Consider the following 242,482-nt stretch of genomic DNA (forward strand, 5'->3'; position numbering starts at 1 on the left):
TTTATCTGATTAATAACATGCTGAAGAAAGCAGGAAGTGAGGAAGACAGAAAAAAAGTATCCCAGGTGTTGGAGAAAGTTGTGATGATTTAGAAAATGACAAACCCTAAGAAGCTTCTGGAAAGGAGAGGCAAGGAAATCTTAATAAGTAGTATTATAAGTTATAAACTGAATATTTGTTTAATCCCTCAAGGGATACAAGTAAAGATTGAAATTACTTTTTCCTATGCCTGCCGGACTATTTCTTTAAACACGAGGCAAGTCACTTGGGTTCCTATCATATTCAACAGTCTAGCCAAGGTTATTACAGTTCAATACACTAATTGTTTCAAATAACTCTACAAAAGTACCCTAAAATTCTAATTCTGAATCTGAGAGTTGAGATTTCCTAATGGTGATCATATTTAACCCTCATAAACTGAGCCCCAATACCTATAATCCCGCTGAAGGATGCACCTGCTTTCCAATCAAAGTATCTGTGCACATCAGTCATTGGATTCTCCAATCTTACATGTCATCCTGTAAGTGCTCTCAAGAGTTTTGATAGGGTTCCTTCAATATGCCAAATGCTTTCTCAACCAATCACTAAAGAATATCACTGTATAATAAAGATCATCCTATATGCAAATACTAGTGAATCATCCTCATAGGTCAGACCTGGCCATTGACCCAGGGATTTTTCAAACTAGTTCTATAAACATGTAGTGAACCAGTATAAACCCAACTCTACTAAGTGTGATTATGGAATTTGTTTCACTTACCTTGTTCCTACAGGCATATAGGAAGTGAACCGTATGCCCTCTGATGCCCTTTGCTTTCTGTACTTCCATAATTGCTTCCTGGCCTGGCGCCCAAGAAGGCATTCTTCCACCCATGACCTCCAATAAAGTGACAGAACCTGCCCCTCTCCTGCTTTATTTCCCCCAGCCCCCAATATCCATACAGTCTCAACTTCAACCCAATATTAGAATTGTTTCAACCTGGTTTTCTCACAATCCTGGGTTCTCAGTCTATATCAGATCTTTCTGCATCATCCACAACCTGTTGTTTTATTTGAACAACTTTTGCTATATCATACTTGGACTAATTGGCCTTAAGAGTATACTATCCCCACCACCGGCACTCTTCCTGCCAAGGAGTAGTCATTTGTCTTGTTTCCTACAATCCTATTAATCTTCCATCTTCCCCACCTCTAGCATGGAGCTAAGCCATGATTGTCAATTCCCTGCTTAGTATATCATTATCTACCAAAAGCTCTCCTGTGATTCCATCATTATGGTTTATCCATGCTCCCAAAGCTCCTTAGCCCAAACAAATATAGTTCATCCTAAGACTCTTGCTACCAAGCCGCTTCTGCCTTCCTCTGCATCAGAAGAAACCATGGTAGCTGATAAGAATGGAATTTGGGGAAAGCTTGAAGAACAAATCAGTGCATTTTATACCCCTAACTCAAAGATCCCTGGTGAAGCCCTGCTGATTGGCTGATGCCACACCCATACCCACTTCCTTACTCCTTTGATCCCTTCCACGATAAAACATGGAATGGCCAAGTATACACTTTCCCAGTCTTCCTTACAGGTAGGGATGACAGTGTGACACCCATCTGTCCACTATGATGGAGCAGAAGTCTGCTGAGGTGGAGATAGTCCTGGGAAAGTTTTTGCTTACCTTATAAAGGAGAGAAATAAAGCTGGCCTTGCCCCGTCCCCCATCGTTCTGCTTTGAAGGTGGGAACAATTCCTGAAGCGGGAACAGCCATTTTGTGACTCTGAGGCAAAAAGCCAAAGGGAAAGCTCGTCTTGGTGCATCCAGCTGCTGGCCCGCTCTAGCTGCTGCCTGCCTCCCTGACCCTTTGTCACATGAGGAAAGAAGTTATGTGCATTCCTACCTAATAGGCCAGGGCCACCAAATGTCTCTCCAGAGCAGCCTTTAGAAGTGTCTTCATCCCAGCCGGGCACGGTGGCTCACTCCTGTAATCCCAGCAGTCTGGGAGGCCAAGGCAGGAGGATCACGAGGTCAGGAGATCGAGACCATCCTGGCTAACACGGTGAAACCCTGTCTCTACTAAAAATACAAAAAATTAGCCGGGCGTGGTGGCGGACACCTGTAGTCCCAGCTACTCAGGATGCTGAGGCAGGAGAATGGTGTGAACCCGGGATGTGGAGGTTGCAGTGAGCCGAGATCGCACCACTGCACTCCAGCCTGGGCGACAGAGCGAGACTCTGTCTCAAAAAAAAAAAGTGTCTTCATCCCTTTCCCGTTTTGAGAAAGAGCCCTTATTCAATAGTCTTTATTTTTCTGAAGACTAAATCACCCTTTTTTCCATTTCAACATATCACAAAGAAAGAAACTTTTAGATTTTGTGAGCTTACAAATTGAGTTACATCTATCACTAACCTGGCATTATGTTATATAATTATAATAATATTACATTTAATAAATGCATTAAAGTTAACAATATTAATTTTACTATGTGTCATATATATTTTTCTCAAATTCATGTCATATAGTATATACTTATATTTTCTTGATAATACATCACTATATTATCATATTACATAATATGTAAATCATCTGGTTATTTTTTTTCTCCCTCACTAGAATGAACAGCATGCCTAGAACAGTGCCTGGTACCAAATAGCCATGCGGGAAATATTCATTGAATAAATAAATGGATCTTACCACCTGCTCCCCCCACCGACCCTGCAAAAAGATGCTTATTTAAGATTAGCCTATTTCAGGCAAAAAAAATTTCAATGAGCGTGTTATTAAGAGGTCAGTGTAGATAAGGAGTTCATCTTGACATCCTACAGAGGCAGCCTTTTAAATGCTGGTAATTGGTTTTAAAAATAAATTAATATTATTCTGTTATTTCAATTCCCCCAAAGGCAATTAGACTTCTGTTTTTAAAATAGGAGTCTGGAAAAATAAGTCACTTTAGTAGACTCCTGTCTTGCCCATGGTCTTACTTAAACACCATTTCTGGGGCAGTGTCAAGAAACAAGGAGCTCTCTTCAGCCTAAGGGATCAGGAGCAAGATGCTGACCCACAATTTTTGCCAGTTAGTTTCCAAATCCCATTCAGAGTTCCTTTTATAGCTGGCATCATCTCAAATTGTGTATCTTCCATTTTCCTCTGTCCTAGATGATTTAAATAAACAGAAATCTTCGTTAATTTTTTTAATCCTCTCTGATGGAAAAAAAAAAGAGAATATGGTAGCATGTGGTCTTTCTCATGTTAAACAGTTAATGTTAAAAATCACCCATGTTTCTCTTCAAGATCCTTCCCATTTCTGGAAAGTGAGCATATCTTCAGACATGAATTCTGGCCCAACCCAGAGGTCATCCATAGAGGAGGGACCATGGTTTGTTCAACAGAGAAGAATTAATCAGTGACTGGCTCTACAGCAGGACTCACCTCAGCTAACACTCTTACACAGATTTGCCCAATGGGGCACTGCTAACCACTTTTCAGAATCCTGAAGGCTCCACTCTGCACACAGGAAAAGCAGAATGCAGCCTGGCAAGCCCTGAGTCAACTCCCCTGTCACCCAGAAGGACAAGACCTGACCAGGTTCTACTGCAGAACTCTTCTCAGTGGACTTGAAGGCTAGACTCCAGCAACGTCAATCCCTAAGGCAGGAAGGTGTACCCCAATGCTAAGTTATACAAAAGACTTGCATTTGTTACCTTCTGCTGCTGTATAAGAAACTATATAAATTTAGCAGCTTACAATAACACACATTTATTATCTCATGGTTTTGGAGGGTCAGGAATTTGGGCACACCTTAACTGAATCTTCTACTTTAGGGTCTCTCAAGAGGCTGCAATCAAAGTGTCAGCCAGAGCTAGAGTCTTATATGAAGGCTCAAAGCTCACATGGTTGTTGGCCGGATTCAGAACCTGGACTAAGGGCCTCAGCCTTCTGCTGGCTTTCGACCAGAGGCCACCTTCCATTCCTTGTCATGTGGGCATTTCCATAGGGCAGCTCACAATATGGCAGCTTGCTTCATCAAAAACAGCAAGGGAGAGTTGCTTAAGCCAGATAACTCCTTTTCAGACTTCAATCTTCATCTTCTTTTCCGCAACTTACAATCAGTAGAATCCTACTGATTCTAACACTAAAGTATCTCTCAAATCTGTCTCCCTCCTCTCCACTCCAAGTGCTTAGAGTCAAACTCTCGTTTCTCTGCAGACTGTTTCAGTAGCTTTCTAATGTGCCTCTCTGGCCCCGTGGTGCATTCATAAAGGTTTAACAACTGATCTCCCTCTCTGGGTCATGGGGAAAACCCCAATTTGTAAACTTTGCTGACTTCCACTGTGTAATTGCCCCTCGCCTGGCCCATTTAAAGCTACCAGTGACTTCACTGATTGGGAAGAGATGCTTAGTAGCTCACCATTATATTGTATTTCTACCATACAGATACAGTGGATACAAGTAACCTCAGAAACGTGAACATAGTAAAATACAGTAAGATAATTAGGAAGTAATAAGCTTTATCTTATTTATCTTTGATTTCAATAGAATTTAATTATACCTTTATATAATGTAATACTTAATAATGGATATATTTATCAACCTATGCAGAAAACCTAACAATTGGCTATCACAAGCTAAAGTGCACTCACTTCTGCATACCACTGACCTGGCCCTAGTCTCTGCATTCAAGGTGTTCTCCAAAGCACAGCAGACATTTCAACACAAATCTGATCATGTCACTGTCCTTGCTCTTGTTAGTGGTTTCTCACAGTCCAAAATCCTTTACCTATGTATGCAAGACCCTTCATTTTCTGGCCACAGTTGACTCCAGCTGTATTTTAGGTCAAAATTCAACATGAACAATAACAATAGTAGTAAAAAAACCTGGCAGTTATTGATCCTTACTCTATGCTAAGCACTTAACACATATGCATTATATTATTTAATCTTTGCAACAATCATATGAACTGGCTTCTCTTACTGTCCCCATTTTACAGATGAGGAAAGTGAAGAGTGATTGAGTGACCTGTAAAAATTCACACAGAGAGTAATTAATGGAACTGGTCCAATAACAAAACCCAAATTCTTAAAACTAAGACGGTTTCATCAATAATTCAAAACCCCTTACGTATACTATGTTCTTCCTGTTGTCTTCCCGTTGCACATGTGTTTTCCTCTCCTAGAATGCCTCATTAGTACTGACCCCAGCACCACTGTCACTTTACTTTTATCTACCTAAGGAGCTGCTACTCTAAGAACCTAATTCCATGGTGCTCCAAACTGGGAGGTAAGAGAAACTTAGAGACTCAAGACTCAAATGTATTCCAGTTAAAATTGGGTCTAGTTAACTGTCTATTCTTAAGCTACCACTAAATTAGCTGGAAAGAATGACACAAAGACAGGGAGAGAGGGAGAGGGAGGGTGGAAGGGAGACAGAGAGAAAGAACTTATAATACCACCCAAAGCTAATCCCTTGAGAGGCATTACTGAGAACAGACTTAGGCATGCTCCTGCCCCTCCAACCCCTCCATCGCAGCTACCATGTTTTTCAGGTTGCTTTGACTGGAACTATAAGATTTGTGAAGCAGTTCTCCCTCTCCCTCTCCCTCTCCCTCTCCCCACGGTCTCCCTCTCCCTCTCCCTCTCCCCACGGTCTCCCTCTCCCTCTCCCTCTCCCCACGGTCTCCCTCTCCCGCTCTTTCCACGGTCTCCCTCTGATGCCGAACCGAAGCTGGACGGTACTGCTGCCATCTCAGCTCACTACAACCTCCCTGCCTGATTCTCCTGCCTCAGCCTGCCCAGTGCCTGCGATTGCAGGCGCCCGCCGCCACGCCTGACTGGTTTTCGTATTTTTTTGGTGGAGACGGGGTTTCGCTGTGTTGGCCGGGCTGGTCTCCAGCTCCTAACCGCGAGTGATCGGCCAGCCTCGGCCTCCCGAGGTGCCGAGGTGCTCAATGGTGCCCAGGCTGGAGTGCAGTGGCGTGATCTCCGCCCGCTACAACCACCTCCCAGCCGCCTGCCTTGGCCTCCCAAAGTGCCGAGATTGCAGCCTCTGCCCGGCTGCCGCCCCGTCTGGGAAGTGAGGAGCATCTCCGCCTGGCCGCCCATCGTCCGGGATGTGAGGAGCCCCTCTGCCTGGCTGCCCAGTCTGGAAAGTGAGGAGCGTCTCTGCCCGGCTGCCATCCCATCTAGGAAACGAGGAGCGCCTCTTCCCGGCCGCCATCACATCTGGGAAGTGAGGAGCGTCTCTGCCCGGCAGCCCATCGTCTGAGATATGGGGAGCACCTCTGCCCTGCTGCCCCGTCCAGGATGTGAGGAGCGTCTCTGCCCGGTCGCCCCGTCTGAGAAGTGAGGAGACCCTCTGCCTGGCAACCGCCCCATCTGAGAAGTGAGGAGCCCCTCCGCCCGGCAGCCACCCCGCCCGAGAAGTGAGGAGCCCCTCCGCCCAGCAGCCACCCCGTCTGGGAAGTGATGAGCGTCTCCGCCCGGCAGCCACCTCGTCCGGGAGGGAGGTGGGGGGGTCAGCCCCCCGCCCGGCCAGCCGCCCCGTCCGGGAGGGAGGTGGGGGGGTCAGCCCCCCACCCGGCCAGCCGCCCCGTCCGGGAGGGAGGTGGGGGGGTTAGCCCCCCGCCTGGCCGGCCACCCAGTCCGAGAGGTGAGGGGTGCCTCTGCCCGGCCGCCCCTACTGGGAAGTGAGGAGCCCCTCTGCCCGGCCAGCCGCTCCGTCCGGGAGGGAGGTGGGGGGGTCAGCCCCCCGCCCGGCCAGCCGCCCCGTCCGGAAGGGAGGTGGGGGGGTTAGCCCCCCGCCTGGCCAGCCGCCCCGTCCGGGAGGTGAGGGGCACCTCTGCCGAGCCGCCCCTACTGGGAAGTGAGGAGCCCCCCCGCCCGGCCAGCCGCCCCGTCCGGGAGGGAGGTGGGGGGGTCAGCCCCCCGCCCGGCCAGCCGCCCTGTCCGGGAGGTGAGGGGCGCCTCTGCCCGGCCGCCCCTACTGGGAAGTGAGGAGCCCCCCCGCCCAGCCAGCCGCCCCGTCAGGGAGGGAGGTGGGGGGGTCAGCCCCCCACCCGGCCAGCCTTCCCGTCCGGGAGGGAGGTGGGGGTTAGCCCCCCGCCTGGCCAGCCGCCCCGTCCGGGAGGTGAGGGGCGCCTCTGCCCAGCCGCCCCTACTGGGAAGTGAGGAGCCCCTCTGCTCGGCCACCACCCCGTCTGGAAGGTGTACCCAACAGCTCATTGAGAACGGGCCATGATGACAATGGCGGTTTTGTGGAATGGAAAGGGGGGAAAGGTGGGGAAAAGATTGAGAAATCGGATGGTTGCCGTGTCTGTGTAGAAAGAGGTAGACATGGGAGACTTTTCATTTTGTTCTGTACTAAGAAAAAATTCTTCTGCCTTGGGATCCTGTTGATCTGTGACCCTACCCCCAACCCTGTGCTCTCTGAAACATGTGCTGTATCCACTCAGGGTTGAATGGATTAAGGGCGGTGCAAGATGTGCTTTGTTAAACAGATGCTTGAAGGCATCATGCTCGTTAAGAGCCATCACCACTCCCTAATCTCAAGTACCCAGGGACACAAACACTGCGGAAGGCCGCAGGGTCCTCTGCCTAGGAAAACCAGAGAACTTTGTTCACTTGTTTATCTGCTGACCTTCCCTCCACTATTGTCCTGTAACCCTGCCAAATCCCCCTCTGCGAGAAACACCCAAGAATGATCAATAAAAATAAAATAAAATAAAATAAAAATAAAAAGTAAAAATACCACCCAAAGCTAACAAATTAACTTACAGATAGCTTATTGCCAGGATCTGTGTGGTATGTAGAGAAGTCTAGAGTACTATACCCCAACCGTGTTCCTCCTAATTTTTTCTTTAGTCATTCTGGGATAGCAAATTTCAGAAAAACAAGACTAGAACAGGGAGTGGAGATTCTGCTGGCCCTGAAAAGCATCCTAGAAGGTTTATTGCATATATGTAAATGAGGTAGGTTGGACCAAAGATTGAAAGATTCCTGGAATGAAGTGATATTCGGGATTTTAGGCTTTTTGTTAACTTTCTCTCTTCAGTGCATCCGGAAATGCAGAACTAGAGAGTAAAATTAGTCATTCAGTACCTTAGAGGTATCCACGGCAAAAACTTGGAGAAACTGGAAATTGGGCTAGGAGTGGAGCATACCAGCCTTCCCCATAACTATGACCCTAAAAGGAATGTTAATAGTGCAGACTTAAATAACAGAAATACAAGTCTGCTAACAAGCACTGAGTTTTGATTAACCTCGCCACATCAAAGCATAAATAAGGGAAAAATAGATTAGATCCACTCTATACATTATAGGTATTCCCAAGGGAAGACTAGAATAATTCAAGCAGAAGCAATAAACAAAAACATAATTGAAAGAAAAAAAAAACAACTTCCTACACTGAAAAAAAAAACCCTGAATTTTAAATTAAAAGGGATCCAAGTATATTACCAAAAATAAAGAAAAAGACGTCATCTCAACACATCCTAGCAATCTTTTAAGTACAGAGATTAAGAAAAATGAATTCACTAAAAAAGATACAGAATAATATCTCTAGTATGGTACCATTTATACAAACAAAGAAAACACATACACCTTCAAAATAAGTGTTTTGAAACTATATATAATATATATAATAATATATATATTATTATATAGATATATATATAGGATTTATAAATATGTATGCAAAATTATAAAGAAATGGCCTAAAAAGTTACATTTTAAATTCTAATAGTGGTTGTTCTTGAGTGGTCATAGAGGAGACTGGTGAGTGGAATAAGAAGTGCTGGTTAAAGGTTAAAGGGCGCTTTAGCTATATCTGTAATGTTGATGGGAAGGGAATGGAAGGGGAGGGGAGGGAGGAAGGAAGGAAGGGAGGGAAGGAAAGAAAGAAAGAGACTTTGAAGCAAGTTTCACAGAATATAAATACGTTCATTCCAGGTATTGGGAGTATTAATGTCTATTTTATTCCTTGTATTTTTTAGTGCCTTTAGAACTTATCTAAATAGAAGAAGGAGAAGTTTTACAAACAACCAAACTGGGTAGGAGTAATTCTTACAAAGGGAAAATAAAATCAATCTGAGCTCAGATGTCTCCTCCATATACTAAATCCAAAAAGATAGTTTTGACAAAAGAAAAACAAAAGCCCTAAAACTGTACACCCAGCCAAGTTGTCAGTCATGTATTAAGGAAATAGAAAAACACCCTCAGGCATACAGGGGTCCACCTAGAAAACATACCAAACTCTTCCCCTTCTTTAAAAAAATAGCTAAATACCAACTACAGTCAGATGAGTGATAAATCAAAATAAAAAGCTGTGAGTTGTAGTATAAAAAGACTAGCAGTAAATACCGCAGGCCGTCAAAGGCAAAAATAATGGCATACATGGATACAAAATCAAATATATAAATCTAGAAATTTTCTTTAAAGGAAAGATGTGAAAAGTAAAAGAATAATAATTTAGCACTAATCCGGATCCCCAAACTCAGTAGGAAGAACAAAGGTGGGAGGAGGGGTAGTGAAGTGTAGCAGAGAATGGAAAATAAAGTAAAATAATGCTAAAAAAAATCTTATACAGGAGAGTCACAGGGAGATCAATAACTAAATTATCTCATCTTCAATGAAATATAGACTGAGGAAAGTTTGTAAAAAATGAAGAGTTCAGCAATATGAAATTTCAAGCAGGATGTGAGCCCTACAAATCACTGAAGGAAACAACAAAATATGCCCCAGATAGCAAAATACTGAAAACAAAATATTAATAATAATTTAAAAGCTGAAAGTATAAAACAACATAATATAAGTAAACACAAACATATTAGTGATCAGAGAAATAAATTTTAAATAATGAGGTATACATATATAAATTAGACTCTGCAGTGGCTGTTTCAGTTGATATGCCTACTCTTAAGGTTGAGTGCCCATTCCCTTACATACTTGGCCAAATTTTCAGAGATTGTTAACATCCGATATGGACAAGTACATAAGGGAATGGGCACTCAACCTTAAAAGCAGGAATGTCAACTGAAACGGCCACTACACAGCCTAATTTATTTATGTATATCAAATTTTGAAGTGAGCATATATACTACAGAAATGACAAATACAGATAATAATTTGTATGCCAAACACACAGTGACGATGATACATATGCTAACTTTTATGACAGTATTGTTTATGATAGCAAAAAAAAAGAAATAACCTAAATACCCATCAATAGCAAGATGGGAAATAAATCATGCTATACTCATTTAATCAATTATTACCCAACAATTAAAAGAATGAATGGACCTATAATATGTGACATGGAAAAATTTCTAAGTTGGGAAGACTTAGAGAATCGGTAAGTTGGGAGGACAATGTGCAGAATAGTATGTATAAATGCACCCATTTTGTTATAGTCCTAACCTCTGTATTCGTATATATGTATTTTTATGTAAATATATAGAAAAAATGTCTGGAAGAATACATAGTAAACTTTTAATAGATACCACCAGGAGGGAAGTAGTTTTGCCCTCCTTATTCTATCTACTCTGAACAATTTGCATTTTTATACAGCGAATGTATCACTTGAGTGGTTGTCGTGTTTAGTTTTCTTACTGGCCTTACTCAAATGTCAGCTCTTCAATCTTCCCCTGACTCCCTGGATTTGCCTTTTCCTGGGTGACTCAAATGCATGCCATACTTATTTCTACAATCACATGTGCACTATTACTTAGTAAAGAATTGTAGCCACGTTTTCTACCTAGGTGGTGAGCTTCCTTTAGGCAAAGACTCTATCTTACTTATCTCTGAATTCCCCACATCCAACACGTCTGGCACATAGTAGGTTTTCATGGTTTAATCTAATGAATGAATTAATCAACCAATCAAACAATATAGGAGTGAGACCTGGTTAAGCTTTCCAAATTCTGTGGTTAGGTTATCCATGCCATACCTCACTCCAAGGCCTGTAGTGTATCAGGATGTATCACTTGTAGCATAACAGGGACTCTTCCTGGGAAGCAGTATAGTCATTAAGAGAAAGAGATCCAATTCCAGCTCCACCACTGCCCGGCTGGTGATGCCACCATACATATCACTTAAGCTCTCTGTAATTCAGCTTCCTCTTCTGTGAGGAAGGGCTAATAACCATTCCTGTTTCACAGAACTATTGTAAACACTAAATGCGTTAAAATACTACCATTAGTTGTATTATACAAAGACATTTCTAGATAACAACAGGGAAGAAAATCAAAATTATTAACCAAACCTTCAAGGCATTGCCATTAAAGGACCCTGTCCCATGGGGTATAAGAGGAGGGACAAACATTCACACATTGTTGCAGTCCCTTCATGTTAGCACTTCTAAATACTGAGCCAAGGACAGCCACCCCCAGATGCTGCCCTATTCCCCACCACTCTGCCTCCCCTGCGCCCAACCCTTGCCACCCCACCTCTTATGCCCCTCGATCCCCATCTGTATATTCCACCATTCCCAACCCTGGAGTCAATCCTATTCCAAATCATGGGAAAAATATAATAAGCCCTTGGCCATCTCTATAATTTTGGAATTTTGAAATCTTGGAGAAAAAGTATAGGTTCTTCTGTATTAGAAAAGATCCCATTTCCAGAGAAGGCACAAATGCATGACAAGAACACTCCATCAATCCCTGTGGGGCACTACTTGAAATTTTCCCACAAGCTGATCTTATAGAAGAGGGAGATTAAGAAAAGTGAAAGTTATTTTTCACAGGAGGCTCTAGTAGGGACAGAAAGTCATCATGAAAGCATCATGACAGGTCCACCTGATCCCAGACTCAACCCCTGAATTGCTTCCACATTGTCTGTGCCACACAAGCCCCTGAGCCCTCTGCAGCCTGAAGAAATGAGTGAAATCTAAATGTGGTTCTGGGGTAAGAACCTACTTTCCATCTTGGAATCTCACAGAGACCCCAAAGCTAAATAAAAATTCCTTCAATTTCTCTTTTTTAAAACATATTATTACTGCTGACTTATTTCAACTTTCAATTATTTGATTATAAGCGATCTTTTACATTTTCTGTTTGCTTATTTAATGTCTGTTTATTTTTTTATGAATTGTTCAAGTAGATTTCTGTCTTAATCTTATGAGGTAGCATTTACCATAAACCTAAAACTCAGACACCTAAAACAAGCAGGACTATAGCAAATAGGTTACTGTTTTATTTTTCAATGAGAAGGCCTTGATTCAGTGTTGAACAGCAAGAAGAATCAAAGATTTTTAATCAACTTCAAGTACAAAATTATCTTTGAATTTGTTTATTTATCTCCTGAGATTAACCTGATAAACTGAACTCTTCATGGACTAGGACCCAATGGAACAATTCTTTGGATCTCTAAAGCAGTAAGGCAGGCCAGCACCCCCCCGTGGCCAGTACAGAGAGGGCAGGCCAACCCTAGGATAAAGCAGAAGGGAACAAGCTTTGGGCATTGCTGTGGATGGAGAAGCCTGAGTGCTGCTTCTGGGCAGGTAAACATATGCCTGGATGTGCTGCAGGGATCTTAGCTTGTCCCCATCAATGCCCTCCTTTGAGTCAGAAGAAAACTTTTCAGTAATTGGGCAGAAGGGCAGTGGGCTACTTCTTTAAACTGTTGAAAGTCTCCTTTCAGCTCTCATGTCTCAGGCCAGAGAGACAACTTAGGGTGGCATTCAGTTTCCTGGTCTCCAGGCTAAAGTAATCATTTTGAAAGCCAATTCCTCTGTGTTTCAGAGATGCTCCCCACAGATCTGAACTACTGGGGGTGTCCAACCTGTCACAAGCCTAAGGGGGGAAAAACTAACAATATCCCTTTTAGTAACAGATTTCTGGTAAAATTTGGATCACTGGGCTGGAGCAATTCTCAGGCCATAGTGGAGATGCCATCAAATTTTTTTCTTAATGGCATGGACTAACCATCCTCTAGGACTACTGTCGGGAGCTTTTGTCCTAGGTCATGATTTCTGGTGACATAATTGGAATATCTGAATCCATATGATAAGGAGTCCTGTTTCAAGTAATTTAGGCAAACTCTGTACTTCAGAAAACAAGATTGAGCCACAAAAAGGGAGGAGGAGGCACACAGACCCTGGGATCTTTGGTGAGTGTGTCTCAGGCGGATCCGAAGCTGACAAACCATGTGAGTGTGTATGGCCATGAAAACTTTGAATTATCTGCCAGACAGAGTAAGTGCCCTAAAACCAAGATACATTTTAAAATGCTTTTATTCTGAATATTTATTCATAGGTCAAGCCTCATATTTCATTCCATTAATGCATTCATATTGCACCTGTTTTCCTCTCCCTTAGGTGCTTTACATATCCAAATGAACAAATACTGATTCACTTCAGGTTCCTTGGCTGTCTCTTAACTCTCGGCCTCTGACACTCTCCCTCCCTCCTACTGCTCTCTTGGCTCTTCTCAGTCCCCAACCCTAAGTCCCATGCTCCCCACCCTCAGAATCGCCCACATGTCTCTGTTTGTTTTGCCCCAAAAGATGCCAGACTGGAGATAATTTTTCTTTGATTTAAAATCCAGGCATAAAAAAGCTTTACCAATTCATCCTTGGCCCCTTAGTTCTAGAAAGAAGGTAATTAAAAAAAACAAAAGTTTGTTAATCCCAAGTGTGGCTTTTGTCAAGATTCTTTAAAAAACCCTTTGTTATTTAACCAGACTCAATTGACCGCCTAACTGGTAAAAGGAAAAAAATACATATCACGGCTCATAGTTAGCATAACAACCTAATCATCAGGTAAATTCCACTGAAGAAGAATTAGAGAAACCTGAAGACAATCTTCCCTTTTAGAAGGCTGAACTTAGAAACCTCGTATAATTCAACTCCACTGAAAGTACTTCTCCACTACCCTGGAAAAGCAACTCCATGGTTTATCTCTAGATTATTGGGTAGTAATTGTTTTTTGTCAACTTTTGATTAAAGTAAAAATACACCATTGTGCACAAAGGGATGTGTATATCTCATGAATTTTTACAAACTGAACACTCTTGCATAACTAGCACCAGGTCAAGATTTAGGGTGCTACCAGTACCCCAGAAGCCTCCCTCATGGCTCCTCCCAGTCATTAACTCAACCAAATGCAACTACAAGTCTGACTTCTACCTCAATAGATGAGCTTTGCCTGGTTTTGAACTTTATATAAATGGAATTATACGAAATGCACTCTTTTATATCTGATTTCTTTTGCTCACATATTATGTCCATGAGATGAATCTACATTGTGGTGGGTAGCATTAATGCATTCTTTTTTGTTGCCATTGTTTGTTCCATTATATGAATGTACCACAATTTATTCATTCATTCTACCTTTGATGGACATCGGAATTGTTTCCAGTTTTGGCAATGGTGAATAATGCTGCTACAAACATTCTAGTATATGCCTTTTGGTACACACACTTGTGAATGTCTGTTGGGTTTATACCTAAGAGGGGAATTGCTGCATCATCAGGTATGCATATATTAAGCTTTAAAAGATACTGTCAAAGTTTTCCAAAGTAATTTTACCAATTTACACTCAATGAAAATTTCAATTCTGCACATCCTCTACAACATTTAGTATTGTCAATTTGTAAAATTTTAAGCATTCTCATAGGTGGTTAGCTGGAGCTCCTTGTGGTATTAATCTGCATTTCCCTAATGGCTGTTGATGTTGAGCAACTTTTTATATTATATGCCTGTTGGCTATGGAGGTACTCCCTTTTAAAATTGCCAGTTTCAGTCTCTTGTCCACTTTTAACTGATTTTTTCTTATTTGTAGGAAATTTTTAAATAAATTCTGGATGCTAGTCCTTTGTCTGATATTTATAATGTAAATATTTTCTGTCTAATGTAAATATCTTCATCTGTTGCTTGCCATTTTATTCTCCTTAAAGTAAGAAAAGATTCTTGGCCAGGCACAGTGGCTCACACCTATAATCCCAGCACTTTGGGAGGCCAAGGCAGGTGGATCACCTGAGGTCAGGAGTTCGCAACCATCCTAGCCAACAAGGTGAAACCCTGTCTCTACTAAAACTACAAAAATTAGCCAGGTGTGGTGGCAGGCACCTATAATTTGTACTTGGGAGGCTGAGGCAGGAGAATCACTTGAACGTGGGAGAAGGAGGTTGCAGTGAGCCAAGACCGTGCCATTGCACTCCATCCTGGCCCACAGGAGTGAAACTCTGTTTCAAAAAAAAAAAAAAAAAGAGTTTGTTGCTCCCACCGAGTTCTGGAGAAAGCCAGTAGCTCGCTGCTTAAAATTAAACCACAGGGTTCCATTATGGGTCGACTTGATGGGAAAGTCATCATCCTGACGGCCGCTGCTCAGGGGATTGGCCAAGCAGCTGCCTTAGCTTTTGTAAGAGAAGGTGCCAAAGTCATAGCCACAGACATTAATGTGTCCAAACTTCAGGAACTGGAAAAGTACCCGGGTATTCAAACTCGTGTCCTTGATGTTACAAAGAAGAAACAAATTGATCAGTTCGCCAATGAAGTTGAGAGACTTGATGTTCTCTTTAATGTTGCTGGTTTTGTCCATCATGAAACTGTCCTGGATTGTGAGAAGAAAGACTGGGACTTCTCGATGAATCTCAATGTGCACAGCACGTACCTGATGATCAAGGCATTCCTTCCTAAAATGCTTGCTCAAAAATCTGGCAATATTATCACCATGTCTTCTGTGGTTTCCAGCATCAAAGGAGTTGTGAACAGATGTGTGTACAGCACAACCAAGGCAGCCGTGATTGGCCTCACAAAATCTGTGGCTGCAGATTTCATCCAGCAGGGCATCAGGTGCAACTGTGTGTGCCCAGGAACGGTTGATACGCCATCTCTACAAGAAAGAATACAAGCCAGAGGAAATCCTGAAGAGGCACAGAATGATTTCCTGAAGAGACAAAAGATGGGAAGATTTGCAACTGCAGAAGAAATAGCCATGCTCTGCGTGTATGTGGTTTCCGATGAATCTGCTTATGTAACTGGTAACCCTGTCATCATTGATGGAGGATGGAGCTTGTGATTTTAGGATCTCCATGGTGGGAAGGAAGGCAGGCTCTTCCTATCCACAGTGAACCTGGCTATGAAGAAAACTCACCAATCATCTCCTTCCTGTTAATCACATGTTAATGAAACTAAGCCCTTTTTAACAATGTCACTGTTTGCAAGAGTCTGATTCTTTAAGTATATTAATCTCTTTGTAATCTCTTCTGAAATCATTGTAAAGAAATAAAAATATTGAACTCACAGCAAGAGAATAGTTTTTAAAATAAATCTCGACTTGTAAGCATCTGTGTTAGTCACTTTGGGCTGCTATAACAAATTACCATAGATGGAGTGTCATAGACAACAAACATTTATTTTTCAGTCTGGAGGCTAGGAAGTGCAAGATCAAGGTGCCAGCAGATATGGTATCTGGTTAGGGCCCACTTCCTAGTTTGCAGATGGTCCTCTTCTTGCTATATCCTCACATAGCAAGAGCAGAGAAAAAAAGCAAGCTCTTATGTGTCTTTTTATAAGGACACTAATCCTGTTCATGCGGGCACTACCCTTATGACCTGATTACCTCCCAAAGGCCCCACCTCCTAATGTATCATATTGGGGGTTAGGATGTCAACACATGACTTTGGGGTGATACAAATAGCCCATTGCAGCATATACAATTAAAATGTAAATATGAAGAAAAAAGGAAGTTTTTGTTTTTTTTGTGGGGGGTGGGGTTAAGGAAGAAGATAGTAATTTCAGGACTAGGCATTGTAGCTCATGCGTATAATTCCTGCACTTTGGGAGGCCAAGGCAAGAGGATCACTTGCTGCCAGGAGTTCAGGACCAGCCTAGTTAACAGAGAGAGGCTAAGGTAGGAGGATTACTTGAGCCCAAGAGTTTGAGGCTGCAGTGAGCTGTAATCATGCCACTGCACTCCAGGGTGACAGAGCAAGACCCTGTACCTAAATAATAATAATAGTAATTTCCACTTTATTTTTCAATATTCAAGTATTTTTATATAATTCTGCATTGTTCTGTATGTAGATCCTAATTTTAAAATTTTACACCATCATAAATGAACAAAGGTAGGAAGCAGTTTGGCTTCAATAGCTTACAGTAAAAGAAGTAAAGGAGTTCAGCCTGAAAACGATATTGTTGATCTGTCATGTTATGAAAAATAATCCAGTGTTTATACTTAACGGATGCCATCCCTTATTAATTATTTACTATTTTCTTAGTCTAAGTAAACACTCTTTATTAAAATAAGCAATGATACTTGACATGGGCCTAAGAAATATATAGTTAGCTAACTGACAACCTTGTCAGTTAGAGGGATTTCTTTTTTAAATTAAGTACAGATTTCTTCACCAAACTCCAGGATAACAGAAAAGAGGACATAAAATTTGGACATAGTCTCTGGACAAATAAATCTAAATTTAAATATAAATCATATAACAGGAAATGAAATTAAAGAAAATAAATTTTTCAAGAAAAGTAAATTTATGGATGATAATTCTGTAACATCGTCAGGGCAAAGTTTTTTCTTTTTATTTTATTTGAAGTGTTTTATGTTTGTTTTTTACTTGTTGCAACCTCACATGACCAAATGGTATGACGCACACTGAGATACTCAATAAATGTGCAGTTATTCTTAGCCTTTTTTCCTAGAACTTTAATATTAACAAGGAAAATTTTGAAATGCACAATGAAAAGATAACACTTTGTGTATGGGGAAGAATATCATGCAGTTGATGATGGCACATTAAAATTCACACAAAAGGACATTTTGACTAGCATTCCGAAAGAGTCCATTGATTATAAGATTATCTATGAGGTTTTGGGCCAGTCATTACACTACTGAATTATGGCTAACTTTGGTTTGTGATCTAGACCAAGTCACCCAATCTATCTTGGATTTTAGTTTTCTGGTTTATGAAATTAAGGAGTTAAGCTAAATGACTTGGGTTTCTTTTCATGTATCATAATCAAAATGCTGTAACTTCTCTAGTGAATTCATAGAACACTGACTCTTATAACTATGTCATGAAATACTTTATGCTGTGAGCAGGTATACGTGTATAATATATGTATAGCTATGAACAAATAAATTTTAAATAAATGCACAATGAATTCTAAAAAAAAAAAGAGAGAAAAGAAAATATTCTCAATTTGAATAAAGTCAGTGCACTAGCCTTTCAGTTTATGGTTTGTTCTTCTTGCATCTTTTTAAAGAAATCTTTGCATGTTCCAAGGTTTTAAGTACATTCTCTAATACATTAAATACATTGTTATATTCTGGAAAATTTATTTCACATTAAGATCCATGATCTAAGAATTTATTTTTGTTTATGGTCCGGGATAGGTAGCAAAGTTTGTTTGGTTTTGTTTTTTCCCAAATTTCAACCAGTTGATTCATCACCATTTACTGAAGGAAGAAAAATAGCCTTTGGCACTGTACTACTGTGGCACCTTTGTCATAAATAACGTGGCCAGGGATATATGCAGGTCTGTTTCAGGACTTTTTCTTCTGTTCCTTTAGCCAATGTGTTGATCCTTGGACCAAGGAAGTAGTGTTAATTACTGTGGCTTTATAAGAAGTTTTGGAATCTGGAAGTCTATACTCTTTAAGTTTGTCTTCACTCTTCTTCAGGATTGTCTTTACTATTCTTGATGGTTTGCATGTATATATAAATTTCAGAATCAGTTCGTCAATTTCCACCAAAAAAAAAATGCTAGAGTTTTTCTTAAGATGGCATTGAATCTATATTTCAATTTGGTGAGAATACCCATCTTTTCCATTGTTAACCAAAAATAAAATTCTAAGCTGCCCAAATATCTGAACAGACTCCTCCTCTTGGCCAAGGGCATTCCAAAGTTAACCTGAAAAACTAGTTTTGGCCATGAGAGGAAGTGGGGAGTCAGATATGACTCATAGCTGACCAGCATTAACATGAACACAGAAACTTTAAAACTGATAAGAGTCTATTAAGACTCTTTAAGTCTGATAAGAAACATTTATGGCTGGGCACAGTGGCTTATGCCTGTAATCCCAACACTTTGAGAGGCCGAGGAGGGGGAATCACCAATTCAGGAGATCAAGACCATCCTGGCTAACATGGTGAAACCCCATCTCTACTAAAAATACAAAAAAAAAAAAAAAAAAAATTAGCTGGGTGTGGTGGCGGGCGCCTGTAGTCCCAGCTACTCGAGAGGCTGAGGCAGGAGAATGGCGTGAACCCAGGAGACAGAGCTTGCAGTGAGCCAAGATTGTGCCACTGCACTCCAGCCTAGGCAACAGAGTGAGACTCCGTCTCAAAAAAAAACAAAACAAAAACATACAAACAAAAAGGAACATTTATAATCTATTCTCTCTGAAGCCTGCTACCTAGAGGCTTCATCAGCATGATAAAACCTTGGTCTCCACAACCCCTTATCTTATCCCAGACATTCTTTTCTGTTGATTCTAAATCTTTAGACAATAACTTAACTCTTTTAACCAACTGCCAATCAGAAAATATTTTAATCTACCTATGACCTGTAAGCACCTCCCCCATTTTCAGTTGTCCCAACTTTCCAGACCAAACCAATGTATATCTTACATGCATCGATTGATATGTTATGTCTCCCTAAAATGTATAAACCAAGTTATAACCCAATCACCTTAGGCACATGTTATCAGGATCTCCTGGAGGTTGTGTCATGGGCCATTGGTCACTCATATTCGGTTCAAAATAAAGCTCTTCAAATATTTTACAGAGTTTACTTCTTTTCATTGACATGATATTGAGCCTTCTAATCCATTAACATGTTACAGCTTCCTACTTAATTTTTTTCTACTTTAATTTCTTTCAGCAATATTTTATAGTTTTCTGTGTAGAAGCCTTGCATATCTTTTATTTTCCCTATTTAATATTTTTTGATGCTAGTAAAATTTTAAAAATCATTTCCTAATTTGATGTGGCTGATATATGCAGATACAATTGATTTTTATACATTGACTTTGTTGTATACAGTGGCCATGCTAAATTAACTATTATTAATTCTAATAGTCAATTTTTGTAGATTCTTTTGGAATTTCCAAGTATACAGTCCTATCATCCACAAACCAAAACAATTTTATTTCTTGCTACATATTACATATGTCTTTTGTTTCATTTTCTTGTCTTATTGCACTGACTAGGAATTCCAATACAATGATTCATAAAAATGGCAATAGCAGACATCCTTGCTTCATTTTTGACACCAGGGGCAAGGTTTTTAGTGTTTAATCATTAAAAGTGACATTTGTGGTTAGCTTTTAAAAATACTTTTTATTATTAAGAAAGTTACTTTCTATTTCTACTTTGCAAAGGATTTTTTCATGAATTGGTGTTAAATTTTATCAAATGCTGTTTCTTAATTTTTTGAGATGATCATATTTATTTTCTCCTCCACCCTGTTAAAATTTATACAGAATTCCACTATGCTCAGAGAACATACTCCATATGATTTTGACTTTTTGAAATTTGTTGAGACACATTTTATGACCCAGCTTACAGTGTATTGTGGCAAATGTTTCTCATGTACTTGAAAAGAAAGTATACGTCTACAGTTGTTCGGTACGGTGTTCTATATAGAACTGGAAAATTGGAAATTAAGCAATTCACTACCGATTAACCTATGCAATAAAAAAAAGTCATGAAACTTAAGTAAAGCAGTGCTTAGAGAAAAATTTATAACCTTAATGCTTATGCTGGAAGAGGAATAACGTTTCAATTTAGGATTGTTTTATTTTTATTTTCCTTTTGAAATGACCCTTTTAATATAGTGAAATGCCTTTTCTTATATATAACAGTGCTTCTCAACTGAGGACATTAGCAAGGTCTAAAGACAATTCTTGGTTGTCACAATTCAGGGCAGGGAATGTTGCTGACATCTAGTGAGTAAAGGTCAGGGATGCTTATAAGCATCCTGCAATGCACAGGATGGTCCCTCACAACAAAGAATTATCCAGTTCAAAATACCAATAGTGCTGAGTTGAAAAACCCTTTTATGTAATAATACTTTTTGCCCTAAAATCTACATTGATAGTAATATCAGGTTAGTAGAACCTGATGTATCTTTTATCCTTTGACCGTCAACTTTTTGTGTGTTCTTATACTTTTTGTGTGTTCTTATACTCTTTTAAGTATAATATAACTGGATTTTTATTTTTATACATTCTGATAATATTTTATTTAACTTGAAGAATTTAGTCCATTTATATTTAATATAAAGATGGATATATTTGGGTTCAAATCTGCTACCCTACAATTTATTTTCTTTTTGTAAACATATATTTTCCCCATTTTTTCTCTTATCTTGTCTTTCTTGTGATAATTGAAATATTTCTAAAAATTGTTTCATTCCCTCCCCCACTGGCTTGTTACATAGGGATTATTTGCTATTTTTTTAGTGGTTGCCTTAGAAATTACAACATGCATTTTTAACTTATTATCGTTTACTGCATATTAATACTTCTACCACTTCTCAGAAAACACAAGGGTCTTTGACACTTTAATTTACACAGTCCATCTCCCTTGTATGATATTGTTGTCTTATATTTATATTCTAGAAACATTTTAAACCTTACATTATAATTGTTGTTTTAAACAGGCAGTATATTGATTTATATTTTTTACATACTTACCCATTCTCCTCATTCCTTCCTGAAGTTTCACATTTCCATTTGGGAATATTTTCCTTCCACCTGAAGAAATCCCTTTACAGTTTTGGGTTTTTTATTTTTTTCTGCAAGAGATGAATTCCCTAAGCTTTTGTTTATTTCAAAATGTCATTTTTGTTTTATCTTCATTTTGAAAATATTTTCCTCAGTATAAAATGCTAGGTACACTGTTTTCTTTCCACACTTTACAGATGCCATTCCATCATTACCTAGCTTTCATGAATTCTCTTAAAAGTCAGTTGTAAATCATATTGCTGCTGCTGTGAACATTTTTCTTTTTTTCTGGCAACTTTTAAGATGTTTTTGTCTTTTTCATCAATTTTATTATTGTGTGCATACGTGTAGTTTTCTTTGCATTTATGCTACTTAATGATACATAAACTCCTGCCTCTATGGTTTGATATCTCATGGGTTTGTGAAACTTCTCAGCCAATTTATCTTCAAATATTACTTATTTGACACATTATACTGTTACATGGACCCATTTTCTCTCTTTTCTCTTTCTGGAACTCCAATTACATATATTTAGGCCACTCACAATTTTCCATCTGTATCATATATTTCATACTTTTCATTCTTTTTTTTCCCTTTGTGCATTAATCTGGATAGTTTTTGCTGGCCTATCTTCCAATTAAACAATCCTTTTACTGAGTTCTAATCTGTTATTAAACCATCTATTGAATTATTAAACTTAGTAACAGGAATTTGAATTAGAGAATTTCTATTTGATTCATTTTTATTGGTTCTTGCTCTCTGTGAAATTTTTTATTTTCTTCTCTATTTTGTTGAGCACATTAATCATACTTATTTGAACACATGCCTGTGTCTGACAACCCCAAATCTGAATCACCTGTAGGTCTTGTTTTCCCCCTTGGGTTTTTGTTTTGTTTGTTGTTTTGGGGGTTTGTTTTGTTTGGAGTTTTAGGGGTGTGGCAGTTTGTTTTGGTTTTAGTCTTTTGGTCCTGTTTCCTATCATGCCAGCTAATTTTTTCTATGTTAATGTATAAGCAACCCTCTCTGTGTATAAGTCCACAGAGAAGATTTAATTTTTTTTTCTTGAAGACAGATGGAGAACTATTAGATCATCTCGATCCAGGCAAGGTAAGTCTACTTCTGGTTTTCCCTTGTTCCTAGTTCTTGACCCTTTGGGAATCTCAACTGAAAGCCTAGAGTATTTACCAGAGTCCCTCCTCCTGAATTCCAGTTGAGCCTTCTCAGCACAGTGACTCTACCCTCTCTGCTTAGCTTTTTACCCTCTTGCAGCTACTTTCTGCTTAGTTAATCAGCATCTCATCCCACATATGTACTTCTTAAAATGTGACAAATGACTGTAGGGGAAATTGCAGGTAGAATACGGGACTCAATATTTTATAGTAAACTTTCCTCTAGTATCCTGCTCTTCAAGTCCTGACTGCCTCAGGAAACTTGAACCCTAATATTTGACTCCTAGCCCAATGAGTATCCTTCTACGACCCTTCTGTTCAGATTCTGCACCCTGCCCCACAACTTGTAAACGTCCCAAAAGGAAAAATTGATAGGGAATGTAGGCCTCACTTTAATGCATTCTCCCTCTCTTGGGATCTTGACCTGTCAAGTCCTGACTGCCTTGATTTCCCTTTGCTGCCTTTTAAAATGTTTGTTTTCTAGATGTTCTTAGCAGGAGAGTTAGTCTGATACTAGCTACTCAATCTTAATCAAAAGCATGAGTGGTAATTACTTTTTAATAGGCTACAAGCAATACAAAGTTAAGAACTAATTGGATTTATTAAATTATTTGGTTAATTAAACTAACAACTACCTTGAATTTCCACAGCACTGCTCTTCCAATGATTTCAAAGTATTTTAGCACATTAACAAAGGACCATTACTAGTTTCCTCCAGCTCTAATTTATAAATTTTAAATTGATGTAACGGAAGAAAATAACTTAAGTTCATAGGCATGAGGTATCCAGAAAAATTAGATAAAAAGAGGTACTAAATATGCTGATTGCCAAAATCATCAGAATGATTTGAAATCCCAAGAAATAGACTCCCCCTAAGTACACTATATGATTCATATTAAGCTTGTAGTTGCCCATATCCTCTGGTGTTCTAGAGGGATATGGAAAGTATGTAGCATGTGCTTAGTGCTGGTTTGGTTACATCATCAAACAGAGTAAGCAGACTGGTATCAAGGCCTCTCAGAAACTTTTTAGAAACATAATTATAGTAAAATAATTGTCTGTAAGATTTATGAGACAACAAATACTGTCATTTAAGGTATAATTTGGTTTATTATGTAAGTGAATCATAACAGTATTACAAACCATATTCTGTTTATCTTTTTAGGTTTACTGTAGCAGTAGCCTTTGAAGTCACATTTTATTCTATGGAGATTTTTCTATGCCTTCTCTCCAGAATTGGCATGAAACATGAATTCTTTACAAATTTCTTACAAATTCATTCCAGAGAGGCATGTTCAGTTTATAAAAGAAATTTAAAGATTTTTCTCTAAACTGAATGGGGAAAAAACTTACTAAATATGCAAGGAGGAGCCTGTAGATTTTAACTCTAAATCACAGCAAATAGTTACAAATGAAACACAGAGCACCCAATAGACACCTAAAAAATATTTGATGATATTGATCTCCTGCATCCTACAATGAGCTTTTAGTGGGGCTTTGATAGTAACTGGGTACCTCATCTTAATACCTTGACACAAAGAAATTTGGAATAATCCATCATTGTGTTTCTCTAGGATTCCAAATAACAAGCACTGCAAATGGGGTGAGAACAGGTTGACCTCACAAGGTCCCTTGCAACACTGTACATGAGAATTAATAATAAATGGAGGCTAGCATTTTTATTGATAATTTCTGTCCAGAACTGAAGGTATCTCATAGACACTGGCTGTACTTCCTACCATTTCTTGAAGGACTAAAAAAAACATGGTTACACTCATTTTACAAATCAGCAAACAGAAGTCAAATAATTCAACAAAGTTCACAAAACATGCCCACCTTGGCCAGGAAATGTGCCTGAGTGTCTCCACCACTGATTTAATGAGTTACTGATTAGTATTACCTTTCTGCTTACTGTTATTCCCTACACTGTTAGCTTCATAGAACAAACCCTAACTGCTGAACTACTTTGAATATAGTTGTCTAACATCATTGTACTGTTCTTAGATTTGCACATTGACCACATCTAGTAAAAGTCTTCTATTGCACAGCTTACTTGTTGTATCCCATTCAGGAATAAGCAATAAACCAAAAATATGTAAGTGAGGAATAGGGGGAGAATTGCGGGCTTATTTCACTCTTGCATTTACACATACACAAAAAAGTTCCCACTTTGTTGGGTGTTTCTAGTAGGTTATCATCTGCATGATGAAGGCTCAAGGCAGCAGGAATGATAGGGCACTTAGCACAACAATCAGATTAGAAAAGAACAGTTTAGACCCTAAACAACTGACCACTTCATGAAGCTTAAAGAATCCAAAGGAAAAAATTTAGAAATTATCTGAGTATCATTTGAGTTATGTAGTGAATAAATCAAATACTTATAATTTCTTCACTTCCTTATTATATTTGCCCACATTCCACAGTGAGAGAGGATCCACGGAAGATGTTGTAAACCAATTCCTACTCTTTTCATCTGTTTCTAAATGCAGTTATGCCTTTGGTTAACAGTATGCAATATGCTGAACTTCCTTTAAAACCTTGAAATCATCTCAACAGCCTCAGGGTAAAAGGGAAATTGTGTCAGCAGCAACCAAACGGCCAGAAGGTACAGCTTAAATGTTTCCCAACATCCAGGCAACACCTGGCAAATGTCTAGTGGTTGGAAGAGCTAAGTGTGCCCACTAGGAACAGATGTGAAAAATGGATAAGGTGAACATACATCCTCTATTGGAATGTTGCTAGCTTTATTTTGTTTGCTTATATAAACGGACTGCTACTTCTTTATATTTCTACAGCCCTTTCCTATGTGATGGTTGGCAGAACCCATGGCACAAACCACCCTTCAAGGCATGGTTGGGTGACAGACAGAGGGTGCAGCAGGGGAAGCAGGAAGACCAGCTCATGTAGGTGCAGCCGGTCAGTTCATCACCTGGAGAGCTTCTGACCTCCTCCCGTGAACTCTCACCAGTTCCACTTCAGGTACCTCTTGCTTTTCTTGTGTTCAGCTTGCTCATTCCCTCCAAAGAGGACATTGCTCTAGATTATACCCCTCACCTCCCTCTACCATCTCTCAGGTTGCATTCAGTATCAGAAAATCCAAGAAATATATTCACAGATGTTCCCTTGTTTATTTGTTGACTCTGTGTAATTTGTTTGCCCTAATTTGTTTTTGTCTACCTGGGGACTTCCCTTTTTAATTTCCCTTTCTCTGTTTACCCCTCTTTGTGGAGCAGCGGTCTGTTAAGCTGTGAGAGGCACACGCCAAATTAAAAAAAAAAAAAAAACAGCACTGCAGATTGTTTTAAGCATGGGCTGCCCCTTTGGGCCTGAAGGCCTTGCTTGAAGCCTGCACCTGCTCCTCCTCCTGAGACGCAGGGCTCCTGATCTTTATCCCTTGCCTTTAAGCTGCCTGATTCCTATTATCCAAAGTCAAACAGCGTTCTCTACATTCACGCCTCCAGCACTTGGCATGAAATTAATAAGCCTGGCTGATATATTTCCCTGGAAGCCTGCCACTCTTTAACAGTGGTGTTAGATTAAAAATTTTGGCATGGTTAATGAACAGGGAAAAGCTGAAGCCAAAAGTTTCATGCAGCAATGCAAAGATTTGGGGGTTATGAAAAGAATAGCAACTTTTCTCATATTTTCTGAATGCCATCCTAATTACAGGGTTAGATAACAAACACAACTAGATAGTCAGCATTAGAAGAAAAGGTGTATTCTCAGGCTTTACTCATATTTAGATTTTATCGTCTGTCCTTTCAATCACATGGCCTTCTGTTAGACTGGGTTATCTAAAATTGTAATAATACTTATTTGTGCTCTAAACAGATTTCCCTCATCCCAGGTCACTATTTTTCTCATTAAAGGAGCACTATGAATGAGTTTTGGACCGAAAACTGATCTTCCTGAAGTGAAAGTTATTCCAGTGAGAGATTATTATGCACTTATTAAAGACCAGTGTCTCACAGTTGGAGTTCCGGTACTCATTGTTTAAGTCTAAAGCAACACTCCCCAAATCATAAAGACACCACCTCTCCCCACCACAGGAGATGTACTTGATACCTAGGCCATGCTTTTGCTCCCCCACCTCTAAACCCAGCACCAAGCTATAGAGAATTAGACTCACCCAGAAGATGTAAAATCCACTGGGTCCTCATGACCCATCCCATTGGTAAGGGTTTCACGAAAGGTTTGACAAGCGTTTGGCAAAACCTAGGCAAAGTCCCATATCCCATGCAGAGCCCTCCCAGTGCAGAGGGGGTGCACAAGCATGGTAACGTGAGTGCTCTGTTCTTAGTTACCCATCTCTACCACTTAGATATTAATGCCACATAAAAAGAAGCCTGGGAATATGAAAGGAACACAATGTGAAGGAGGCAGGAAAGGAAGGAGGAGCAAAAGGAAAGTTATGTTTGTTTGGTGGAAGCACAAATATGTTCTACAACTCTGTCCTGTCCCCTGAGGAATAGCCAGGAGTTACAGTGACCAACAGGTGCACGCCATCCCTCTTCAGGGACTCTTGGCTCTGAGTCCCAATACATGGCAAAGGTGGAATTGCCAGAGCTGTAGAGTTGCCCAATTCTTTGTCCAATTAGGAAAACCTAGGCAATGAGCTCAGAAAGAGACACTCAGCTGATCAAACACAAAATTTGTTTTTCATGTGCTCTAAAGCATCAAGTGAAATCAAACTTAACCTATCAATGATCTACAGATAATATAAAGCCGAGACTACCTTTAGTTTTTGCTTTAGTTCCCCTACTCAACAGAATAGTCATAAGAAAAGCCATCATCAAAATCACCACCATCGCTCAAAAGTCCATTTCAACTGAAAAACAGTTACCCAGAAGTAAATGCATGAGAATCACATCACCTCCACTTGTATTGGCCAATGTGACAGCCATTCTTGAACAGATACCCTATCTAATCAATGACTTAAAGGAAAAATTAAAATGGTAAATAACCCTCCCTGAGCTGAAAATAGGAAGTATGACTAACATTCTTCTCTTAAGTTACTAGGAGGAAAAAGGATTTTAAAGCACATGACGGTTTCATCAGGAGATGGGAGTTGATCCTTGGTAGAGTCAAATCAATTTCACAGCAACCCATTACAACAGGTGTCTACTGTATTCATAATTGCAGGATACTTCAAAGCTTTTTCTCAATATAAGGAAAGCATAAAGAGATCAAAGCTCCTGGACCACACATTATGCAGTTGAAAGTTGTCCCAACATGTTCCCTGCCTACAAGACAAATAAGTTAAGTGTATTTGCAAATGTCAACTTCATCCCTTTTAATGCCTCTTAAATCAGGTCAGTGAGTCTATTTTGGAAACATAAGTAGGATGACTCACAGATACTTCCTTGGCTCATTACCCAAGCAACTCCATTTTAAGCACTCTGGAGTTGCCCTCCTGTGGTCCACATCCTTAGGACATTGTTACAATCTGACCCTTTGCTTTTATGGCCCCACCTCTTTGTTCGATATGCTGCTATCTTACACTTGCATCATTATTGTGTCACCTGAAAAAAAGTAAACTCATTTCTAAAAATAATTTGGCTCTTCTGGCCCTAAGAGTAAACATTGGTTTGCTCTTGTGGCTGCACTCAAAGTTCTGTCTCAAACCAAACTTGCCCAGAATACTAAATTCCTTTCAAGGGAAGACAACCCTTTGCAATAAATGATCTATCCCATTTTAAAGATTGATTCCAATGTTCCAAAGTGTCCATTTTTTCTTTTACCCAGAGTTCTCCAGGAAATGGTGTTAGAGGAACAAGTATTGGGTGTCAAAACCTGGCTTGATCTCTCCCCCAACAGGATTATCTCTCTTCCTTGGAAATAAGACCAGCCAGACTTTATTCAGTTCTCCACTTTCCCCAAGGTTCCCATTTCCTGAGCTGCTTTGAAAACCTCCAATGGCAATGGCTCTCAATCAGCCCACCACCCCGGCACGGCCACCCATTATTTCCTGTAACACACCCTCCAACCAAACGCTGAACCACCACTGAATAGGCTCCATTACACGTTCTCATAGCACCTTACTAGGTGCTATGCCACATAACAAGAAGCCTGGGAATATCAAAGGAACTCAGTGTGAAGGAGGCAGGAAAGGAAGGAGGAGCAAAAGTTCCATCGTCATGGAACTCAACACCACAAAAATTATAAAGTCATTTTCATAAAGTCTGTCAACACTGTATCCCGGAGCCTAGCCTACTGTCTAGCACATATAGGTGCCCACCCCAAGTTAATAAATAAAAGAACGAATGAATGGACCAATGTCTTTTCTTTCAACCTTCTCACAGGTTTACATTTCCTAAGCAGAGGAAATGCATCCTCATGCCAACTTACACAACGAAAACTTTAAGTTAATATGCATTGTATAAATAAGTGAATGACTATATGTTTATGGTCAGCCAATACTTTGAAGACAAAAACCTTGTTCATAATTCTTCAGGTTCTGAGAAGCACAACTCTCCTGGAGAAACTGCCTAAGATGAATAGGAACACAAAGAGAATTTTAGTGGACAGTAGGTTTTAATTATTTAAAGGGGGACAGAAAATGCTTCAGGCCTCAGAGTATCAAACATGCATTTTTCTCATCCCCTCACCAACATAGTTGGGCCAGTTTAGAAGCATTCTGCAGCACCTTCTGAGACGTCTCAGTCCTAGCAGTTATAAGCTTCTACTAAATAACCAGTATACATCATCCTAGAGACTAACCACAACCTTGAGCTTGATGGGGGTTCAGACAATGTCCTTACTGGGCTCCCAAGCTCAGGGCCAGACAACTTGGGCTTTATATTAGTCTCCTGTTGCTGCTGTAGCAAATCAACCACAAACGGTTGTTTAAGACAATACGAATTTATTATCTTGAAGTTCTGAATTTCAGAGGTTTAAAATGGGTCTCACTAAGCTAAACTCAAGGTGTCGATGGAAGTGCATTCCTTCTGGAGGCTCTAGGGGAAAATCCATTTCTTTGCCTTTTCCAGCTCCTAGAGGCCACCAACATCCCTGGGCTTATGATACAATTTCATCATCTTCAAAGCCAACAGTGTCAGGCCAACTCCTTCTCACACTCTGGTGCTCTCTCTATTCTGCCTCCTTCTACTTATAAGGACTCATGATTACACTGAACCCACCTACATAATTCAGTACAGGTTAAGCATCCCAAATCTAAAAATATGAAATCCAAAATGCTCCAAAACCTGAAACTTTTTGAGTCCCAACGTGACACTCAAATGAAATGCTCATTGGAGCATTTTGAATTTCAAGTTTTCAGATTTAGGATGCTCAACCAGTAAGTATAAATTCAAATATTCTGAAATCTGAAACACTTCTGGTTCCAAGCATTTCAGATAAATGATACTCAACCTATATAAACTTCCCATTTCAAGGTCAGTTAATTATCAACCTTAATCCATCTACAACTATAATTTATTTTTTCATGTAAGCTAACATATTCACAGATTCCAGAGATTAGGACATGGACATCCTTGTGGGCCATTATTCTGCCTACCACAGGCATGCAGAGCAGGGGAAGCAAAGTCCCAGAGTCCTGGGAGGCACTGGCCCAGGATGGAGAGGAAGGGCCACAGGGTAGAGAACATTCCCTACAGAAGCTCTCAGTTAGGATATTAGCACTGCTGTCCATGCAGTGGAGTCTACAAGAATCCCCTGCCTCTAAGGTGGCTCCATCTCTCCTTTCAGGAAAGAGTATGAAGTGATGAATTCGTCTATACTAAGGGACTTCTCATGTCCTTCCCATGGCATAGGAGCTCCCGGAGCAAGGGTCAACACTTGACATACATAAAGAGATGACTTACCAATGGTAAAATTTCAGATTTTATTTGGAAAGTTACTTGGCTGACTTCTTAAAATACATCATGTATTCATTCCTCAAACCACCTTTGCAATTAGGCTGACCTTATACCGAAACAGCAACAGTCAGATCATAAGAAGATCACACGTGAGCGAGAATGAGAATGAGGCAGACCACAAAAGACCCAACACACACCCACACACATACTCACACACACACACATCCACATATACACTACATTCTTATATTGTTCTTAGACATCAAGAGGGCCTTTTTCACACACAGAAAGTTAAATAGGAAAACAGTAACTTTTCCATTATAATTTGCTGCTGCCACCCCCATAGGGGTGCCAGTACAGGTCAGTTAATGTCCTGTGACAAGCCAGGGTGATATTCTTTATGGGGTAGTGTTTATCTTCACCATATGTTTTCTAGTATTGACTGAGAGTGTTAATTGGTGTTTCAGGAATTGGGAGGGGGCAGATCAAGGGCATCTACTAGAGGCCTCATCATCTAGTGTCCCCCAACCCTCAATTAGTAGGTTAACACATGTCTAAATGCTCATAATTTGTGCTGATCTACTGCTTAGCCAGCAAATGGGTCCCACTTGGAATATGCTATATGTCAGCCTTACAGTTTTTCTGTCTTCTAGTTTACTTAGGGAAAAAAAAAAGAGTTTTTTTTAAATACGATGGCTACAAATAAAAGTGAATGTGATCATACTGAGGTTCCTGAGTAGTTGAAGGTTTAAGGGGCACTAGATGTCCTGGCTTAGTGGACTCCTCCTAGGAAGATCCCCCACCTTACCATCTTGTCCAAGTTCTCATTTTCCCATTCCTCATCGCATATTCCCACCTGTCTTCCTGAGCATGGATGATAATCCCTTCCCAAGGTTGTCAAGGCTCTTCTTCTCTTACAGATCCACACCAGTTTCACTTCTCTAGGAAGTTTCCAAACTATTTATTTGAATATTCAACCTCTGCTATGGTTTGAGTGTGTCCCCAGAATTCATGTGTTGGAAATTGGGTCCCCGGTGTGGCAGTGTTGGGAGGTGGGGCCTCTAAGAGGTGATTAGGTCATTAAGACCTAATATCCCTTCCGTTCCTGCCCACTTCCCCTTCCACTTCCCTGCCATGTTATAAGGCAGCACAAGACCCTCACCAGAAGCAGACCAGATTCAGCCACCTGATCTTGGACCTCCCAGTTTCCAGAACTGTGAGCTAAATAAGCCTCTTTCCATTATAAATTTCCTAGTCTTCAAGTGTTGTAATGACAGAAAACAGACTGAAGCCAGGCATAGTGACTCACACCTGTAATCCTAGCATTTTGGGAGGCCAAGGAGGGAGGATTGCTTGAGCCCAGGAGTTCGAAATCACCCTAGGCAACATGGCAAAACCCCATCTCTATTAAAAAAAAATTAAATAAAAATTTAAAAAGAAAACAGACTAAGATAACCTCACTACAAATAAAGTTAAAACTACATGGAAAGATGAAATCTCAAATGGAAAAGATCCTATAACTGATGATGTTCAAAATAATAAGGCTGCTAACAACATGGATAAATAGGTGCTGCAGTTTGAAGGGTTTGCAACAACTTATCTGCAGGGCAATTTGGACACAATTATCAAGAGTCCTTTAAATGTTGATTTGCTTTGACTCAGTAATTCCCCCTTAGGAATTCTTATTAAGGAAATAAAGAGAAGTGTACTCAAAGACTTATGCACACTGTTTTTCATCACTAAGTTGTTTGAAATTCAAAAAAAGAAATCTTGGAAAAATTTAATTCCAACAATAGAAGGGCAGTTAAATAAATGAGGCTGTCATTTAAAAATATGTTTTTGAAAAGAACGTAACAAAATAGGAAAATGGTGAAAACACAATTGTTAAATAAAAGAGCAGGATGCACTCCCATTTCAAATTTGTTTCATATATTGAATTATTAGTATTTTTTCTAATATTTCTTATTACTCCTACTCTTACTCATGTGGTATTAATTACCTCAGTGACCAAATGACACAGCATAAAGTAGAAAACACAGGAGTCAGTGTTTGACTCCAAATGCCTCATCCCTGACATAGATAAAATAATTGGAAAGATGCACTGACAAGAAAAGCAATGCCTTCCCCACACATTCTACCCCAAGATGAGGTAAAGATCCTCTTGCATGGGATAAAGTAAGAACTGAAGGGGACATAGAGAAGCAAAAAGCATATATGCATTGTGTGTGTATGTGTATGTGTGTGTGTTAGGGAGGGTGTGAAATATGATGATACACTGCAAAAACAGAACAAAGATATCCTAGGCCCTTCTTGGACAGAAACCAGGGAAAACAGCAAAGTAATGTAGAGTTCCTAATGCCCAGGAAAGAAATGGCCATGCGCTATGTGAAGGCTGATAAGTCCTTCAACACACACACATGCACACACACACACATACACACACACACCTCCCAGCAAAGCAGGGCAGCAGCAAGACAAATTAGTGTGTCCAGGTGTGACACAGAGTGAACAGGCCCTTTGATGCCCTAATGAAATCTCCTACAATCCAAAATGGCATCACACCTGAACAGCGATGCCCGCATGATAAGAACAAACAGTGCTGACATGATCATGAGAAGGAAATGGCTGAAAGACACAAGCCCTGACAACACCTGTGGTCAGGAATGAGGCAGTCAGGAACAAGGGAAGATTCAGCAGCAGCCTGCATGATATCTCAGTAGTAGTAACACTCAAGGGACCAGGGCTCACCCTCCCTCAAAGCTTTAACATTGCACCAGCCTTCTTCCTTCTTTCACCAAAGACCAGGAAAAGAGTTCCCTCCTGCTTTGCATCATTGTCACTGACTCCACCAGAGTCAAGTTTTTAACTTTTGACCCATGTCCAATCATCTATCAAGTCCCTTATCTGGCCAAGTCTGTCCGCTGTCACTGCCCCACTCAGATGCAGTCCTCCTCCAACACAACTGGACTGCTGGGCACAGGTTAAGGCTCTCCTTCCATCTAGGCTCATGGAACCTCATTGCTCCTCCTCCCATGCTGCAGGCAGAGTCATTCTCCTGAAATACTTATCTCATGGCCCTGCTCAGAAGCCCCCAGCAGGTCCTTAGCCTGGAGCCCAGGCTTCACCTGGCCCTGAGGTCACGTGATAACCAGAGCTGCCCAATGTGTTCACCTTAACTACCCATTCTCTGCAACAAAAACCCTATTTCCTCTTGCTTGGAACACTTCCCAATCCAAACTAGCCACTCCCCAAATCCCAAGTCAGTCTCATTGTCTCCACAGTACTTCATCCTTTCAGACCCCACTGCTCTCTCCTTTCTTAGATTCCTACGGCACTTGCTATCTGAACTATTCCCTCAATCTCATAAATATATATGGCCTCACATTTTTTTCATAACTGAAGCCCCTGTAGCTACTTTTTTCATAACTGAAGCCCCTATAGCTCAACTGTCCAACTAAGTCAAGCTCCCAATGATCAGGAACAGGTCTTATCCTTAAGTTGCCCAATGATGAGGGCACAGTAAATGCTCTTTAATGCATTCATTAAACGTCAACTCCTTCTCAGATATTTTATTACCAGCTTCATGTAGGGCAGATGGGAAAGTGGGGCAGACTGCAGATAGGGACAATGGGCAGAGTGTAGACCTAGGAATCGATTCCCAACAAAGGGGACAGTGCTCACTCCAGGGCATAAAGCTTGCACCACCTCAGTGAAGGAATTCAGCTAAACCCCATATTTAAGACTACATTGGTGAGAGAGATCTAAATGTTCTGACAGTACTAGTACCTCTAATGTGCACCTCACATCTGGGATGGAGAGAAAGGCAAAGCTTTAAAGAAAAGAATATGAGCTCTGGACTTCTTTACTGAAGGAGTTTAAGCACAGTTTATCAAATGATGGTGCAAAGCAGAGATTACAGAACACATGTGTGTGTGTGTGTATGTGTGTGTACCTACACACATACTTATAGCCAAGAGAGCTAAGAGCTGACCCATCACAGTTTTTAAGAAATGTTTAATAGAGGCATCTTCAAGCCCCGGGCCATGAACCAGTACCATTAGGAACTGGCCCGCACAACAGGAGGTGAGCAGCAAGTGAGCGAAGCTTCATCTGTATTTACACCTGTTCCTCATTGTTCACATTACTGCCTGAGCTCTGCCTCCTATCAGATCAGCACCCACCTGAGATTCCCATGGGGCGCAAACCCTATCGTGAACTGCACATGCAAGGAATCTAGGTTGTGCACTCCTTATGACAATCTAATGCCTGATGATCTGTCACTGTCTCCCATCACCCCAGATGGGACCGTCTAGTTTCAGGAAGACAAGCTCAGGGCTCCCACTGATTCTACATTATGGTGAGTTGTATAATTTTTTCATTATATATTACAATGTAATAATAGCAATAGAAATAAAGTGCACAATAAATATAATGTGCTTGAATCATCCCAAAACCATCATCTTACCCCGGTGGAAAAATTTTCTTCCATGAGACTGGTCCCTGGTACCAAAAAGGTTGGGGACTGCTGGTTTAATAAATATATGTTTAGACCAAGAAAGAAAAAGCACACCCACCATATCAGAAAAAAAATAGATAAGAAACAACAGGAAATTCACACACACACACACAAAAGTTCAATAAACATAGAAAAAAATATTCTGCCTCATTAGTAATCAATCAAAAGTCTTTTTTTCTTCCTAACTTCTTTCCTTTGACCTATGAGTATTATAAATGAGAATTTCAACAAATTCAATTAAAGTTTGCTTTAGGTCTATTACATGTCAGACATTGGGTAACGATGGAAAACCATCAACAGGTTCAAGCAAGGGAGTGGGTGTGATATGATCACCTCTATCAATTTTATTCTATTTTATTATGCTATTCTAATTACCCACTAGAATGATGAGGACAGTGGCAGTGGAGGTGACAACACTTGTTTCAAGCTCAAATCATTCTCTTCTTTTTTCTAGCCTATCTTCTCATTCTCTAATTTAAATTCACTACAGTTACCAATATTACAAGTACTGCAGAAGGGATGTTTTTATGAAAGGCTGAAAAAATTTCACAAAAACTGTTTCTGGCTTTTACTTTTTATCAAAGTGTTAAATTCTAAAACTTGGGAGTCATGTACAAATGTACTCATATTCAGAAGTGAAAATGAGCCATTTATTTTTGCTGCCTGAGTTAAGTGAACCAGAGAGCAGTAGACAAATACTCCCCAGATAAGAATTCAATTCACTTAAAAGAATCATTTTTTATTTAATCATATAGCATGATTGTAAATCACTTTGCCCATATCTAGTACTGCATGACCGATATATAATAATAATAATAATAATAATAATAACAATAATAATAATAGCATTGGTGGTCATCCAATTCACAGTAAGTTGCTGTTTGGTACAGAAATGAAGAGAAAGACATCTAGGGCAGGAGTCTGATCTCGGATCTCCAACTACAAAGATGTTCTATCTACTTCAAATGTATTCTGTTTTACTTGGTTTTGCTTTCTTTCTCCTTTCTTAAGTAAAAAAAAAATGCTAGGTGTTATTTTATGAGAAGCCCTAGGTCTTCTCATAAGGAATAATGACCAGAAGTTCATCTCTTGAGAGCGCCTGTTCACCTTAAATGCTTTCCCCAGTTGTTGGAGAGCATGACTGGAATCAAAGGCCAGGTTGAGATCTGTGGTGATGGGCTCTCAGCTTCCACTACTTATAAAGGAAAAATGTTAACATCAGAAGGTGGGATTTGGCTCTGAAATAACATGATATTCTGTTAAAGATGTACATATTTGTGCCCTGGCTGTAAGTGAATCCAGGTCTGTTGTTTTTGCTTGGAAAGGGTATTTGGATAAATAGAATAATGCAACACACTGAATCAACTCAGCTGAGAAATATTCTGGAAAGGGGCTCAAGCCTCAGTTTACGTAACTGAAGAGAAACTAGGAGCACTCTACAGTTCTCTCCACATGGAGAGCACACAAAAGGCCAGTTCAGGAAAAGTCCAAATCAGTTAATCCAATTACTTGGCATCACTGAAGCATAACCTTAGTGTTCAAAGGTAGATGCATTCCAGGACACTGAATTGACTGGAAGCCTGCCATGGTTGGCTACTTTTCAGCAGGTGAAGCTTTAGAAACTCCAATTTACCTTTCAAAATTGCTTTTTGGTAGACTACACATTGGGTACAGTATACACGGCTCGGGTGATGGGTGTATCAAAATCTCAGAAATCACCACTAAAGAACCTATTTATGTACAAAAATAAATAAGTAAGAAAAAAATGCTTTTTGGCACTCCTGTTCCAAAGGGCATTCACTCCCACTCCAATATTCTGTTCCATTTCACCTGCTGTTGTTTGAGTCCTTACCAGGTGGCAGGCACTGTGCTAGACACAGTAGAGGCAAATAGGATGTAAGGGCTGACTTTATGGAGCTCAGTAAGAAGAGGTACAGTTTTATTACTAAGGGCCACCTTGCAGTCTAACATTGTTTATAATTATTTTGTTAGAGGGGGAGAAAAAAACCTAAATCTTCCCCAAATTATCTTTTTGGTCAGCCAATGAAAACATTTTATAACTGAGAGCATTGATCAAGATCCCTATAGGAAACTTTCACTTCTAGTAAAGATAGGACTCAAGGTATTTCCAAGTAAGGAGAGAGATATTATGGAAATGGAAAAATTACCATGAGAATAGCTATTAGAAGAATGTTAAAGGACCTTACGACAAAGGCCCCATCAGCCTCAGGGGCCTATTTGCCAGACTATAGAGTCATTTTCAGCCATTCACACCATCTGATAGGGAGAAACTTCCAGAACCCATGGTAAGATCTTAAGAGAAGGCCTCTACTCAAACACATCCATGTTTTGTGCCTTTTTGAGTTGCAAGAATTGCAGTATCAAACTTTCCCTCCCATGGACCCTCACTCATGGAAATAAAATCATGGGAAAAATGACCCATCCTTCCAAGAAAACCTAGGAGAGACCAACACACAAAGATAATAAATGTTTAACACACACTGTGATTCCTGCACGTCTTTCCCTGGGTTTCAACAACACCATCCACATCCCTGCTTCTAGCACTTGCCATATCAATCTGTAGTCATTTATGTATACATTTGTCTCCACCTTCTAGAGTGTGAGCTCCCCTGAGGCAGAGGCTATACCAAATTCATGTTTGTGAATGCCCCAGAATGGCCAGATGAGCTGATGCATAAGTGGGTTTTTCCCAGCCTTAGCACTATACTAGGAGCTTCTGGAAGACCCATACAAAGAGATGCTGCAGCCCTTTCCCCAGGAAGAACCTCAAGAAGGGATATGATCCCACAGACCCTTAGCCAGAGGGGAACATGAAATAGAAGAGATGACCTGTCCTGAGACAATCCTGTCACCAAGACCAGACACAAAATTTGCAGAGCCTAGTGGAAAATAAAAATTCAGTATCCTTTGTTCAAAAATTATTAAGAATTTTGTGTCTTAGTCCATTTCATGCTGCTGCAACAGAATACCCAAGAGTGTACAATTTTTAATAAGCAAAAATTCATTGGCTCACAGTTCCAGAGGCTAGGAAGTCCAGCGTCAAGGTGTTGGCATCTTTTGAGGGCCTTCTTGCTGCATCATCACATGGCAGAAGGGAAGAAAGAGAGCAAGCAAGAGAGACAAAGAGAGAGAGATTGAGAAAATAAAGAGAGAGTTTGCAAGAGGGAAAGAGGGCCAACCCCTCCCTTCGATAAAGGCATCAATCCTACTCATGAGAGTTCCACCCTCATGGCTTAAACACCTCTTAAATGTCCAACCTCTTAATACTGTTAAAATGGCAATTAAATTTCAACATGGCTTTTTGGAAAAGACAAACATTCAAACAATAGCAAATTTCAAGAAGTGATGGCAGAAACCAAATGCAGAGCCCTTCTGAACATGGAGTCCTGTGCAACTACACAGGTCAAATGCCCATAAAACCAGCCGTGCTTGTCACTTTCTTTGCTTCACCCACACATTGCCATCCGGTTGCACCACTGCTTATGGCTGATCAATTCTGCCTCCAAAGTTTTTGGCTAAAAAGAGAAAATGAAGTTAATATTTATGATATTTCTGTGACCTAGACAAAATTGTAGCAATAGAACTGTGCTGCCCTCAAGTTCTTGGAGAATCATATTTGGGCAGCAACAAAACAATAGATACTATTTGCTACTAGATGGCAAGCAATATGCAAAGCATTGGCTGATTTCATCCTTGGAATGGCCCTATAAGATACACCCTATTAGGGTCTCCATTTTACAGAAAAAGAAACTGAGACTTTAAAAAGTTAAGTAACTTTTTATTTATTTTTTTTTATTTTACTTTAAGTTCTAGGATACATGTGCAAAATGTGCAGGTTTGTTACATAGGTATACATGTGCCATGGTGGTTTGCTGCACCTATGGAACCATCCTCTAAGTTCCCTCCCCTTGCCCTGCACCCCCCAACAGGCCCTGGTGTGTGTTGTTCCCCTCCCTGTGTCCATGTGTTCTCATTGTTCAACTCCCACCTATGAATGAGAACATGAGGTGTTTGGTTTTCTATTTCTACGTTAGTTTGCTGAGGGTGATAACTTTCAGCTTCATCCATGTCCCTGCAAATGACATAATCTCATTCATTTTTATGGCTGCATAGTATTCCATGGTATATATATACCACATTTTCTTTATCCAGTCTATCATTGATGGGCATTTAGGTTGGTTCCATGTCTTTGCTATTGTAGATAGTGCTACAATAAACATATATGTGCATGTGTCCTTATAGTAGAATGATTTATATTCCTTTGGGTATATACTCAGTAATGGGATTGCTGGATCAAATGATACTTCTGGTTCTAGATCCCTGAGGAATCACCATACTGTCTTCCACAATGGTTGAACTAATTTACACTCCTACAAACAATGTAAAAGCATTCCCATTTCTCCACAGCCTCGCCAGCATCTATTGTTTCTCGACTTTTTAATAATCGCCATTCTGACTGGCATAAGATGGTATCTCATTGTGGTTTTGATTTGTATTTCTCTAATGATCAGTGATGTTGAGCTTTTTTTCATGTTTGTTGGCTGCATAAATATCTTACTTTGAGAAGCGTCTGTTCATATCCTTTGCCCACTTTTTGATGGGGTCGTTTGTTTTTTTCTTGTAAATTTGTTTAAGTTCCTTGTAAATTCTGGGTATTAGACTTTTGTCAGGTGGGTAGATTGCAAAAATTTTCTCCCATTCTGTAGGTTACCTGTTCACTCTGATGATAGTTTCTTTTTCTGTGCAGAAGCTCTTTAGTTTAATTAGATCCCACTTGTCAATCTTGGCTTTTGGTGCAATTGCTTTTGGTGTTTTCATCATTAAGTCTTTGCCCATGCTTTTGTCCTGAATAGTATTACCTAGATTTGATTCTAGGGTTTTTATGGTTTGGGGTTTCACATTTCAGTCTTTAATCCATCTTGAGTTAATTTTCATATAAGGTGTAAGGAAGGGGTACAGTTTCAGTTTTCTGCATGTGCCTAGCCAGTTTTCCCAGCACCATTTATTGAATAGAAGATCCTTTCCCCATTGCTTGTTTTTATTTGGCTTGTCAAAGATCAGATGGTTGTAAATGTGTGGTGTTACTTCTGAGGTCTCTGTTCAGTTCCATTGGTCTATATGTCTGTTTTGGTACCAGTACCATGCTGTTTTGGTTACTGTAGCCTTGTAGTATAGTTTGAAGTCAGGTAGCATGATGTCTCCAGCTTTGTTCTTTTTGCTTAGGATTGTCTTGGATATACAGGTCTTCTTTGATTCCATATGAAATTTAAAGTAGTTTTTCTTAATGCTGTGAAGAATGTCAATGGTACTTTGATGGGAATAGCATTGAATCTATAAATTACTTTGGGCAGTATGGCCATTTTCACAATACTGATTCTTCCTATCCATGAGGATAGTATGTTTTTCCATTTGTTTGTGTCCTCTCTTATTTCCTTGAGCAGGGGTTTGTAATTCTCCTTGAAGAGGTTCTTCACATTCCTCGTTTTATTCCTAGGTATTTTATTATCTTTGTAGCAACCCTGAATGGGAGTTCATTCATGATTTGGCTCTCTGTTTGTCTATTATTTTTGTATAGGAATGCTTGTGATTTTTGCACATTGATTTTGTAGCCTGAGACTTTGCTAAAGTTGCTTATCAGGTTAAGGAGTTTTGGGGCTGAGACAATGGGGTTTTCTAAATATACAATCATGTCATCTGCAAACAGAGACAATTGGACTTCCTCTCTTCCTATTTGAATACCCTTTATTTCTCTCTCTTGCCTGATTGCCCTGGCCAGAACTTCCAATACTATGTGGAATAGGAGTAGTGAGAGAGGGCATCCTTGTCTTGTGCCAGTTTTCAAAGGGAATGCTTCCATCTTTTGCCCATTCAGTATGATATTGGCTGTGGGTTTGTCATAAATAGCTTTTATTATTTTGAGATACATCCCATCAATACCTAGTTTATTGAGAGTTTTTAGCATGAAGGGGTGTTGAATTTTATCAAAGGCCTTTTCTGCATCTATTGAGGTAATCATGTGGTTTTTGTCATTGGTTCGGTTTATGTGACAGACTACGTTTATTGATTTGCATATGTTGAACCAGCCTTCCATCCCAGGGATGAAGCCCACTTGATTATGGTGGATAAGCTTTTAAATGTGATGCTGGATTTGGTTTCCCAGTATTTTATTGAGGATTTTTGCATCGATGTTCATCAGGGATATTGGCCTGAAATTTTTTTTGTTGTGCCTCTGCCAGGTTTTGGTATCAGGATGATGCTGGCTTCAGAAAATGAGTTAGGGAGGAATCCTTCATTTTCAATTGTTTGGAATAGTTTCAGAAGGAATGGTACCAGCTCTTCTTTGTACCTCTGGTAGAAATCAGCTGTGAATCTGTCTGGTCCTGGGCTTTTTTTGGTTGGTAGGCTATTACTGCCTGAATTTCAGAACTTGTTGTTGGTCTATTCAGGCATTTGACTTCTTCCTGGTTTAGTCTTGGGAAGGTGTATGTGTCCAGGAATTTATCCATTTCTTCTAGATTTTCTAGCTTATTTCTCTGACGGTAGTTTGTATTTCTGTGGGGTCAGTGGATATATCCCCTTTATCATTTTTTATTGTGTCTATTTGATACTTCTCTCTTTTCTTCTTTATTAGTCTAGCTAGCAGTCTATCTATTTTGTTAATTTTTTCAAAAAAGCAGCTCCTGAATTCATTGATTTTTTGGAGGGTTTTTTGTGTCTCTATCTCCTTCAATTCTGCTCTTACCTTAGTTATTTCTTGTCTTCTGCTAGCTTTTGGATTAGTTTGCTCTTGCTTCTCTAGCTCTTTTAATTGTGATGTTAGGGTGTTGATTTGAGATCTTTCTAGCTTTCTGATGTGGGCATCTAATGTTATAAATTTTCCTCTTAACATTGCTTTAGCTGTGTCCCAGAGATTCTGGTACATTATCCTTTGTTCTCATTGGTTTCAAAGAACTTGTTGATTTCTGCCTTAATTTTATTATTTGCCCAGGAGTCATTCAGGAGCAGGTTGTTCAATTTCCATGTAATTGTGTGGTTTTGAGTGAGTTTCTTAATCCTGAGTTCTAATTTGATTGCACTGTCATCTGAGAGACTTTGTTATGATTTCAGTTCTTTTGCATTTGCTGAGGAATGTTTTACTTCCAATTATGTGGCTGATTTAAGAATAAATGTTGTGTGGCACTGAGAAGAATGTATATTCTGTTCTGTAGATGTCTAATAGGTCCACTTGATTCAGAAATGAGTTCAAGTCCCGAATAACATTGTTAATTTTCTGTCTCGTTGATCTATCTAATATTTACGGTGGGGTGTTAAACTCTCCCACGATTATTGTGTGGGAGTCTAAATCTCTTTGTAGGTCTCTAAAAACTTGTTTTATGAATCTGGATGCTCCTGTATTGGGTCCATATATATTTAGGATAGTTAGCTCTTCTTGTTGCATTGATCCCTTTACTATTATGTAATGTCCTTCTTTTGTTGTTGTTGTTTATCTTTGCTGGTTTAAAGTCTGTGTTCTGTGTTGGCAGAGACTAGGATTGCAATCCTGCTTTTTTTTTTCTTTCCATTTGCTTGGTAAATATTCCTCCATCCCTTTATTTTGAGTCTATGTGTGTCTTTACATGTGAGATGGGTCTCCTGAATATAGCACATGGATGGATCTTGACTCTTTACCCAATTTGCCAGTCTGTGTCTTTTAACTGGGGTATTTAGCCCATTTATATTTAAGGTTAGTATTGTATGTGTGAATTTGATCCTGTCATCATAATGCTATCTGGTTATTTTGCACATTAGTTGATGCAGTTTCTTCGTAGTGTCATTGGTCTTTATATTTTGGTGTGTTTTTGCAGTGGCTTGTACCAGTTTTTCCTTTCCATATTTAGTGCTTTCTTCAGGAGTTCTTGCAAGGTAGGCCTGGTGGTGATGAAATCCCTCAGCATTTGCTTGTCTGGAAAGGATTTTATTTCTCCTTCACTTATGAAGCTTAGTTTGGCTGAATATGAAATTCTGGGTTGAAAATTCTTTTCTTTAAGAATGTTTAATATTGGCTTCCAATCTCTTCTGGCTTGTAGTGTTTCTGCTGAGAGGTCCGCCGTTAGTCTGATGGGCTTCCCTTTGTAGGTGACCTGGCCTTTCTCTCTGGCCAGGTCAGCTATATTTTTTCCTTCATTTCAACCTTGGAGAATCGGATGGTTATGTGTCTTGGGGTTGATCTTCTTGTGGAGTATCTTAGTGTTATTGTCTGTATTTCCTGAATTTGCATGTTGGCCTGTCTTGCTAGGTTGGGGAAGTTCTCCTGAATAATATCCTTAAGTATGTTTTCCAGCTTGTTTCCATTCTCCCCGTCACCTTCAGGTACTACAGTCAATTGTAAGTTTGGCCTTTTTAGGTAGTCCCATATTTCTCAGAGGCTTTGTTCATTCCTTGTCATTCTTTTTTCTCTGATCTTGTCTGCATGCCTTATTTCAGCAAGGTGGTCTTCAAACTGTGATATCTTTTCTTCCGCTTGGTCAGTTTGGCTACTAATACTTGTGTATGTTTCACAAAGTTCATGTGCTGTGTTTTTCAGCTTCACCACATCACTTATGTTTCTCTCTAAATTGGTTATTCTAGTTAGCAGCTTCTCTAACCTTTTATCAAGGTTCTTAGCTTCTTTGCATTGGGTGAGAGCATGCTCCTTTAGCTCAGCAGAGTTTTTAATTACCCATCTTCTGAAGCCTACTTCTGTCAATTTGTCCATCTCATCCTCTGTCCAGTTCTGAGCCCCTGCTGGAGAGGCATTGCAATCATTTGGAAGAGAAGAGGCACTTTGGCTTTTTGGGTTTTCAGTGTTTTTTTCATTGATTCTCATCTCCATGAGTTTGTCTGGTTTCGTCTTTGAGGCTGCTGACACTTGAATGGGGTTTTTGTGGGGACTATGTTGTTGTTGTTGTTGTTGTTGTTGTTTTGTTTGTTTTCTCTTGTTGTTGTTGCTTTCTGTTTGTTTTTCTTTCAATGGTCAGGCCCTTCTTCTGTAGGGCTGCTGCGGTTTGCTGAGGGTTCATATCAGGCCCTATTCATCTAGTTTGCCCCAATGCCTGGAGATGCAACTCAAGGAGGCTGGGGAACAGCAAAAATGGGTGTCTGCTCCTTCTTCTGGGATCTCTGACCTTGAGGGACATCAACTTGTTGCCAGTAGGATCGCTCCTGTATAAGGTGTCTGATAAAAAGGTTAAGTAACTTTCTAAAGGTTATATAGGAAGTTGCTGGTAAGACTCATATGTAGGTCCTTCTGGAAACAAAGTTCATGCTTAATGTACTTACTACCCCTCAGCAACCCATCTGCGATGAAGTGCTCCAGTCAGCCATTCAAGTGTGGGAAAGAATTCACCTAGAGAGCTTCTTCCACTGCATACAAAACTCTTTCTTACTTGTTCCTTGTCAAAATACCAATCACAATTGAAACCCCAATAAAGACATGACCTCCTCTAGGAGACTTCCTGCATATCCTCCTTGCCATGTTGATTAACCCATTTCTTCTCTGCTCCATTCACATTTTCTATTTACCCCTATTATTGTAGCACTAATCCCTCAAGTGAACTTTGCTCACGTTTTTCCTGCTCAACAGTGAGTCCCTTGAGGGTAAAAAAATGTATCTTCTTGGGAGGAGGAGCCAAGATGGCTGAATAGGAACAGCTCCGGTCTACAGCTCCCAGCATGAGCGATGCAGAAGACGGGTGATTTCTGCATTTCCATCTGAGGTACCAGGTTCATCTCACTAGGGAGTGCCAGACAGTGGGCGCAGGACAGTGGGTGCAGCACACCTTGAGCAAGCTGAAGCAGGGCGAGGCATTGCCTCACTCGGGAAGCACTAGGGGTCAGGGAGTTCCCTTTCCTGGTCAAGGAAAGGGGTGACAGACGGCACCTGGAAAATCGGGTCACTCCCACCTGAATACTGGGCTTTTCTGATGGGCTTAGGAAAAGGCGCACCAGGAGATTATATCCTGCACATGGCTTGGACGGTCCTACACCCACGGAGTCTCGCTGATTGCTAGCACAGCAGTCTGAGATCAAACTGCAAGGCAGCAGTGAGGCTGGGGTAGGGGCATCCGCCATTGCCCAGGCTTGCTTAGGTAAATAAAGCAGCCGGGAAGCTCGAACTGGGTGGAGCCCACCACAGCTCAAGGAGGCCTGCCTGCCTCTGTAGGCTCCACTTCTGGGGGCAGGGCACAAACAAACAAAAAGACAGCAGTAACCTCTGCAGACTTAAATGTCCCTGTCTGACAGCTTTGAAGAGAGCAGTGGTTCTCCCAGCACACAGCTGGAGATCTGAGAACGGGCAGACTGCCTCCTCAAGTGGATCCCTGACCCTGACCCCCGAGCAGCCTAACTGAGAGGCACCCCCCAGTAGAGGCGGACTGACACCTCACATGGCCGGGTACTCCTCTGAGACAAAACTTCCAGAGGAACGATCAGACAGCAGCATTCGCGGTTCACGAAAATCCACTGTTCTGCAGACACCACTGCTGATACCCAGGCAAACAGGGTCTGGAGTGGACCTCTAGCAAACTCCAACAGACCTGCAGCTGAGGGTCCTGTCTGTTAGAAGGAAAACTAACAAACAGAAAGGACATCCACACCAAAAACCCTTCTGTACATCACCATCATCAAAGACCAAAAGTAGATAAAACCACAAAGATGGGGAAAAAACAGAGCAGAAAAACTGGAAACTCTAAAAAGCAGAGCACTTCTCCTCCTCCAAAGGAACGCAGTCCCTCACCAGCAATGGAACAAAGCTGGATGGAGAATGACTTTGATGAGCTGAGAGAAGAAGGCTTCAGACGATCAAATTACTCCGAGCTATGGGAGGACATTCAAACCAAAGGCAAAGAAGATGAAAACTTTGAAAAAAGTTTAGAAGAATGTATAACTAGAATAACCAATACAGAGAAGTGCTTAAAGGAGCTGATGGAGCTGAAAACCAAGGCTCGAGAACTACATGAAGAATGCAGAAGCCTCAAGAGCTGATGCGATCAACTGGAAGAAAGGGTATCAGCGATGGAAGACGAAGTGAATGAAATGAAGCGAGAAGGGAAGTGTACAGAAAAAAGAATAAAAAGAAACAAGCAAAGCCTCCAAGAAATATGGGACTATGTAAAAAGACCAAACCTATGTCTGATTGGTGTACCTGAAAGTGACGGAGAGAATGGAACCAAGTTGGAACACACTCTGCAGGATATCATCCAGGAGAACTTCCCCAATCTAGCAAGGCAGGCCAACATTCAGATTCAGGAAATACAGAGAACGCCACAAAGATACTCCTCGAGAAGAGCAACTCCAAGATACATAATTGTCAGATTCACCAAAGTTGAAATGAAGGAAAAAATGTTAAGTGCAGCCAGAGAGAAAGGTCGGGTTACCCACAAAGGGAAGCCCATCAGACTAACAGTGGATCTCTCGGCAGAAACTCTACAAGCCAGAAGAGAGTGGGGGCCAATGTTCAACATTCTTAAAGAAAAGAATTTTCAACCCAGTCAAACTAAGCTTCATAAGTGAAGGAGAAATAAAATCCTTTACAGACAAGCAAATGCTGAGAGATTTTGTCACCACCAGGCCTGCCCTACAAGAGCTCCTGAAGGAAGCGCTAAAGATGGAAAGGAACAACTGATACCAGCCGCTGCAAAATCATGCCAAAATGTAAAGACCATAGAGACTAGGAAGAAACTGCATGAACTAATGAGCAAAATAACCAGCTAACATCATAATGACAGGATCAAATTCACACATAACAATATTAACTTTCAATGTAAATGGACTAAATGCTCCAATTAAAAGACACAGACTGGCAAATTGGATAAAGAGTCAAGACCCATCAGTGTGCTGTATTCAGGAAACCCATCTCATGTGCAGAGACACACATAGGCTCAAAATAAAAGGATGGAGGGAGATCTACCAAGCAAATGGAAAACAAAAAAAGGCAGGGCTTGCAATCCTAGTCTCTGATAAAACAGACTTTAAACCAACAAAGATCAAAAGAGACAAAGAAGGCCATGACATAATGGTAAAGGGATCAATTCAACAAGAAGAGCTAACTATCCTAAATATATATGCACCCAATAGAGGAGCACCCAGATTCATAAAGCAAGTCCTGAGTGACTTACAAAGAGACTTAGACTCCCACACATTAATAATGGGAGATTTTAACACCCCACTGTCAACATTGGACAGATCAACGAGACAGAAAGTTAACAAGGATACCCAGGAATTGAACTCAGCTCTGCACCAAGTGGACTTAATAGACATCTACAGAACTCTCCACCCCAAATCAACAGAATATACATTTTTTTCAGCACCACACCACACCTATTCCAAAACTGACCACATAGTTGGAAGTAAAGCTCTCCTCAGCAAATGTAAAAGAACAGAAATTACAACAAACTATCTCTCACACCACAGTGCAATCAAACTAGAACTCAGGATTAAGAATCTCACCCAAAACTTCTCAACTACATGGAAACTGAACAACCTGCTCCTGAATGACTACTGGGTACATAACAAAATGAAGGCAGAAATAAAGATGTTCTTTGAAACCAACAAGAACAAAGACACAACATACCAGAATCTCTGGGACACATTCAAAGCAGTGTGTAGAGGGAAATTTATAGCACTAAATGCCCACAAGAGAAAGCAGGAAAGATCCAAAATTGACACCCTAACATCACAATTAAAAGAACTAGAAAAACAAGAGCAAACACATTCAAAAGCTAGCAGAAGGCAAGAAATAACTAAAATCAGAGCAGAACTGAAGGAAATAGAGACATAAAAAACCCTTCAAAAAATTAATGAATGCAGAAGCTGGTTGTTTGAAAGGATCAACAAAATTGAAAGACCACTAGCAAGACTAATAAAGAAAAAAGGGGAGAAGAATCAAACAGACACAATAAAAAATGATAAAGGGGATATCACCACCGATCCCACAGAAATACAAACTACCATCAGAGAATACTACAAACACCTCTACGCAAATAAACTAGAAAATCTAGAAGAAATGGATAAATTCCTCGACACATACACTCTCCCAAGACTAAACCAGGAAGAGGTTGAATCTCTGAATAGACCAATAACAGGAGCTGAAATTGTGGCAAAAATCAATAGCTTACCAACCAAAAAGAGTCCAGGACCAGATGGATTCACAGCCGAATTCTACCAGAGGTACAAGGAGGAACTGGTACCATTCCTTCTGAAACTATTCCAATCAATAGAAAAAGAGGGAATCCTCCCTAACTCATTTTATGAGGCCAGCATCATCCTGATACCAAAGCCGGGCAGAGACACAACAAAAAAAGAGAATTTTAGACCAATATCCTTGATGAACATTGACGCAAAAATCCTCAATAAAATACTGGCAAACCGAATCCAGCAGCACATCAAAAAGCTTATCCACCATGATCAAGTGGGCTTCATCCCTGGGATGCAAGGCTGGTTCAATATATGCAAATCAATAAATGTAATCCAGCATATAAACAGAACCAAAGACAAAAACCACATGATTATCTCAATAGATGCAGAAAAGGCCTTTGACAAAATTCAACAACGCTTCATGCTAAAAACTCTCAATAAATTAGGTATTGATGGGATGTATCTCAAAATAATAAGAGCTATCTATGACAAACCCACAGCCAATATCATACTGAATGGGCAAAAACTGGAAGCATTCCCTTTGAAAACTGGCACAAGACAGGGATGCCCTCTCTCACCACTCCTATTCAACATAGTGTTGGAAGTTCTGGCCAGGGCAATTAGGCAGGAGAAGGAAATAAAGGGTATTCAATTAGGAAAAGAGGAAGTCAAATTGTCCCTGTTTGCAGATGACATGATTGTATATCTAGAAAACCCCATTGTCTCAGCCCAAAATCTCCTTAAGCTGATAAGCAACTTCAGCAAAGTCTCAGGATGCAAAATCAATGCACAAAAATCACAAGCATTCTTATACACCCATAACAGACAAACAGAGAGCCAAATCATGAGTGAACTCCCATTCACAATTGCTTCAAAGAGAATAAAATACCTAGGAATCCAGCTTACAAGGGACGTGAAGGATCTCGAACTACAAACCACTGCTCAATGAAATAAAAGAGGATACAAAGAAATGGAAGAACGTTCTATGCTCATGGGTAGAAACAATCAATATCGTGAAAATGGCCATACTGCCCAAGGTAATTTACAGATTCAATGCCATCCCCATCAAGCTACCAATGACTTTCTTTACAGAATTGGAAAAAACTACTTTAAAATTCATGTGGAACCAAAAAAGAGCCCACATCGCCAAGTGAATCCTAGCCAAAAGAACAAGGCTGGAGGCATCACGCTACCTGACTTCAAACTATACTACAAGTCTACAGTAACTAAAACAGCATGGTACTGGTACCAAAACAGAGATATAGATCAATGGAACAGAACAGAGCCCCAGAAATAACGCCGCATATCTACAACTATCTGATCTTTGACAAACCTGAGAAAAACAAGCAATGGGGAAAGGATTCCCTATTTAATAAATGGTGCTGGGAAAACTGGCTAGCCATATGGAGAAAGCTGAAACTGGATCCCTTCCTTATACCTTATACAAAAATTAATTCAAGATGGATTAAAGTCTTAAACGTTAGACCTAAAACCGTAAAAACTCTAGAAGAAAACCTAGGCATTACCATTCAGGACATAGGCATGGGCAAGGACTTCATGTCCAAAACACCAAAAGCAATGGCAACCAAAGCCAAAATGGACAAATGGGATCTAATTAAACTAAAGAGCTTCTGCACAGCAAAAGAAACTACCATCAGAGTGAACAGGCAACCTACAAAATGGGAGAAAATTTTCGCAACCTACTCATCTGACGAAGGGCTAATATCCAGAATCTACAATGAACTCAAACAAATTTACAAGAAAAAACAAACAACCCCATCAAAAAGTGGGCGAAGGACATGAACAGACACTTCTCAAAAGAAGACATTTATGCAGCCAAAAGACACATGAAAAAATGCTCACCATCACTAGCCATCAGAGAAATGCAAATCAAAACCACAATGAGATACCATCTCACACCAGTTAGAATGGCAATCATTAAAAAGTCAGGAAACAACAGATGCTGGAGAGGATGTGGAGAAATAGGAACACTTTTACACTGTTGGTGAGACTGTAAACTAGTTCAACCATTGTGGAAGTCAGTGTGGCGATTCCTCAGGGATCTAGAACTAGAAATACCATTTGACCCAGCCATCCCATTACTGGGTATATATCCAAAGGACTGTAAATCATGCTGCTAGAAAGACACATGCACACGTATGTTTATTGTGGCATATTATTATTTACTATTCACAATAGCAAAGACTTGGAACCTACCCAAATGTCCAACAATGATAGACTGGATTAAGAAAATGTGGCACATATACACCATGGAATACTATGCAGCCATAAAAAATGATGAGTTCATGTCCTTTGTAGGGACATGGATGAAATTGGAAATCATCATTCTCAGTAAACTATCACAAGGACAAAAAACCAAACACTGCATGTTCTCACTCACAGATTGGAATTGAACAATGAGAACACACGGACACTGGAAGGGGAACATCACACTCTGTGGAGTGTTGTGGGGTGAGGGGAGGGCGGATGGATAGCATTAGGAGATATACCAAATGCTAAATGACGAGTTAGTGGGTGCAGCACACCAGCATGGCACATGTATACATATGTAACTAACCTGCACATTGTGCACATGTACCCTAAAACTTAAAGTATAATAATGATAACAAAAAAAGTATCTTCTTGATTTATCTTCTCAACTATTGATACAATACCTGACTCATAATAGGTACTCAATAAATACAAATTGGATTTAATTCAGTGGAATGAAATAGAATAGAATGGAATGCTATGCCTTGTATTTATCTTCTTATCTAGGGCTTCCAGAAAGTTTTGAGGTAAAAAGAGGTCTAGGGAACATGGTTTGCAAAAATTTATGGTTCTGTGACTATGGCTCTCCCAGCTGTTCAGAAATGGAAATTTAATTTGTCTTTGGAAAGTATATCCATCTCTGCACCTTCTCCGTCCTTTCTGAGTGGCAATACAGGTTAAGCAAAACATTCTAGGAAAGAGTAGAATAGACTCAATGACTTTTTCAAAATCTTTTTATCTTCTGAGTATAAATATTCATTTTAATCCTTAAAAACAATCATTTTAGGATGTTTTGTGCCTAATGGTTGCTTTTAAAGGGAAATCCCTTCTTAGAGCAACCCTGTGGGGTTTACAGCTAAGGGAGACCTGGGTCAGCATGACTCCCTGCCCTGAACTCCCTCAGTTCTTTCCTCTTACTAATTGAATCTCAGAATCAGTGTCATTCTGAGCCCTCCTCAGCCAGCATTGGTTTGCTCTGGGTAGCACATTGGTACATTTTTGTTTGCACTGTAATTAAATCTCGTCTGTTAAAGTGTCAGTGACCCATCTTGGCAGCTAAAAGGTAATATGTGAAAGTTAATTTCCTAAGGTCCTAGAGCACAAAACACTGACAATGTACAGGGGATACACTTTTGAACTCATTTCAAAAGAAGTGTATTTGAACTGGACTATTCTGAGAGAACAGAGGGGGGAAAAAAAGACTGTCTTTGATCAATGAGAAAATGTTCATAAAAATCAAGATGAGCCAACTCATTAAGTCTATTTGTCTTGACTTAAGTAGTTTATGCTGTCACATTCTTTGGAAGTATGTGAAGCTAATGGGGAGATTATTCATATAGGAGGAAGTGTTTAATAAGCCAGTTTGGACTAAGGAATCCCAGAACTAGATGCACTCTAAGAGATCTGCAGTCATTAGCCCAGTTCTCCACTACCATATTAGTTTCCTATTGCTGCTTGTGGTAACAAACTACAACAAACTTGGCAGCTTAAAACAATACAAATTTATTATTTTACAGCCCTGCAGGTCAGAAGCCCACCACAGGTCTCACTGGGCTAAAACCAGGGTGTTGGCAGGGCTGCATTCCTTTCTGGAGGCTGTAGGAGAGAATCCATTTCCTTGCCTTTTCCAGCTTCAATGGGCCACCACCTTCCTTGGCTTCTTGCCCCTTCTTCCACCCTCAAAACCAGCAATGTTGCATCTCTCCAGCCATTTTTGTGTAGTCACATGTCCCTCTGACCCAAGCCTGGAAAGATTCTCCGTTCCTGAGAACCCACATGATTGAACTGGACTCATGTGGATAATCCAAGCTAATGTCACATCTCAGGGTCCTTAACTTTATCATATCTGTAAGGCCTAGTTTTCCATGTAAGGTAAACATATTCACAGGTTCTTGGCATTAGAATATGGACATTTTGGGGGCCATTTTTCTGCCTGCCCTAACTACCAAAGGAAAGGTGCTCCAAAAATGTGATTATAGGATGGGTATCCTCATCATAACTCTACTTCAGGGCCTTATTCACATAAATACTTTTTTTCATCATCTAACCTAAATCTCCTACTACTATACTTCCAAATTAAAACATTCTCACTCTCCAAGCCTATAGAAACCCCTAGACTATCTCTCCCCATGGGTGATATGATTCTATACCTAGAAAACCCTAAGGACTCTGCCAAAAGGCTCCTGGAACTGATAAATGACTTCAGTAAAGCTTCAGGATACAAAATCAATGTACAAAAATTAGTAGCACTTCTACACACCAATAACATTCAAGATGAGAACCAAATTAAGAATGCAATCCCATTTACAGTAGCGGAAAAAAATAAAATAAAATACCTAAAAATACATCTAAGCAAGGAGGTGGACTATCTCCAGAAGGGGAACTACAAAACACCAGTAAAAGAAACCACAGATGACACAAACACATGGAAACACATTCTTAGCTGGGCACGGTGGCTCACACCTGTAATCCCAGCACTTTGGGAGGCTGAGGTATGTAGATCACTTGAGCCCAGGAGTTTGAGACCAGCCTGGGCAACATGGCAAAACGCCATCTCTACTAAAAATGCAAAAAATTAGCCGGGGCATGGTGGCATGCACCTGTAGTCCCAGCTACTCAGCAGGCTCAGATGAGAGGATCACTTGAGTTGGGGAGGCCGAGGCTGCAATGAGCTAAGATCACACCACTGCATTCCAGCCCGGGTGACAGAGTGAAACCCTGTCTCAAAATAAGAAAAAAAAATTCCATGCTCACAGATTGGAAGAAGCAATATCATTAAAATAGTCATACTGCCCAAAGCAACCTCCAGATTCAGTGCTATTCCTATCAAGCTACCAATGTCTCTTTTCACAGAACTAGAAAAAAACTATTCTAAAATTCATATGGAACCAAAAAAGAGCCTGAATAGCCAAAGCAATCCTAAAGAAAAAGAACAAAGCTGAAGGTATTACATTACCTGACTTCAAACTATACTATAAAGCTACAGTAACTACAACAGCATGATACTGTTACAAAAACAGACACATGGACCAATTGAACAGAATAGAGAACTCAGAAATAAAGCCACACACCTACAGCCATCTGATCTTTGATAAAAGTCAACAAAAATAGGCAATGAGAAAGGAGTCCCTATTCAATAAATTGTACTGGGATACCTGGTTAGCCATGTGCAGAAGAATGAAACTGGACCCCTACCTTTTACCATATACAAAAATAACTCAAGATAGATTAAATATTTAAATGTAAGACCTCAAACTATAAGAATTCTAGAAGAAAACCTAGGAAACACCATTCTGGTCATCAGCCTTGGGAAATAATTTATTACTAAGTCCTCAAAAGCAATTGTAACAAAGACAAAAATTGACAAGTGGGACCTAATTATACTAAAGAGCTTCTTACACAGCAAAAGAAACTATCAACAGAGTAAATAGACAACCAGCAGAATGGGAGAAAATATTCAGAAACTGCCCAACCAACAAAGGTCCAATATCCAGAATCTTTAAGGAACTTAAACAATTGAACAAGCAAAAAAAAAAAAAAAACTAGTAAAAAACAGGCAAAAGATATGGACAGACAATTCTCAAAAGAAGACATACGAGCAGCCAACAAACCTATGAAAAAAATACCCCACATCACTAATCATCAATTCAATTCAAATGCAATTCAAAACCACAATGAGATACCCTCTCACACTAGTTAGAATGTCTATTATTAAAAAGTCAAAAAATAACAGACGCTGGCAAGGCTGCAGGGAAAAGGGAACACTTATACACTGATGGTGGGAATGTAAATTAGTTCAGCCACTGTAGAAAGCAGTCTGGAAATTTCTCAAAGAACTTCAAACAGAACTACCATTCAACCTAGCAGTCTCATTACTGAGTATACATCCAAAAGAAACGTTTTGCCAAAAAAAAAAAAAAAAAAAACCACATGTACGCACATGTTCCTTGCAGCACTATTCATAATAGCAAAAACATGGAATCAATCTAGGTGCCCATCAATGGTGGATTGGATAAAGAAAATGTAGTACATGTACACTGTGGAATACTACATAGCCATAAAAAAATGAAATCATGTCCTTTGCAGCAACATGGATGCAGCTAAAGGCCATTATCCTAAGCGAATCAACAAAGGAACAGAACCAGATACCGCCATTCTCATTTATGAGTGAAAGCTAAACAGTGTGTACCCATCGACACAAAGAAGGGGACAATAGAAACTGGGGACTACTAGAGGGAAGATGGAGGAAGGGGGCAAGGGATGAAAAACTACCTATTGGGTACTTTGCTCTGTACCTCATGGATGGGATCATTCGTAACCCAGACCTCAGCATCACGCAATATACCCAGGTAACAAACCTGCACATGTACCCTCTGAGTCTAAAATAAAAGTTTAAATTATATTTTAAAAGCTATGTAAACAAATTAATTAATAAAGTAAAAGAAAACATAGTTGCCAACATTATAAATGAAGGTATGACAGAAGAGAGTTCTTGTTTACCTATAATAAAAGATTTTAAAAATGTGTTTTCTCTCCTTACCAAAGCTGATTTGGCTTACAAATTTTTATTTTCTCTTCATTGTTCCCAACCACCCAAAAAAAAAAAAGCATGAAAGCTCATTACCTATGCAACATTCCTGTTTCTGTGTTATCCATTATATACTTAAATTAAAAGCTTTTTTAATACTGAAAATTATGAAGTCTTTCACGTTACTTTTCTGAGTTGTTTGGGTTGCTCCCAGGGGATTCTGCCTCTTTTTTTAACTAAGTATTTATCTCTGCTTCCTTCCAGGAGGCAGGAATGTGCAATTCCGTGTCCATCAACCAACTGCTTATGAGATTTTCACTTTCTTTATTTCAGAGTCTCGCTCCGTTGCCCAGGCTCGAGTGCAGTGGTACGATCTCAGCTCACTGCAACCTCTGCCTCCTGGGTTCAATCAAGTCTCCTGCCTCAGCATCCCGAGTAGCTGGGACCACAGGCACGCTCCACCATGCCCGAATAATTTTTGTATTTTTAGTAGAGTCATGTATTTTAGTTTAGTAGTATTTTTAGTAAAAACATAGGGTTTCACCATGTTGGCCAGGCTGGTCTTGAACTCCTGACCTCAAGTGATCTGCTTGCTTCGGCCTCCCAAAGTGTTGGGATTACAGGCATGAGCCACCTTGCCTGGCCAGATTTTTCACTTTCTTAAGCTCCCACGTCTGACTAAGGTGCCTGCCTCAGGAACTTAGTATACCTGGGAGCATTCGCTTCCTCAGAAACTTCTCAGGCTCCAAGGTCTGGGGTCAGAACCGGCTGCAGTCAAGGCACAGGGGTGGAAGGAGAGTATTTCTCACCACTTCCTTTCAGGTCTCCAAATCCCAGGACCTAGACAAGCCCAGGAGTAAAGGATTATCTACCTATGTGTGTTCTTGAAAGGTAACTGTGGAACATACATATTTCTATATCTACTGTGGCCCAGGTACTTTGCATGTATCATCTCCCATAAGCCTCCTAATTGTCTTAGGGTGTCATGGTTGTTCCCAGTAACAAGGAAGGCAACCAAGGCTGAGCATGTTTACACCACTTGCACATGGTCCAAGGTGACTGCAACTCCCAGCTCCACTCCCTGAAGCCATTATTTTGGGCAGCCACTTACTGCACGTTAGTGCCTTGCCCTCATTTTTGGTGAGGTCTATTCCTAGCACACTCATCAGTTCCCTTGACACAAAGAAATAGATGTCACCTCTTCTATCACCCTGGACCCTGAGACATCAACACAGTCAAGCAGCAAGAAAACACTTTAAGCAGCTGAAAGTCTGAAATGGGGCCTCACAATCTCCTCAACACTCCCACAACCCAAAGAATTCCCTGGGCTCCTCCATCCCACCCATCCCCAGGGGAGTCCAGCCAAGCCCCAGTGCCCCTAGGGGAGTTTTCAGGCTGAGATCAGGCCTTGGGCACTATCTGAGGGATTTTAGGGCTTCCCCTCCGTGGTTCAGAGTAGTCTGAATTTTATAGGCTGCAACTTGAGTTGGTTTGGTTTCCTACATCCATGGGCAGCTGACAGCTGTCAGGGAGGCAGGTCTCCCTCTTGCCACTGGCCAGTCGTGAGGCTCATTCACAGAGACAGGAACAGAGTCCAGACTGACAGACTATTTTGGCTCTTTCTGTGAGGACCCAGCAAACTGGGTTTGGCTGCTAACAGCCTCTAAAGTCAGCAGAACATGCAGACTTCTCAAACACCATTGGATCAACTGACCACGAACTGAATATAGGTCTGGTTTAAGGCTTGGCTGTCCCCTCCTGTGGATTGCTTTGTTTCAGCCAAAAATGCTTTTCTTTCATGCCACTAAAATGTTTTGAGCTCCTCCCATGTGCTAAAGACAGATGTGTTCTGCCTAAACCTGCACTGATAAAGCATAAAGTGGGAGGGAACTTTGTCATTCATTCATTAGTTTATCATTCATTTATTCATTTATTCACTTATTCAATAAACAGATAATGAATACATGCTCTCTGGAAAGTACTGTGTTAAGCAATGTGGGAAATAAAAGGAGAATTCACCAGATATCCTGCCTTCAAAAAGGTCATATATTAATAGAAGAGATATGTCAGAGACAGAACTTTATCTAAGACAAGGTAAAACACAATAGATGCAATGGAAAAGGTACAGGTGGAATCTCAGGAGTAGAAAGACATTACTTGCAATTTAGAGTATAAGGGAAGTTGTCTGGAGTTTGGTTTTCCCCAAAAGCACATCCTGATATGAGGATTTGAGTGCAAGTCGTTTATTTGGGAGAGAGAGAATCTCAAGACACGCAAAAGGAGTAGAAGTCAAGAGCAAAGGAAGAAAAACCTATAAAGGATTCTTTAATGAGCAGGTTACCACTGTGAGCAACTGGGGCTCTGCCGCACTGGGGAAACTGAAGAGAGTGAACATCCCTCAGGGTCACTGCAATAAGAGAAGAGGAAGATGGAGTGTTTATCCTAAAACTCCCCTTCCTTAAGATCGAGGGTTGCTCCTGGAGCAATAAGCTCCCTTGCCCAGCAGCCCAAAACGCCACCTGTGGCCGAGAACACCCTCCAAAGGGGACAGGAGGTTTCACTGTTTACAGGCACTACCTTCCACTCCTGCAAGTGGGCTAAGGGACTATGGGTGGGGCACTGCCAGCATATGCTCAAAAATCTTCACGGAGAGTCAGCACTTGAGAAGAGTCTTAACGGAAGAATAGGATGTGGTCTAGTGGAGGCAGGGGAATTTCAAGTGAAGGAATAACCCAAACAAAGACACAGAGGCAAGTACAAAGGGACTAGTGAGTAATTCAGCAAAGCTGGACCTCAGAATCCACGTGGTGGGGCTGGGAGAAATACAGTAGGTCAAGCATGAGAGAGTACATTATATATCAACATGCTATAAGATCTATATATATGTGGATATTTTGAAATAATTTTTAAATATAGTTGATATTTTAAAAATTAAATCCCTACATCAGGAAACTTATTCTATCTCAATAGCAAACCACTTAACCTAGAGACAGGCTCAAATCAAATCCACTTTGCCTTTGTGGCTAAAATAGTATCTGCAAGTGGCCTCCAATATTGATTATGAAATGTTCCTGCCGATGAAATAAATTTCATCTTTATAACCCCAAAAGATGCTTCAAACATGTCAGCAGTGTGACTCTCAGTGTTGATCAATAAGGACTTCCAGAGCAATGTAAATTAACTCACTTCTTCTCTTACATTTTAGGAAATGTCTTCAGCGGGTGTGTCACTTCTTTACTGAGGTCTTGCCCCTTGGCTGTTGCAGAACTAGAATGTCTCCCTATAGCCCAAGTACTCACAGGGACAATCAGATGTCTGCAGGGAGCAAGGCACTAGAAGGCCACTGGACTCAAACTCCCACATGTATTTCACTACTGTCCAGGGTCCTCATTCAGCCCTGCCTGGGAACAATGCAGGGACTTTCTGTCCCAGGACTAATGCTCCACCACACATCCATGGTCACAGAAATAGAGTGAAGGCTCTACAGTGGGTGAGTTGGAGAAGGACTTAGAATTCTGATCTTAGGAATTTAGGTTTTAGGCCCATAGCAAAACCAGGGATGTTTCGCTCCTCATCAGAGTCAGGGAGCCATATACTCTCTGACACTTCAAGGAAAATCAAGCTTTTTTTTCTTACTAACTTTAATCAAAAAAGAAGTATCTATGTTCCTCAGTTCATGAAATTAACGTGTTCCAAAAAATTGATGCAAAGATGAATTTCCCAATGTTGGATCTTATTTTTAATTCAGTACAGAAACTTTATCTTTAAAATCATTTTTCCCATGTAAAATAAGAACTCATTTGTAGTGTGAATTTTAACTTTCCTTATATTCCACCAGCATGTATCTGTTGCATGAATCTTTTTGTTCTTTAGGTTTTTGTGGAGTGGAGCACATTCATTTAAAAATGTTATTTAACATTCAGGTCAGCTCAACAACCCTTTATTGAAGGCCTGTTAGGAAGAGGCAAGCACTGAGCTAAAGGTCAGGGACACAGAAGTGAGTGTGGCACAGTCCCTGCAGGCTTCAAGGAGGTGGCATCATTATATATATACACACATATATATTTTATATATATACATATATATGTGTGTGTGTGTGTGTGTGTGTGTGTGTGTGTGTATGCTGAATGTTGTAGTAGGGACTATGTAGTGACTATAGAAAAGTGGGAATTTTTTTTCTTTTTTGAGACAGGGTCTCACTCTGTCGCCCAGGCTGGAGTGCAGTGGTGCAATCTTGGCTCACTGCAATCTCCACTTCCCAGGTTCAAGCGATTCTCCCCTCTCAGCCTCCCAAGTAACTGGGACTACAGACACGCGCCACCATGTCCAGCTAATTTTCGTATTCTTTGGTAGAGACGGGGTTTCACCCTGGTCTCAAACTCCTGACCTCAAGTGATCCACCCACCTCAGCCTCCCAAAGTGATGGGATTACAGGTGTCAGTCACCACACCTGGCTGAAAAGTGGAAATGTTTTCAGGCAGTACTGAAAGGGATACCAGGTAGTAATTTTATGGACTAATAAAAAAAAATTGACCTCAATAGATCTTTTTAGATGATTTGCAAAGGGTATAAAGAATAGGTCCATACTTGCTTAACTGACATTGACAGTGTGTGAGATGAACAATCTTTATATTTTTATTGTCTCTCTAAATAAATGTTTGTAATTTCATTTCTTTGCAAGAATTTCTAGTGCATCTTAGAATCCTCTCTACAAGTCAAACCTCAATTGCTCTTCAGACCACCTAATTCTTTTCTAATCTTTTTCTAATTTAATCTTTTCTGTGAGCTTCCAAAGAGAAGCCACTGCTAAAGTAAGTAGAAAAACCCAATGGGAATATTTTGCTAAAATTCCTATGAACAGTATGAGACCCAGCCTGGCTTCCAGCCTCAGCACAGCAAGTCCCTTCTCTGTGACCACCAGTACTCCATTTGCAAGCCCATCCCGCTCCCAGTTATAATCCTGAGCCAGGGCAAAAGAGTTTAAGAATGTCCCTTTGTGTGTCTACTCTGTCCTGAGTGCATTATACAACTTACCGCACAGAGCTAGCTGGTGTTACACATACTCACAGGTAAAACACCTGAGGGTTTTACTAAATAGCACACAGTGGTAAATCCAGGATCAAACCAGGTCTCTCTGATTCCAAAACCCATACCCTTTCCACTGCACCACAGGGCCAATGGCACTCCACTCCTGCGCTAAGCATCCACCTTCTCTGAGCACTCACCTGGTGGCTGTGCCCTGCTACCCACTGACTGGCCTCATAGGGAGTTCAGAACATTGCCAGCCCAGGACTCTCCCTGCTGGAATCCACCTCTCTGCTGGGACCGCCCCTACTCCCAGCGGCTTTGTCTTGGGGATCTCCCTCGCTGACCAGCTGGCCTCTGCCAGGCTATTTCCTTGCTCCCTGGAATCTCTGCTGCTCTGGCCAGAGCAGTCCTCCCTCAGCCCCTGAAGGCTGACCAACCAGGAGCAGTATGGGCCTCTTCTCAGTTCCCCTCAATCTGCCCCATCTGCCTGTGAGCCCCTGATCCAGGGCAATGTGGATCCTGAGAAATGACAGGAAGCATCAAAACACCAGAGATGTGAAATGTCAGGTAATCAAGATAGAACCAAATCCAAGAGGCTGAGCAGAAGGTGACTTTCAGAAGAAATGAAGAGGCTTTTGCCCAGAACTTCTAGCTTTCTAGTTGTAGACCCTAGAAAAGTATTCAACTTTCTCCAAACTTTGCTTAGAAATTCATTTGCTATGAACAACCAGGGCCAAATCAGCAGTAACAAAAACGGAAGAACTAAAGCAATTTTCTTGAATAGCAGTCAGCAACCTTTCCAAAGTGAGGCACCACACCCAGCTGTTCCCCCCTGATGTTCAGACATGCCTGGGCTGCAGCAAGGAGGTGTCCACTCTTCTCAGGGGGTGGGGTAGTGTGCTGACTCTCAATGAAAACCACATGCTGTAGGTTCCTACCCCAATTTACAAGACCGTTTCTGTTCAAAGCTGGACCATTCAATCTCAGAAAGCATTCCAGCCTCCGATTGTCTTAAGCCATAACTACAGTAATAAAGTGGTCTGTTGCGCGGATGCAATTTTCTAAATATTTCAGAACATCCAGGCAAAATATTTTCTCTTTAATACCCAGGCAAGAGAGATCAAAGCAGGATGTTGCTTTTCCAGCATGATTGGGAATCACACATATTTTTAATGCATCAAGGAAAACAAAGCCCATGACTCACCCAAAAAGTGATTTTCAAAAAGTGATTTTCTCAAAGTTGAAGGAAATAATGGGAAGGATTATATGGTCCCCAATATAGTCTTGAGCATCCTTTAAGTCAAAAGTTTCTTCAGTTCAAATATGTTTATATACTTTTTCTGATTACCAGAATAATATATGTTTATGGTAGAAAATTACAAAAGTATAGGAAAGCATAAATATAAAAAGTTAAATTAATCAAAATCCAGCAACTCATCAACAACCGCTGTTATTTCAGTGAATAGATATTCCAGTCTTTTCTGTGCGTATGTATTTGTCTCTCCTGCTTTTATTTTTGTTTTTTACAAAAATGGGAGCATATTATATACACTATTTGTATCCTGTTTATTTCACTTAATGATATATCTTAAATGGTTTCCCATGACATTAATTTTTCTTCTAAAACATAATTTTGATGGTCATGTAGTATTTACTGTCAGATATTTTCAGTTGTTTCTAAATTTCTCTATCAGAAATAACATCAGTAGTAAAAGTTCTTGTGCATAAATCTCTGTGTATCTTATTATGTCCTTATTTCTTATTTATTATTTATTTAAAATTAGTTCCTTGAAGTAGACAAAGACAGAGAATATGCATGTTTTTAAGATTTTGATTCATATTAACAAGTGCCCATAAAAAATTGTACACACTTGTAAAGTGTGCCCTGTTCCCTAAACCTTTGCCAATGGTGGGCATTTCCAGGTTTTGCCAATTGAATAGATAAAATTGAGAGCTCATTGTTTTAATTGGCATTTATTTGTTTGCTAGTGAGATTAAACATGTTAGCATATGTTTATTGGACATATGCTTAAATATTTAAAACCTCTATCCATTTTTATACTATGGTACTTCTCTTTTTCCTATTAATTTGTAAGAGTTCCTTATGCATTAAAAATATTCCTTTTTGGTCTACCATATTGGCTGCCAATATTTCCCCCAGGCTATCATTGCTTTTTAACATTATTTGGGGTATTTTTGGCATGAGTTACAATTCATATGCCAGCTCCAAGTAAGAGTTAAGAAACTTTCTGCATATAGACCCTGATTCCCACTGGTGGGCTCCAGTATTACTGGAAGCTATTTGAACAACACACCCTGCACACCCTGGAATGCATAGCAGTATGCAGTGGCCCTGGATTCCAAATATGTTGTCCACAGAGACTGAAAAATAAATAAATAAAGCTGCTGAGTCTAACACTTGAGCTCCTACTGGACCAAGTTGACTTCTGACCAGGGCTATAGGACAGAGTGCAGCAAGATAGTAACTATTTTAGGTTTTGAGGGCCTACACCTCTATTGTCATTTACTCAACTCCACCATTGTAGCATGAAAGCAGCCAAAGATAATACATAAACAAACAAGTGGAGTGGCTTCATCCAAATAAAGTTTTATTCACAAAAACACTGCACTTTGAATTTCATGCAATTTTCATGTGTCACAAAATATTATTCTTTTTGATTTTTTTCAGCTTTAAAAAAATCTAAACACCATGCTTAGCTCATGGGCAGTATAAAGCCAGGCAGTGGGCCAGATTTGGCCCAAGAGCATTAGTTGGCCAATTCCTAATGCAGGATGAATGTCTGGTTTGTATCAATCTGCTAGAGAAGCCTGAGGAAAAGGACGTGTTCTGATTTGTAAGCAGAAGAGATGTGTACCCCTTCCAGGCAGGATCTTTAGAAGCCAGGACATGGCTCCATCATATTATCTTTTGCCCCCCTCTTACAACATCCCTGCTAGTCAGCCTGGACCCAAAGTGAAGATGCATAGAACAAGGCCACAGCTAACCTACAGTGAATATGAAACCTGGTTGAGAAATAAACATGTATTGATACAAGCCACCAAGATTTAGGGATCATGTTGTTACTACACATATGTTAGCTTCTGTTGACTGACACACACCTGAACAGCTTGTTTTGCATTTGTACTTGCTTGAGTCCTATAAGCATTTTAGTTTAAAAGTCTTTTTGAGAGATGGAGTCTCACTTTGTCACCCAGGCTGGAGTGCAGTGGCACGATCTCAGCTCACTGCAACCTCTGCCTCCTGGGTTCAAGCAATCCTCCCACCTCAGCCTCCCAAGTAGCTGGGACCACAGGGGTATGCCACCACACCTGGTTAATTTTTTGTATTTTTGGTAGAGATGGGGTTTTCCATGTTTCCTAGGCTGGTCTCAAACTCCTGAGCTCAAGCAATCCACCCTCCTCGGCCTCCCAAAGTGCTGGGATTACAGGCATTAGCCATCATGCCATCCTTTTTTAAGCCATCTGAGCTTTCATTTCTCCATCTATAAATGTGCAATATTATGTACCCTCACAAGGTTGTCATGAGGATTAAAATGAGTTATTATATGTGAGAAATGCTTTATAAATTGTAAAGCACTATAGAAAAGTTTTTATTACTTTTATTATCAAATCACCATAAAATAAGACAGACTTTATCAGATTCTACTATAGAAGTAAAAAGTATTATGAGGCGGGAGGTACTCAAGATGACTGGGATCACAGAAGTCTTCAAGAGGAAGTGGCATTTGAACTAGATATTCAAAGACTGGCAGGATTCTAGTAGAAACACACGCACAGGTAGGTAGCAACAGCCCATATTCTAACACACACTTGAATGTCCTTTGTCCCTGCCCTTGTTTGAAGTCCTAACACTGGTATCTGTTCATTAAATTTTGAGAAAGAACAAAGAAGTTCTATTACAGGTAAACAGTGTGTAATAGAAGAGGATTCTGAAGTGTTCATTCTGAAATTTGATGTAATATTTAAAATTATTTCATTTCAACTCAAAGTAAAGGCAGCCCAGAGGAGTTAGCTACATAATTGCTCTTTTAACAGTCCTTGCCACCCTTAGCACATTTAATTATTACATAATTACTCATACTTATGGCCTAGTGTGGAAATTATATGTGGATTATCGATCTTGATGATGAATATAAAAGAAAGGCAGTCATTACTCTCTGTCCCCAGAAGGTCTCCCCTGTCTCCCCAAGAGAGGACAAACAGCTCTCTCTGGGCAGTGGGGAAAGATAAGACCAGAAGCACCACAGCTGTGAGCTTGGAGACCTCACAAAGGATGAAGGTACAAAAGGTTTACACATTTCCAGAAATATTTCACCCTTGGTTTATCTTACCCAGACTCACAAACCACAAATGCTCACTGGGATATCCAACTGTTCAGTTAGAAAAGGTCTTGCCCAACACAAATTTCATGAGAGTCAAAAACATTCCAGCAGACTTCTCTGTTCCTTTCAGTCCCACCTCAGAGCTCACTCTCACATTGAAAAAATAAACACGAGCTTTAAATCCACCCATGGATTTAACGGTGATCCACCCATGACTAGACTCGAAGTCAGAGTACTTGACCCTTACATCTTCAGCCAGACTTTTAGCTTCTCCTGAATCACAGCTCTGCAATTGATAGGAAGGACAATCAATGGCAATGAGTGGGAAAATCACACAAATAACACAACATATGACTCTGTTCCTGCAAGGGCGCAAACTCTCTGCAACTCTAACATTTTATTATGTGTTTTAGGAAATAATTTGAGGAATTTGTGTAAGACCTTTCATAAGTGAGGGAGCTGTCTGCTTATATTCAGTATTAAATCTCAGATCTTACCTATTTCAAGAGACCCCAGGAGTATCCCAAGTGCTCAGGAGGAGCACCACTTAGCTCTTTTGTGACTTTTTTTTTTAAAGAGTCAAAAAGTGTAAAATAAAGCTCTCAGCCTTTTATCCTTCAGAGTCTCTCGACTGAGGGACCATTATATTCATACAAAGCCTCTTCCCTCCTGGAGCTTATAATCTAGTTAGGGAGCAGGCAGAGAAATGAGTCATGAAGAGGCAGCACAAGACTTGAGTGGCAGTACACAGCAACTTCAAGGCCATACAGGCTTAAACAACCAAAGAGCAGTTCTTCAATAATTCAGAGTAAGAGAGAAATCTCTAGGGTCTGGAATGGCCATGGGGATGCCTGGTAAAAGGTGGAATCTGTTCCAAGACTGGATGGATTTTTTTTTCTTTGTGAAGAAGTGGGCAGAGGCCAGGCCCGGTAATCCCAGCACTTTGGAAGGCTGAGGCAAGAGGATCACTTGAGGTCAGTTCAAGATGAGCAGGGCCAACATGGCAAAATCCCATCTCTACTAAAAATACAAAAACTAGCCCAGCTCGGTGCTGCATGTCTGTAATCCCAGCTACTCGGGAGGCTGAGGCAGGAGAATCGCTTGAACCTGGGAGGCAGAGGTTGCAGTGAGCTGAGATCATGCCACTGCACTCCAGCCTGGGCAACAGAGGGGGGCTCTGTCTCTAAAATTAAAAAATATATATGTGTGTGTGTGTGTGTGTGTGTGTGTGTGTGTGTGTATATGTGTATATATATATATATGAAATGGGCAGACAACATTCTCAACATCCCCAGTATGCCCAGTGTCAGAGGAGGGATGTGTCTCATGAGCTCAGGGACAGTGAGATCTGTTGTATCTGAGTCAGACCTGAAGACGAGTTGTGCAAGATAATTAAAAAGGCAAGTAGGGGACAAATTGTGAAGGGCCTGGAAAGCCTACCTAGGTGTGAACAGCTAGCATGATCCTCTGCTTGGGTTTGTAACAGATTCATGGCACAGGGCCCAGCGTCAGCTTCTCAGCCTTTTGAAATAGGGATAATATTCCCTAGGGTAAGAAAGAGAAAGCAAAAAATAAAAAGAATAAAATTGGTATAGTAACAGTACCTACCTTATAGCAGTATTGATCCAAGAATAAAATGACTGTATATATGATATATATATATATACATACATATGCTCTATAAATATAAGCTCTGTGTGTGTGTGTGTGTGTGTATATTTATACATGTATACATATCTTAAAACAGGACCTGGCAAATAAGTTCTAGGTACAAGTTAATTATTATTTTATAATTGGGGGTACTATTCCATCATCTTTGGGCATGGCTAAATAGGCATATTTAATTCTTTCTTTGGGTTTTATTGACCAAAATAAGAATAATTCTCTTGGTCTGGGACAGCTAGAGACCTGCTTCTTGGCTCTACAGTACTCCAAATAGAAACCAGGCGTTTGGCAGAATAAAAGGCCCCGAATCTGTACTCCTGCGAGCACCTCCCTGAGCACCAAGCCTGTTTCTTCCACAGCCTTCCCCTGGCACCTGGGAAGGGAGAGTCTTTCCCATTAGAACCCCAGAAACAGTGATTAAGATGGACATCTTCTGAAACAAATTGGAAACTTTTTTTAAAGGAGGAAAAAGGCTGAACTTCCACAGTATAAATATTACTAGATGGCCTCGGGCTCAGATGCCATTCACAAACTCCTCAAGCTGTGTGCTCGCAATTTATGACATTTAACAGAGCCCCTGGAGAGACCTTCAGTCTTGCCTGCACTCCAGAGCTAAATATTAGCCTCCTTGTGTTAATGAGGCCGAGTCAGGGAGGAGGAAGAAGGGAGATCACTGGAGTGATTTTGCTTGTTAACCCCCAGCCCTCTTCGCTCTTCCCTTCGCTTCTCACTCCCCGCCTTTAGAGAAAGCTGGAAGCTTTCATGACAAGGATTCAGTGTGTCCCCTTCACCAGCACCAGTGCTAGATCACCCCCCACCCTCTGCGCCATGGGCTGCACAGCCCCCAGACCCCAGGGCATGGCTGGGAAGAGAGGACAGAAGATACACAGGGAGGAGGCCCTGAACAGCAAAGGCCATTAGGGTCCTGGCCTCACCCAGGCCTGCCTCTACTTACCTCTCATACCAGCCTGTAAACAGACATGGCTCTGGTGAATCTCTTGGCCCCCAGCAAGGGAGGATCTGTACTTATACAAGATAGTCCAGCCAAAGCCCACTTCTGGACAGGAGGCCATTCATGTGAACCAGCCCCACCCACACCTGCTTCCCCTCGTTAGGCCTGACCATCTCCTGGGCAGGGCAGTTATGCTCTCTAGGCCTAAGGCTGCCAGATTTAGCAATAATGAATTCTATTTTTGTAATTTTTTTAAGAGTTGGAGTTTCACTCTGTTGCTCAGGCTAGAGTGCAGTGGCACGATCATAGCTCACTGTATCTTCAAACTCCTGGACTTTAGGCAATCCTCCCACCTCAGCCTCCTGAGTAACTAGGACTATAGGTACATGCGACCACTCTCAGCTAATTTTTTTATTTTTTGTAGAGACGGGAGTCTCACTATGTTGCCCAGGTTGGTCTTGAACTCCTGGCCTCAAACAATCCTCCCACCTCAGTGTCCCAAAGCACTGGGATTATAGGCATGAGCCACTATGCCCAGTTTATGAATTAGTTTTAATATAAGTATGTCCCACACAATATTTGAGACATACTTATACTTTAAAATTACTCTTTGTTCATTTGAAATTCAAATTTGATTTGGCACTATGCATTTTATCTGGTGATATGGTTTGGCTCTGTGTCCTCACTCAAATCTCATATCAGATTGTAATCCCTATGTGTTAGGGGAGGGACCTGGTGGGAGGTGATTGAATCATGGGGTGATTTTCCCCACACTGCACTCATGACATCTGATGGTTTAAAAGTGGGTGGCAGTTGCCCCCTCGCTCTTTCTCTCTCTCCTACTCCACCATGGCAAGACATGCTTGCTTCCCTTTCATTTTCTGCCATGATTGTAAGTTTCCTGAGGCCTCCCAGCCATGCTTCTGTACAGCATGGAATTGTGAGCCCATTAAACCTCTTTCCTTCATAAATTCTTCAGTCTCAGGTAGTTCTTTATAGCAGTGTGAGAACGGACTAATACATCTGGAAACCCTGGCTCAGCCTCAGTTTCTTCATCACTAAATGGAGTATTAAACTAGATCAGTGATTTCCAAACTTTTTTTAAGGTCAAAGTTCCTCTGTTAAGAGAAATCTTACCCAGAAGCACAATATATGAAACAGATAAGAAAAGAGCCACCCAGATTGAGGCAGAAGTGGCAGCCTAAGCCCTCCTCCCACCTTTTGCTGAACCCAGGTCTGTCCTGGGTTCTATTTCAACACCAAGGGAGTACATCAACCCCGCAATTTTATCTGTCTCCTCCACCTAGGCTTTCAGAGGCCTTCACAAATGAAGACCCTGCAAAACTTTACACATTCATGTCTGTTTCCTTGGCCACTAGAAATCCTTCACATGCACTGTCATGAGAGGTAAGGAGGTTATCTCCAAATACTCCAGGTCATAATCCCAGTCCCCAAACCCCTGAGACATAGGCTAGGCTCCTCCTCTGTAGGCACATGCCACAGTGATAAAGTGCCTCAGAGACTGCCCAGAAAGGCTGTGTGTGGCAGTGGAGAAAGCATGGTCTCCACTGCCACTGTTTAGCTGGGTAAGTGATATGGTTTTGATGTCTCCCCACCCAAATCTCATCTTGAATTATAGCTCCCATAATTTCCACATGTTGTGGGAGGGACCTATAGGAAGAGAATTGAATCATGGGGACCGTTTCCCCTATACTGTTCTCATGGTAGTGAATAAGTCTCACGAGAACTGATGATTTTATAAGGGGTTTCCCTTTTCACTTGGCTCTCATTCTCTCTTGCCTGCCACCATGTAAGACGTGCCTTTCACCTTTTGCCATGATTTTGAGGCCTCCCAGCCATGTGGAACTGTGAGTTCATTAAACCTCTTTTTCACTGTAAATTACCCAGTCTCAGGTATGTCTTTATCAGCAGTGTGAAAATGGCCTAATGAAGTAACCTTGGAACGTGAACGCAGTCTCTGAATATCAGTTTCTTGATACTAAGGATATTGCTATAATAATTAATATTATACTTATATTTAAAATACAAATACCTTTTGATACATCAGTTTCACTTGCAGAAATATGGCCTTCAAGTATTAGTGTACAAAATACAAAATGTATTACCTGTTTAAAATATCCAAAAACTAAAAATAAGCCATCAAAAGGGGATTGGTTAAATAAGTATGGTACATTCATCAATTAAATCCTATTGCACTTTTAAAGAATAAAATGGATCTATATATGCTAATAAAGGTAAATATCTAGTATATATTATCAAATATAAAAGTAATAAGCCCAATAGTAGATAAAATTTTATAAAATAAATATTGGCTATGCATGGGGGAAAAACCTAGAAAATACTACGTTGGAGGTGATTTGGTTGTTTTCCTCTTTTACGTTATAAATTTATATATTGCTTTAATTTTTATACCAACATATATTAGTTTTGGAAAGAGATCGGTAAAGTTTTTTAAAGAAATTTAGAGACTTCTAAATTTTTTCTTTATTTTATTGTTGAAGAAACTGGAACCCAGAGAATCACACAAGGAATGATTTCTGCCTTTTACATCGTTCACTTTTTTGGCTATCCTCTAACTCTTTGGGAAGCTAGCTTCCCTTCCCTATCTGGAAGAGAGAGATCTATTCTCATTTAATCAGTCTAGGGTGTGGCCTGAGCACTGGGATTTTTAAAATCTACCTAGGTGCTTCTGAAGTGCAGCACCCAAGTTTGCAAACCACTGTTTCATATAGTATGTACTTAATAAGTAGGACTGATTGTAATTATAAATTTGATGAGGCTCCAAATGACTGTGATCATGCCTAACATATAACCCCCTATAATACCATTCTATCATAAATCGCATACACCATGCTGTAATAAAGAGCAGAGAGAACTATATAATTTAGCAGCTAGGTCTTACGTAAACATTTTCCTTAAAAAGCAGAAGAAAATGTACCAACCAGATACGGGCATATAATTCCGGCTGGCCAATTAGAATATACATCCTGCAGGACATAGGGCTTGGTTCAGGGATGAATATGTGACACAAACACAGTCAATTCAAATCATTTTCAGGAACTCCTATAGATACAGAAAGAGAGGATTTCATACCTTTTACTTTCAATCACTATTCATGAGTAATATCTAAGTTTGAAACTACCTAGGCATATCTTTTGCCACAAAATAGAAAAATTAAACCTGAAAATGAATCCAAAGAAATAAAGAAAATCTGGGAGAGCAACAATGTTCTATTGACATCCATAAAGCCACTGCGTCCAGTTGGGCCTATGGCTTGCTCCATCCTCTTGAAATTCCTGTTTTTGCTAACTAGTGTGAGGGAGTTTTGCAGAAAACAGCAACTACAGATGATTGCCAACATTGCAGAGCTCAAAGGTGCAGAGCAAGGGCTAACTCCCCACCCTACCACCCCCCCTGCAACCCACCCATTCCAATAGCTGTCCCACCACACAGATGCCCCATCACAAGGCCTGCGGTGGTGCTGGTGTTCAGATGCTACCTCTTCGGTACAAATGTATACTTGTATAAATCCTCTGGAAGAAAACTTCACAAAATGTATTATGAGCCTTCAAAATATCTGCACTTCTGTGTGACAAGGGGAAAATGTGTTGATGAATGGTCTTTTTGATCATTACATTTCTCATTGTCAATGAATGCATTGTCTTTCTGATTTTAGTGTTTATACTCTTTGGCTCACAATTGCCACTTAGGAAATAGATCCTACGGAATTTTTTTAAATTGTGAGCAAAGATTTAAGAAGAAAGAGGTTTATATAAAATAGAAAAAAGTGAGATATCCTGAGGTATGATGATAGTGAAGCAAGTTATGACATATCCAAAGAATGGAATATTAAGCAGTAGTTTTAAAAACCTGTTGCACATTTATGGTTTTTAATGACAAGAAAAAATAATTAAGTGAAAAGGTAGGGTTTGTTTCACCTGTTCCATTTTACCATATCTAATGTATCTTAGAAGCATTTCATTAAAACCATCTCTAATTTGGGAAGCAAACTGATGCAGTACAGCCAAGAGTTAGATTTGTGGAAGAGACCTACAGTGGCAGATCATTATTATTATTTGGTTGAAATAATATCAGTACCTACAATATACATCACTGAGCACATTTCCAGTCATATCAAATGTTCTTCACATCCCAGCTACCAGAGTTCCTATGAATTGCTTACACAAAATCTTTGTACAAGTAGCCCCAGAATGATGCCCTTGAGGCAAACAACTGAGCAAGATGACAAGAAAGTATGAAGAATTACGTGAAGCTCCCCTACAGGCAATTTTGGTTCTTCCAGACCAGTTACCGAAGTCAGGCACACTAGAGCCCCCAAATAACTAACTAAGGATATTTTCTCTTTAAAATGAATATTCAGTGTGTCCCCTGGGACTCATTCATGACCAAAAGGGAATATTTTTATCCTGCCACCTGCCTTCTGCTTCCGTAACTGAAAAACAACTCTTCACCTTATTATGTTTTTTGCCAAGAACTATGTTTTATCAGGCAATCTTGCATTTATTGCTTTTCTTGATAGATAGATTCAAAGGTTTTATTAATAGGGTAAAAGTTTAAGAATTATTGTCGATTTGGTTTACTATAGAAAATATCAAAAATCTATACTTAGAAGCAGTGTGGTGCTATGGGGAGTACCAGAGACCAGGGTTCAAATCGTGACTGGGCCTGGAGCGAAACTCCACCTCAAAAAAAAAAAAGAAAGAAAAAGAAAACATCTTGTGATATTGATAAAAACCAGGCTCTGATACAGTGAGACTGGGATGGCACTAGAGTTCCAACAAGCTCTCAGGTGATACCAATACTGCTGGTACACAGACCAAGCTATCAGTAGCAAAGCTATATATACCACTGGTTCTCAAACTTGACTAGACCTTTGAATTATCTGAGGAACTTTAAGAAATACTGATGATTGAGTTCCAACCCCAGAGAGTCTCATTAAATTGATCTGGGGTGTGGCCTGAGTATTGGGATTTCTTTGAATATCCCTAGGTGATTCTGAGGTGTAGCACCCAAGTTTAAAAACCACTGTTCCACATAGTATGTGCTTAATAAGTAGAACCTATTATAAATTTGACAAGGGTTCAGATGACTGTAATTATACTTAACATATAACATACTATAATACTACTCTATAATAAATAATATATATCACGCTGTAATAAAGAACAGAGAAAACTGTATAACTTAACAGGTAGATGTTAGCTAAACAATTGTTTTTAAAGCAAAACAGTCAGAGTCTATATAGAATTTAGAGTTTTCTAAACTGTATATGTAACTACTTTAAATGAATGCATATGCAACACTTTAAAGAGAAGTGCTTTGTTTTAAGAGTGTCTCTTCAAATGTATTCCAATGCATGGCACACATAAGAAGGTTTCTGTCCTATCTTGTTAACTACAATGTTTGGGGTTCTTTTAACTGTGCATTCTCATTTCCGACAGAGAGTGGGAGCACAAGACACATGATACAATAGGGAAAATGTCGAGACAGCGCTTTCAAACATAGTCATCCAAATGTGAAGGGGCATGCCATTCAGAAGAAACAGAGTAAGATGATACAGCAAGAAGAGAGGAGAGCAGGTGACGCGATGTGACGCTGACATGCCAGATCAAAGACTCTGACGGGACAGAAACATTTCATTTGGGAATCAAGGGAATTGTTATAAAGTTAAGAGACAGAAGGAGGACTGTGGAAATAATAAGACTGGCTTTCAGCCACCACATCTAAGGACTTTGCCCAGAGGAACTAACTATTCAAGTGCTCATTCAGAACACTCTGACTGAAAGCTTAAATGGAAAGGATCCGGGATTCCAGCGGGATCTGCTTGTCTTTAAATGTCTCCACCCTAATTCAGGGACCTCTGGCCATCTACAGAAGTCACCCATATTCCAACAATCTTCCTCAAAGAGTAACAATCTCTAGCTCTTGAGAAATTATAGTATTCTACCAGTTCACTGACTTTAGCACTTAATTGTGCATTTAGCACTTGCAATTGGACTGACTGATTATACATGCCATTATTTTTTAAGTAAAAACTACTTTGCCATGTTTTTAGACTATTATGTCTTTCTATACTCCCTTAAACCAAATAATTTTATGTCTTCTTAATTTTTTAACTTTTTTCTACCACTTTACTGTTTTGCATAACAAACCCACTGCTTCAAAGAAAATAATTTTAAGCAATTTATTTGGAAAACTGAAAAATAATACCTATTGAGTAGTCTGAAGAGAGAGCACTCTCTAGTTTTGTCAGTTTCTGAGGTTGTCTGAGTTGGGCAAGACATTTATTCTTTTTGACCTTGTTTTTCCATTCATAAGAAACTTTAAAATATGAGAGATTTTGACAAACTGATACAACATTTCTCAGATGGACACAACATTCAAACTTATTAAGACAAAGGTAGGAGTGGAATTAATACGAACTAATTGTGCAACTTAAAGAAATTTGAATGTACCTGAGACAACAGAATCATGTTTACATTCACCAGGTCATGAATCTTAATAAATGAAGTTCAAGAAATATCATGAAGTTAATAATAATGAGTTTAAAATGTTAAACTAAATATTTCCATAATGGTGACCAGAGTCATAAAAGAAAAAATGAAAAAGTTGAAGATTCTGTCACATGCAGGCAAATGAGAAATCTCAGTAAAGTAAAACAAGGCAAAGAAGTTGGAAGGGCCTGACGCTGGAAGAGAATGTTCCATTCTTGGACCCACTCAGTGGCGCTGAAGGATAGACATGGTTGTATGCGCTGGAGCTGTCAGGTGCAACATGATCTCTAAAGAGTATAGTCACAGAAGATAATGCCTGGCACACAGTGGGGACTCAGTAACTTCTGGATGGATGGGTAAATGAATGTATCTCCCTATTCAGAATCCAAAAAGGGATATGAGATATTAAGTTACCTATAAAGGGGAATGAAGTATGCAGGAGAAACTCAGAAGCCCCAACAGGCAGGTAGTATCAGGGAGATCCATCAGCAGGTGGAGGAAGGTATTCAAGGAGAGAGAACAGAGAGAACTACCAAAATAAATGGAAGATTGTTGAAACAATAATTAATACATAGGCAAATAACACAAAAACTAAGAAGAAAATAACAACAACAAATGGATATTTTTCTGCAAGGAGAAAACAACAATGAATGGGTCTTTAGTCCTAGACAAAATCTCAATTCTCAGACCTAAGGCATAGAGCAAGATATCTCATGACCAGCACACAGCTTCAGGAATCAGAACTAGCACCAAAGGCTGCTTGCTGCTGGGACCTGGAACTCCTGTAAATCTCCCCCTGCCTGGAGGCAGGATTAATCCTCAAGCCCAGGACAGAACTGAGAACTGCAGGTTTGTCCAGCAAGATACAGCCTTTGGGAGAGGAAAAAACAAAGGCTGAAAACCAGACAACCTGGGAAGCAAACAGGATCCTAATGACTACAGAGAAGAGAAATGGGAAGTGAAATGGGATTCCAAGAAAAGTAGAAACAGCAAATCCCATGGACTATTACAAGTCATCTAAAAACACAGCCACTCTGCAATAGCTCTGTGGTTGAGAAGCTTGAATCCTCATGTGGTCTTACTTCCACGAGTAACCTAGCACACTAGTAAGCCAGTAACACAGTTCGAGCCCCAATTACACTAGTAACCTAGCATACTAGTAACCCAGTGGCACCAGCCATAAACACTCCCTGACTTCCCTTCCATGCAAAGAGACCCGTCTCAGGCTTCTGTCACAAAAGTGAATTCCTGTGATTTAGAATAAACTACTGACAGGAATGCTAAGACTGAAAAAAGATTACATGAAAAATATCCAAGGGTTTCCTTTTCCAAAATCAAAACATAGACCATTTCACACCAAGAGTGAGGATTTCTGCCATCCATTGGGAGGAATGGAAAATAGCCCGTTGAGCCCACAGGAATATTGCTTGCTGGAATAAAGGAGCCAGAGTGTGCAGAGAGTACTTCCCTTTTCAGCTCAGGTCCAGATCTCTTATTCCCTCATCAAGTCAGGCTCAGTGGCTGAGCCTCTCTCCAGCTAAACAGAGAGGAGAGCTGAAGTCATTGACTCTGTGCCCTAGAATGTGAGCAGCTGGCTCACATGGAAAGAAGTCCCTTCTCCTGCTCCTTCAGCTGCCCATTCTAAGTAGCCTTCCTCACATCGGTATTCTGAAGGGGCCCTCTGATGCTCGGTGGCATTGAGGCTGAGCAGTTGTTTTTGGTTTTAGTCCATTCTGTATTTTTAGCCCCCAGCATTGCCTCCAGCCACTTGCACTTGTTTAAGAGGATCATTTGCTACTGATGTTTGCTCGGAGCATCAGCAAGATGTGATGGTGCTGCCTTTGCTTAGCGAATAAACCCGGTTTCAAAGAAGGAAGACAAGCTGCCTTGCAAACCAGAGTCACTATGGAGGATTCCATAAGGAAGGCTCGGGCTTTCCAGAACCAGGCTTTGTGGTGCCTCATCCCACAGCTTTGTGAAGCTGCTTACAGCAGCATCCTCACCCCTGAGGCAGAATGTAGGTCTAACGAAGTAAAAGAAATGCTTCCCCGAAAGTCTGGCTCCAGTACTAAAAAAAAGAGGGAAGGAAACCATCTTAGCTCTGAATGTTAATGAATCTTTAAAGAATAGGAGAGCACCCCCTACACTAAAGGAAGATTCCTGTATCCTCCCCACCACAGCACCACTGATACTGGCAATGATGCCAAGAAGAGCTCAGCCCAGGGACCCACTTTGCCACCCTGCCCTCAGTGCTACTCAAACAGCCAAAGACAAATTTGGCCAGGCCACTCGTGTCTCCTCCCCATGAAAAACTGCTCATGTGTGTCAGAGCCTGGATGACTAAGTTGGGGCAGCTTTACTCCATTTGCTGCCTCCTTCTGAGTCTGTTCAGTCCTTTTCTTAGCTCGAACTATTAACGTCATCCTCTTTTTCTGCCTCTCCTTCTTCCACCCCTCTCTCACTTCCTGGATTCTCAAAGCGGAAAGGTAGGATTGGGGGACAGGACAATAAACTAAACAGATGGATGAGGTTGAGGATGGAGACCTATCCAATTAATTTCGGGGCACTGTTAATGCTAGCTGTATTGACAGCTTCTCCCATTGTCATCCTGGAAGAAAGTTAAAGACCTCTCTTCTTTGAGCCTAGGTTTCCTCCACTGGGAAATCAGAATGATAACACCTATATTGCAGGGCTGCTGAGGGAATTAAATGGTATGATGGGTGTACAATGCCCTGCACGCAGTAGACATAAAATAAACAGGAGCAGTTACAATTGCTCTCTCCCCAAAGTCATGCAAATCAGCACCCTGTATATTATTGTTGCTTTCTCTATAGCTAGCTACCACACATATCACACACAGCTCAACTTCATTACGCAAAACAGATGCAGCAATACCCGCATCTGGCTGCCTTCAGCTGTGGCCCCCAGAGAACAGGTAAACTCTCTCTTAACAAGGCTGTGTGAGCCTCAGAGGATAAACTAAGCTTCACCATCAAAGAGAACTGACCTTTAACCTCAAATTGAAATGAAACAAGTTTTTTGGAGAGTTCAAAACATCCAGTAGCTCTCCTTTCGATTTCATAATACATTCTAGTAGTTGCAATTACAGGCTGGCTTCAGAGAGCAATGTTGTAATTCTAAGGCCAGACCATATCAATATTTCTGATCCACCTAAAACCAAGTAAGTGCCCAAGAAAATCCTGGACCCTGTAAGATTTACAGACCAATTTTCTAAACCAAAGTGGTTTGCATAGGCTTTGGATAAGAATCTGAAATCAAGTTTTCTTATCTAAACTAGACCACTTTAAAAGAAGAAAAAGAAGAAGATACAATATTAGATTTCCAGGGAGTGGTTTGCAGCAATACAAGACCAAGGAAAACAATTATCTGGAAAATGAGTGTTACAAATCAACAGTTCCTATACAGAAAAGACACGACACCACATTTCATAGAGCTTGGGAGTATACACTTGAAATAACTACTATGAAACAAAAAAAAAATCACCAATTGAACTCAAATTGTATCATTTATTTGGACCCTGACTGCTATCTTTCAGATTATGATGAAAGGGATGTGATAAGAGGAGATACTGCCTATCTGAACCGTGACTGGGGCTGGCTGGGGTCATAAATCTGCTGGGTTGTTAACCTCCCATTACAGTCTGTACACACCTCTCACCATGGAAGTAATGGTGGTCATGGGGCCTATCTGTCTCAGATGGAATGGAGACATGGAACTCCATTTAGCTACAGTAGAGGTCAGTGGTTTCTTGGGCATAATCTCCCCTTCCACGATTGAGTATCACAGGCCCCTAGGATGAATAGGATTTTATTGGGAGGACTAGAAGCATATTCTTAGAAGTGGAAGTAACCCACACAACTTAGAATGTTTGCCATATTAAACTGGAAAAATGAAAGTTGTGCTTGTAAGAAAAATGGAAATAAACAATACCCGTAAATGGGAAATCGATTTTAAATAGATTTTTCAAGTATTTCTCATCTTCGTTGACTATTGAAGGCATTCAAACATCATTTTGGTCTTCAAATTAATTTCAAACTATTGTAACATTTGTTCATAATCTCAAAGTGGTTTCAAAAATTAGTAGATTTCCTTATTTCCCTCAGAAATGAATCTCTGACACCATTTTGAGGCAGATCCTAGAGAAATAGAATCCCAATGCACTAGGAGAAGCAGCGTGTTAAGTGGGGAATATTTAAGAGAACATCTGAATTCAACTTGCTGAAATTGTACAAAATGAATAGATAAAAATATGGGACACTTGTCTCTCATTCACTCCCACATTCCTGCCTTCTGGAAGGGCATTGCCTCATACTCTACCATATCCCTACAGGAGAGATGTTCCTAAAGTAAGAGCTGTCCAGAGAAACCTGATTCCATTAGCAGTGCCCTGGAACACCATCTCCAAGTTTCACCTACTTTTCTCCACCCAAAAAACTTGTCTGGTTTTTCTTCTTTCTACTAGATCCTTCTCAGATAGGGAGCACCTACAATACCTGGGAGTGTGTTAGAAATGCAGACTCTCAGAACCCACCCTGAACTACCAAATAAGAATCTGCATTTTGGCCAGGCGCAGTGGCTCATGCCTATAATCCCAGCTCTTTGAGAGGCTGAGGCGGGCAGATCATGAGGTCAGGAGTTCGAGACCAGCCTGGCCTATATGGTGAAACCCCATCTCGACTAAAAATACAAAAATTAGCTGTCTGTGATGGTGGGCGCCTGTAGTCCCAGCTACTTAGGAGGCTGAGGCAGGAGAATCACTTGAACTTGGGAAGCGGAGGTTGCAGTGAGTCAAGATCGCACCACTGCACTCCAGCCTGTGCGATGGAGCCAAGACTGCAGCTCAAAAAAAAAAAAAAAAAGAATCTACATTTTATCAGGATCCCTATGGTATTTTCTTGCACATAGAAGTTTGAGAAGCTGCCACATCATTACATTCTTCTTCTTCCTGAGCCCCTTTCCACCTGGCCCCCTGAGCCCTCCCTTTTCTTTTATTAACATCCTAAAGTTTTTCTTAGTGAGTTTGTCATGATTTCAGTCACAAGTCTTTCCCCCATTGCTATTCTGTCCCATATCCCACAGTATATGAAGCTGTGTGTAGGAAGATGTTACTTTTATTTTCTCTTGTGCTTTTCATTATCTGTGCTTACCCAGGTTTGCCCTGTCTTCTTCATTACACTTGAAGTTCAGCTCAAACCACATGAATTCCTTGTCTACACTGTGCCAGGCACTGTGGCAGGTGCAATGGTTACAAAGGCAGCTAAGATGTAGGACAAGGACATGTCCTCCAGGAAATGCAGTCTAGACTCTCTCTTGCCATTCATCCCAACAGCAGGCTCTCCTGTGAGCACTCCAAGGGCACCAACAACTGAGAGAAGACCTTCACCAACCAAAACTAGGCAAGACCAAGATGTGACAACAAACAAATTAGAGCTATTTAGGTAAAAACTCATTTTTTTATTTGGAAAAGTGCCTCACTGTACTTTCTATACTTGGATTAGATGGCCAATGCTCAAAGCAGAAAGACCACCATGCACCCTCTTCAGTCCACTGTGCTTTCTGGTTTCCTCCTAAGAAAACTTTGGCCAATGCATGCAAGACCCATTCAGTACTTTTACCAAAGGAACAGTAAGGAAGCGGTTGCATTCCCTAGAACCCTTGGGGTGAGATCTATCTCTTAGCCTGCTTTCACCAATATGACCAATCAATGTGTGAACATACAGTGCATGGTAGAGTAGAGCTGGCCACAAATTCTGTCACTCTCCCAATAAAACTGCAGTTTATTAACTCTCTCCGTGAATCTAGGCTGTTGCTGTGACTCCCTAATGAATAAAAGTGACAGTGTGCCAGTTCCAGGCCTACATCTTAAGAATGTCTGGCAACTTCCCCTTTGCTCTTTTGAGAGCCCTGAGCTGCCATTTGGGTAATCTGACACCCTTGGTGGAGAGACCCCATGGAGAAGAAAGGCCAGCAGCTACATGGAGAAGGAGAGAGGTGCAGCCCTCCTAGCATCCCGGTCCAGCCTTCAGACAACTCCAGTTCCACTCACCATCTGGTTGCAGCCACGTGAGAGATTCCAAGCAACTAAGCAGAACCACACTGCTGAGCCCAGTCAACCTACAAAACCAATGAGAATTGATAGAATGGTTATTCTTTTAATCCCCTAAGCTTTGGGAACTTCATTACACATCAATAAATAATGTGTTGAAGTAATAAACTTCTGGTAAGTCAGAAATGGCCTTGGGATCTCCAGAAGATCAGCCTACCTATCAGAAATCTATCTTATGTGAAAGAAAACAACCAACACTTCCAGATGGTCAGCCTTCAGTCTATTGCTGTGCCTGCTGCAGTCCCAGTGCATGTGAAATAAACACTCTAACACTTACTAAAAGAGGATGACTGATAAAGGACAGGGAAGTCAGGGTCCAGCTACACTTGCTTCAGAGTGAACATGACTACTGCTTTCAGGTGTGACCAGCCAACTCTCAGCCAGCTGAGGTAATCTGCCCTGTGAACTATGTCACCATCATCAACGTTGAACCTCAACTGTGTCACTCCATTCAAGAGAAGGAAAGACTCTGCAAGAACCTGCGTAGGCTACTTGTAGACATGCCAATGTCTGATGAGGGATCAGGAGTTTTCAGTGAAAAGTGTTGGACCTCCCAGAAGCAAAAAGCCCTAGCAATTTGTTTCTGATCATTAAGTGTGTCCACCCATCAGATCATATTCCTCCACTCACCTCTCAACGCTAAAGGAAAAGCAACACACCCACGACCTGATCAACTATACAATCATTGCTCATTAGGTCTCAAAAGGCAGTTAGGTGAGTGCAGGGTGGACCAACCTGAGGCTGATGAACTAGAGATGCTGGATAATGAAGTGAGCAACGTGCAGCCAATCAGCATCCCACCATTCAGAGTTCAACATAAAGCCCTGCAAAAGAGAAAGGTCAACAAGAGGCTCATGGTGTCCCAGCAGGTTTCTCACGTGACAGCATGTGGAGATAATTTACCTGACTCATTGGCTGCAAAATAGTCAGCACCCAATCTGTGGTTGGCAATGCCCTGGAAAAGGTACATATGAAAACTTACATCAAGATATAATCAGCCAAAATTAGGGGAGTAATTAAAGTACTTAGGGTATATTTATGTGAAACTTAATGTTGCCATTAAAAATTATGCTAAGGAAGAATATTGATGAATGGTAAATGCTCATAATATAACACTTTCTAGCTAAGTAATCTTGGACACATAACTTCAGCTGTCTGTGCCTCTGCTCCCTCATCTATAAGTGAAGATAACACCACCATATTTAATTAACCTTAACATGCATATTTTCTCACATCTTAACATCTCTAGGGAAGAAACAAATTATAATTTATAGTGACTTAAAATTAGGGGGTAGTGTTTTCTTCTTTATTTCTTATTGTACATAAGATGCTCTAAGGTGATGCATCTTAGAACCCACAGCATCTTACACTTGATGAAAAGGTAGGATCTACTGTATTAGGTTGTTGTGATGATTAACAGAGTTGAAATAGATGGACAAACCTGAAACTGTGTGTCACAAGAGGCAAGCACTCAAAAAAATTAGCTGTTATCACTGTTATCAAATGAAAGCTCCCTTGCACACATGTACTCACCTTAACAGGAACAGTCAGCTGCCTGCTTGAGAGGGCTGAGCAATGCTGATAGGCAATCCCACCGAAAACAAATGTATACCTCTCTTTATTTTGGTGCCTGGATTTCGCATCACCCATCCCTTTCCATCCACGAAAGCACGGCTTCCCAACTCTGGTTGCACAGAGGAATCACCTGAGGAGTTTTTGAAGTGCCAGTGGCTGGGACACCTCCCTCACCCAAACACACAGACACACACACACAAATTCTGATTTAATTGGCCTGGGACAAGGCCCTGGCACTGGGATATTTAAAAGCTCCCTAGGTGATTCTGATGTATACCCAAATTGGAAAGTCACTGCAGTAAATTACAAGGTCTTTGAGACGAAAGGTTTTCCCAGGAAGAAAACCAATATAATGGCACAGTAGGGTCCTGGAGTCAGACAGATCTGGGTTCAAATCCCTGCTCCTCTCCTCGACTAGCTAAGTGACAAATTGCTTAACTTCTCACAGTCTCAATTTCTTCATCATCAAATCGAGAATAAAACCAACCTCATAGGGTTGTTTTGGGGATTCATAAAATGTCAACTAATGAGCTAAGAATATACATTTAATAAGTAAGTTATTAGTACCATTTTGTGGCCTTTTTGGCACCTACCTAGTGACTTGCCAGTGGAGGTACTTAATAAATATTTGTTGATTTGAATTGGGACACTAGAGGAAGACTCTTTCACGAGAGAGAAGGACATACAGAAGAGGTCATCAAAGGATCGCAGGCAAAGGCCAATCCCAATTCAGTCTAGACCACACTTGGTAGGAACACATCCTTCATCAACAGGGCAGCATTCAGCTCCAGGGACCTCTACCCTCAAGACATCCTCTCCATGTTCAGGCTTCTGGGTAGGTAAACTGACAATTGACCAGCATTTGATAATCCAGTCAGAGGCGCAATCTGAGGGGTTTTTACAAACAAGGGATGTTGAAACAAAAAAATATATAAATACTCAACTAAATGCAGGGATCGATGTTCCTTGGGAATAAACCCATACCTTAAAAGCTGAGTGGACAGAAAGGCACCATTCCCATAGGCCTTTCTATCCTGCATGCCTGGGCCAGACCACCAGCCAGGACTTGCCATGCTCCTGCAGCAAGCTGTACTAACAAGGATTCTCAGGGAAATGAAACCAGGTCCCATTCCTCACATCAGCATCAAATTTTTTATTTCTTGACTAAATAGAAGCTCTGTGGCAGAGAAGCAAAATGACTTTTAAAAAGAAGCAAAATTAGAATGGAAATCATTTGCTGCCCTCTTGTGGGTGCCTTGGTATCCCGTCTTGCTGCTTGCCAAGGGAAGTCTGGGTTATCTCCTTAGCCTTGGAAGAAATGGTGAAGGAGAAGCAACAAAAGGCAAAACTTGTCATAGTGCTTATAATTTTCTTGTGGTACAAATCTGAATTTGGGCTCCTGGCTTAACGCTGCACCATCCAGGGGTGGTGGGAGGTAGGAGAGAGCTAGTAAGATGACGTATTCCAAGACCAATCCTTAGGGTTACATCTCCTCTAGAGAAGAGGAGGTCAGGGGCTCAGGCCAATTATGAAATCTTGGACCAGATCAACTGTGAAACCAAACCAGACTTCACGGAGCAGGAGGTGAGGCTGATTCACAGCGAAGGTGGCCTGAGCTGGGAGCAGGTGCTGTGCCCCAAATTGCAGCTCAAGTTCTGTTCACAGTGGACCGAGCTAGACTTTAGCCCATCAGGAGCTAAGCGAATTGCTTTTGTCTTTAGGAATGTTGAAAGATACTCTCCCTAGCTTGGAATAGATCCAAAATGTGTGTTGATCACCCTGTGCTAATGAAAGGTTTAAGATTTCCCTGTTAGCTGCCACATCATTTGCAACTTAACTAGTGACAGAAAAATGAACCTAAGTGGATTTTTTAAATTATTACATTCTTAATATATACATGAAATTTCAGCAATCTTACAGAAATTTAACCACATATTCTAATAATCTAAGAAAAGAGGGGAGCCTTAATAAAACACTATTTAATTTACTATTATCTTTGTATTGATATATCATAATACAAAGTCTACTAATACTATTGCTGGAGTAGTGGTTTTAAAGTAGCATTCATTCTGATCCCATGAGCATTCACAATAGAAAAGCCTGTTTTATGAGCATCCTCTATCCTAAGATAGTAGTTTTCATTCTAAGGCTGGTCCATGCAGAAATCAAGCAATGAATTTATTTTTTCCTTACTTGATTGACCTAGCATTGCATAGATACAGCTTCATATTAATGATTCCTCAAATGAAGATTCGTTAAACACATAACTGACTGCATCACTCATCTGCTTGGAAGCTCCCATGGCCTCCATATTCCAGAGTGGCACTGTCTGATATTGTAGCCACTAGCCATGTTTGTCTAAATTTATATTTTAATGCACTAAAATTAAAGTTTCCTCATTGCACCAGTCACTAGGCCCTTTATTGTTCAGTAGCTACATGTGGCTACTGTATTAGTGCAACTGTTGAACATTTCCAAGATTACATAAATTGTTCTTAAATATAGGATACTGATGAAAATCCTCAGCAAAACAAACAAAGCCCTTTACAGCCTGGTCCCAAATGCCTTACTCTCATCTCTGGCCTCTTTCTCCAAATATCCCCACTACATGGCTCCCAATCCCACCGCTGCCACTGATCTCCCCAGGATGTCTCCCCTGTACTTCCTACCCCACTACCTGGGATCTGCTTACTCATCCTGTAAGACCCAGGTTCCTTAAATACCACCTCCTCCCTGCAGCTTTCCATAACTCACTTTCTCTCACCACAAAACTATAAGGTTAATTGGTCTCTTGTGAGTAATTTCACAGCTGTTTTTTTAATAAAATATGTATTACTTGTTAGTTGTTCTTAATATATTTTACTAATATATTTTGTTATAAAATATTTTATCTTTTATTAATATTATTCAGAAATTTGGGGAACTATTACTTTTAAAAATAAATGTAAGCTTTGATTTCACCCATGTTTGAAATAGAGCTCTCAGAAAACACCTCCTGTATCTTCAGGGTCATAGTGAACTGGGAGAAAGAAAATCGAACTGGGGAGTAGGAAGCCTGGGGTCAAATCCTGGCTCTGACCTAACTAGCTGTGCAATCTGAGGCAAGTCACTAACCCTCTCAGGTTTCTCATTTATCACATGGGGATTTAGGTCTGGCAATTTCTGAATTCTTCTAGGATCTATGTCTAAGCAGAGAGCCAATGCAAGAATGATGGGCAACACAGGTGAAATTGGAGAATCAGAACACCCCTCTCTTTGTAATGAAGCTTCAGGAAACTAAACCTAAATGTCTACTTATTCTCCCCCAACTCATACCAAACTAGAAAACTCCAAGAGCTGTTGCCTCAGTCAAGCCACCAGAGCCACTAGATTCTTACAGCCAAATCAAGATTTACCACTCAGTAGCAATCTACCTAGGACTGGGCTCTCAGGCTTGCTGTCTTTATGATTAACTTGCAAATACTAGAATTATTGGGGGCATTTAAAGGTACTAAAAAACTTGAATGCTACGAAAGTCAAATATCCTTAACCTTCCGCATCTATTGATCTGGATGTCTCCTGACATGTTGAGGGCTCAGCTCAAATGTCATCTTTTCAGAAGGGCTTTCCCTGACTGTGCACCAGCCCCAGTCAGTCTTCTTCACACTACCTTGTTTTGTATTCTTTGTAACACTTATCATTATCTGAAATTATCTTTCCTGTTTGTTTTCTTGTCTATCGTGCCATAGACACACTACAAAAAGCTCCGGCAGGGCAGAACTATGCCTATCTTATTCACCAAGTTTTCCCTAGCACCTAGAACGATGACTGGTACATAGTAAACACATAAAAAATATTTGATGAAGGAACGAACAAATGAGGTCAGCAACATAGTGGCAGGACCACTCCTACAGTATAATCAAGTTTTGCAGTGTAATTAAACCTCTCGCTATTCCCTTGGTTGCTCTTCAGCACTGGGTAGCTATTGAAGAAAATCTCCTTACTGCCCTGATCTTGCTCTTGTCTGTACTAATAAAACTATATTCTCATATATTCCAGTAAACACCCTTTCTTCCTTTGGCATTCTCTTTATACTATGCCATGTCTTTATTAGGAATCATTAAGGGTGAGTAGCTTATAACATGTACCCTTCACTGGGAAGTCTAGAATGCAGGAGCTGGGTCCCAGGGGTTCTGTGTATGCATAACAAAACCTTGAACTTCTGACTACATGAGCCACAGCAAAGTGGGACTTCCAAAAGTGGAGAGCTCCAGGGACCTCCAACGCAGCTCCAGGGACCCCAATGACACCCAAGTTGGATCAATCAGATTCTTTCACCAAGAATTTTGAAAGATAGAATGGAAAGACCTAGGAGCTGGCAGTCACCAATCTCTAGAAAATGTCACAAACACTTAGCACCAAATTGCCCATTTCAAGGTTTGATTATCCCATTCTTCCTTTAGCTTTGTGAAATAAGACAGAGTTCTCCCAATTGACTACTATGGCTTATAATCAAATGAATCTTAATTGACACAAGATGGGGTGTACTCCATTCCACTCTGCAGCACATGACTCTGTCACTGAATATTTTATCTGGAAGATATCAGGAACAGCATGGATACTTAATTGTAGCAAACATAAATTTACACATTGATCAAAGGTGGTTGTTCACCAGTAGGACGATGTCAATACACTGTAAAGTACAGGAACTCAAGTGAAATCAGCAGCCTAGAAAGAGCCCAGGTTGCTGGAGGAAATGGCACAAAACCAAAATGACCAAATTTTATAGGAATACCTATTAAAACCCAAATTAATGTTATAATCATCTACATAATCAAATAAGAAGAGCTGGAAAGAGGTCAAGCGCAGTGGCTCACGCCTGTAATCGCAGCACTTTGGAGCCCGAGGCAGGTCAATCACGTGAGGTCAGGAGTTTGAGACCAGCCTGGCCAACATGGTGAAACCCCGTCTCTACTAAAAATACAAAAATTGGCCAGGTGTAGTGGCGGGCACCTGTAATCCCAGCTACCTCGGGAAGCTAAGGCAGGAGAATCACTTGAACCCAGGAGGCGGAGGTTGCAGTGAGCCGAGATCATGCCATTGCACTCCAGCCTGGGCAACAAGAGCAAAACACTGTCCCCCCCAAAAAAAAAAAAGAAGAAGAAGAAGAACTGGAAAAATCTGCCTTCTTGGCCATTCGAATGGATGAGACTTGAAGATTTTAGCTGGGCTTAATCTCAGGATAAGCCAACACTATATGACCACAACACGATGAGCATTATTAAAATGATAGAACTCCCAGATCATGATAGGTAATGATTCTACAGTCCGTGTAGATTAAATATTATTTGAAGTATTGTGCCTGATTTGTTGTCATCCTACAAAGATGACACTGACTAGGGATCATCCAGCGAGGCCTCTAAAGTGATGAGAAATGTGTAAACCGTGTGACATGAGGTACCATTAACAGAACTTGGAGGTGTTTGGCCTAGAGAAGGAAAGGCTTCGGAGTCTAATTACTTCTTCACATATTTAAAGAACAAGCACATAAAAGAATGTGTTCAGTGTAACTCTGGAGGACAGAAGCAGGATCCTGGAACAAAATTACAGGGAAGCAGAATTGTTTTTAATAATTTCAACTTTTATTTTAGATTCATGGGGGAATGTGCAGGTTTGTTACCTGGGTATATTGCATGATGCTGAGGTTTGGGTTACAATTAATCCCATTACCCAGGTACTAAGCATAGTACCCAATAGTTTTTCAGTCCTTGCTCCCTCCCTTTTTCCTTCACTCTAGTAGTCCCCAGTGTCTATTGTTCCCATCTTCGTGTCCATGAGTATCCACTGCTTAGCTCCCACTTATAAGTGATAACACACAGTATTTGGTTTTCTGCTCCTGTATGAATTCTCTTAGGATCATGGCCTCCAGCTGCATCCATGTTGTCACAAAAGATATGATTTTGTTCCTTTTTACGGCTGTGTAGTATTCCATAGTGTGTATGTACCACATTTTCTTTATCCACTCCACCATTGATGGGCACCTAGTTTGATTCCATGTCTTTGCTATTGTGAATAGTGCTGCAATGAACATACACATGCATGTGTCTTTTTGGTAGAACAATTTATTTCTTTTGAATATATACACAGTAATGAATGGGATTGCTGGGTGAAATGGTAGTTCTATCTTAAGTTCATTGAGAAATTGCTGAACTGCTTTCCATAGTAACTGAACTAATTACATTCCCATCAGTGGTGTATAAGCATGCCCTTTTCTCCATAGGGAGGCAGAACATAACCTAAAGAATAGCTTGCTTTCACAGTTCTCCAATAATGTAATAATGCACCTAACCAAGAAGTGGGTTGCCCTCCCTGGAAGTATCCTCCAACAGTCTAACTATTTAAGGAAAGTGTTTCTGTGTTAGATAACATACAGTCTCTTTCAGTACTAAGACATACTGCTTTTTTGCACATGGTCCAGGTGACTTGAACAAGTAACTTAATTTCTTTTGGGCTTTTCAGCCTCACCTATAAGAGAAGGCTAATTAGATAATTTGAGGTCTCTCGCATTGTAGAAATCTGTAACTTACAACAGAGAGGGAACAGAACATCTGGGGTGGAGAAAGGGTAGACTCAGAGAGCAAGAAAGAGGAGGGAGTGGGGAAAGGAATCTGCAATTTGACAAAAAAAAAGGAGAGGCTGATCAAAGACCAGGGTAAATAGCAGTTTTCAAGAGGGAAGAAAAAGCATAAACAGAGTCATGTAGCAAGAGAGGAAAAAAAAAGGAATCAAAAAGAAGAAACAGAAAGGTCAAAAGGGAATGGTGTTCTGCCTTTCCCCACCCCTTGCTGGATCTATTTAATAGCTCCATCCCTGCCTTCTTTATTGTTCAGCTATTTTGATAAATTTCAACTGGCATTAATGTAAAGCATATGGATAATACCGTAGTTTTAACTCCCAATTCAATTTTATTACTAAAGGTGTCTTTTTTTCCAAACAAGAATTTCTCTGAGACTCATTGCATTTTCCCTTTACATTCATCACATATTAAAGGTTTCCAGAAGCCCCTAAATTTCCCATTTATGCTGATGTTCCCATTTGGTATGCTGAAGGTACTTCATTGCCATTCGTTATGAATGAGCTGCAACAGTATTGCAGCAGTGCTCAGCAAACAGCTCCTGACTTTCAGGTGTCGTTACACGCAAGTTAAACTAAATGGATGAATTTTTAGCAGGAATAATATAGTTCATGTTGACATTATTCACAGCTTTCCCAAGAAGACAGGTATTAATCAGAAAACACTCACGTAGGTCTCAGTATATAAATATTTGGGCGTCTGGCTAAACAGTGCCCTAACCTTTAAAAGGCATATAGACCTTATGCTTTAAATAGGATCATCAGTATAAAGGGCAATTCAGGACAAATAAAAGGAAGAACTTCCTTGCACAGGAGTATGGATGTATATGGAACCTATTATTTCAAGAGTTTGTACAGCATAAAAATAAAAATAAGCCCAAGAAGGATTTAGGTGGGTCAGTAATTACAAAGTTCTGTGAATTCTTCCTTCAAAATCACTCATCTATTTGCCTTTTCCATTCTATTTTCACCATCCTCACCTTGAACACTGTATATTTATTGAATCCTCCAAGAAAATATTTTTAAATGCAAGAAAAGTATATTTTCTGAAAATGTATAATCTCAAAAGTGGATGTGATATAAAACAAGAGATGAATAGAAAATGACATAGGCACATGCTAGTTGCTAAGGGAAGAGTTAAACAATAATTGCTTCAAACCTTAAGAAGAAGGGACTATTTCTCAGGGCAGGAAGACTTCCTGAAGAAGGATAAACTTGATATGCCACACTGCATGGGATGAGCACAGATAAGCAGACAAGATGGAAACCTCACAAGCCAAGACACGAAGGCAACCAAGAGTATGACCCAATTTGAGTAAATCAGTTGTCTGGATGGAGAATGGAGTTCAAGTGAGGAAACTTCACATAGAAGAGCAGGAGAATGAGATCTTTAGGAACAGGATATTAGAAGTCTTTGATAAGCAGGCTAAAGAATTGAGACTATTCTGTAATGGTGAGGAGCCATCAAAAATGTCTGAGCAGGAGGTTCTGCCAAGGAGCAATAAGGACCCAAGTTGAGAGCAACAATGTGGAAAGAAACGAAGAAATTTATAGGACAGTCTGCTCTTCCCTTCTAATGCACACTTCTGCTGGATTAATCCTCCTTTATCAACTTACTAATCTTCCACTCAAAAGACCTCATTGCATACCATACAAAGTCCAAACTCCTCTTCTTAGTATCCACTGTGCTTTGCCATCTTGCACAGATCTATTTATAAAGTCAGTTGCCACTTACGACATGACCCTTCCACTGCATTCAACCAATCAGTTGACTATATCCAGCATACATATAGTTTATTATTAACAAGGTCACCCACTGTGCCCTGCACTGTGCTACATGTGAAAATGAAAGAATGATAAAATAGAGACTATTCTTGAAGACCCAAATCTAATGGAATCCCTCTTCTACTGCTTTTTGCCTGAACACTATTCATTCATCTAGAAGCATATCCACATCTTCCCCAGGGCCACTGATGATCACACTTACCTACACTGCCCTCACTTACTCTGAAATCATCTGTACCTATAATCTTTTCCATTTATTTTATAATTTTATATTTATAATAATTTATAATTGTATTTTATTAATCATTTCTGATTTTAACATATCAAAAAATTATCACTTTTTAAAAACAGACTCAACACCTAAGATTGGTTTTTGTTCACATTCCCTGCAATTTGCACATGCTGTCATCAGGATGCAATAGTGTGCCAGGGGTACAACAGCACCCAGACTTTAAAAGCATAAATTTCTCTTTTTATAAGTTTTAGATTAGCCCTAATGTTATAAACAAGTATAATTAAAACACAATTTTCTTTTTGAGATGGAGTCCCACTCTGTCACCCAGGCTGTAGTGCAGTGGCATGATCTCGGCTCACTGCAACCTCCACCTCCCAGGTTCAAGTGATCCTCCCACTTCAGCCTCCCATGTAGATGGGATTACAAGTGTGTGCCACCACGCCCGGCTAATTTTTGTATTTTTAGTAAAGACAGGGTTTCACCATGTTGGCCAGGCTGGTCTCAAACTCCTGACCTCAAGTGATCCGCCCGCCTTGGCCTCTCAAAGTGCTGGGATAACAGGCGTGAGCAACTGCACCTGGCAAAACACAAATTATTATAACTTCCCTGAATCATAATTTGGGAATAAACTTCTATGAACAATTTACCCTTCAGTTTTGGCTTTAGAAGTGAAACTTTAATAACAATTTTTCTCAACAAATTCCACTTACTTTTCATAAAGCCAAGGCTCCTACTAGTCAAGCCAGGCTCCTTGACAGTCCCTTGCCCATTTGCTAGGTATCTTTTCACATACACATATTTTAGTATTCTCATATTAAAGAATAATCTTTAGTCCCTTCAAGTCCCTAACAAAGAACAGAACATGAGGTGAGCAATAAATATCTTTCGATTATATGATTTATCTTTATATATGTGTATTAGTTTCATTTCAGGTTATTAAAAGAACATGTGGAAATATTCCTACATACTAAGGGGATATCACCAGAGTACCTCAGAATCTCACTTCAGAGACAAAATACAGGGCTAGCTTAACAAGTTATTTGGGCCAAAGAAGAATTTTTATTCTCTTATTTTGCAGTGATGAAGAAAGAGCTAGGAGCTTATGAGAAAGAACTGAACAGGTGGGAATACTTGGAGCAGAGCCCTTGTGATGAGTGCCTCCCACATCAAGCCTGAGGAGAACAGACACCAGAGTCCTGCTCATCAGTGGCTCTTAACAGACTCATGAATATCAAGCCCACCTAGAAAATTACTTGGTTCTCTTTCACATGTATATGCTACACTTTACAAGATATTAAACTGGAACTATGCCCTCACCTTCAACTGAGAGCCCAAGACAATAGGCACCAACTAATCTCGCTTTCTTCAGTGGAGTCTTAGACCACATAAGCACGTCTAGCAGAGGTGGGTGAGGAATGGGGGAGTCACCTCAAGCTCAGTGAATGAGGCCTGGTAGAGAGTTCACCATTTGAGTGGCGAAGTCTACATTTTAACATAAAGAAAGGCAGAGAATGGTACCATCTTAGAGACTTTGCCTAAGAGGGCTTTTAGAAGAGTGGTAGAATTCTAACCAAAGGGTAACAGTGGAGTCATAAAGGGTCAGCCAGAGGAGATGCATTTGCCTGTGTCATTGCAGCTGCCAGGTCATGGATCCCCAGTACTAGAAAGTCTCTAAAGGGCCCGTGAATGCACCCACAAGAAAGCCATCTTTAAGCATGTGCAAATATCTACAACCATTTTGATGGCAGCAGAGTTAAACATGCCCTCTCTTCCTCTGCTCTAACTCTAGAAGGGTCAGAAGTTGAGGCTAACTAATGCATGGATGGGATGGGATGGAGGTAGGAGGTAGAAGACTTGACTGAGGAAAGAAAATAAATGTACCATGCCCTTCTTCTGATGGAAATCCAAGCAAAGCAAGGAAGTAACTTCAGTGTTGAATGCAATTCAGAGTTTTGATTATTACACTTGACTGGAGGTATTAACAATAGAACTGCAACTGTTTTAAGGGACTAAAGAGATCCCCTGCTTTTCACTGTGTAAGAGCGAGCAGATAAACAATGAGGCTTGCCTGAAATTTCATCTAATATAAGGAGAAAAAATGATCCCCATTGAGTGACTTTACAGGGGCAGTTATTTAAAAATATAAGTTGCGTTGTAAGTGTTCCTGACATGTGTCTCTTTTAAGCATATAACAGCACAGGAAAGAGGGCTAAAAACAATAGCATATTACTATGAGTTCAAATTCTTAATAGCGGCGAAGAGTTGCAGCAGAAGGAGGAAAAACTAAAAGAAGACAGCTTATCTCCTACCTACTGAAACGGGAAAGGCTCTCCTGTCACCCCGCAGGGCGTGCGAGAGTGGACGAGGGAACCTTTCCTGTTTCAACCGGGGCCTCGCCCCGGCATCCTGGAAGGTGAGTGTGAATGAATGTCAATCTGTTGGGTCCACCTCCCTTCCGAAACCCTGCCACTTCTCTCTCTTTCCTGTGGTTAACAGGCTCTGTTTCCCTTCAAAACTCTGCCCTAACTGGTCCGGGCGCGGTGGCTCACGCCTGTAATCCCAGCACTTTGGGAGGCCAAGGTGGGCGGATCACGAGGTCAGGAAATCGAGACCATCCTGGCTAACACGGTGAAACCCCGTCTCTACTAAAAATACTAAAAATTAGGCGGGCGTGGTGGCGGGCGCCTGTAGTCCCAGCTACTCGGGAGGCTGAGGTAGGAGAATGGCATGAACCCGGGAGGCGGAGCTTGCAGTGAGCCGAGATGGCACCACTGCACTCCAGCCTGGGCGACACAGCGAGACTCCATCTCAAAAAAATAAATAAAATAAAATAAAAATTCTGCCCTGACTGGCAAGTCAAAACCCCCAGACTTTGTCTCTTTTCTTTCACATGGTTTTAAATGGCTCTTATCTCTTTCTTTACAATGTTTTGCTACAGGGTACAGCAATGTTACTAAGTAAAGTGAGCACTTGGCTCAGCTGCCAAAGGTGCAAATCAGACCAACTGTTCCTAGAAGTGCCATGTATGCCACTACCGTGACAGCTGCAGGAACGCATGGCTTAGGACACCTCTCCTTATCCTTTCCCACAGGTGCCTAGCCGTGCCCACAGCAGGCAAAGGCCGAGCCCAACAGCTATGAGCGGGGCGGGAGAAAGTGGAGATGGTAGCCATGACCCTACAGGGTGCTTCTAGCCTGCCAAGCCGATGGAACCTTTTCTCTCCTGGCCATGGAATTCAACCCGGTTTGGGGAAAAGATATAGAGATTAGGGGCACCCACTTGCACTAAGCAAGGTTTTCTTCCCCCAGAATCTTCCCCTCTTTCCCCTTAAACTGTTTTTCTCTTTTTTCCTTTTCTAAGTGAAAGGACCCCCCACCCCACAACACCCAACTGTGTTTCTGATAGGGAACTTAACAGAGGAATGACGCCTGCTGGCTGAGAACTTTGACGGGACACATTTGAGACACTCCAAACAGATACAAACAGCCTCTAAAATGCCTTTTCAATCCCTAACTCTATTCCAAGCTTCAGGCAGAGGCCCTAGAAAGAAAAACCAGGTCTTAGTGGGTCCAAAGCCAGGCAACAGGCACAATGTAAATGGGCATGACCAATTCCTGCCAACTGAACCCTCCACCCCAAAGAAGGAGGCCATGCTTCATGGCATAAACAGGCCCAGAAAACTCAAAGTTTGCCAACAGCAGGAACAAATGGAGGCACAGGTGAGGGTGGTTAATTCCTATTCTCCAGAGTTTCACTGCTTCATGGGTACACAGTGCAGTGGAAAAAGAGGAACTTTTCTGTAGACCTGAGGACAGATGGTCTGAGACCCCATATGTGCAGGCTTTCTATAACTTGCAAGGCAATCCAGACCTTTGCCGACAGTGTAGGATTGATCCAGCCCTCCTGTTTGCTATCTCAGGTAGGCTGCAAGTGGCAAGCCCAGGGAAGTAAAGATAGGAGTCCCAGAGGCACCCCCAGCAGAGGAGCCAGCTCTCTCCAGCCCTGCCCCTCCAGGTTCACCCCTACCAGCCTATAGTGTTTCAGCCTCTCACTTACCCCCTCCTAAAAATCCTTGCCCTAAACAAGCCCAGTCTCTCTCTTGCCCCCACCTCAACAGATGTCCAGTGAATTTGGGCCCAGTAGGGTTCAAATTCCCTTCTCCCTATAGAACTTAGGGCAAATTAAGGGAGATCTTGGCAAGTTTTCAGATGACCCTGATAGATATATAGAGGCTTTCCAGGATTTCACTCAAATATTTGAACTCTCCTGGAGAGATGTAATGTTACTTTTGAATCAGACCCTAACAGACAATGAGAAGCAGGCTGCTCTGCAAGTAGCAGAGATTTGGGGATGAGCTTTGTTTCACATATAGTGTCAGGGAAGGGGGCAAACATTATCCAGCTGGAAGAGAAACAGTACCAATGAATGACCCTAAATGGGATCCCAATGATGAGGTGGAAGTCTCAGGTGTGCATAATGGAAGGCTTATGGGACCAAGCCTCTCAATTATACTAAGTTGTCCATGATTGACCAGGGATTTGATAAAAATTCCACTGCCTTCCTGGAAAGGCTAAGGGAGGACTTGGTAAGTCTCTATCTCCTGATTCAGTCGAGGGACAGCTAATCCTAAAGGGCAAATATATTACTCAGGCAGCTCCTGACATCAGGAGGAAGTTGCAGAAACGAGCCCTGGGACCAGAAAGTACGTTAGAGGACCTCCTGAAAGTGGCCACCTCCGTCTTTTGTAATAGAGACAGGGAGGCCCGGGAAAGAGAGAGAAGATACAGGTATTCCCAGGGTGCACCTGTTAACTGCTGAAGATATGGCAAGAACTGTTATCTCTCTTCTACAACTTTATCTGCTCCCATACAAGGTTTAATTTCTTTCACCAGAGTGAAACAGCTCTGGGTACAATGTTGTTATTAGTATACTTTACTTCTTGTCTCTGTAATCTTTGGCACTAAATCCTTTCTGTGTATAATACACATGTTTAACCCATGCATACTTAACCTTATAAAACTTGTTTTTTTCTCTCACACCTAGAAACCATTAAACTCCAAACAGGCAACCAGAGCCTCAGATGATGGCTTACCTTTGCTAGGAACGCTTAGATAGACCTTTGGGAGGAGTCTGACTGCTGTTTTCTTCCAAAACAATGACCCCTGTCAGCAAGATGCAGCTAAGACCTGTCATCGTCCATATTCTAAAGGCAGTTAGATGTACTTCTTCAGAGGGCGAAAATGATACGGAAGTGCTGGGAAAGGAAGAGCGGTCCCTTTAAATGATACGGAAGTGGGGAAGGGAAGTGCTGGGGAGAGGAAAGGCGTGGTCCCTGGCTAGGGCTCCACCCTCAGGGACCCAGGTGAGGTCAGGCACTCCTGCGTTCATGCCCAAATGTTGCATTTCCCAAGACCGCCCTGGCCTGCCATGTCCCCATCTTGTGCCTCTAAAAACCCGAGACCCTAGCAGGGCAGAGACAGAAGCAGCCGGACTTCGAGAGGAGCACATCAGCGGAGGAACACACAGGCGGCTGGACGTGGAGAGGAAAGCACCAGCACCGACATGCCAACAGGCCACTGACCGGCAGAACCACATGGAGTTTGGCTGGGGCAGTTGGAGGAAAGCCTGGCTGCCAGGTGGCCCGACTCCACTGGAAAACCATCTCCCTTCTGCCTCCCCCATCTGCTGAGAGCTACTTCCATTCATAAAACCTTGCATTCATTCTCCAAGCCCACATGTGATCCGATTCTTCCAGTACACCAAAGCTAGAAACTCCAGGATACAGAAAACCCTCTATCCTTTAGACAGGGTAGAGGGTCTAATTGAGCTGACTAACACAAGCCGCCTATAGAAAAAGAAAGGCAAACTGAAAGAGCACCCGGTAACACATGCCCACTGGGGCTTCAGGAGCTGTAAACGTTCACCCCTAGACATTGCTGTGGGGTGGGAGTCCCACAGCCTGCCCATCTGTATGCTCCCCTAGAGGTCTGAGCAGCAGGGCACTGAAGAAGCGAGCCACACCCCCATCGCATGCCCTGCGAGGGGGACAAAGGAATCTTTCTCATTTCACTACCTCTCTATTTTTGTGTACAAAGATCAGACTAAATACATACATGCTAGCACTTAAGCAAAGAATGCACCGTGCACTAGCCTCACTCTGCTTCATACAGGGTGCAAAAACTGACCGCTAAAAGAAATAAACTTCCAAAACCCCAAAAGAAAGCCATTCACAAAATGTTCATGTATGTAGTCTCGTTAATAAGTTAAATACCCAGTAATACATGGAAACAACATAACACAAAGAAATAGAGAAATGTACCTAACACTAGAGGCTTCAACAAAAGAGTTTTTTGGGCAGCAAAAGAATGCAGGGGTGGATAAAAAGAGAGTGTCAACCATGGGCAAGATTTGGGATTCAAATCCATGGTATGTGTCTGTCAAGGAAACAGGAGCTATTTGAATTATGGTGCTATAATTCCATCGAGGGATGCTGAGGACTGCATAAACCACTTGAGCCTTCAGAAATTACTACCCCATAGTTCAGTCACCTGTGATTTGTTCTATGAGTAATTTATTGGCCGCCTTTGCACAGTATGTTGTGTCAAACCTGAAACAGGATATTTCTTTGGAATCTGATTTGTCTTTTACCTGAGAATCTGTCCATTTCTGTAACAAATCTTTATTGAGCATTTATTACATGTACCAAGCTGTAAGGGGAAGTGGACTGTGCAGTTACCTTTGGACCTCCAGCTACCTCAGGCTTTAGGCCCATAAAGCTATTGACACCAGAAAACAGACATTCTATAGCCAGCTAGAGAGTCCTGCCTGCAGAGTAAATACCCATCAACAAAAAAATTAAACAAATGTTTAATGAGGACACAACCACAAACGTTTTGGAGTGGGGGTTCTCAGAGTGCTCTATCCTTAAACGTCTATCTAAGCAGTTTTCTAGGACTCCACCCATAGGGAAAAGCTGCTGCACAGTGACTTTGGGAAGCTGCTGTTAAGGAAAAAAAGGGTGACTTAGCTGATACTAAGACATATACTGCGTACACCCAGTCAGCCCACACCACCTGCCTCCAAGCAGCTAATATGATGCTACTGAGCAAAACCCTGTCCCTCGCTTTCACAGATGCATTCCATGTTCTCTCTGACCTTTTCAAGACACCTCTTTGCCTCCTTTATCCCTTCCATGTTAATGTTATTTACCTGCATAAGATGCTGATGGTGGATAGAGAGTCCTTGACAGTGTGAGTCATCTCAGGAGGATGAAGATAAACAGAATCTTAAACTTAGAATTCAGGTCATGTGGTCTGTGGACAACTATTTCTTAGACTTCCAGCTTTCTGAAAGTCTTTTTAACCAATAAAAGACATGTTTCTTCCTTTCTATGCTAACAAGAGGGCACATCTGAAGGTGTTATGATTTAGAAAAATAAGTTAACCTTCAGGCCGGGTACGGTGGCTCACGCCTGTAATCCCAGCACTTTGGGAGGCCGAGGCAGGTGGATCACAAGGTCAAGAGATCGAGACCATCCTGGCCAAAATGGTGACACCCTGTCTCTACTAAAAATACAAAAATTAGCTGGGTGTGGTGGCGCAAGCCAGTAATCCCAGCTACTCGGGAGGCTGAGGCAGGAGAATCGCCTGAACAAGGGAGTCAGAGATTGCAGTGAGCTGAGATCGTGCCACTGCACTCCAGCCTGGTGACAGAGCAAGATTCTGTCTTGTAAATAAATAAATAAATAAATAAATAAATAAATAAATAAAATAAGTTAACCTTCAGTACTACAAGGGCAAGGAGAACAACAGAGAGAGGCACAGAGCCTGGAAGTTCACTTCCAAGAGACCTCCCTGTGCTTCTGGAAGGCCTGCGGTGGAAAGACTCTCTTTACTATAGAGTCCAAATTATCTTATTATGAGCATCTATTTTGGGAAGTTTTCTTGGAGACAGTCTTGCTCTGTTACTAGGCTGGAGTGCAGCGGTGTGATCACAGCTCACTGCAGCCTCCATCTCCCAGGCTCAAGTGGTCCTCCCACCTCAGTCTCCTGAGTAGCTGGGACTACAAGCGTGAGCCACCACACCTGGCTAAATTTTTGTAGACACGAGGTCTCCCTCTGTTGCCCAGGCTGGTATCAAACTCTTGGACTCAAGCGATTCTCCTGCCTCAGCCTCCCAAAGTGCTGGGATTATAGGCATGAGCCACCAGGCCCAGCCAGCATCTACCTTTTTTCAGAGTTTTGTGTGCTCATGCCTTACCTTCCATTGAAGGCAGGATCAATGCCTGGTTTATCTTTATATCCACCACTGTATTAGTCAGTGTTCTCTAGAGAAACAGAATAAGAGAGAGATTTATTCTGAAGAACTGGCTCATACAATTTTGGGGGCTAAGTCCCTCGCTGTCTGCAGGCTAGAGACACAGGAGAACCAGGGGAGCTAATGATGTAAATCCTACCCCAAGGTTGGGAGAAGATGAGATGATATGCCCCAGCTCAAGCAGTGAGACAGGACAAAACAGAATGAATTCCTCCTTTCTCCACTTTTCATTCTATGCAGTGCTCAAAAGATCCGATGATGCCCAACCACATTAGGGAGGGCAATCTACTTTACTGAGTTTACCAGTTCAAAAGTCAGTCTCATGTAGAAATATCCTCACAGGTGCACCAGAAACAATGTTTAATCCCAGCACCCTATGGCCCACTCAAGTTCACACACAAAATTAACCATCATAACTATAATTAGCAATAATATATAGTTTCAAATAGCTAGAAGGAAAAAATAATAAATGTTTGAGATAATGAATATGCTAATTACCCTAAGCTGATCACTATGTGTACTTATCACAATATCACTATCTATTGCATAAATATGTGCAATTATTATGTGTTCATCAAAACTGTTTTGAAATTTCAAAACATTAAAAAAATTTAAACAATAAATAAATAAAAATAAAATTAACCATTATAAAATTAAAGTGATGGTTAATAAAATTAACTGTCATTAATCCACTATATCAAAGAAATGAAAGAGAACCTTCTAGTGATCCTCTCTCCTTGGTGAAACTATAGCGAAATAAAGGTGCTCAGCAGAGAACACAGAAAAAAATAACCACAATCAACTATTTGTTATGTATGTAAAGGAAACAGACAAAGATGTCTGTCACAGTCTGTTCAGGCTGCTGTTACAAAATACCATAGACTGGATAATTTATAATATAGTAGAAATTGCTGATACCTTGGGCTTGGACTTCCCAGCCTCCAGAACTGTAAGAAACAGTGTCTGGTGAAGGCTCACTCTCTACCATCAAAATGGCATCCTCACATGGTAAATGGGCACAAAAGGCGTTCTGGATCTCACTAGACCCTCTTTCATAAGGACACGAGTCCCATTCATGAGCACCCTGCCCCCCTAAAGGCCCCACCTCAATACTATCACATTGGAGATTAGTTTTCAACATATGAATTTTGGAGGGACACATACAGTCAAACCACAGCAATGTAAAATTTTTTTTTAAACAGCATCCATCCCTTGGTGGTGGATTGCCATGTGAAACAACGTGACCAAAAACAATACATAGTTTGGTAGCTCCGGAATTTGGTGTGTGAGTATGGAAAGGGCAGTAGTGGGAAATGTGACCAGTAAGGGAGGCAGGTTCCAGGGCATGAAGATTCTTGTATGCCTGAACTTTATCTTGAAATCTACAGAAGCAGCATGAACAGGTTTTTGCTTTTTGAATAGCTTGGCAGCAAGGTAGAGAATGAGAGAGAACCCAGATAAGAAACAGCTCCTGGCCGAGTGCATTGGCTCACGCCTGTAATCCCAGCACTTTGGGAGGCCAAGGTAGGTGGATCACTTGAGGTCAGGAGTTGAAGACCAGCCTGGTTAACATGGTGAAACCCATCTCTACCAAAAATACAAAAAATTAGCAGAGTGTGGTGGCACATGCCTGTAATCCCAGCTATTTGGGAGGCTGAGGCATGAGAATTGCTTGAATCTAGGAGGCATGGGTTGCAATGAGCTCACGCCACTGCACTTCAGCCTGGGTGGCAGATTAAGACTCTGTTTCAAAAAAAAAAAAAGAAGAAGAAGAAACAGCAGCTCCAGAAATTCACGTTGAGCTGAAGAGGAGAGGAATCAAAACCGTCTTCAAAAAAGAACAAGATCATGTCCTTTTCAGCAACATGGATGGAAGATAGCCAAAGTGAACTGACACAGAAACAGAAAACAAAATGCCGCATGTTCTCACTTATAAGTGGATGCGAAGCATTGAGTACATATGGACACAAAGAAGGGAACAACAGACACCAGGGCCTACTTGAGGGTGGAGGTTTAGAGGGTGAGGATCGAAAAACAACCTATCAGGTACCATACTTATTATCTGGGTGATGACACAATCTGTACACAAAACCCCTGTGACATGCAATTTACCTATACAACAAACCTGCACATGTACCCCGATTCTAAAATAAAATTTTTAAAAAAACTATTTTCAAAAAGTAGAATCTACAGGATTAGGTAACTCAAAATTTTCAAAGGGAAGGTAAGAGCCTTTTAGATGACTCCAAGGGTTTTGCTTAGACATTGGGTGGATTAGAAACATCAGGAAACAACAGACTAGGGGAAAGTGATTATAAGTTCACTTCTGAATATGTTGAGACATCAGAGGCAGTGTCCATAGATGTGTTTATGTATGGGTCTGGAGATGGGGAACAAGGTCTGGGGTTAGAGATGTAGAAGTGTGTATCACCTGCTTGTAGATGGTGGAAAGCAATATGTAAGGTGAGCTTCTCAAGGCAGTGGCAGTTGAAGCCCTAAGAATCATGCCATTTAAGGGTGTTTTCTCCTTTATTTTTTCCGTAATATCCCCAGGACCCGTCTAAGAAGTCAGGGTGAATGAATTGTATGGAACCAATTGTTATAACCACCAGAATTAAGGTGAACTGGCTGGGCGCGGTGGCTCACACATGTAATTGCAGCACTTTGGGAGGCCAAGGCAGGCAGATCACCTGGGGTAGTTTGAAGCCAGCCTGGCCAACATGGTGAAACCCCGTCTCTAATAAAAATACAAAAATTAGCTTGGCATGGTGGCACACAGCTGTAATTCTGGCTACTTGGGAGGCTGAGGCAGGAGAATCACTTGAACCAGGGAGGTGGAGGTTGCAGTGAGCCAAGATAGGGCCACTGAACTCTGGCCTGGGTGACAGAGTGAGACTCCATCTCAAAAAAATAATAATAATAAAAATTAAAGTGAACTGACCACATATAATTCACAAATCAGACAGGCCCTCTAACAGAGAATCAAGGAGTGTCTGAACATAGATCAAGGGCATGATGATGTGTCCGGAGTTGGTTCCTTCCAGTGGGTTCTTGGACTCACTGACTTTAAGAATGAAGCTGCAAACCCTCGTGGTGAGTGTTACAGTTCTTAAAGATGGTGTGTCTGACTCGGTATATACCCAAAGGATTATAAATCATGCTGCTATAAAGACACATGCACAGGTATGTTTATTGCGGCACTATTCACAATAGCAAAGACTTGGAACCAAGCCAGATGCCCAACAACGATAGACTGGATTAAGAAAATGTGGCACATATACACCATGGAATACTATGCAGCCATAAAAAATGATGAGTTCATGTCCTTTGTAGGGACATGAACTGGAAAGGATGAAGCTGGAAACCATCATTCTCAGCAAACTATCGCAAGGACAAAAAACCAAACACCGCATGTTCTCACTCATAGGTGGGAATTGAACAATGAGAACACATGGACACAGGAAGGGAAACATCACACTCCGGGGACTGTTGTGGAGTGGGGGGAGGGGGGAGGGATAGCATTAGGAGATATACCTAATGCTAAATGACGAGTTAATGGGTGCAGCACACCAACATGGCACATGTATACATATGTAACAAACCTGCACATTGTGCATATGCACCCTAAAACTTAAAGTATAATAATAATAAAATAATAAAATAATAAATAATAAATAATAAAATAATAAAAAGATGGTGTGTCCGGAGTTTGTTCCTTCAGATGTTCAGATGTGTCCAGAGTTTCTTCCTTCTGGTGGGTTCGTGGTCTTGCTGACTTCAGGAGTGAAGCTGCAGACCTTTGCAGTGAGTGTTACAGTTCTTAAAGTTTGTGCAGACCCAAAGAGTGAGCAGCAGCAAGATTTACGGCGAAGAGCGAAAGAACAAAGCTTCCACAGCGTGGAAGGGGACCCAAGCAGGTTGCCGCTGCTGGCTCAGGTGGCCAGCTTTTATTCCCTTATTTGGCCCCACCCACATCCTGCTGATTTATCCATTTTACAGAGCACTGATTGGTCCATTTTACAGAGTGCTGATTGGTACATTTACAAACTTTTAGCTAGACACAGAGCGCTGATTGGTGTGTTTACAATCCTTTAGCTAGACAGAAAATTTCCCCAAGTCCCCACCTGACCCAGAAGCCCAGCCAGCTTCACCTCTCCATCTCCCCTCTAAACAGGACACCCCAACTGCTGTTGGGAATTACCCAATGACTGCTCTAGCTACTTCCTGCTGGACAGGGGCAAAGAAGGGGCCCTGCAGTGATAGTGTCCTCCAGAGGGGAACTCTTTAGGCCGTGAAAGGGCCTGCAGGTCAGTCCAGGGGTCCTCTATAGAAGTTGTTAGTCGAGCTCATTTGGGATTCCATTTGTAAGACCATCTGTAGCTTGATGGCCTCAATCCTAGAGGAAACACATTTGACAAGGAGGTTAAAAATATAGGGCCCGAAGGTAAGTAATAGCAAGATGGCTGCCACAGGACCTAGAAAGGGGAGTAGCCATGTTGCCCAACTCCAGAGGTTGGTATAAGAGTTTGAAAGGCGTTGTCTGATTTCAGAAGACTTTTCCTGTAAAGGCCAGGCAGCATCTCGTACTATCCCTGACTGCTTAATGTAGAAACAACAGTCCTCCTCTAAGAAGGTGCAGAGTCCTCCTTTCTCAGCAGTGAGGAGGTCTAGACCTTCGTGGTTTTGGAGAGTCACTGCTGCCAAAGAGTCTATTTGGGATTATAGTTACTATCCTTACTGGATAGATTTCGTTATTTCTTGCAAACTGTCTGAGAAATCCTTTGAGAGTGTGTGGTAGTAGGATAATGCATGTTACACTATTAACTTTTAGCAAACTTTACTTTAGTTGAAAACCTTGTAAGTTTGGGACTTCAATTTTTCTTTGCTATTAATAAAACCTCGTTCAGTCCATATTAACTTAGAAATGGTATAGATGGCTCCTTCCTGATTCTGTAAGTACTTTAAGATTTGGCTGAGTGCAAACAACTCGCAGGCATGTTTGAGCAGACCAATTATTAGGCAATTTTCCTAACTGCTTCTACAAGAGGTCCTTATCACTTACTGAATACCCATTGTGTCTTTTTTTTTTTTTCCTTAATTGCCTGGGAAGAACCATCTAATGTCCTGTTCTGAAGGGATTTCCTCCTAGATCTGGTTGGACCTTTGTATGGTAATTAATTAAGATTTAGATCCCTGTTAGGAAACCTGCTAGGTTAAGGATTTTTGACAGAAAGGCTATGGGTTGTCAGTGGCCTCAGTGCTTTCAGGCTGTGCCCTTGTTTGCACTGACAACAAGATGGTATTGGAGTGTTATAGGGTCACGGAGAAGACCTTCAATTATCAATTATAGGTTTTAAATTTACCCTGGCTTTTAAAGGAATAGGGTACATTGTTTTTTCTTTACTACTTCCATCTCTCTTTCTTTCTCTCTGACTTCTTTGTCTCTCTCTTTCTGACTCCTTCTTTGTCTGTTCCTCTCTCTCTCTTTGACTTTCTGTCTCTCTGTCTCTCTGTCTCTGACTTCCTCTTTGTCTGTCCTTGGAAGTCTTTGACTTCCTCTCTCTCTCTCTGTGACTTTCTGTCTCTTTCTTTCTGCTGGTCTTTCCCTGCCTCTGCTAGCCACTTATGCTGGTGTTCTCCCCTCTCCTTCCCCTTTTTGATGGGTTCCACAGTGTAAGACAGTCACCTCCTTGGGTTTTTGCACTGCATGCAATAACTCCATAATTTCCTTGTGGTATTTAATGGGGGTTCACCCAGAGGTTAGGAACTCCCTTTCTTTCCATATTGCAGCATGGGCATGTAGGATTAGATAAGCATACTTGCTATCTGTGTACATATTTATTCTTTTTCCCTTTCCCAGTTCTAAGGCTCGGGTAAGTGCCACTAGTTCTGCTAACTGGGCACTGGTCCCTGGGGGAGGAGGCTTACTTTCAAGTATGGTTACATCAACTATGGCATAACCTGCCCTTCATATCCCATTTTCCACAAATGAACTTCCATCGGTATATAGGTTAAGGTCAGGATTAGCTAAGGGGACTTCTAAGAGATGATCTCGGGCGGCATAAGTCTGGACTACAACCTGTTGGCAGCCATGCTCGACCGGCTCCCCATCCTCTGGGAGAAAAACAGCAAGGCTGATGGCTGCACATGTACGCACTTGAAGCACCGGTCCCTCAAGTAGTAGCATCTTGTATCTAAGCAGGTGGTTGCCTGATATCCATAAACTTCCTTTGGCACCTAGTATGCCATTTACATCATGAGTAGTCCAGACAGTGAGGTCCTTTCCTTGTATTATTTTGATAGCCTCTGACACTAAGATGGCCACCACCGCAACTACCCATAAACAGTGAGGCCAGCCTTTTGCTACTACATCAATTTCCTTACTTAGGTATGCCACTGGTTGTGGGGTTGTCCCACAAGTCTGGGTAAGGACTCCAAGAGCTATCCCTGCTTTTCTGGAAGGCTTAAAGCTGGAGCTTTTACTAGGGTCTGCTTTAAGGTTTTGAAGGCTGTTTCTGCCCCTGGTTCCCATTCTACTAGATGAGTATTTGCCCTCTTGGTCTCCTTGATTAGAGTATAGAGGGGCCTGGCTATCTCGCTGTATCTGGAGATCCATAGTTGGCAAAAGCCAGTGATTCCAAGGAACCCCTGAAACTGTTTTAATGTCTTAGGGTGAGGATAAGCCAGTATAGGCTGTATTTATTCCTTGCTGAGGGCCCTGGTTCCTCTGGCTAAGATTAGGCCTAGATATTTGACCCACTGTAGGCAAAGCTGGGCCTGCAACCTAGATGCCTTGTACCCTTGATTAGCTAGAAAGTTCAAGAGATCTAGAGTAGCCTGCTGGCATGAGGCTTCTGAACTGGTAGCCAAAAGTAAATCATCCACATACTGAAGGACCAGAGTGCCTGGAATTGAGAAGTGGCCTAGATCTTGGGCCAGTGCCTGACCAAACAGAGGAGGGCTATCCCTAAACCCATGAGGCAAGATGGTCCATGTAAGTTGGGACGTGTGGTCTGTGGGATCCTCAAAGGCAAAGAGAAACTGGGAGTCAGAGTGCAGGGGAATACAGAAGAAGGCATCCTTGAGGTCCAGAACACTGAACCATTCTGCTTCCTCTGGTATTTGAGAAAGCAGAGTATAGGGGTTGGGTACAACTGGATATAGAGGAATTATTGCCTCATTGATGAGTCCAAGATCTTGCACTAGTCTCCACTGACCATTCTGTTTTTGTACTCCTAGAATTGGGGTGTTGCAGGGACTGCTGCATTTCCTTACTAAGCCTTGAGCTTTCAAATGTTTAACAATATCCTGTAATCCTTTATGAGCTTCAGGCCTTAAGGGATATTGCCTTTGATAAGGAAATGTGGTGGGATCTTTTAGCCTGATTTGGACTGTGTGGGCATTTTTTGCCCTTCCAAATTGTCCTTCCAATGCCCAGGCTTCAGGGTTGATTCCCTCCCAAGTAGGGGATAATAAATGGGTAACTTGTTCCCCATATTCATGTAGATAATAGCTCCAGCCTTGGCTAATATATCCCTCCTTAATAAGGGTGGGACTTTCAGGCATAACAAGAAAGGCATGTGAAAAGAGCAAAGTCTCCCAGTTACAACTGAGAAGGTGGGAGAAATACCTGGTTACAGGCTGTCCCAGGATTACTCAGATGGTAATGGACCTTGATGACAGTTGTCCAGGACAGGAGATTAACACTGAGAAGGTCGTGCCGGTATCCAGGAGGAAGTCAATTTCCTGGCCCTCAATGGTTAAACGTACCCGGGACTCAGTGAGGGTGATGACATGGACATGAGCTGGCACTTGCCCTGGGCACCCTCAGTCCTGTTGTTGGATCATCTGGTTGGGGGCTTCGGCCCAGAGAACAATTGCACTCTGGGGCAGTGCGCTTTCCAGTGATTGCCTCAGCATAGTGGACATGGACGAGGGGGAGGCTTGTTTCTCATTGCACAATCTTTTTTAGTGTCCTTGTAAACCACACTGATAACAAGCCCTACTGGGTGATTGGCCTGCTCCATTTTCTGTCCTCTCTGAACCACCAAGGTTTGTTCGTCTGAGGGCCATGACTAAGGCTGTGGCCTTTCTCTGATCTCACTTTTCCTTTTGGGCCTGTTCCTCTTGGTCCCTATTATAGAACACCAAGGTTGCTAGGTTTAATAATGCCTCCAGATTTTGTTCAGGGCCCAGGGCTCGCTTTTGGAGCTATCTCCTGATATCTGCAGCTGATTGGGTAATAAACTTATCTTTTAGAATCAATTGACCCTCGAGTGAGTCAGGTGTCAGGGGAGTATATTTTCTTAAGGCCTCCCATAGCTGCTCAAGGAAGGCAGGATTTTCTTCCTTTCCCTGAGTTATGGTAGACATCATTGAACAATTCATGGGCTTTTTCCTAATTCTCCTTATTCCTTCTAGGACATAGGTCAACAGATGTTTATGACTCCAGTTCCCATGATCTGAGTCAAGGTCCCAGTGGGGATCCATACTGGGGACAGCTTGCTGACTGGTAGGGAATTTGTCCCTTTCTTCAGCTGTCATTCTATCATTTACTTGACTGAGATACCAGGTATCTCCAAAGTCTCAGGCTACTGCTAAAGTCTCATTCTTTTCATTAAAGGCCAGGGTTTGATCTAACAATAGCAAGACATCTCTCCAAGTGAGATCAAAGGTTTGCCCTAGACCCTGTATGACACCTATGTACCTATCAGGATCATCTGAAAACTTCCCCAGATCTGCCTTGATCTGCTCTAAATCAGAGAGGGAGAAGGGGACATATACCCAGGTTGGGCCAAATTCCCCTCCCCCTACAGCTTGAAGGGGACATAACCGATAGCCCAGGGGGGGTTGTGGTCCTTTGGAGATTTCTTTGCTTATTTCCTTCCGGGTGGAGGAGATTAGAGGAGGCTTATCATTAATAGGAAGGGGAGCTATAGGGAGGCTAGGATATGGGGATAAGCTGTGAGGTCCTCCTGTAGGATGTAAATTGCAAGCTTTGCATAGTTGTGTATTCTCCTTCAATGAAAAGAAAGCTTGGACATAAGGTATTTCACTCCATTGGCCTTCCCTCTTACAGAAAAGGTCAAGCTGCAGGATAGTACTGTAATTTATACTTCCCTCAGGTGGCCATTTTTCCCCATCAGAGAGACAATATTGGGGCCAAGCTGTAGTGCAGAAAAAAATGAGCCAGGTCTTTTTCAGGGTTTGTGGGTCAAATTGGTCCCAATGGCTTAGGATGCATTTCAAGAATGAGCCTGTTGATGCTTGAGTGTTTCCCATCTGAAAGACAAAACCGCCAGCAGTTTTGGTTTGTTTCTCCCCCTGCCCAAGAACCCGCAACGGTCCCTGGACCCTGCTGATCGGAATAGTCACCCTCACTGATGTAGCAGCAGAAACATCTCTTGCCCAAGAACCCACAACAGTCCCTGGACCCTGCTGATCAGAATAGTTGCGCTCACTGATGCAGCAGCAGAAACACAAGTTTTCCTCCTAGACCACAAGGAGGACTGAGGAAGGTCAGATTTAGTGGCCCTTACTGATGCATTCTCGAAAACCTGTTAGAGTCCTAAGCATTCTCCTGTTAGTATTGAGACCTTACCCATGTCCTATAAAGATGTTATGCCCCAAAAATGAAGTGGAGGGCCATACCCTGAGGGAGGGAAGGGATCTCCAGAGTTAGAAGAGTGATGCCTTTTGTCCTCACTTATATGAATAGGAAGGATACAATTTCTGAGTCTCCCCAAATCCTAGCTTCAGGAATAGCTTTTGTTAGGCCTGCTTTTCTGAGGAGGGATCCTAAAATTCCAGATATTCCCCCCTACAATGGGGCTTTGGGCAAAAATTATGTCTTTCTGGTTGGTGAGCCCGGGTGCCTAAAGAAGGTAACAGAGTCCTGAAGTTTATACTAGAAATCATTCTTACAGGATAAACTAGAAAAGCACCAGAGGCAGGGAGTGGCTTTTGGAAGCAGGACTAGCCTCGGAGAAGAAAGGCGGGAGGAAGTTTGTCTGACAGGCATTAGGACCCAGGAGGCAAGCATCAGGATAGATAGGATAGATGGGTGAGTCTCGCTTGGGCGACATGACTTTGAGAGTTCTGCTCATGGCTGCAGGGTCAACCAACTTGTTGTCGGGACCCCGGAGCTGAATGGCTTTTCTCTCTGCCAACCCTTGGCTCAGCCCAGAAGTATGGGAAAAGCAGAAGCTGGTTCCAGGCAAACCAACGCTCCCAATTCCAAAGAGTCGGGGGTTGTTAGAGAGCCCTTTCCCAGAAAGCCTGACAACCATGTCTTAAGTCTGGTGGCCGTGCTAGTCGCTTTTAACTGGCCAGCTTTTAACAGGTGCCTGGTATTCAGCCCCCAAATTCTAAGGAAAAATAGTACAAAATAGCAAGTGAAAGGGGTCTGATGGTACTCACTGCTTGGCGATAGGCAATAGTCCCATCTGGGTCACCAAAATGTGTCCAGAGTTGGTTCCTTCCAGTGGGTTCTTGGTCTCGCTGACTTCAAGAATGAAGCCACAGACCCTCGCAGTGAGTGTTACAATTCTTAAAGATGGTGTGTCCAGAGTTTGTTCCTTCAGATGTTCAGATTTGTCCAGAGTTTCTTCCTTCTGGTGGGTTCGTGGTCTTGCTGAGTTCAGGAGTGAAGCCGCAGACCTACACAGTGAGTGTTACAGCTCTTAAAAGTGGCACGTCCAGAGCTGTTCATTCCTTCCGGTGCGTTCGTGGTCTCGCTGACTTCAGGAGTGAATCCGCAGACCTTCGTAGTGAATGTTACAGTTCTTAAAGGTGGCGCATCCAGAGTTGTTCATTCCTCTTGGTGGGTTCGTGGTCTCACTGATTTCAGGAGTGAAGCCGCAGACCTTCACAGTGAGTGTCACAGCTCTTAAAGGTGGTGTGGACACAAAGAGTGAGAAGCAGCAAGATTTATTGTGAAGAGCGAAAGAACAAAGCTTCCACAGTGTGGAAGGGGACCCTAGCGGGTTGCCACTGCTGGCTCAGGTGGCCAGCTTTTTTTCCCTTATTTGGCCCTGCCCACGTCCTGCTGATTGGTCCATTTTACAGAGTGCTGATTGGTCTGTTTTTGCAGAGTACTGATTGGCGCATTTACAAACCTTTAGCTAGACACAGAGCACTGATTGGTGCGTTTTTACAGAGTGCTGATTGGTGCACTTACAAACATTTAGCTAGACACAGAGTGCTGATTGGTGCATTTACAATCCTTTAGCTAGAAAGAAAGTTCCCCAAGTCCCCACCTGACCCAGAAGCCCAGCCGGCTTCACCTCTCAATGATACAGATCTGCATGGGTTCTGTAAGAAGGCAAACCCTGCATTACGAGGTGAGGATGATTTAACAAAAGTTGATGAAGTAAAATCACTCCTGGTTCAACACAAGCACCTCCCAATCTTCACAGCCTTCTACCTTCTGTGTGGTCTGATAGCAGAAGAGATAGAGTGGTGTAGACCTAGTATTGTGCAGAATGTAAAAGCTACGTTCCTAAACCTAGACTCTTTGCTTTCAAACCCCAGCCCTGTTGTTCACTTGGCATGAGATCTCCAGTGAGTTATGTAACCTCACTTTGCCTCAGTTTCTAATCTGTTGAGATGATGATGATGATGGTGAGGATGGTGGTGGTGGTCGTGGTGGTGGTGGTGGTGATGGTGACAATGATGATGGTGATGATGATGACAATGGTGATGGTGGTGATGATGATGATGGAGCCACATGATGGTGATAATGATGGTGACAATGACAATGGTAACAATGATAGCACTTATTTTATTGTTGTGAGAATTCAATGAGTTGATATATGTAGCTTGCAAGGAACACGGTGTTTAGCACATGGTAAGTGATATGTAAATGTTAGCTATTATTAGTTGATTTGGTCAATAAACTCTTCATTGATATGAGAATCAGCAAAGCAGGAGGTAGAATTGGTGTTTATAGAGAAGTAGTACTTAACTTCAGGGGAGGATGGAAGGAGGTTTGAGCTAGAAGGTATCTTAAAGATCAACCTACAGGCCCCCTCATTTTATATAAGAAAATGATAGTGACATGCTCCAGGAGTTACAATATCTTAAAGACAATTAAACATAATACAAATATAAGGTGCTAGTAATTTTTATTCTGTCTCTAGCTCTCCAGCTTATTTGCTTTAACTATCCCTTCATAGGCTGTGGCTTCACTTTACCCCATCACAAGTTCCAGGCCTGTGATTTGTTACTGGATCCTCAAATTCAGTGTGACTAAAACCAAACTCCATTTTCCCTGCAAACCCATTCCCTTTCCTCCACATTTCCCATGTCTGACAGCAGCATCACTACATCCCCAGTCTCCTGGGGTAGGAGCCTAAGCATTACCTTCATTTTCATCATCTCTCTCTCCACTGCTGCTCCTCACATCCCAGGAGCCTCAGTGTTTCCTTGTGCACGTGGCTGCTCTCTCCCTCTCCCCATCTCCACCATCCCCTCTCCCCTGCATGCCTTTAGCTTCACTCTGAGCCCCGGGAATCAGCAGGTCTCATTGTTCTGCCATGGCCTCTTCTCTGACTATATCCAGGATGTCCTCAGATGAATCTTATTTAAATACTCTCCCATTGTGTTAGTCCCCTGCTCAAACACCCTCCTCACTCCAAAGGGATGACTTCCATAGAATCTGGCCCTGCATACTTCCTCCCCACTTACCCCCCTTCCCAAGCTGTGCCACCAGTGAATCAGGACTATTTGACTTTTGACTGTTTGACAGTCACACAGGATTTCCACCATCTTCCTTTGAAATCCCCAGCTAAAGTTGGGAGGAGGCCTGTGACGGTGGAGAAGGAGGTAGCCAGGCCCCCACACAATCAATGCCTGTAAACAGGTAGAGTGGGGAAGGGGCCTGGGCCTGCCCCTCCCACACTCAGCCCCTCCCTCAACCCTCCGCCCTTCCGGAGCTGCCTTTCGTGTTTGTTTTCATCCAGATTTACCTGTATATAATGTTGAGCACAGGTTACTCAGTGTGTTTGCCCAGGCCCAACATACCCTGCGGTAGGTGAACGTAACCCTCCAATCCGAACAGTCCCTTCACTGGAGACGACCCCCTAAGTCTTCATAACAAGAACACTGGCACTAAAATAGACCTCTTAGGCATACGGGGCAGCAACACGCTAATTCCGTAAGGAAGGAAGCTGGTTCTTTTTCCTCTTTTTTTTTTTCTCCAAAATCCACTTTTATCCAAAGGATAAGCTGCTCTGACCTTGACAGTTTTTAAAAGAAAAGTCTGTTGCTAATGGGAACCAGCCCAGCTGTGAAAGATCTAATGAGTGCCTGCCAGTGGCGTCATCTAGAAACAAATCAAGCAGCTTCTGAGAGAGCAGGGAGACCAGCTGTTCCGCCTCTCCTCTAAAAGGAAAGAAGAACAGAAATATGAAACATTGAGTCAAGAAACAGTACAAATGGCAGCAAAACATGTATTTTAACGACTCTGAGATCACAGCACATTGGAAAGGTAAATGACCCTCTTCCCTCTGATGAGTCCTGAAAGCTAGGACAGCAAAGCTTCCCTAACAGGACAGACAGGAAGTCCAGGATCCCACACAAGTTCTAGAAGGGTGTGGAACCAACTGACATTGTAGTAGATGTAGATCTATTTCAAAGCATTTCTGACTAGGGTCTATGTTAATAAACAGGGCTGATAGTTAGGATTTATAGGTCAAGAGAAATGGAGTCTAAAAAGATAAAAACCAAACTACAGGTTGAGCATCCCAAATCCAAAAATCCAAAATCTGAAACGCTCCAAAATCCAAAACTTTTTGAGCACTAACATGACACTCAAAGGAAACGGACATTGCATCATTTCAGATTTCCAGTTTTGATTTTGGGATACTCAACTGGTATAATGCAAATATTTCAAAATCTGAGAAAAACCCAAATCCAAAACACTTCTGGTCCCAAGCACTTCAGATAAGAGATATTCAATCAGTATTATCACTGAAATGGGAAATTAGGGGGTTCTCTCATTTGCTACTTAATAGATATTCCCATGTTGGGAAGGGAGGGTTAGAATTTTGAATGTTACCTGATTGTAATTTGCTCTAAATGGTAAAAAGCTAATATTTGAGTAACAGTATTATTATTTGACCAAAGATTTGGTCAAATTTTAAGATAGAATTTGAAACATCCTGCATGTCTCTATAGATCTTGACATGCCTATAGGCCCAGCTATCCTTTAAGGTTCATTACCATACACATGTGTGAATCACTTCATAGTAAGATTTGAATTTCCAAAATCTTGTTGTGAATCTCTGACCCCAAAGACTTGAGCATATCATGGCCATATTACCATATGCCAGTTTATCATCCCAAACGTCTTTCTTCATCTGTAATTTGGGAACAATAATTACTTTATTGAAGAGGTATGAAAACTAATTGAGACTGTGTGTGTGTGTGTGTGTGTGTGTGTGTGTGTTTGAGATGGGAGTTTTGCTCTTGTTGCCCAGGCTGGAGTCAATGGCACAAAGTCAGCTCACTGCAGCCTCCGCCTCCTGGGTTCAAGCGATTCTCCTGCCTCAGCCTCCCAAGTAGCTGGGATTACAGGCATGCACCACCATGCCCGGCTAATTTTGTATTTTTAGTAGAGACAGGGTTTCTCCATGTTGGTCAGGCTGGTCTCAAACTCCCAACCTCAGGTGATCCGCCCACCTTGGCCTCCCAAAGTCCTGGGATTACAGGCATGAGCCACTGCACCCTGCCTAATTGAGACAATATTTATACAAGGGGAAATTGGTCTATTATAAGGCCTAGCCATAGTAAAGGTCTCAACATGTGCTCCCAGCTCTCCCTCTCCTCCTTGTCTTCTCTCTACCAGTGGTTCTCACACTTTGTAACACTCTGAGGCACACTGGGCATGAAATAAAAGCAGGAGAGGATGGGACAGCATATTCCCCAGAGATCTGTTTTTCTTCTTAAAAGCCACTCATTGAAATTCTATCAGTTATATGCCTAAAAAATTCATTACCTCTGTTTTAATTATACAAGAACCTTACAACTAAAATACTCTCCCAGTCTTCTAAGAGACCACCACTTAACAGTATATTAGATGCAAACATTTCAGATTTTCCCCATGAGCCTGAAGTTTAAACATTCAAATTTGCAAAAGAGAAGTAAATTGGAAGAAAGACATTCACAGAAAACTATTTCATATCCATTAGTTATCATTTACACATCAAATACATATAGCATTAAGACCAAATATACAGAATTCCCACATTTATATATAGTAGTCAACACAGTGCACAATTCAAATCTATCTTACAATCAAGTGTACAAGTTTAAATATGGCTTTATAAACTACTAATAACTCTGCTAAAGTAACTCATAGATCCAGAAATAAACACTGAAATGCCATCTTCACATTGGGGTCATCATTCAGCAAGATGCTAATCATTGTGTTTGCAAAACAGATGGTGCAGGTAAATGTTTCCAGGTGGTGTCCGCCCATTAGCCCCCAAGTAGCTGAAATGTGGGTTCAAATTATGCCAACATTGGCCCTTCCTATCTCAGATACCTAAAAATAAGTCTGCACATCTTCCACACATTTGAAGACACAAGATTACAAACAAATAGAAAAAAAGACATGTAATCAGTGAGATGATGAATTATCAGGCATTATCAAAACATGTTTTTCAGATTGATGCTGAAATTCACAGACAATACATCCTGCATTTGCATTATCTGGGTATCACCTCAACCTTACTTTCTTTTCTTGTTTTGCTTACCTCAGTGTGTTGTTAAATCTTTCTGGAATTTTCAAGGCATTCTAGATCAAGTGGTCCCAAAAGCAGAATTAAAAACATCAGTCTTAAAGGTGACATCAAATTGTTCATCCTTCTCTTTCCCAACCAAAAATGCCTATTTAAAGTAAAAATAATCAAATACCTTGACCTAAAATCATGCATCCATGCCTGTTTTATATCTGCTTTGCCACAAATGGTATATACACATTCTCTAATTAATTACAGGCATCTAGGTGCTACGCCTAAAGACCCCTTGTCCCATTCTCTAAACTCCATTGAGGACCAGAAAATATACTTTTAAAATGTCTATGTTTGCTATGGTTTTTAATGTTTACAACAGTAAAACAGTATATACATATATAGCAGTGTATACATATATACATATATATCATAAATACATACATGGAGGGGCATGCTCAGAAAGTTTTACTAATAGGGTGAATAAACACAAACGTTTGGAGACCACTGCCTAAATAGGGATGGATGATCTGGGCTGTCTGCAAACATTTAAAAGACTTCTCTAAAACAAAATGTACATTACTTTGTACAATTTTATATTTATAAAATGAAAAATATATGCCACAAACACTCTTAAGAGACTAGAAGGAAATTCCAAAATTAAAGGAGTAAACGCATCAGGGCCAGACCCTCTAAGCTGCTATCTAAGGTCCCAGGCCTGGCTTCAGAAGGGGAATGGGGGACATGAGCATAGAAATTAAGATAAAGATAAATGTTACTTCACTTCCTGCACTGGCCACTTGTATATCCATAGACAATCCTTCCCTACATAGATTGCACTTGTTTTTGATTTATAAACCTGTACTTTTTATTATTTTAGCAAGATGGCACCACCTAGAAAACTTTCAATTGCCTGATACATCTCTACCACAGCCATACCACATGGTTGCTTGAAACTTTGACATTTGTTACTGTTTTCTTCTCTCCTCCTACTCACTTAAATTCTAATACCACCAAATGAGAGACTCAGACCCTCAGTTTTCCAACCATCACCATGGAAAAACCATCGCTCTCATCAACATTTGAGTTGTCAGACATTTGGCATGATGTAGATCACTGGGAAAAAAATATGTGTTTACAATAAGCATGTTCTGATCCCACAAGACTTATTACTTGCAATAAAATCATTTTGACAGGAGTAACATAAAAATCATTTTACAGGAGTAAACATGTCACCCCTACTGAAGCAGAAGCCTTTAGCCTTATTTCTGTAAAAAACAAATCCCAGGCATAATTTGTTAAAGATAAAAATACAATCATTTGGACATGGTTTATATTTTAATAAGCCAAATATAATCTCTTGTAGAAGAGAAGCAAATACGAAAGAACATTTCTGATTCTGAACAATGAAAGAGGAAAGTCATTGATTTGTTTTTAAAGAGGAGGAAGACAGTAAATATTCAGAGCATTCCTCTTTTTTAGCCCTCAATGAACAATTATATTATATTCCCTTTGCTATCTGTTTAGCCACCATTAACTAACATGGCAATTCAGAAGTTGGATCTTATTTTTTAGAAGCCATGGGGTAACTAAAAACAAAAAAGGTATTAAATAAGGAAAAAAGCTTAAGCATTACTAATAAGTGAAAGTTACTCTATTCCAGAGCCACAAATAAAAACAAATAAATAAAAATAAATGCATGCCAATGGGGGGTGGGAGGTGAATTAGTCACATTTAGTAGCACAACTTTTTATAAAGTTAATTGATTATGATACACATATATTGCTTTATGGTTAATGGATTGTTTCAAAAATGCATGATGGCCATTAAATTCTTTGCTAAAATTATTGTGTACAGAACACCAAAGTACCGTATCCATCTTTTACTCCAGATGACTTGTTTTCCTACTGAAATGGTCAGTTTGGTGCTGCTAGACCATATCTGTAGGTTATTCGTTTTATTATTGCAACGGTCCCCTTTATTTGTCTACCAATTTGACAATTTAAGGCAATCATCCTTATGAAATTTGAGCATCCTAGTTTGTCATGGTCCAGCCAATAGCACGAGTTTTAGAGGGTCTAGGTCTGGGGACAAGTTCCTTGCTTCGGCGAAAGCAGAATGGTTGAGGAGGTCACCCTGTCAGCTCCAAAACAGCTGAGCCCCTTTTTTTAAATCTATGCTTCAGTGCCCTCTGTAATCATCTCTAACAGGCAAGGCTAACGTTGCTGGTTCCAGCAGTCTCATCTCAAAGATTAAGGAAACTTAAATATCCTTAAGATATTCTTGAAAGTCAGGGACCAAAAATCTGAGTTTCTGGGTAAGGAATTCAGATGAGGAAAACATGCCACAGATGTTCACATCCACGCCTGACACCAGCAAGAGTCTTACAGGTAAGAGGCCCCTCCCTCCTCACCCACCAAGGGGATCCTTTTGAACTTCCCGAGTTATATCCAGACCACTGGAAGCAACTGAATAAAGGTCAAGCACTTCACAATCACACGCAATTGATCCCCGGACCTGTTAAAGATGGGTTCCCAGCGCCAAGCATTTAGCCTGGGAAGTATTCGTCATTGAGTGTACTTTTATCAGTTCTAGTTTGACTTAAATAGCACTGCATATAAAGGAGAACAAAGGATCCTGGGTCATAGTCAGGAACAATAAAATAACACACTCTGTTTAAAAAAAAAAAAAACCCTAAAAGAAAGAAAGAAGAATAACCTGAGTTGTTCCCTATCAACAAAAGGCACCAACCTTTTATTGAAAATACACTCAACAATTGTTCTATGAATGAATGAATAAATGAATACAGGAAAACCTGATTGTGCAGACCTTTCTTCAAGGAAGAAAAATCCAGCCTCTTCTCTCCCACCTTCAGCCCAGGCTGGTTGCCCTATCCATGCAGAAGCGGTAGGTTTCAGGGCTGAAATGAAGCACACTTGGCCCTGAACTCATTTTGATAAATCAATTTTGGGGGTGGTTAAAAGATAAATGATAAGGACAACAACAAAATCCTATGACTTTCAAAATTCCAAACCTCCAAAACAAAATTTTCTCAAATAACCTAAGAGCACTTCTTTCTTCTTTTCTGTCACTCAAGACATACTGAACATGGATAATAGAGATTACTTTTGCTTGCATAGCCTGTACTAATTTTTCTTCTCTCTGGCTGTGTTAAAAACAAGAACAAACACAATGATAACATTTAAAGACTCTTGGGAACAAGACTCTTTAACTGGGGTCCATTAACCCCCTGAGGAAACCATGGATAATTTCAGGAGGTCTCTAAATTTCTTGAATTTATATGTAACATTTTATGTATTTGCATATATGTGTTTTTCTGGGAATAGGGTATAGAACTTTCGTTAGATTATCAGTGGAGTTCCTGACAAACAAAAAGTGAAAATTCACTATTTAATGGTATGTGACTCACTCTCTGAGCATCTTTCCCATGCAACCTTCAGGGAAGGAAGTGATGAGTGCTTCATTTTCAAAGGAAGAGATTATAATCAGCTGGGAAGCCTTCTTGTGAAGCTGACGAAGTCAGACCTTGAGAGATGGGCATGACTTGGGCCAGTGGAGCAGAGAATAGAACATTTCAGGAGAAGGACTGGCATGAGCAGAGGCACAGAGGTGGGCCACATGAGGCTTTTTTAGGCAATGGCAAATGGATCAACCTGGCTGCACTGGATGGCTCCCATGGAGGAGCTATGGAGACAAGGTGAACAAAGGTGAAAACACCAGACCCTAAGGAGTAGCCCCTCACCCTGAGGCAATGCCACACCCCATCAGGGCCAAAGAGCTTTTTAGAAAGATTAATCCATTTGTAGTGGATGGAATGGAACAGGAAAATGGCCAAGTACATAAAAGAGGCTAGAGAAGTCTAGGCAAAAGGGGATGCCCTGAAATCAGAGTTCTGTGCTGTTCTATTTGCCACTCTACAACCAGTGTAGATCCCAGGGCCAGGCACAGGGTAGGTGCTCTGTAAATATTCAGCAAGTGAGGGAATGGACATGGGTTCTTTAAAAGATACATAAGGAAGTATGAGGAGTCTTGGTGATTTGGGAATCCATCTTGCTATTCTTCAGAGTCTAGCAATGCCCTGCACTGATGAGAGGTCTCTTGTATTGGTCTTGACCAGGCTGACAGGACATGGACAAAAGCGAAGTAGGATTCCAACCAGGGAATGGCTGGAGATGTGCTGGTTGTCTGAACACAGGGTGACTTCTCAGGTAACATGCATTTTATAAGACAACAAAGCCACAGTGGTATAATGGAAAGAACCATCAAGGGCAAGGTGGTATAATAGAAAGAAACCATCAAGGGCAACGTGGTGTAATGGAAAGAACCATATTGACCTCAGTTTTTGGTCCTGCCCTTCAAATAAGTATGTGTGTGACACTGAGCCAATAAGGTGCTTTCTACAGCTAATTTTTAGCACAGCTATACATTTCTATGACTCTATATTATCTCTCAAACAAATCTAAGCAAGACCCACAAGGCCAAAATCCTTAGTATGTCTGGTTCCTTGAACCTTAGCTATTTCACAAAAATATACCCTAACACCACAGTATACATGGGCAGGGCTCACTTGAGGAGTAGACTGCAGTTTGATTCAAGTCCAAGTTGTTCCAAGTCCGTGATTAGTCTCCTGGGTAGCCCACAGCCTTGGTAGTGTCACTTTCTACAATTCATTATGTAACAACAACAAATTGGTAAATGCTGACAATATAGTTCATCTTTGCATAAATATAGATTGTCCTTATATCTGTTCTGATGGAGAGTAAAGCTCAATGATTCTGCTCATTAATCTTGTTGAGTGGGGGTACAGATGGGCAAAGAGAGGTGGATGCAAGAGCTTGATTTACTTTTACAGTGAGAGGTAAAAAAAGAACGAATAGCCTATGGGTCTGTTGTCCAACCAAAAGCATCTGTTAACATTAAATATCACATACTTCAAGTTACCTTCCAGCAAAAAGGAAACACAGAACTTGAACAAGAAGCCAGATGACCAAAATGTCCCTTAACTTCTTATTGTTTTTTCTTATAATTAGCACCTGTTCATGAAATTGGAGAACATTTCAAATCTGGGTAGCTTAAGAATGAAGCACATAAAATTAAATCCTTCCGGATAAAGACTCACACTATGGTGACTTTGTCTTGGTTATTTTGTTTGCATAACCCACCTTGGGAAAGTAAAGCGGGGGCATATTCTAGGGCTCTAAATCAAATTAACACCTACAAAATGTTGATGCCCAGTTATATGATGTCAGGCAATTGCCCAAGACTCCAGACAGCAATGTCCATTCATGCCCCTGTAAGAGGTACCTGGATGGAATGACTTATTTTACAACTTCATTTTCAAAGTTGGTTCTCCACATACTTGTATTCCAAGTAATATAAAATTAAAAACATATATGAATCTACATTCTCATAACTTAATCATCCTTTGAGAGAAAATACATCACACTTGGTACTGTACAGTAAGATAGATTATTCATAGAAAAAAATTGAAATACATTTCTTTTCTGCTAAAATGTGGTGGGAAAAGGACAACCCATGCTTTGTGGAGACAGGTCTGCAGTCCACCTGTTCATTATATTCATATTTTCAGTCCAGGAGTCTCCCTAGTCACACAGAAATGCCACCAGTTGGCCTTAAAACACACTTGCTAGAGAGAGGGGAGGCAAACAGTCCTCCCAAATGATGCTGGAGCCTCAAACAAGCTTATCCATTCATATCTTCTCCACCACATTCTTATTAGGCATCAAACAGTCCCTTTAAATAAGAATGGTTTTAATAAGATATTAACAACTAAGTTTCCCATGGAATAAGAATTTCTAACTTAGGGTATCTCAGCACGTATTCCCGGTTACACATGCCCTACACAATTGCTTAAGTGGTAAGCAGCCTGAAAAACTCTCCTCCCTTTACCTCTTTGTGAATCTACAGCAGCCTTTTAAGATTGTTTTGCAAATGCTATCTTCAAAAAGAGGTTGTTTTTTTTTTTCAAGTAAAGTGCATGGATTTCTCAGAAGTTGCTGTAATTTAAGAAGTGCCTCTTTAACCCCATAATGAGCAATCCTTATGTTGGTCAGAAGCAAAGCAGTTTTGTTTGCAATTGTAAATCTTGGCTCTCCTAGCCCAAATCTCACAGCCATCACCCAGGATCTCTGCCCCATATTTCCCTGGAAAATGTCCAAAGTCAAAACAACAACAACAACAACAACAACAACAACTTCATCTTTAGAAATAGGGTGCCTTCACAAATATGGGTAAGCCAACAGTTCATCGAATACTATAGGGAAAGAGAGAAAGAGAGAGAGAACGGGGATAAGACAGAAAAAACATTAAGACTTGTTCTCAGCATTGCTCTCCTCTCACTGGGCAGTGGCTGAAAACACCAGAAAAGTTGCATTAATAAAACTGCATATAGTCTAACACTGCACAGAGTGCTTTGATACAAGTATCCTCTTGCTACTGCATCTTTTCAATACATCTTTGCAAGGTTTGTTTTCAAAAAGACATTACAAGTTGGCAGGCTTCTGCTTATAAAAATCAATGAAATACTTTCCCTTCAACTCTATGAAACCTGCCATATACCTGAGATTTATTCTCCTCAAATAAATCAAACATAGGCAACGTAACACTCTGGAGTCAACACAGAACATGCCAGGGTGAGTTCAGGCAATGAAAGAACCACTTTTCTGCAAATACATGGTAGAATTGAAGACTGTTTGTAGCTGTCGATAATTTGTAAAAACATTTCCAATGTTCTTTGAACAAAAGATTTTGATTCAGCCAAGATTACAGAAAGGAATGATGACAAAGTCCTAAGTGTACCTTTGTGTGTATTTCATCTGCTCAGCTTTTGCAGGTGACTGTGGTGGTGGTTGCCTGGATATGGAATTCCTTTGCCCTCAAATCTTCACATGCATGAAGTGCAATAAAGAATAAAATGCTGTGTTTATGTCGCACCACTTCTAAGAGGTTTAAAGCGCCGTACGAACATTACCACATGAATCCCCACAACACCCCTGTGAGGTAGGTAGGTGGAGAGTATTGTCATCCCCACTTTACAGGTGGGAGAAATGAGGCACACAATAGTTAATAAGAGATTTGCTCAAAATCACACAGCTAGTCACTGGCAGGGCTTAGAATAAAATGTATACTGATTAGCACCTAGCAAGTGCTTTGCACATAGTAGGTGTTCGTTTAATATCTGTGGATTTTATTTGACTTATGTCTCAACATACAATATACACACATAAAGTACAAGCAGCCACCATAAAACATTTTTCTGATGATATCTCTCATTACTTCAAATCCTGGTGGAGGAAGGAGGTTCAAGAATCCATCTCACAATTAAGACCTCAAGGTTGAAGAGGATCATCATAAAAACTATCAGCTGACAACCAGCTCTTACACCTGCTCTACCACACAATATTATTAATAGTTTTCTAATGAAAACAAAAATGGATTTCAGGAACCATGCTGACATTATTTTTTGCCTGTTTGTTTTCAATGGAGTCATCTGAATGGTTCTGTGTTTTGTTTGTACAAAAAAGAAATAAGGCTGCTATAGTCCAGTTAGCATGTGAAAACTGTGCCAAGCACGAAGATCTCCTCCCAGCTCGGATGGATTGCTACCTGGGAAAATGGACCGACCCAGGGAGTGGCAGGTCCCAAGGAAGAGGGTCAGTGAGGCTGGACGTCACTTGCACTGTTCGTGGTCTGTATAGTCATCCATGTCCACATCCGAATCAAAGAGTGAGTGTCCGGTAAAATCTGTGTCTGGGGTTCTGGAAAAACTGTTTTCTGCTCCCTCGTCTTCAAAAGTCTCTGTCCTTGAGTAAAAGCTAAAATCCAGCAGCGGGGTGTGGGTTTTGCTGCCTTCGCTGCTCTCCTCAGACTCATAGATGGTATTGTCATCATCGTGGTGCCACTCTGGCCAAAATTTCCTCCTTATCCTCTCACAGTACATAGCAAGGTTGATCAGCTCACCTGCAGTGTGGTAAGGACAGCAAGGATTAGTTCTCAAAGGCAGCAGTCTACCACTTCTATGGTCTGTGTTCCCCCAAAACTCCAATGTTGAAATCCTGACTCCCAATGTGATGGTCTAAGGAGGTGGGGCCTTTAAGAGGTGGTTCGTTCATGAGGCCCAAGCCCTCATTCGTGGTACTAGTACCTCATAACAGAGGCCTGAGAGAGCTGCCTTCCCCCTTTTACCATGTGAGGACACAGCAAGACAGCACTGTGTCCAGGAAGCAGGAAGTGGGCCCTCCCCCAGGCAGGCCCTCGCCAGATCCTAAATGGGCCAGAGTCATGATCCTGCATTTCCCACCATGATCCTGCATTTCCCAGACTTTTCCAGACTCCACAACTGTGAGAAATACATTCCTCTTGTTTACCAGCAACCAAGTTTATGGCATTTTGCAACAGCGGCCCAAACTATGACATCCAGCCACTAGGCTTTCTGGGAAACTGGAATAATGGGGAAGGTAAACATTAACAGTATTTTTCCATAGAGATACTGTGAAAATATTTAGGTTTTTATGCACGTAATAAAAACGGTGAGTGAGAAAAGTTAAATTCAATGAGTGGGCTGAATGAAATGAAGAAGTGAGTCCGATGATGATGAGAAGTGGCAAGGTAGTTTATCCAAAATGGCAGATAAACTACCATCATTTGGCTTTCGGAAGCATTTTATTATTTTATGTTTACATATCAAGAGAGCTAATGCTTTGATTGGTTCATATATAAATTAATTTATATTCCACAAAAATACATCAAACTGTTGGTTGCATTAAGTCAGCCAGAAGTAATCATTTACTCCACAAATTTTCGCAGTGTTGCTGTGGGCTGAGTACCATGCCAAGCAGCTGAAAAAAGTTATGTTAGGACATAAACCTTTCCCCCCAAAAAATCCATAAAATGGATAACTCAGAATTGTCTTTATGGATAAGTGTGCCTGCAAACACACTTAGTATAAGATATATTTAAATTTTTACATGAAATTGAACAGCGGTACTCAGGATCCGGGTCCCACTCGGTCACTAGATTACTTCTTTTTTATGTGAATCAAAAGAACTCTTGTGTTAAGTCACTATTACTGTCTAGGCATTTGTCTGAAACATGCCACTCTACCTGGCCTTCATTTCCTAATTCCAAATGAAAAAGAAGGAGGGTGAGTTTCTCCCTTTGATCCAGCAGATGGCAACACTGCTTATAAATATATGATTTGCTACTATCTCTTGTAGGACATTATTACTCTAAGAATGTCTTTGGATTTAAGTTATATAAACATTCACTTATTGTGTAAACAATCCATGTTTTAGTGCAGAAAATTAGAAAAACAGATAAGCAAAAAATAAAAGCATTACCAATAATCCCATTCCCCATAACATTTTCATTTATGTTCTTCCAGAAAGGTACATATTTACATATACATTTACATATATTTACATGTGCTATATAGGATTTACTATATATTCTTTTTCCTATCCTACGTTTTTCCACTTAACAACGTATAATAAAAATCTTTGAATGTCACACTCTGATCACAGTGATAAGTGCACACTATGTTATATGGCTGTACCATAGCTTCAGTTTGTCTTTATGAATCCCCTATCACAGGTCGTTTAGGTTGTTTCCATATTAATGGTTCTGTTGATTATAGTCTGTCACTACTCTATTTTATTTTCCTGTTAAGGAAAATAACATATTCTCATTTTGGAAAATTAGAATTAGTCTGTATAGACAAACTGTACAAATACATAAAGAAGAAAACAAAAAGTACCCATGATTTCATCGATCCAAGATAATCACAATTAACATTTTGGTGTAACTTCTTTCAGTATTTTTTCTATTTACCTATTGCCATTATTATTACATGTTATCTCCTGTAACATTATTGTAAACATTTTCTCATGTTAAAATTTTTCAAAACTTGATTGCTGTTTTACTTACATCCCCTGCAAAACATAACAAAGCAAATCCCCCTGCTTCATGGATCCCACGGACATGTACTGGCTCCAGGTCACCATTTCCAGTGTTCTCAAATTGTAACAGCTCAACCCCCACTATGTAAAAATCTATTCTCTTCTAGAAGATATTTGTGCACATGCTCAGGAGCCAGAAACTGAGAAGTCAACACCATTGCTCCTTTTGAGGAGATGCAGCATGGAAAACCTTCACTTACTTTCTCCCTCATGGGGACAGTCATGAAACGCCTCACCAGGTATTGCTGCCAATCCCGGGGAACCAAGAATTGAATAAAGATGTGAGGGCAGCAGCAAGAGAAAAAAAAAATATCTAATTGGGGAGGTAAAGAGACATCGAAGATGAAATACAGTCACTTCACAGTAGGACCTGGGGACAGCCCTGTTTGACTCAATCAAATCTATTCCTTACTAGCTTTTCCTACAGAAAATCAGAATCTATTCACAAGATCCACAGGATCTATGAATATCACTTCATTGATGGCTTTTCTTTCTACAGGCTTGTTTCTTCACCTTTCTCCAGAAGAGGTGCCTGCTCTGTGATCATGTGACATTAATACCACTTCAGTATGCAATAATAAAAATTAATAATCATAATAGCAGACAGTTACATAGTCCTGACTGTGTGCCAGGCATGTAAAGTGCTTCACTCACCTGTTGAATTCATATTAACCTCGTTAGTCCTCATGCCCTTCACCTCCACTCAACTCTCTACTGATGAGCTGACAGCATGGCCTGGGAACTAATAGTATTGCACTACCTGTCATGGAATATTTTTCTGTAATTATTCTTGAGGTCTCAAGACTTATGAGGAGACAGATGCCACCCCTTAATGGCAATGAGCTATCATAAAAGAAGTGATCATTCCAACACGTAGTTGAGAAAGGGTTTGCTTTGATGAGCAAGAGCTGGGAGCCCACACACTCCTCAATTCCTGCCCATGATAAAGAGTGAAACAGAAAGTGGACATCTATAGTTGGGTTTTATCTTTTTCTGGCTTTGCCTATCGCTTTCTGTGGCTAGATTCACCATCAGCTGAGCCACTTAACATGCTACTGGACAAAAGAACAGAAAAAGTTGGCAGCAGAAACAGGTTGTGTGGAGTGTGTGTGTGTGTGTGAGATAAGCCTGTGTTAATATAAATGCCTATACAGGCCGGGCACACTGGCTCATGCCTGTAATCTCAGCACTCTGGAAGGCCGAAGTGGGCGGATCACCTGAGGCCAGGAGTTCGATACCAGCCTGGCCAACATGGCGAAACCCCATCTCTACTAAAAAATGCAAAAAGTAGCCGGTTGTGGTAGCAGGCGCCTGTGGTCCCAGCTACTTGGGAGGCTGAGGCAGGAGAATCACTTGAACCAGGGAGGCAGAGGCTGCAGTGAGCGGAGATCCTGCCACTGCACTCCAGCCTGGGAGATAAGAGTGAGCCTCTATCTCAAAAAAAAAAAGCCTATACAGAAGACATAAGTTTGCAAAATAATAGAAAAACTGCATTTCTTCAAAGTGTACTCAACAATCGGATAACAGTTTCATCTACTTGACTGGTAAAAAAAAAAAAGTCTGATAACATCCAATGCTGATGAGGATGTGGAGGGTCAGGCATTGTACTACATGGCTGGCAGAGGCATACATTGCTATAACCTGTTTTGGAAAGTAATCTGATGTTATCTATCAAAAATTTAAATGTGCATATCTCTTGGCCCAGGATTTCACTTTTAGTACTCTATTCAACTATAATAAAAGCAGTGGTATGTAAAGATATATGTACATGGATATCAAATGAAGCTTTTTTAAGCAAAAAAAAAGAAGTAAATGATGAAAACAGCCTGAATCTCCATCAATAGGTATTGATGAAATAAATTAAGGTGCATCTATGCTATAGAATATTGTGAAGCTGTTAAAATGATATAATATTCTGTTAAGTGAAAAAAACAAGTTATAGATAATGTATATAGTATAATTCCATTTAGTTTAAAAACAGTGAAAACAAACAAACTGAAACACCTAGACATGCTATGCAAATCTGTACATGAAAAAGGCACAAAAGGATTTACATTAAATCCTTAATATTGATTATTCTGTGGAAATAATATTGGACATGGATGAGGAGAAGGCCATAAACTTTTTAAACTACACCTTTGTAATTCAACTTACTGTAACCATCATGTATTACTTTTCAAATTTAAAAATCCAATAAAATCAATTGGTAAGAAACAAAGTGATATTCTCAGACTTGAGAGGATATTTATCAGAAAGCCGAATGCCCCCCTACCCAGAAGATAATCCCAGAGAGAATAAAGAACCTTTCTGTTAAAGTTTCTCAAATGGAAATGCCCTCCCTGCTCTTTGAATAAAGTGATGCATTTTATATTCCTGTATTCCTCTAATTTCTCTAATAATCAAAACATTCTGTACAACTTGATGCTGAAAACATTGTCAACCAAACCCAGAATCCAGAACTAAGGTTCTCCCAGCTGCCAATCATACAAGGCAGGAATGCGGGTGACAGAGAAGCATACCAATGTCTCGCAGCAGCACCTGCCAGCCCTTGGTCACGAACCAGCAAATAACTTGGAAAACATAGGCCAACATCCAAACACACTCATTTGCTCTGCAGGTATTTACTCAGCACCTCCCTGTTCCAGATCCATGCTAGGCGCTGACTACACCCTTGGTTGCTCCTTTCAGCATCTGTCATGCAGGCATGGAGGACACTGAGCATATATCCTCTTCAGAAAAGTTCCTAAAATACTTGAATACTGTAATGAAAACACCCCCTTTGCCTTGTCTCCTCGAAGCTAAAAAATATTAATTCACAGATCTCCAAATACAAAAACAGGCCAAGGTAATTCATTCCAGCCCTTTCCTGAAACCCAAATCTCCTCACGACAACCTCTTCCTGAACACTTCCCTCCAGATGGAGAATAGTAAGAGTGCAGGAGTGAGGAGATACTCACATGCTGGTCAAGGAGATGCAGCATTTTTTTCCACTTTTTAATCTATCAAGTATTAAGTAAAAAGGACATTCAAGTAAAATAAATAATTGCTGGTGAAAGTTGCTGAATGAGGTTTTTCCTAGAGCACAGAAGGTTGAGCTCCTCCTAATTCAGAAAATAGCATTAAGGTCTGTGGTTTTGATAGGACTCTGGAGGACACGCAGACACGCTGCAGAGCTCTTGACCCATCATGGCTTCAATTTCACTTTTCTCAGCTTTCTTAAGCTCTCCACGTCTGTTTTAAGGAGTGCCCCAATCCACATGCAATTATCTGATAAGAACCCTGATGAAAATATCAAATCTAACTCCACATTAGGAATGTTGCTAATAATAAAACTGAGATTTTTTTCAGTATAAAATGGCAAAAATTTCAAAATAAATTATATTCAACCCTAATGAAGGAGCAAAAATTGGAAGTACTTTCAGACTTTGCTCATGAGAATATAAATTGTATAATCTTTCTAGAAAGCAATTTAGCCATGTAGACCAAGAGCTTATGCCCTTTGAGACAGTAATTACCGAACAAGAAATGTAGCCTAAGGAAATAATCAGAGATGAGCAAGAGTATATATTTATAACAATATTCACTATAGAATATTAGTAAAAGTTATTTAAAACAACCCACAAGTCCAGAAATAGATTAATCACATAAATTACCATATAGCCATAGGATAGGATATTATGCAACTATTAAAAATACCATTTTGAAGAATATTTCATGACAAGGGAAATGGCCAAAATACAGTTAATTTTAAAACTTTAGGTTATAATTGTATCAACGTTATGATCCCAGCTTAAAATATATATATATATACATACTTACATTTGATAAAAGATTACATACATACCACAATATCAGCAATTGTTCTCTGTGAAAGATGGTGTCACAAGTTACTTTTTATTCTTTTAAAACTTTTCTATCTTTTCTAAATTTTCTTCAGTAAGCAAATTATTCATATTTATATGTCTATCTAGATAGACATATGCATACATAGGTATATTCAAAGCTTATCCTCCTGCTCATCTAACTGAAGGAAAATTTCATACTATTCTACATGGTTCCAGAAGTAGCTTGTGTGGCTTTATAAATAATATGTTGGACCAAAAAACTAATATTCATCCAAACACACTCACAATGAGGCAAGGCCAGTGGTGCTTCTGCCGTTCCAAAGCTAAAGCAGAAAACTGCCTGAATCCGAGCCACTTACATGCCTGGGTTTCACCCAGTTCTAAAATCTCCAGGCTACTTGTTTCTACTTAACCCTTCTCATGTTACTTCTTGAGAAAGTCTCTACCACAGAGACAGCAAAGGCAGGGAAAGAGGTTGAGAGCAAATTACAGCAGTAGTAGTTTGGCTGCATGTTATCAGCTCCCCTCCAAAGATTTAGAAGGGGTATGGAACTAATGCCTAAAATGGGATTTAGAGATCCCTGTGGACTTTAATAATTCATGCTACGCCAGTACCCAGGGAAAGCTGGAAGCTACTTTAAGAATCAAAGTACATACAACGATGTGCCAAAAGCCCCGTGCAGATGATGGTGTCAGATTCCCCAGATGTGCATGAGGCCCAAAATCAATCTTCCAAAAGGCTGATCATTTCTTTTAAAAGAACACTAAATGCCTCAAGTCCTTTCAGGAAGTATTAGAGAAAAGGGCCAAATCACAACAAAAAATGCATCATTTCTGAAAGAAAAAATTCTGTAGAGTCTGTGAATTCTACTGATAATGGGGTCCCTAAATACTTCAGACTAAGTAACAGATGACCACAACAGTGTGTGTGTGCACATTTGTATGTGTATGTACACACATATGTGTGTATGTAGGGATGTGTTTGGGTAGAAGTGTAGGTATATCTGTACAAGTGAGTGTGTGGGGGGGTTGTATAGAGCATGTGAGTAGATGTGAGTGGGTATATACATGTGGGTGTGTAAGGGTGGTATGGTAGGAGAACGGAGGGAATAAAGTAGGAAATAATAGGAACAGAGAATGGATATAAAACACAGCCCTAAATGAACTAAAAGGAATCAACATCTTTTAGACGACTATGGAAAATGTGATTAAATTAAAGGGAAACTAATATTTTAAATGCCACGAACCTCATTAATGTGATAACATATTTAGTTTAGAGAAGTTCCAATGTATTGCAAAACAAGGAACATCCTCATAATGACCATTTAGGAAATTAAATGACAGTCCATACTATCCCTAGTCCCACTCAGCTGAACTGCCAGAAAACCTTCGATCAATGCCTGACCCATTCCAACGAAGTCTGATAATGTATCTGGAGCTCTGTCCCCACCAATAAGAGGATCTGGAGAGTGAGAGCTGCTGGCGTCAGCCTGGTCTAACCTCCTGGGCATGCACATGAATCGACACACACACACACACACACACACACACACACACACACACACACACAGAGCTGCAGGCTCCACCACTTCCCCACCCATCTACATGACCACCACACATGACTGCTTGCCTGCCTCAGTTTCTTGTATGATTCTGCCTTGCTTGGTTCCACCCATCCATCCATTCACCCATCCATCTGTCCATCCATTTATCCATCCATCCATTGACCCATCCAGCTATCCATCCGACATTTATTAAGAGCATTCTATGTGCTATTCTACTGGTCTCTCATCTACATACCCAGCCTGCTCAGTTGGGCATAAACATTTTGATTAATTCTTGTCAACCCTCCTCCCCAAACCTAAATATTGAACTTTGATCCCCACATCCCTGACCCCCAGGCACTTGCTTAGGTACTGCCTCAAACAGTTCCCATGCAACTATGCAGGGGAAGCCTCTCCCAGAGGCCCTGGCTGCCACATACAGATGCTCCTCGACTTATGTGGGGATACATCTCCATAAACCCATTGAAAGCTAAAAATATCATAAGTCAGCTGGGCACAGTGGTTCATACCTGTTATCTGAGCTACTTGGGAGACTGAGGTAGGAGGATCACTTGAGGCCAGGATGTCAAGACCAGCCTGGGCAACACAGGAAGACCTCATTTATTTTTAAAAAAAATTTTTTTAATTAGCTGGACATGATGTCTCACTCATGAAGTCCCAGCTACTCAGTAGGTTGAGACAGGAGGATTACTTGAACCCAGGAGTTTGAGATTACAGTAAGCCATAATCATGCCACTTCACTCTAGCCTAGGCAACAGAGCAAGACCCCATTAAAATATATATGTATATGTAAATGTACATATGTATATGTGTGTGTGTGTGTGTATATATAGAGAGAGAGAGAGAGTCCAAAATGCATTTAACACCTCTAACCTGCCAAACATCATATATTAGTTTAGCTTACCTTAAACGTGCTCAGAACACTTACATTAACCTACAGTAAGGCAAAATCATCTGGCAACACAGCACACTATACAGTATCAGTTGTTTACCCTCATGATTATATGGCTGATTGGGAACTGTGGCTCAATGCCACCACTCAGCACCAGAAGAGAGTACTGCACCACACATATGGACAGCCCAGGAAGAGATCAAAATTCAAAGTATAGTTTCTACCGAACAAGTATTGTTTTTCACAACCTCAAAGTTGAACAATCATAAGTCAAACAATGATAAGTCAGGAACCATCTGTATATCCCACCACCCTACCCCACCCCCCCATCCCCCCCACCCCCACCGCCCCCCCCACACACACCCCAAGATCTGGTCCCTGGCACATCAATCCAAGGTGAGCTATCTTTCCGTATGCCATTTCCACCATGAATTTTACTTCTGGCTACAACCCCACACCCACCCCACACATATATGTTCATCCCCTAGCACTGGTTCTACATATCCTTGCTCCTTAGCTTCCCCTCTCATATCTCTTGTAATTCTGATAGGCCTCACATCCAAGGTACACATTACACAAAAAAAGCACTAAGATTGTGTTTCTTTGGTCAAAATTAACATAAATAATACTTTGGGCGGCTGGGCGTGGTGGCTCATGCCTGTAATCCTAGCTCTTTGGGAGGCCGAGGTGGGCAGATCACTTGAGGTTAGGCATTCAAGACCAGCCTGACCGACATGGCAAAACCCCATCTCTACTAAAAATACCAAAATTAGCCGGGCATGGTGGTGCACACCTGTAATCCCAGCTACTCAGGAGACTGAGGCAGGAGAATCTCTTGAACCCGGGAGGCGGAGGTTGTAGTGAGCCAAGATTGCACCACTGCACTCCAGCCTGGGTGACAGAGCAAGACCCTGTCTCAAAAATAAAAAATAATAATAATAATAATACTTCGGAAAGCACTAGACTCACAAAGTATTTGTTGACATTTTCATTTTCCCAGTCTTGAACTTTTTAGCTCTACTAGTTTTGTGTTTTTTTTTTTATTTAAGACGGAGTCTTGCTCTGTCGCCCAGGCTGGAGTGCAGTGGCACAATCTTGGCTCACTGCAACCTCCGCCTCCTGTGTTCAAGAGATTCTCCTGCCTCAGCCTCCTGAGTAGCTGGGATTACAGGTGCATGCCACCATGCCCAGGTAATTTTTCTATTTTTAGTAGAGATGGGGTTTTGCCATGTTGGCCAGGCTGGTCTCGAACTCCTGACTTTGTGATCCACCCGCCTTGGCCTCCCAAAGTGCTGGGATTACAGGCGTGAGCCACTGCATCCGGCCGCTCTGCTACTCTTAGTGAATGATCTATAGCCACTCTGTTAGAACAGGAGGAAAGAGTGGCTTGAATGCAAATGGCACAGAATCCTATGTACTTATAGTTACACATGCAACATCGAAAAACAGTTTAGACTCAGAGCATCTGAAACAGCCAGTGAGTTCATCAGCGTCAGCCCACCATAGTTGATGTAGCTGGATATACCAGAAAGTGGGGAGCCCCCATTGCCCAAAGGAAATTAAGGAAGACCAGCAAAGCAAGGGCACTAGGTGGAATTCAAGCCCTATTTCAGCAACAAATCTTAAGTCCCACTATGTAAGCAGATGGAAGAAAAGCGCTAGCATAAAAACATCGCAGGACCTATGTCAGCACTGCTAAGAACATAGTCTGGGCAAGACAGCAGGTGAGAAGCCCAGTCTCTCTTCCACCCCAAAGTATCCTGAGTATAGAGAACCACCCCTAGCCCTGTACACCATGCCTGGTGTCTCCATAAAGCATACCCAAGACGAAAGCATTGGTCTAGAATTCCCCACTGTGCTACCCCACTGCCCACCCAGCCCCAGTAAGCCCCAAAACCTGAAGAAGAGTGTAGGGCTTGCCTTTGATCAGCCGTTCGGGTCTTGTCCCTGGTAAGGTCCACATTGCCTGTGCCAAGTGTCCAAAGACAGTGGCGTCAAGAGTGGAAAGCTTGGGCCCCATGATGTACTTCTTATCACCTGCAGTAAATAAAGCAGAGAAGTCAATGGGCTGGCCCACACTGCCCCACATCGTCACAATGGCATTTAGCACATTCTATTACATATTCCTTTACTGATACCAAAAAGCTTTGCAGAGTCGAAATACATGCACACCCTTTTGCTTAAAAAAAAAAATAGAACAAAAGTAAAATGAATTAAGCAATCATGTGATACATCAACCCATAGAACAGCAACACAGGGAACATACCAAAATAAGCAGATGAGGGAGGGCATTCATGGAAAAAAGGGAGAACTGATCACCACCAGACCTCTGGGAACCTTCTTGTCTCAAACTCAAGTAAAGCCTGTGATGCTTAAGAACACCTGGAAGTTTGCTTAAATCATCTCAAAAGTAACCCAAAGCAAGCAAAGCCAACATTAGCACTTACATTATTAATTTAAATACATGTCCCCAGGAAAAACAAGAAGCCTAAGCTCCTTAAGAGGTTTGGAGGTGAGGTTTCCCACGACGCTACACGGTCCTGGCAAAGTTCTCACCTCTGAGGATCAGCTTCCATGGAAAACAATAAGTAAAGAGTAGCTATGAGGTCACAGGCTCAGCCCTGGCATCACGATCGCATGAAAGGATGTTTCACACTACTGCTCCCATCTCTCCATTTCACACTACTGACTTCATCCAGGCCTTGTCACCGGACTATCACACTCGACCTATTAAAACTGACCCAAGTCATCTCCCAGGCTGCTGTTAGACACTACTGCATATGGAGGGAGCACTAGGGGAGATGGAGCTGCCTAGCTCACATCCTGGCATCACCGTTATTCACTGTGGGAATCTGATCATCACGTAACCTCTACAGCCTCAGTTTTCCCATCTGGAAATGGGGATGAAACTAAGAGTTTCTATTTCTTTGGGCTGTTGTGAGGATGAAATGACATAATGTACATTAGCACTCATGACAGCCCCTCCCTTTCTCCAGTCCTTTCCACATCCCACCTGACACTATCAACTTCCTAAGACTTTTTTTTGAGACAGTCTGACTCTATTGCCCAGGCTGGAGTGCAGTGGCATTATCTCGGCTCACTGCAAGCTCCACCTCCCAGGTTCAAGTGAGTCTCCTGCCTCAGTCTCCCAAGTAGCTGGGATCACAGGCAGCCACCACCACGCCTGGCTAATTTTTGTATTTTTAGTAGAGACAGGGTTTCGCCATGTTGGCCATGCTGATCTTGAACTCCTGACCTCAAGTGATCTGCCCACCTTGGCCTCCCAAAGTGCTGGGATTACAGGCATGAGCCACTGCGCCCAGCCCTAAGACACTCTTTTAATCATGTCACTCCCTTTCAAACACTTTCCATGGCTTTTGAAATGAGTTATAAAATGAAGTCCAAACTCAACTTAGAACTTAAAGTGCATTATACATTGCCTCCAACCCATGTTCCAGCTGTATCCTTCATTCCTCCCTTATCCTAGCAAACCTGGGGACCACCCCCATTCCCCAGCACAATTTATGCCTCCAACTGCTACACCTTTGCTCATGCTGTGCACCCTCTCTCTGCCCCCACAACTTATATGTGCTCACCACTTCTCTCGAATCAATTCTATCCATCCGTCAAGGTCCAGCTCCAGCCTGCTTTCAAAGCTTTCTGGTGGCAACAGGAGCTTTCAATTCATACAGTCCTGTGTTTACATCTCCCTTTTGCACATACAACCTTATAGGACTTTAAGGCATTTAATGCCTATTAACCTTCTGAACTATAAAATGAGAAGAATTACTGAGGTGACTTGAGCAGAGCACACAGCAGATATATCCTGCCTCTTGTGTCTCAGGCTTCTTGAGTGACATTTTTCCCATAATGCTCTATACACAGTGTGTGTGTGTGTGTGTGTGTTTGTGTGTGTGTGTGTGTGTCTGTGTGTGTGTGTGTCTGTGTGTGTGTGTGTGTGTGCATTTTATCTTTCCAGCTAAATTGTTAGCTCTTTGAAAGTAAGGGTCAATTCTTGCTTTTATTTAGCAAACCCTTATACCACGTTTACTACATGCCTGGCCTGGTTCTACATGCTGTACTCTAGGAATATCTACCCCTTTCACCGTTCTTGAGTGACAAGCTGAGGAAACTGAGTATCTGATGACAATGCACAGGAAAGACAGGAAGGGGAAATGGCTGGAGGTGGGAACACAAGGTAACAACTGTTACAGCACAAATGAAGCAGAAAGTGATTTTTAAAAATCATTTCCCCTATATATGCCATAGAGACCAAGAAATACCCTACAGTAGGGCAATATGCTGAACCTAACCAAATTGCCTTTTCTGGCAAGGACAATCAAGTCATTCACATTAGAGTTCTTAGCTATTTCCTATTGTCAACCAACTTCTCCATCATTTGAGTCTTACACCATTATCCAAATACTGGGGGGAATCCAGAGAAAGTACCAACCGGACAGAAATAATAACAAAAAATCAGATACCATAAGAAGCAACTCCTAAGGTGTTACTCCTGAGGGTGCATCCCACTGGCGCCATGCCTCCACCGCACCCCTGCTAGCATTAAGTGAACGCAGGCAGGCAGAGGGAAACTGCACAGGAGCTCTCCTGCCATCCTGCTAGGGCAGGAGGGGGTGTTGACCAGGTGGCCAAACAGTCCTCCCTGTGGGATTGTACCAGGCTCAACCCATTCAAAGTCCAAACACAGGTCTACCCACACACTGGAAGCCACGAGAGAGCTTCAGGACACTGCGAGAAGGGCTACTCACAGCCTCAGAGAGAAGAAAACAGGATTTTTGTTGTGTGTGTGTTTTTTTAAGAGCAACAATGGCTTCATGGTCAAAAAAAGAGGGGGAGGGGGAGAAAGAAAATGTTGCTGTCCTTGAATTACTCAAAAGGACTCTAAGGGAAATGCCAGAGTCAAGTCCATAAATTTTGAAGTCTTGTAGAATCCAAAGACTGAAGGCAAAATGTAAAACATAAATATGAATAAAAACTTGGAAAACCTAGAAATAGAACACACAAGACTTTGACAAAAAGAAAAAATGATTAAAAAAATCATTTGAACCCACACATCAAATAGCGCATATAATGTCTGGCCAAAACTCGCCATCTGGCTTCGAAATGTTAAAACTGGAAGGACACTGAGTTAGTGACTAAGGAACAAGGTTGAGAATGCTACCAGGTCTCCTGACTTCTGGCCGATGCTCTCGGTCTCCACAATGTGCCACATGGATCTTCATCTCAGAGATAAAGACCATATGGAAGAGCAGGAGGGCTGAGCTGTGAAAGTTTACAAAAGGATGCTTTTGTCAGGAAGGAACACAGAACGCATAAGGGAAAAGAGAACAGAAATCAGGTGTTTTCAAAGGTGCCTGCAAAAATATAGGTGGAATTTAGTATCTGTGGAAAATGCTGAGTGGCAGATCTAAAATTATATATGTGTACACACATACAGGACAGTTATGAATGTAAAGAATATAAAAATATCCCATCATTCAAAAGTCCTCATAATACCTGATGGCAGAAAGCCTTTTAAAATTTTTATTTTAAAATAATTTTAGATTTACAGAAATGTTGCAAAAATAGCACAGTGTGTCTGTGTGGGTGTTTCTGGATGAGATTAGCATGTGAATTAGTGGACTGAGTAAAGCAGATTGTCCTCCCTAAGGTGGGTGGGCCTCATCCAATCAGTTGAAGGCCTGAATAGAACAAAAAGGCTGACCCCTCACCTGAGTAAGGACGACAGATTTCCTTCTGCCTAACTGCCTTCAAACTGGGACACTGGTCCCTCCTAGGTCTCCAGCTTGCCAGCTCATCCTGCAGATCTTGGGACTTGTCAGCTTCCATAATTGTGTGAGCCAACTCCATATAATAAATCCTAATGGTTCGGTTTCTCTGAAGAATCCTGACTAATACACCTTCGCAGGGCATCATATCAGGGAGCATATAATGTCCTATATCTTATGACTGTGATATTAACCGTAACCATGTGGTAAAGGTGGTATCTGCTAGATTTTTCACTATAAAGTTAAGATTTATTCCTTTGTAACTAATAATCTTGACAGAGACACTTTGAGACTTTATAAATATCCTGTTTCTCCTCAAACTTTGGCCTGCTAATTTTAGTGTCCATTGGTGGATGTTATCTGAGGCAAATATTACTGTAGTGTTTGCTTCATTGTGAGTTTCAATTTCTCTCATTCTTTGTATTGATTAGAATTCTACTGTCCTTTCTTTCCCATTTCCTAATGTATTCAATTATTTATTTATGTAAGTATGCACTAATGGATATTTATTTTATTCTATAGGTTATAATCCAATACTCTCATTATTTTGTTGCTCAAATTGTTCCAGCTTTGGCCTTTGGGAGCTTGGCAAAAAAAACATTTTTAAAAGGAAATCAAATTAGAGTTGACTCTGCTTAGAGACAAAGAGGCCAAGTTAAAGGCTTCGGACTGCAGCACTCTTGGGGTTTGCAAAGTGGCCCCAGATCTCACGACCAGGGGGTTTTGGCAAAAGCAGAACACTCAGGACACTTGTGAAGGGCACTGAGGGAGGAGACTTGGGTGGTGAGGCACTGTGAGCTTCATTTTTGGCAGGTGAACCATCCGGTGACTTCCATAGGATGGACAGAAGCAGCTGAGGGATATGTGGGCACCTGTAACTCCCCTGCCAGCCTCCAAGCTCAGAATGTGAACCGTGAACCATCAGTGAGGGAAAATGAAGGTTGAAAACATCAAAGCCCCGGGTGTGAAGGGACCTAGGGTACATCAGACCTTCTAAAGTATGCTCCACCTGAGGCCAGCTTCTAAGCACCCAGAATACCTCCCCAAGAGTGCAGAGCCCTCCTGACGATGAGGGTAAGTTCACATCCTGATAGTAGCAAAGTGACTTCAGGTGCCCACAGTGACCCGACAGACCTCATGGCTTGGTCTTCAAGTGGCAATCAGAGAGCACAGACCAGGGATAAAATACAAGGACAGTGACCATGCAGCCAGAGGGAGGAGCTATGTGGATCTGGAGAAGGAGAGCCCATAGGGGGAGTAGCAGGGGCTGGTTCTACTGTGGGGCTGGAGAATGACAGTTGGCCCTGGATATCTGTAAAATTTCATATGACCTCTCCTGGGTGGTTTAGGCAGCTCCTCTCTGTGAGGAAGGCCATATTGTAGATGAAGGAACCACTGGGGAACCCAAAGATGACCAAAAACTGAGTGGAAGTACTAAACCATGAATAACAAGAATGTTAAGGGGTCCTGATGGATATCAGCTCTCTTACCCAGACTTGAGTTCACTGTGATTGGACTTTGTCATGGATCATTGGTTATAAGCCTTTAGTGAACTTGATTAACCCAAGGCTGCTTATCCTGACTGCCAAGCTTGACCAGCCCTTCCCACATTGTCTTCCACTTCTGTCATGGGCAGTCACAGAGGGTTGACCAGGAGATAAGGGACACAGCAAAGACAAGAGTATGTGGAGGAGGACTGAGCATGTAGACTAGGTCCCTCAACCCCACTGAGTACTAACTGAGCGGATGGCTGGATGAGCAGAGCAGGGAGAACAACAGAGGACAAAGACGCACAGTTGTCCAGGGAGAATGGAAGCAATATTGAGTCTGAGAAGAATGGCCAGAATCCAGGCCTGAAGACTTAGGCCAAATTGAGGGAACAAGCAAGCTGCAAAGCTGAAGCAAGCTGAACTTGATGAGCAAGGGAACCAAGAGAATAGGAGGGGACAAGCAGAGAGCCACATGCCCCTGAAAGTTCCAAGTGGGGGAGGGGGTGCCATACGCAGCATAACTGAGGAAGTGCTCACAATCCTGGGCTGTTTGCTCACTGCCTGGCTCTGAGACGCCCCCTTGGGGAGGATGTATGAGAGCTGACAGTGTGTGATGCTCTCCAGACCTGGGCAGGACAAACCGAGCTCTACCTCCTATGAATGGTCTACTTCAGTCAAACATGCAGGTGCTCATCCTATCCTCCCTGCCCCAAATAACTCCAGCTATCTAAGCCTGACCTTTCCGTTAGGACTCAGACCAAGTCCTACCTCCTCCACTGCACAAAGGCTTCCCACACGGTCCCAGTCTACTGGAACCTCTCATTGTCCACGCCTCTGCTAAATCCCAGAGGGGTGAATTGCTTAGAGCGAGGCTACTGAGAGAGTAGTCTAGCAGCACCAGCAGCACCTGAGTGTTAGTTAGAAATTCTTAGATCCCATCACTGAATCAGAATACTTGGGAATGGGACTAGAGAACCTGTGTTTAACAAGCTTTCGGGTCAGGGTTTCTCAAACTTTAGAGGTATTAAAATCACCAGGATAGTCTGCAGTTCTTGGACCAGACTGTGAATAGCACTGTTTCAGGTGATTCTTGTGCACACTGAAGCTTAACAAGTACTGGGCTAGAGTATATCATTGGTCTTAAACTTGAGCATGTAGTATAATCACCTGGAAGGCTTTTTTTTTTTTCTTTTTTAGTAGAGATGAGACCTCGTTATGTTCCCCAGGATGGTTTTGAACTCCTGGGCTCAAGTGATCCTGCCGCCTTGTCCTCCAAAGTGCTGCGATTCCAGGCATACAGCACCACACCTGGCCTTGAAGGCTTTTTAAAAACACTAACTCAAGTCCCTGATCCCAGGAGTTTCTGATTCAGTAGGTACAGAGTGAGATCCAAGAATCTGCATTTCTAACAAGAGCCCAAGTAATGCTGATACTGCTGCTCCAGGGACCACACTTTGAGAACCACTGGTCTAGCTCACACATTAGGTAAATCACACAGCCATCTTGCAGTCTTACCTACGTATAGGTCCTATCTCCTCAAATAATTTTTAAGCACCTTGAGGGCAAGTAAACTTCTATTTTACTTTTCTGTCCATCTGGTACCTATCACATAGGAACCATCAATTAAGGTTATGATAGCCTTAATTATGTTTGATCTCTGTCCTTTCTCAAAATGGAGCGCTATAATAGTGATTAAAAAGTATAATAATGTGAAAGCATTTTGCAAGCTAGGAGGTGCTATTCTAACATAAGGAATTCTTTTATACTTATTTCCAACAATCAAAACAAGTAATGTGGACAGAACCAGTTCAACCTCTCTCCAAGTGCAGGAATCCCTTCTCACACTTTCCTACCAGATACTCCCCCCATCCCCAACCCCAACCCTGCTGAAACTTCTCTCCCATAATTTACTGCATAGGGCAGACTATTCTGTGGTTAGATGGTTCCTTATACTGAAACAAAATGGTCTCCTTAGAACTTCCACCATGCATCTCAGTTCTTTCCTCTGGAATTCACAAAAAAAATTATGGCCATATTTATTCTACCACAGCACCCATTCCTAGTCTCCACTAACATACTTCTAAGGAAAAACTGATCACCTGTTTTCATATATATCATTATGAGATGATGGACAGAAAGTTTATTTCAGACCACTGGAAACACTACAGAAATGAACTTCTGAATCTCATCTCCTTCCTCCCTAATTCTTTTCCCACTTCCCACTGGTCACTGTCAGCTCCACTTCCACAATTTAGCTAAATTTCCAAACTCTGTAAGTGACAAAAGAGACAAGACTGGCTGTGCTATAAAATATAAGTTCAAGGGAGAAACTAAAAAGAATCATCAAAAAGATTTTCCAAGACTCATTTCCCTATGAGTCTAAGACATAAAGTACAATTGTGTGTTTTACATAGGGCTCCCTATACCTGAGCCCTCATGTGATTTATAAGCAGGCAATTATAGTAAAATCAATGTGGACATTATTCATACTTCTAATTGTCCCTCTCTCACCTTTCATTAACTGGAAATTGAAGAAAAATTAAGAAACAAAGATTTTGAGTGCTTTTCCCAATGAAACAGGAGGTCACGGTAATCTCACTATCCAAGCATCAAAGAGCACACACTTAAATGCACACACTTAAAACTTTTTTTCTGCAAGTGAATCTCCCAGAGGGCAAAGCTACAGAAAAAATAAAATCTACTTCCTATTCTCTTACACTCCTGATCAGACCCCACTTTGTCAGAAATAATATATAAGACAAGCCACTTCCTTCACAAAGCCCTTGTTTTCATACTACAAGCATACTCTAAAATCACTGTATAGATTGTGATTAGCTCACAATCGCCAATTAGCTCACATTCTGGGAAAAAATAAAGGTGGGTGGAGAAAATACCAGAAGCAGCTCCTTAATTTAATCCCTCTTCAGATTTCATTCTAGAAAGCAACTAGATACTCCTGTAATTTTTAGTAAGATTTTCTGAAAGAACACACAAAAATTTATCTCTTTCCAGCTCATATGAACTATCTCGACACCTTCCTCACTGGCCACCAATACCACCATCACTCTGTCTCTTTGCTGATGTCCCAGCTCTTATAATTCCTTATGGATGAAAGCAGGAAGGACACAAATCCCCGACTCTAAGCAATGGGTTGTGTATACTCCTCTGTACTTTGGTCCTCTATTAATGTGTCTGAACACCTTCTGAACTCTGGACACTCAGAGAATCCATGGGCATACTTTATAGTTTTAGGAAACTTGGATGAAAGATTTGCACCAGTGTGGAAAGACTTTACACATCTAAATTAGGAAAGTATTCCTCAGGATGAGGCAAATGCCTACTCAGGCTCACCTACAATTTAGCATCACTAAACAGCTCCCGGAAGTCTTAAAGATCTACAGCTAACATCTCCAACAAAGATATCAGTTTTACCAACTCACTGATGATCAGCCTTCCTGGTTCTCTCCCTTCTTGAAGCTGCTACAATATTGTTGCTTCTGAGTGACTGCATAGTCAGCTGAAATGGTGAGATTTGAGGGCTATAAAAATTATACGAGTCTCTCTCCCCAGTATCACTTTCCCAAATACATCTTCTGAGCATAAAGAAAATATATCACTCAATTCAAACAGCATTCCAGGACAGGCTTTCCCATCAATTTCATTTCTGTCTCATCTGCCCTGTGCTGGGCAATCAAAGGAACCAGCTGTTCTATCTCTTTATTCAATAAAGACTATCTGGTAGCCCCCAAATTCTGGTTAACGAAACACCACATCAGAAAGAACACAATGTCATGTTGAAATTTAAGTTCAAATCCTTTTATAAGGAACTCGCCCATCTTTTGAGAAAGCTGAATAGTAGCAGATCCTAGTGGGAGGTTTTGTGTTTGGCCATCGGGGCCAGAAAAGCTCAACTCTGCAGGCAGACTCCACATTTCTGAAGGACTTTTCTTCATTTTATGGATTTTAGGCTTCACCTTAGCTGGAATCCAGGATCCTCAACCACTTTCAAACATGTACATAATCACCAAAAACTGGTAAAAATCTTTAACCACCAGCACTGTTTAGGACCTGCCCAGAGTGGTGAGCCTTGCTCAGATTAACTCTCTAGGCACGGATCCCTTAGGAGGAAACCAAATTGTGTTCAACCTTATATTTAAACATGGAAATCCTAAACCTTCTCAAACCATACACTCATCAGTATGCTGGACATCACGTCAAAACTCTTTGTGATGCTTCTCTTCAAGTGCAGGAGTGAATCTCTATCTTCTACTCTGTGGGAGACCACATTACTCCTCTACCGAATGTGCTTGTCTCTGTGCCCTGACAATTCAATGGTTAAGAATGGCCACAGGCACTGCATGCTTGTATCAAAACATCTCATGTACCTCATAAATATATATGCCTACTATGTACCCACAAAAATTAAAAATCAAAAAATTTTAAGAAGAAAACAAAGTGAATAAAAACCAGGATGGCCACAGAACTTTCTCCAGTGCACACTTCTTTCTCAAAGATCACTGAAGCCAGAAACAGAAACCTCTTGTGTGCCAAGCTCTGTAATCTTGGAATAGATCCTGGTTTCTTCACAGCCAAGATGAGAATACTCCTGCTAAAATCAGAATGGCTAATAATAATAGTCCCTGGAGAGACTGAAAGATAAGATTCTACTTCTACAAGATGTAAAACCTTTTATCTAAATAAATAACTTGAGGCAACTGAGATCGGGTACTTGCCACCCACCATAGCAGGATAAGCTACGACAACCTCTTCTGACAACCTGGCTTTACTCTGCACAGCCCAGCAGCAGCTGAAAGAAGTGCCTACTGGGATTAATAGGATTGGGGCTATGTAGGTATATTAGTTATTGCTGTCTGCATAATAAGTTACCCCCAAATTTTGCAGCTTAGCAACAGACATGTATTATCTTGCAGTTTCTGTGGGTCAAGAAACCAGATAGCCTTAGCTGGGTGCCTCTGCTGGATGCCTCTGCTCAAGGTGTCTCACAGGCTGCAATGAAGATGCCAGCCCTTTGCAGTTATCTCAAGGGTTGACTTGGGGAGGATCTCCTTCCAAACTCACTCACACGGTTGTTAGTACATCTCAGGTCCTCACTGGCTCATGGCCAAAGATATTCATTCCTTGCCACATGGACCTCTCCATAGATCAGTTCACCTCAGAGCTGGCTTCTGTCAGAGCAAACAAGTGAGAGGGCAAGAGGAAGAAAGAAAGATGCCTAAGATAGAAGCCACATTCATTTTGTTATTGAATGTTGGGTCATCCCAATGCTTCTGCCACATTCTTCTTGTTAAAAGCAAATCACGGCCAAGCGCAGTGGCTCACACCTGTAATCCCAGCACTTTGGGAGGCCAAGATGGGCAGATCACTTGAGGTCAGGGGCTCAAGACCAGCCTGGCCAACATGGTGAAACCCTGTCTCTACTAAAAATACAAAAATTAGATAGGCGTGGTGGCGCATGCCTGTGGTCCCAGCTACTCAGGAGGCTGAGGCAGGAGAATCACTTGAACCCAGGAGGCAGAAGTTGCAGTGAGCCAAGATCACACCACTGCACTACAGCCTGGTTTACAGAGCAATACTCTGTCTCAAAAAAATAAAAAAATAAAAATAAAAGCATATCACTAGGTCCAGCCTACACTCACAGGGAGAGGAATACACAAGAGGCCATACAGCAGGAGGTAGGGGTCACTGTGATCCATTTTGGGGGCTGCCTACCACAAGAAGAAAACATCCTTATTTACCAGAGCTACATTCAAAAGTGATTAGAAGTTAAATGTCATGATATCTGTAATTTACTTTAAAATACTTCTGTACAAAAAAAAATAGGTAAAGCAAATATAACAGCATGTTAACTATTAAATGTAGGTGGTGATTGTAAAGTTGTTCATTGTACTGCTCTTTGACTTTTCTGTTTGAAAAATTTGATCATAAAAAATCAAAATTGTCTGATCTTGTTCACTTATAGTGGGGTCGGTGGGAAAAAAAGTATATTAACTATGCTAAATTTTAAATTATAACATTTGGGAGACATCCTCCAATGTTTAAATAGGCAATGCTAAATAACCTCTCCGACAAGTGAACTAAGTCCTTTGGGACCTATTTGGTACCTATATGCCCTGATGGTCTCATCAAAATGTTTTTCTTGTGATTTTGTCTAGATTGTATATTCAGTAAGGACAGAAGTCACACCAGATGATGAACTCTACTTGAACACTAGGACTACATCCTAGTACCCAGCCCAGTGCCCAGTATACTGTAGGTGTTCAGTAAATATACTTAACTTTTAGTAAATGGCAACTATTTATAATACCTTGCCCTTAAATATTTTAGACCAAAATTATCTCTTTCAATACTTGATGACATGGAACTCCAGGGTCTAGAACTCTGGGGTTCAACCAAGGACGTGTATAGGTGCTTGAGCTAAAAGTTCATGAAGAAGTATTCTGGCCTGTCCCATACTACTCTAATGCACTGCCCCAGGAGGGCAAGATGACCTTCTAACCAGGCAGCACGACAAGTCAGGCCCTTATGTTCCCTTAAGAGAATGCCCAAGGTTAGACCACCTAGTGTCTAATGCAACAAGACTTCTCTTTTACCAACAACATGGGAGAGCTATACCTCTGGAGGTCACCAAAATATTAAATGTAAAACAGTTTCATTCAAGACTTGTCATGGCTTGCCCTCTCTCCCATAAAAAATAACTTGTATTAGAAAGTGAGTCTAAGAGGTGCCTGTGCTATGGTTGTAAGGCAAGTTATCAAAACCTCTAGGCTCTTTAAACTCTACCTCTATAATAATTTTGATCAGAAAAAAATATATAGAAGCTATGTTAAAGCAGATCTTCAAAGAAATGCTTTTGGAGCTTCAACATTCAATCCTGAGCTTTTATTAAGAAAGGTTTTTACAAAAGTTCATATTCAAAAAACACGGTCGGCCGGGTGTGGTGGCTCACGCCTGTAATCCCAACACTTTGGGAGCTGAGGCGGGTGGATCACCACCTGAAGTCAGGAGTTTGAGACCAGCCTGGCCAACATGGTGAAACCCCATCTCTACTAAAACTACAAAAAAATTAGCCGGGCGTGGGAGAGCACACCTGTAATCCCAGCTAGTCAGGAGGCTGAGGCAGGAGAATCGCTCGAATCCAGGAGGCAGAGGTTGCAGTGAGACGAGACTGCACCATTGCACTCCAGCCTGGGCAAAAAGAGTGAAATTCTGTCTCAAAAAATAAAAAATAAATAAAATAATTTTAAAAAAAAACACTGTCCACAAAGAAACCCACTCTCCCTTATATAACATCCACGGAAGAATCTTCTCCTAGAATTCAGGACCAAGAAAAAAATTGTCCCCATTGAAGAACTTGAGTGTTTCCTTTTCTTAGAAAATAAACACAAACCCCACGTTTCCCTTTTTACCTTGGTTGCCAAAAGCTCAAAGTTAAATTGCACCTAATCTCAGGAATTAGCTCATTCCAAAAGCATGATACTTAGAATTTCTAACAGGCTTCTGAAACTTTTCTATTAATGTTTTGTAATATATTATATTGCCCTATCTTATATTTATTATAACATTGTGGATTGCCTCAACTGACCTTGGGAAGTTAGTATCCATTCAGCAAATAGTTATTGAGTGCCTACTGTTTACTAGGCCTTCTGTTAGAGACCAGGATTAGAGGGAAGCCAGTCAATTCCTTCAGGATGACAATGTCCACAGGCAAGGTTATCAGAAAGTAGGGGAGAGGAGGAGGTCAGGAAGAACCCAGACAAGTATAACACAGCACTCCCTTGATGGAAGTACAAGCTCAGTGCAACAGCAGAGAAGAGAAGCACCTCCAACATAGCCCAGGGAGGCTGGGGGAGGTTAGGAAGAACCTTAAGAAAGTTTCTAAGTAAGTGGAAATAAGTTTTGAGAAACTGTGAAGTGAAGCAAAGCAGGGGAAATAGCCTGTGTAAAGGCACGAAGTTGCAGAACAGCACAGTGGACTCCAGGGAATAAGCATAATTTGGTGTGGCAGGAATCAAGGCACATATGGGCAAAAAGAAGATGAGGTTGGAGATGTGAGAATTCAGCTTGTGGAGAAAAGGAGTTTGAATTTTAGCCTAAGAGGAACTGAGAGCCTACAGTTCTAGTCTGCATTTCAAAGTAACCACTCTTAGTGTTAAAAACCAAAACTGGAGGTTGGGACATCAGCTAAGAAACTGTGGTTAAAATCCAGGCAATAGACATCAGATGTTTCTACCATGGTTGCGGGGCAGAAAGGAAGTACCTAGAGATTCAGGTACCTAGTGAGCACCCCGGTGATGAATTAGAGCCATCTGTTCGGTAAGCAAGCACTTACTGAGCATCTGGCTCTACAGCCAGACTCCCAGGGCCAGGCCTGACCCCCACCCCTTATTAGTCATGATCTCAGGTAAGCTAATTCACTACAATGTACCTCAGTTTCCTCATTTACAAACCAGGCATAATAATACTAATGATAATAATACTACCTACCCTCATATGCCTTTAGTGAAAATTAATGAGAACAATTTCTACCGCATTTAACTCTCACCAAACCCATGAGAATAATATAGGTATTGTTATATCACCATAGGAAAAAATATATATATTAGGTATTTTATATATTATACATATATGCATAATACATATTATAACATATATATACATTATATATAGTTTTGAGGGTAGGTATATTATACATAAGGGCATATATTATATATTGCATTACTATTTGCCTAAGCACACTGTAAATGCTCCATAAATGTCAGTTCTTATCAATATTAATCAATATTATTTTGACTATTTACAAGACACGGCTCTGGGTGAGTGGGATACAGTGACAAATGGAACAGACAAGGTCACTGCTCTCACGGAGTTTACATCACATGAAGAGACAATAAGCAAATCAATCAATCAATTAAAAAAAGCAGCCAGTGATCAGTGCTACGCAGAGAATTAAAGCAAGGTGATGTGATAGAGGGTGGCTGGCAGCTACATTAGAGTGTGTGGTCAGGGAAGGCCTCTCTGTGGAAGCGCTATTTACACAGAGACATGAATGTCAAGCAGGATCGAGCAGGCAAAGATCTGGAGGAAGAAAATTCCAGGCAGGGGAAGAGTTAAGGCACAGGTCTGAAAATCAGAATAAGCTTGGAGTGTCTGTGAGGCAGAGAGAACCGTGTGGTTAAGATACAGCAGGCAAGGGCTGGGGTCTATGAAATGAGACTGGAGAGGTCAGGCAGTACAGAGCCTTGAAAGCCCAGTGGAAATGATGCAGAAGGAGCCCTCGAGAATGACTTCTGGCATCCAGATGGAGCAACTGGATGGACGGTGCTGCCATTCATGGAGAGAGGTCAGAGGGAATGCTGGGTTGTTGGGAGGATGAAGAGTTCTGTTGTAGGATGTGCTGAATTTCTGCAGGCTCTGGGACATCTAAGTGAAGATCTAGAAAACAGCTGGGATTAAGGAGAGTGATTACATGTGGGATGTGCGGAGATAAATATGTGGGAGTATGCAATGTGAGATGAACAGGGTGGGGGCTGGAATCCTGTTAACAACTGATACATTTAAGAAAAAGCAGGGATGAAGGATCAGAGAAATCCAATATGTAAGATAAAGGCTAAAAAGTGTTCAGCAATGACTTCTGGCTTCTCCTAGACTAGGTTGAAATTTAAGCTCTACCATTTACAAGCTTGGTGTCCCTGGGCAAGTTACTTGTTTGTGCCTAAATTTCCTCATGGATAGGATCGTTGTGAGCATGAAATAAGTTAATACCTGAAAAGTTCTCAGAATAGTGTTGGCATGGAGTAAGTGCCTGCATGTGTTAGTAGTTGCTACATCCAACAACCGGGGATCACCTGAAACTACAAGAGACTAATGTCTCATCAAGAGGGAGCTGGGAATCTCTGGAGCTGAAAAGGTGGGATAAAGCCTCCAGAGGAGAAAGCCTGTCCTTTGTAGTTTAATACACCCAAGAAATCTCATTTCCATTAGCATTACAGAAGAGAAGAAGGGCTCCTCGGTTCCTCTCTCTCCAGTAGAAGCTTCCTACTTCCAAAAAGCCAAAACATAATAGGAATGCTTTTGAATGGTATGGTATTATTTACCCTTTCAAGAGCCAACTAGTAGCAGGTCTGGGAGTCAGGATGCAGTGGCTCTTAGAGTAAATGGGAGATAAGGGAAGAGCATCTGCTACATTTTAGATACGCTTTTGTGTGAAGAGAAAGCAGGAAACAGGACAGAACTGGGTGGTGTCTTTAAAGATACAAGACTTAAAGAGATAAGAGTTAAAGACAGGAAAGATAATTTGTACGCAAAGGCCCGAATGGAGAGAACAATGAGCCGATGGGGCTGACTCCCAGACAGATGAGGTGAGTGAGAGGCTGGGGCACCGATGGGGGATACTACGGAGAGAGTGGCTTCCATGACTGAGCTCAGGCTTGACTGAGTGGAAGGGAAGTCAATATGGGAAGGGGCTAATCCACTGTGGCGGCAGTGGGGAGGTCTGGAGGCAGGCAAAGATCAAGGGTGGGGTGTTGCGGGCTAAGCAGGAGTGCACTTGCAGGCTGTGAGGGCAAGGTCAGGGGTCAGAGGGCCCCAGGAACCAGTTAAGTCTGGAGCTGGCCTATAGAAGAGGGCGGCTTAATGGAAAGAGTGAGGTAACTGCAGGGCTGAGGCTCACTGCTGTGAGGTGCTGGACAAAAGGTTCACACGAGCACTGCGATGCCTACAGTGGGATGGGGATTGCCGCAAAGAGGATGAGCCTAAGTCAGTGTCCCTCCACATAAACCTTTAAGATTCCATGTGACTCTCAGGAAATATTTCCCTCAAACATCAGAGACAACGCTGTGAAATATAAATAGATCAAATGACATTTAAAAAAAAAAACCTCAACATTCACTGGAAAAATGGATAAAGGATTGGGACCAATCAAAGACAATACATGATTAGAAAAATCCAGGCCAGTCGCAGTGGCTTACGCCTGTAATCCTAGCACTTTGGGAGGATGAGGCAGGTGGATCACCTGAGATCAGGAGTTCAGGACCAGCCTGGCCAACATGGTGAAACCTCGTCTCTACTAAAAATACAAAAATTACCCAGGCATGGTGGCAGGTGCCTGTAATCCCATCTACTTGGGAGGCTGAGGCAGGAGAATTGCTTGAACCTGTGAGGCGGAGATTGCAGTGAGCCAAGATTGTGCCATTGCACTCCAGCCTGGGCAACAGAGGAAAAAAAAAAAAAAAAGAGAAAAATCCAAAAAGGAAAAATATTTATTCTTACAAGTGATTAAAGAATCAGAAGAATCAGAAAATAGAGCAACCTTAAGATATCAGTTTACAATGAATAAAGTGGTAAACTATTTTTGAGTAGTAAGATCTGATACTGGTAAGACCAGTGGCATTGAAGCCTCAATCTTTTACTGGTCACTTTGTAAATTTGTGCATCTTTTGGAGAGCACCATGGTGATGCCTAGGAACAGACCTAACAATGTGCATAATCCTTCACCCAGTAATTTCACTCCTATGAACTTATCTCAGGGAAATTATTCCTCAGAAGTAATGCATCCAGACATGGAAGAGTCATCTATAATCCAAAAAAAAAAAAAAACTGGACTAACTTTAAAGGAATCAATACAGGTACTTTCCAACACAATTAAACATTATGCAGCTATTAAAAGAGATAAACTTTTAAAATATGTCAATACAGAGAAAAATGTTTAGTGTTTGCTTTTAAAAAATAAACAGGATACAAAGAGATGTGTATCCATAAAAATATGTATATGGAAAGTATACGGAAATAGGAAATAGTTACTGAGTTAGGTGACAGAATAATGAAATATATCTACTTTTTTTCCAATTTTTTAAAATTTTGGTTTATTATATAAGTTGAATCATTTAAATAAATAGAAATAATTTGTTAGGTTGACCAAGCACCAAACAACTGACAATGTATTACAATATACCAGGTCATCACTTATCTGTAATTCCTCCTGAATTGTATCCAGGCAAATCAGCCCAGCAGAACACACACTGGGAGAGCTTCCACAGCTGGCAACTTACGGGTGGGGATGAAAGGGAAGTGCTGAGCCTTCCCATTCTATATTCATCTCTAACACATAAACACACATAAGGGATGTGTACTCATAAAGATTTTTTAAAGACTATTGTCTACATGATGCTATCTTGTAAGGGTTTTTTTTTCTTTTATTGTAATCATTCAGTAATTGGAACCCTGAAATTTAAGCACAAAGTCAAAGTCGCTTTTCTCAGAGGAAGAAAAAGCTAAAATATACCCAGGATAAAGACCCAGAATAGAGACCAGATAGAGCCTGTCAGAATTGTAGCAATCCGTTTGTATTGCTAAGTAAGCCACAAGGATTTCTAAGAACTCGGTATTTATTAGCATTTAATTTTATTCTGCTAAAACTAATTTTTTCATTTTCATGAATAATCAACATAGTTTTACCAATTCAGATAGCAACAAGGAAAATGGAAAACAAATAAATCACAATTCAAGACCTCCACTACCTGGTCCCCATAAGAATTGCCAGCATGGATGGGGCCTGGTCCCACAATCCCCAGCTATTGAAAGATACCAGGCCCTCGGCCCTCTGGAAGTCTGGAATGGAGAGGCTGAGTGAAAAGAAGAGTTAATGCTTTCTGAGTGTATGATCTAATGGTCCTCTCCCTTAGAGAGCAATGAGCAACTTAGAGTTATTTAATAATAAGTAAAGACCCGTCAGAGTAAATCACTTCCACTTCAACGGATGAGCACAGGACTCCAGTATGAACTTGTAAGAGGGTGAGGTACTCACCAGAACGCAATCAATACAGGTAAAGTTAAAATTTATGGTTTTCAGGTCAAATTATTATTCTTCTGGCATGTGACTTTAACAAACCACCAACGTAAACACACAGAAGTTCTACTGGAACAGAAGAAAAGCACTGTCATTTGCTGAGTGGCCTTAGACCCATTCCCTAGCCCTTCTGAACCCCATCTGGCCCTCTCATCCATACAATAACTCACTCTCGGAGCTGTTTTAAGACCAGAGTTACCTTCAAGGTGCTACTAAAAATAGCATCTAAAATTTACTCACACCAAAAAAGTCTACTGTCTAGGCAACTGGTTTTTGACATGGAAAGAAGGGCTGGGTTGTGTACCATGCAGACAGACCGAGCAAAGGTAACCTTTCTGGCAAAACTGAAGTAGGCCTGATTTGTTCTAGATTTTATCACCTCCTCTATAAAAGACTACAATGTTCTCCCATTTGGTGCCTGCCCAAACCAAGGCACGGTGCCCTCACATGGCCCTTCCCTCCTCCATCCCTGCCCTATATTGGGTTACAGACACATTTGAATTACCTGGTGAGTTTTAAACTACCTTCCCCCAGACCCCTTTCCCAGAGGCTGAATTATCTGTTCTGGTGTGGTGCCCGCATAGCTGTGTTTTAAAAGCACCACCCTCCCGCTCCCCACCTCCCTGGGTGATTCTAAATGAGCAGTCAGGGCTGAAAGCCACTGCTCAAGACAAGCCCCTGTAGTTTAGAGAATGCTTAGAACCTGCAATAGGAAACACTGCTTTGAGGTTCCAGCTCATTACTTTCAATGTCTATGGTTTTTTTCTTTTATCTGTGTATTTTATCTTTCTAGCTAGATTGACAGGCATAATTACTTCCATGTCTTCACTTTTCTTCTCTGATCTCTGTTCCCAGTTACTCAGCATATGCTAAATGTGCTAACGTGTGCGTAGATGTTCATCCTTTTCCACTGCCTGGTTCTGAAGGCTTTTCCCATTCACTTTCTTTTTTTTTTTTTTTTTATTTATTTTTTTTTTTTATTATACTTTAAGTTTTAGGGTACATGTGCACATTGTGCAGGTTAGTTACATATGTATACATGTGCCATGCTGGTGCGCTGCACCCACTAACTCGTCATCTAGCATTAGGTATATCTCCCAATGCTATCCCTCCCCCCTCCCCCCACCCCACAACAGTCCACAGAGTGTGATATTCCCCTTCCTGTGTCCATGTGATCTCATTGTTCAATTCCCACCTATGAGTGAGAATATGCGGTGTTTGGTTTTTTGTTCTTGCGATAGTTTACTGAGAATGATGATTTCCAATTTCATCCATGTCCCTACAAAGGACATGAACTCATCATTTTTTATGGCTGCATAGTATTCCATGGTGTATATGTGCCACATTTTCTTAATCCAGTCTATCATTGTTGGACATTTGGGTTGGTTCCAAGTCTTTGCTATTGTGAATAATGCCGCAATAAACATACGTGTGCATGTGTCTTTATAGCAGCATGATTTATAGTCCTTTGGGTATATACCCAGTAATGGGATGGCTGGGTCAAATGGTATTTCTAGTTCTAGATCCCTGAGGAATCGCCACACTGACTTCCACAATGGTTGAACTAGTTTACAGTCCCACCAACAGTGTAAAAGTGTTCCTATTTCTCCACATCCTCTCCAGCACCTGTTGTTTCCTGACTTTTTAATGATTGCCATTCTAACTGGTGTGAGATGGTATCTCATAGTGGTTTTGATTTGCATTTCTCTGATGGCCAGTGATGATGAGCATTTTTTCCTGTGTTTTTTGGCTGCATAAATGTCTTCTTTTGAGAAGTGTCTGTTCATGTCCTTCGCCCACTTTTTGATGGGGTTTCCCATTCACTTTCATAGAAGGTATGAGTGTGTGGCTGCTGTGTTGTAAGCAAGCAGCTTCTGGCCAAGACTTGAAGGCCTAATGTGGAGATGAGGTGGGCATCTCTATGAGGTGCTGTTGCATGATCTAATTAAACAGAGTAGGAAGAGCAGGTATTAAAACAGCCTATCCCAAAGCTTTCTTAAAAACAAAAACAATTTTGCTACTGTCCAAGTAAAAAGAGAAAAAAATTTTAAAAGAAGTGGAAGATTCATTGTTCAAAGCATAGATTTAGTAACAATGGATGTAGAGTAGTGCTGTAAACACGAATGCTTTAAAGCACTGAGACTTCAGCAGGCGTGAGTAGCAGTGTAAACATAAATCACAACCCAACAGAGCAAACAGAATTCGAGACAACCAATCTCTACTTTGGCCTCTGCCTTGTTTCATGACTTACAAAATGACTCTACTCTTCTCCCCAGAGAGTGAACGTAAAATCATGAAGTCAATCACGGTGGCTCACACCTTTAATCCCAACACTTTGGGAGGCCGAGGTGGGTGGATCACGAGGTCAGGAGTTCGAGACCAGCCTGGCCAAGATGGTAAAACCCCGTCTCTACTAAAAATACAAAAATTAGCCAGGCACGGTGGTGGGCACCTGTAATCCCAGCTACTCGGGAGGCTGAGGCAGAAGAATTGCTTGAACTTGGGAGGTGGAGGTTGCAGTAAGCCAAGATTGTGCCACTGCACTCTAGCCTGGGCAACAGAGCAAGACTCCGTCTCAAAAATAAATAAATACATACATACATACATACATACATAAAATCATGAAACCATTAGAACTAGAAATACCTCCCATTTCTAAACATCTCACCATGTGTAAAAAAGACCCCTCCTCAGCTATCATGACAGTGGTCATCCAACCTCATCTGGAGAATAGCAGCTCAGGCCACACCACAAGTCCTCCCAATTGTGGACAGCTCTGTCTTAAAATTCTGCCTTACCCTGAGTTGAAAGCTATTATTTCTCCAAACATACATCTCACCTTCCTCTCTGTCTCTTCTCCCCTCCCTCTTATGCCTGTCATCTACAGTGACAACTAAGTCATTAGCCACTTTTAAATATTTGAAAAAAGTTAGTATATTACCTGATAGCTTTACTTCTCCATACTATCCATGCCCAGTATCCTCAAATTCCTCACACGAAATTTTTTCCCCACTAACTACTCCTGACCAGCCTCCTCTGGAAACACACTAGTTTGGCCATTTTTCTTTTAAAAGCACAATCCCAAAACTGCTCCTTACACTCTTGTTCAATAAATATCTGCTGGATGCCTCATGTGTTCCAGGCACTCAGTTGGGCTCTCAAGACAAAGGAGGAATCTGCCAGGCCTGGCACAGAGTCCAGCTGAGGAAACACTCAAACCAAACCATTAGAAGAGGGTGCAAGGTGAGCTCTGAAAAAGAAAGCACCAGCTGCCTGGGAGCATGGAACAGGTTTGCTGGGAACACTCTGGGAGACAGGTCCAGCCTTGGTCCACTGAACTCCAACCTGGTGACACCAATGCACACTGTTCAGCTCTTCAGAGCATTCTCTGCAGTAGTGATCATCTCTTTAGGTAGTCCTCATTAGAGGACTAATGAAAGGGTATCACTCATTCATAGAGAGACATGCAGATTATTCACAAATGATCTACAAGTGGGTGTCTGAAGATACACCAACTTATACATGTTGTGTACCCGTTAAACCCTCAGACTCCCAGCTGAAGAAAGGGAAAGTTGACAACATAAGGGAGAAGAGGGTAGGGAAAGTGAGAGCAAGTGCCTACAGCAGCTTAAGTTTCCAGCTACTATCTCAAACAAAAATCAGAGACTCCAGACCAAAAAGCCATACTATTAATAACTGTAAGGTTGCAATATTTTAGTATTGAATTCTCCTTCTAGTTAAATCTTTCTAATATTTTCCTAGGAAAAAAATCCTGAAGGTTGAATTACTTAATAAGTAAATGTTAGAAATACGATATTTTATCTTTTGAAACTACTAAAACTACATACTAATTTTTACTCCTACCACAAGAATATGTCAATGCCTCTCCCATACCTCTGCTGATACTCCTTCATATTATTTAAAAAACAAAACAAAAACAAAATATGCCAATTTGATTGACAGAGAAGTGCCTCATTTTTTAGCTTGCATTTCTGTGATATTAAAGAGGTTGAGGCCAGGTGCAGTGGCTTACGTCTACAATCCCAGCACGTTGTGGGGCCAAGGCAGGCGGACCACTTGAGCACAGGAATTCAAGACCAGCCTGGGCAACATGGCAAAACCTCGTCTCTACAAAAAATACAAAAATTAGCTGGGTGTGGTGGCACACGCCTGTGGTCCCAGCTCCTCGGGACGATGAGGCAGAAGGATCGCTTGAGCCCAGGAGATCAAGGCTTCAGTGAGCTATGATTGTGCCACTGCACTACAGTCTGGGCAACAGAGTGAGACCTTGTCTCAACAAAAATAAGTAAACAAATAAAGAGGTTGAACATTTTTAATATATTTATTCATCATTTGTATTGTTTTTGTAAATTACCTCTTTATATGTCTTCTGACCAATTTTCCCCCTTAAGTATTCACTTTTCTTATTTATTTATAAAAGCTCTTCAAATGTTAATATTCTTTTGTCACATGTTGCAAACATTTTTCCAGCTTACCCTTTCAACTTTAAATATGGCAATTTTTTTATATATAGGAGGTTGGTTTTCTTTTTTCTCATGTCATCAAGCAATTCAACTTTTCTTTTATAGTTTCACCCTATGGCACCATGTTTAGAAAAACTTTCCTAAGCTCAACATTCTATAAGTTTCCCATATTTTATTCTGGCACCTTTATGTTTTTATGTTTATGGTTTTATGTTTCACATTTAAATGCTTGATTCATTTGGAATTTATTCTGACATGAAGTCAGAATTGAACTTATTTTGTTCCAAATGGTTAGCCACCTGTCCTAGCACCATTTATTGAATGAATTTGTCTTTCCTCCACTGATCACGGCTGCCTTTATCATCTACTGCATCTCTACTCATGTGTCTGTCTCATAGGGACCTCAAATTCAGCATACCCACACCTGAAATTCATGATCTTCCTCTCTTCTCCAGTGTCCTCCAACTCTGTGAATGGCTACCTCATCAATAATGTTTATTTGTCCTTTGTTTTTTGCTTCTTTTCAGAAATGAGGTTTTGCCATGTTGCTCGGGCTGGGGTGCAGTGGCTATTCACAGTTGTAATCACAGTTCTCTGCAGCCTTCAACTCCTGGCCTCAAGCGATTCCCATTGCCTCAGCCTCCTGAGTACCCAGAACTATAGACACGTGCCACCACACCCAGCCATCCACTAAGTTTTAATGTCCAGAACCTGATTATGCCTGACCCCACCCCTCTCCATCACCACGACCCTCCCCCTCTACACATACACATCAAATCACTAAATTTTCTCAGTTCTGTCTCTAAAACATAGTTCTCATTCATAACTTTCTGCCCAACTCTACCACCATGCCTATAATCCAAGCACCATCTTATCTTTCCTGGACCCCGTCTCTACAAAAAATACAAAAATTAGCTGGGCGTGGTAGCACACGCCTGTGGTCCCAGCTACTCAGGACAATGAGGCAGAAGGATCACTTGAGCCCAGGAGATCAAGGCTTCAGTGAGCTATGATTGTGTCACTGCACTACAGCCTGGGCAACAGCTTCTTCCCTGGGCCACCAAATCTATTCTTGGCCCCTCCAGCACATGAAATGGATATAGGATCACACCATGTCCCAACTTTCAACCTCTGCTGGTTTCCACTGCTCTTGGGAAAAAGTCCAGATTTATTTATGTTACACATAAGACTGTGAGCTCAGCCCCTGCCACCACTGCCTCATGCCACTCCTGCTCTCACACAATTTCCAGACACACTATCCACTTTTTCATTCCTTGAAAGCTCCCAGCTGCTGTTCATCTCAGGCTGTTTACATATGATGTTCCTTCTCTAGTCCACGCTATTCTACTCACTGTCCCACCCTTGTTGCCCACACCTACACACATGCCTGCCTTACTTGGGCTTATCTTTCAGAATGCTGCTTAAATATGACCTCCTTGGCCAGGCGCAGTGCCTCACACCTGTAATCCCAGCACCCTGGGAGGCCGAGGCAGATGGATCACCTGAGGTCAGGAGTTCAAGACCAGCCTGGCCAACATGGTGAAAGCCCATCTCTAATAAAAATACAAAAATTAGCCAGGCGTGGTGCCGCGCACCTGTAATTTCAGCTACTTGGGAGGCTGAGGTAAGAGAATCACTTGAACTTGGGAGGCGGAGACTACAGTGAGCTGAGAGCACACTACTGCACTCTAGCCTGGGCAACTGAGCAACACTCCATCTTAAAAACAAAACAAAACAAAACAAAAAACAGTAAATGTCACCTCCTTGAAGAAGGCTTCCAGAACCACCTCTTCATCACTACCACCACCATGTTCATTTCCCCTGCAAAAAAATTCCTCACTGCACTTTGCACTTTACAGTGGCACCCCTCTCAAGTGCTGAGATTTTATAAATGTTTACCTGCAATATCTCCCTCAGGTGGCAGCTCTGGTAGCTCAGGGCTGTGCCCAATGTGTTCACCACCAACCCTTAAGCCCCTCACAAAAAGCCTGGCACACTGTTCAAGGCATATGTGTTTAACCACACAGTCCTAAGTCAATGGAATTACCCTTCTGCCTGAATTCTAATTATTACAAGTACACTCTCCTCCTAAGGTGTCTAACGACAGAAAAGTGGCTGAAAATAACATCGCAGTTTCCACTTGCACAGCCCATTACTATTTCTGATCCTACCTACTCTTAAACACATTTACAAATTTAAATTTTTTGCTCAGAAAGCACTCCTAAGATCCACAGATCCTGGAGTCCATGCTTGGCTATCTGCTAACAGCATTCTGACATTCATTCATTCTTTTATTCACTCATCCAGCAGATATTTATTGACCACCACTGGTCCACAGCTGAGCCTCACAACTGAAACTGTATTTTTCTTCTTCTCCCTCTATATGACTGTATCTCCCAAACCAACTCTATTTACCAATTATTCATCTACTTTTCCCATGAGATAGCTGCTGTATCACCACCCAGGATCTATACAAATCCAATTAAAAGCAAAGAAACATTAGGTTTTAGTAATCTGTGCTGCCTCATCATGATCAGTATCACCAAATCCAGCCACCTAGCACCCTGTACCCCACCCTGAGCTTTAAGGGGTCAGTAGAGAGATCAAGAGAAGAAACTCAGGCCCAGCTTTAACCCACTCGCCCCCCACCCGCAAGGGGTTGCCCCCTTAACATTCCTGAATAGCTCTGAGCTCTGGGAAGAAAGCTGCTTTCCAGAAGCATCAAAATCCAATCTTTTGTTGGTGCTGGGAGAAGCTTGAGAGCCACAAGATAAGGTGTATAAAACCACAGAAAGGGTTTGACAACAACCCAAGGCACACTCCCCAGACGGTAGCTCTTCTACGTGTGTTAACCTACTCATCCCCCTCCCCCTGCCTATTTCCTAAAAGAGTCCAGCCTTGTCTTTGGATTCTGAGCTCACTGAAGCCAGTTCTCTCTTTCTCAGCATGCCAGAGCTATAAGAGGGCCGCAATGTGGCACCTGCCTTTCCAAGGTTTTTGACCTACACTGCAAGGCATAATTGCACCCATATTTTCTTTACCTTTCCCTCAACACATGCCTGTCTCTGAGTTTCCCTGACTCTGCTATAGTCATCTGCTCCCTGAAGAGCATCAACACCGCTTCATGGTATAGGCTTCCCAATCTGGAGGGATGGAACCCCAAAGGCATTTCTGGCTAAGAGCAACCTACAGATTTTCTATGACTAATCACAAAAGCTTAACCCTGCTGTTCTCTGAGAACATTTTCACCTTCCATGAACTAAGTGATCACCCAAATAGCTATATACTTGGAAAACAAAGTTGCTTGATTGTTTTATTCTACAGCAAAATTCAATCATTCTGAAAAGCAAAACCACACTGTCATTATACATGCTTAGGAAGGTGACATGAAGCAGCAAATGATTCATTTTTACTGCCTCTGAAGGGACGCACTACTTTGCAACTCCCTACTCTTTATTACACAGTCAAGGTCACACTGACGTTTACTAAAATAACTAAAAAGTTTGGTTCTTAAAAATGTGTTGATCCAATGTCAACAAAGACTGAAAAATAATGACTCCTGAAGCCATTTTCTGACTCAATAAAATGCTGTAGCCTGGCCAAAAAAAAAAAAAAGTGAAAGAAAAGTACATTACATTTTTCATTAATCAAGTGAAGTTTGCTGGAAATCAGATTTTTTTTTTCACTTCCACTTACAAATTCCATTTACCACTTCGCTCTTTCAGAAGCAGCCCCCAAAAAGAGATCATTTCTCCTTAAGCATTTCAACCTAGAGGCTGGGCAGCAAGCCTCACGATGAAGGGCACAGCTTCAACTCACAAGGCTCAGGATCTCTAAATCAGTGATAATGCTCCACATTTAAATCTGTACTCTGCTTCCAGGGGCAACCTAATCAAACGTACTTAAAAATTACTTTGAAGACCACATTTTAACTTGCCAGCGGAAGTCGTGGCAATTTTAGAAAATGTTCTACAGAAATCATCCTGACATAACTTAACTTCTGTACTTTAAAGCACAATTCTTAAGAAACCAAGGTAGTAGTCAGGTCAGAAAACAGCAGGGGCCTTAGGTCTGACAGCCTGGATTTGAGTCTGGGCTTCACTTGTTAGTGGTTGTGTGATTGTTGACAAGTCATTCAACCTTTCTGTGCCTCGTTTTTCTTATCTGTCAAATGGGTGGTGTTCCTTTGACTTTGTACTAGAGTCTATCTTCCATTCATATTTTGTATCTCATGGCCACAGCTGGGGATCTCTGTGTTAACATGGGACACAACTATACAATTCTTATTTTCATTGTCTTATTTTGCATCCACTTCAAGGTCATACCTGTAATCTATGTAGGCCTGATAACAGAAATACTAAAAAGGCAAAAGACAAAGCAGGGTTTTGTCTGATAAATCTTCTATCAGTTTTCCTGGCACCAAGGGTGATACCCAGCACACAGAATCACATGGTATAGAATATTTAAAAATAGGGCTGGGCGCGGTGGCTCACGCCTGTAATCCCAGCACTTTGGGAGGCCGAGGTGGGTGGATCACGAGGTCAGGAAATCGAGAACATCCTGGCTAACACGGTGAAAGCCCGTCTCTACTAAAAATACAAAAAAATTAGCTGGGCATGGTGGTGGGCGCCTTTAGTCCCAGCTACTCGGGAGGCTGAGGCAGGAGAATGGCGTGAACCCGGGAGGCGGAGCTTGCAGTGAGCCAAGACGGCGCCACTGCACTCCAGCCTGGGCGACAGAGCAAGACTCCGTCTCAAAACACACACACACACACACACACACACACACACACACAAAATAGAAGAAATGGAAAATATATATGTACAAATATGTATATATAGATGATTCAAAATTATGCATAAAAATATTGGAAACATATGCACCAAAATGGTAACAGTTGTTAGCAATGGGTTAGAAGATTACAGCAACAAGAAGTGAGGGAGGGATGGGAAAATATATTTTTTAAAAATTGCAGTGACTTATTTTCCTTCCTTATGCTTTTCTGAGCCTTCCCAAATTTCTACAATAAATTCTAAAATCAGAAAAATGATTTTTGTTATAAAGACATTTTTCCCAGAAAACAATGTTTCCAATGAAGTTGTTACATACAAAATCAGTGACAGTGATTATGAGAATAACTATTTGTTTAGCACTTCCTCTAGGCCAGGCCCTGCAGTAAGTACTTACAGAAAGCATTTCATTTAGTCCCCACCCACTGTGATGTAGGTATTGTTCTGAACCTCATTTTGCAAATAAACAACTCAAGTTATTTGTGTGAAATCAAAGAGCTGGTAAGCGGTAATGCCCCAGATGTGAACCTGGGATCTGACTCCAGGATTCCCACACCCATATGCCAGCCACTAGGCTTCCTGCCTCTAGCCATGCTGGTTCCCAAAAACCTCACCTCTCTGTTTTTGATTTTCATGTCTTCTTTGCTCTTTATTGACTCTCATTCTTTTCTGCGAGTGTTCAGAAATAAACAGTGTATGTATTTCTGGCATGTGGAGGCAGTCAGGCAACCATTACACATAGTTATCTGCTGTGAACACACACACCTTCCCCAAGGGGGACATAAGAACATGAAAATTAAAAAGCAAACCCAGCCGGGCGCGGTGGCTCACGCCTGTAATCCCAGCACTTTGGGAGGCCGAGGCGGGCGGATCACGAGGTCAAGAGATCGAGACCATCCTGGCTAACACGGTGAAACCCCGTCTCTACTAAAAATACAAAAAAAATTAGCCAGACATGGTGGCGGGCGCCTGTAGTCCCAGCTACTTATGAGGCTGAGACAGGAGAATGGCGTGAACCCGCGAAGCGGAGCTTGCAGTGAGCCGAGATTGTGCCACTGCACTCTAGCCTGCGCGACAGAGCAAGACTCCGTCTCAAAAAAAAAAAAAAAAAGCAAACCCTCCAACTGTCAGCTCTCACAGCACCACAAACCTCTCCTTCCAGACGCTGGTCACGCCTGCCCTCCACATTTGCCTGCTGTTTGATTACTTCTACATGCCGACCACTTTTCAGAGCACTTTGCATGCATTACTTTTCTTCTCACCATTACTGTTCCTACTTTACACAAGGAAATTCAGGCCCAGAGAAGTCAAGAGACTTGCCCAAGGCCTTAGAGCTGGGGTTTGAGTTCTGGAGTTATCATTCTCAAGTCAATGAAGAACGAAGGCACACCTCTCCATTTTCTAAAAAAATGTTTCTCCTATTAGGATTGCTTCATTTTATTTCTGTAGGTCCTGAATATTTCGTATAAATCATACTTCTAATATTTTTAAATTATATTTTCCAACTGGTTATTTGAGATACTCAAGAAAACTTGTTTACATGTTAGCTTTGTATCCTTTATAAACTTACTGAATTCTCTCATTAACTGTAATAATTTTAGTTGATTCTCCATTATATCAGCTACATAATCTCCTAATTTCTATAAATACTAATTTTGTCTCCTCCTTTCCAATACAAAGATATATTTTTTTCGTGTTGTACAACTACATTGTCAGAACCCTCCCAAAACTACATTAAATAATAGCAAGAGCAGGCATCTTTGTTTGGTATTTTATTTAACTGGGGATGCTCCTAGTGACTCAACACTAAGTATGACACCAGTTGTTGGCTTAATATAATACCCTTACATCGTGTTCAGGAACTAGTCTTTGAGTCCTATTTTACTAAGAGTTTTTATCAGGAATGAATACTGAACTTCATCATCAAATGTCTTCCCAGTACTGAGATAATTATGACTATCCTCCTAGCAATTCATGATAAATATTATTAATGTATTTTATATCATAAAACCATATTTTCTATTCTAACTCTACCTGATTTGACTGCAGAGTATTTTTCATATATGAAAATAAAAATTAGCTAATTTTGTTTAACTGTTTTATGTAGTTTGAATTTCATTTATTTTAGTTTGAATTAAGTTACAATTTTTAAAACTATATCCATAGCTATTCACTATGCCTGTCTCCTGTCTCTCTTTACCACCTCCCACCAGGCCTAATTCATCCCCCACAACATCAACAGAGCCGCTTTTCTAGATCACACATGCGGCTCCTTCTCTCTTATTCTCAGCAATCTGCAACATCACCATGTTTCTGTATTATAAAGTATACATCTTTTAGCATGATAATTACTGTCCTTTATAAGATGGCCCCAAACTATCTTTTAATCTTCATTTCAACCATGATTCCCAAATGCCACTCACTTGGGATTCTTTTTCTCATGATTTTCCCAAAAAGTCCTTATTTTCTTCACTGGGACAACTCTTTTCTTTCTTGGGCCAACACACTGCCGCCTCATCTACAGCCCTCCCCAGTCCTCCCTGCTATTTCATCCCAGAGCACCAAGTACACGTCTCTGTCGTGGGACTTGCCCCAGCCTGACTTGTGCAGATCCTCATTTGGAGCAGAGGTCCGCAAACTTCTGTGAAGAGTCAGATGGTGAATATTTCAGGCTCTCCAGGCCTCATGGGCACATTTCTGTTGCATTTTTTCCCTACACTTTAATAAAGTAAAAACCATTATTAGCTCACAGGCCATATGAAAACAGGCCACCAGGGATCAGCAGTACTTTGCCTCTCCTGGTTTACAGCCTCATCACCCCCTGGACTATAAGCTAGTTGAGAGAGGGGGAAATCTCTAACCCATCTTCATATTCCTCAGCTCCTGGCACTTGGGAAATGTTCAAATCACTGAAGTTGATTGACCAGGAACACTGATAACTAATGTATCCTGATGAGTCAGATATACAACCATGGACAATTATTTCCCCAAATCTTGAGCTATTTCAACAAAAAGTAATTTTGGATTTTGAGTCTCTTAGGCATCTGGGCATCAAAAATGAGCCACATCTGTGGGGATGGCAGGGAGGTAGTTTGAATTTCACTTATTCAATAAATGAAATGAGGCTTTTTTCCTCATTTAGTAAGACAAATTATGATATTCAGCCAAAGAGCCTCTCCCTCCCCAAATATAGAAAAAGTGCTTCTCTTATCACAGAGTTCACAACTACACTGCTCCCCGGGTCTCACAGAATATAACGCCAGCTAACTCCAACTTTTCAACTAGCCCGCTGAGCTTCTCATCCCAGAAAATCCAGACTTTTAATGCTGTTTTGAATACTTATCATGCATCCAGCCTAGCTATCAGTGATTCCTTTTTCTTCCATCTCCTGAAAACTGGGGAGAAAGCATTGTCTAAATCGCTAAACGCGAGAGAAACAATTGTCAGTTACCATTATTATTGCTATCACCCTGCTCTCTGATTTTCCCAACCAGAAATGTCCCGAAAGGTGAAGGTCGCCCCTCTCTGGTTAAAAAAGCAACACTGTTAAAGATGTGTGGTGCTTATAGCATAATTTCTGTCATAATTCCAGGGGCTCAATTCCTTGCTTACTGAGGCTCACAACAGCATGAGCCGGTGAGGAAGGGGAAGAAGCCAGGAACAGACATAGCCATTGTTAAGGAGAAATGGCCCAGTTGTGAGCCTGGTTTCTGAGACCAAGAGTCCAGCATTAAGTTTCCAAAGGAATGAGGCAAACTTGAGGTTAATTCCATTCACATCTACATCAAGCAGGTCTACCTGGTGCCAGTGGAGCAAAACAACAGAAGGCCTAGACAATGTCAATTCTGCAGGCCAGACAGAGCTTTTGAAGGAGTCCAGCCAGTATCAAGCCCCCACCCCCAGAACATAACTCCCGTAATGAAGCTAGCCAAGAGCTGGATGTGGTACTGGGATCTGCCCTCTGCAGGCTGAGGTTCAAGGAAGGACCTCAGGTCTAGCAACTGTCTGAAATGTAGAGCAGAAAGATGCAGTCAGAGTGGGTCACTCTGCAAGGGACAGGTTATATCCAGAACGGCCTCCACCCAGCATGGCTTCCAGTTCCTAAGGCACGAGGTGTTCTTCAACAAAACAAATTCTAAACTCTACTTCCTAGCAGAGGTGAGGTACTTAATGTGCTCTAGAATGAGGATGAGGGTGAATCTGGAAATTACTGCAGATGAGGGAGAGCCAGTGAAAACCCACCTTCTGCAGAAAAAACTAGTAGCCCTCAAAAGGACCTGGTCAGATGACCTAGTCACATGGAGGACTTGGCTCCCTGTACATTAGCTATCCCCCAGGAGAAGCCATTATTTCACACATAGAAGGTCCTGAATTCAATATCTGTTTATGAATTGTCATTGCTATGAATCAAGCTCTGCCCAGTGAAGAACCACATCAGCCCAGGCCCCCTCAGCCGGTCAGGGGAGCAAGAGTACATCATTCTATTCCCAGCCATCCTCACCAGCCCGCGGGTACACACTGCTCTCTGTGCTTCTCTTTTAGTGGTTTCCCAAACAAAATTATATCACTGTGTGTGACAAATACAAAATCACACTACTAAATGTGCTAGTAATAAGAGGACTAAGAATACGACCAGGAATAAGAGGGGTGAGAAAATGACAAATGTTCCACATATACAGGGAATGGATCAGAATCAGTGCTGTCAGCAGGCCTCTCAAACTCTTGACGTCAATGGGCACACAGTTGAACCTCTGAGCAGCGTGTTCCTAAAGCAGCCTGTGACCCTGACCTGTTTATAAACCAAAGTGCTTCCTTGCTCAAAATCCCTGTTTTCTTACAGCACATTCAGAAATGCCAGCATCACTTGCAGCCAGGTGGTGAGGCTGAAGCATGTTCCATACTCTCTTCACACGGGCTCACCATGCTAAAAACAGTCAAGTACCAGTGATTAAGTAGAAAGACACATGCTTTTGAAAATTAGAGGATTTGGTTAAATGTGGGGACTGCAATCTACACATGGAAGCAAAGAAATCAACCAAAATTAAAACATAAATTAGTGAACCAACAGTGTTTTACTAATCATGCAAAAGGAAAGAATAGCAAATATAGAAATAGAAGGTGTGGTACATTACCCAAAAGCCCTGCTAAAGACCGCATGTCCTTCTCCATCAGCATGTAAATCTCTTCCTCGGAGAAGCGGCCAATGCCGTGGCCGTGCATCTCGCGTTTCACAATTCCTTTCGTTATGTGGCAGACAACCCACCTCAGCAGGTTGCTGAAGGGACCACCACCACTAAGAGAGAGCATCTTCCGGGTCTCATTGAGATTGTCCACCCACTGGCAATAAGCTAACGTCCTGGAATTGCGTGGAAACAAGTTACTACTGTGCATCAGGTACATATCAGCTCCACAGGGTCACTTTAGAATGAGTCGTTCAGAATTTACTACACTCTGGAGGAACTGAATAACTGCAGCTTTAATAAAGAGCAATCTGCATGGCAGCTATCACAACAGGCTCTAGTCAATGCCTAGACTTAAGGGATTGTGGAAGAAATGGGAAAAAATCCAGATAAAGACGCCATCAAACCTTTCCTGGTACCCACCCTCAGAACTCTCCCCTCCCCTCCCAGTGCCACGTTTCTGCCTTCTCTCACACAACCCCACAGAAAACAAGTAGAAACCCACTGGAAAAGTCTTTGAGTCAGAAGAGTGAGCACCCATGGGGGCACAGGGCAGGAGGCAGTAGTGACTGGGGTGTTGGCATCATTCTCTTTCCTGAGCAAAATGATGGTTCCACAGGTTTATGCTTGGTGTTCATTAATTAAGCTGCACATTTGTTTTGTATACTCTGCATATGCATTTTACATTTCATGACATAAAAGAGTTAAAAAAAAAAAAGAAAGAAAAATTTCTGAAAGAAACCTTTTTGCCTTTTTAAAAAAAGATACAGGGTCTTGCTATGTTGCCCAAGCTGGACTCTATAACTCCTGGGCTCAAGTGATTCCCCCACGTCAGCCCCGAGAGTAGCTGTGACTATAGGCATGCACCACCACACCTAGCCTTTTTGCTTTTTTGATAGCGCATTAGGGAGTAGGTGCACCTGTCCATCTTTATTATAAATCAAAATATTATGTAAATGATTTGCTCTCCAAGAAAATCAACTCTTTACCTCAGTTTGTTCTCAAGAACTCTAAAGGGAACACAACTGCCAATGGAACTTGGCTGAATCCTTTTTCCCGTCTAGGTGATCCTAGTGGTAAACTTGCTCATTCGGGTGCTCCTGAAAACAGTATAATCCGTATGGCGAGGCCAGCAGCTATTCACTGTTCCAACATTTTGCTGGCCACCATACCCAGGTCTTTGCTGATTTTGTTCCCCAAATGGCAAGAATTTTTTTATGGCTAATAGTGCTGGTAGATAGAAATTCAAAGGGTTTTCTACCAAAGGCTGAAAAGAATGCAGCTGTGTGCGAGTACAGGCATAAGACATTTTCATTTTTCCTCCCTAATGGGTAATAAAAGATGTATTGGCAATCACCTCTACTCTTAGTGCTGGCTGATATAGCAGTAATGGCCACTTCAAAAAATTCAGAAGCCAGGTGTGGTGGTACATGCCTGTAGTCCCAGCTACTCGAGAGGGCAAGGCAGGAGGATCGCTTGGGCCCAGGAGTTTGAGGCCAACCTGGGCAACACATAGTGGGACCACTGTATCAATCAATAAATAAAAACTTAGAAATAAAAAGAAATTCATGGAATTGGAAAGCGTCAGAGCCAGAATGCTGCGATTTTTAAGGTTTGTTTTTTTTTTTTTTTTTTTAAATCAAAGGGGTGAAAAATATTTTGAGAGAGAACTCAAGGAATGACAGTAAATCACAGCTACAATGAAATGCTGTTTTCCACCTCAAGGGGGAAAAAAAGGCATTTTGATCATTTTATATAGTTCTGTTCTTTAAGGATTCTCTGTTCTAAAAACAAATAAAAATAAGAAATAGATTTCTCTAAAATTGCTGGATTCCTGATTTTCACCAAAAAGTCTTACAGCCAATTTCAACATACTCCCTGTGCTGTAGCTATAGCTGTTCTTGGCTACCTTTTTAAACGAATGCCCATAAATCTGATTAGAAAGCTTTGTGTGACTCTTTTGGTAAGTCTCTCAAAATAAAGTACTGAAGAATCAAGAAATAGTTTTTCCCCAAAAGAGGAAGAAGTACATCACAATAGTAACTAATTAATGTGTATAGTCAGAGCATTCCATTGATCTTTCAATACAGAATAGCTCACATTTTTTCTAGTAAATTCTATATAGACATGGAAACGAAATGCTTTCCTACTTGCTCCTTTTTTCACACCTGCAGTAATTAAGATGACAATTTTCACATTCCCTTAGAATAATTCAGCACTTTGACTCTAATTGTATTAGGTCTAAATTCACACAAAAAAGTTACACAACCTTTTACCATTCTGGAATTCAATGGTTTTAGGATAAAACTAAATTATTCTAAATTGAACATGAGCAAGTATTAATAGCATCCGAAAAGCATCTAAAGTGTAAAAATGCGGAATGTGTGGCTCTAAGCTGACGGGTTAGAAGGGGAAAAAAATCCTTTGTAGACAAATTACACAGATTTGATCATAAGCGTAACTGATCGAGCTCACCGGGCAGAGCAGAGGGTGAAGGTGTACGCATGAAGAGCATCAGCTGCCTGACGAACTGCAAGAACTTCCGTAAGGGGCATGTGGGTACAGGCTGCATTTGAGGAAGCCTGTAAGAGGTGAGGCTGGAGGCGCCGGCAAGGGCACAATCAGGACAGGCCTGAGGACAGGGAGCTGAACTTTATTCCAAAAGCAAAGGTTAACAGCTGGAAGGCTTTAAACAGACAAGAAACATAATCAGATTTGTGGCAATGTAAAGGAAGAACTGGAAGGTGGAGAAAATGCTAGCAGGAAGGCCAGTTACCAGACTACAGCAAAACCAGGCAAGAGATGATGCACTGGGTGAGGCAAAGGCAGAAGGAATCCATAGGAGAAACATTGCAGTAGAAGAAAAAGAGTCTACTGGACTACAATGGATGTAAAGATTTATGGGTAAGGAGAAACTAGGTATTTTCTCCTAAAATGACAGTTTGAGTGGATGGTAATACCAGTAACCAATACTAGATTGTACAAGGTAGAATATATTTGGATGATGAAAGATTGGTTAACCTGTAGCATTTGAAGGTCCCATGGAACCCCTAAGTGAAGATGTCTAGAAGGCTGAGAACTCAGGAGATAGGTTTAGACTCCAGATAGAGAACTGGTGAGCAGGGGCATGTTGGTGGTGGTTTCAAAGCTGTGAGAGGAGATGAGGTCACCTTAGGAAGTTTCTAGAGTGTTGAGGAAACCATAGTTCAAGGGCAAGTTAGAAGATGTGAAGGCCAGGCTGAAAGAGGCAGCTTGGAGAGAAGTAGGGGCATCTTTCTCTGCGCTTCAGAAAGAGAGAGTGTTGTAAGGGGTGAGGGGCTACAGAGAAATTTAGAGTTCCTGCCTGATGACTTCAGCTTCCTCCGTAGCATGGGAAATGGGGGCACGCACACAAGGTAAAAACACAGCAGTGCAGAGAGTTTTAGCAGTAGCAGGCATGAAGGGAGAGGCAGCTGTTCTGGGCCACACAACTTGGCAGGGAGGAGTCTCTGCCAGTGCAATGGTGTGGGATTCTCTACCTGCAGCAGGCTGAATGCAGGACACAGAAGACGAAACACTGGCTTGATTCAGAATTTCACCGCTAGAAGTAACCTCAGAAACTGTTTGGTCTTTCTCTCTTCTCCTTCTATCTTGCTCTTGATTTTTCTTCCTCTCTTTCACTCTCTGTGCTCAATATTATCGACCAGTGTCAGGGAAGAGAAGTAAATGAGGGTGAGGCAGGTCTTTAAGGGTTGAGGCCAGTGAAATGTGTATAAACTTTAAATACCAAAGAAAATAGATGCTTCATAGATTCCTAAATCAACTACCACACATAGAAGATATCACATTGTATATGTTTCCATGCTATTGCAAACAAGAATCCACCTCCTTTCACAATCAAGATTCTTGAAAACCCTGTTGACATGGTTGGAGCCTCTACCCCAACTACTCCACCAAAATCACTCTTGTTCAAGTCAACAGTGCAACATCTAAATAAACCATCTTTCTATATTCTTGAACTCTCTAAAGTATCTGACACTATTGGCCTCTTTCTTGGAACTTCCCCTTAGCTTACACCTCTACTGCTTTTCCTTCCACCCCTTACATATTCCCAAGATCTCTATCTTCATTCCTCCTATCTTCCTACTCCACACTCGTGGAGCCATCTAACTCACACCTATGACTTCACACTCATGTCTCCCATATCCAGCCCTCTCTCCTGAGATCCATGGATACTATCTGGATGACCCTCAGGAACTGCAAACCAACATTTCCAAAACTACACTCATCATCTTTGTTCCATTCAAACCTGATTCTCCTCACCCAAGCCAGAATCCCAGGAGTTTTTCTTCACTGACCCCTCTCCCTCACTCCTGACAGCCAGTCACACTGTGAATTTGCCCTTTCTCCAACTCCATAAACACTGCAGTTCAGCCCTTCATTATTTCTTAACTACAAGGAACATGGCCTCCTACCAGGTCCCCTGACATCCCCTCAAGGCCCTTCAGAAATGATTTGCTCCAATGTATACAAAGAGCTTCCTAAACACAAACCTAATCATAACAGTAATGCTTCTTAGAGTCATTCATTAATACCCCACAGCTCCTTTGCATGGCATGCCAGCCCCTCTCCCCACAGTCTAACCCCTCTATGACCTGGCCCTTCTCGGGCCCCATCTCCCAGCACTGACTCCCATGCACCCCATGCACAAGCCATACAGAATTACATGCACCTCCCTGCTATAGACTGAACGTTCATGTCCCTCTAAAATTCATGTGTTGAAACCTAACCCCCAGTGTGTTGGTATGTGGAGGTGGGGCCTTTGGGATTATGATTAGGTCATAAGGGCAGAGCCCTCATAAATGGGATGAGTGCCCTTATAAAAGAGACCCCAGAGAGCTGCCTTGGCCCTTCCACCATATGAGGTTACAGTGAGAAAGATGACCATCTATGAGTCAGGAAGCTGGCCCTCACCAGACACCAAATCCACTGATGCTTTGATCATGGACTCGCCAGACTCTGGAGCTGTGAGAAAGAAACTTCTGCTCTTTATGAGCCACCCAGTCAAAAGTATTCTGTTATGACAGCCCAAACGGCCTAATATACTCCCCAAATGCCTCCTTCTTGCCTCTAAACTTGTGCAGATGTTGCTCCCTCTGCCTAGACATCCTAACCTTTCCCGACCACCAGCCCCTTCGTCTGCCACTCCAACTGTCCTTGGATTCCGTTTTGACAATACCTCCTCTGCAAAGCCTTCCCCCCTTCTCCCTAGTGATGGCTGGCTGCCTTTTCTTGGTTCTTCAAACCCTCCCCCAGCACTAACCATTACAAAGGCTTGATGTCTGCCTCCAGCCTTTGAGCCACTTGATAACAGGTATACATACCATCCTGGCCACTAACAGTCATTCATTAAGTTTGCAGAAATAATGAATTATTGATTAAATGAAAAAAGGCTTTGCTTTTGAGCCAGCTACTGCTAAGTAGTGTTTCTAAGAGATGACACATACTTAAATAGAAAAATGGGAAAAGAGAACAAAGAGATGTGCCTATGGAAAATGAAGAAGGGGCTGCCACTTTTCTCTTGGAATCCATGGCTCTTCACTCTCCACTGGGAGGAGACCCACTGCAAAAGGAATCATGAATCATTAACTGGAGAGGACAGAGAGGGTCAATTTGGAAAGCTGACAAGGCTAAGCAATTAACTTATCATTTTGAGGATCTATTTCAAGAAGTTGAAATACTAATTTTCCTTATCACAACGAATGTATCTAATCTCTTCTGCAAAAATGGGGTCAAAGAGATTTTTTAAAAGACTATCTTAGAACAGAGGAACAAAACCTGCTCAAAAATGTTTACAGGTGAACAAGAAAACGGTCAAAGAGAAGCTGACCCCTGGTATTTTAATGAAGATATCATGCATTATAACTTAATACCTGGCCCGTGATAGAAATGAATATTTATAAGTGGGAACCCATAACAAACTACAATTTGATGACTGAGTATCAACACCTGGACTTCCAACTCATGAGAATGCCTTTCTCTGCATAGGGCTACATCCTTGCTGTCTTTTGCTTATACTCTGAATATCTACTCAAGAATACAGGAGCATATGATATGTTTCTGTAGTTTCACCAAGTTTCACAAGCATTACATCAACTCCTCCAAACAGGGGCCCTCACTACATCTAAAACTGGGGTGGGGAGAAAAGAAAGAAAAGGAGAACATATGAACAAAATTATAATCATAAAGAGTAGTCTCTTGGCTTTTAGAAAAGATCTTGGTTAAGTCAATTTATGAAACTATCCCATCTTCCCCCATCTCCTGAACTACACTCAAAATTGTAAAATTATGGCCAACCTAGAAGCAAGTTTGAATTCACTGTTCTAATGCCTGTGTGTATGTGTGCACGCGTGCACACATACACACAGGCATTAGAACAATTTTTGTTATTTTTTTTAGAGACATGGTCTCACTCTGTCGCCCAGGATGTAGTGCAGTAGCGCGATCACGGCTCAATGCAGCCTCGAACTCCTGGGCTCAAAAGATCCTCCCGCCTCAGTCGCCACCACACCTGACTGTTTTGTAGAGAGAGGGTTTTGCCATGTTGCCCAGGGTGGTCTCGAACTCCTGGGCTCAAGCAATCCTCCTACCTCAGCTTCACAAAGTGCTGAGATTACAAGCACGAGCCACCACGACGGGCCCTAATGCCTGTATTTTTATGGGTGAAAATATTATAATAACTACATAGTCTGAAAATGATACCCATATGGGGTTGAAAGACTCTGAAGACGCTCACTGACATCCACAAGGGGGCAGTATGTCACACTGAAGAAGCTGCAGTGTGTGTTACCCAAAATCAGTTTCATTCCAGTCATTTGACCCCGTGTCAAGTTGACTTCCCTTTACACCAGCTTCTCTGTACTTATGTATTCAGTACAACAAAGGGGATTTTTAAAAACTGTGTTCTTGATCTTCAGTAACAGTTTTTATAATGCAAGGGGGACATCAGTGTATAGATTTCAAGTGGAAGAAAAGCCACTTTAGAGCTGAGTGTGTTTATTTGAATAGACCTAAAACAGTTTCAGAATTATGTGATGTAATATAACAATGCTAGCTTTCCATTGCCTTTGCTTTTCATAAAATCATGCCTGGGGTGTTTTTAAGGTTTCAGGCCAAAATAAACATATGAAAACTCCACATAATTGAATCAATTGAGTCAAACAAGGTAGGTTTATTAAATTTCCTCTTCTGGCTATGTGAGTATAGACACAACCTAGGAGCTCACTGACTGTTAGAATTTAAGATATCATGGAAAGCTCATACCTATAATATTTTCCTACAAATTTTGGTCAGATCCGTATATGCTGGGCCTCAGCTTCCACAGGTAGACATTTTGTGTGTGGCCTTGGAACCAGAAGAGCGGAGGATGGGAGGTGCCTGAGGGAAGACTATCTGAAGATTCTCTGCCTGGGGCATGGGGAAAGGAGGGTCTTTTCTCCATTGGGATTTAGAGCTCTCCTAAAAGTCTCTTCAGGGTTTCCCCAAAGCAAGAAGTTGGCTAAAGGCTTGAGAACCTTAAGAAACAGATTTGTTTTTCCTTCTGCTACTAGGGACTAAATAGAACTGTGGGAATTAGCAGTGTTGCTTTGAAAATTTATTAGATATGTGCATCTCAATCAAGACCTTTCCTCCCACCCTCACTATTTTTTCCTCAAATTAACCATTGAGAAGACATAAGCAAGAAATAATAGCTAACCCCTCCAACATTTTTCAAATTAAAAAGTGAATTAGAGAAATAAAATTGTCCTTAGAAGAGTCTACATATGACCCAAGCAGATCCCCAAGCCTTTGGAAATTTGTAGTCCACAAAATTAAGATCCTTTCCCACGGGGTACCACTTCCCAACTCTCACCTCCATCCCTTACCCCGCCCACACTCCACCCCGCATGGAGTATCAGCTCGGGGCTGGTGAAGGAAGAGATGGAAAGGGCAGGGCAGGGATGAACTTTTAGCAGGGAGTAAAGTTATGTAAAATGACATGTACGCACACACAGAACAAAAAATAGTGACGTGTGGTAGTTGGAAATGTTGCTGGGTCAAAAACTTTCTAAGGGGAATATATATTTTCTAAACCATTATGGAAATCAAAGAGTTGTAGCCAAAGTGACAACTAAAATGTATGGCTTTCAGCTTTTCAGACAGCTAACAAAGCGACAGCTCTGGCAATCAATGGGCCCATCAATCAAATGAGGTAGTGCCTTGGAGGGCCTCTGTCAAGGGAAGGAACATGGGTCACGTGGCCTTGTGCAGGTCCTTCCTTTCCCTTCACAGCAGCAGAACTGACTGGAGCCTAGTAAGCAAGTGTGATGGGCTCTTCGCGAGGCTTTTCTCAGAAGCTAAGTCTTCCCTGGAAGCTATGCATGTCAGATGCAGTCATGCATTCTGGTTCCCACTGTGACTGCTGCACACCTTGGGAGGGGAGCCCCGGCAGTTCCCCACCACTATTGTAAGGAAAAGACCCGGATCATTCCATGAACACTGAGTCTGAATACTTCCACAGTAATCTGTACCCCTGTCTCCAGCCTCTCCCCAGCCCCCTCCTTGCTGCCTACTCTATCACCTCTTTGGCGAGTGGTGGGTAGAAGTGGAGCTTAGGTCAGCCCTGGAATAAACTGGGCAAGAATCAAAAGTAAGAAGAGAAAAAGAAGAGGGTCACTTAAAATCCAAGAGATAGGAACAGCAAGTTCTCCATTTAGAAAGAGTGGAATAAATGAAATAGGGGAGGAGGAGGAGAAAGAACCTTCTCCAGTCAAGCCCATATTGAGGATATCACTCAGCAGGAGAGGTTTAATAAAAGCTACTGGGCCAGCATCTGCCTGCAGATAACAATTAATGCCAAAAACGATGGGCTTAACAACTCTTAATTCAATCTTTGGAAAAAGATAAAGTTTGCAGAAATCAAGAGAAACTTTCTCTATCTACTGGGGTGTAGAGAAAGGTGCAGAAACTCCAGAAAATGGATGAAAGAAAAATTTCAAAAACCATGGACTAATGAGTTTGTAAAGCAAGAACCATATCTTCTTAACTCACATGGTACCACCGCCAGCTCAAGGCTACAAAAAACAGAACAGGGAAAACTCATCAACTCATGTGATGGTTCAAACTTGGGGAATACAAACTAGGAGTTTGCAATCAAGCCAAAGAAAATCCAGAAAGGAGTAGTATGCTTTACTTCTGGAACATACAGAAGCTCTTGTTATCTATGGACAATTGACCCTAGGAATTCTATCTTGACTTAGTCTTCCATTCCCTCCTCTGAGTCTCTGACATAATATTACTTTAATTCAACAGTTTATACAGTATTGGTAAAAAGCCCTGAGTCCAATCAATTCAACTATCTTCCTCAGCTCAGTGAGTTCTAGTCTAGATCAAGGCCCATCAAATTATAGTCCACAGGCTAAGAAGTTTTTACATTGTTAAATGGTTGAAAAAAATCAAAAGAAGGATATGGTACATTAAATGAAATTCAAGTTTCAGTACCCATAATAAAGTTTTAGCAGAACACGGTCATGCTCATTTGTTGGCATACTCTCTTATCACTGCTTCTGTGATAAAACAGCAGAGTTGACTAGTTGCAAAAGAGACGTACAGCCAGCAAAGCCTAAAATATTTACTGGCTTGTCCTGTACAGAAATGGTTTGCTGACCCCTGGTCTAGGTAACCAGAAACTTCACAGTCATAATAACTTTGATGACTGAGCCACTCACTTCATCCGAAACTGTTAAGGTAGAAAACTGCTGAAAAGGTGGAAAGAGGATCTGAAAAGTGAAACAGAACTTGGGGCTTACTTCGAAAGGACGGGGACACCCCAGAGGGGACTCACCAGTAGAAGTGCTCCTCCACCATCTTGGTCACCGCTCTGGAGATGGCTCTTTCATGAGGGCCAAGGTTTTTGTTTAAATTCACTCCAAGCTTCTCTTCCAGAAAGTCAATTATGAATTCTGTGCCAGAAACTTTTTCATGATTATATTCAATCCAAGGCATTTTCCCTTGAGCAGAGAGTTTTCCACCAAAATAGTTCTAAGCAGAGTACATTTTTAAAAAGAGAAAAGCAATATTGTATTTAAATTCCACTGCATGATTAACAGAAACAAACATTCCAACCTTATGTTTGATAGTGACAGTACTATTCAAGTGAATGAACTCAGGGCATAAACTCCTTAAGACAATACATGGTTACTTCAGGAAAAAAACTTGTTTAACCTCACATAAAGATATCACTTTATTCTCCCACAGATTCTTTCGTGGACTTTGGCTTATGATGGAAAAGAAAAAAAAAGACCCCAGGGGCAAGGGTTGATGGGGGTAAGGGGTAGCAGATTGAAAGGGCTGAAATGACCCTAGTAATAGTCAGTCTAGTTTTAATGTACAAACAATTCAAAAACTCAAAAAGTCAATATAAACCACAAGGAGGCCTGTATAGACTGGACAACTAACCAAAGACCTCACTTGAAAACCAGTATCTCACACCTGAATAATAATACCACTACACTATGAATGAACGGTCCCCAAAAATTATAATGCTTAGGCGTAGCAAAGTATGTACAACATATTCAACTACTGTGCCTCTTAAAAATGCAGGTTCCTGTGCCCCAGCCTGGACTTCTGGATCAGAATCCTGGGGATAGTGCCCAGAAATCTGTGTTTTTGACAAGCTGTCATGGGTAGAGAGAATAACGGGGATTTGGACTGATCTCTGCCTCCTGGTGTCTTGATATTTATCTCATTGTTTATTCTAAAGAATAAAAGTAGGCCTAACCTCTAAAAGGGTAATAACTATTGGGGATGTTATAGGGGCTGCTGTTAGTCATATTGCCTTTGTGCGATTAAGAAAATAGAACCTCCTCTGGGTGGAAATGGTCCATTCCAAGGTTTGCGGCTTGGCAAATAGAACTGGGTCAAGATTTCACCCCCACCCTTTGGCCAGGCACTGTTGTGCAGTGAGCAACTTGCACAACCACACATGGATCTCTAGACATTATCCCTGATGTTACCCCAGGAGAAATGTCACCTACTTCTAGAAGCTGCTAATACATCTAACATTCTTGTAATCTGTATACTAAAGATGTAAACTTACCACATACCATAGCCCCTATTTCAGATTTCTCTTGATGCCATCCATATCCTCTTAATACATCCCTTTCTGGACTCTTGTCATTCTCAGATGCAATCTATCCTCCGCACTGCCACCAGAGGGAACTGTTTACAATGCAAATGAGACCCAAGAACGCTGCTGCTCAAAATTATCCAATGGCTTTAATAGCTCTAGTCTACAAACTACCCCTTTTCACACAGCAATCTAGACCCACATCCACCATCTAGCCACTGCCCACCTGCCCGGTCTCATTGGCTATCTAAGTCCCTCTGGTCTCCTAATTCCAACTACCCCTACCCAGCCAGGTCAAGGTGTTTGCCCACCTCCCTGACTTTGTGCACTCTTCACCTTTTACAGGAATCCTTTTCTCCACCCTCTGTAAAGTCCTATATCCATGCTTTTTAAAACAAATCAGTTCAAATCTCACCTTGTTACATAACTATTTCCCCAGGATACAACCATTATTTGCCCTTCCTCTGTGCTTCCACTGTATGGTGTGTAGTCCCCTACCCTTACAGAGTAACTATTTACACATCTGGCCTTCCCTCTAGACCACCCTTTCCCCTGATAACTTGTTACATGTTTATCTTGACTACTTTTTTAAATAGTAGTAATAAAAATTATAGAAAGTAAAAAATTTCCTCTTCAAAGTTCCCCTTCTTGTTAAAGAATAAATTGTAAGTGTTAGAAATAATAGTTTCTTTTTATTAAAGACTAACTTTCTTCAAGCCTCCTTGCTTTGTGCTAGTAACTCTTTGTTAAGCCCTATCCTACGTAACTGTTGGACATGCTCACAGGCACGTTCCAGCTCACAGCCTATGCCCCTTCCTTATTTGGAAATGTTATTGCTTCCTTAAACCTTTCGTAAGCAACTTCTTTGCTCTTCCTTTCACTTACCTATTTAGGAAAGTTTTAGGCTATTAGCAAATCGGGCATCAGTTTAAGACTGTGAGGCCCTGCTCCAGCCAATGGATGCAGGACACAGCAGTAAGGACAACCCAAATGCGTAAGGGATAAATATGTCTGCTTTTTCTTTGTTCAGTTGTGCTCTCGCCATTGTTCCATCTGTGATTGAGCACCTTTTCTGCAGAAAGTAAAGATGGCCTTGCTGAGAGATCTTTTGTCTCCATGCTGACTTTTCTTCACAGCACCAATTATCTATTTCTAACAATTTTGGTATTTCTAACAAAATTAATAATCAATTCTTATGTAAATGGAAGTTCTAGTATGTTTTCATGATCAACAATTATATTTTGATTGCTAGGTAAAAAGCAAGAGACAACATTTTAGAGACACTCTGATTATATCTAAGTAAACATAGATGAATGAAAAAACATTAAAAAAAAAGAGACTTACAAACATGTCACAAGTAATTGGGAAGACTATAGGTGAGATGCCGGCGATCTTTTTTTCCCATACATTTCAATTTCTCTAAATGTGGTCGTATAATTTTTAAAATAAAAAAAATTTTACAGACACGGGTGTCTCACTATGTTGCCCAGGCTGGTCTCAAACTCCTGGGCTCAAGCAATCTGCCTGCCTCAGCCTCCCAAAGTGCTGGGATTACAGACATGAGCCACCATGCCTGGCCCAAAAAAGGTATGTTAAAAATGTTGATTTTTTTTTCTTTTTTTCTCCCTTTAATTTTTCCTAAATATTTTTATTTCTACAAAATTGAGACAGGGTCTCGCTGTGTTGCCCAGGCTGATCTTGAACTCCTTGTGATCCTCCTTCCTCAGCCTCCCCAGGTGCTGGGATTACAGGCATGAGCCACCACACCCAGCCAAAAATAATACTTTTTATTAACTTCCTTAAATCTATTGAAGAACTCCTGGACTATTTTTATTTAAGCAATTAGACTCTGACTAATCCACTGAGGGTAGTTTCTGAAAGTAATTTTGAGGAGAAAAAGAGGTAAATCCTCTATATTTTTTCCAAGCTGATGTTTCCTTCTGCAAGTCTGCCCCAGGTGAGACTGATGCAGCCACACATATACTACATTATTAGCATGGCAGTGAAGGCCATAGGCTTTGGATTTCAAAATCTCATTCCATCATTTATTCACTGAGTGACCCTGGACCTCCCTGGGTCTCCCTTAACCCTCCCTGGACCTCAGTGTCCTCATCTGTAGAGTGGGGATAATAACAGTTGCTAGGATGAAATGAGAAGATGTGCAGTGCCTTCATCAGAAGTATTTTGAGATGAAGAACTTGAGACTCTAAGAGAGATACCAGAGTCTTGGGACTCTGATTTGATATACTGGCCAGAATACCCATAGGTTTCAGGTAAATATCTATCTATTACATTCACTCTGCCCAGGAGCTATCTGGAGTCATCTTCCACTGGCTAAATTTGAAATAATTTGAGCAGTCTGTGTGGATTATGACACACTGAAAAAATCCACGCACCCACTATCTATTTAGTTTTGAAGAAGAATGCCCTTATTTTTCGGAGCTGCATGTTGAAGTATTGCAGGATGATGTGTCAGGATTTCTGCAACTTACTTTAAAATGGTTTACCAAAAACACTGTTCACAAATGTAGATGTAAAGAGGGGGGAAAGCAAAGGAGGAGACATTAACCATTCACGATCTAGGTAAAGGGCATGGGGGTGTGCACTGTACTATTCTTTTGTCTGCAGCTTAGGAAAAAAAAAGAGGCAGGAGAGGAGACAAGGTCAGCAAATATATACAACATCAAAAGTTAGGGCTGACAGCTGAGGCAGACAGCTCCAAAGGAAACATTTTCTTTTTTCTTTTACTTAAAAAGAATTCTTTTGTGAAATGTATGCTTCTTATACAACTACTTATATCAAATGATGTAGGTGTCTTTACATGTCTAAAGAAATGTAAGGAAGAAAAGTCAAAAATATCAGTTATGATAATAATCTCCAGCTTGTAGGATATCAGGTAATTTTCACTTTCCACATACACTGTTTTGTACTGTTTGGAATTTTTCTAAGGACCATATATCATCTACACATAATCAGAAAATGCAGTAAAGCTACTTTTGTGTTTTTTAAAAAATTAACCACATCCCCAGGACCTCCCTGTACATTGTTTGCAATTTCCTATAAGTCTATCATTATTACAAAATAAAAAGATTTTAAAATTGAACTACCAATATTCATATCTTGATAGAGAAAAATAATAACTGTGTTCAATACATTGAGCTTTTTTTAAAAATAAGCCTTTTGATTTCCTAACTAATGGTCATCAAATATTCATTCCCATTCCATTTAGGTTAAAAAATTCAAGAGCTTCTAATATAAAGTCATGATCTGAGGAGCACTGGCATTTTAATCTTTTTAAAATGGCACAGGCAAAAGAAGGGGCAAAGGGTACAGCTCCCTGGGTCCATGACAAAATATTTCTCTACTGATCAATCCAAGAAATGAACTCCCCAGCACTCCCCAGACACCCACTGCATCAATACAAATCCCCACTAAGGGAATGGGAATCAAGGTACCCCCAACCGCTGCAACACAGCATCCCTTTCTAAACCACAGCACCATTTTTTTTTACCTAAAATCTGTCACACCCCTGGAGCATGGCCCACTCCATTTATTTTCCATACAGACCTCACAGAAGAAAAACAGCCCTATACAATTCTTTTTTTTTAAATGTACTTAATAAGAAATAATACTTTTGGAAGGGGTAAGCACGCCCCTTCTTGAAGACCTCTGTAATAGCTGCAGGCTTCACAGCAAGGCATGACTCCTGCTGCTCCAGTTACACTAACTACAGGCAGCTGCTCTAAAATGTGAACAAAGGCAGATATGCTGCAGGTAAAGACAGGTCTACAGCAGTCAGGGCTTGACGACTTGAAGGGCAGAAAGGAAAGTGCAGAAAAGCCTGGCAGCTGCTGCAGCCACCACAAACGACAGGATTATTTTATCAAAGGTGGGGGAGCACAAAAGTTACTGAAAGTAGTCAGAGACAGCACTGCACAAAATTCAGGTTTTGGACTCCCACTGCCCCAAAGCTGTCATGGCTAAGTGAGGCAATCTGGTCAAGAGTGATGATGGAATAGAGACAGGTAGCTGTTGGGTAGCAATCTCTTCCTTCAATTTGAGTCTCCAAGTGACACACATCTTCAAGTGCTGACTGCCAAAACCAAGCTGAACAATGATCTTTCAAATATGAGCCAATGCATTTAGATGCTGCAGACCTTGTTTCCTCCATTGCGGTCTTAGCAAGTCCTAAGTAATCTTCTCCCTGCTGCTCTCTCTGGACTCCCCCCATGCATTCCAGTTACCAGTTATGAAGATTCCCTTTCTAATCACTTCCTGTTCCGAAACATCCCATGTCCTCCCTGATGCCCCAATCCGAAGTCTGGACTCGGTGCCACTTCACCATGTCCCCAGACGCCCTGCATTATAGCACTTACCAAACTAAAGCATGTCAACCATGCTGTCCCAGCATTGCCTTAGAAGGATCACTGCCACCCCCTTTCCCTCTTCTCTACAGAAGCTATCTCAAAAAGCACAGGCTATGGGGAGTCAGGAGCTGGAGGAGTAATATCATTATTGGGGCAGGCAAAAGCTCGGCTGAGTGGGGAGCCCACCCCCTCCAACCTCCCAGTTGGTCTGTTACAACCTGAGGAAAATACCTCCTCCCAGTGTTGGTGCTTTATGAGTCTAAAGGTGAACCCCGGAGCTGCAGGAGCCATTTGGGGGAGTGGCAGCAAAGCAAAAGGACCAGAGTAGTTTGGGGATGCCTGAGGCTCACCTCCTTTCTTTTTTTAAACTCCCTCAGAGGTACAGGACCTGTGGCCTGGGCTTTAGCCCTTGTCCGGTACAAATTCCCAGGCAGAGAAGTTGGCATCCCTGCTAAAAGGAGTTCTCAAACCAAAATAACTAGATAAGTACCACCACTATGAGAAGGGCAGTGCACTGAATTATATGACATGAAGCAGAATTATTGGGACAGACCAAAAAATTTAAGTAACATAATAAATATCCTCCAATGGATAAAGGAAGAGATTACTAATACAAACTGAAAGAAAACATTAAGAAGAAAAATACAAAAGTTGGAATAAAGAACACAATAGACGGGGTAAATAGCATAATGGATACAAAAACAAACAAACAACAACAACAAACACACATAGAGCAATGCAAAGGAAGCTCAGAGAGAGGAATGCTTCCAGAAAGAAGCAGAAAAGAATTCAAGTAGAGAGTAGAGAGACATAGAAAATAGAAGCAGAGTTTCCAAAATCTGGATAATAGGGAACAAGGAAGAAGAGGGAAAAGAAAAACAAACATAAAAGAAAAGGAAATATTTTAAGAAAATTGATAATTAATTCTCCAGAATTCAAAAGAGATGAAAGACCTCAGATAATAAGAGTTTATAAAGGACCAAACAGGATATATAAAGACCCACACCAACACATGCCATATTGAAACTTGAGAATATTAAGATTAAATACAAATTCTAAGATAATTTAGAGAGAAAAAGAAGAATGAGATTAACATCAATTTTCTTTTTTTTTGAGACAGGGTCTCACTCTGTCTCCCAGACTAGAGTGCAGTGGCGTGATCTCGGCTCACCACAACCTCCACCTCCCCACTTCAAGCGATTCTCCTGCCTCAGCCTCCCGAGTAGCTGGGATTACAGGCACACGCCACTACCGCCCAGCTAATTTTTGTATTTTTAATAGAGATGGGGTTTCACCATGTTGGCCAGGCTGGTCTTGAACTCCTGACCTCAGACGATCCACCAGCCTCAGCCTCCCAAAGTTCTGGGATTACAGGCATGAGCCACCGGCCTGGCCTAATATTTTTAAAATATAGAAGGAAAAGAACTTTGAACATAAATTTATCAAATGTGACAGTATAATAACTATATTCTCAGGCATGCAAAGCCACTGAAGGTTTGCCACATAAAGACTCACTCTAAAGATATTCATCAGGGAAGTTCTCAAATAAAAATATAAATCCTTTATAATAAGATATATGGGAAATAAGGCTAGTCAAATAACATACTAAAGTTTGTTGCCTAAAAAGGATAAAAAAGAAAGGATAAGAATTGCTAAAATTCCTTTTTTTTTTTTTTTATGGAGTCTGGTTCTGTCACCCAGGCTGGAGTGCAATGGCGCAATCTTGGCTCACTGCAACCTCTGCCTCCCAGGTCCAAGCAATTCTCCTGCCTCAGCCTCCCAAGTAGCTGGGATTACAGGTACACACCACCACGCCTGGCTAATTTTCGTATTTTTAATAGAGATGGGGTTTTGCCATGTTGGCCAGGCTGGTCTTGAACTCCTGGCCTCAAGTGATCCACCCTCCTCGGCCTCTCAAAGTGCTAGGATTACAAGCGTGAGCTACCGTGCCCGGCCAAAAAATTCCAGAATTAAAATCTTAGACAACAGCAACACAATTGGGATGAGGGCTGGGAAGAAAGGGAGAGACCCAAGGTACACGTAAACTGCTAATGTGTTTGTATTATGACAGAATAAATACAGACTTTAATACATTTAACAAATTAATAAGCATAAACACAAATTTGGGTCTTAAGAGTAACTACAATAACAACAAAAATATAATTTGTTTTAAATGAGAAAAAATATCTATTAGAAAGCAGGAAATGAGAAGAAATTTAAAATGAAGTGTAGTAAGGAGAAAAATATTAAATAAGATATTAGAAATAAGTTCTAATAAAAAAATCATTTCAATAAGTATAAATGGATTAAAGTTGCCAATTAAAAGACTCTCCAATTAGATATGAGAGAAATAAATACAAAAAGAGAGAGGGCGAGAAAAAGAGAGGGAGAATGAAGAAAGATATCCTAAGCAAATATGAACCAAAAGAAGGCTGGAGAATCTATCTCAATATCTGATAACACAGAATTCAAGTTTTTAAAAAATAGTAAGAGACATCAATGGAGGATACATACTAGAAAAATAAACAAGAGTAAAAGATGTGAACTTTTATATGTACCTAACAATGTAACCTAAAATATATAAATACTCTAACATAAAGCAAGAACTGACAGAATGACAGGAAAGAGACAAATCAACAGATACACTTGAATATTTTAACATGCTCCTTTCAGACAAAAAAATAAGCAGAAATACAGAAGGTCTAAATAATACACTAAACGTGTTTAAGCAAGTAGATCTATAGAGAGCTCTCTACATCCAAACAGAGAATATGTAATTATTTTCAACATTTTAAAAAAGTAACTACAAACCAGGCTAAAGCTTCAGTAAATTCCAAGGAATCAATATCACAGAGACTATCTTCTCTGACCATAAAATTAAAAATGATAACAAAAATCAAAGCTTAAAATAGTTCCATATGGCTAGAACTTGGTTAAAAATAAAAACATAAGTGAACTTTTAAAAAAAATACATAGAATTGAATGACTATGAAAACACAGCGTGTTGACTTTGTGAGACACAGCTCAAGCATTACTCAGAGAGAAATATATACCTTTAAGTACATTCCTCTTCCTTATTTACTGCTAAAATGAACAAGTGTTTCCCTGAAAGTCACACAAACAGAACATGGAGTGCTGTGGAAAAGCTCTCATCACATACACAAATATCTACCTTGTGGCCTACTGGGCCTTCTGCCCCCAAGATTCATGAGGGACAAAATACGATGCTGTCAATAAACTAAAACCTAAAGTAAAAAACCACATCAGGCAGTGGCACACCTATCTTTGTCAAGGCTCAGTAGGCCTGTCCAAACTACTAACCAAAGCATACTTTTTTTTTTTTTTTTTTTTTGAGATGGAGTCTTGCTCTGTCACCCAGACTGGAGTACAGTGGTACAATCTCGGCTCACTGTAACCTCTGCTTCCCCGGTTCAAGTGATTCTCCTGCCTCAGCCTCCGAGGTAGCTGGGATTACAGGCGTCTGCCACTAGCCCAGCCAATTTGTGTATTTTTAGTAGAGACAGGGTTTCACCATGTTGGCCAGGCTGGTCTCGGACTCCTGACCTCAAGTGATCCGCCTGCCTTGGCCTCACAAAGTGCTGGGATTAAAGGCGTGAGCCACCGTGCCCAGCCCAAAGAATACTCTGTTAAAGAAAAATATCATGGCGCTGAATCTCTCAAAAGTTTAGACCTTTTTGATCCATCATTATCAACAGACTCTGGAATCAAGTATTTTATTTCCCTCTTACTAAGGATTAGGCACTGCTAGTTTCAGCTCCCATCGCCTCTGGCATCCACTGTGTGAGATGGAATATTCCCCCCTTTAGTTAAATACTCATCCCCTGATACTGATGTCATAAAAAGAAAACATATTTGCACACAAGTACCTGATACGGTAAGTCAGCCATCCTTAAATAAGTTTCCATCTTTAAACAGAAAGGAGATAAACTGGGAACACCATTGTTAGGTCTTGCAAACTGATGCAAAATAATAGCATCTTTAGAGTCAATCTCTTGCTGTTTCCTGTCAAAACCAAAACAGAAATAAAGTACAATCCACATGTTATCCACGTTCGGTTCCCTTATTTCTTGAGAGGACCCTGCAGGGTTGTAGCTCCTCAATGAACAAGCAGATCTGTTTGTCACAGGGGCTTACATCACCCAGCACCCAGTTTGTCGAAGGGGCTGACCTCACCCAGCACTCATGGAAGCTTAGTCAAAACTCAAGAGAACCTTACAAACTCCCATGATATTACCATGACCCCACTGGCTCAGCAAAGTAACTACATAACAACCTCCTTCTGTTACCTACGGCCTCCGGGCAGCAAGAACATTTTCTGGTACTGGTCCACCTATTCTCCAGCCGGCTGTATTTACCTGCCAGGGACAAGCTGGATGGATAAAAATGATATTCTGTGCTTGCTGTGTGTCACACATTGTTCTGAGGGTCTCACGGGTCTTATCTCCTTTAATCTTCATAATAACCTTATGAAGTAGGTACTGCTGTTATCCACGTTTTATAGATGAGGAAATTAAGGCACAGAGGATTAACTTGCCCAAAGTCACATTGCTAGTTATGGCAGAATGGGCACTCAACCAAGAAGTCAGAGCCCATGTTTTTGGCCATTAGACTATACCATGAAACAGTCTATTCATCCATAAGACCCAGGAATAACAATGCAGATTTGTTCTGCTATGACCCAAGTCTGTAGGGAATCTGAGACTGAAATTCTGGTCCCTCTTCCCAACTGCCCATGCCCTCACCTAACCCTTCTTTCACCTGTAATGCCATGGAACCTGCCTTCTGGATGCTCTCTCTCTAGCTCTGTCTTCCTTATTTTCTGCCTTCCCAGTATCCCCACTTTTACCACACAGCATGTATTTCAGTACCCCTGCTTTTCCCCTTTCTTCTGTCTCAGCCACACATCCATCTTTTCCTTTGGCTACTCTTTTGGGTGAGAAGGACTTCCCTGCATACAGCTTTTCAATAACCACTATATAATGGAATGAATGCTGGATTCCAAGTCTGGACAACTGGTGTCAAATCCAAGCCCTGCTTCCTACTGGCCACGTTAGCCTAGATCTCTCCACCATCTTCACCTGAAGAGTGAGGACAGTACCAATTCTGTATGGTTTATCATGAGGATTACATAAGGTAATACTGTAACTATTTAGTAAACTATCAAGCATTAAGTAATAGTGGAATTTATCCCATCCAAAGAGATATGGTCTCATCCCTGCAAGCTCATCATTCCACACAGCCCCCACTCATACCCCCACTCATACCCCACTCCTCGGGACCCTTTTGCAATTTCCATCTTCATTTGACCCAGCTGATTTCTAGTCAGATAAACTTCACTCTTCCTTCCCCTTGGCCCTCCCTGAGCCTCTGGTTCCCTCGCATTGTTCCCAGTACAACACCACACCCCCTTCTTTCTATCCAAGCAAGAACAAGCTCTTTGTATCTTCATCACATGGATGCCCACTTCCTGCAGATCCCCATTTAGTAAAACAAACTCTCTTGAAAAGTTTACCACCCAAGGGCCCACTCAACTTCACAGTAAGAATGACTCATTTTGAAAATATGTCAAGTCAAAAAAAAAAAATATTTGCTGCTTTCTGGCAATATTCACTATAAAAGAAATGTTTTCATTTAGATGGAATGTTCGGGAAGTCAGGTATTAAAATCAAGAACTCATTTAGACGATGTTCCAAGACAGCACAAACTATAGATCTGACAATTAACTGATTTTGTCCAGTCAAATAATTCCCATCACAAAGTGGTATTTTCATGTAAATTAACAGGCACAAATTTCAGAACTGACAGGAGAGGAGACAAACAAAAAATCCCTGCTCCATCAGCCAGAACGATCTAATTCTAATTGTTAATTTGGGCCATGTCATGGTAAGAATGGAGGCTAATTATCTACCAAGCATATGCTAATGACTTTATATATATTATATATGTTAACTTATTTAATTCTGACAATGACACTTTAGAATGGGTATTGTTATAGTTTAAATTTGGGATATCATATTATACTATTTTATAGTAGATAAGAAAATTGAAGCTCAAAGACATTAAATAACTTGCCTAAGGAACATCAATTTAAGATTGACTCTGAAATAACTCGTTTCCATGCTCTTAAGCACTTCAAGGTCACCAAAATGGGCAATTCCTCGGTTAATCGTATTAAAACTGCCAGTTTGACTTAGACCACTGAAGCCTGAAACTTTCTGATAAAAGTCACAGCTAATGATGGCCAAGTTGTATTGAATTTTCACCTTGACAAACTCTGTTCTAAGCATGTCACGTGTTATCTCATTTAATCAACTCTATGAGAAAAGCTACTACTACTATTACCATTTTACAGATGAGAAAACTGAGTCATCAAGCGCTTACTGTCATATCCAAGGCTATGCGGTTGATTACAGACAGAGTTTGAATTTGAACGCAGACAGTCTGGCACCAGAACCCTCCCTCCAACATGTCAGAAACTCCTCTCTAATTTAGGATCAGAGGTTTGGGTAGGTTGTTCCCTGTACAGCTATATTTTATAAAGTGATCTTACCATAAGGTTTGTATAAGAGGACAGCCATAGAGCATTAACTAGCTAGTTTACTACTATTCCCGGGGCTAACGATACCACAGATGAACATGCCTCTGTATACAGCTGATGATTTGTTAGTGTGCAGAGATCAGATGTTGATTCGCCAACTAAATGCTCTAGAAGAGGCTGAGCTCGTGTGTCAAAAGTGCAAATAAGCACTGGTAATGAAGTTAGTACTTAGTCATTCAATTTACAAACAAAAATTTCCAAAGCCTGATTGAATTTCAGATAGCTGCCAAGCTATCTCCACTCAGGGAAAACAAAGTAGTGTGTTGGAACAATACTTATTTTAAAATATGGTGCTAAAAAACATGGATAAAACCCCAAAAACCTACTTCGGTTATATTCATTAATTAAACTTCCTAAGTAATTCTCACCTGTCAACTTTACTCTTCCACTCTAGAGACACAGTCATAGATTAAGGTTATGTCTATGCAGCAGAAAATCCAAGTAGGCTGGGGAAGACTTTGCAACAGCCAGAAACTCAGGGTAGTCATTTTAGGATGTATTTTCCATCTTACATATTTCAGATTTTGTTTTGTTTTCTGCCTAAATTATAAAGACTATTGAAACCTAGATTTCACCTTAAGTGGAGGTAGCTATCGTGTAACCTCTAAAGCCTTGGTCTTTGACCTTCCTGCCTGTTTTTATTCCCTTTGCCCCTCCACTCCTCTTCCCCTAGACGCTGCAAGAAAGGCACCTGATACAGGTCTGTCTTCCCTGAGCAATGCTTCAGTTCTCCACATTTCTCTTCCTTCCTCTTCCTCCAACAAAACGGATTTCAAAGTAGGTACTTTTTTTGAGACGGAGTCTCGCTCTGTCGCCAGGCCGGAGTGCAGTGGCACGATCTCGGCTCACTGCAACCTCCGCCTCCCGGGTTCAAGCGATTCTCCTGCCTCAGCTCCCCGAGTAGCTGTAGGACTACAGGCGCGTGCCACCACGCCAGGCTAATTTTTGTGTTTTTTTTTTGTTTTTTAGTAGAGACGGGGTTTCACAATGTTGGCCAGGATGGTCTCGATCTCTTGACCTCGTGATCCGCCCGCGTCGGCCTCCCAAAGTGCTGGGATTACAGGCGTAAGCTGCCGCGCGCCCGGCCAAAGTAGGTACTTTCTAAGAGGCAGTGGTTAAAAACTGCAGGCTCTGATTTGAATCTAGATCCTACTACTCTTACTGTGTGATCTTGGGCAAGCTGCTTAACCTCCCTGAGCTGCAATTTCCTTATCTATGAAATGAACAAACAACAGTTGTGAGGAATAAATGCAGTCACACATGCAAAGCCCATCCTACTCAGTATTCAGAAATAGCCCTTTTTTATTGTTTGCATTACTTCAGAGCTTTCTAATTCAACTCAAACATTTGTCCAGAAACAAAACCGGCCACGTATGGTGGCTCACACCTATAAATCCAACACTTTGGGAGGCCAAGGAGGGAGGATTTCTTGAGGCCAGGAGTTTGAGACAAGCCTGGGCAACATAGTGAGACCCCATCTCCACAAAAAAGTTAAAAAAAAAATTAGCCAAGTGCAATGGTTCATGCCTGTAATCCCAGCAACTCAGCAGACTGAGGCCAGAGGATTGCTTGATCCCAGGAGTTCAAGAGCAGCCTGGCCAACACGGTGAAACCCTATCTCTACTAAAAATACAAAAATTATCCAGACGCGGTGGTGCACGCCTGTAATCCCAGCTACTCAGGAGGCTAAGCCAGGAGAATCACTTGAACCAGGGAGGTGGAGGTTGCAATGAGCTGAGATCGAGCCACTGCACTCCAACATGGGCGACAAAGTGAGACTCAGTCTCAAAAGAAAAAAAAAAAAAAAGAAAGAAAAAGTGAATCAACCTAGGATTAAACTCCTTAGTCCAAATAAGCATCCAGTGCTGAGGTATATAGTCCTCTAAATGAGTTAGTAGCTATCTGTGGGCAGAGAGCTCTCCAGTCGCCAGTGACCACACCTGCCAGGGCATGGCCTACTCCGGAGTGGGAGCTGAGCTCCACACTGTTTCTGCAAGGTCATTTAAGCTTTGTTTTAAACTTGGTCCTGTGAAGCCTTCACTCCCTCCACTGCTGAGAAGCCTCATGGTTTGGGATCTCCTCAAAGGCTTTAGACTAGAATACAACTGAGAAACAACTGGGTTACCATTTAAATTACTGCCCAAATGTTTTAGTTCTTTAGGTAGCTTGAAATCTAACTTGAAATACAGTTCTAAAACTAGCACAATTAACAAATAATCTAGAGAGATAATTCTCTTTAAATTTTTTTGTTTGGTTCAGCTAGATTCAAGGCAATGTGTTAAGTGAGAGAATTAAATGTGCAACAAGCTTAAAATAAACTTCCTCAAATATGGCTAAATAATATGAAAACCAATACATTTCTCCAAACCTAAATGATTTCCCACCCTCTCAGAGATGGGAACTATTCAAAATATGTACGTTAGGCCAAATGCCTACATTAGGCTATCACAATAATCTCCTGGGATCCCTGCAGGCTAGTAAAGGTCACCTATCACTGTCTTTGTTTATAACCTATTGTGTAGGATTCCTCCACTGGAATAAGGCAGTGTGGACACATTTCTCTCACTTTAGAAAATACTGGCAAAGAGACATTCTGAGCTATTGAAAACTGGGCTTCTGGTAATGTTCCAGTGACGGAAGGCTCAAATGCATGCAAATTTTAACCATTAATTGATGTATCAATTAGCCAAACGACTGTCTCAGTGCCCTGTGGTATTACTCTACCCAAACAAAAATCTCGTGCCGGCTGGATGTACCAACAGCAGGGGCCTCCATTTTCTGGTATTTCCAACTCAATCTTGTAAACATTCTGCGGCAGCGGATGCAACTGTTTACGGCACTGGGCGACTCCGTGTTGTGCCCAACACACCCATGTGCTAGCCTGTCCTACTGCTCACACAACAATGACATCTAAGCCTGAAGATGGTGCTTGGCGTTCAATACCAGATAAGCAGAGAACCAGGTTAAGGCTGCATCAAAGCTGCCCACCACTACACTTGGTCATGCATCTTTAACAGGGACCCGCAGGTTTCTGGAGCTTTTGCAATTTTTCAGTCTTTTGATGTTGACATTTAGGGAAGGATGGTGAAGAACTAACCTTTAGGTAAAAGATAAGGTTAGCAGTTAATATTCCAGCATTATTACTTATAAACAAGGCATTTCATAAAAGTGTAACCTATTTCTGCAGGGCCCAATTCTATTGTTGCAAACACACTGCACTTAGATCCTCCTAAGGCTATTTCTTAATAGATAACGACAAGTGACCCAGAGCATTTTGGGAGACAAATGTTTTTCCCTCCCAGCACCGGTTTAATTCTCCTTTCAACTCCAAACTGCCCCTCACGGCCAGGTGACCACAAATGCCTTTAGGGAAAGGTAATTGCAGGACGCTTGGGCATCTGGGCAGCGTGACCGAGGGGCTGGCACGGGCCCCTCTCGCGCCAGCCCTGCCCTAGCCAGGTGCCCCTCTCTGCGCCCCTGTGCGGGGCCCTCTCTCCGGCTCACCTAATGACCAGGAGTTCGTGGAGCAGATACGCAGCTGCGGCCAGCAAAGCTCCCCCGGTCAAGTAAAGGGTTTTCTTCCACCAGGGATCGGAGCCCAGCCCTGCCATGATCCCACCGTAATCCTGCAAAGGGAAAGCGATGATGTCCCCATAAAAGGAGAAGGGCTCCTCGGACCCGGCCCACCAGCCGAAGAAAGAGATGCTCTGGTTCCAGCTCAGATCCACCACGCACGGCCTGGACGAAGCAAAGCCAACCCCCCAGTGCATGCTGCGCGGCTGGCTCCGGGCGCCCCTCCCAGGGCCCGCGCCGCCCGCATGGGAAGGGGCCGGCGCGGCCCGGCGCGGGCTCAGAGGCGCGCGGAGGGCGCGGGCGGCGCGGGCGGCGGCGACTGAGGAGGCGGCGGCAGAGGAGGAGGAGGAGGAAGGGCACTGGCCGCGGACGGCGGGCCTGGCCGGCGGGGCCCCAGAGCCCTGGGCGGCAGCAGCGGCCGCCGGCTCCCCCCGCAGCGGCCTCTCCGCCCCGCTCTTTGTGTCGGCGCCTGGAGAAGGCCGCGTGATGTCATTGCTCCCCGGGGCAGGGAAACAGAGGCGGGATAAAGTCACCTACCCCGCGCCCTGCCCCCGCCCCGCATCTCCGCGGTCCGGCCGCCTCCGCCGGGGCCGGATCTGCAGGGCTGAGGCGCGCCGGGCAGGCTCCGCGCCTCCGGGCGGCACGCCCAAAAACCGCTCGCCGCGCGCGGGCAAGGGCGGCGGAGGTGCCTGGAAATGCGGCCCCACCGCGAGGAAGCTGCAGTCGGGGCCCGGATCTCGGTCCTCCCCTACCCCGGCCCGCCCTCCGCCTGCGCTCCAGCCCCTCCCGCGGGCCCCAAAGCAGGGAACGCGCAGGACTCACCTGGGGCGGCGCGGAGCTCCGGGCAGGAGACGCCACCAGGCGGGGGCTGGGAGCGTGGGCCAGGATTAAAGTGGGGAATCAGATTGTTCTGGCCATCAGGAAAGCGCTGCGTATTTGCATAATGTATAAAAACACTCTTATTACATTACGCAATTACCTCGGGCTTGACCAGGTGTTCGCAGAGACGAGATGTCTGGTTTGACAAATAACAAAATACTCTACCTAGAGAGATTTCTCTGACAAACCCAGTTCAAGTCTTTCCTCTTTGAAGTCACTATCAGGGAACTCGCTGATACAGGGTTTCGGTTGGGGGACGGGGGTCCCTCTTTTGTTTTAGAAAATCTGTCTGACAACTGTGTGTGTGTTCAGTGTATTTTTTTCCTTTAACTTCATTTATTAGAGTTCATAAGTACAAAGAATAGAAGCTTGTAATATATGCACAGATTTTAACAAGAGCATGGATAGTTTTAAATTGTTTGGAAGAACTGAAAAAGGATTCGGGCCGTGGAGGTTCATCACTCTCAAGGTGGAAGGATGGGTAAAAGAAACTTCCAGGCTCTTGCCTGTGGAGCAGAGATTGAGGCGCAAAAGGACTCCCCCTTTTTTTCCTCTCCTGATACACCCGCCCTTTAGAACAGACAAAGAGTGTGGTCGTATTGTTAATAAATAATAAATATGGACGTGTCGCCTCAACGAGACGGGGGGAGGGGCTAGTCAGCTGATGCCTAGGCACCAGCATGTGAGACGCCCCAAACACTCCTGGGAAAATGTGACCTCCCAGGAAGAAGTAATGTGTGTGGTTGTAAGTGAAGCTCCCATAAGTAGGTTGCAAGGAGTGAAACCCAACGGCCTCCTGGGGTGACTGAGGTGGTCACCATCCGGTCTTTCAAGGAGAGAGGCCAGAAGGCTGCCTGGCCTTGTCGGCAAGAAGCAGAGTAGTTAAGTTTGGGACCGAAGCTGCAGTGCTCTGGAAGAGGGAACAAGGAGGGCTGGCACCAGGGATTCTCCATGCTCCTTCCGTGCCCTTCCCACAGAGCACTCAGTCTTTGCTCTCAGTGAACACTGAGCCAATATTTAAAGAATATAAGTTTGATACTTGGGATCACATTATTTGCATATCTAGGTCTAGGCATGGGGATGGGCATAAATTACCTTAAGTGGAAGAATATGGAAGGCAAAAGGGAGAGTCAATCCTGACAAACCTTATGCCCAAAACAAGTTAGAACCCAGAGGAAGTGTAGTATTTTTATCCCAGAAAGCCACTGACTACAGTTCACTCTCACTCATAGTGACCTGCCCCACCCACTCATGCAGGCCAGGGGCCCACTGCTGCTTCCTGGTAGTGTCGGACAACTGTTGAGCATCATCTGGTCTCTGGTTCAAATATGGTTTACATTTTTAGAGACACTGCAGTGAACATCTTTAAGAAGCAGATGTGGGCTGGGCACAGGTGGATCACGCATGTAATCCCAACACTTTGGGAGGCCAAGGTGGGTGGATCACCTAAGGTCACGAGTTCGAGATCAGCCTGGCCAACATGGCGAAACCCCGTCTCTACTGAAAATACAAAAAATTAGCCGGGCGTGGTGACGAGCGCCTGTAATTCCAGCTACTCGGAAGGCTAAGGCAGGAGAATTGCTTGAACCCAGGAGGCGGAGGTCTCAGTGAGGAGAGATTGTGCCATTGCACCCCAGCCTGGGTAACAAGAGCGAGACACCGTCTCAATAAAAATAAAAATTAAAATAAAATAAAATCCCACAAGAGAAACTAAAATGTCATCTTAATCTGATGCATCTTAAATTTTAACTTTTAGATCCATGGCATAGAAGAGAAAAGATGATTATTGTTAGGGCTGTATAAGATGAAAAGAGGAAGAGTAGACTGAGGAGACAACAAATCTGAGTTGGACAAATATTTGGTATCAGAATGTCAGAACAGGCCGGGCATGGTGGGGTGGCTCATGCCTGTAATCCCAGCACTTTGGGAGGTGGGCAGATCACTTGAGGTCAAGAGTTTGAGACCAGCCTGGCCAACATGGTGAAACCGTGTCTCTACTAAAAAAAAATACAAAAATTAGCCAGGCATGGTGTCGAGCACCTGTAACCCCAGCTACCTGGGAGTCTGAGGCAGGAGAATCACTTGAACCTGGGAGGCAGAGGTCACAGTGAGCTGAGATCGCGCCACTGCACTCTAGCCTGGCTGACAGAGTGAGACTCCATCTCAAATAAAGAAGAAGTACCTCAGAACAAACCTTTGGGGAGCAAGGAAAGCAGCTCTAGCTGTAAAGGCACCGACTGATGCAATCCTCAGCCAACTCTTCATCCAAAGACAGACTGAGTTTCAGAGGGAAAAGCTGCTCCACAAAGGGATGCAAGCCAGCTGTAGAAAGATGGGACACTCAGGCTCAGGGGCAAGGGACTCAGCCCCAGAGGAGTGGTGGTGGTGGGATAAACTCAGTAGAAAGGAACCAAACACAGCTTGGTTAACAAGAGTTGCTAAGGAGGCTGATTCTTCAAAGAATGGCTCCTCAGAATCCCTAGTGTAGAGCCAGGTCACAGGCTGAAGCCACAGCAGCTATGCAGGGCCTCCCTACTGAGGCTAAAGGTGCAGGAGCTGAGCATGTCTGCACCCCAGCTCTCCTCCTGAGGCTCCTATAGTTAGTGAGAAAATTTGAAGACTCTGGGCACTAGGCTAGGCATCTCTACTTCACCCCTTCTACCACCACCACCACTAATTTTGACAGCTTTGGTGCCGTACGCATGGACATTAGCTCCAAACTAGAGGCAATTTATTTTTCTTTTTCAAGGACTTTTTGTTAACTAACTTTAATTGAGGTGTTATAAGACAAGAAAAAAGAAGAAACTAATATTGATTGAACACCTGTTTGTGTTGTATAGTGATTTTTTTTCCAGTAACAAGCTATGTTAGATAAGTATTGTCATTTCAATTTTACAGCTGAAAGAAACTAAGGCCCAGAGGGGACAATTAACAAGTTCAATTCCCAGAGTGAGGTGATGATGGATTCAAGCATGTCTTACACCAGCGGCCCTGTGGGCGCTCCACCACCTCCATCAGGGGTGTCCAATCTTTGGGCTTCCCTGGGCCACATTAGAAGAACTGTCTTGGGCCACACCTAAACTACACTAAGGACGGCTGATGAGCTTTAAAAAAAATCGCAAAAAATTCATAATGTTTTAAGAAAGTTTACAAATTTGTGTTGGGTCACATTCAAAGTCGTCCTGGGCCGCCAGGTTGGATAAGGTTTTGACCTACAAGGGTCTCACACCAAGAACAGTGAGTGCTGGAGCGCTGTCCATGGTATTCTTGCTTTACACTATTAGTCTGGGGCTCAGTTTTGAACTGTCTCAACTGAATGACTACAAAGCGTCCAATGCCTGCAGGTTATACTGTCACCTGAAAAAGGTAGCTTCAGATAATTTATTATGTGGATATCGGCGTGCCCTGTGTCATGTGGGTCTACAGCCTCGCCAAGACAATTGGGTAAGGACAACTAAATCAGTGTTTCCCAAACCTTAAAGTACATATGTGTCACCTGGGGCTCTGTCATGACGATCAAACAAGAGACAATTAGATCAGAGGTAATTGAGAAGGTGGGTGGTGAGAAAAGTTTAGGATGTTTTGAGTGTGGGCCTCTCAAACATTACCGTGTATATGAGGATATTGTTAAAATGCAAAATTTGACTCAGTAGTTCTGGGGTGGGGCCTGAGAGTCTGCATTTCTAACAAGCTTCCAGGTGATACCAGACCACAGTTTGTGTAACAATTGTTTATACCACTGGCTTATGAGGAAGATCAAGAACTCTGCCCACCAGGTGTACCCCATGTTAGATGGTTTCTAATCAACCCAATCAAGTCACCACCTTTTATTAGTTTGAACATCATACATTGCAGATAAGTTTGGGGCAGTAGTAGTATGAGAAATAGGAAGAAAATAAATCAAGACTCTAGAAGAACAATTAGAACAGAAAGTAATGTGTATTTCTTCTGAGAGACTGACCTGATGCCCAAGTGCTGGGAGCTGAGGGAGGAAGTCATGGGGAAGGAGAGATGTAAGGGAAGGGGACAGGAGATAAGAGAGAAGACAAAGAATAGGCAATTTATGATGTCTCTGTTTCACTATCTGGGTGATTAATAATATCATGGAACATTTTTCAGGCAGCAATACAAACAGCATGAACAAATGATCAAAATAATTTACAAATTTAATTTATCCTAATCATCTTTTATCAGAATGATATTACACTTGATGTTTTAAAATCAAGTTTAAGAGATTTAAAGCCTTGCTCCTATAGTAATAAGTGGATGTGATGTGGCACTATTGCTGGTTTTTACATAGTAACATTTACTATGCTATTGCATTAAAATATCTCTATGTTATTCAAATGTAGGTAATTTAATTGATAATATTTCTCTGAATTTTGTTGTAAACTTCTGCTTTCTTGGCTTGATTTATGGAGAGGACATCTCACACCAAGCTACCCACCTGGCATAGCAGAATTCTTTTTTCTTTTTTTTTTTTTGAAACAGAGTCTAGCTCTTTTGCCCAGGCTGGAGTGCAGTGAGGCGATCTCGGCTCACTGCAACCTCTGCCTCCTGAGTTCAAGCGATCCTCCTGCCTCAGCCTCTCAAGTAACTGGGATTACAGGCGCCTGCCACCATGCCCAGCTAATTTTTGTATTTTTAGTAGAGACGGTGTTTCACTGTGTTGGCCAGGCTGGTCTCGAACTCCTGACCTCGTGATCTGCCTGCCTCAACCTCCCAAAGTGCTGGGATTACAAGCATGAGCCACTGCACCCAGCCCATAGGAGAATTCTGAATCCTAACTAACATTATAGCTGGAAGCCAGTCTCTCACCTCTCACCATAAGGTGCTTTGCCTATATACTTTCTGATCCACTGGACTTGAGCATTTTATAAACCATTGTGCAACTCTCAGAAAGCATGTCCTGTAAGATTAACTTGATGCTGAGAAAAGATATGCAAATAATAACCAGGCTCAGATGAGTGAGAGGCAATTGAGAAGGTGAATCGTGAGAAGTGTAGAACATTTTGAGTTTGAACAGTGTATTAGTTTGCTAGGGCAAAGAACAGAACCCTAAGAACATCATATTTAGAGAGTGGGCAAAGAAAGAGGGAAACTGAGAAGGAGCAACAAGTGGGAGGGTGTCAGAGCCACAGAAGGGAATAGGGAGTTTCAAGAAATTTAGGGTTAGGATCAATAGTGTCACATGCTCCCAAAAAGTCAAGTAAAATAAAGTTAGCCAGTAGGGCAGACATTACTGACCTTCGTGGGTGAGTGAGTGCATTTAAGTGTTGCAGAGGCAGAAACTAGCTTGAAAAAATGTTACTGTCAATAGTGTTCAAAGTATCTGTTTCCTTGTCCTACCCTTACCGTACATGATATTGTTAAATGTTTTGATCCTCCCTAATTTGAAAAAGCAGTGTCTCCCTGTAGTTTTAAATTTGTGCTTCTCTTATTATGTGTAAGGTTGAATGCATTTTTTGGAAAGATGTATTTCTATTTTTTTGTGAACTGCTCATTTGTTTTGTATTAAGCGTCAAGTCTCACTATGTTGCCCAGGCTAGACTCGAACTCCTCAAGTGATCCCTCCATCTCAGTCTCCTGAACAGCTGAAATTATATGTGCACACCTGGTCCTGAACTATTCATTTTTCACTTGGCATTATTTATATATTTATTTATATGAGCTCTTAATAGAGAAAAATAACTCTTGGTCTATAAATCAAAGTGATGCAAATATTTTCCCCAGCTTGTTATCTTTCCATTTTTTCTTTTTATTTTACATATTTATTATTTTTGAGACAAGACCGCTCTGCCACCGAGGCTGGAATGCAGTGGCATGATTACGGCTCACTGCAGCCTCAACCTCCTGGGCTTAGGTAACTTCAGATAATTCCCTGAATTATCAAACGATCCTCCCACTCAACCACCCCAAGTGGCTGGGACTATAGGCAGGCATCACCATGGCCACCTAATTTTTTTTTTTTTTGTATTTTTTGTGGAGGTGGGATCTCACCATGTTGCCCAGGCTGGTCTTGAACTCCTGGGCTCAAGCGTTTCACCTGCCTCAGCCTCCCAACGTGCTGGGATTACAGGCATGAGCCACTGCCCCAGTCTCTTTCCATTTTTTCTTCTATGGCTTCTTGATTTTCTATTATAGTTTTAGAGTGGTCTTATCCTCTGAATGGGATGCTCAAATCTATTATTTCAATGTTCCGGGGTGACCTCAAATGCTGGGGTGTATTAAGGAAAAAATTATTCTGATACTTGTTAAAGGCAGTAAAGAAAACCTTTTTCAAGGGACTACTTCAGTGGGGCTTTGCAATAGGGGAGAAAGATTGAGCTTAACTCCAAATACAACAAGGAAAAGTGAGGATTTACAGCAAAATGGCAGGGAGAGGGGAGAAGATGTCAGAGGATGGAGAATTACTATGAGAAGACATCAAGGCTAGAAGGCTAAACTGACCAACAAGATTCCTGATGAAGACAGCCCTGGGTGATCAGATGCCACATGGGAAATGAGAAATTTGATCAGATACTGAAGGTGATCAAATATCAAGGATGGGAGAATCTGGCTAAACTGACTTAGCAGAATTCTCTCTAAAATTGGGCAATGCAAACATAGACACAGAAGTTCAAATGTTGAGGCTTAGTTGAGAAGAAGGCTTAGTGGAGCCTGACTAAAATTTGGTCAAGGAGAGAGTCTTTGTCAGTTGTGACCAGGAAGGTAGAAGCCTCTAGAGGTAAGAGTCTGTTGCTGACAAGATAGGACACAGACCATCCACAAGGACAGAGGAGTTATTCATGAATATGGGAAGACTTAGGAAGAGTAGAAGAAAAAAGATGCTGTGATTGAGGCGTGTGACCAGAAGTGGGAGTTTGGAACAGAGGAGGAGTAGAGGATGGGAGAGCTAGACCTGAAACTTGGAGAAGCATGAGCTTTTACCCAAAAGTAATGGCAGTGAGTGAAGAGGACATAAAGCCCATCTCCAAAGTCTGAGGTTCATAGAAAATGTGGGACTTCCTCCGGGTGAAATCACGTCCTCATAGGACAGCAGGTTTCAGTTGAGGTAGGAAGTAAAGGGCACTACAAAGAGGACTTGAGAAGGTAGGGTAATTAGTATATCATGAAATGGGCCTTATAGGGGTTGGAGCAGAAAAGTATAGAAGATCAATGGGAGTTAGGCAAGAAACATTCAAGAAACACTCTTAAGGAGAGGTTCTGGGAAAGAATCACTATGGGGTGTCTACATGTTGGGCAACGACTAGGGATAGCAGAGATCCTTATCAGGCTATAGGAATGGCACAACCATCTGGACTCAGTGGCTCCCTGGAACACCAATGACCTGCACTTGAACTGATTGTTCTCAGGAAAAGGTGTCATCTAAGGAGCACAGAGACAAACACCAAGCCTGTTTTAAAGTCAAGAAAGGAATGGAGATCTTGTGAGATATCAGTGAGTTCTACATCCATTTGGTTCTGTTCCTCAATGAGAAACAAGGATTCAGATCTAGCTGAAGTGGGAACATCTCATGTCCATATTTACCTTGAAACTCTCTACTCCCATTCTTAGCTCTGCCACCACATCATCTTGAGAACATATTTTTTTTTCTTTGCGTCCAGCTGGTGCCTTTTATCTCCTAGACAATGGTTCTTTATATGTGCCACATCACTTTTTTCCTCAGATACAAGAGGTTTATTGAACTCACAATCCATTTTTTTTACTTAATTTTCATGCAAACGGTCAGTGTCAGCTTTTTTTGATATAGAAAAAGTTTGTATGTCATTTGCATCTCATCAGTAATTGTCAAGTAAGAATCTCCCTTCTAATAGAGTCACATTGTAAGTTAATTAACATCATAAGTTAATGAAAACAATTATGTGTTGACTATACTAACACTTTTATCTCATCTTGTTTCCATCTTTATTTCTACATCGACATTTTCTTAGATGTTCAGACCTCCTTCTGTAGCCTATAATAATGTAAATATGTTAAATGGAATTGTGGGGACCTCCGCAGTCCAGGTTTAAAAAATATTCCCAGTAAGCATGACTTGAGCTTGTGCCTGGTTACTGAACAGTCTCTAAAACTTGATGCTTCTCAATGTTATGTCTATTCCAGGCCAGTAGTAACACAGAAGCCCTCTTGAGTGTCCCTAGAACACATCAAAGGGCTATTTCAAATAGTGTCCAAAATTTTGACTTTTGTGCTTGACTAAGATACTTTCATGTGTTATATTTTAACTTGATGCTTTTCTTCAATTTAACACTAATATAATAGTAAAACATCTAAGTATAATGCAGAGAGTAAGGATATAATTTTATGCAGGGTATTTAAAGCATTTTTATAAAGTTGCAATTAGTAGCTCATAGTTGTTTTAATCATAGAAGGGGAATTAATCTTTAAGAGAACTGAGTCAAGAGCCCAGACTCTGGCTTGCTGATGTTCTGTCTGATTTCAATATTTTTGAAGATGCTGCCTTGCATACAGACAATTCAAATATGTGATTAAAATAATCCAGCTGTGCATGGCTATGCTACTCCTATGACTATATGATGGCATGGACACTAGATGCAAGTATAAAAGTGGTGAAGTTCACAGGCTCAGGAATCAGACTGCCTGGCTTCAGATCCTGGCTCTGTCTTCCTACCTGTGTAATGCTGAACATGTCAATGTCACTCAACATTTCTGAGAAATGAAGCTAACAATAGTTTCTACCTCATGCTGTTGTGAGGATTAAGCGAGATTGCACATGCATAGCATTTAGCACAAGATTTGGCACTTCATAAATCCAAAGGATTACAGTAAATAGCCAAGAGTAACCATAATTTTTTTTTTTTCCAGACAGAGTTTCACTCTTGTTGCCCAGGCTGGAGTGCAATGGCACAATCTCCACTGACTGCAACCTCCACCTCCTGGGTTCAAGTGATTCTCTATCTTCAGCCTCCCGAGTAGCTGGGCTTCAAACATGCCACCACCACACCTGGCTAATTTTTGTACTTTTAGTAGAGACGGGGTTTCACCATGTTGGCTAGGCTGCTCTCAAACTCCTGACCTCAGGTGATCTGCCCACCTCAACCTCCCAAAGTGCTGGGATTATAGGCGTGAGTGACCGCGTCCGGCCAATCATGAATTCTTTTTAAAATGAAATACGACACAGAGACAATAATCAATGTAGGAATTCTTTTCTTGGCCAACTCAAAATCATAATTTCACTAACATTTTCTGCTAACTTTTGATTTTGAAAATTTTCAAATTAATAGGAAAGTTGAAGGAATAGTAGCCTGTGTGCCCTCATCTAGACTCATCAACTGTTAGTCTTTTGCTACATTTACTTCCTCTGTGTTTCTACATAAGTGGGGACACACACTCTCAGAAACTTAAAGTTCTGAAAAGTATCTCATCTGTCTCCCTTTATCTGACTGTTCCCATTTGCCCCTTATCAGGTACTAACAACATGGCCTGTTTTCATTTTTTTTAACTCTTTGAACATAAGTTGCAAGTATTTTACTTTTCAGCATGCAATTCCTTAGAACAAGGACATTTTCTTTCATAAACATAATATTATCACACACAAGGAAATATATAATTCCATAATGCTATCTCATATCCAGTACATATTCAAACCATATTCAAAATTTTCCAATTGTCTCAAACATATTTTCTAGTTGTTTGGTTGTTGCCGTTGTTTTTTCTGTCTAGAATGCAGTCTTGCATTGCATTGGTCACTTTTAACCTACATCCCAGTTTAGGCCTGTTAACTTGTAGAATGCCTCACATTTTGGATTTGTCTGGCTTTCCCCTTATAGTTTCTTTTAACGTGTTTCCCTTTGCCCTATATTTCTGGAAACTTAAGCATAGAAGCATAATTAGATTTAAATTTTTTTTTTTTTTTTAGCAAGGACACACCATAGATATATTATGTACTTCATGTTGCATCATATCAGGAGGACATAGTGTAAGGCAATCCCACTATGAGTGATGCTAAATTTAATCTTTCCATTGTAAAAAAACACTCATTTGGAATTAGTAAGTAATCTGTTGGGCGATACTTTGACATCCAATAAACATCCTGTTCCCCTCAATTTTTATATCAATGGTTTTAACTTTGTGGAAGTTATCAGTATCAAAATTGAGTCACTTAAGTCATATTCTTTCAAAATGCAGCTGAGAAGCCACAAAGAAGGAGCCCTCACACATCTATATCTGTAATAGAAATTATTGCAAGAAATTCCTCAAACCCGCACTATTCCAGATAAGCCACTTGCAAAGGACACTCACCTAACAATGGCTGTCTCCAGTAATAAACCAGTGCCAACTCCCGCAACAAGCCTCTGTAACCAATGGATTTGTTTCAAAGCAGCTTACGTGGATGTCTCCTTTTTTTCACTTAAAAACTTCCCCTCCCTCTCCCTCCCCCTCCCCCTCCCCCTCTCCCTCGTCTCCCCACGGTCTCCCTCTCCCTGTCTTTCCACGGTCTCCCTCTGATGCTTAGCCGAAGCTGGACTGTACTGCTGCCATCTCGGCTCACTGCAACCTCCCTGCCTGATTCTCCTGCCTCAGCCGGCGGAGTGCCTGCGATTGCAGGCGCACGCCACCACACCTGACTGGTTTTCGTATTTTTTTGGTGGAGACGGGGTTTCGCTGCGTTGGCCGGGCTAGGCTAGTCTCCAGCTCCTAACCGCGAGTGATCCGCCAGCCTCGGCCTCCCGAGGTGCCGGGATTGCAGACGGAGTCTCGTTCACTCAGTGCTCAATGGTGCCCAGGCTGGAGTGCAGTGGCGTGATCTTGGCTGGCTACAACCTCCACCTCCCAGCCGCCTGCCTTGGCCTCCCAAAGTGCCGAGATTGCAGCCTCTGCCCGGCTGCCACCCTGTTTGGGAAGTGAGGAGCGTCTCTGCCTGGCCGCCCATCGTCTGGGATGTGAGGAGCCCCTCTGCCTGGCTGCCCACTCTGGAAAGTGAGGAGCGTCTCTGCCCGGCCACCATCCCACCTAGGAAGTGAGGAGCACCTCTTCCCGGCCGCCATCCCATCTAGGAAGTGAGGAGCGCCTCTTCCCTGCCGCCATCCCATCTAGGAAGTGAAGAGCGTCTCTGCCCGGCCGCCCATCGTCTGAGATGTGGGGAGCGCCTCTGCCCCGCCGCCCCATCTGGGATGTGAGGAGCGCCTCTGCCCGGCCGCCCCGTCTGAGAAGTGAGGAGACCGTCCGCCCGGCAGCCGCCCCGTCTGAGAAGTGAGGAGCCCCTCCGCCCGGCAGCCACCCCATCCGGGAGGGAGGTGGGGGTCAGCCCCCGCCCAGCCAGCCGCCCCGTCCGGGAGGGAGGTGGGGGGTCAGCCCCCCCGCCCGGCCAGCCGCCCCGTCCGGGAGGTGGGGGGCGCCACTGCCCAGCCGCCCCTACTGGGAAGTGAGGAGCCCCTCTGCCCGGCCACCACCCCGTCTGGGAGGTGTACCCAACAGCTCATTGAGAACGGGCCATGATGACAATGGCGGTTTTGTGGAATAGAAAAGGGGGAAAGGTGGGGAAAAGATTGAGAAATCGGATGGTTGCTGTGTCTGTGTAGAAAGAAGTAGACATGGGAGACTTTTCATTTTGTTCTGTACTAAGAAAAATTCTTCTGCCTTGGGATCCTGTTGATCTATGACCTTACCCCCAACCCTGTGCTCTCTGAAACATGTGCTGTGTCCACTCAGGGTTAAATGGATTAAGGGCGGTGCAAGATGTGCTTTGTTAAACAGATGCTTGAAGGCAGCGTGCTCCTTAAGAGTCATCACCACTCCCTAATCTCAAGTACCCAGGGACACAAACACTGCGGAAGGCCGCAGGGTCCTCTGCCTAGGAAAACCAGAGACCTTTGTTCACTTGTTTATCTGCTGACCTTCCCTCCACTATTGTCCTATGACCCTGCCAAATCCCCTTCTGCGATCAGAAGGGGAATGATCAATAAAAAACAACAACAACAAAAAAAAACTTCCCCTTGCCTCAGCCTCTTTGTATGTGCCTATGGTGAATCGCATTCTGAATGGCAATTTCTTGCTATTCCCAAGTAAATTCTTTGTTTTGGAGAGTCAGCCTCTCTGTTGCTTATTTTAGATTGACAGCTTTCACTGATGACCGTTGCCTGAATCAATTATTACGTTGTAGGCAAAGCAAGTGCTTTTAATTTTCCATTTGAGTGACTGAATAGGTCAGTTAAAAAAGAGTAGAGACAGTGCTTAAAGGGAAGAAGAATATCTAAAAGTTGACAGAAATCACCATGGGCTTGGAGATTGTGTTCCTACACCATGTGTAAAAATGATCTCATTTTATAAGTATATATGTTTCTTGGCTGGATTTCATAAGACAAGTATTTATTCATTTCAACTCTTATTTAATAGTGGCTGTATGTGCCAGAAATTACACTAGAAATATATAGATAAGACATGCAGTTCCTACTCACAAAGAGCTTCCTAATAAAGAATTAAGGGTACTAAGGTGTTATAAACACTTGATAGAATAAATATAGGATAACAGAGTGGGGCTGGTAGAGGATGGAAAAGGGTGGCTCTAAGATGTGAATAATCAGTTCTACCTGAGTCAGAAAGCTGGTCAGGAATGGGTTCATGGAGGCGACATTTGGGCTGAGTCTGGAAGCAGGTTAGCTACTCACTCAATGGACGAGAGAGAAGGGTGCTGAGTGAATAAAGATATGGACGTCTGCCATTGCCTCTGAATTGACTTCATCCTTATGTCATCATGGTCCCCTAGACCTAAAGTGGTCATTCTTATAATGATTCCTAAATCATTGCTTTCCTTTGTGTGGGATCATCCAATCAACAGATGTGAGCTTTGTTTGGGCTATTTATTCCTGCTCTCTAAGTGGTAATTTGGCTCTAGGTCTGGATGTTATGGTAAAGCAAGCTACAATGAATTAAGATTTTGGCTGTGAGTGACAGAAAACCCAAACATCAGTAGCTCAAACGAGTTGATTCTCTCTGCCTCTCTGTGTTTCTCTCTCTCTCTTCTCTCAAGTATGGAAGTAAACTGCCTAGGGATAACATAGTACTTCACATCTCAGGCTTCTCAATCTTGTTTCTCCAGCTGAAAGTCTGAGATGACTGCTCCAGTTTAAGCCATCATTTCCTCTTTTCAGCCAGCAGGAAGGAGGAAGGGCACAGAAAAGGGCATATTTTTAAGGACACTTCTTGAAAGTTACACGTATTATTTCTATTTACATTTCATTGGCCATAACTAAAAGGCATGGCCACATCTAGCTGCAAAGAAGGTTGAGAAATGTAGCTAAAATACAGAGTTATTTTGCTACAGAAGGGAAGAGGTTTAGAGAACATCCATCAGACTTGGCTATGTCTGTTCACAGGTGGCTAAGAGGGTCACTGAGGAGCAGTTAGTGGGGAACAAAAAGGAGGCTCTCCAGGCATTGGGGATGGCATGGGTTAATCTTTAGAAAGATGAAAACAGGCCATATTCTTAGGAAAATATAAGGGGAAATTGAGAATAAAGACAGGCAGATTAAATACTTTTCAAAACCTCAAGAAAATTGTTTTTATTTATTTGGCCTTCTCTGAAGGTGGTAGACCCAAAGTGAAGAAAGCATAAGTTTTGAACTTATTATTCGCAAAATTGGCTGAGCATGGTGGCTCATGCCTATAATCCCAGCACTTTGGAAGGCTGAGGCGGGTGGTTCACCTGAGGTTCAGGAGTTCAAGACCAGCCTGGCCAACATGGTGAAACCCTGTCTCTACTAAAAATATAAAAATTAGCTGGGCATGGTGGCACATGCCTGTAATCCGAGATACTCAGGAGGCTGAGGCAGGAGAATCACTTGAACCTGGGAGGCGGAGGTTGCAGTGAGCCGAGATCACACCATTGCACTCCAGCATGGGCAACAGAGCAAGACTTCGTCTCCAAAAAGAAAAAAAAAAAAAGCCTACAGTAGTAACCTGTCAGATATCCAGATTACTGACTTTATTGGAACTTTGTTGGAATATATTACCAATACTTCATTCATTCATTTTTTTATTCAATAAACACATATCATGTGCCAGGCACTAAACTGGGTCAGGGGATGCAATAGTGAACACAGCAGAACAGTGGTCCCAGCCCACACAGTACTTATGTGAGACAAATTCGAATCAAATATTCACATGAATAAATCTAAGCCTGCAATTGTGGTAAGTGCTACAAGAAAGGAAATAAAGTATAATATTAAAATGGTATTGCCCTAGTCAGGGAGGTCAGAGAAATGTCCCCAGGAGAGGTGATGCTTGGGCTGAGGTCAGACTGAGAAGTAGAGTGAACTAAGTGAAGGGGTGGGTGGCTAGTGGTGAGAGAGTTTAAATGTTCCTGACAGTGGAGGGAGAACTGAGCAACAGTTCCCATAACAATGTAACAACACGAAGCCTGGGACACAGTGCAAAACACTACCAATAGTTTGCCACTTTTCATGTAAGCAAGAGGGGAAATAATATACATTTCTGTTCATTTCTGCAAAACCCACAAAACCAGAAGAATAATGAGATTGGTCACTTACAATGAGTAAGCAAGAATGGATGGAAAGAATGGGGCAGATGGAAACAGAGTAGAAGACATATGGGAGAGTGACATGTCTCTGAGTATAACTTTTGTATAGTTCTGACTTTCAGTACTATGTTAGTGGCATGTATTTCCAAAGGAAATAATTTAAATTAGCCAAGATGTGGGCAAAGACAGACCCAAAATGAAATATCAGGCCAGATGCAGTGGCTCACGCCTGTAATATTAACGCTTTGTGAGGCAAAGGCAGAAGAATCACTTGAGGGCAGAAGACCAGCTTGGCCAACATAGTGAGACCCTGTCTCTGCAAATGATTTTTAAGAATTAGCTGTGTAGGGCCAGGCACAGTGGCTCATGCCTGTAATCCCAGCACTTTGGAAGGCCGAGGCAGGTGGACCACGAGGTCAGGAGATCGAGACCATCCTGGCTAACACGGTGAAACCCCATCTCTACTAAAAATACAAAAAAATTATCTGGGCCTGATGGCGGGTGCCTGTAGTCCCAGCTACTCGGGAGGCTGAGGCAGGAGAATGGCATGAACCGGGGAGGTGGAGCTTGCAGTGAGCCAAGATCATGCCACTGCACTCCAGACTGGGTGACAGAGTGAGACTCCATCTCAAAAAAAAAAAAAAAAAAAAAATTAGTCGGGTAGGCTGGGCACAGTGGCTCATGCTTGTAAATCCCAGCACTTTGGGAGGCTGAGGCAGGCGGATCACTTGAGGTCAGGAGTTCGAGACCAGCCTGGCCAACATGGTGAAACCCTGTCTCTACTAAAAATACAAAAGTTAGCTGGGTGTGGTGGTGTACGCCAGTAATCCCAGCTACTCAGGAGGCTGAGGCATGAGAATCGCTTGAATTCTGGAGGTGGAAGTTGCAGTGAGCTGAGATTGCACCACTGCACTCCAGCCTGGGTGACAACGTGAGACTGCGTCTCAAAAAAAATTAGCCAGGTATGGTGGTATGCACCTGTAGCACTAGCTACTCAAGAAGCTGAGGTGGAAGGATCATTTGAGCCCAGGAGTTCAAGGCTGCAGTGAGCTATGCTTGGGCTACTGCACGCCTGCCTGGAGTGAGACCTGTCTCAAAAAATATAGATAGATACACACACACACACACACACACACACAGAGTACCATAAGAACCCAACTGTGTTACAAATGAATAACATGCTGAGATAGATGAGAAGGAAAAGAACTAACTCACAGTGGTATGAGTTAGCAATTGTGAAGCTGAGCATTCTGGAATTGAGTAAATAACTGAATATACTGTGAATAATGAGAGCTAGGTTTCTCATTGTCAGAGAAAGGGTTACAAATAAAGAAAGGAGGAACATTGGAATAAACCCTGTGATGTTGGATTGGAATCAGAGGTATCAGTATGAATTCATTATTATATACACACAAACAACACACCCACAGATACAGAAATAGAGATATGTATATTTGTATGCATTCACATATTTCTTGGCTATCTGCTGAACCTGGAATCAATGACACCTCAGTAGTTACAAGAGTCGTTAGTGCTCAGATCTTGGTTTCTAAATACTGTTCTCCAATTAGAGGTATTAGAGTCCCTCGATTTCCAGGGCTGGTTCAGGAAAAACACAAGATGAACGCGGAGCATCTTATGGTGCCAGAAAAAATGTGGTGTTCAAAAAATTAGGCTGGGCATGGTGGCTCACGCCTGTAACCCTAGCCCTTTGGGAGGCCAAGGCAGGCAGATCACTTGAGGTCAGGAATTCAAGACCAGACTGGCCAACATGGTGAAACCCTGTCTCTACTAAAAAAATACGAAAATTAGCCGGGCGTGGTGGCAGGCGCCTGTAATCCCACCTAGTCAGGAGGCTGAGGCAGGAGAATTGCTTGAACCTGGGAGGCAGAGCTTGCAGCAAGCCGAGATCACTCCACTGCACTCCAGCTTGGGTGACAGAGCAGGACTCTGTCTGAAAAAAAAAAAAAAAAAAATTATGGGGACATGAAAGGACACAGGAGTGGTTCCAATGGCCAAATCTGGGACAAGTTGAAAAACAAAATAACAATGAATAATCATTTCATGAAATGGTAATGAATAATAATAACCCATCAATGATAATAAATATCCATGAGTCTATATGGATGTAAATAAATAAGTAAATGGAGGAAAAGGGACAGCTCTTCCTTTCAGAAGAATTCCATTAATAAGTGTAGAAAGAGACAAACACCATAGGCATAATAGTTTCAAGCAAGAAGCATCAATGGATGATACAACTAATGGGCAAAATATGATGAAAAACAGAATATTTATATATTTCTAGGGGTATCTTGCTGCAAGATACTCATCCATTTCAAAGGGAAAAATACTAACTTTACCGTGAAGGAACCTGGTAGACAACACCTTAGTCAAGTGATGAAAGTTAACATCACCAGTAACAAGGCGAATTGACATTATGTATCTCCTGATAGGATGCATTGAGGTGGAGAAGAGTACAGTATCATGTCTGTGGCATTCTTTCCAAAAATGCATTATCAGAATTTAATCACAAAGAAAATTCAGAAAAACTCAAGTTAAGGTACATTCTAAATAACTCTCCAGTGCTCTTCAAGTGTCAAAGTCATGAATGTTAAAGAAGGATGGAGGAACCATCCCAAATTAAAAGAAACTAAGAAGACATGACAATTTAATGCAATGTGGGATCTTGTTTCAAAAGGAAAAAAAAAGAACCCAACTAGTGGCACAATTAATACAATTTAAATAAGGTTTTTAGATTAGATAACTATATTGTATCAAATTTAATTTCCTGGTTTTTATAATTATAATGTGGTTAAAATTGTGAACATTTGGAGAAGCTGAATAAAGGATATATGGGAACTCTTTGTATTACTTTTGTATACTTTATTCTAAGTCTGAAATTATTTTTAAATTATTTTAAAATGTAAAGTTTAAAATAATGCAAAAGGCTGGGCACGGTGGCTGATGCCTGTAATCCCAGCACTTTGGGAGGCCAAGACAAGCGGATCTCTTGAGGTCAGGAGTTCGAGACCAGCCTGGCCAACATGGTGAAACCCCATCTCTACTAAAAATACAAAAAAATTAGCCATGCATTTAGCCCATAGTCCCAGCTACTCGGGAGGCTGAGGCAGGAGAATTGCTTGAACCTGAGAGGTAGAGGTTGCAGTTAGTCAAGATCACTCCACTGATCTCCAGCCTGGAAGACAGAGTGAGACTGCATCTCAAAAAATAAAATAAAATAATATAATGCAAAAGACTTGTAATGAACTGTTCTGTCATTCAAATACAGCAAACTTGTCAAAAAGCAAACAAACAGCCTTGAGAAGTAGGTAGGGCTACATGTGGGCACTTGGTAGCCATGTTAAAGGATTTAGGCCTTGTATCTTATGAGCAATGAGAAACCACTGAAGAAGAGGTCGGGGCATGGGGTCAGTATATCTGTGAGGTTTCCAACAGGAAAGAGATGGCATGCTTAAAATAGATAATTTGAGGAAGATTTGTTTACATAGAGATTGGGTAAATTATGCTCCTGACTATGTAAATGATACTCCTGACTTCTAAATCCTGACATTATTATCAAAAATAGGAAGTTTTCTAAGCTTACAGTTGTAGTAACAGTGACATTTTCATTTGAGAACACTCAGGCATAATTTGAGGAATGGATGCTGACAATTCTAGTGCCTCCTGAAAGATGTAAAATAAAAGAAAGATTTTTGTTTTCATGTTTTACTATGAGGAAATATGTAGAACATGCACATGATGTTTTATTGATTTTATTCATTACTGTTGCTAGTTTCTGGAATCTTGCCAGAAGGCTCCTCTAGGTTCCACAGGTGTTTTGTGCGTGTGCTGGGTGCTGGCTTCTATGGTTCCTTATGGATGTTTTCGAAAAAGCTACACCACTTGACTACTCTCTTGTGACTCTTCCTACTATCATTTATTACTACTTCCATGCACTGAAAGTTTTGCTCTCCTAGTGCTCATAGCTCTGGGAGTCAACCTTAAATGGTCTAGGAGTTTTTATAATTAGTAGCCCCACTGAGCAATCTGACTGCCTTCATGAGGACTATGTGAGTCATCTACTTTTATAAGTAGGGTATGCATACTCATTCAGGTCATCTCTCAGCTTCCCATCGCTGTTCCTCCGACCCTAAACCAAAATCCCAAGCAAATTCACCTTCCTGCTCTCTCCAGCCTTGTTCTTTTTCTTCCTAAGACAGATCTACGGTCTCTTTTGCTGGACTATCAGCCCTAAAGTTTCCACCATTATTTATTGCAGGGACTCTTATGCCCCCAGTGGTCCTAAGGGAAGTTTTGCATATTAAAGTTTCTACTATAACTGTAATTGATACTTTCCTGGTTTTCAAAAATAGGTGGTTCTCAAAATTAGAACTTTTCAGCTGGGTAATCCTCACTCTACAAATACACATTTAAGAAATTGTAATGTCTTTTAAAAGTCTATTTCTTCTGGAATATGATTGAAGTTGGCCTGCAAGATCAAATTAGATTATACATAGAGGCAAGATATATTTTTATCTATTAATTCCAAAGGAATTAATAGAGGTTACAGTGAGCCGAGATTGTGCCATTGTACTCCAGCCTGTGCGACAGAGTGAGTTTCTGTCTCAAACAACAACAACAACAATTTAGTTATGGAAACTTCCTTTTTCAGCTAACATTTTTATAATGAAAAGGACTAACATGAAATATATTTTTATGCCTCTTGAAGTACGTGAGTCTCTGGCTTTTTCTGAAAATCTGGATGCTGCATAAGGACATACACAGAATGTGTTGGCCAAATGTGACAACACAGATGGAAGCTGTGTGGCCCATGTAGAGGTCAGCTTTTACTTTCTGCCTTTTCCACTTTTCAGTTCATAGGTTTTCTATATTCGTTTGTCAATGTCTGTTGGTTTAGGTTCCTTGGGCAAACACTTCCCATCTATCTTAGCTTTTTTTTTTTTTTTTTTCCCAGTGGCATTTTAGGGGAAGAAAGTGAAATTTCAAGAATTAGAAGAAAAATTTTTAACTTCAGTTGCCAGTGACTAATTAGGGGACTAAAAATTAGGAGTTTCCACTGGACTTCACCTAAAAATTTGATTCTTAGTCTGTTTTCTAGTGGTTTTCTTAGTAAATTAAGCCTCCTCACTCTATCTATTAGAAGAAGTATTGGTATTAAAGATTAATCTAAGAAATATGTAATGGAATTGCCTCAAAAGCAGTCCCCAAAACAAAACTCATTTATTGTAGAAAGAGATGCCTAACTTTCACAGTTATTAAATATATACATTGTTAAGTACTAGAAATTCAAGATGATTCAGTAATAATTGCTTCAAGATGATTCAGTAATAACTGCATATCACTTATATTTGGGAAGATAAAACATGTTTTTTTTCCTTTAAATTTTACTTCGTTGGAAAGCAAATGAGTTGTTAAATATATGCTGGATTTGGATTCAAATATTAAATTCAAGAATTTCAGGTTATTTTGACATACTTCTGTATACAGTTCTTTAAATGTTTTATGGTGCTTTTTTTTTTTAAGTAGAAAGGAATTTTTAAACACTCAGTTAAAAAATTTAGTTATAGCACATGGACACAGAGAGGGGAACATCACACACTGGGGCCTTTCAGGGGGCTAGGGGCTAGGGGAGGGATGGCATTATGAGAAATACCTAATGTAGGTGACAGGTTGATGGGTGCAGCAAACCACCATGGCATGTGTATACTTAGGTAACAAAACGGCACGTTCTGCACATGTACCCCAGAATTTAAAGTATAAAAAAAAAATGAGTTATGGGTCAGGCATGGTGGCTCATGCCTGTAATCCCAGCACTTTGGGTGACTAAGGTGGGTGGATCACCTGAGGTCAGGAGTTTAAGACCAGCCTGGCCAACATGGCGAAACCCTGTCTCTACTAAAAATACAAAAATTAGCTGGGCGTGGTGGCTGGTGCCTGTAATCCCAGCTACTTGTGAGGCTAAGGCAGGAGAATCGATTGAACTTGGGAGGCAGAGGTTTCAGTGAGCCTAGCTATGAGATAGCGCCACTGCGCTCCAGCTCGGGGGCGACAGAGCAAGACTGTATCTCAAAAGAAATAAAAATAAAAATAAAAAATAGCAAAGCATGGTGGTGCATGCCTGTAGTCCCAGCAACTCAGAAGGCTGAGGTGTGAAGATTGCTTCAGCCCTGGAGGTTGAGGCTGCAGTAAGCCATGATCACGCCACCACAATCCAGCCTGGGCAAGAGAGTGAGACCCTATCTTGGAACAAAAACAAATTACAGCATATATATATATATATGTATACATGCAGAATATGTATATATATATATGTATTTTTTGTATGATGAAATGAATATGCATACCCTAGTTATACAACAAAGGTTGAGGAACTTACACTCCTAGATCACGCAATATCTTGACAAAACTTTTTATTCATAGAATCCCTTGAAAGTAGCTATTAGACAAAATAACAAAAACTCTTGTCCAAGGTTTTAGCCCTTTTTATTGACCTTCTTTTCTTCATGATTCTCTCTCAAAGGATAAATTGTACATTTCTTGTATTTGAAAACATCAGATATCCAAGCCATATTACTATAGTTCTCAGAAACAATTCATTTCTTCAGCTCTTCATGCACAGCTGGATTGGTGCAGGTATTAGCTTGGAGCTCTTCTGTTTCTCCCTTTAAAACAAACTCAGCAGAGGTTGGGTGTTCCTGGACCCTGGATTTCACAGCATGAGCTGCATAGTTAAGGCTGGTATTTTCACTCCAATGCCAGTAACCTGAGAAGGGGTTATAGAGCATTCCTACCACTGTTTGAACTGACAGACCATCTGGAAAAAAAAAATCAGAAAGAGTAGATTTAATAAATATTTTCCTTCCAATTTCCAAGAGTTTCATGCAACTTTCTCTATTAAAAATGCTGAGAGCACACTAAATGGATAGGAAAAGAAGAAAAAAAAAGGATTCCTAACTTAATGGGCAAGCGTATTTTGTAACTATGCACTAATCACAATTTACTGCAGAACTAAAGTAAGTCGCAATTAGGACACATACTCCAACGCAGTCTGCCTGGATTCAAATCCCAGCTCGGGTACCTATTATATGGTGACCATGGGCAAGCCACTTAACTTTACAAATCTCAGTTTTCTTACAGGTACAGAACTTGTATCATAGAACTGTTAGAATTAGATGAGCTATATGTGTAAACTAGCACAATGCTTGGAGTTTGGTAAGTACTCAATAAATGTTAGCTGTTATTAAAAAATATGTGCCAACAGGAGATTGTCCCCATAACACATCTTTAAAACATTTTTTTCCTATTTTATTTTCTTTCTTTCTTTTCTTTTCTTTACTTTTTTTTTTTTTTTTTTTTGTGAGACAGAGTTTCACTCTTGCCCAGGCTGGAGTGCAGTGGCACAATCTTGACTCACTGCAACCTCCATCTCCTGATTTCAAGTGATTCTCCTGCCTCAGACTCTCGAGGAGCTGGGATTACAGGCATGTGCCACCACACCCGGCTAATTTTTGTATTTTTAGTAGAGACAGGGTTTCACCACATTGGCCAGGCTGGTCTCGAACTCCTGACCTCAAATAATCTGTCTGCCTCGGCCTCCCAAAATGCTGGGATTAGAGGCATGAGCCACTGCGTGCGGCCTTACTTTATTTTCAACAAAGTTACTCACAGAAATCTTTAGAATTTACTACATTGCTATGTACTAATAATATTCCAAGTAAAATCAAGTTTACTGATAGACTTATATGAAAAAAAAAAGCATTAGAAATATAGGAGTCTAAGTACTCAACAGGAATACCGAATGCCAAATAAATGAACTGACAAGCACTATTACTTGACTGGAATTCATCACATAAATCGAGAGCTCACTCTGTGTAAAGCAGAGCTAGGCATTGTAGAGAGTACAAAAAGGAGACATAGTCTTGCCTTCAAGTAGCTTACAGGCCATAAAAGGATGAAAAAAAACACCAAAATAACCATAAAGTCATGCTGTAAGTCATATAAAATACATAAAAAGTGATACTGAAGTTCAAAATATATGTAACTGTGGTGGAATCAGGAAAAATAATATGTAAGATAAGCTGATACAAGCAGGGCTCAAGAAGGCAGACTGAGAATGTGTAAATAACAGACATTTGTATCTCTTTCTTAAACAAGTGAGGACTAAATAGCCAAAAAGTATTCATTGATCATCTGTTATCTGCTTGGCCCTGGGTTAGGGGGCGACAGGTAAAAGAGAAGTGGTATCTACTACTTAATCCTAACTTCCATGAGTTTATGACCTAGTTGAGAAGATAAAACCAACATTCAAAAACATAGTGGCCTATTTTATTAAGTGCTAGGCTAAGTGCGTAATAATTACTGGCATATTAAAAGTTCAGCTAGGCCTGGAAAATTGGAAAAAATTCTCTTAATACTTACTTGATTCCAGAATGCTCTCTAGTGTTTCAGGTGAAACAAACTTCTCCCATGTATGAGTACCTTTTGGTACAATACCTGCAATTTGCTCTGAAAAAACAATTCCCAAGGCATAGGAAAGTTGTGTTTTGTTGATTGTAGTAATGAATAAAGAACCACCAGGCTAAAAGAAATGAAATTATATAGAAGTAAAATGTAAAAGACTAAGTGTATCAGTTAAGTAAAAGCTGTTTCCCCCTCCCTCCTCCTTTCTTCCAAATAATCTGAGTGCCATTAAAATATATATGTACGCATAAAATATAATTCACCAAAATAGCATTTTTTTTCTCTTGGGAAATTCACTATAAAAGGCATTTTAGATGTACTCAGTGAGTATATACAACAGTGCTTACAACTCTTAAGATCATATATAATTATGATTTATATTTATATATTCTTTTGTACATATCAAACACTTTACAATAAAAATGAGGTCAGGCTGCTCTTCCTTGTTACATGTCCACATTCACATTCTAACATATGTCAAAATGGTTTTCATTGCAAGGGCTGAGCCTGTCTTAACTCGTTTGTTACAGCACAGAGCTATACGTCTTGTGCAGGGAAGTACTACCAATAACTGTTTTCTCACTAAAACATTAATGATTAGGTTTGAACATTTTTTGTTTTTATTTCATTTTTATAAAAAATAAAAGAGTGGCCGGCCGTGGTGACTTACAAACTGTATTCCCAGCACTTTGAGAGGCTAAGGCGGGCAGATCACTTGAGATCAGGAGTTTGAGACCAGCCTGGCCAACATGGCGAAACCCCCGTCTCTACTAAAAATATAAAAATAAGCTGGGCATCGTGGTGAGTGCCTGTATTCCCAGCTACTCAGGAGGCTGAGGCAGGAGAATCACTTGAACACAGGAGGTGGAGGTTGCAGTGATATATATTTATATAAAGAGAACAACTTGAGCACCGGGATGAATGCAAAGGATTTATAGGACTATTCAGTGTGCCAGTTTATTTTATCTTTGAGACAGAGTCTTGCTCTGTCGCCCAGGGTAGAGTGCAGTGGCATGACCTCAGCTTACTGCAACCTCCACCTCCCGGGTTCAAGCGATTCTCCTGCCTCAGCCTCCCAAGTAGCTGGGATTACAGGTGCCTGCCACCACGCCCGGCTAATGTTTGTATTTTTAGTAGAGATGGGGTTTCACCATCTTGGTCAGGCTGGTCTCGAACTCCTGACCTCGTGATCCACCTGCCTCGGCCTCCCAAAGTGCTGGGATTACAGGCGTGAGCCACTGCACCCGGCCTCGGTCTGTCATTTTATAGTAAATATATTTATGGTGTTTCCTATATTGTCTCACAAATGGCAAGGATATTAATGTCCCCTCTCTCTTTTAAACATTCTCATTAGCCTGATGAGGGAAAAATGCCTGAGATTCCCTCCAAAATAATCATATTACTATAGACATATAGAAAGAAAGCAAGAAAGAAAGGGGAGTTAGCAGAAAGAGATAATATATCTTAGATACCACTCTATGCCAAAAATAAAAAAGACAAGAGAGGGCCCTGAAATATTGGAGTATGCCTTTAAATTAAAAACAAAAATATCATACACTATATTATCACACATTTTAACTTTCCTCTGTAAAGCTCTAGTATTCTAAAATATCTTTTTTTCCCTTTAATGGCATGATCATAGCTTATTGCAACTTCAAACTCTAAAATATCTTACGAATCACTTCTAGGCCAGGCATGGTGGCTCATGCCTATAATTCTAGTGCTGAGGCAGGAGGATTGCTCGAGACCAGGAGTTCAAGACAAGCCTGGTCAACATAGCGAGAACCGCATCTCTACAAAAAATTTATTTTAAAAAACTGTCAGGCATGGTGCTGAGCACCTGTAGACATAGCTACTTGGGAAGCTGAGGTGGGAGGATCACTTGAGCCCAGCAGTTTGAGGTTTTAGTGAGCTATGATGGTGCCACTGCACTCCAGCCTGGGTGACAGAGGAAGATCCTGTCTCTGAAAAAAAAAAAAAAAAAAAAAAAAAAAAGTCACTTATGAATATCTAATCTGTGTTCTACATACTCGTACTTTAAGGAAATGGTGGTAAGCAATAGTCATTTTTAAAACATAGGCTTTCCATTAAAGCAAAAATTAGTTTTAAACCCTACAATGCCAGCATCCCTCATATGTGTCAAAGAACCTCCATTCATACACACTGACATATAAAACAAGAATTAACAATCAATTAAGAAGTTTTATTTGGAAAACAAGAGATAAGCCTAGTAAAACTCTACTTAAGAGGAAACAAGGGCTAGGCACAGTAGCTCACGCCTGTAATCCTAGCACCTTGGGAGGCTGAAGCGGCAGGATCCCTTGAGCCCAGGATTTTGAGACCAGCCTGGGCAACATAGGGAGACCCTGTCTCTACAAAAAAGTAAAATATAAAATTAAAAATTAAAATTAGCTAGATATGGTGGCATGCACCTGTGGTCCCAGCTACTTGGGAGGCTGAGATGGGAGCACGGCTTGAGCCCAGGAAATGGCTGCAGTGAGCCGTGATCTTGCCAGTACACTCTAGCCTGGGTGACAGAGTAAGACCTTGTCAAGAAAAACAGAGGAAACACCAAAAAACTGTCACAGATTAAAGAAGACTAAGGAGAAATGACAACTAAATACATGTACAAGTCTGGTTTGGATCCTGTAACAGCAAACTGACATTAGCAAAAAAAAAAAAAAAAAAAATTAATAAAATTTAACAAGCTCTGTAGTGCAGTTAATAAGTATAATGCTGATGTTAATTTCTTAGTTTTGAGAACTGTACCATGGTTTATATATAGGGCTAGAACTATAATGAGGCAAGTGAGGCTTCTAGGGCACAGAATGGAAATAGGCAACCCCTTTCAGGGTATGCAAGTGCAGGGTCAGCACCTGAGAGGGGCTGTCACCTGCAATTTTGTGCCCTAGGTGTCTCACTTGACTCATCCTAGTTCCTACCCTTATGATGTGAGATGTTAACCTAAGGGGAAGACAGGTGAAAGGCACACTGTACTATCTTTGCAATTTTGCTATAAATTTAAAATTACTTAAAATTTCGATAAGAGCTATGCATTTCATTCTTTTAGCTTTTGACCTTTGGATGTCACCTCCTAAATATGTAAACGACAGAGTCAGTATAGTAATAATAATAATACTTTAGGGGTATTTATTAAGAGAAAACTTACAGCCACATTCAGAGAACAAAGTCTGTTGTAAATTATACTATATAAGCATAGTAAGTAATGGAGAGAACCAAACTTGGAGTCAAATGGTCTGGCCTTAAGCCCCACTTAAATGCCTAGAGACCTCTGATATCTGATAAATCCTGAGTCCTCGTAGGTGAAAGGATGTGATAACAATACCTGCCTTTCCTTCCTCATCTAGTTGTAGGTAAGATCAAGTGAGATCACATTTATGAAATATCCTTTTATAAGCTGAAAACTATTATGCATTTACCATGTACAGAATTGTTATTTAATTAAACTTATGCTAATAATTATTTTTATTGATGTTTAAGTATTCATCCAAATCAATTTCTTTCTTTTTTTTTTTTTTTGAGACAGTTTCGCTCTTGTTGCCCAGGCACAATCTCGGCTCACTGCAACCTCTGCCTCCCGGGTTCAAGCAATTCTCCTGCCTTACCCTCCCGAGTGGCTGGGATTACAGGCATGCGCCACCACGCCTGGCTAATTTGTATTTTTAGTAGAGACGGGGTTTCTCCATGTTGGTCAGGCGGGTCTCAAACTCCCAACCTCATGTGATCCACCCGCCTCCACCTCCCAAAGTGCTGGGATTACAGGTGTGAGCCACTGTGCCCGGCCTCAAATCAGTGTTTTATAATTGTCATTCAATATCTGTTAAGTATTTAATCCCGACTGCACCAGTGGAAAAATACTGCTATAAGTGTATGGTTTTCCAGTGTTCAGCACCAATATTTTTCTTTTTTTTTTTTTTTTTGAGACAGGGTCTCACTCTGTTGCCCAGGCTGGAGTGCAGTGACACGATCTCGCCTCACTGCAACCTCCACCTCCAGGGTTCAAGCAATTCTTGTACCTCAGTCTCCTGAGTATCTGGAATTATAGGCATGCACCACCATGTCCAGCTAATTTTTTCTATTTTTAGTAGAGACGGGGTTTCACCATGTTACCCAGGCTAATCTCCAACTCCTAGCCTCAAGTGATCTGCCCACCTTGGCCTCCCAAAGTGCTGGGATTACAGGCATAAGCCACCATATCCAGCCAGCACCAACATTTTTCAAGATCCCTGGACATCCAAGATATTAATAGGACACAGGAAGACCCTGGTATTGAGGGCAAGCTGAGGAGTAGAAGAAATCTACAGCAGAGATGCTGTCCCCTCATCCAGGCTTCCTGGTTTCTTCTCTACTATACCTTGCCTGCTGGACTGCTAATGCATTATGGACCATTTTATTGCTATAGATACAAATACACACACTCAGAAGAAGAAACCAAGACGTAAACTCCATAAGCCTTACTTTTAACACTTGACAGCAGCACTGTAAAAATGTTTCTAGATCAATCACATGTTCTACAACTTCAGAAGCTACAACAGCATCAAATGTTTCTGCAGTCTCTTCCACAATCTCTTCCAGGGAACACACTCTGTACTCTATTCTCTTATCCAGGACTGGATCAAATGATTTATGGCATTGTGCTGTTTTAACGTTCTCATCCACAGGGTCGATTCCAATAACTGAAGCCCCAAGCCGCCCTAGAGGCTAATGGCATTAAAAAAACTGTTACCCTCAGGAAGAAAATAGAACACATGTTAGCAATAAAAAGCTTATCAAAAATGAAACAAGATTAACCATGAGGTGATAAATACTGGACATCATTTATGGGTACATGGAAATTCATATACCATTTTCTCTAGTTTGTACACATTTGAAATTTTCCATAATCAAACCCTTAAAGTTAAGAATAACAATGAAAACAACAAAAAACTGATAAAAAACTACTTGAAGACAGTGAAAAAAACTTTGTCTATGTACTCTAGATACACTTACTTGCACATAGTACAGTATTAACATATTTAAAGTGCAATAAATGTAACAAGCCATTGAAAAAACAGAAATCATTTCTGAAATATTCAAATTTTCTAAAGAACAATCTTTTCTCAAAAGTTTTTTTCTCTGACTAGAAATGATTTTTCATAGCTAATTCTTCTCTCAGCTTTTTTATTTAGTCATTTCCCATGACATGCCCAAGTTTTTAAACACAGGTTGGCCAGGCACGGTGGCTCATGCCTGTAATCCCAGCACTTTGGGAGGCAGAGGCGAGTGAATCACCTGAGGTCAGGAGTTCAAGACCAACCTGGCCAACATGGTGAAACCCTGTCTCTACTAAAAATTAGCTGGGCATGGTGGCGGCAGCCCGTAATCCCAGCTAGTCGGGAGGCTGAGGCAGAAGAATTGCTTGAACCTGGGAGTTGGAGGTTGCAGTGAGCTGAGATCATGCCATTGCACTCTAGCCTGGGCAACAAGAGTGAAACTGTCTCAAAAAAAAAAAGATTAAAATCAATATTATGGATGTGTGTGTGTGTGTGTGTGTGTGTGTGTGTAAGACAGAGTCTCTCTCTGTTGCCCAGGCTGGAGTGCAGTGGCGTGGCTTGATCTCAGCTCACTGCAACCTCTGCCTCCCGGGTTCAAGCGATTCTCCTGCCTCAGCCTCCCGAGTAGCTGGGATTACAGGTGCCTGCCACCACACCTGGCTAATTTTTGTATTTTTAGTAGAGACAGGGTTTCGCCATGTTGGTCAGGCTGGTCTCGATCTCCTGACCTCAGGTAATCCACCCACCCTGGCCTCCCAACATGCATTTCTTTTTTTAATGAATAATATTATTTGTTGAAAGAATAAATGAGGCACAAGTCTACTTCTTAATTTTTTTCCCCCAGTTAAAAATGGCAGGAAAGCTGTCACTTACTTCAGTTAACAGCCCACCACCACAGCCAACGTCAAGAATCTTCATCCCCAACAAAGGTTTTCCTGGCTGGTGATTAGGAATTGTTTTCAGAAGATTGTCCCTTTTTTAAAAAATTCAAAACATACCAAAACAAATAATTAATTTTATCAACAAAAAGTCACAAAGTGTGTAGTTTTCAAGGAAATATTAACCTCCATTTAAATAAATTATTCATATTTTTTGATAAATAGATCTTTCAACATTGACATTTAATTTATAAAACATTTTCAATAATCAAAAGCAGGAGGCTTAAAGGTCTGAAATAATCTAGTAGTAATTATGACTTAATTATTGTTTTAGTAATAATATAAAGAAAAAATTTCAAAATAATCTAGATTAACCTAATTTCAATTGCTTGAGATATCATGACACACGTTTTGGCTTTGCTGTCAATACTTGCTAGACCCATTTCATGTCAGCAGCAAATAGGTTATTTTATAGAGCTTAGAAAAAGCAGATGGGAGACCTATATTTTCAGAATTTGTCTATATTCCCTTCAAAATAAAATTTCTTTTAATCTTCTAAATGAGTGGTGTTTTCGTGTATGAGCATGTAAACAGGCATCTAAATCAAGTAAACTTACTTCTAAGATAATCATGGTAATACTTTACCTATACAAACATATGTATACACACAAGTATATATACACCTAACAGTATTGTAAACTAAACATATATATATATATATATATTTAGAGAGAGAGAGGACTATGTATAAATTTTAATTATACTTATATTAAAATAAATATTATTCATAATGAGGATATCTTAAGATATCTTCTATTGCTATTAAAGTTAATTGAATTCTAAGAATAACATGGATAGTGGTTAAGTAGATCATTTTGGAAAGTTATAACATACAGAAAAGACCCATTTCAAATGAAGTCGATCCATTCTTTAAACCACAGCTAAAATGACTCCTTTACATCATAATTTAGATCATATCACTTTCCTTCGACGGGTTCTAATTATGCTCAAAATAAAATCTAAACTTTAACCATAGCTTGCACTGCCCTGGGTTATTATGTGTGATGTCTAGTTAAAGGTGTCTCAGTAGTTTGAACAGAGTAATTCTCAAACTTAGTATACATCAGAATCACGTAAAGTTTGCTTAAAATGGAGTGCTGACCCCTCCCCAGAGCAGTAGGTCCCTGATGAGACGTGATAATTTGCATTTCTAATGAGCTCCTAGGTGAACCAATGTGACTGTCCAGGGCCTACACTTTGAGAACCAGTGTTCTAGCTTACAAGAATGACATTTCTGTTTTTCTTTGCTTTGCTTTGTCAGTGGTATTAAAGGATGTCAGTATTTCTCTTTTTGGTATACTAATTCTGGATGAACCAGCAAAAACCAGCCAGGAAGTTCCTTGAGGGCAAAGTCTGAGTCAGATATTCTGTGTCTGTTACAGTGCTTTGCCCAAAATTGTTTGATGAATACATAAATGGACAGAGGAACAAATGAACAATTTCTTTCTTTTTTTTTTTTTACATTTTGCTTGTAGCTGCTCCCTTGCAGTTCCCTTTATTTTTTATTTTATTTTATTTTATTATTATTATACTTTAAGTTTTAGGGTACATGTGCACACCGTGCAGGTTTGTTACATGTGTATACATGTGCCATGTTGGTGTGCTGCACCCATTAACTCATCATTTAGCATTAGGTATATCTCCTAATGCTATCCCTCCCCCGTCATACTAAATCTTAATGGTTGGAGCCTTTCAGAAATTACTTACCTAGAAATACGTTTTAAGAAACAGTTTTGCAACTCACTGATAAAACATATTTTTAAAGGGATAAACAATTTGGATGCTTTTCTAATTCATCACGTTAAGTGAAAATTCTCATGTTAAGTGAGAATGGTGTCCAGTTTTCTTAAATGTAAGCCCTGATGAACTCTTGCCTTTCTTTAACTCCCACAGCAACCTATAAGTTCCCGAAGCACAAAGATTATGTTTCATTCATCTTAGAGTCTTTTACAGTCTAGCCCCTGAGCTCTGTATGAGGTAAGTTCTCAAAAAAATTTGTTGAATCAAACTTTACCAGAACTGCCTAAGTCAATGACGCCACTGTAGGTCTGTAGTTATAAAATGGCCTTGGGCCAGGCACGGTAGCTCATGCCTGTAATCCCAGCACTTGGAGAGGCTGAGACGGGCAGATCACCTAAGGTCAGGAGCTTGAGATCAGCCTGGCCAACATAGTGAAACCCTGTCTCTACTAAAAATACAAAAATTAGCTGGGCAGGGTGGCAGATGCCTGTAATCCCAACTACTCAGGAGGCTGAGGCAGGAGAATCACTTGAACCCAGGAGGTGGAGGTTGGAGTGAGTCAAGACGGTGACATTGCACTCCCCTCTGGGTGACAAGAGCAAGACTCCATCTCAAAAAAAAAAAAAAAAATTAAATAAATAATAAAATAAATAAAATGGCCTTGATGCCATAAGACCCTAGTTTGCTTTTATAAGAACTTAATTATAATTAACTTGATAATACACAAATAGGCTTCAAATTAAGCTATGAAAGCAGCCTAGACCTTGCATGATATTATTAAAAATTAATGGTTTCAAACAGTGGTAATTGAAAAGAATCTCCCTAATTTCCAAAGCAAACTTAATGTGCAGCATTTTTTAACTAGGTATAAACTGAGAAAAAAATGAATGTGAAATATGAATTCTTAAAAAGTTCCATTTAAAAAGACTTAGAGTTTCTGGAGTGTTACCTAATAAATGGCACCCTCAGGTCATTCATGGAATGAAGAGGTGCATATACTCCTTGTTCATCCCACCATTTGTGAGCCAGGGCCAAGAAGGTTTTTACCTCACCGCTGTCGACAGTGGTTTGGGAAGTACTGTACAGTCTCGCCCAAGGGTACCTAAGAGGTGAAAATGAAGAACCAAGCAAATACTGCTGTTTTGAAGAAATGTTTAACATGGGATATTATGTAGAAAGATAGTCTTATTTACAATTTATTATATTCTAAATCTGTATATTGCTCAATATTGATGCTTTAAAACCAAGTTTTCTGATAATCACACTGCATATAAATACATCTATTCACAGATGAAACAAAATTACTTTCCAAGTAAGTTTCAATTCAAAACAGAACTTTATAAAACTTAGCCTTCTGGGTCATATCTAATAATAATAACAATAACAATACTAATAGCTGGCAGGGTGCAGTGGCTCACATCTGTAATCCCAGCACTTTGGGAGGCCAAAAGGGGCAGATCAAGAGGTCAGGAGTTTGAGACCAGCCTGACCAACTTAGTGAAACCCTGTCTCTACTAAAAAATATAAAAATTAGCTAGGCATGGTAGTGGGTACCTCTAATCCCAGCTACTCAGGAGGCTGAGGCAGGAGAATCGCTTGAATCCGGGAGGTGGAGGTTGCAGTGAGTCGAGATTGAGCCACTGCAGTCCAGCCTCGGTGACAGAGTGAGACTCTGTCTCAAAATAAATAAATAAATAATAATAATAGCTACCATTTATTGAGCACTTATTAAATTCCAGGTATTGTTTAAGAGCTCCACATATATTACCTCACTTAATCCTTCCAACAACTCTGCAAGGTGGGTATTATTATTATCCCTATTTTACAGATAAGAAAAGGGAGGCTCAGAGAGATTAAGTAAATTGTGGAGCTGGGATTTGAGCACAGGTGCCTCCATCTTCTCTGCTCCATTTCTACTGCCATAATTCTAACCCAAGCACCCATCATCTCTTGCCTGAACTAGTGTCCTAGCCTTCTAACTGGTAGCTGATTCCTACCTCATCCCTTTCCAATCTGTTCTCCATGATGCATCTAGAGTGATTGTTCCAAAGTACAAATTTGATTGTTATTTTCCTGAATAAAATGCTTCCATATCTTCCCAGGGCCATTAGAAAAAAGACCAAAATCCTTAGCATAGTTTACAAAGTTCTGAATTATTTAGTTCCCAGTTTTCTCCCTTTCCAAACTCACTTCCTTCTATTCTCCTCATCCTTCCCACTCCAACCACATGGGTCCTTTTTCAGTTCTTTGGACTGGCCGTGCATGCTCTTTCCTCAGGCACTTCAAATAGGTTGTCCCCTCTGCCTGGAACATTCTTCCCACATCCTCCCTTTCCTTTCCCAAACACCTAATTGATTCATTCTCATCCTTCAGATCTTAGTTTCAATGGAATGTTATCTAAGAATCTTCCCTGATCTGCTGCATGCGGTGGCTCACGTCTGTAATCGCAGCATTTTGGAAGGCTGAGGCAGGTGGATCACCTGAGGCCAGGAGTTCCAGATCAGCCTGGCCAACATGGTGAAACCCAGTCTCTACTAAAAATACAAAAATTAGCCAGGTGTGGTGGCAGGTGCCTATAATCTCAGCTACTTGGGAGGCTGAGGCACGAGAATTGCTTGAAGCAGGGAGGTGGAGGCTACAGTGAGCTGAGATCATGCCACTGCACTCCAGCCTGGGTGAAAGAGCAAGACTCTGTCTCAAAAAAAAAAAAAAAAGAATCTTCCTTGATCCTCAAAACTGGGTCATGTTCCCCTCATCCCCCGTCCCCCTATTTTAACTCCTATACCACTTTGTACTTCTTCATGGGGCTATGTGATTATCTGATAGATCATGTCTGTCTTCCACTTGACCACAAGCACTATGAAGGCAAGGCATGGACTGTCTTCCTTACCATTTTATTCTTAGTGACTAGTACAGTTCCTGGAACATGGTGCTCAGGAAGCACTTGGCAAATGAATAATCTGAAGGAAAAAGCCCAGTAAAGTATATAATTTGCCTAAAATTTTATTTAATTAAATGGGATCAAACAGGAGTAAAGAGGGGTTAGATAGACACTACACTGACTTCCATGTAGAAGCATATAGTATAGAAAAATCCTTCAAAGGGCTGCTCAGGTAAAACATAGTAAGGATGTTAACTTAGAAAAGGTAATGCCATTCACATTTTTATTAAGTTTGTTTTTAGCCACATAAAGAGAGCATATTCTATATTCATTACTTTTTATTCTTTTAAGATTCAAATGTCATTCCTCTTTAATATTAATATTATCTTAGGAATATTAGCCCCCTTGTCCATGCTTAATGCAAAGCCTCAGTAATCAAGGACTAATTTACAATAGGTAACAGTAGGTGGTTGCTCATTTGACTAAGAATGATTTCATATAAACCCAAACTCAAAGGGGCTCATTTACAAGGAGGAACAAGCACTTAGAAAACAGAGTTCAAGGCTGGGCGTGGTGGCTCATGCCTGTAATCCCAGCACTTTGGGAGGCTGAGGCGGGTGGATCACCTGAGATCAGGAGTTCAAGACCAGCCTAGCCAACATGGTGAAACCCCTTCTCTACTAAAAATACAAAATTAGCCGGGTGTGGTGGCGCATGCCTGTAATCCCAGCTACTCAGGAGACTGAGGCAGGAGAAGTGCTTGAACCTGGAAGGCGGAAGTTGCAGTGAGCCGAGATCGTGCCTTTGCACTCCAGCCTGGGCAACAAGAGTGAAACTCTTGTCACAAAAAAAAAAAGGAAAAAAAGAAAAAAAAAATTAGCTGGCTGTGGTGGCGGGCACCTGTAATCCCAATGACTCAGGAGGCTCAGGCAGGAGAATCGCTTGAACCCGGAAGGCGGAGGTTGCAGTGAGCCAAGATCGCACCATTGTACTCCAGCCTGGGCAACAGAAGTGAAACTCCACCTCAAAACAACAACAACAACAACAAAAAACAGAGTTCAAGTATTAATGCTGTGCAATATTTTCACAAGGTTAAAAGTTGGCTTATAAAATACAAATACAGAAAGATATTACTTTCATTCAATTTTGCTACCTTAGCCACCTTATCATATTTATGCAGCACCCAAATCACTTATGATTTCTAAAAATTTTAAAATATTGTATTAGGTATTATAAGTAATATTTATGATTTTAAGCACTGCATTGTTTGTGTCTTGTCATAAGGACATTATGAGGAAATAAAAATTCTTCCCTAAGTAATAGCCTTATATTGAAAACAAAAGCTATCTCTGAATCTGAATGAAGGTTGTTTATTGTCTATATACTGTATTATTCTATTACCGTTTCTGTGGGTTTGAAACTCCCCAAATTTAAAAATTGTTAGAAAATAAATTAGTTGAGACTACTTAAATAAACACAAGCTACTTTAATCAAGCCACATGAACTATTACATACTGACTGGGTTTATTAAAGATAATACTAAAAACCTATTACATATAATTATGTGAATATTTGCCACAGTAATAATAAACTCACCTGAAACTCTTTATTCTGTTCAAACAGGAAAAGATAGTCCTGTAGGATTTGAACCATATGGTTCTGTATTCATTGAAAATCCCTGGTTTAATCTGTAGAGTCCAACTGAGCTGGTTCTTCACATAAACTGAAAAAAAAAATTAAATATCTGGAGAAAAGCTTTGCACAGTAAGAATCCCTGAGACGCATGTAATTGAAGATTCTATTTTATTTTATTATTTATTTTATTTTATAGTCTTGCTCTGCCACCCAGGTTGGAGTGTAATGGCACAATCATGGCTCACTGTAGCCTCCACCTCCTGGGCTCAAGCAATCCTCCCGCCTCAGCTTCCCAAGTAGCGGGGACTACAAGCGCAGGCCACCAGGCCCAGCTCATTTTTGTTGTTATTGTTGTTGAGATGGGGTCTCCCTATGTTGCTCAGGCTGGGTCTGAAACTCCTGGGCTCAAGGGATACTCCTGTCTCAACCTCCCAAAGTGCTGGGATTTACTGGGCCTGGACAAAATTTTATTTTATATGGTAATACTGTTACATTACAATTGATAAACAAAGGGTTTTTGTTTGTTTTTTACTTAATTTAAGATTTTACCTAAAAAATAAAATAAAATAAAGGTCTTACATTCTGGTATCTAACTCTAACCCAGACATTTCTAAAATTGTAATTAGCCAAAACAAGTAATGCATCTGTTTATAAAGTTTTTCATGCCATTAGTTTTTACATCTACATTATGTACATCAAATGACAAGAATGATATTCAAATATAAAGTGTTATGTTTTAAACTAGGATAATATTAATTCTGAAATTATTTGTCAAAATTAGTTCAAATTCTGTCAATTCCATATTAGCTACATGAAATGAATTTTTGCATATGCTCAATACACTTTACAGAGGAAAAAAATGTATGTGTATATATAAAACCTAAAATAAACATTCACCCAGTCTATATGCTCAACTTACACAGGGGCCTGCTTTATGAGCCAGCAGCTGTGTTGCAGAACACTCAGTTGTTCAATAAACATTCAGACAAAGTAGACTTTAGAGCAAAGAAAGTACCAGAAACAAAGAGGGGCATTACATCACAATAAAAGGGATAATCCACCAAGAAGAAAAAGCAATACTAAATGCGTATGCACCAGCAAGGCGCAGTGGCTCACGCTTGTAATCCCAGCACTTTGGGAGGCTGAAGCAAGCAGATCACCTGAGGTCATGAGTTCAAGACCAGCCTGGTCAACATGGTGAAACACTGTCTCCACTAAAAATACAAAAATTAGCCAGGCATGGTGGCGTGTGCCTGTAATCCCAGCTACCCAGGAGGCTGAGGCAGGAGAATCACTGGAACCCGGGAGGCAGAGGCTGCAGTGAGCTGAGATCGAGCCACTGTACTCCAGCCTGGGCGACAGAGCAAGACTGTGTCTCAAAAAACGTGTACATACCAACAACAGAATTTCAAAACACATAAAGACTCATAGAAATGAAATGAGAAATAAACAAATCCACAATTGTAAGTTGGAGACTTCAACGCTCTTCTCTCAGTAATTGATAGAACCACTGGATAGAAAACCAGCAGGGATAAAGAAGAACAGAACAAGACCATTATTCAATAAAATCTACTTAAAATGTGTGAAACACTTCCCCCAAACAACAAAATATACATTCTTTCAAGCATGCATGGAACATTCATAAAGATAGACCATATCCTGGGACACAAAACAAATCTTCATAACTTTAAGTGAAATCACACAAACTATAGTTTTGAATGTAATAAGATCAAATAAATAATAGAAAAATAACGGTAAAAAGCAAAACAGTTGGAAATTAAACAACACACTTCTAAACAATCCAAAAGTCAAAGACAAGTCTCAGGGATATTTTAAAAATTGAAGTAAATGAAAATAAATATACTACATATAAAAATCAGCAGATATAGCTAAAGGAGCACTGAGACGGCAATTTATATCACTAAAATAATCATATTGAAAAGGAAGAAAGGGCCAGGAATGGTGGCTCACACCTGTAATCCCAGCACTTTGGGCACTTTGGGAGGCCGAGGCAGGCAGATCACATGAGGTCAGGAGTTCAAGACCAGCCTGGCCAACATGGTAAAACCCTGGCTCTACTAAAAATACAAAAATTAGCTGGGGATGGTGGTACACACCTGTAGTCCCAGCTACCCGGGAGGCTGAGGCAGAAGAATCGCTTGAACCTGGGAGATGGAGGTTGCAGTGAGCCAAGATTGCGCCACTGCACTCCAACCTGGGTAATGGAGGAAGACTCTGTCTCAAAAAAAAAAAGAAAAGAAAAGAAAAAAGAAAAGGAAGAAAGGCCTCGAATCAACAATCTAAGTTTCCACCTCAAGAACTAGAAAAAGGTGAGCAAAATAAACACAAAGCAAGCAAGCAAGCAGAAATCAGAAAATGATAAAAAATAGAAATCAGCCGGGTGAGGGGGCTCACAAATGTAAACCCAGAGCTTCAGGAGGCCAAGGCAAGTGGATCACTTGAGGTCAGGAGTTCGAGACCAGGCTGGTCACCATGATAGAAGCCTATCTCTGCTAAAAATACAAAAATTAGCCAGGCATGGTGGCACATGCCTGTAATTCCAGCAACTCAGGAGGCTGAGGCACAAGAATCGCTTGAACCTGGGAGGCAGAGGTTGCAGTGAGCCGAGATGGCGCCTCTGCACTCCAGCCTGGGTGACAGAGTGAGACTCTGTCTCAAAAAATGAATAAACAAATAAATAAATAAAAATGAAAATCAATGACATTGTAAACAAAACAAAGCCGGAGAAAATACATGAAACCTGAAGTTAATTCACCGCAAAAATCAATAAAATTGATAAGCCTCTAGCAAGGCTGACAAAGAAAAGATGTAAATCACCAATATCAAGAAATAAAGAAAGGATATCACTATAGCTCTGATAGACATTAAAAGGTTGATAAGGGAATACTACACATAACTCTACACTCAGAAATTCTACAATTTAGACAAAATGGACTAATTCCATAAAAACTACAAACTACCAAAATTCATATAGAGAGCCTGAATAACTGATAACTACTAAAGAAATTGGATTCATAGTTAGAAGCCTGAAAAACAAATCTCCAGTCTCGGATGGCTTCGCTGGTGAATTCTACCAAACATTTAAAGAGATAACAACCAATTCTACTTAATCTCTTAAAAAAATAGAAGGGTAAGGAATACTTCCCAGGCCATTTTATGAAGCCAACATTACTCTGATACAAAAATCAAAGAGTACAGCAAAGACTACAGACCAATTCCTCTCAGGAACAGACACAAAAATTCTTAGCAAATATTACCACAATATAATTCAGCAACATATAAATAGAACAATACAGCACAACCAAGTGAGATTTATTCCAGGTATGCAACACTAGTTCAATGTTAAAAAGCAGTTAATATAATCGACCATATTAACAATAAAAAAGAGAAACACACCAGGCAGGGTGGCTCACACCTGTAGTTCCAGCACTTTGGGAGGCTGAAGAGTCAAGATTGTTTGAGCCCAGGAGTTCGAGACAAGTCTGGGCAACATGGTGAGACCCTATCTCTACAGAAAAACTTAAAAAATTAGCCAGGTATAGTGGTGTGCACCCATGGTCCTTGCTACTAAGGGGATTGAGATGGGAAGACTGCTTGAGCCTGAGAGGTAGAGGCTGCAGTGAGCCATGATTGCACCACTGCACTCCAGCCTAGGGTACAGAGCAATACTGTCTCAAAAAACAAACAAATGAAAACCAAAAACCAAAACAAAACAAATACCAAACATAATCATGTTGATTGATACAGACAAAGCATTTAACAAAATCCATATCCATTATGATTAAAAACTTTTGGCAAACTAAGAATGAAAGGGAAATTATTTTACAAAACAGCTATAAAAACCTATAGCTCACATAGTACTTAATGATGAAAGACTAAGCCCTTTCCCCCTAAAATCAGAAACAAGGTAAGCACATCCATTCTCACTACTCTTATTCAACATTGTACTGAAAGTCTTATTCAGTGCAATGAGGCAAGAAAAGGAAATAAAAGATATATAGAATGTTAAGAAAGAAATTAAACTGTCCCTATTGTCTACGTAGAAAATACCAAGAAATCTTTAAAAAGCTCCTGGAAATAATAAGTGAATTCAGAAAGGTCAAAGATTACAGGCCGCACAGTGGCTCACACCTGTAATCCCAGCACTTTGGGAGGCCGAGGCGTGTGGATCACCCGAGGTTGGGAGTTCGAGACCAGCCTGACCAACATGGAGAAACCCTGTCTCTACTAAAAATACAAAATTAGCCGGGCATAGTGGCACATGCCTGTAATCCCAGCTACTCGGGAGGCTGAGGCAGGAGAATTGCTTGAACCCAGGAGGCGGAGGTTGCGGTGAGCAGAGGTTGCACCATTGCACTCCAGCCTGGGCAACAAAAGCGAAACTCCATCTCCAAAAAAATAAAATAAAATAAAATAAAAAAAGAAAGCTCAAAGATTACAAAGGCAACACAAAAAAGTCAGTCTTGTTTCTATATATTAACAATGAACAAGTGGAAGGCAAAATTCAAAATGTAAAACGCTTTATCATTTTAAATCATTTCAAAAAAATTCATTGTTGCATAAATCAAACAAAAACATGTACAGAATCTATATGCTTAAAATTACACAACACTGATGAAAGAAATCAAAGAATAAATGTGAGACATATTGGAAAATTCAACATAGTAAAAAGATCAGTTCTCCCCAAATTGACCTACACATTTAATACAATTCCTATCAAAATCTCAATAGCCTTTTTTTTTTGATAGACACAGACATGCTGATTTTAAAATTTATATGGAAAGGCAAAATAGGCCTGGCACAGTGGCTCATGCCTGTAATCCCAGCACTTTGGGAGACTGAGGCAGGTGGATCACTTGAAGTCAGGAGGTTGAGACTAGTCTGGCCAACATGGTGAAACTCCGTCTCTACTAAAAATAAAAAAATTAGCCAGGTGTGGTGGTGGGCACCTGTAATACGAGCTACTCAGGAGGCTGAGGCAGGAGAATTGTTTGAACCCAGGAGGCAGAGGTTGCAGTGAGCCAAGATCGCACCATTACACTCCAGTATGGGTGACAAGAGCGAAACTCCATCTCAAAAACTAAATAAGTAAATAAATAAAACACTAATGTATACACGCACACACACACACACACACACACACACACACACACACATCCTCACTCTCTCCCACAATGAGTGCATGTACAGGTGGCAAAAACCAAATAAGGTCTGTAGTGGAGTCAACTATCATACTAAAGTTGATTTCCTGGCTTCAACAATGTACTATGGATGGTATCACCAAGGAACTGGGTGAATAGTACATGGAAATTCTCTCTGTGTGTTTGGGGTTTTTGTTTTGTTTTGTTTTGTTTTTGGGGGGAATAGGGTCTCTCACTCTGTCGCCCAAATTGGACTGCAGAGGCATGATCTCAGCTCACTGCAATCTCCGCCTCCCAGTTTCAAGTGATTATCCCAGTTCAGCCTCCCAAGTAACTGGGACTACAGGTGCACACGCCACCATGCCCGGCTAACTTTTTGTATTTTTAGTAGAGACAGGCTTTCGCCATGTTGACCGGCCTGATCTCAAACTCCTGACCTCAAGTGATCCGCCCGCCTCAGCCTCCCAAAGTGTTGGGATTACAGGCGTGAGCCACCGCATCCAGCCTCTCTGTGCTATTTTCGCCACTTCTTGTGTCTTAAATTATTTCAAAATAAAAAATTTAAAAAATCAAAAAGTACAAAAGGGTACAGTACAAAGTATCTCTCCCAGCCCTGACTGTAGCTATCTAGTTTCTCTCCCTATAAACAACCAATCTTACTAGATTTGTATGTAAGATTCCAGAGGCATTTTATACATATGCAATCATTTTAAAGTATTAGTTTCTCTCATTTTATATAAAATGTAGCACAATACACTCATTCTGAATGTTTCTCTTCACCTACCAACATATCTTGGAAATTATTTCATATTTTTTAAAAGGCTGTGTGATAATTCATTGTATGGCTATATTATTTATTTAAGCAGTTCCCTAATAATGAGCATTTGGGTAATTATCAAAACTATGAGATTAGGGCCGGGTGTGGTGGCTCATGCCTATAATCCCAGCGGTTTGGGAGGCTGAGGTGGGTGGATCACTTGAGGTCAGGAGTTTGAGACCAGGCTGGCCAACATGGCATTAGCCCGTCTCTACTAAAAATACAAAAATTAGCCAGGCATGGTGGGGTGCACCTGTAGTCCCAGTTACTTGGGAGGCTGGGGCACAAGAATCACTTGAACCCGGGAGGTGGAGATTGCAGTGGGCAAGATCACGCCACCGCACTCCAGCCTGGGCGAAAGAGTGAGACTCCGTCTCAAAACGACAACAACTAGAAATTAAATTACATAGGTTATTTCATTTCATATGTGTTTCAGAGTCCCTGTAGGTAAAATCTCAAGAATGATGTCAAAGGGTACGTGCATTTGTAAATCTGTCATTGCCACTAAATAGATGTTGAACCAATTTACAATCCTATCGGTAATCTATGAGAGTGTCTTGTGTTGGTTTTCCCACACTGTCACCCATACAATGTTAAACTTTTTTTTTTTTTTTTGAGACGGAGTCTTGCTCTGTCGCCCAGGCTGGAGTGCAGTGGCGAGATCTCAGCTCACTACAAGCTCTGCCTCCCGGGTTCACGCCATTCTCCTGCCTCAGCCTCCCAAGTAGCTGGGACTACAGGTGCCCACCACCACGCCTGGCTAATTTTTTGGATTTTTAGTAGAGCCGGGTTTCACCGTGTTAGCCAGGATGGTCTCGATCTCCTGACCTTATGATCCACCCGCCTCGGCCTCCCAAAGTGCTGGGACTACAGGCGTGAGCCACGCGCCCAGTCTTTGTTAAACATTTTTATGTTTGCTAATCAAATACATGAAAATGGTATCTTAGTGTAGTTTTAATTGTTTGTTTTTGTTTTTGAGACAGGGTCTCACTCTGTCACCCGGGCTGGACTGCAGTGGCACAATCTCCACTCACTACAACCTCCACCAAGGTCACCCAAGCGATCCTCCCACCTCAGCCCCTCCAGTAGCTGGGACTATAAACATGGGCCCCGTGCCCAGCTAATGTAGTTTCAATTTATCATGAGTGAGGTTAAGCATCCTTTCTTATGTTTAATGGTCATTTATATTTCACATCTTGTCTTTTTGTAGTCTCTGCATACTTTTCTCCTGAGCTTATGTTTATTTGGTTTTATTTTTTAATCAGCCCTTCACAGTCCATCCCAAACCCATTACAATGTTCTTTTTTAATAAAGTTCATGTGTCTAGGCTTTTGCTCATTTTATTTATTTATTTATTTATTTATTTATTTATTTATTTATTTATTTATTTTTGAGACAGGGTCTTGTTGTGTTGCCCAGGCTGGAGTGCAGTGGTGGGTTCACGGCTCACTGTAGCCTCTACCTCCCGGGCTCAAGTAATCCTCCTACCTCAGCCTATCCAGTAGCGAGGTCCACAGAAGCACACCACCATGCCTGGCTAAATTTTGTATTTTTTTTTTTTTTGTAGAGACAGGGTTTTGCTATGTTGCCCAGGCTGGTTTCAAACTCCTGAGCTCAAGCGATCCACCTGCCTCGACCTCCCAAAGTGCCGGGATTAAAGGCGCTCGGCCAGGCTTTTGTTCATTTTATTTCCCTTTCCACCAACTCTATCTGGACTACCTTTTAAGACCCAGTTCAAATATCACCTCCTGTATGACTTTAGGTAGATACATGAGATATTATTAAAGAATAAAGTTTAACTATGTAAACCGTGATACATAGATAACGACATATAAGGTATCACTATTATGAAACTAAGCCTTAGAAATTTTAACAATATCTGCCTTCTACGGACAGACAACCCTTGATCTCTCTTTTACCTCCTCTATTTCTGGAAAATGAATCCCTAAGTCATCAGTATTGCTACAATTCTCAAGAGGTTTAAAAACCATCTTAGGCCAGACGCAGTGGCTCAATGCCTGTAATCCCATCACTTTGGGAGACCAAGGTGGGCGGCCCACTTGAGCCCAGGAGTTCAAGACCAGCCTGGACAATGTGGTGAAACCCCTTCTCTACTAAAAATATAAAAATTAGCCATGCATTGTGGTGCCTGCCTGTAGTCCCAGCTACTTGGGAGGCTGAGGTGGGAGGACCAATTGAGCCAGGGAGGCCAAGGCTGCCGTGAACTGTGGTCATGCCACTGCACTCTAACCTGGGATACAGAGCAAGACCTTTTCTCAAAAAAATAATTAATTAATCTAAAAAGTAAAAATAAAAACCACTCTACCACCTTACCACAACGGAAAGAGAGTAATTGAGTTTGTATTTAAACAGAATGCTACCAATTCCTTCTCTACCTTGAATCTGTGATCATCCTGGTATTTGAAATTTTAAAGGAATGGGAAAAGGTTTTTTTCATTTTATTTATTGAAAAGTCATTTATTCAGCACCTACCGGGCACCATGCTGATGGTGAATAAAACAGGTGACAGACTTTTACCCTACCAATACTTTATTTCCAGCAATGATAATTTACTGTCTGGATTACTCTAAGGTCTTCCTGGGCCTAGACTTGCCTGACTCCATCCCACATTCTATGTAGACAGCTGCCAAGTGTTATTTCTTAAGCATAAATCTGTTCATGTTGCTTCTTCAGTGATTTCCACTGTCCGCGGGATAGTCTACCTCAGGAGGTGTAAATGGCCTTTCATGAATGTGTCATGGCCAAAAAGGCCTCTTCCTCATCCCTTGCCACCCCCTGCCTTTACCTCCTGCCCTCCACCTACACACTTTACTTTTCAAGGAACCTTGCAGTTTCTCACAAACTTTCTCACAGATTCTCGAGCTGGTCCTTTCCCCTCTCCAACTGCTTTTTTTTTTTTTTTTTTTTTTGAGACAGAGTCTCACTCTGTTGCTCAGGCTGGAGTGCAATGGTGTGATCTTGGCTTACTGCAACCTCTGCCTCCCAGGTTCAAGCAATTCTCCTGCCTCAGCCTCCCGAGTAGCTGGGATTACAGGCTCCTGCCGCCACGCCCAGCTAATTTTGTATTTTTAGTAGATAGGGTTTCACCATGTTGGCCAGGCTGGTCTTGAACACTTGACCTCAAGTGAGCTGCCTGTCTCGACCAACTGCTTCTAAAACTGGCCACCTCCTTCAAGATTTCTCTAAATATCCCATTCAAGATGTTTCCTTGATCCCAAATATGGATTAAATGCTCCTTCTATGTTCACCCCTCAAAAATTGGAACTAGGTTTATTATATCTTTTCTAAATTTTTGATTATAAAAGACACATATGTTTACTAAAAAAAGTTCAGAAAAAGAAAAGTATAAAGGATAAAATGATAGAAAATCACCTACTCTACCACAGGCAATCACTGCAAAATTTCTCTATATATCTCCACCTATAACTCCAAGTTCACTATACATACTGATTTGTAACTTTTTTTTTTTTGTCTCCTTCCAGGAAACAATGAAACTTTACTTTCTTAACACTATATCTTACTACTTTTCCATGTGGGTACAAATAGATTTAAATCATTTTTATTGGCTGTGCTATTTTTCGCTGTATGATAGTACCAACTAATAACCTTTATTAATGGGCGGTTAGATTCCCCATTTTTTTGTTCATTATATCCTGATCTTAGGTTTATCCTAACATTTTTAAGGAGATCCTTGCGGTGTCATTCACTTTTAAATTCCCAGTGCTCATACCAGTGTCTGGCATACAGTATTTGTTAAGAGTTCCATGTAAAAGATGAGCTTAAGTTTCTACTTAATACTGAGAGTTCGAAAATCAGACTGCTGTCTACAAGCACTGAGCAGTGCGTTATTTTCTTGATCTCATTTGCAAATGCAGTCTGTTGGATTAACCTATTAATCAAAAAGTAATACAGCTGCCTTAAATTCTTTCTGAAAAAACAGCAAGCTTTGTGCAAACAAAACACAGATACAAAGCTATGCATAACTACGAGGCGTGAGTTATTCCTGCCCCGGCAAAGGAAAGATGCATGACCTTCAGATTGCAGCACACGCAGAGCGGGTCGCCGGCTCCTGGGGCAAGGAGCTCAGCCACAAGAGACCCACGGCCTGCTCCTTTCCAGACAGGACCACTGGTCCCGAGCTCTTTTCCCCGGCGTCCGCCAAGGGTACTATGCGAAGTTTACAATGGAGAGAGATGGGGCCAGGACCAAGCCTTAGGTTTCGCGCTGACCCATCGCGAGGTCCAGAGACAACCCACCGCCCCACCCCCAGCGCATGCGCAGAGACGCCAGCCCGCGCAATTGACTGCATGCGAGGGACCTCCGCACACACACTCACCCGCCGAGGAAATTAAGCGACGCGCAGCTTTTGTATTCCAGCCTCCAGGCCCCAGCACTCTTAAAAACCAACCCCCGGAGGAGCCCAGCTTACGGCCACCCCACATCGCGACAAACGATCCCACCTCTTTTCCGGTCCCTCCCGAAAAAAGATCCCCAACATAAAGGTTCCGAGATCACTTTCGCCGTCTGCAGCCGACTTTTTTTTTTTTTTTTTTTTTTTTTTTTTTTTTAGCAGAATCTGTTCTGTTGCCCAGGCTGGAGTACAGTCCCCATCTCGGATCACTGCAATCTCCGCCGCCCGGGTTCAAGCGATTCTCCATGTTGGCTGGTCTCGAACTCCTGACCTCAGGTTATCCGCCCGCCTTGGCCTCCCAAAGTGCTGGGATTACAGGCGTGAGCGACCGCGCCCGGCCTGCAGCCGACTTTCATGATTGTATTGTTGAGTGTTATGTGTGTATGGCTATACTTTCACGCTCATTTAGCAAATTGTACATGGAATTAAACTGCAAGATGTTTTTACTATCATAAACAACTTTGAAGATACTTTATTGCTATAGGACACCTCAAACCTCATGTTCGAAGTTGACCTCAATCAGGCCATTACTTCGTGCTGTGTCTTCTTTTATTGCCATGTAGCTCTATTTCACACTTAACAGATGTCTCTTCAAGGACTTTTATATTCCTGTAAGACACTGACCCTACTGCTAAGAATGCAAGAGTATGGGAGCACTTCGTCCTCAAGGGAAGAATTGTTTCCCCTTTCAAGGCGCTCAAATATCAGATGGCCAGAAGGCCAAATGTAAAACTTATTTTCTGCAAATGACTATTATCTTGTACAGGGTATATACATCATGTAGTAGGAGGCTTCTGTGGCTCAGTCTAGGCAAACTTCATTTAGAGCTAGGAACAGTGATCAGTAACATTTTACCTCTAAATGCACAAAGTCTTTCTTTGGGTAAGAACAATGACGAATCTCCAACATTGAAGACAAAAAATTATTCTGTATTTTCAACAGGTAGGGTCAAATTGGTAAAGGGTTCTTTGAATTAGCGAAATTTACCACTCAGGAATCTTTTTTTTTTTTGAGACAGCCTCACTTGGTTGCTCAGGCTGGAGTGCAGTGGTAGGATCTCAGCTCACTGCAACCTCCGCCCCCCAAGCTCGGGTGATTCTTCGTGCCTCAGCCTCCTGAGTAGCTGGGATTACAGGTGTATGCTGCCATTACCGGCTAATTTTTGTATTTTCAGTCAGGCTTTCACCATGTTGGCCAGGCTGGTCTCAAACTCCTGACCTCAGGTGATCTGCCTGCCTCAGCCTACCAAAGTGCTGGGATTACAGGTGGGAGCCACCTCACCCAGACAGGAATAGTCTTTCATTCATGGTTCTTAGCTAAAATATTGACCTCCTCTTAAGGGTGGTCGCACTTTTCAGTTGCCCTGTCCTCTTCAGAGCTCCTCTACCCTTAGATACATGATCCTCTCTCCACATGAAGGCAGAAAGCTCTGCACAAAAGAAAATGTAGCACGTGTTGTATTTATTGGAGTGACACATCCAAGGAAAAAGCAAAGTGCAAGCACAATTAAATAAAGTTCTAGGAGCTTTATATGTACTTTCTTTGAAGGTACCACACTTCACTGGGCTTCAGAGCCTTTCCACTACATTTTAACAAGGGGAATCAATGATTTGCTTTATGCTGACAAGTATGTCTTTTGAACACCCAGAACTGGTCTGGCCCAAATAAGCAAAACTAGCTCATATTATTTCTCGCTACAAACATCAACAAAGGGCTTTCCCAATGACCCTTAAGCCTAAGTGGTATTGGAAAGTTGTAATGGCTGTAATGCAGTATATGGCCATTGTTGGAGATATTTCCCGACTATTATTGTTATGGTCTCACCCGTAAGTCTACATATTTATTTTGCTCTAAAACTCTTAATGTCTGTTTTGTAATTCAACTTTATAAACATTTTTTTTTTCATCCAAGGGTAAAGTGCTCCCTTGTAGCTTTGAAATGATATACAGCTGGGCGTGGAGGCTGACACCTGTAATCCTAGCACCTTGGGAGGCTGAGGTGGGCGGATCACCTGTCAGGAGTTCAAGACCAGCCTGGCCAACATGGTGAAACCCCATCTCTAGCTGAGAGTGGTGATGGAATCCTGTAATCCCAGCTACTTGGGAGGTTGAGGCAGGAGAATCGCTTGAACAAGAGAGGTGGAAGTTGCAGTAAGCTGAGATCACACCATTGCACTCTAGCCTGGGCAACAGAGCAAGACTGTGTCTCAAAAAAAAAAGAGATATACCACTACATCCACTCAGTTTAACTGGTAAGTTTTCACATTTACTTAAAATTTTTACATAAATTGGTAACAGAATAATTCTATCATAACTTCTACCAAAATCAGAATGTGGCAGATTTAACCAAGGTATCTTTAAAGGAACTCTATAGGTATCTGATAAACCTTTATGATATAAATATAACCCATGTGTGCTTTTTGAAGAGCTAAAGCCCATTTTCTCTTTTAAATTTTACACAACAAAATTCCACTTAAAACTGAAAAACTTAACAGCTAGATGTGTTTAGAACTAATCTAATTTGGCCAGGTGCGGTGGCACACACTTGCAATCCCAGCATGTTGGGAGGCCGAGGCAGGCGGATCACGAGGTCAAGAGATCAAGACCATCCTGGCCAACATGAAACCCTGTCTCTACTAAAAATACGAAAATTAGCTGGGCATGTTGGCGCACACCTGTAGTCCCTGCTACTTGGGTGGCTGAGGCAGGAGAGTTGTCTGAACCTGGGAGGCGGAGGTTGCAGAGCCAAGATCATACCACTGCACTCCAGCCTGGCGACAGAGCGAGACTCCATCTCAAAAAAAAAAAAAAAAAAAAAAATTCATCTAATTCTTCCCTTACACAGCTGAAGTTAAGGCCCATGGTGATTTAGTGATTTGCCTAAAACACATCAAGAAACAGAGCCAGCTCAATCCAATGACTCTAATACTACTTCCATTTACGCAGTCGGCTGGGAGCGGTGGCTCACGCCTGTAATCCCAGTACTTTGGGGGGCCGAGGCGGGTGGATCACCTGAGGTCAGGAGTTCGAGACCAGCTGGCCAACATGGCGAAACCGTTTCTACTAAAAACACAAAAATTAGCCAGACGTGGTGGTGGGTGCTGTAATCCCAGCTACTCAGGAGGCTGAGGCAAGAGAATCACTTGAACCCAGGAGGCAGAGTTTGCAGTGAGCTGAGACTGCGCCACTACACTCCAGGCTGGGCAACAGAGATAGACTCCATCTCAAAAAACAAAAAACAGCAACTATGCAGTTGCTTAACTTGGGGACATGTGAGAAATGTGTCATTAGGTGATTTCATTGTGATGTGAACATCACAGAGTATACTTACATAAACCTAGATGGTACAGACTACTACACACCCAGGCTACATGGTGCAGCCTTTTGCTCCTAGGCTACAAATACTATATTGAAAACTATAGGCAACTGTAATATCATGGTTTTGTGTATTTAAACACAGAAAAGGTACAGTAAAAATACATTATAATCTTATGGGACCACTGTTGTATATGTGGCCCATCATTGACTGAAACGTCATTATGTGGTGTATGTCTGTACTCAGTACATTTTAGAAACTTCAGTAAATCAAAATACATTTAAATTTATGTAGGAGAAGAAAAACTCAGTTTAGATGTAAAGATTTCTGTAAGGCAACACTACAGGGACTGGAAACCTAATACAACTCCTATGTAAAAATTCCCAAATACAGTAAAAAATTCTTTACTATTACCTTTCATGTGTTTAAGGAAACAAAAAACTCAGGACACTAAAAATAGACTGCGAAATTTACCTACTTGGTATTACGCCACTAGAAACAGATGCTAAAAAGGTAATTTTATAGTGGCAGAAAACATATACACTAACGAGATTCCACACCAATTTTTATTTATATTTTGGGGCCTGAAACAAATCTTATAATCACCTCTTTCAAATTACATTTTATTCCCTTAATGGTGTGGTTTACCCCCACTCCACAAAAACAATTATGACTAATACACTAGAAATATTTTTTAATAGAACCTCTTAAACAAGACATTTTCATTAACCAATCCAGACCAAGGATTGTCTCAAAAATTTAATCTGTTAATTTTCTGGTGGTATTATTTTAGAAAAGATTTCATAACCAAATTATACATCTAATTAACTTATGTGTAAGTTTTTGCATTCACATCCTAAATCATGGAAACCCTACCTTATAAAACCTTACCACTCAAGGTAAATAAATACTATATCACATGTCAAGAAAATAAAGAATTCTCTAAATCTGCCACTAAAAGTCTGAAAAACCCAAATATCAAATTATAACACTGGTTTATGTACTAATAATCACAAATATCATGACGGCTTTTAAAAAAACTACAGACTTAACTGATAAGCTTGCAAATTACAGCAGAGTAAATAAAACTGTCAAATACTACTTTTGGCTCTAGTTCATAACTTGCCCAAAAATGTGCATATCATAGCCAACAGAATTTTTCTGTAGAATTTTATTTTGAAAATATTTCACTTCAAGATTGATCTAAAAAACATTTTAAGATATGAAAATGTTATACAACTTATCTATTACAAATTAATCAGATAATTCTGCAATTAGGTACACTGTGTTAGCTCGCCTACATAAAAAATATTGCACATTTTCCTTTATTTTGTCTCCAGATGTGATCGATGTCTAAACTATATAGAATTTCAAACTATTTTAAAGTTATTCTGTGAAATGTCATCTTTATAAATATCAGAACTAAATGCACTGTAAACAGCCATTTTGGTAAACATGCATTTATTCACAGTTGATTTACTTCCTTTAGATAAATGTGTAACTGCTCAAAATTATATAATAATCTATGTAGAGGTACAAGAGCACACTATACAAATCTATTTCTATCTTCATGTTGAGGAAACACTGATCTTGGCAAAAATCTGGCATGATTTTTAAAATGAACTATTGCTGGTAAGAAGGCATACTTTAAAACTTTTCTGTGGCCTGCACCTGTTTTCTTTTTAAATTAAAATGTAAAAGCATTTGTTTTCAGAGATTCATTTATCACTAAATAAGTGATTACATAAAAAAATGGACCCTGAAAGCAACTGAGTTAAAATGCTTTGAGAGCCCCATTCTACTTGTAAGTTATCAATGCCTTAAACTGTTAGACCACTCACTAATCATAATTTTAAGAAACGGACAAAATCAGACAATTTTAATGTCATGAAATTGACACAAACCTGCATAATACAGCATTCCTCCATTGATTTGAGGTCATATTATACTTTAAAAATATAAATAAATATATTGAATCATGAGTCTTATTTCTATAACCC

General features: G+C 41.3%; 3 protein-coding genes across 8 annotated transcripts; 1 reads left to right on the plus strand and 2 right to left on the minus strand.

Moving 5' to 3' along the window:
* The first annotated feature begins 15,216 nt into the window (after positions 1-15,216).
* LOC101129796 (dehydrogenase/reductase SDR family member 6-like) lies at positions 15,217-16,060 on the plus strand. Its single transcript, XM_055391179.2, has one exon. It carries the CDS (start codon positions 15,262-15,264, stop codon positions 15,997-15,999), a length of 738 nt encoding a protein of 245 aa, XP_055247154.1. The 5' UTR covers positions 15,217-15,261; the 3' UTR covers positions 16,000-16,060.
* A 95,674-nt stretch (positions 16,061-111,734) lies between these two features.
* Positions 111,735-191,602, minus strand: FAXC (failed axon connections homolog, metaxin like GST domain containing). Of its 4 annotated transcripts, none has more exons than XM_019030163.4 (7): positions 191,468-191,602; positions 190,577-190,698; positions 184,341-184,476; positions 174,803-174,999; positions 164,893-165,116; positions 132,263-132,379; positions 111,735-122,043 (listed from the first exon to the last, which is right to left on the minus strand). In XM_019030163.4, exons 2-7 carry the CDS (start codon positions 190,681-190,683, stop codon positions 121,754-121,756), a joined length of 1,071 nt encoding a protein of 356 aa, XP_018885708.1. In that variant the 5' UTR covers positions 190,684-190,698; positions 191,468-191,602; the 3' UTR covers positions 111,735-121,753. The 4 variants fall into 4 exon arrangements, with proteins under 4 accessions (XP_018885708.1, XP_018885709.1, XP_018885711.1 ...); XM_019030164.4 differs by lacking the exon at positions 191,468-191,602 and adding an exon at positions 191,183-191,289; XM_019030166.4 differs by lacking the exon at positions 190,577-190,698 and having other exon boundaries at positions 191,468-191,572.
* A 20,907-nt stretch (positions 191,603-212,509) lies between these two features.
* COQ3 (coenzyme Q3, methyltransferase) lies at positions 212,510-237,240 on the minus strand. 3 transcript variants are annotated; one of them, XM_031012209.3, is made up of 8 exons: positions 237,093-237,240; positions 226,718-226,844; positions 226,022-226,144; positions 223,190-223,342; positions 220,436-220,535; positions 218,988-219,230; positions 214,467-214,626; positions 212,510-212,862 (listed from the first exon to the last, which is right to left on the minus strand). In XM_031012209.3, the coding sequence occupies exons 1-8, from the start codon at positions 237,196-237,198 to the stop codon at positions 212,642-212,644; spliced, it is 1,233 nt and encodes a 410-aa protein (XP_030868069.1). In that variant the 5' UTR covers positions 237,199-237,240; the 3' UTR covers positions 212,510-212,641. The 3 variants fall into 3 exon arrangements, with proteins under 3 accessions (XP_030868069.1, XP_018884760.2, XP_055247156.1); XM_019029215.4 differs by lacking the exon at positions 226,022-226,144 and having other exon boundaries at positions 237,093-237,235; XM_055391181.2 differs by lacking the exons at positions 223,190-223,342; positions 226,022-226,144 and having other exon boundaries at positions 237,093-237,236.
* Positions 237,241-242,482: the final 5,242 nt, after the last annotated feature.

The sequence above is a fragment of the Gorilla gorilla genome, chromosome 5, assembly GCF_029281585.2.
Source record: "Gorilla gorilla gorilla isolate KB3781 chromosome 5, NHGRI_mGorGor1-v2.1_pri, whole genome shotgun sequence".
Taxonomy (NCBI): Eukaryota; Metazoa; Chordata; class Mammalia; order Primates; family Hominidae; genus Gorilla; species Gorilla gorilla.

Coding starts and splice junctions, on each gene's coding strand:
- FAXC (XM_004044436.5), bottom strand. CDS start 190,842: ATGCACTGGGGGGTTGGCTTTGCTTCGTCCAGGCCGTGCGTGGTGGAT. Junction 184,477..190,576: donor CACGAACTCCTGGTCATTAG/GTGAGCCGGAGA, acceptor TGGTTTTGACAG/GAAACAGCAAGAGATTGACT. Junction 122,044..132,262: donor ACCCGAACGGCTGATCAAAG/GCAAGCCCTACA, acceptor ACCACACTGCAG/GTGAGCTGATCAACCTTGCT.
- COQ3 (XM_031012209.3), bottom strand. CDS start 237,198: ATGTGGGGTGGCCGTAAGCTGGGCTCCTCCGGGGGTTGGTTTTTAAGA. Junction 214,627..218,987: donor GCTGCTGTCAAGTGTTAAAA/GTAAGGCTTATG, acceptor CATTTCTTTTAG/CCTGGTGGTTCTTTATTCAT. Junction 212,863..214,466: donor AGAGAGCATTCTGGAATCAA/GTAAGTATTAAG, acceptor TTTTTTTTCCAG/ATGGTCTGTCAGTTCAAACA.
- LOC101129796 (XM_055391179.2), top strand. CDS start 15,262: ATGGGTCGACTTGATGGGAAAGTCATCATCCTGACGGCCGCTGCTCAG.